Below are 288,358 nucleotides of genomic sequence, written 5' to 3' on the forward strand. Positions count from 1 at the left end.
GAAACGCCCAGTTTAGAAGATATTTGCTATGGGGATTTGCTTCTAAACTGGGCGGTTCCCGAGACACGTGTCATCAGAGAGGACTTAGACAGAAAAGAACAACTCAACTTCAGAAGCTCATAAGTACTGAAAGGATTAAGATTTTTTAATAGAAGTAATTTACAAATCTGTTTAACTTTCTGGAGCCAGTTGATATATACAAAAAAAAGTTTTTTCCTGGATAACCCCTTTAAGGACAAGTTAATTTTTGCTTCAGTACCCCTCTAAATTACTGGTGACTGTTTTCTTGCCAATCTACTTTTTGGGCCAGTCTGTAAACAGTCGGGTATTAAGTAGGGGTCCTTACTTTAAATTTCCACCCCTAGATAAGTGGCCCAATGGTGTTTAACCCCTTGAAATCCTCGGTTAATTATTCAAAGCATATTTTTTTATGCATTGCTTACTATTGTTTTTTTTTCCTACAAAAAAAATTTTATTTTATTTTTCTGAATATGATTCCCACACAGTATAACATAATATTCCACATTCATGTATAAAAACAGATTTACCTCAGATGAATAAGAGGAGAAAAGTTTTTTTTTGTAATATTAATTTATAAGAAATAATGCTCTAATAACAAACCAAATTCAGCCTCGTCAGGTTGGTTTATACTGCTATATATATATATATATATATATATTAAAACCCCGTCCTGAAGATACACAGTTGCAAGTTTTACCTTTATTCAGTGAAAACAAGCACATATAGTACAGTGACCCCTCGACCTATGATGGCCCCGACATACAATAATTTCAACATACGATGGTCTCTCAGAGGCAGCATCAACATACGATGCTTTTTAATGTCGGGGCCATCGCATAAACGGCTATCCGGTAGCGCAGACTGCTTCAGCTGCCACCGGATAGCCGATTACGGTGCCCCATGTGGTCCGCTGACGATCACTTACCTGTCCTCGGGGCTCCGGCGCGTCCTCTTCGGGATCCTCTGCATCGTCGGCGCTCTCCATGGTCGTCATCACGTCGCTGCGCACGCCGTCCCGTCATCCAATAGGAGCGGCGTGCATAACTACGTGATGGCGGCGATGGAGAGCGAGGATGCCGGGGAAGCAGAGGTCTTACCGGAGCATCGGGGACGCGGCGACAGCGATGGACAGCGACATCCAGGGCAGCGGTGACGGTCCGGAGTGGCGGGGACAGGTGAGTACAATTTCCTCTAACAGTGGTCTTCAACCTGCGGACCTCCAGATGTTGCAAAACTACAACACCCAGCATGCCCAGACAGCCGTTGGCTGTCCGGGCATGCTGGGTGTTGTAGTTTTGCAACATCTGGAGGTCCGCAGGTTGTAGACCGCTGTCCTATACTTTACATTGCACGGATCCCTCAACATGCGATGGTTTCAACAAACGATGGTCTGTTTGGAACGGATTACCATCGTATGTTGAGGGACCACTGTATTCCCACCTCTCCATGCTGAGCGTCCGTCCATACATCATTCAGTCAGCTAAGCTCTGAGGCGCCGCCAGGGGGAGCTGTGCCCACACTACCCAGTTTATTTCCTACAGTAGAGCTCCAGCTGACAGCCGCTTCCAGCGCATGCGCAGTAGAGTAGCCGGTAGCATGGCCGATAACACAGTGGCGGAGTCGCTGCTCCAGAAGCTGCGGGATGGAGACTGCGGGGGACTGGACAGCCTGGAGCTGGCGGGGGCACTGGGGGTGGATCACCAGCAGGTGGTGGGGGCAGTCAAGAGCCTGCAGTCCCTGGGAGAGGTGAGACGGTCCGCATGATGCAATCACATCGGGAGGGGGTGAACGGGGAAACATATGGTTCGTCACCGGACTACAAGTCCCGGCATGCTTGGCAATACTATTACAGGGGGGGGGGGGGGGGGGGGGCTGCTGGGACTTGTAGTTCTGAAAATGACAAAGATGAGATCCGCATAGCAGACAGGCTTATTATAGACAGGAAGTCTCCCATGTTGTCACTGACAGCAAGCAGAGATCTTGAGGATGGGAGGAAATGAAACAAGGTACATTAGGGTAGTTTAAAGAGTGCCTGCATGCATCTTACCTTCACCTGCCCCTATGATCTTTAGCCCCTGTTTCCATGGCAGCTTGGGGGGGGGGTCTTTGTACCGGGCTATGAAGAAAATGCTGGAATAAGAACCCAGATAAGTATTTGTCAGGTGTGTATAACAAAGCATTGCACAGGTTGAGGCCTGGTGGTACTAACTTATACATAAAGTTGCGTTTCCCAATTAGTGTGCCGCCTCCTGTTGCAAAACTACAACTCCCAGCATGCCCGGACAGCCGTTGGCTGTCCGGGCATGCTGGGAGTTGTAGTTTTGCAACAGGAGGCGGCACACTAATTGGGAAACACTGACATAGAGGGACAATATCACAGCAGTCATAGGGCTTGTCACCCAGCTTTTCCGGGAACAGAGGTGATGGAGATGATTCTGCGCGCTGTCTGATGCCGTCTACTTTCTTTCAGATAATCGAGGCTGAGCAGAGATCCAGCAAGAAGTGGGAGCTGAGCGCGGAGGGGCAGGAGATCGCAGAGAGGGGTAGCCATGAGGTTCAGGTGTTCCAGAGATTGCCCAAAGAGGGTCTGCTGCAGAGCGAAATGATGGTGAGTGCAAATCTATAGGAAAGTGAGCCACGGAGGACCGGGATACTGTGCAGAGGAGGACGCTTCATTCAGGCACTGGAGCTAGGAGAACGGGAGGTGACAACTACTCTGACCAGGGTGATGTCACTTCTCACACCTACTACCTTCATGTCCCGGGCTAGGTCATATATGTATGTAGTGCGTGTATAGGAGCGCTTACAAATGCCGTAGAAAGAAGCGCTTCATGTGCAGGGTCCCAGCATTAAAGGGCACCTTTCATCAAAAAAACCTTTTGATATATTATAGATTAATGTATGCAGAATGACTTTCCAATAGCATGTTATTAAAAAATATGCTTCTTTCTATTTAATTTTCCACTTTGAAAAATGACCACTAGGGGTCTCCCTACCAGTCCTTTTTTTTTTTTTTATAGATTTCCAGACTCGTGCAGGAGTCCTAAATCACAGACTTCAGCCGGGACACGGACAAGCTCACCACTGCCAGGGAGCAGTGCTGTGCTTGTCTGTGTCCCGGCTACAGTCTGAGATTTAGGACTCCAGCATGAGTCTGAAATCTATAAAAAAAAAAATTAAAAAATAAATTAAAAAAGGACTGGTAGGGAGACCCCCAGAGGTCATTTTTTCAAAAAGTGGAAAATTGAATAGAAAGAAGCATATTTTTTAATAACATGCAATTGGAAAGTTATTCTGCATACATTAATCTATAATATATCAAAAGTTTTTTTTGATGAAAGGGATTAGCTAGGAATAGAAAACAGAGCTAATTGCTTCTTTAAAAAAAAAAAAAAAAAAAAAACAGTGCTCCGACTGTCCTTAGGTTGTGTGTGGTATTGCAATTAAAAAAGGAAAAACATTTTACAAAACCCCATGGATACACAAAGGCAATTCACAGGGTTTGGCTACACCCCTGATGATGTGGTTGGTGCCGTGAAACATGTAGAGGAGGTGAAGAGTTAAAGGGGTACTTGGGTGGAAAACATTTATTTATTTATTTTAAATCAACTGGTGCCAGAAAGTTAAACAGATTTGTAAATGACTTCTATTAAAAAAAAATCTTTACCCTTCCAGTACTTTTTAGCAGCTTTATGCTACAGAGAAAATTCTTTACTTTTTAAATTCCTTTTTTGTTATGTCCACAGTACTCTTTACTGATACCACTGTCCAGAGCAGCATAGGTTTGCTATGGGGATTTTCTCCTGCTCTGGACAGTTCCTGATACGGGCATCAGGTGTCAGCAGAGAGCACTGTGGACAAGACAAAAAAAATTCAAAAATAAAAGTATTTCCTCTGTAGCATACAGCTGCTAAAAAGTACTGGAAGGATAAAGATTTTTTTAAGAGAAGTAATTTACAAATCTGTTTAACTTTCTGGCACCAGTTGATTTAAAAAAAATAAATAATGTTTTCCACCGGAGTATCCGCTTTAATACTTTTTCAAATAAGGCCCCTTTCACACTACCATTATGACCCGGTAGTGTGACAGCTGTTAGGACCGCCGGGGAAAAAATAGTGCTTGCACCGTCTTTTTCTCCCGCTATTCTCTCTGAAAATAGTGCCGCCTGAAGGACTACATTGACTATAATGGGATCCATCGGGACCCGTTATTGGCAGTCGTGCCCCGTCAAAATGACGGCCGTCAAACTCCACAAAAAAATAAGTTTGACGGCCGTTATTGATGGTAGAGTGAATGTAACCTAACAGAGCCTGAGCCCACGTATATATCCAGTGTGCTGAAGATGCTGTAAATATTACTCTCTGAAACGCAAATTATGTTGAATAAGGTGGACGGAGACCTGGATATTTAAAGGGGTACTCCGGCGTTTAGACATCTTATCCCCTATCCAAAGGATAGGGGATAAGATGCCTGATCGCGGGGGTCCAGCCGCTGGGGACCCCCGTGATCTTGCACGCCGCACCCCCGTTAAAATCAGACACCGGAGCGTGTTCGATCACGGGGCGGAGCATTGCTGTCACGCCCCCTCCAATAGGCTTGCATTGAGGGGCGGAGTGTGATGTCACACGGGGGCGGAGCCGTGATATCACAATGCTCTGGCCCCATGATCGACAGTAATCAGACCCGGAGCGAACACGCTCCATGGTCTGATTTTAACGGGGTGCGGCGTGCAAGATCACGGGGGTCCCCAGCGGCGGGACCCCCGCAATCAGGCATCTTATCCCCTATCCTTTGGATAGGGGATAAGATGTCTAAATACTGGACTACCCCTTTAAGGTCACTGTATTTTTAAAGGGGTTACCAAGGAAAAAATTTTTTTTTTAATATATATATATATCAACTGGCTCCAGAAAGTTAAACAGATTTGTAAATTACTTCTATTAAAAAATCTTAATCCTTTCAGTACTTATGAGCTTCTGAATTTAAAGTTGTTCTTTTCTGTCTAAGTGCTCTCTGATGACACCTGTCTTGGGAACCGCCCAGTTTAGAAGCAAATCCCCATAGCAAACCTCTTCTAAACTGGGCGGTTCCCGAGACACGTGTCATTTATAAAGGGGGGGGGGCTAAAATATAAAGGGGATTTATACCCCATTGTCTGCCTTTGTGGATCCATAAGGGTTTTTTTTTGGGGGGGGGGGGGGGGGTTGTCAAGTCACCCCAAACCCACCTGTTTTGTTTTTTTTTTATTACATTTTTTTTTTTCATTTTTATTACTAGTGTTACAGTTGACTTCAATGGAACTGGGCTGCGATACCACACACAGCCTGAGGACAGGTGTGGAGCTGTTTTTTGTTGTTTTTAAATATTGGCTCTGTTTTTCTTATTCTGAATTACCTCTTTAATATCGCCACCACTATCTCTATTACAAATGAACCTGAAAAATGTTGGTTTTTCTGGGGTGTTTTCTTGGATTGTGAATCCTTCTTCCGTGTTCCAGCACCAGCAGAAATCCTGTTCTTCATTCATTCCTAATGGCACAGAAGCACCCAGCTTTCCAGGCAACCTGTTTGGCTATACCTTCTCTGAAGTAGTTTTCCCCAACTTGTGGCTCCACAGCGGTTGCAAAACTACAACTACAATCAAGATAGTCGTTTTGCAATCTCTGGAGAGCCACAGGTTGGGTTGAGTGTCATTGGGCTAATAGTGGGCTATGAGCTTGGACCCTAGAAACTACTAGGATAGGGTTAAACAAAAAGAAGGGGGGTGCAGTATTAGCCATATTTTTTCTATCCTGGACAATGAGCGATATTCCCAGCTTTTCATCCCTACCAGTGTCTCCCGGATGTGTCAGAAGACACTTAATGGAGTTCTCTGAAGGGGAACATGTGTTACAATTAACTGGTGCCAGAAAATTATACAGATTTGTAAATTACTTCTATTTAAAAATCTTAATCCTTTCAGTACTTATCATCTGCTGTATACTACAGAGGAAGTTGTGTAGTTCTTTCCAGTCTGACCACAGTGCTCTCTGCTGCCACCTCTGTCTGTCTCAGAAACTATCCAGAGCAGGAACAAATCCCCCATAGCAAACCTCTCCTGCTCTGGACAGTTCCTGACATGGACACAGGTGTCAGCAGAGAGCACTGTGGTCAGACTGGAAAGAACTGCACAAGTTCCTCTGTAGTATACAGCAGCTGATAAGTACTGGAAGGGTTTGAATGTTTGAATAGAAGTAATTTACAAATCTTTATTTTGTGAAATCAATGGATTTAAAATAAATATTCTGGGAAATAAATATAATATATGAGGTATAGGAACCTTCGGCACTGCAGATGTTTTGGACTACATCTCCCATGACGCTGTTTCATGCAAAATGCTGCCAAAGCATCATGGGAGATGTAGTCCAAAACATCTGCATTGCCGAAGGTTGCCTATGCCTGTAATATATGTTGCTGGGCATGAGTAGTGCAGTGAAAGATAACTTATCCCCTATCCAGAGGCCAGGGGATAAACAGGGATCGAGTCCTGCAGGAACGCCGTCCCTGTTACACTTGTCCTGCAGGACCGACCTCTGTTCTTACCCTCCCTCCGTCTCCTCCCCCGGCCCGGACTGCTAGATGCTGGAGGTGTAGGACCTGTGATGATGTCACCAGCACATGTTGGGGGGCGGAGCTTAGCTGTGGAGGAGAGGAAAGATCATGGCTGAAGGACCTGAGTGATGCTGTGGAGGAGGCGGGGCTGAGCTGGAGGAGAGGTCACATGTCACCCCAGTAAGGTAATTACATGGAAGGAGATTTGTTACAGTGTGTCACCACAGTAGTAGGGTAATTACATGAGGTGGTTTGTTAGTGTGTCACCCCAGTAGTAAGGAGATTACATGAGGAGGAGGTTTGTTACAGTGTGTCACCCCAGTAGTAAGGAGATTACATGAGGAGGAGGTTTGTTACAGTGTGTCACTCCAGTAAGGTAATTACATGGAAGGAGATTTGTTACAGTGTGTCACCCCAGTAGTAAGGAGATTACATGAGGAGGAGGTTTGTTACAGTGTGTCACTCCAGTAAGGTAATTACATGGAAGGAGATTTGTTACAGTGTGTCACCCCAGTAGTAAGGAGATTACATGAGGAGGAGGTTTGTTACAGTGTATCACCCCAGTAGGAAGAAGATTACATGTGGAGGAGGTTTGTTACAGTGTGTCACACCAGTAGTAAGGAGATTACATGAGGGGGAGGTTTGTTACAGTGTGTCACACCAGTAGTAAGGAGATTACATGAGGGGGAGGTTTGTTACAGTGTGTCACCCCAGTAGTAAGGAGATTACATGAGGGGGAGGTTTGTTACAGTGTGTCACACCAGTAGTAAGGAGATTACATGAGGAGTAGGTTTGTTACAGTGTGTCACCCCAGTAGTAAGGAGATTACATGAGGAGGAGGTTTGTTACAGTGTGTCACACCAGTAGTAAGGAGATTACATGAGGAGTAGGTTTGTTACAGTGTGTCACCCCAGTAGTAAGGAGATTACATGAGGAGGAGGTTTGTTACAGTGTGTCACTCTTATACTCCGTAGGCAGCTGTATGCCTGTGGCCTGTAAGAATCCTAGAACATTGCAGGATGTCAAGTTTTAGCTTGGACATTTTCTTTTTTTTTTTTTTTTTTTTTTTTTTTTTTTTTGCGCAAACTTGGGGGGGCGCGCGGGATGGGGAGGTGTATTAGAAATCTTGGGTGAGTTCCCACACTCTTTTTTCCAGGACTTCTCCTGGGGATAAGTTATCTGTTGAATAGGGGACAAGTTATCTTTCACTACAGAACTCCTTTAGCATACTGGTTATACTTTCCTACCCTGATCCCCCTGCAGCTGCCATTCTAAGCATTTCCAGTGCCTTGTTGCTTACTCTTTCTGCTGGCTTTCAGGTTGGGTCGTGTAAACAGGACCTGCTCGCCCTGCCCGATGACCCGCCTCGACCATTGATTGGCTGAGTGGGCAGGTCCTCTTTAGACTTTTTCAACCTGGAAGTCGGCAGAAACATTGAGCAGCGGGTAACTGGAAGTACGTGGGACGTGAGCTGTGGGAAGATCAGGGTAGGTAAGTATGACCTGTTTGCTCTTTTATCAATCTTTTTATTTATTTTTTATTCCCTGGAATACCTTTTTTTTTAACTTAGATCCATTTATACATTTTTAATATGTGAAGTTTCACTTTACGCCATTAGCTCACTTTTACAGAAACATTCAGATTTTGTTTCTTTTATTTGTGTTCCTGACAGAAACTCCCCATAGCGAAGGTGGGCTTCAGTAAAGCCATGTCTAATCGCTGGATCCGGTTGGATAAGGCGGCGGAGGGCGGACCTCGTGTATTCAGAGTGGTGAGTCTGTCATTACTACAGCAGGATTTATCTTCGTCCTTGAATGTTGCCAAAGTGACGTTGTGGACATCTATCTACTAGGGCTATTGCAAAACTACAACTCCCAGCATGCCCAGACAGCCAACGGCTATCCAGGCATGCTGGGAGTTGTAGTTTTGCAACAGCTGGAGGCACACTGGTTGGGAAACACTGCACTGGATAGACTTCTCCACAGAGGGGTAGTTATGGGAGTTGTAGTTCTGGGAGTTGCTGGGAGTTGTAGTTTTGCAACAGCTGGAGGCACACTGGTTGGGAAACACTGCACTGGATTGACTTCCCCACAGAGGGGTAGTTCTGGGAGTTGTAGTTTTGCAACAGCTGGAGGCACACTGGTTGGGAAACACCGCACTGGATAGACTTCCCCACAGAGGGGTAGTTCTGGTAGTTGTAGTTCTGGAAGTTGTAGTTTTGCAACAGCTGGAGGCACACTGGTTGGGAAACACTGCACTGGATAGACTTCCCCACAGAGGGGTAGTTCTGGGAGTTGTAGTTTTGCAACAGCTGGAGGCACACTGGTTGGGAAACACTGCACTATCTGGATAGACTTCCCCAAAGAGGGGTAAATGTAATAGTATGAGGGGTTTCTGTTTCAGCCTGCGCTATAGGGTCTATGCTGGAGTAGTGAAGGTGACCCCAGCAGACTGGACCCTGGTGGGAATTGAACCCAGAAAAGGGGGGGGGGGGCACCACATGACGACATTGCTAACCTATTACTGTGGCTCCTCTTTCCTCAGGTAGATGCAGTAGAGGACACAGTTAAGGAAAAGCTGCAGCAGATCCTGCAAGGAAAGTCGGACAATGTGAATGAGAAGGACAAGAGCGAGCTGAAGAAGAGGAAGCTTCTCAATGAAGTGTAAGTGCAGGGGCCGAAATGTTCAGTCTTATAATGGAATGTTACGCATTGTTTCTTAAAAGAAAAAAAAAAAAACATTTCATATCAACTGGCTCCAGAAAGTTAAACAGATTTGTAAATTACTTCTATTAAAAAATCTTTATCCTACCAGTACTTATCAGCTGCTGAACTTGAGTTGTTCTTTTCAGTCTGACCACAGTGTTCTCCCCTGACACCTCTGTCTGTCTCAGGAACTGTCCAGAGCAGGAGAGGTTTGCTATGAGGATTTGCTGCTACTCTGGACAGTTCATGAGACAGACATACAGGTGTCAGCAGAGAGCACTGTGGTCAGAAAGAAAATAACTCAACTTCAGCAGCTGATAAGTACTGGAAGGATTTAGATTTTTTTTTTTAACCACTTAAGAATCAAGGGCATACAGGTACGCCCTGACGTCCTGGTACTTACACCCACATGCGACCCCATTTTGGAAACTACACCCCTCACGGAAAGTAACAAGGGGAGCCTTAACACCCCACAGGTGTTTGAAGAATTTTTGTTAAAGTTAGACGTGAAAATGAACATTTTTTTATTTTTTCACTAAATTGCTGGTGTTATCCCAAATTTTACATTTTTACAAGGCGTAATAGGAGAAAATGCCCCCCAAAATATATAACCCCATCTTTTGAGTATGGAAATACCCCATGCGTGGATGTCAAGTGCAATGCGGGCGACCTACAATGCTCAGAAGAGAAGGAGCCATATTTAGCTTTTGGAAAGCAAATTTTTCTGAAATGTTTTTTTTGGGGGCATGTCGCATTTAGGAAGCCCCTATGGTGCCAGAACAAAAAAAAACCAAAAAAATACATGGCATACCATTTTTGTAAACTTCATCCCTCAAGGAACGTAACAAGGGGTGTGAGCCTTAAAGAGGAACAAAAAATGTTTTCAAATCAACGCCCCCTCCGCTTGATTGATGGGCCGCGTCATCGCTCTGCTCCGTCTGTTCAGTGAGCGGAACAATGACGCAGCTCATCAATCAAGCAGAGGGGGCGTCGCTGCCGGCCGAAGAACGGGAGTAGATGAGAAGAGCTCCCCGCCCAGGTGACTACTTAAGGCGGCGGTGACTAGTTTATAACTTCATATCTTCACCATCCCTGGGGGCAGGAGCGTCCCCCGGGGATGGTGCGGACAACAATTTTACCCTATATAACGCTTTGCCAAGCATTTTATAGGGTAAAATCTGATGATTGGTTCCCTTTAAACAGATTTGTAAATTACTTCTATTAAAAAATCTTAATCTTTCCAAAAGTTATTAGCTTCTGAAGTTGAGTTGCTGTTTTCTGTCTAACTGCTTTCTGATGACTCACATCCCGGGAGCTGTGCAGTTCCTATGGGGATATTCTCCCATCATGCACAGCTCCCGGGACGTGACATCATCATTGAGCAGTTAGACAGAAAACTTCAGAAGCTAATAACTATTGGAAGGATTAAGATTTTTTATAGAAGTAATTTACAAATCGGTTTAACTTTCCGGAGCCAGTTGATATATATAAAAAAAGTTTTTGCCTGGAATACCCCTTTAAACGGATTTGTAAATTACTTCTAAATAAAAATCTTAACCCTTCCAGTACTTATCAGCTGCTGTATACTACAGAGAAATTTGTGAAGTTCTTTCCAACCTGCCCACAGTGCTCTCTGCTGACACCTCTGTCTGAGTCAGGAACTGTCCAGAGCAGGAGAGGTTTTCTATGGGGATATTATTCTAATCTGCACAGTTCCTGACAGGTGTCAGCAGAGAGCACTGTGGTCAGACAGAAAATAATTTCAGTTATTGACGCGTTTTGGCCAGCACCTGGCCGAAGCGCATCACATCCTGTCTTACCTGTGATCCATGTAGCTCCGAAGTTTAATAAAGTTGGCATATTGATTTGCATCGAGCCGGAGAACTTTCTTTCTTTCAATTGCTTACGAAATTTGGGTGAGTCCCTGCCCTACTCCGTGCTCGACTAAGTGGGCTTGGAGTGAGCTGGTACAGCATCTCTTTTTGTGCTTATTTACAAAGCTGTTTAACTTTTAAGCACCAGTTGATTTGAAAAAAAATTTCTACTTGTTTCCACCGGAGTTCCCCTTTTAACACCCCACATGTGTTTGACGACTTTTTGTGAAAGTTTCACTAAAATGCAGTTTTTTTTAGAATGTATAGGAGAAAATGCCCCCCAAAATTTGTAACCCCATCTCTTCTGAGCATGAAAATACCCCACATATGGATGTAAAGTGCTCTGCGGGCGCACTACAGGGCTCAGAAGAGAAGGAGCGCCATTGGGTTTTTGGAGAGAGAATTTGACTGTAATTGAAGTCCATGTGCATTTACAAAGCCCCCATGGTGCCAGAACAGTGGACCCCCCCCCCCCCCCACATGTTAAAACTACACCCCTCACGTAATGTAATAAGGGGTGCAGTGAGCATTTACACCCCACAGGTGTCTTACAGATTTTTTTGAACAGTGGTCCGTGAAAATTAATTTTAATTTTTCATTTGCACAGCCCACTGTTCCAAAGATCTGTCAAACTCCAGTAGGTATGAATGCTCACTTCACCCCTTATTACATTCCGTGAGGGGTGCAGTTTCCGAAATAGGGGGGGGTGTTCACTGTTCTTGCACCATGGGGGCTTTGTAAACGCACATGGCCCCCGACTTCTATTACAACCAAATTCTCTGTCCAAAAGCCCAATGGTGCTCCTTCTCTTCTGAGCATTGTAGTTCGCCTGCAGAGCACTTTACATCCACATATGAGGTATTTCCATACTCAGAAGAGATGCATTTTAGTGAAAAAAATCTAATTTTTCATTTGTACATCAGATTTTAACGAGAAGTCGTCAATCACCTCTGGGGTGTTAAGGCTCACTGTACCTCTTCTTACGTTCTTTGAGGGGTGTAGTTTCCAAAATAGTATGCCATCGTTTTTTTTGTTTTTTTTTTTGCTTTCATGGCACCATAGGGGCTTCCTAAATGCAACATGCCCCCCAAAAACCATTTCAGCAAAATTCTCTCTCCAAAACCTAGATGTGGCTCCTTCTCTTCTGAGCCCTGTAGTGCACCCGCAGAGCACTTGATGTCCACACATGGGGTATTTCCATACTCAGAAGAGATGGGGTTACAACTTTCAGCATGCATTTTCTCCTATAACCTATTGTAAATTTGGGGAAAAATATTGTATTTTAGTGAAAAAAAAAATATATATATTTTCATTTACACATCTGACTTAACCGAAAAGTCGTCAAAAACCTGTGAGGTGTTAAGGCTCACTGGACCTCTTGTTACGTGCCATGATTGGGGTGTAGTTTTCAAAATAGTATGCCATGGGGGGGAGGGGGGGTTGCTGTTATGGCACCATAGGGGCTTCCTAGATGTGACATGCCCCCCAAAAACCATTTCAGCAAAATTCACTCTCCAAAATCCCTCCTGAGCTCCTTCCCTTCTGAGCCCTCTAGTGCGCCCACAGAACACTTTACATCCACATATGAGGTATTTCCTTACTCGAGAAAAATTGGGTTACACATTTTGGGGGGCTTTTTCTCCTTTTGCCCCTTGTAAAAATTCAAAAACTGGGTCTACAAGAACATGTTAGTGTAAATTTTGGAATTTTTCACCAAGAAATGATGAAAGTATCGACGAAAAATTAACCATTATGTTAAAATAGAAAAAAGACGAAAAAACTAATTCTGAATCAAATTCATAAGTAAAAGCTTCCAAGAGTTATTAAAGGGGTATTCCAGGCAAAACCTTTTTTTATATATATATCAACTGGCTTCGGAAAGTTAAACAGATTTGTAAATTACTTCTATTAAAAAATCTTAATCCTTCCAATAGTTATTAGCTTCTGAAGTTTTCTGTCTAACTGCTCAATGATGATGTCGCGTTCCGGGAGCTGTGCATGATGGGAGAATATCCCCATAGTAACTGCACAGCTCCCGGGACGTGAGTCATCAGAAAGCAGTTAGACATGAAAAAACAATTCAACTTCAGAAGCTAATAACTATTGGAAGGATTAAGATTTTTTAATAGAAGTAATTTACAAATCTGTTTAACTTTCCGGAGCCAGTTGATATATAAAAAGAAAGTTTTGGCCTGGAATAGCCCTTTAATGCTTAACCCCTTAAGGACCCAGCCATTTTACACCTTAGGACCCGGCCATTTTTTGCACATCTGACCACTGTCACTTTAAACATTAATAACTCTGGAATGCTTTTAGTTATCATTCTGATTCCGAGATTGTTTTTTCGTGACATATTCTACTTTAACTTAGTGGTAAAAAATTTTGGTAACTTGCATCCTTTCTTGGTGAAAAATCCCAAAATTTGATGAAAAATTAGAAAATTTAGCATTTTTCTAACTTTGAAGCTCTCTGCTTGTAATAAAAAAGGAAATTCCAAATATTATTTTATTTTATTCACATATACAATATGTCTACTTTATATTTGCATCATAAAATTGATGAGTTTTTACTTTTGGAAGACACCAGAGGGCTTCAAAGTTCAGCAGCAATTTTTCACAAAATTTCCAAAATCACAATTTTTCAGGGACCAGTTCAGGTTTGAAGTGGATTTGAAGGGTCTTCATCTTAGAAATACCCCACAAATGACCCCATTATAAAAACTGCACCCCCCAAAGTATTCAAAATGACATTCAGTCAGCATTTTAACCCTTTAGGTGTTTCAACAGGAATAGCAGCAAAGTGAAGGAGAAAATTCACAATCTTCATTTTTTACACTCGCATGTTCTTGTAGACCCAATTTTAGAATTTTTACAAGGGATAAAAGGAGAAAATGTATACTTCTATTTGTAGCCCAATTTCTCTCGAGTAAGCGCATACCTCATATGTCTATGTAAAGTGTTCGGCGGGCGCAGTAGAGTGTTCAGAGTGGAAGGAGCGACAATGGGATTTTGGAGCGTACGTTTTTCTGAAATGGTTTTTGGGGGGCATGTTGCATTTAGGAAGCCCCTATGGTGCCAGAACAGGAAAAAAAAAACACATGGCATACCATTTTGGAAACTATACCCCTTGAGGAACGTAAAAAGGAATAAAGTGAGCCTTAATACCCCACAGGTGTTTCACGACTTTTGCATATGTAAAAAAATTTTTTTAAATTTCAATAAAATGTGTGTTTCCCCCCAAATTTCACATTTTTGCAAGGGTTAATAGCAGAAAATACCCCCCAAAATTTGTAACCCCATCTCTTCTGAGTATGGAGGTACCCCATAAGTTGACATGAAGTGCACTATGGGCGAACTACAATGCTCAGAAGAGAAGGAGTCATATTTGGCTTTTTGAGAGCAAATTTTGCTCGGGGGCATGTCACATTTAGGAAGCCCCTATGGTGCCAGGACAGCAAAAAATACCCACATGCCATACCATTTTGGAAACTAGACCCCTTGAGGAACGGAACAAGGAATAAAGTGAGCCTTAATACCCCACAGGGGTTTCACGACTTTTGCATACGTAAAAAAAAAAAAAAATTGCACTAAAATGTGTGTTTCCCCCCCCCCCCCCAAATTTCAAATTTTTGAAAGGGTTAATAGCAGAAAATACCCCCCAAAATTTGTAACCCCATCTCTTCTGAGTATGGAGGTACCCCATAAGTTGACCTGAAGCGCACTACGGGCGAACTACAATGCTCAGAAGAGAAGGAGTCATATTTGGCTTTTTGAGAGCAAATTTTGCTTGGGGGGCATGTCGCATTTAGGAAGCCCCAATGGTGCCAGAACAGCAAAATAACCCCCACATGGCATACCATTTTGGAAACTAGACCCCTTGAGGAACGTAACAAGGGGTACAGTGAGCATTTACCCCCCACTGGTGTCTGTCAGATCTTTGGAACAGTGGGCTGTACAACATTTTTAATTTGCGCAGCCCACTGTTCCAAAGATCTGTCAGACACCAGTGGGGTGTAAATTCTCACTGCACCCCTCGTTACATTCCGTGAGGGGTGTAGTTTCCGAAATGGGGTCACATGTGTTTTTTTTTTTTTTTTTGCGTTTGTTAAAACCGCTGTAACAATCAGCCACCCCTGTGCAAATCACCTCAAATGTACATGGTGCACTCTCCCTTCTGAGCCTTGTTGTGCGCCCCCAGAGCACTTTGCGCCCACATATGGGGTATCTCCGTAGTCGGGAGAAGTTGCATTACAAATTTTGGGGGGCTTTTTTCCCTTTTACCTCTTGTCAAAATGAAAAGTATAGGGCAACACCAGCATGTTAGTGTAAAAAATTTATTTTTTTACACTAACAGGCTGGTGTAGACCCCAACTTCACCATTTCATAAGGGGTGAAAGGAGAAAAAGCCCCCCAAAATTTGTAAGGCAATATCTCCCGAGTAAGGTGATACCCCATAAGTGGCCCTAAACTGTTGCCTTGAAATACGACAGGGCTCCGAAGTGAGAGCGCCATGCGCATTTGAGGCCTGAATTAGGGATTTGCATAGGGGTGGACATAGGGGTATTCTACGCCAGTGATTCCCAAACAGGATGCCTCCAGCTGTTGCAAAACTCCCAGCATGCTTGGACAGTCAACGGCTGTCCGGCAATACTGGGAGTTGTTGTTTTGCAACAGCTGGAGGCTCCATTTTGAAAACAGTGGCGTACCAGACGTTTTTCATTTTTATTGGGGAGGGGGGCTGTGTAGGGGTATGTGTATATGTAGTGTTTTTTACTTTTTATTTTATTTTGTGGTAGTGTAGTGTACTGTTTTTAGGGTACAGTCACACGGGCAGGGGGTTACAGCGAGTTTCCCGCTGCGAGTTTGAGCTGCCGCGCAAAATTTGCTGCATCGCAAACTTGCAGCCTGATACTCACTGTAAGCCCCCTGCCCATGTGAATGTACCCTGTACATTCACAAGGGGGGGACCTCCAGCTGTTGCTAAACTACAACTCCCAGCATGCACAGTCTATCATTGCATGCTGGTAGTTATAGTTTTGCAACAGCTGGAGGCACACGGGTTGGGAAACACTGAGTTAGGAAACAGACAATGTTTCCCAACCAGTGTGCCTCCTGTTGTTGCAAAACCACAACTCCCAAACATTCTCAGGCATGCTGGGAGTAGTAGTTCGGCAACATCTGGCTCTAAAGAGCAACTCCAGCATGCTTGGAGTTGTAGTTTGCAACATCTGGAGGACTACAGTTTGCAGACCACTAATACAGTGGTTCCCAATCTGTGCCCTTCCAGATGTTGCAAAACTACAACTCCCAGTATGCCAAAACTGTCCAGACATGCTGGGAGTTGTAGTTCTGCAACATCTGAAGGGCCAGATGTTACAGAACTACAACTCCCAGCATGCCAGGGCGTGCTGAGAATGTGTGTAGTTTTGCAACATCTGGAATGGCACAGTGGTCTCCAAACTGTGGACCTCCAGATGTTGCAAAACTGCAACTCCCAGCATGCCCAGATGCCAAGGGCTGTCTGGGCATGCTGGGAGTTGTAGTATACAGGGTCCCAATACAGCAATGCATGTCGCTTTACGGTGACGTGCATTGCTGTAAAGGGCCCGACCGCGGCTGAAGATCTACTCGCCTGTCGCCGCCGCCGCCGCCATCTTCCTCGCCGGGATCCGGGTCTTCAGGGATGAGGTAAGTACCGGGGCCGGTCCCCAGCACTCCCCCGTCCCCCGCCGCGTCCTCCGGTCTTCCTCCCGTCCTCTCCGGACTTCCAGGGGCCGGGCAGGACTGGAGGAAGTAACCGCCCCCCCTCCTGCGATTGGTCGGTTAACTAACCGAAGAATCGCAGGGTATAGGAGGAGGTGGCCGGCTTGCCACCTCGCTCCTATACGTTAGCATGGTCCTGGCTGTCTGTGACAGCCGGGATCATGCAAAATTACCGGGCGGTCGGGTCCCAGAGACCCGATCAGCCCGGTATCGCCGCAGATCGCATGGGCGATTTCCCTTGCGATTTGCGGTGATCGCCGACATGGGGGGCCTACATGGCCCCCCTCGGCGTTTGCCCTGGATCCCTGCTGAAGGATTTCAGCAGGGATCCGCTTCCGATCTCCGCCGGGTGAGCGGCGGAGACCAGGAAAAGACATGATGTATGCATACGTCAGGGGTCCTTAAGAGGTTAAAGTGACAGTGGTCAGATGTGCAAAAAAATGCTCGGCTCCTTCAGGTGAAAATGGGCTTGGTCGTTAAGGGGTTAATAGAAGTAATTTACAAATCTGTTTTAACTTTCTGGAGTCCGTTGATTGGAAGAAAAAAAAAGTTTTTTCATGGAATACCCCTTTAAACTCTGGCTTCCAAACCCTGCACTGTTAGGGCACAACTAAGATCAGCAAGCAGCTTGTGTTTGCTGTTCTGACCCCCATGCTTTACTCTGCAGCTCTAGTTAACCAGGAAATTAACACACGAAGATCTGATTTCCATTACAGCACAACACGGTGTTTTTTTTATATTTTTTTGCGGTCAGTGAGTGGAAACTTTGAATTTGGAGGCTGGAATAAATTATTTTTTTTCCTGCAGAAATAAGGCTTTTGCAAAAAGATGTGCAACTTTTTATGCTAGTTTTCTGATGTTAAAGGGGTATTCCAAGAAAAAACTTTCTTTTTAAATATATATATATATATATATATATATATATATATATATATATATATAATCCAAACGAAAGCAGCACCTCCTGAGAAAAATGAGGTCGGATGCACGCCCTAGAACCTCGGTGCTCCGGTCCGTAGTAAATATAGATCAATGTAGGCAGCACACCAAAATTAGTGCAAAATTCAAGTGTTTTTGTTCCAAGGATAGGTGACAACGTTTCGGCGATCTCACACCTCCATTTTCAAGTGGTTTTTCAAGTGATACAGGTGGGGTTTAAATACACTCCCCATTTAGTGACATCATGATTATTAGCATATCACATGATCATAGACAAAATGTAAATAAAGTGGAAAATTCATGTTGTACAGTGAATAATATATTAAATAAAACCATCTAATAGATACAATGTTATATAGTGAATACATATACATGATCTGATCACCTATTCCTCCGGTGACAGATTGATCAACTCATCTTAAGTTTCATAATTACAATGTGGGCATTGTGAAAACAAGTGAAGGGTTAAAAACATTACCGATTCAAGCAGCCTCCTCCAAACACCGGCCTCCTAGCAAATCGCGTCATTGTCCGCACGCCCGTACTCCACATGGGACGCCGGGACTTACTTCCGGCATTGCCGGACCTCAACCAATCACAGAGACGGCATCATCTGTTGTCATGGCTACTCTCTGCACTGTCAGTGCAGCGGTGACATGCGCGGCGCAGCCAAGCTCCGTGGCCCTCTGCACATGCTCAGTGTATATTAACACACTCATCGGCGCCATTTTGGATTCGGGCAAAATAGTTGGTAACCAAAGCGTAGCCTATAGTAATGTACTGGCAAGGTAAATCGCTCTAATGTTAAACAATAAACCTCCAACTGTAAAAAGAGGTATTCCTACTACATCCTGATAGTGTTACCCTGCATACAACAAATAATAACATTCAAGGGGCCTAAACCATTCACCCTGTACCCTTCAAGCCAACGTCTGGGTGCGTTTTGTAGGATCCAAAAGAACCCTCAAGCCCGCTTCTCCTTCCCAGCTTGGTGTGTCATCACCTTCCGGGTTTCAGGATACTTCACCAGACCATCGCTTCTGGCACAGGGGGGTTATTGGCAACCCAACATCCAGATGTCACTCATTCCAGGGTATAAACACAGGAGTATACGTAACTATTAAAATTGGTCCTAGTTGCCCCAGAGTCACCGTCACTGTGTTGGTAGAAAAAATAAAATAAAACAATGTCTAAATCTAGACACAAAAATGGATATGCGGCTCCATGTTGAGGTCCTCGGTTCATTTTTTGGGCTGCTTGATCGTAATGTAGTAACTAAAAAATCTGAAATACAGAAAAAATGACATAAATTAATAGATAATATCACTCATAGATATAACCACATTGTATGCAAACTAGAACCTGAGAAACCAACTTCTGTCTACATCATCATTTTAGGGTAACCACGAACTCTACATTGAGGCCATTTGGTTTGAGTGAGTTGAGGTTATATATCCACCTCAACTCTCTCTTTTGTAATAGAGAGACTCTATCCCCACCTCTTCTCAGTGGTGGTATATGGTCTACTATCATGCATTTCAAGTCCTGTTCCTGGTGTCCCGCATCTAAAAAATGCTTGGACACCGGTAAGTCTGTCCTGTTCTTCCGTATGGATTATCTGTGTTGGTTTAACCTTACTTTGAATTCACATTTAGTTTCTCCAATGTATATCAGCCTACAGGGGCACCATAAAATATATACCACAAAATCACTCTCACAGTTTAAATAGAAATTTATTGGGTATATTTTGCCCGTTAGGGGGTGCGTGAATGCATTCCCTTTCACCATGTATTTGCAATTCACGCACCTCCTGCATGGGAAACTTCCCTTGACTTGTACAGATGCATACCTATGTGTCAAACGTTGTTTTGACACATCCGATTTTACCAATTCATCTTTCAGGTTCCTAGCTCTGCGATACGACATCAAGGGTATTTGTCTAAACTCTGGAATATTAGGAAAACTCTGACTGATCAAATACCAATGTTTTTTTTAATTTCTGTGCTATCTGGCCTGAAATCTCATTGTAAGTGGAGATAAATGGAATGCGTGTTGTTTGGTCCCTTTTTAACTTGGGTGTCCTTAGTCCACTCCGTTCCTCATAGAGTCTCTGTTTCTGTCTATCTATGAGTGTGGGCGGGTACCCTCTGGTGATGAATTGAGAGGTCATTTTCTCAATCGCCCGATCTAACTTATCATTATCAACAATCCTACTGGCTCTTAGGAATTGGCTGTAGGGTAACGTCTCAATCATTGGTCTAGGATGACAAGAATAAAATTTTAATAGGGTATTGCAATCTGTCGGCTTACAGTAGAGATCTGTAGACAGTCTATGGTTGATAATGGATACCTCTGTATCCAAGAACTGTATTTTGTCTTGCGAGTAGACAAGTGTGAACTGTAACTCTCTGTCGATGTGATTGAGATATGTCTGAAATTCAACCAATTCGTCACCTGTGCCGTCCCAAATCAAAAAAATATCAACTATGTAGCGCCACCACCCCAGATTTGTAAATTACTTCTATTATAAAAATCTTAATCATTCCAGTACTTATCAGCTGCTGAAGTTGAGTTGTTCTTTTCTGTCTGACAACAGTGCTCTCTGCTGACACCACTGTCTGTCCCAGGAACTGTTTTGCTATGGGGATTTGATCCTGCTCCGGACAGTTCCTGACATGGACAGAGGTGTCAGCAGAGAGTACTGTGGTCAGACAGAAAAGAACAACTTCAGCAGCTGATTACTGATAGGATTAAGATTATTATTTTTTTTTTATAGCAATTATTTCCAAATCTGATAAATTTTCTGGAGCCAGTTGAGATATATATATAGATAGATAGATAGATAGATAGATAGATAGATAGATAGATAGATATCTGTAACCTTTAACTATTGATTAGTTCCCCTCCTTTTAGTCTCTTGGAAAAAGCCTAAGTACCTGGGTCCCTGGACTTGATCAGGACAGGTATTCCAGCCTGAATGCGAGGCTGGAATGTGTCTTTGTGCTGAAAGCTAGCAGAGATCTTGAAAATGATGATGATTTAAAAAAACAAAAAACAAAAAAAAACATACACATCCAAAAAGAAAGAGAAGCGGCACTCCAATAAACGTGATTTCGTGGTTTATTCACCCATCTTGTCAGTAGTGCTACGTTTCGGTCTTTTCAATGATACCTTTCTCAAGCCCTTATTGAGAAGACCGAAACGTAGGACTACTGACAAGTTGGGTGAATAAGCCACGCAATCACGTTTATTGGAGTGCCGCTTCTCTTTCTTTTTGGATGTTTAAAGGGGTATTTTTTTATATATCAACTGGCTCCGGAAAGTTAAAAAGATTTGTAAATTACTTTGATTAAAAAATCTTAATCCTTGCAATAGTTATTAGCTTCTGAAGTTGAGTTGTTTTTTTCTGTCTAACTACTTTCTGATGACTCACTTCCCGGGAGCTGTGCAGTTCCTATGGGGATATTCTCCCATCATGCACAGCTCCCGGGACATGACATCATCATTGAGCAGTTAGATAGAAAACTTCAGAAGCTAATAACTATTGGAAGGATTAAGATTTTTTAATAGAAGTAATTTACAAATCTGTTTAACTTTCCGGAGCCAGTTGATATATAGAAATTTTTTTTTGCCTGGAATACCCCTTTAAAGTCATGAGACACTGAATCGTGTCCCCAGCAGCAGAGCACCCACCTGGACCGAGAATAGTAGAATGTGACACGGGGGAATGTGACGTGACGGGCTGGGGGTGGGGTAGAATGTGGCAAGGGGGGGGGAATGTGGTATGGGGGGAGAATGTGGGGAATGTCATGGGGTTGAGATGTGAAATGGGGAGAGAATGTGGCAGTGGAGAATGTGATATGGGGGGAAAGGTGACATTGGGGGGAAAATGTGATGGGGGAAGATGTGACCATGAGGGTAGAATGCGACAGGGGGGGGGGGGGTTGCGAGATGTGAAATGGGCGGTGGCCATAAAATGGATGGATAGTTGTAAAAAGGAGGAGATTGGACATGAAATGGCGGGATTTCACCATTTATTTATTATATCTCATCGCATATCGAAATTGTAATATTTAGGCACATCTTCCCCATATCGTGCAGCCCTATTATGTATGAAGAAAATTGCTGGACTCTTATTAAAGCTGGAATGAACCTTTAAAGGGGTACTCCGCCCCTGGCATCTTATCCCCTATCCAAAGGATAGGGGATAAGATGTTAGATCGCCGCGGTCCCGCTGCTGGGGACCCCGGGGATCGCTGCTGCAGCACCCCGCTATCATTACTGCGCAGAGCGAGATCGCACGTAATGACGGGCGATACAGGGGCCGGAGCAGCGTGACGTCACGGCTCCGCCCCTTATGACATCACGGCCTGTCCCATTAATGCAAGTCTATGGCAGGGGGCGTGACGACAGCCACGCCCCCTTCCCATAGACTTGTATTGACGGGGGCGGGCCATGACTTCACGAGGGGCGGAGCCATGACGTAACGATGCTCCGGCCCCTGTATTGCCCGTCATTACGTGCGATCTCGCTCTGCGCAGTAATGATAGTGGGGTGCCGCAGCGGGGATCCCAGGGGTCCCCAGCAGCGGGACCGCGACGATCTAACATCTTATCCCCTATCCTTTGGATAGGGGATAAGATGTCTAGGGGCGGAGTACCCCTTTAATATTAGACCTAATATAATCTTAGTCTCCGTTCACACTGTATTCGTTACAGTCCATTTAACTTTGCTGTATGCAAAAATATGGTCGACCACTTATTGTATACAGCAACAAGAAATCGGTTACGGTCAGGTCTGTAAACAATGTAAGTGTGGTAAATGGATACAGCAGCATCCGTTTTACATGTGTTTGTATGTTTTGTTTTGTTTTTTCCAGAAAAAAATTTATGTTTAATGGAGACAAAAACATGGTGTGAACCTAGCCTTAGTTTTAACACAGTGTTTTTTTTTTTTTTTTCCTGCCAAAACCATTAGAGGTCGGGGGGGGGGGGTTGATTGAGCGCTGCAGGCATCTGTCATGTAATGGATCTGGAATTGCTTCCCCCTTCTGTACTTATACTTTTCTATGTAACCTAAAATGGTCTTGGGCATGCTGGGAGTTGTAGTTTTGCAACAGCTGGAGGCACACTGGTTGGGAAACACGGTGTTAAAGGGGTACTTCACTGCACCATTTGAACATTTGTTCTGAATTCTGGGTGTGGGCTGCGGGGGGTCATGACTTCACAGCCAGGCCCATCTTGACGTCACGCCATTCCCCCTCAATGCAAGTCTATGGGATGGGGCGTGGCAGCTGCCACGCCCCATCCCATAGACTTGCATTGAGGGGGCGTGGCCATGACATCACATCTCCCGCACCCAGTGTTCGGAACAAAATGTTCTGAACGCTGAGGCAGTGGAGTACCCGTTTAGTCTGTAGGGCTATTAACATGGCCTTATAAAATAAACTCAAATTATAAAACAGCGTATGCTACCTTCATCTGAGAAACTAACCGCTCGTTCACCAGCACTAAACCCAATATATTAGGTTATAGTGCAGGCGAATAGCTGTAAAAAGAGGGGTTACTTATACGTTTAGGTGAAGTATTTCCTATGTTATCTCATTGCCATTGCACTCCTGTGCACAATGGAGGCGGGGAGCCGACTCACCCAGCTCCCCTGTCCCATCAATATTTACTCCCCAACCCTGTCTCTTTCGTTATGTGAGAGCCTGCAGAGGGGGAGAGGATGAGTGCTCTGCTCCTCGCTACACCCGACTTCTGGACTCTCGGAGGAGAGCATTCATCCACCCAAATCCCCACACCCGGAGGGCTGGGGAGTGAATATTAATGAAACAAGGGAGTTGGGCGAGGCGGCTCCCTGCCTCCATTTCACACAGTAGCGCAATGGCAATGATATTAGTAATGGGCAAAACTCGGGAAATACTTTCACCTGGATATGTGAGTATCACCCCTGCGGATAGGGTATAAGTTATTTATTTCCCTTGAGTTCTCCTTTAACCCTTTTTCAATTACATGTTTTTTTTGTTTTTTTGTTTTTTTTGTTTTTTTTGTTTTTTTTTACATCTACTGGTCCTGTAATCTCTATTTCTTACACCAGAGGGCAGTCTTGTACCCTCCGTTATACAGACAGTCCTGATCTAAGCATTATCAGCAGTGTACGTGTCACCTCCCTATGTAAAGTGTTTGTATAATTTATACCGACCATGATTTATCTATGATTTCCAGATGCTGCTGCAGACATTTCATCACGTTATTATCTAATAACTAATATTAGGTATTATTATTCTTAATTAATTTTTTTTTTTCTTTAATTTTTTATTATATATATTATTTATTTTATTTTTTTTCCAAATTTAAGCTTGGTCTTATTCACCAGTCTAGGACTGAGATGTAACACCAGGCTCAGCCACTACTGAAATGATAGAGCCGTGCCATCGATTTTGTGGTAATCTAAGTCTCAATAGTTTGTTCTACATCAGCCTTATAGATTACCTAACGTACTATGTAGGATGGGTTTTGCATCAGTGTGCCTCCAGCTGTTGCAAACCACAACTCCCAGCATGCATGGACAGCCAAAGGTGTTTCCCATCCAGTGTGCCTCCAGCTGTTGCAAACCACAACTCCCAGCATGCATGGACAGCCAAAGGTGTTTCCCATCCAGTGTGCCTCCAGCTGTTGCAAACCACAACTCCCAGCATGCATGGACAGCCAAAGGTGTTTCCCATCCAGTGTGCCTCCAGCTGTTGCAAACCACCACTCCCAGCATGCATGGACAGCCAAAGGTGTTTCCCATCTAGTGTGCCTCCAGCTGTTGCAAACCACAACTCCCAGCATGCATGGACAGCCAAAGGTGTTTCCCATCTAGTGTGCCTCCAGCTGTTGCAAAACACATCTCCCAGCATGCATGGACAGCCAAAGGTGTTTCCCAACCAGTATGCCTCCGGCTGTTGCAAACCACAACTCCTAGCATGCATGGACAGCCAAAGGTGTTTCCCATCTAGTGTGCCTCCAGCTGTTGCAAACCACAACTCCCAGCATGCATGGACAGCCAAAGGTGTTTCCCATCCAGTGTGCCTCCAGCTGTTGCAAACCACAACTCCCAGCATGCATGGACAGCCAAAGGTGTTTCCCATCCAGTGTGCCTCCAGCTGTTGCAAACCACAACTCCCAGCATGCATGGACAGCCAAAGGTGTTTCCCATCCAGTGTGCCTCCAGCTGTTGCAAACCACCACTCCCAGCATGCATGGACAGCCAAAGGTGTTTCCCATCTAGTGTGCCTCCAGCTGTTGCAAACCACAACTCCCAGCATGCATGGACAGCCAAAGGTGTTTCCCATCTAGTGTGCCTCCAGCTGTTGCAAAACACATCTCCCAGCATGCATGGACAGCCAAAGGTGTTTCCCAACCAGTATGCCTCCGGCTGTTGCAAACCACAACTCCTAGCATGCATGGACAGCCAAAGGTGTTTCCCATCTAGTGTGCCTCCAGCTGTTGCAAACCACAACTCCCAGCATGCATGGACAGCCAAAGGTGTTTCCCATCTAGTGTGCCTCCAGCTGTTGCAAAACACATCTCCCAGCATGCATGGACAGCCAAAGGTGTTTCCCAACCAGTATGCCTCCGGCTGTTGCAAACCACAACTCCTAGCATGCATGGACAGCCAAAGGTGTTTCCCAACCAGTGTGCCTCCAGCTGTTGCAAACCACAACTCCCAGCATGCCCGGACAGCCTTCGGCTGTCCGGGCATGCTGAGAGTTGTAGTTTTGCAACAGCTGAAGGCACATTGGTTTAGACCCTGACCAATCACGAGAACAAGCCAGGAGAAGTGCTTGATCAATGTTTTCTCTCCCTGCTCTTGTCATGGGACCAATATGGTGACCTACTGTAAGTCTATAGGACCACAGTTTGGGACCACTGGCCTAGGAGGTAGCAGTGATGAAAATGAATAGCAGAAAAGCGTCACTCATAGGACCATTAAATATACCAGAACTATAATAACATAGAACTGAAGATGGCTGGTTATCATGGGACATGTAGTTCCACCCTGACCTGATTATCCCCTTAACGACCACGGACGTAAATGTACGTCCTGGTGTGGCGGTACTAAGCGCTCCAGGACGTACATTTATGTCCTGTGTATGACCGCGAGCATCGGAGCGGTGTTCACTTCATACACTGCAGGTTCCGGTTGCTATCAGCAGCCGGGGACCCGCCGGAATGGCTGACATCCGCGATCGCATGGATATGCACCATTAACCCCTCAGATACCGTGATCAGTACAGATCTCTACATCTGCAGCAATGCGCATGTTAAAATAGATGATCAGATTGCCCGCTGTAACGACGGACGTAGGTCCCCTCAACTGCCTCCGTCCGTCTCCCGGCATCTCCTGCTCTGGTCTGAGATCGAGCAGACCAGAGCAGAAGATGACTGATAATACTGATCAGTGCTATGTCCTATGCATAGCACTGAACAGTATTAGCAATCAAATGATTGCTATAGATAGTCTCCTATGGGGGACATAAAAAGTGTAAAATAAATAAATAATAATAATAATAAAAAAAAAAAATTTGAAAATTTGTAAAAAAATAAAAAAATAAAAATTTGAAAATCCCCTTCCCCAATAAGAATGTAACCGCCCTATATACGGAAAAATGAAAAAGTTATAGGTGGTCAAAATAGGGTGATTTTAGATACTGATATACTGAATATAAAAGTATGTAGCCATGGGTATCATTTTAATCGTATTGACCCACAGAATAAAGAGCACACGTCATTTTTACCGTAAAGTGTACAGTGTGAAAACGAAACCCTCCAAAATGTGCAAAATTGTGGTTTTCATTTAAACTTCCTCCCTAAAAAAAATTTGGGGGGAGTTCGCTGTACATTTTATGGTAAATGAGAGGTTTCATTACAAAGTACAATTGGTCACGCAAAAAACAAGCCCTCATATGGGTCTGTAGATGGAAATATAAAAGAGTTATGGATTTTAGAAGGCGAGGAGGAAAAAACGAAAACGCAAAAATAAAATTGGCCTGGTCCTTAAGGTTAAAATTGGCCTGGTCCTTAAGGGGTTATGTAACTTTACTTATGTTATAGGAATATTGGGGGAGATTTATCAAAACCTGTCCAGAGGAGAAGTTGCTGAGTTGCCCATAGCAACCAATCAGATCGCTGCTTTCATTTTTCAGAGGCCTTTTCAAAAATGAAAGTAGCGATCTGATTGGTTGCTATGGGCTACTCGGCAACGTCTCCTCTGGACAGGTTTTGATAAATTATTGGGTATAAATTGGGTAATTAACTGATTATGATTATGTTTTTTGTATTTAGGACCATTAAAACCTACTGGGTGACCAAGGGCAATGGCTTCAGCACAAGTATTACAAAGCAAGAGACGGACCTGACCCCCGAAACGATCGCCAGGTAATCTGCCCATGTCTAATGCTCGGTGACCCATCCAGGTTAGGACTACTTTAAAGGGGTACTCCGTTCCTAGACCTCTTATCCCCTATCCCAGTGGTCTTCAACCTGCGGACCTCCAGATGTTGCAAAACTACAACTCCCGGCATGCTGGGAGTTGTAGTTTTGCAAAATCTGGAGGTCCGCAGGTTGGAGACCACTGCCCTATCCTATAAGATGAATGATCGCCGGGGTCCCGCTGCTTGGCCCCTCCCCCTGCGATATTCCTGCAGCACCTGGCGTTCTGAAAGTTATTTTCAGAAAGCTGGGGTTGGGAGGGCCTGGTCGTGACATAACCCCACACCCCCCTCCATTTATGTCTGAGAGGGTGTGACGGCTGCCATGCCTGCTTGTGACGTCACACCACACCCCCTCCATTTATGTCTATGAGAGAGGGTGTGACGGCTGCCATGCCTGCTTGTGACGTCACACCACACCCCCTCCATTTATGTCTATGAGAGAGGGTGTGACTGCCGCCATGCCTGCTTGTGACGTCACACCACACCCCCTCCATTTAAGTCTATGAGAGAGGGTGTGACGGCCGCCATGCCTGCTTGTGACCTCACACCATACCCCCTCCATTTATGTCTATGAGAGAGGGTGTGACGGCTGCCATGCCTGCTTGTGACGTCACACCACACCCACTCCATTTATGTCTATGAGAGAGGGTGTGACGGCTGCCATGCCTGCTTGTGACGTCACACCACACCCCCTCCATTTATGTCTATGAGAGAGGGTGTGACTGCCGCCATGCCTGCTTGTGACGTCACACCACACCCCCTCCATTTAAGTCTATGAGAGAGGGTGTGACGGCCGCCATGCCTGCTTGTGACCTCACACCATACCCCCTCCATTTATGTCTATGAGAGAGGGTGTGACGGCTGCCATGCCTGCTTGTGACGTCACACCACACCCACTCCATTTATGTCTATGAGAGAGGGTGTGACGGCTGCCATGCCTGCTTGTGACGTCACACCACACCCACTCCATTTATGTCTATGAGAGAGGGTGTGACGGCTGCCATACCTGCTCGTGACGTCATGCCTCCTCCATTCATGTCTATGGGAGGGGGTGTGATGTGACATAGAAATGACTGGAGGGGACATGGCGTGCCATTACAAGGGGGGCGTGCCGTGCCGTCACAACCTCGGCCTTCCAAACCCAGCGTTCTGAAAATAAGTTTTAGAATGCCAGGTGCTGCACGGAGATCGCGGAGGGTCCCAGCAGCAGGATATGGATAAGATGTCTAGGGGTGGATTACCCCTTTAATGTCTCCATGCTGATATGGAGCATATAGTGTGTTTGGGGTGCCTTTTCTGATGCTGTGTGCATATAGAAGTAGCATCCTCCCCATCTTTCCTGATCTCTTATCATTCCTGGTTTTACCATTCTCAGCGGTTCTTGGAGGGAAAAGAAATTCAAGGCTTATAATTTTAATGCGTTGGGAGTGATGCCAGAGTGTGGGCACCTGCACCCCCTGATGAAAGTCCGCACACAGTTCAGACAGATCTTCTTAGAGATGGGGTAAGTGAAGCCTTGTCCCCCGTGCCCCCTGTGTCCTACATTATGGCTGTTCTTCTATGTATCGTCTCTTGTCCAGGTTTACAGAAATGCCGACCAATAACTTCATAGAGAGCTCCTTCTGGAACTTTGACGCTTTGTTCCAACCTCAGCAGCATCCAGCCAGAGACCAGCACGACACCTTCTTCATGCAGGGTCAGTAGTAACGTGTTCATGAGCACAGCTCTAGCACCACCCTGACAGCTGATGAGCGCTTCTCTACCACCATCCCCGTAGCTGACATGCCATTGCTCTGGTAGCCGACAAGCCCAGCTATGACCCTGCCTTGGTAGCCAACGAGCGCAGCTTATACCACTGCTCGGGTAGCACAGCTATATCGCTATCTCCGTTTCCGACAAGCGCTGGTAGCCACTGCCTCAGTAGCCGACATGCACATCTGTGTCACTGCCTTCGTAGCAGACAAGCCCATCTTATACCACTGGCCCGGTAGCCAACGAGGGCAGCTATGCCACACTGCCTCCTGAACCGACGAGTGCAGCTATGTCACTACCTCCGTAGCCGACATGCACATCTATGTCAATTCCCCGGTAGCCGACAAGCGCAGCCGTACCACTACTCCGATAGCTGTCAAGCGCAGTTCTGCCACCATGACTGTGATGCATTCGTTCCCAAACTGCCAAGCAACTTGTGCCCTAAAACTGTGCATATGTCTACACTTTAGTGAAGCATGGTTTTTGTGACATTTTATTTGCTTTAGATCCAGCAATGGCATCAGAATTTCCTATGGATTATCTGGAGCGAGTGAAGAAAGTTCATTCTGAGGGAGGATATGGATCACAAGGGTGAGAGAATGGGGTTATTCTATGTCCTTGTCATGGGAGGAGCAGACTCCATGTCACATAGCTCCTCCCTCCTGTCTATATCACCCTGTGGTGGGAGGAGCAGACTCCATGTCACATAGCTCCTCCCTCCTGTCTATATCACCCTGTGATGGGAGGAGCAGACTCCAGGTCACATAGCTCCTCCCTCCTGTCTATATCACCCTGTGGTGGGAGGAGCAGACTCCATGTCACATAGCTCCTCCCTCCTGTCTATATCACCCTGTGATGGGAGGAGCAGACTCCATGTCACATAGCTCCTCCCTCCTGTCTATACCACCCTGTGGTGGGAGGAGCAGACTCCATGTCACATAGCTCCTCCCTCCTGTCTATATAACCCTGTGGTGGGAGGAGCAGACTCCATGTCACATAGCTCTTCCCTCCTGTCTATATAACCCTGTGGTGGGAGGAGCAGACTCCATGTCACATAGCTCCTCCCTCCTGTCTATATCACCCTGTGGTGGGAGGAGCAGACTCCATGTCACATAGCTCTTCCCTCCTGTCTATATAACCATGTGGTGGGAGGAGCAGACTCCATATCTTATAGCTCCTCCCTCCTGTCTATATCATCCTGTGGTGGGAGGAGCAGACTCCATGTCACATAGCGCCTAATGTCATTTAACCCTAAATTATAACCCCTTTTACAGGTATAAATATGACTGGAGCATAAATGAGGCCAAGAAGAATCTCCTGCGGACACACACCACAGCGGTCAGTGCTCGGATGCTCTACAAGCTTGCTCAGCAGGTAATTTCGGGTGCAGGATAGTTGTCAGTGACTGGTGATCTGCTGTTTTTCCTCCCGTTGCTATCGGACAAATCTATAACCTGTTTGTTTGTTTTTTTCCTCTGTTTTTGTAGGAGTTCACACCGGTGAAATATTTCTCTATTGACAGAGTGTTCAGGAACGAAACTCTAGATGCCACCCATCTTGCTGAATTTCACCAGATAGAAGGTGTTGTGGCTGACTACGGACTCACCCTAGGAGACCTTATGGGTGTTCTGAAGGAATTCTTTACTAAACTCGGTAAGTAGAAGACTCGCGCTCAGAGTGTAGCTTTATATTTAAAGGGGTACTCTGGGAAAATAAAACTTTTTCGGGACATTTAGTTCCGAATGCTGTGTGCGCCCCCTCGTGGCGTCACGCCTCGCCCCACACCCCTCAATGTTTATTGCCACGCCCCCTCCCATATACTTCCATTGAGGGGACAGGGCGGGAAGTTTGACCTACCCCTTATATAACCCCTAATAAAGCATTATTGTTGTGTTATGTGTTTTAGAAATCTGGCCATGTGTGCGAGTACCACTGGCATCATAGTAATTGGATTTTTTTTGGGGGGGGCGGTTTCATGATGAAATCTTTCCCCCTGTACAGCTGTCAGGGAAATCTGGAGCTGGGGGATTGTTTTTCTTCTCTCTGCATCAATGTCCTATTCTAATTGGAGTTTTCTTCCAGGAATCACTAAACTGCGTTTCAAGCCTGCGTATAATCCTTACACAGAGCCGAGCATGGAGGTCTTCAGCTACCATGAAGGTCAGCATCCAGAAAATAGCGCACATTCTGTGTAGGGCTGGGCGGTATACCGGTTTGTACCGAATACTGAAATTTTTGTGCTGCACCATATGAATTTTAACCCATACCGCAATACCGGTTTGGCCCCTCCCCCTCGGGAGTGAATTATCAGCGCTGCGCTGTCCCCACATCGGGGAACTAATCATATGTGACCCGCGAGCGCTGTTCTGCCCCCCCCCCCCCCCCCCCCCCCACCACCACCACCAATTATTAGCGCTGCGTTGTCCCCATCGGTGTACTACTCCTCGGTGCCCTCCTGGTCCTGTTTGTTGCGGCCGCCGGCGCTGACACTCTATACCAATGGTCTTCAACCTCCAGATGTTGCAAAACTACAACTCCCAGCATGCTGTATCAGAATTTTACAATGTAATTCCCAACCAGTGCGCCTCCAGCTGTTGCAAAACTTCAATTTGCAGCATGCTCGGAAAGCCTTTGGGTGTAGTTTTGTAACAGCTGGAGGCACACTGTTTGAAAAACACTGCTATACAGATTGGCTAAGCCTGAGTGTGCAATCCACCCTCCTCTATCTCTTACCTGGCCCAGAAGTATTACTGTATTTTTCGCCCTATAGGACGCACCGGCATGTAAGACGCACCCAATTTTAAAGGTGCAAAATCTAGAAAAAGATTCTGCACCCAACAGTGATTTTCAAACTGCGGACCTCCAGATGTTGCAAAACTACAACTCCCAGCATGCCCGGACAGCCAACGGCTGTCCGGGCATGCTGGGAGTTGTAGTTTTGCAACATCTGGAGGTCCGCAGGTTGAAGACCACTGCTCTATACTGTATCCCTATTCCCGGGCTGGAAAAGGTAAACAAAAATAAACTTTAACTCACCTTCCCCGTCGGTCCGGACCAGCTTCCTAGGGAATGGAACGTCGGAAAGTCGTCAGCCTATCACCGGCCGCAGCGATGTTCCGCCTCGGCCGGTGATGGGTTGAGCCCACTGTCATGTAAGAAGCCGACTCCTTACATGACAGTGGGCTCAGCCTATCACCAGCTGAGGCCGAACATCGCTGCGGCCAGTAATAGGCTGACGGCTGTCCGACGTTCCCGTCCCCAGGAAGAGCGTAAGGCCGACGTAGGAACATGCGTTAAAGTTTATTTTGTTTACCTTTTGCAGCCCGGGCATAGGGATACAGCTATAGAGTGTCAGCGCCGGCGGCCGCAACAAACAGGAGGACGAGGAGAGCAGCGCTTGAAGGCGACGTGAGTATTTACCCAGATGGGAACAGCGCAGCGCTGGGCTAATAATACATTTTTGGGGGAATAACGGGGGAATACAGTTATATACCGTGGAACCGCCATAAGTTACAAAAATACCGCGATACACCTATTTGGCCATACCCCCCAGCCCTAATTCTGTGTTTAATGTATATAATGTATGATCTTCCAGTTACATGTTTGAATATAATCCTCATATATACATGACATTGTTGTTATGAGACGGACGATTATACCAAGCTGAGAAGCATGCATACGCACTACTGATTTTTCTGTGTTACCAACCACTGGCTGGCTTGTAATGTTCCCTGTTTTTCCCAAAAAGATGTTGTAAAGCAGCTGCAGGGTGTATGATATAGTAAGGTGCACAGCTGCTGCATGACCTCACTGTGCACACCTTTGATGCAGCTGCTGCATGTTTTCACATGAGACGATAAAATATACCCCTATCAGGAAAGTCCTCACAAAACACTACGAGAATGGCTTTGTGGCACTAGTACACCCTTTCAAAAACCCTGATATTAAAACTTTAACAAAGCACTAATGTGAATTAAAATCACTGATTTTTTTTTAATATTGTTTTCTAGCTTTTCCTAGAGTATTCGATTTTTCTCTCCCCGCCTCACACGCAGCACTCCTGGCCTCCGTCCTTGTTTGCAACAGTAAGTCTGTCGCACGGCCGGCTCTGTGCTCCGGCCGCAGCTTTCTCTGCGCCTGTCGCATGGCTTGTTTACGGGTCCCCCCACGCAATTTCCTTAAGCCCGGAGACCACGGCGGCTCCAGTCTTCTTCAGCGGACTGTTCACCCGGCAGCATGGCAGCATAAGTTTAGTCCCCGGCTTTGGCCCTGCTGCCAGCAAGTAGCTCCACCCATTATTTTCGCCCGGTCCTGCGCTCCGCCTTCCTCCTGTGCCCCTGCCATTTCCTGGATAGAGCGTGCACGAGAGGTCAGCGTTGTTACATCAGGCGACTCGGAGGAGGCCATAGGAGGGCAACCACCCCCGCAGCAGGCCTGCTACCTCCGCCTTTGTGCAAGTAGGAGCACTGCAAAATGACCTCCAGCAGGCCACAAATGTGCATGTGTCCACTTAAAGGGGTACTCCGGTGGAAAACTTTTTGGCACCAGTTGATTTAAAAAAAAAAAAAAAAAATTGTTAAACAAATTAGTAAATGACTTCCATTAAAAAAAAATCTTAATCCTTCCATTACTTATTAGCTGCTGAATACTACAGAGGAAATTATTTTCTTTTTGGAACACAGAGCTTAAAATGGAAAGAGATGTCAGCAGAGAGCACTGTGCTCATGATGTCAGCAGAGAGCTCTGTGTTCCAAAAAGAAAATAGTTTCCTCTGTAGTATTCAGCAGCTAATAAGTACTAGAGGGATTAAGATTTTTTAATAGAAGTAATTTACAAATCTGTTTTAACTTTCTGGCACCAGTTGATTTAAAAAAAAAAAAAAATACAGTTTTCCACCGGATTACCCCTTTAAATGGTAAGAGGGTGGTATGAGGGCCCGACGTCCACAGGTGGGGTTTGTGCTTTCAGCCCAACACCATGCAGGACGTATGGCATTTGCCAGAGAACACAAAGATTGACAAATTAGCCACTATCTCTATCTATCTATATATCTCTCTATACAAATCCAGACTCCAGCAGCACACAGGCTTGGTGAAAGAAAAGTGGATGTTTATTGCATCACCAGTCAAAGAGAAGCAACGTTTCCTCGGCCTCGAGCCGCCATTTTCAAGCGTGAGGCCTCCGAAATGTTGCTTCTGTTTAACTGGTGATGCAATAAATATCCATTTTTCTTTCACCAAGCCTGTGTGCTGCTGGAGTCTGGATTTGTATTACAAGCTTGGACCCCTCACCAAGGTCTTATTTTCAGCGTGTACCACCTACTAAGTAATTTTGACTAGTTTTGCTGCTCTTCTGGAATTTTTATTTAATTTTTTATATCTCTCTCTATCTCTTCTTTCTTCCTGCTCCAGAAGTTTCCTTCCGCCGCACTCCCAATGTCTTTAGTACTCATACAGAGTTTCATGACCTGCTGAATGCAGCTTTGGAAGAATCCTGAAAAAACGCTTCCAGGGGTCGAAACGGCTGCGGGCTATTTTTCCATTTGTCCAGGACCTGCTCTCCAAATGGACTGCCCAGCCTACAGTGGACCTCTCGCCTATCCAAGTCCACCACTCTTCCTCTAGCTTATGCGGCTTCTTTCAAGGATCCAGTGGACAAACGGATTGAGAACCTGGCAAAATTTGCATTTAAAGCAGTAAGTTTGACCTTGCTTCCAGCGTTCACCGCAACCTGGGTGTCCAAGGCGTTGTCGGCCTGGGCTTCCCAACTTCGCCAAGGCGTTTTATCCGGGGCTCTTCCAGATGATCTGTCTGACCTGGCTCTCCAGATCTCCAACACTGGTGATTATCTGTGCTCAGCATCTCTAGAGTCCACACGTTGTGCGGCCTTTGCTTCGGGCAATTTGGTTGCTATCCGCCTCCCAGAAATCCCAGAACTCTATGGGGCTGAAGGCCTGGAATGCCGATGCAGCCTCCCAGAAATCTCTCACAGAGATGCCCTTTGCTGGCAGCCTTCCTTTTTGGAAAACGCCTGGATGAAATTATTTGAGGCTACAGGTGGTAAGAGCTCATTGCTCCCTCAGAATAAGGTGCGTTGCACCGATTCTCGCTACAAGTCCCCTTCATTTCCGTCATTTGCCTTAGGCCGCCAGGACAAGCCAGCAGTCTTGGAAGGCTCCTTCCTTCAAAGCGCATCCTTCCTGGAAGCAGGACAATCGATCTGGATGCTTTTCCACCAAACCAGGTACCCGCAAGCCTACCTCCGCCTGAAGCGGCGCCCCCCACCCTAGTCTTACTCTCGGGTGGGAGGTCGCCTGTCCCTCTTTCAGGATTTTTGGTTGGCGCAGGTCCAGGATTCCTGGGTTCGGGATGTCGTTTCCGACTGCTACGGAATAAAGTTTGGTTCTTTTCCCTGGTATCGTTCTTTCCAGTCTTGTCCTCTCCGCTCTCCTGCCCTGGCTACGGCTTTTCAGTCGGCGCTCCAGACACTCCTTGCACGTGAGGTCATTGTGCCATTTCCGCCCCAGGAAAGTTTTTTGGGGGTTTTATTCAAATCTGTTTGTTATTCCCGAAAAGGGGGAATGGTATGTCCAGTTCTCGATTTGAAGCTCCTCAATCAGCGCCTGCGGCACTTCCGAATGGAATCTCTCCGTTCTGTTGTTGCATCCATGGACCAGGGCGAATTTCTGTCTTCGGTGGACAACCAGGATGCTTACCTCCACATCCCCATTTTTCCCACCAACGGTTCCTCCGGTTTGCCGTCCCTGCAGGACATTTTTAGTTTGTGGCTCTACCCTTCGGACTGGCCACGGCTCCCAGGGTCTTCACCAAGGTCTTAGCGGTGGTGATCGCTATTCTCCGCTCTCGGGAGTGTCTGTGCTCCATTATCTGTACGAATTGTTGATCAAGGCTTCGTCCTTGGCCCAAAACCAAGAGAGTATAAACATCACTCTTGAGACCCTGACCAGTTTCGGCTGGGTGATCAATCAGGAGAAATCCAACCTCTCTCCCTCTGTCGCTAATTTTTCTGGGGCTTTGTTTAGACACCGCAAGGGCTCGAGTTCTGTTCCCACCGGACAAGCTGAGTGCTCTGCTGTCCGGCATTCGCCTCTTGCGCTGCCCAGAACCGGTGGCCATCCGTTCTTGCATGGCAGTGCTGGGCAAGATGGTGGCAGCCATGGAAGCCATTCCCTTTGCCCAGTTCCGGTGTCGCCCTCTCCAGTGGGCCATCCTGTGGTGCAAATCACCACTGTCCCTCCACCGTTAAATCCGTCTGTCCCTCGCAGCTCGCCAGTCTCTCTTTTGGTGGCTTCACTCTCCTCTTCTCCGGGAGGGACGCTCCTGGGCCGTTGGTCTCCCCATCAATGTCCTGGAACTTCAGGCCATCTTTCTTAGCCTCCTCCACTGGGAGTCGTTCCTCCGGTCGTCCGGATCGCGGTGTCTAAAACGGGAGAATATGCTGCCGGTTAGCTCAGCGAAGCTGTTTGGGACTGCCATGGTGAAATCGCATTAAAAAAAATAAATGTTAAAAAAAATAAACATATGTGACATATGCATTATATACACAGAGAGGAGAGAAGGGGAATCGGCACCACCTGTATATAAGTGCAGGAGGAGACAGCTTACAGTTTGTGCTGGAAATCTGTGCTCTGCGGGGTGCTGACAGTAGTAACTTGTAAACGTGACTGTAGAAAAACCGCGGCACTTGATCTGTCCGATGCACTTAAAAACCTTTTATTGCGGCACACGTATTACATGGGAGGAATGTATAAAGCACTCCAACAATCGCCGGTTTCACGCCATGTGACGATGCAATAAAGAGTTTTTAAGTGTATCGGACAGATGGAGTGCCGTGGTTTTTCTACAGTCACGTTGACATGCATCATCATTACATCCATGTGTGCTTATATTTCCCTTACCAGATGTGCCTCAGTATCTTACTACCCGCTCCTGGATGCACATTATGTATAACTCCACATCTGTATCTAATCCCCCTACATGCGGTATCCTCACGAGGCAATATGCTTACTGCTCCCTCCCCCCTCATCTGTAATTTGGGGATTAAATCCGGTTACATAATACAAAGCTGCTTACAGTAAATAACAGTTGGAAACCCCGGGATCTGTCCTGAATTGATGAACACAGCGGTGCTGACGTGTCCTTATCAAGCGTCATACACATTATACAGAGAACAATAAAGGGACGAGGAGGGCCCATTCATGCAAGAACTGCCCTCTTAGGCTGGGTTCACACCACGTTTTAGCAATACAGTTCCCATATATGTTTTCAATTTTAAAACCGTACGGAACCGTATTGAAAACCGTATACATTGACTCTCCATTGAAAACCATATGTCAAACGATGCATCAGGTTGTGTCCGTCTTGCATCCAGTACGGTTTTGTCAGTTTTTTTTCCCTTACCCAAAACCGTAGCCTACCACGGTTTTTGGTCCGGGGGAAAAACAATATTGAAACATATATGATTTTTTTTTTTAACATGGGAGTCAATGGGAACCGTACAGAACTGTATGTGCGTGCGGTTCCATCCGGTTTTCACCATGCGGTTTTTGACTTTGCACAGTTTTTTTTCTTGGAATTTCAATCAAACAAGTGAAACTTTATTCATAGTGGAGTGAAAAGTTAAAAACTTATACTTTTTTTTTTTTTCTTACACGGATGCAACCGGACATCATTTTTCAAACCTTATACAGATTAAAATTTGTAAAATCAGTTTTTTTTTTAAATCAAAAACCTGATCCGGGAACTGTATTGCAAAAAGGTGTTGTGAATGCAGCATAAATCTCCCTTCACCTGGGTGGCAGGATACGTTTGGACTTACCCAGCCTTAAGTAGTCTCTGGAAGGCACCATCTAGAAGGGAATCGGAAGGTGGTCAGTCTGGAGGGATTCCTGTATATTACTGAAACACAATCTTGTAGAAGTCTTGGGAGAACGTAGTTTAAAGGAGTATTCCGGCTTTATACATCTTATCCTCTAAGATGGATAAGATGTACGTTCACAGGAGGCCCGTTGCAGGTGGGGAGTTTGACTGGGGCAGTACACCTGTCAAACCGTGACACAGGTGTCCTAAGGCGAGCTCAGGGAGGACAGAAACCTCTGGTGGAGCAGAAGGGCTGGGGACCCCTGCGATCATACATCTTATCCCCTATAAGATGGGGATAAGATGTATAAAGCCTGAATACCCCTTTAATGTTCTTGTTCTCTCCATAATGCTAGTTGTCTTACAGTCAGGGAGGCGTGGCTTATCTAAAGATTTTGCGGAGGAGGTGGGATGGGATCGGCTGATGTCTGGATCTACCTATTTATGGAAAGGAGATTCCCATTCTAGTGATTGGTCAGGGTCTGAACACTCAAACCATTCTGGGACTTGGAAAAAAATGTTTATTTATTTTTAAGTGACCGGTACACTTTAAGTGAAACCTCAGGGCTATTGGATTTGGCAGATTCCTTGAGAGGAGCGCACATCTTAACCGCCCAGGAAATTAAAATTTCTGCATTTCTTTTTTCTCTAAGGCTGCGTTCACACGGAGTAATTCAAGAGGAATTTACTCGAGTAATTTCTCTTGAATTCTCCGCTCCAAATTAACGCACATCTCCTCTGCCCATTGACTTTAATGTTATTTCCGCTGTCCTGTTCACACTGTGGAAATTCTGCTAGCGGAATTCCGGTGCTGAATTCCGTTCTGCTTGAAGAATGAGCATGTTCATTCTTCAAGCGGAATCCGCAAGCAGAAATCAATAGAAGTCAATGGTAAAAAAAAAATTCCGCCCGACATCGTTTTCGCGCGGAATTCGCGTTGAATTAATGCGGAAATGGCTGAAAAACCCTTCACTTCTTTCTCCCCCAATTCCGTGCGCGAATTTCATGCGAAAATAAAATTATTTTTTCAGCCCGTAAATTTTTTGGCGTGAATTACTCTTGAGAGCCATATGAGGTCTTTTTTTTTTTATTTGCCAAAGCAATTGTACTTTGTGACACTTTACATTTTACTATAAAATATAAATGTGCTGCAAAACAGAAAACAATGAGGTGAAATTGGAGGGGAAAAAAGTCTGTTAGGGGGTACATTTTTACGCCATTCTCTGTACAGTAAAGCACAACGCTACCCAATTTGTATAGTTTTGCTACTTAAAGAATACCTGTCACCATCTCCACTGCTTTATATTATGCTGTTGGTATGTTGCCCTCTTTATTACCAGCCCCCCGCAGTTTTCCTTTTTTATTTTCGCCCAGTATTTCCTTCATAATTATCTTTCAAAACCTACTCATTTCCTGTCATCTTTCTCTGGCTGAAGTGGGCGCTACCCGGCAGGCGTGACGTCAGATGAAGCCTGCCAAGTAACACTTCCGCCCTTACATGGTGTCATGTTATGATAGGGTAACAACCCCCCATCCTCCTCTCAGCACACACATATGATCCTGTAGGGTCCCCCAAGCTGTCTCAGGTACACTCTCAAGACACCTCAAAATGAAGTAAGGGGCTGCCTGCCACGGGGGCTCCCCTCCCACTGCACCCCAATATCCGGTCAGCGGAGGTAACATGTCTCTCTCCGCTCCTCAGGGGTCTCCTGTGGCCTGTGTGCTTTCACCGTGGGCCACCTGGACCCCGAGCTGCAGTGATGACTGACTGGCTGAGCAGAGCCCACTGCGTGTCCACCCCCTGCTCTTACTTACTGCTGGCGGCGTGTCCATCTCCTGCCCGTTCTCACTGCTAGCGGCGCGAGCTTACAGATGCCCGTCGGCATGTCCACCCCCGTACTTACCAGTGATCTGCATAGGGGTCCCTGAACTAATCTCCTCTGGTGGGGGAACTCCTCTCCTCTGGCGGAGGAGCGAGCCGTAAGCCCAGCAGCGCACAGCGCTAGCTCCCTCTTGTCTGATTGACAGGCAGGGAGCAGCACTGTGCTAGTCACGTGTCTTGAGATTTCGGTCTCATGCCAGGCCTGCATGAGTCCGAAATCTATAACACCGGTTTATGTACGGAGACCCCTAGTGGTGGGTTTTTAAAACTAAAATTACACATGGAAATAAACATTTTTTTAAATCACATTAGGAAGTTGTTAGGGATATATTAATGTAGAATATATAAAAACTTTTTTTGATGACAGGTATTCTATCCCATAATTTTTTTTCCCATCTATGGAGCTGTGTAAGGGCTCATATTTTGCACCATGTTCTGTAGTTTTTTGGGAAGATTTATGAAAAGTTGCTCATAGCAACCAATCAGATTGCATCTTAAATTTATTTTTCAAAAAGAAAAGAAGCCATCTGATTGCTAAGGACAACTGGTCAACACTTCCTCTGGACAGGTTCTAATCTCCTCTTTATCTTTATTTGGGGTAGATGGGACTTTTCAAATTTTTTTTATTTTTTTTTCTAAATTTGTTACTTTAAAGGGGTTATCCAGGAAAAAACTTTTTTTTATATATATATATATATATCAACTGGCTCCAGAAAGGTAAACAGATTTGTAAATTACTTCTATTAAAAAATCTTAATCCTTTCAGTACTTATGAGCTGCTGAAGTTAAGGTTCTCCTTTTCTGTCTAAGTGCTCTCTGATGACTCGTGCCTTGGGAACCGCCCAGTTTAAAAGCAAATCCCCATAGCAAACCTCTACTAAACTGGGCGGTTCCCGAGACAGGTGTCATCAGAGAGCACTTAGACAGAAAAGAACACTCTTCAATTCAGAAGCTCATAAGTACTGAAAGGATAAAGATTTTTTAATAGAAGTAATTTACAAATCTGTTTAACTTTCTGGAGCCAGTTGAGATATATAGAGATATATAGACATAGGGAGATATAGAGATAGAGATATAGGGGGAGATTTATCTCTCAGAGAGAGAGAGATATATAGATATAGATAGAGAGAGAGATATATATAGATATATAGAGAGAGAGATATATAGATATATATAGAGAGAGAGAGAGAGAGATATAGATAGAGAGAGAGAGAGATATAGATAGAGAGAGAGAGAGAGAGAGAGAGATATAGATAGATATAGAGAGATAGATACAAAGTTTTTTCCTGGATAACCCCTTTAATTTAATTTTATATATCAGTGGTCTTCAACCTGCGGACCTCCAGATGTTGCAAAACTACAACTCCCAGCATGCCCGAACAGCCGTTGGCTGTCCGGGCATGCTGGGAGTTGTAGTTTTGCAACATCTGGAGGTCCGCAGGTTGAAGACCACTGGTATATGTCTTATATTGGGACCTGTCTCCATACAAGGCCCGAGGTACATCTGCCACTTTTCTGGCCCCCCCTCATTGTTGCTTTGGGTAGGGGGCATCTAATAGGTAGAATTACACTGACTATCCTAGATATAAATGGGCATTATACATATGACCCAGTCCTGGTTATAGGTTGTCTTCACATAATCCACGCATGTGGTGTCTCGCAGATGCCATAATGTAAAGCGCTCAGTAGGTGGGATTATATGTTATTGGGTCTCGTCTGAAGTTGCAGACAGTACATGTGTGAATTTTTCTCTTTTTTAGGCCTAAAGAAGTGGGTGGAAGTAGGAAACTCTGGAGTCTTCCGTCCAGAAATGCTGCTTCCCATGGGTCTTCCTGAGGGGGTGTCTGTCATTGCGTGGGGTCTGTCCCTGGAGAGGTAAGCGGGGGTTAAAATGGTGAGTGTAAAATTAATGTATGCACCGCCGACGTCTGGATGGATTACCTGACTGCTGACCGCCATCCGTGATTAGCTGTTCCCACGGTAATCTCCATGACCTGATCCCTTCAGTATAAATGTGTCCTGTCTGCCGCCATATGCTTCCCTTCCCGCCAGGTAAACACGTAAGCCGGTTCAGACGGGGGCTATTACGCGGTCGTACTGATGACTATTTCGGGTTCCTGTTTATTCTTTTGCCGCTCTGTAAGGGGTACATTCCCACCTACCGTATCTGCTGCAGATTTGATTCTGTATTCATCTATATATTTGTATTGTTTGAACAGCATGAAGTCTGCAGCAGCACATACCATACATGTCAACGTGACCCTAAGGATACAGCATCATGCTGCTTGCTGTACATAATATGGGATTCTGTACCAAAATATCATTTGAAGTTCTCCGCCCCTAGACATCTTATCCCCTATCCTAAGGATAGGGGTTAAAGGGGTTATCCAGGAAAAAAAAAATATTTTCAATATCAACTGGCTCCAGAAAGTTAAACAGATTTGTAAATTTCTTCTATTAAAAAAAATCTTAATCCTTTCAGTACTTATGAGCTTCTGAAGTTGAGTTGTTCTTTTCTGTCTTAAGTGCTCTCTGATGACACGTGTCTCGGGACCGCCCAGTTTAGAAGCAAATCCCCCATAGCAAACCTCTTCTAAACTGGGCGGTTCCCGAGACACGTGTCATCAGAGAGCACTTAGACAGAAAAGAACAACTCAAATTCAGAAGCTCATAAGTACTGAAAGGATTAAGATTTTTTTTTAATAGAAGTAATTTACAAATCTGTTTAACTTTCTGGAGCCAGTTGAGAGATGGATAGATAGATATATATATAATTTTTCCTGGAATACCCCTTTAAGATGTCTGATGGCATTAAGATGTCCCCGCGATCTGCCTGCTGCACCCGGCGTTCGTTTAGAGCGTCGTGTGCAGTGCTGGAGGCTCGTGACGTCACGACCACGCCCCCTCAATGCAAGTCTATGGGAGGGGGCGTGACTGCCGTCACGCCCCCTCCCATAGACTTGCATTGAGGGGGCGTGGTCGTGACGTCACGAGCCTCCACCTTGCATCGCCAGTCATCCTGCACGGAGCGAAGTTCGCTCCGTGCACCGGATGTCTGGGGTGCTGCAGCCGAGATTGCAGGGGTCCCCATCGACGGGACCCTCGCGATCAGACATCTTAGCCCCTATCCTTTGGATAGGGGATAAGATGTCTAGGGGGTGGAGTACCCCTTTAATGTGATAGGGGCCACATACTAAAGCTCTCGTACCGAGTACTTCAGCTCTGCGCATGCGGTTTGTGTCTTGATTCCTCCAGTTCACATATGGTGTGCAGAACTCCACAATGCAAGATATCTAGTCCATACTATACTATGTATGTCTGTACCTTTTCATGGATCCAATGTATCTAAATTTAAAAAAAATTAAGCATCTTTTTATGATAAAACTACCATTTTTGGGTCTACAGCCCCTAGGCTGAGAATTGTGTCTCCGTGGTTACAGACTACAAACTAATGGTTGATTGTAGTCAGATCATGCAGTTGTGTTACTTTCTTCCTTCTTCCCCTTCTTCTTGCAAACCCTCAGGGGACATATGGAAGGGGAGATGCATATGCAGTATAGGACTACAGAGTTTGTAACTATGGAGACTTATTAATGAGCAAAAGAGCTGCAGATACAGAACAATAACATAGCAAGGGGTCTAAACTTATTGGAGCAACTGCAAAACTTTAAAGCGTCGGTCTCCCTTCGCGCAGGAAGCAAGATACATTTAAAGGGGTTATCCAGGGAAAAACTTTTTTTTATATATCAACTGGCTCCAGAAAGTTAAACAGATTTGAAAATTACTTCTATTAAAAAAAATATTAATCCTTTCAGTACTTATGAGCCGCTGAAGTTGAGTTGTTCTTTTCTGTCTAAGTGCTCTCTGATGACACGTGTCTCGGGAACCGCCCAGTTTAGAAGCAAATCCCCATAGCAAACCTCTTCTACTCTGTGCAGTTCCCAAGACAAGCAGAGATGTCAGCAGAGAGCACTGTTGCCAGACAGAATAGAACAACTCAAGTTCAGCAGCTGATAATTATTGATAGGATTAAGATTTTTTAATAGAAGTAATATACAAATCTGTTTAACTTTCTGGAGCCAGAAAGCCAAAAAATGTTTTTTCCTGGAATACCCCTTTAAACTTACTAGGCAATCTGATAGGCTGAGAATTGCTCCAAGACTCACGTGATCAGACCGATTCCGGGAACTCCAATTTTGGAGATCATATGCAAGTGTATTGGACCTAGGCATGGGACTTCAAGGAATCCATCTGATCACATGAGCCTCAGACAAATTCTCAGGCTATGAGATTGCTGAGAAAGTCCCAAAGTATCCTCTCGCCCAGGTGAAAGGAGATTTAGGCTGCATACACACCATGTTTATGCAGTACAGTTCCCGTATCAGGGTTTTGATTTAAAAAAAAAACGGATTCCTCAAAACTGGACTAAACTATCAAAACGTGTGTACAAATTTTAATCTGTATACGGTTTGAAAAATGATGTCCGGTTGCATCCGTTTTTTAAGAAAAAAAAGTATACGTTTTTAACTTTTTATTCCGTTATGAATAAAGTTTCACTTGTTTGATTGAAATTCCAAGAAAAAAACTGTGCAAAGTCAAAAACCATATGGTGAAAACTGGATGGAACTGTACGCACATACGATTCTGTACGGTTCCCATTGACTCCCATGTTTAAAAAGGAAAAAAAATAAGTGTACGTTTCAATACGGTTTTTCACCCGGACCAAAAACTGTGGTAGGCTACGGTTTTGGGTACGGGGGACAAAACCGTACAGGATGCAAAACGGACACAACCTGATGCATCTTTTTGATACGGTTTTCAATGGCGAGTCAATGTATACGGTTTTCAATACGGTTCCGTACGGTTTTCACATTGAAGACTTGTACGGGAACTGTATTCTACAAACGTGGTGTGAACCCAGCCTTACACTTGTTATACTCTTTGAGTATTTCATGAATTTTATGCATCTCTGCTGAACAGATTGACCTGAAGTTTTTTCTTTTTTTTCCCCCCAGACCGACAATGATAAAGTACGGCATTAACAACATCAGGGAACTGGTAGGACATAAGGTTAACCTGCAGATGGTATATGACAGCCCTATATGCCGCCTGGAGTCGTAACGACTATAACGCTGATGAGTATATTTCGGTATCTTCTGGCTCTGTACCTACCTGCCGTATGGACTGTTTCTTGATGACGACTCCGCGCTGCACATTCTTCCCTAGGAAAACTTTGGAGACTTGTACAGTTGCCCAGAATATATTGTTTTACATTGTTTGTATCCGTAGACTTTTGATAAAAGAGATTGTAACCTTTCTATAGATTTCCATTTACAAAGATGGACTATGTTACGTCGTGCCGGGCCATGGGGAGGTCCCAGAGTACCCCTTTCAGAGCAGACTCTGGAAATGCAACATTTTATAAAATACAACTGGTTATATCAGATCTAGGGGGCAGGATATTTATTTATATACAATATTAGGACCTCGTCCTTTATCGCTGAGACCAGTGGTTCTGGGTTCGGTACAATTTACATACAAGGGATTATTGCGGAGATGAAGATATACTAAACTGCTTTGTCACTGCAGGTTATCATGAAATAAAAAAAATTTCCAACATTTATTGAAGTTTACTTTTATTTTTTTAATTATTATTATTTTTTTATAAAAACATTGTGCGTCCAGGTAAAAAAAAGGCTTTTCTACTTATGTCTAGTAAGACAATGGCTGTGTGGCATGAGGTATACTACTACCTTAGGGTAATAGTGAGGAGCTTGTGATGTGGTGTCTACTCCTCCCACAGGGTAATAGTGAGGAGCTTGTGATGTGGTGTCTACTCCTCCCACAGGGTAATAGTGAGGAGCTTGTGATGTGGTGTCTACTCCTCCCACAGGGTAATAGTGAGGAGCTTGTGATGTGTTACAGGGTAACAGGGAGGAGCTTGTGATGTGACATTTACTCCTCCCACAGGGTAATAGGGAGGAGCTTGTGATGTGACATTTACTCCTCCCACTACAGGTTAACAGGGAGGAGCTTGTGATGTGGTGTCTACTCCTCCCACAGGGTAATAGTGAGGAGCTTGTGATGTGGTGTCTACTCCTCCCACAGGGTAATAGTGAGGAGCTTGTGATGTGGTGTCTACTCCTCCCACAGGGTAATAGTGAGGAGCTTGTGATGTGGTGTCTACTCCTCCCACAGGGTAATAGTGAGGAGCTTGTGATGTGGTGTCTACTCCTCCCACAGGGTAATAGTGAGGAGCTTGTGATGTGGTGTCTACTCCTCCCACAGGGTAATAGTGAGGAGCTTGTGATGTGTTACAGGGTAACAGGGAGGAGCTTGTGATGTGACATTTACTCCTCCCACAGGGTAATAGGGAGGAGCTTGTGATGTGACATTTACTCCTCCCACTACAGGTTAACAGGGAGGAGCTTGTGATGTGACATTTACTCCTCCCACAGGGTAATAGGGAGGAGCTTGTCATGTCATCTACTCCTCCCACTACAGGGTAACAGGGAGGGGGCTTGTGACATGGCATTTACTCCTCCCACAGGGTAATAGGGAGGCGCTTGTGTTGTGGCATCTACTCCTCCCACAGGGTAACTACCAGGGAGGAGGAACTTATAAAAAGGAGTCTGCATCTTTCAATATTGACTAATAGGAGGCGCTACATAACTTGGTCTTCTCTTCTCACAACGAGGAGGCAGCACAGACTGTGAAATCCTATTGGGATTCTATAGGTTAATAAGTCTCATGGGTCCTGATTGGCATGGGTGCAATGATGGGGCAGCTTTTAAGTATGTCATAATGTCTCCAAGAAGTGCCTATTGCAGTGTTTCCCATCCAGGGTGCCTTCAGCTGCTGCACAACTACAACTCCCAGCATCTCCGGACAGCCAAGGATGAACAAGACTGAGGAGATGTGTATGACAGATGTCAATATAAAGTCTGGAGCATTAGAAACACGGGCCCAGTATGAGACAGTTATTCCCCAACAAGGACCTTGTGGACTTTTTTAGGGAAACCAATAAGGGTGCCTCAATGTGGGTTATCAACTGTAGCGACAAAGTTTACGGATAAGGCCTCATTCACCCATTACACTTCAGACAAGTGTGGACTGTGACATTAGTCCTGATGCTCTCACCCGCAGGCGTCAGTGTGACGGATAATAGGGCACTAGGACAGCCGGGTTACATGCAGGGACCTCACAGATGTGAACAGTGACGTTTCCTCTGGCCTTTGGTCAAACATTCAGCAGGGAAGATTTCCTCTGGCCACAGTCTCTGCCGTATGATGATGGTAGGTATGAGAGGTTGGTTGGGATCTCTTGGCTTGTACCCATAGACACACACACCTCAGGCTGGTCAGGCAAGCAGTAAATATTCATTTTTTCTGTAGATGAAGGCAGGAGACACTTCCTCATAGGCGGCAGGTCATGTGATGGAAAACGTTTGCTTTCTGACTGCGGGCCCAGGATGCAATCTGTAGAGGAGACAACGGCAAGATCACAATACATGTATGGCGTCAACTCTTCAAATTCCTTGCATGACACGATATACCTGACCAATGCATTGGCTGTGATGCAAGGGCATACAGTGGTCCCTCAAGTTACAATATTACCGTAATTGGTTCCAGGACGACCATTGTATGTTGAATCCATTGTATGTTGAGACCATAACTCTATGGAAACCTGGTAATTGGTTCTGAAGCCACCAAAATGTCATCCAAAAATAGGAAAAAAAGTGAGGATTAAAGAAAAATAAGTAGGTAACTAATACAGATAAAGCAAATCCTTACATATGAGTAAGAAAGAGCTGCTGGGAGCTGTAAATCACTGTCTATTTCAGGGTTTCCCAACCAGGGTGCCTCCAGCTGTTGCAAAACTACAACTCCCAGCATGCCCGGACAGCCAACGGCTGTCCGGGCATGCTGGGAGTTATAGTTTTGCAACAGCTGGAGGCACCTTGGTTGGGAAACAATGGTTTATGTAGAGGACAGGAGCTTCTTCAGGGTCCTATACAGTACACCCAGTGTCCCAAATGGAGCCGCCCTTATTTGGCGTCCAAAAGGAGCAGCTAACCCTGGTATAGGTAAAGAGTACAGAACATGTAGTTCCTCCCTGTACTGTGGGGGGCGCTACCAGACAGCCAGTCAGTGCATGCACTTCAGTAATACAGGTGTTTTACCAGTGAATGCCCATTCTGATTGGTCAGTTCCTCCAGTTGTAACACGTTTCCCAGACCCTGACTGTCTGTACATTGTATGTTGAGTCTGGTTTCAAGTTACGATGGTCCAGAAAAGACCATTGTATGTTGAAACTATTGTATGTTGAGGGATCACTGTACTTACCATTGTGGCAGACTATGTGGCTGCTATAGGACCCTATCCTGGTTAGTCCCATTACTTTTTCTATTGGTAAAAGCTGCAAAACTCCCCTCTCCACAGAGAATTGCATTGTCAGCAAATTATTGGAGGGGGGATTGACCAATGGATCATGGAAAGCAAAGGTAAATAAACAGCAAGCCTTCCTGGGGGGCAATAAAAGGGCCAACTCAATATTTACTATAGGGCCCCCATTCATCTATGTACTGCTATGGTGTAAGGTTTATCCACAGCTACGTTTCATCAAACTACTAAAGTGCTGAATACATTTGTTACTCAATGAGCAAAAGTTCACATGCAAAAATTGCCAGTAAGGTTGTGACAACATAAAGACATCGAAAGATATTGCCAACCTGATCGTACAGTAATGCACATTTTAGGTATTTTGTGCATGTTGAGGTTTAACGGCCCTAACTTATCATTTTTTTTATTTTATTTTTTATCTTATCTTGGACAGCTGTTATGGGCTCTATGGCGCTAAATGTAAAACCTCTAAGGCTAAGTTTCCATTTTTTTTTTTTTTTTGTGGTCGAAAAAAAGCAAGAAAAATTGCCACAGCATTTTCCTGTTTGGTGTTTCTTTTTTCTTGCGTTTCTTCTGGTGTTTTTTTGCCTTTGAGTGGAAATTGCATTTTTGGCCCTTTTTGACATATTTTTCCGAAATTTGTTGGGTACCAGAAAAAAAAAAAAAAAGGATGCAGTTAAATGTATTTAACAAAATTTTATATATTTTTTTTTTTTATAAAGAAATTTTAATTCATTTCTAAACAGTAATCAGTTTATGTGGGAGGGCATGGCAATAAAAATGTAGCTGACAATAATAAAAATGTAGTGTGTCACTTTATTTTTTAGGTAGTACTACTACTCCCAGCATAGAATAGACTGTTCCATGATGGGAGTAGTAGTTCCTGTACTAATAGACAGATCGCCCCGGGTGTCACTCCTGACACCCGATGCGATCGTCCATAATATAGCAGAGATGTGGAGCGGCTCTATACAGCGCTCGTATCTCTGCACTATACTCCAGCCAGTGATGTGAATAGAAATTCATATTTTCCGCCCAGAGTGGTGATTGGCTTTATTGTTGGAAGAGCGGCCAGCCGCATCTATAAATTATACAGGAGTATCGCAACGGGTGTCAGAAGTGACACCCGGGGCGATCTGTCAATTAGTACAGGTACTACTACTCCCATCATGGCACAGTGTTCCATGCTGGGAGTAGTAGTACTACATAAAAAATGTGAAGAAAAAAAAAAGTGAAAAACACACACACACACTCTACAATTTTTATTGTCGGCTAAAAAAATTTTTGCCCTGCCCGCACACATAAATTGATCCCTGTTTAAAAACTAATAAAAAATGTTGTTATAAAAAATATAAATTTCATTAAATACAATTTTTTTCCATCCCTACTAGACTTCTATGGAAGAAAACCACCACCATAGGCTCAACATGCTGCGACTTTGCAAAACCGCCAAGGAGCTATAAAAGAGTTGTGGGAAAAAAACGCCAAAAGGATTAAAAAGACGCCAAACTGAAACACGCAAAGTGGAAAAAGAATTTGGCGATTTCTCATTGGTTTACAGCTAACATCTGGCCGCAGCATTTTTTCTATGAAAAAACGCCATGTGGGCTGTTTTGGCATTTTTGGGGGGAAAAATTTACACAAAAAAAACAAGTGTAAACTTAGCCCTAGCCTGGCAGCATGGTGGCACTTTGGAGGACCTCAGCCGGCAAGATACAGGCACGATAATCATTGTATAAGTATTTACTGTACAGTTGTAACATACTCCAGATAAAGAGGAAAGTTCCAGCGCTTGCTCAGATGAAAATATGTATTTTATTGACTTAACAGGACATGACAGATGCACTAGTGTGACGCGTTTCGGTCACGTGCTGTGACTTTAGTTATACCTTACAGACAGCTGGCAAGATTCAGGTACAGTAGTCATTGTTATAGAGAAAAAGGCAAATGCCCTGCGCCACCTCTTGACTAAGGCCTTTCGAGGCCGAAACGCGTCAAGTTACTTGAGTCCGTGAGATGTTTCCCATGGCAACTAAATAAAGAGTTCTATTCACGAGTTGGCGCTGGACTTATGCCTTTTTCTCTATATTATCGTGGGACGAGTCGAAGTCCAGCCCGGGCGCTTATTCGGGGGGTGAGCTGGACTACCCCTTTATCTCTATAGTAGTCGTTGTTTTTGTATAAGTTCTTGTACTGTATTTACTATAACATACTGTACAGACAGGGAGCTATGTGCAGATTAATTTAGCCCATAGTATGGTAGGATAGCACCACCCTGAACTCTCCTCTTTTTAATAAGTTTCTGTATGGGACAGTTCTATAGTATGTATACTACTAATGGTAAGCTTCCCCGCCATTATGAAGCTCCCCCGCCAAAGGATCGTAAACCACATTGCCCCCTACATGACCAACATAACAGTGATGGGCACTATTATACATAGCAAAACGTCTCCAGAAGACCACATGGTTATCCAGAACATACCGTACTTCATTCAATGGATTTTTAGTCTACAATATTATTATTATTTATTAGTCTACAATATTAATTAATGTACAGTTGCTGTTTACTTTGAGAAGACCCCCTCCCCCATAGGAATCCTTTCTTCTAACGCAATTTTGGGTGATCTTCTCAAAGAAATCTGTGTTCATGTTTACCTGCAATGTCATGTGCCAGGTCTTTGATGAGATGTCCGACTATGGCGTATGCAGCACCTACCACGACCACGGCTGCCATGAGAAGATAGATGACGGCTCTAGGAAGAGGGATGAGCTCCATTTGCATAGGCTTGTAATCGGCATAGGAGGGGTTGTCATTGGAGACAGAGTACTGGTATGAGGAGTGCAGCGGAGTTCTGCTGAAGTTTAGGGCTGATTCGGGGACATTCTCCATTTCCTAAAGATAAAGCGTACTCTTAGTCTTAATGTTATTCTCTTTAGGATATTCGTAATGCAACCATTAATGTTATGATTCTACATGGAGCACAGATTACAGCTGTACAGATCCTGGAGATAAGAGAACAGTAAACAGTCCTTACGCTAAATCAGTGGTCTCAAACTGTGGCCCTCCAAATGTTGCAAAACTTCAACTTTCAGCATGCCCGGACAGCCTACGGCTGTCCTGGCATGCTGAAGCTTGAAGTTTTGCAACATCTGGAGGGCTACAGTTTGAGACCACTGCTCTAAATCATCACTTGTGTGTTTCTATATTACAGAAAGATCAATATATCTATTTAGTCCGTCCCTTTATCCATCCATGTTATAGCTTCCCCCAACATCCATCCCATCCCTTTCACAGACCCAACATCCATCCTATCCCTTTCACCAGCCCAACATCCATCAATCCCTTCCACCAGCCCACCATTCATCCATCCTTTCCACCAACCCAACATTCATCCCTTCCACCAACCCAACATCCATCCATTCTTTGCACCAATCCAACATCCATTTCAACAATATCCATCCATTCTTTCCACCAACCCAACATCCATTTCAACAATATCCATCCATTCTTTCCACCAACCCAACATCCATCCATTTCACCAACTTAATATCAATCCATCACATTCCTTCTACCAACCCAACATCCATCCATCCATCCCATCACTTCCACCTAACCACTATCCATCCATTTTCACATCTATCTTTCTAGCAACTTTGTAAATTCAATTACAACACAAATTCCAAATATATATTGGTACTAATATTGAGAACATTGAAACAGCAATTCCAGCAATGACTACCAGGTATGGTGGTCATAATACAGTCCGTAAGCGTGTCTAGATACAACCTCAGGGTTGTGGACAAGATTGTGAGCTCTTAAGACAAATCTTCCCCCCTATCAGATATCCCACCTATTCTGGGGTAATACTCACTGTACGCAAGCAGTCCCTAGACGTAGAGCCGCAGCTTCCTCACAGTTACAGTAGTGTGTTTCCTCTGGTCAGCTTAGAGAGCAGATAATGCCCGCTCTCTGATTACTGTGTGATGCTGGCACAGCTTGGTTTGTGATGTAACTCAGGATTACTGGGCCGGACCCTCCCAGGGAAATGATGCCAACTGTTCCCACAGCTTAATCCCTACATCACATCGCAATATGCTCTCATTATTCTCCTTATAATGTATACTGTTGAGCGCGAATATTCAAAATGCTAATTTTTACCGCAAATATCGGCACTTCGTTATTTTTAGTTTTTTTTATGCAAATGTATGCAAATATTTATGCGAATATCGCCACTTCCAGACTGGACACTGATCCCTCCCTTCTTCCGTTAGGAATTTTCCCATGAAAAAAAAAAGAGAACGAACATAGCGAATATGCAAATTTCGTGAACATAGGACGAATATTCATCCATATATTTGCGAAATATCGCAAATTCGAATATAGCCCCTGCCGCTCATCACTAATAATGTATTGGTCTTATAATGTTTCCATCTTTTCCTCATTTTCTAGTTATTGGCTCCTGGCTGGTTGATCACTTTTCCATATGGTACAATGTAATGAAGCCCAGTTTTATGGGTTGTATTATTTACATTGTAGACATGTAGCAGCGTTCCTATAAGTGGACCCATAAAACACTGAACATTTTTATTTTCTAGGACATTAATGCTTTGACGGCATGATTTATCGGGTGTGGTTTACCATAGAGCAGGGTTTGTCATAATATACATTTTTTATGAATATTCTCTATACTGTTCGCATTATAGTGTAAAGTATAGATGGAGGGATCTGACTACAACATTGACCTCAGACGTCAGGGTTAATCTATGGTGAATGGGATTTTTATGTCATCAATCCACATCAAATAAACTTCAAAATCCATATGTATATATTCAGGGCAGTTTCTATTTGGATATTTTAAACAGTATGTAGATGAGATTTGTATCTGATAAGGATTTTACCTGCGCAAATCAAATCCAGAGTCAGTAACATTTGAGTTTACCATTAAAAGTTACCATATTTAATCCAGACCACCACAAACAATTTTTATAGACTTCAAATTTTAGATCCTAAACTCCGAAATTCCATAATTCTAACCAAGACCTCATAAATAACACTTCAGACCTGACCCTTAAAATGGTTCCAGACCCAAAAATACAGACCCCCTACAATACATGTCAAAAATAAGATCCCAATATTCAGACCTTAGACCCCAGGATTCAGACCCCATATTCAAAAACTCAGACTTCAAACCCATAATTCAGACCCAAGACGTTACAATTCAGACCCACATATCAGAAAACTTAGATTTCAAGCCAAACCACATCATTCAGATACAAGACTTGTAATTCACACTATAAAGACTAAAGACCTCATAATCTAGACCCCAGACCAGGTCCAATTTTTCAGACCCAAAACATCACAATCTAGACCCTAGTCCAGACCCCATATTATAGATTTAAGACCTCATAATCTAGACCCCAGACCAGACCCCATAATATAAACTCAAGACCTCATATACGCAGCTCAAAAAAATAAAGGGAACACTTAAACAACACAATGTAACTCCAAGTCAATGGCACTTCTGTGAAATCGCACTGTCCACTCAGGAAGCAACACTGATTGACACCGGTTTGGCGATGGGTCAGTAATGGTGCGGGGTGGCATTTCTTTGGGGGCCTCATAGCCCTCCATGTGTTTGCCAGAGGTAGCCTGACTGCCATTAGGTACCGAGATGAGATCCTCAGACCCCTTGTGAGACAATATGCTGGTGCTGTTGGCCCTGGGTTCCTCCAATGCAAGACAATGCTCGACCTCATGTGGCTGGAGTGTGTCAGCAGTTCCTGCAAGAGGAAGGCATTGATGCTATAGACTGGCCCGACCGTTCCCCAGACCTGAATCCGATTGAGCACATCTGGGACATCATGTTTCGTTCCATTCACCAACACCACGTTGCACCACAGACTGTCCAGGAGTTGGCGGATGCTTTAGTCCAGGTCTGGGAGGACATCCCTCAGGACACCATCCACCACCTCATCAGGAGCATGCCCAGGCGTTGTAGGGAGGTCATACGGGCACGTGGAGGCCACACACACTACTGAGCCTCATTGTGACTTGTTTTAAGGACATTACATAAAGTTGGATCAGCCTGTAGTGCGGTTTACCACTCTGATTTTGAGTGTGACTCCATATCCAGACCTCCATGGGTTGACAAATTTGATTTCCATTGATAATTTTTGTGCAATTTTGTTGTCAGCGCATTCAACTATGTAAAGACGAAAGTATTTCATACAATTAGTTCATTCATTCAGATCTAGGATGTGTTCCCTTTATTTTTTTTGAGCAGTGTACTAGGCCTCAGACCAAACTCCAAAATTCAGACTTAAAGGGGTACTTTGCCCTTAGACATCTTATCACCTATCCAAAGGATAGGGTATAAAGATGTCTGAACGCTGCTAGGGACCTCCGCAATCTCGGCTGCAGCACCCCAGACATCCGGTGCATGGAGCGAACTTCCGTCACGCCCCCTCTCATAGACTTGCATTGAGGGGCGTAGCCGTGATGTCACGAGCCTCCGGCGTTGCACCCGACGATCTAAAGGAATGCCGAGTACAGCAGAGAGATCAGACATCTTATCCCCTATCCTTTGGATAGGGGATAAGATGTCTAGGGGCGGAGTACCCCTTTAACACCTCATAACCAAGACTCCAGAACAGACCCCATAATTTATACTCAAGACCTCATAATCTAGACCCCTGACCAGACCCCATAATTCAGACCAATAAGTCTCAGTTCAGACCCCCATATCAAAAAACTTAGGTCCCAGTAAAGACTTTGTAATTCACTCTCAAGACCTCATAATCTAGACCTCAGACACAATGCAAGAGATTTATCAAAGCCTGTCCAGAGGAAAACTTGCTGAGTTGCCCATAGCAACCAATCAGATCAAGTCTTTAATTTTTTGAAAAAGGCCTCTGAAAAATGAAAGCAGCGATCTGATTGGTTGCTATGGGCAACTCAGCAACTTTTCCTCTTGACAGTTTTGATAAATCTCCCCCAATACCTCTCAATCTAGACCCCAAAATTTCGACCTCGAAGTCACAATTCAGACCACCGTATCCAAAAACGTAGGTTCCAGACAAGACTTTGCAATTCACACTCCAGATCTAGACCCCAGAGCAGACCCCATTAACATGTTTATTACTCCATTGGAATTTGCTTCCATATTGGAAATGTCTGCACAGGGTAGAGTAAAACCCACTGAAGTCAATGGGAGTCCGATGTAAGGCGGAATGTGTGCAAAATTTGACTCAAACACTCCGCATGGATCCCGCCTTCATTTTCTCTAGTGGGAACTAGCCCTATAAAACGTGACAAAACTGATGGAGGCCTAAATGGCTGTGTGCACAAAGCCTTAACCCCTTAAGGACGCAGCCCTTTTTCACCTTAAGGACTGAGCCCTTTTTCGCAATTCTGACCACCATCACTTTACGAATTAATAACGCGAAAACGCTTTTACCGAATATTCTGATTCTGAGATTGTTTTTTCGTGACATATTCTACTTTATTTTGGTGGTAAATTTTCGGCGTTGATTGCATCCTTTTTTGGTGAAAAATCCTAAAATTTCATGAAAATTTCGAAAATTTTGCATTTTTCTAACTTTGAAGCTCTCTGCTTGTAAGGAAAATGGATATTACAAATAAATTTAATTTTTCTTCACAAATACAATATTTATATTGGCATCATAAAATGGACATACTTTTGCTTTTTGAAAAAATTAAGTTAAGTAGAGCAGCAATTTTCAAAAATGTCATGAAAATTGCTAAATCTGAAGGGACAGATGTTACAGAACTACAACTCCCAGCATGCCTGGGCAGTCGAGGCATGCTGAGAGTTGTAGTTTGGCAACATCTGGAGGGCTACTGTTAGGGCACCACTGTAACAGTGGTCTCCAAACTGTGACCCTCCAGATGTTGCAAAACTACAACTCCCAGCATGCCCAGACAGCCTTTGGCTGTCTGGGCACACTGGGAGTTGCAGTTTGGCCCCCCTAGTGGTTGCCACAGTAAAGATCGATTTACTTTCACTTTCAATTCCTCCCCCCCACTGTCGTTTCCCTACCTGAGCAAAGATCCAGCAGGCTCCAGAGAAGATCCCAGGTCCCAGGCATATCTTCTCCTGCAGGTACGGCCTCCATCTTCTTCCCAGAGCCCCTCGACATCCAGGGGCGGGCAGAACGGGGGGTTACCATGGCAACCCCCTGTCCTGCGCTGCCATTGGTCAGAACTCCGTTCTGAGTAATGGCAGGGGATAGGAGGAGATCGCAGCTTTGCGACCTCACTCCTATCCTTTAGGCTGATCGGGGCTGTTGCTGACAGCTCCGATCAGCCCTATTTTCCGGGTGATCGGGTCACCAGAGACCCGATCAGCCCGGAATTGACATGCGATTTTCTCCGATCGCCGACATGGGGGGGTCTCAGGACCCCCCTGAGCGATGTGCCAGGGTGCCTACTGAATGATTTCAGCAGGCATCCGGCTCCCGTCCCCAACCGGCTAGCGGTGGGGACCGGATTTCCCACGGGCGTATGGATACGCCCTCGGTCCTTAAGGACTAGGAATGCAGGGCGTATCCATACGCCCTGTGTCCTGAAGAGGTTAAAGGGATACTCTGGTGCCCCAGCGTTCTGAACATTTTGTTCAGAATGCTCGGAGCCGGAGACCGTGATGTCACGGCCACTCCCCCTCCATTTATGTCAATGGGAGGGGGCGTGTCAGCCGACACGCCCCCTCCCATAGACATAAATGGAGGGGGCGTGGTGTGACATCACAAGGCAGCATGTCAGCGATGTCAAGACCACTGCCACAGGAACCCAGTGATTGTTTACAACGCTGGGTGCTGTGGGAAATCGTGGGGGGGCCCCAGCAGCTGGACCCCCTGCGATCAGACATCTTATCCTCTATCTTTTGGATAGTACCCCTTTAAATAGTCACATATTACTTTAAATTGAAGCCATTGCAGCATTTTCAGCACCAGCATGTCTTCCATAAAAATCTTGCATGGATCCAGGTCGCCATGATTGGTAGGACTTCTATTGAAAAATTGTGGGTGAAAAAAAATAAAAAATGCCTGAACACATATCCTTTTTTCCCCAAGTATACGAAAGGAAAAATGTCACAATTTTTCTTTATTTAAAAAAAACAAAACAAAAAGGGCCATGGCTACAGGGTAAGGCTATAAAAAAAAAAAAAGCGTTTAATCTCCTGCGTTTTTCTCATCATGTGACTCAAGGATTTCTATCAAAGAATTAGGAGAGCATACATGCATTTTTCCCCAATAGAAAAAAAAAACTAAAAACTCATACACAGAGCATGCCGCCATTTGTAAAAAAAAAAAAAAAAAGTCAGTAATCCTAAAAGCACCACTTAGGGTACGGTCATACAGGGGGGTTATGAGCACGTTTCCAGGAAAATCCACATGAGATTACACAGACCTCAATGGGGGTCTGCTACCGATTTTTTTTGCAGAGGAGAATCATTTGTGGAACACAATTTTCCAAACAAGACAGCAAACAAGAGACTCACTATTTATTTATTTATTATAATTTTTTAAACAATTGTATATAGTCTTACTCCCTTCTGCCATCCTAATGGTATTACCCGGGGGAGTCACCCCTTATGTCACATTTATCTTTCTCCATTACAATTGTAAAAGACTTTTCCTCAAAGTAGACAAAAGGTCACGTTACTTTCCCGCCTAAAACAGCAGTCACGCCCCCTTAGACAACATGCGAAGTAGTAGCTGTAAGCCACGCCCCTCAGTCACACAGCGAAACATCTGAAAGCCACGCCCCTTAGACAGCCCGCGAAGAAGCTAGAAGCCGCGCCCCTCACATTCCCGCGTAGTGGTAGCAGCTTAAAGCCACGCCCACTCAGACAATCACGCTAAATATCTTGAAGCTACGCCCCTCACTCACCAGCGAAGCAGCAGTGTAACGCCACGCCCACTCAGAAATATCGCGTGGTAGCTTGAAGCCACGCCCCCGCTCGGAATAGAACCTGCCGTTAGACAGATCACGCCCCTGACACTCGTCAGCCATTTTGAAGACCTCGATAGCCACGCCCATTTAGGTTTCCCGCCTTCTCCTGTGAGGAAATTCGATAAAAGTAGGTGAGCGCCATTTTTAAAAGTTTATGAGGGGAAATGAATACAGTTCTTCACATAGAACTACATTGTGTCACCTCGGATTAAGGGAAATGTCTAGATTATCTCAACACAATTGGATACAAAGGACACATTTTGTCTTAGAGCGGCTGCCATCTTCTTGAACAGTGTTTCCCAAGCATGGTGCCTCCTGCTGTTGCAAAATTTCAACTCCCAGCATGCTGGGAATTGTAGTTTTGCAACAGCTGGAGGCCCCCTGCTTGGGATACATTGTTTTAGAACCAAAATAATCACAATGTGAGTGGCCATATTTCGTAGAGCTGTTCCTTCACGAAATGTAAAACCGTGGGGCTACAAACGCCACAAAAACCCGCCCATCATTAAACTCCATTCATGCAGCTTTTTTTGTGGTGTTGTTTTCCCCCCAAACAATACCGTGTATTAGTATAGGCGTGATTTTTCTTTGACGATTTATCCTTTGAGTTGTTTTTTTTTATTTTTTATTTCAGGTCATGTGATTCTTTTATCATATCATTTTCATGGAACAATTGGGAGGAAAATAAACGCCAAAGCGCATACACACATTACTTTTTTTTTTCTTTCACACCTATAGAAGTACAGTGATCCCTCAACTTACAATGGCCTCAACATACAATAGTATCAGCATACAATGGTCTTTTCTGGACCATTGTAAGTTGAAACCAGACTCAACATACAATGACAATCTGGACAAAGACAGTCCAGATCTGTGAAACTTGTCCAATCAGAATGGGCAATTTACTGGTAAAACCCCTGTATTACTGAAGTGTATGCACTGACTGGTGTCTGGTAGCGCCCCTACAGTACAGGGAGGTATTACATGTTCTGTACTCTTTACCTGTATTACTGAAGTGCATGCACTGACTGGTGTCTGGTAGCGCCCCTACAGTACAGGGAGGTACAACATGTTCTGTACTCTTTACTTGTATTACTGAAGCGTATGCACTGATTGATGTCTGGTAGCGCCCCCTACAGTACAGGGAGGTATTACATGTTCTGTACTCTTTACCTGTATTACTGAAGCGTATGCACTGACTGGTGTCTGGTAGCGCCCCCTACAGTACAGGGAGGTATTACATGTTCTGTACTCTTTACCTGTATTACTGAAGTGCATGCACTGACTGATGTCTGGTAGCGCCCCCTACAGTACAGGGAGGTATTACATGTTCTGTGCTATTTACCTGTATTACTGAAGCGTATGCACTGACTGATGTCTGGTAGCGCCCCCTACAGTACAGGGAGGTATTACATGTTCTGTACTCTTTACCTGTATTACTGAAGCGTATGCACTGACTGGTGTCTGGTAGCGCCCCCTACAGTACAGGGAGGTACAACATGTTCTGTACTCTTTACTTGTATTACTGAAGCGTATGCACTGATTGATGTCTGGTAGTGCCCCCTACAGTACAGGGAGGTATTACATGTTCTGTGCTATTTACCTGTATTACTGAAGCGTATGCACTGACTGATGTCTGGTAGCGCCCCCTACAGTACAGGGAGGTATTACATGTTCTGTACTCTTTACCTGTATTACTGAAGTGCATGCACTGACTGGTATCCGGTAGCCCCCCCTACAGTACAGAGAGGTATTACATGTTCTGTACTCTTTACCTGTATTACTGAAGTGTATGCACTGACTGGTGTATGGTAGCGCCCCCTACAGTACAGAGAGATATTACATGTTCTGTACTCTTTACCTGTACCAGGGTTACCTGCTCCTTTGGACACCAGGTGATGGCGGCTCCATGTTACTTTTTTAGGACATTGCGTGTACTGTACAGGACAGGACCCCGAAGAAGCTCCTGTCCTCTACATAGACCAGTGTTTCCCAAGCAGGGTGCCCCCAGCTGTTGCAAAACTACAACTCCCAGCATGCCCGGACAGCCTTTGGCTGTCCGGGCATGCTGAGAGTTGTAGTTTTGCAACAGCTGGAGGCTCCCTGCTTGTAAAACACTGACATAGACAGTGATTTACAGTTCCCAGCAGATCTTTCTTAGGCTGGGTTCACACTACGTCTTGTACTTACGGTTCCCGTATACGGCTGGGAGGAGGGGGGCGGGGCTTAATCGCGGCGCCCGCACTCAGCCATATAGGGGAATTGTATTTAATGCATGTCTATGAGCCGACCGGAGTGAACCGCAGCTTCCGGTCGGCTGCGTTTTCGTCAGTATGCGGTTTCCCGAAACGCGGTCGACCATGTTTTTGCCTGCGGTAGGGAAACCGCATACGGCCAAAAATGCAACCACCATTAAGCCCCGCCCCCCTCCTCCCAGCCGTATACGGGAACCGTAAGTACAAAACGTAGTGTGAACCCAGCCTTACTTTTATATGTAAGGATTTGCTTTATCTATATTAGTTATCTACTTATTTTTCTTTAATTATCAATTTTTCCTATTTTTGGGACTTTAGAACCAATTACCAGGTTTCCATAGAGTTCTGGTCTCAACATACAATGGTTTCAACATACAATGGTCGTCCTGGAACCGATTAATATTGTAAATTGAGGGACCACTGTATATGGGAGGAAAAACACCACCATTTTTTGAAGAAATTTAAAAAAAAAAAAAACCTGCCCATAGGCACAGCATGTTGCTATTTTGAAAAAACTCAAATAAGCCTAAAAGGCCACTAAATAGACTGGGATCACACCATACTCGGCTACATGGTGGTCAAAAACTCTGCGGCCAGATGTTAGCCTGGTCAATATGAAACGCCGAACCTATGTGATGTTTTTTTTTTTTCACTCTTTTCTGATGTTTTTTAGGCTCAGCGACAATTTTCTAAAATCACAGCATCCTGAGACTATGGCTTTTTTTCTGATGGAATCTTGGTGTCTTTTTTCGCATTGACTTCTATGGGAAGAAAAAAAAAACACCAGAAAGTGTTTTTGATATTGGTGTTTTTTTTCCCCCCAATTCTTAAAAAAATAAAAAAATCCTTGAGTCATATGATGAAGGAATCACATGACTTGTTGAAAGAAAAACATGGGATAAAATGCTAAAGAATAAAAATGCATATAATGAGACACTAAGACACCCCCCTCTCACAAAAACTGCATCTTGGGGGTGCAGTGTTTTTTTCCATACACATAAGGCTAGGTTCACACTACCGCTATTCTTTGTCCCATTAAGGTCTGTTAGGCTTTTTTTTGTGCTTAACCCCTTAAAGACCAAGCGTTTTTCAGTTTTTACACTTTCGTTTTTTCCTCCTTACCTTTTAAAAATCATAACACTTTCAATTTTGCACCTAAAAACCCATATGATGGCTTATTTTTTTGCACCACCAATTCTTCTTTGTAATGACATCAGTCATTTTACCCAAGGATCTATGGCAAAACGTGAAAAAAATCATTGTGCGACAAAATTGAAGAAAAAACACCATTTTGTAAATTTTGGGGGCTTCCTTTTCTACGCAGTAAATTTTTCGGTAAAAATGACACCTTATCTTTAATCTGTAGGTCCACACGATTAAAATGTTACCCTACTTATATAGGTTTGAGTTTGTATTACTTTTCGAAAAAAATCATAACTACATGCAAGAAAATTAATACATTAAAAATTGTCCTCTTTTGACCCCTATAACTTTTTTATTTTTCCGTGTACGGGGCTATATGAAGGATCATATTTTGTACAGTGATCTGAAGTTTTAATCGGTATCATTTTTGTTTTGATCGGACTTTTTGATCGCTTTTTATACATTTTTTTATGGTATAAAAAGTGACCAAAAATATGCTATTTTGGAATTTGGAATTTCTTTGCGTGTACGCCATTGACCGTGCGGCTTAATTAATTATATATTTTTATAGTTCAGACATTTATGCACACGGCAATACCACATATGTTTATTTTTATTATGTTTATATATTTTTTATATGGAATTTGGGAAATGGGGGGAGGGGATTTAAACCTTTAATAAGGAAGGGGTTAATGTGTGTGTTTTTAAACTTTTTTTAAACTTTTTTTTTTGCACTTTTAGTCCCCTTAGGGGACTTTTAGGAGGAATCATTTGACGAATCAATACTGATCAATGTGGTTCCATAAAACTGATCTGTGTGCTCTTCGCTCGATTGATGAAGACTGGTCCTGCCAGGCTTTATCATTCTGAGCGCAGGTGCCGGCATGAAAGGAGAGGTAAGCCCTCAGGCTACCTCAGCAGTGGATTGTTCCCCCGCGATCACACTGCGGGGGAGGGGGGGGGGGCAATCCACCCCACTGGACCACCAGGGACAGGATAAAGGCACCTTTAGATGTCGCTGTCAGCTTTGACAGCGGCGATCTAAAGCGTTAATAGCCAGCTGCGTCGATCGCCGCATGTCAGCTATTAACGCCGGCCCCCAGCTACAGGAATCAGCTGGGGGCCGGCCGGTATGACGCGGGCTCGAGTTGGGAGCCTGCGTCATACCACGTTAACGGCACATGGACGAGTATAGATGTCCATGGTCGTTAACTGTTTAAAGAGGCACTGTAAAATGTCAGTTTTACTAAAAAATCTAAAATGAAAATAGACACCACTAGGGGTCAGCTATCTTTATGCAGACAGACTACTCTGTGTTTTGCAGCATACTGGATACCGGCCATAAAGTGTGTTGGTATCCAGTATAGGAGATCAATATTGCACCACTACAGCCTTCAGATGTTCCTAAACTACAACTCCCATGATGGGAGTTGTAGTTTTGCAACAGCTGGGGGTACAATCTTTGTAAAACTCTATTTTAGAGCTTTGTAGTATCCAGCTTTTGCAAAACTACAGACACAGGATGTGTGGGCATGCTGGGAGTTGTAGTTTTGCAACAGCTAAAGGCAACACTGCTCTAACACAGTACTTTACAAACAATGCAGCTCCAGCTGTTGCAAGACTACAACTCCCAGCATGCTTGAACAGCCAAAGTTTTCTCTGACTCCTGAATGTAAAAGAAGCTGATCAGACATTCAGGAGTCTGTGAAAGCTGAATGACACACATTGTGACAGCTATGTTGAATAGCATCCAGCTTTACTAGGAACAGGTAGAAAATGCATGCATAAAAACTACTGTGCGGTGATTTGCAGACTGCCCAGAGAGGAAAGGGTTACAGAATGCAGTGATCTGCTGACTGCCAGGCTGCTCCCAGACTCAGATGAGTCATCACAGTGAGGGAGAAAGACAGACACGCCCCCTCTAGAAGGCAAGAAGAAGAAGCAAGTGAGCAACATATAAATGCTATTTGTTATGGATATATAGGTCCTAGACACAAAAATGATATGTGCATGATCAGGATTTTTTTTGCACTATGACAGGTACGCTGTAAATTATAGGGGATAAGTTTTAGGTTGCGGGGGTCCGACTGCTGGGATAGAGCAAAAGCTTTTTTTTCACTACAGTACTCCTTTAACGGACCTTGAACAGGTCGGAGCACAGCGGGTCCCAACTGAACCCATTGACTTTGCATTGGGTCCGTCGGGTGTCCATTATTTTGGAGGAGTACACAGAAGAAAAATTACTGGACATGCAGTAGTTTTTCCTCCGCTAAACTCCTGTCATTTTACAATGGAAGTCCCTTAAATGGTGCTCAGCGGTGGTGTGAAAGAGCCTTAAAGGGGCACTCCGCTGCTCAGCGTTTGGAACAAACTTCCGAACGCTGGAGTCGGCGTCGGGAGCTCATGACATCATAACCCAGCCCTCTCATGAGGTCACGCCCCACCCCCTCAATGCAAGTCTATGGCAGGGGGCATGACAGCCGTCACGTCCCCTCCCATAGACTTGCATTGAGGGGGTGGGCCGTGATGATGGGGCGGGGCTATGACGTCATGAGCTCCCGACGCCGATTCCAGCGTTAGGAACAGTTTGTTCTAAACACTGAGCAGTGGAGTACCCCTTTAAGATACTTGTCTTGCCCCACTTAAACTGGGGGGATTGGCCAGCTTTTCTCTAATGTGTATTTGGGCCTTAGAGATTTATAGTTAGCTAGCTGCCCGATTGGGCCAGTGCTTCACAATAACATTGTCACAGTATTATCACTGCATTACTACAATCAATTTTACCCTGCAAGGAAAAACATTTTTTTTTGCACACTTAGGCCGGGTTCACACTGCAGAAAATGTGCGTAAGGTCCGCACAGAAAACACATGAGTATATTCCGCACATTTGACTTATCCGGCGGCCACTAGGACTGCTTGGAAATGCACCGACTCATAGACAGCATTGCATTTTCTTGCAGAATCTGCAGAAAGAAAAGATATAACTATTCTTTTTGCCGACCCCGAAATAGGGATTTCCCGGGAAAGAAACATCCGGTTCGGAAATTCTGCCATCTGAACAGTGCAGCAGAATCCCATTGAAATCAAAGTGACTTTCCGCACAAATTCCGCCATGGGAACATACCCATATGATGATCACAACATTGGAATTTTTTTAATTGTTTGACATTTTTACCCCATAGTAAAACTGTGACACCTATTCTATTGGACTGTATGTTTTGGTTTCCTTTTGTTGACATTGTTTCCTAATCATAATCGCTGTATTTGTGACTGTCGTTTTGCCTTAGGCTGGGTCCACACTACGTTTTGTCCCATACGGGAGCGCATACGGCAGGAGGGAGCTAAAAGCTTGCACTCCCGTATGTAACCGTATGCGCTCCCGTATGTCATTCATTTCAATGAGCCGACCGGAGTGAAACGTTCGGTCCGGTCGGCTCATTTTTGCGCCGTATGCGCTTTTACAACCGGACCTAAAACCGTGGTTGACCACAGTTTTAGGTCCGGTTGTAAAAGCGCATACGGCGCAAAAATGAGCCGACCGGACCGAACGTTTCACTCCGGTCGGCTCATTGAAATGAATGACATACGGGAGCGCATACGGTTACATACGGGAGCGCGAGCTTTTAGCTCCCTCCTGCCGTATGCGCTCCCGTATGGGACAAAACGTAGTGTGGACCCAGCCTTACATGGACAGCGGCGTCTGTCTTTAAATGTTTGAATTATACCTACTGTTCTGTTTTTCTATGACAAAAACTCTTCCTAATAAAAATGTATTGAAAGTAAAACCGCGACACCTAGGTGGGAAAATGTTTCTATGGGATCCTCGCCATTCAGTCATTATTATTGTTCAGGTATATTGCATATTACACTCACAATGACTTGCACACATCTTACATCTTCACAAATAATCACAGATACGTCTACTTTATAGTTTTGAAACTGCATAAATATTCCCTGTCTACAGATGTGTCAACTCTACAGGACACCTTCTTTTATTTGTTATTGCCAGGAGCTACTGATTGTCTGAGACTAAAAACCCCCTTTTGAGAACATTGACACGCTGCAATTTTTTAATAATTTTTTTTAAATGACAGTCAAAAGGATAAGGGATAAGTGTCTGATCACGGGAGGTCTGACCGCTGGGACCCCCCTGCAATCTCCTACCAAGCATCCAACTCTCCTTGTGCACAGAGTGATCTCTGCATAAAATGGTGGTCCACAAACCCCTTTATGTATCTGTTACGCCGAGCGCTCCGGGTTCCCGCTCCTCCCCGGAGCGCTCACGGCGTCTCTCTCCCTGCAGCGCCCCGGTCAGTCCCGCTGACCGGGAGCGCTGCACTGACATGGCCGTCGGGGATGCGATTCGCACAGCGGGACGCGCCCGCTCGCGAATCGCGTCCCAAGTCACTTACCTGTCCCGGTCCCCGGCTGTCATGCTCTGGCGCGCGCGGCTCCGCTCTCTAGGGCGCGCGCGCGCCAGCTCTCTAGATTTAAAGGGCCAGTGCACCAATGATGGTGCCTGGCCCAATCTTCCCAATTAGCTTGATTAGTTTCCACCTGTGCACTCCCTACTTATACCTCACTTCCCCTGCACTCCCTCGCCGGATCTTGTTGCCCTTGTGCCTAGTGAAAGCGTTCCCTTGTGTGTTCCTAGCCTGTGTTCCAGACCTCCTGCCGTTGCCCCTGACTACGATCCTTGCTGCCTGCCCTGACCTTCTGCTACGTCCGACCTTGCTCTTGCCTTATCCCTTGTACCATGCCTATCTCAGCAGTCAGAGAGGTTGAGCCGTTGCCGGTGGATACGACCTGGTTGCTACCGCCGCTGCAAGACCATCCCGCTTTGCGGCGGGCTCTGGTGAAAACCAGTAGCTACTTAGAACCGGTCCACCAACACGGTCCACGCCAAACCCTCTCTGACACAGAGGATCCACCTCCAGCCTGCCGATCCGTGACAGTATCTCTATGGGAGAACCAGAGATACTGCTGTGAGCGGCACAGCTTCATTCATGGGGAGAGTCGGGGTGCCGTGCAGGAGATCGCGAAGAGTCCCAGCGGTTGGACCCTCCACAATCAGACACTTATCTCCTATCCTTTAAATAGGTGATAAGGCTACATTCACACTACCATTGCACCCTGTCAATTACGGCCATCAAACTCTTTTTTTTTTGTTTTTTTTTTAGTTTAATGGCCGTCATTTTGACTGGGCGCAATGGACAATAACGGACCCTATTATATGGGGTCCGTCGGGGCGCTGCAATTTTCAGAGAGAATAGCAGGAGAAAAAGATGGTGCGAGCAGCGGTCCTGACGGCCGTCACACTACCAGGTCATAACAGTCGTGTGAAGGGGGCCTTAATCATCCTACACCACAGTACTCCTTAAAAACCGTAAGGCAGTTGTGTACATTACAGTTGTCATATGTAAACTATTTTGTTTGCCTAATTTGATTTTATTAGTTGGGTTCACATCTGTACTGTTTCAATTGTTCTGCTGTGTCATAAGAGAACGTCATGACAGTGCCGAATACCAATAGCGCCAACAGACCCAATTGAATTTAATGGGGTCTACAAGGATTCCATCATGGTGTCTGGCATGGTGTCTGGCACAATTCTGTATGTATTTTTTTCATTTTTATAATCTGGGATTCTTTGTCTTTTCCTCTTTTTTAGTAACATTCTAAATGGCTGACTCGGAGCTGGAACACAGGGAAGTACTTGACGAATCTGCAAATTCAAATACTATTAGAGCTGAACGGGCAGGTCCATCTAATAGCCAGACTTCCTCTAGGTGAGACCTGATTATATCAGAATACACTCAAATATACTTAAAGGGGTACTCCTGTTTAAAACAAATATTTTCTAATATATCAATGTCAGAAAGTTAGTACTGCAGTACTTATCAGCTGCTGTATGCTCCAGAGGAAGTTGTGTAGTTCTTTCCAGTCTGACCACAGTGCTCTCTGCCTGACACGGTCAGAGGTGTCAGTAGAGAGCACTGTGGACATACTGGAAAGAGCTACACAACTTCCTCTGGAGAATACAGCAGCTAATAAGTACTGGAAGGATTAAGATTTTTATATAGAAGTAAATCTGTATAACTTTCTGCATTGGGGTGTTGAGCTACAAACTGTGGGGCGGACAAGTCCTTATGAGCCACCATCAAATTGACAAAGTCCTTACTGAAAAACAAGGTAAAGTCAGTTTCAGTGAGAACTGCGGGGTCAATTTGGATTCCCGGGTGTCCAATAAACCCAGGAATCTGTGGCTCATAACCGTATGGAACTGGGGTCCCGATGGGGTCACTTATATGGGGGACAGGGAAAATTGTACAGGGGACAGGGAAAACTTTTATGGGGGACAGGGTCACTAGTTTGCGTGGGGGTGGGGGGGTGTCTCTACTGGCATTGCCCTGCGACGTTACCTTCTAGGGGGCTCATCATCACTGGATGATGACAAGAGGGAGGAAGGAAGAAAGGTGGGGTCTCCCTCATTGGCAGTCTTGGAGGCAAAAATGGCGTATTCCTCCTCCATAAAAAAGAGCCTTCTGACCATTTTAATTTTATAGGGCGGGGGGGGGGGGGGGGGGGGTGAAATGTAGTGTTTTCACTTTATTTTATTATTTCAGTGTATAATATAGTGTAGGTGTAGTGCTTATTTAACTTTTACTGTAATAAAGTAGGGTTTATTTATACATTTTTGGGGGGCACTTTTTGGGGGATGTATGTGGTCCGTGCCACCACTGACTGCTCTGTGTGGCCGGACCGCACCCCGTGTGCAGACTGCCCTGATTGTTGATCAATGATTTATTACTGATCAGCACTTTTTTTGATCACCTGTGGGGTGTTAAGGCTCACTATACCCCTTGTTACGTTCCTTGAGGGGTGTAGTTTCCCAAATACTGTGCCATGTTTTTTTTTTTTTTTTGTTGCTGTTCTGGCACCATAGGGGCTTCCTAAATGTGACATGCCCCCCAAAAACCATTTCAGCAAAATTTGCTCTCCAAAATCCCACTGTCGCTCCTTCCCTTCTTAGCCCTCTCGTGCGCTCGCAGAGCACTTTACATCCACATATGAGGTATTTCCTTACTCGAGAGAAATTAGGTTACAAATTATGGTGGGATTTTCTCCTTTTACCTCTTGTAAACATGAAAAAACTGGGTCTACAAGAAAATGTTAGTGTAAAAAATGAAGATTTTGAATTTTCTCCTCCATTTTTATGCTATTCCTGTGAAAGACCTAAAGGGTTAACAAACTATCTGAATGGCCTTTTGAATACATTGATGGGTGCAGTTTTCATAGTGGGGTCATTTATGGGGTATTTCTAATATAAAGACCTTCAAATTCACTTCAAAACTGAACTGTTAAGGAAAGAATTTTTGTGAAAAATTGGAAAATTGCTGATGAACTTTGAAGCCCTCTGATGTCTTCCAAAAGTAAAAACATGTCAACTTTATGATTCGAACATAAAGTAGACATATTGTATATGGGAATCAATGTATAATTTATTTGGAATATCCATCTTCCTTACAAGCAGTTAGTTTCAAAGTTAGAAAAATACAAGTATCGACAAAAATTTACCTTTAACATAAAGTAGAATATGTCACTAAAAACAATCTCTGAATCAGAATGAAAGGTAAAAGCATCCCAGATTTATTAATGCATAAAGTGACAGAGGTCAGATTTGCAAAAAAAAGGGCTCAGTCCTTAAAGGGGTACTCCCGTGGAAAACTTTTTTTTTTAAATCAACTGGTGCCAGAAAGTTAAACAGATTTGTAAATCACTTCTATTAAAAAATCTTAATCCTTCCAGTACTTTTTAGGGGCTGTATACTAAAGAGAAATCCAAAAAAGAAATGTATTTCCTGTGATGTCCTGACCACAGTGCTCTCTGCTGACCTCTGCTGTCCATTTTAGGAACTGTCCAGAGAAGCATATGTTTGCTATGGGGATTTTCTTCTTCTCTGGACAGTTCCTAAAATGGACAGCAGAGGTCAGCAGAGAGCACTGTGGTCAGGACATCACAGGAAATGCATTTCTTTTTTATTTTTCTTTAGTATAAAGCCCCTAAAAAGTACTGGAAGGATTAAGATTTTTTAATAGAACTGATTTACAAGTCTGTTTAACTTTCTGGCACCAGTTGATTTAAAAAAAAAAAAGTTTTCCACAGGAGTACCCCTTTAACGACGCAGGACGTATATTTACGTCCTGCTCCGGCTCCCGCGATATGAAGCGGGATCGCGCCGCGATCCCGCATCATATCGCGTCGGTCCCGGCGCTAATCAACGGCCGGGACCCGCGGCTAATACCACACATCGCCGATCGCGGCGATGTGTGGTATTAACCCTTTAGAAGCGGCGGTCAAAGCTGACCGCCGCTTCTAAACTGAAAGTGAAAGTGACCCGGCTGCTCAGTCGGGCTGTTCGGGACCGCCGCGGTGAAATCGCGGCGTCCCGAACAGCTGATCGGACACCGGGAGGGCTCTTACCTGCCTCCCCGGTGTCCGATCGACGAATGACTGCTCCGTGCCTGAGATCCAGGCAGGAGCAGTCAAGCGCCGATAATGCTGATCACAGGCGTGTTAATGCACGCCAGTGATCAGCATAGGAGATCAGTGTGTGCAGTGTTATAGGTCCCTATGGGACCTATAACACTGCAAAAAAAATGTAAAAAAAAAGTGTTAATAAAGGTCATTTAACCCCTTCCCTAATAAAAGTTTGAATCACCCCCCTTTTCCCATAAAAAAAATAAAACAGTGTAAAAAAAATAAAAAATAAACATATGTGGTATCGCCGCGTGTGTAAATGTCCGAACTATAAAAATATATCATTAATTAAGCCGTACGGTCAATGGCGTACGCGCAAAAAAATTCCAAAGTCCAAAAAAGCGTATTTTGGTCACTTTTTATACCATTAAAAAATGAATAAAAAGTGATCAAAAAGTCCGATCAAAACAAAAATCATACCGATAAAAACTTCAGATCACGGCGCAAAAAATTAGTCCTCATACCGCCCCGTACGTGGAAAAATAAAAAAGTTATAGGGGTCAGAAGAGGACATTTTTAAACGTATAAATTTTCCTGCATGTAGTTATGATTTTTTCCAGAAGTGCGACAAAATCAAACCTATATAAGTATGGGATCATTTTAACCGTATGGACCTACAGAATAATGATAAGGTGTAATTTTTACCGAAATATGCACTGCGTAGAAACAAAAGCCCCCAAAAGTTACAAAATGGCGTTTTTCTTTCGATTTTGTCGCACAATGATTTTTTTTTCCGTTTCCCCGTGCATTTTTGGGTAAAATGACTAATGTCACTGCAAAGTAGAATTGGCGACGCAAAAAATAAGCCATAATATGGATTTTTAGGTGGAAAATTGAAAGGGTTATGATTTTTAAAAGGTAAGGAGGAAAAAACTAAAGTGCAAAAACGGAAAAACCCTGAGTCCTTAAGGGGTTAAGGTGAAAATGGGCTGGGTCCTTAACCTCTTCAGGACATAGGGCGTATGGATACGCCCTGCATCCCAAGTCCTTAAGGACCGAGGGCGTATCCATACGCCCGTGGGAATTCCGGCCCCCACCGCTAGCCGGTTGGGGACCGGAGCCGGATGCCTGCTGAAATCGTTCAGCAGGCATCCCGGCATATCGCCCAGGGGGGTCATTATGCCCCCCCATGTCGGCGATCGCCGCAGATCCCTGGACAATTCAGTCCAGCGATCTGCGGCGATTCCGGGTCAATCGGGTCTCCAGTGACCCGATGACCCGGAATTACTGGCTGTTCGGGCCCGTCTCTGACGGCCCCGAACAGCCAGACCCAGCAGGGGTGAGGTGGCACTGGTGCCACCTCACGATCGCCCTGATTCGTCGGCCGGATTACCGGCCGACCAATCAGGGCGCCTGCTGCGGGTGTCACTCCCGCACCCGCTCCGCCCCTCTTCTGGAGGATGTGAGCGGGTGTGGGACGTGCACCCCGGGTGCTGGGGACCCCGATCCCCGGCGCCCCTGTTGGGATCGGGGCCCCAGGAGCAGCTGCGGCGGCGGGACTGACCTGCAGCGTCTGGATTGTTGGAGGTGAGTGACAGCCTCCTCCTGTTGCTTAGCAACAGCTCCCAGCATGCAAAAAGGGCATGCTGGGAGCTGTAGTTATGCAACAGCAGGAGGCAGACCACCACAACTCCCAGCATTCCCTTATGGGCATGCTGGGACTTATGGTTTTGCAACAGCTGGAGGCACATTCTTTCTATGGAAAAGTGTACCTTCAGCTGTTGTATAACTACAACTCCCAGCTTGCACAAACAGTTAAAGTGCATGCTGGGAGTTGTAGTGGTGCATCTGCTGGTTGCATAACTACAACTCCCAGCATGCCCGTTGGCTGTGGGGGCTGCTGAGAGTTGTAGTTTTGCAACAGCTGAAGGCACACTGGTTGTGAAACTCAGAGTTTTTTTTTTACCTAACTCAGTGTTTCATGACCGGTGTGCCTCCAGCTGTTGCAAACTACAACTCTCAGCAGTCACCGTACACCATGCACCGTACATGCTGGGAGTTGTAGTTTTGCAACAGCTGGAGGCACACTGGTTGTGAAACACTGAGTTAGGTCACAAACTCCGTGATACATAACCAGTGTGCCTACAGTTGTTGCAAAACTGCAACTCTCAGCAGTCACCGACAGCCAACGGGCATGCTGGGAGTTGTAGTTATGCAACAGCTGGATGTCCCCCCCAATGTGAATGTACAGGGTACACTCACATGGGCGGAGGATTACAGTAAGTATCTGGCTGCAAATTTGAGCTGCCGCAAACTTTCTGCTGCAGCTCAAATTGCCAGCGAGAAACTACTGTGAACCCCCGCCCGTGCGACTGTACCCTAAAAACACTACACTACACTAACACAAAAAATAAAATAAAAAGTAAAAAACACTACGTATACACATACACCTACACAACTGAAGGGCTATATGTTGCCGAACTACAACTCCCAGCATGCCTGGGTAGTCTGGGCATGCTTGGAGTTTGTTTTGCAACATCTGGAGGGCTACAGCTTGGGCACCACTGTATAGTGGTCTCCAAACTGTGGCCCTCCAGATGTTGCAAAACTACAACTCCCAGCATGTCCAGACATCCTTTGGCAACTCCTAGAAGGCAGTGAAGATCACTTACCACTGCTGCCTCCACTGTTGCCTGCGCCGCCTCCTTGCTGCTGCTGCTGATCCTGCCGCTGCCCGCAGCCTCCTCATGGATTCCGGTACCCTCCGCCATCTTCTCCCTGCTCTGCCCCGACATCCAGGGGCTGGCAGATCGGGGATTTCAACTTTAACCCCCCGCCCCCAACTGCCATTGGTCGGTTAGTCCTAACCGACCAATGGCAGGGGATAGGAGGAGGTGGCACCACTGCCACCTCGCTCCTATTCTTCAGGATGATCTCTGACATCTCCGACCATCCCTATTTTCTGGGCCATCGGGTCACCAAAGACCCGATCAGCCCGGAATCATCGCAAATCGCCGATCTGAATTGATCGACGATTGGCGCCTATCGCCGACATGGGGAGGTCTCAGGACCCCCCCCCCCCCCCAGTTATTGTCACGGGATGCCGCTGAATGATTTCAGCAGGAATCCCGGTCCGGTCCCCGACCGGCTAGCGGCAGGGACCAATATTCCCACAGACATACCCATACGCCCTCAGTCCTTAAGGACTCTATAACGGGGGGTATATGGGTACGCCCTCAGTCATTAAGGGGTTAAGGGCCAGTGCACATACCCAAAAGTTGATCATTTGCAAAAATAAACACACAAAAATAAAATAAATGTTTGTGTAGGGATTTTTGTAACCTCCCATCACTCACAAAGAGCGGACAGTAACTAATACTCAGGACAGGAAAAACCTCCAGAGGGGAGGAAACCTGTAGGGAATCCATGGCTACTGTATTGCCCTTCCTCTGGGCATACTATAGGAGGTTACCTCTATAATTTGGGCAAATGTGTCAGTGTATGTGGGTGATTCCAGGGGTTATGCTTGCATCCAACTGTAGGTTCGGAAATGCGACTCCACATCCTGGAAATACTGCATCTAAGACAGGAAAACAAAAGAAAAGAGAGATTATTTTTATGTAGTATTTTCATGTGTATGAATCTGCATTCCCGGGTCCCTACAGTGTCCAGCATCGGCCCCTCACTGATGAACACTGAGCAGGAGCCGTGTTATTTCTGCTCAGTGCTGCTCTCTGGTGGACAATGGTTATGACATCACATGTATGACACACTGTTACCTCCTGGGAGTTCTATTTGAGTAGTGCTGCTCTCTGATTGGCTGAAATCCAAGAAAGCTTTTTAACATATTCTGCATGACTGTTATCTAAGTTTTTTTTTGGCAATTTCTATTATGGCGCTACTCCCTGTGGGTGCATTCAATTTGTTTCTTCTAACCAGACACAAGTAGGGAGCTGGGTTAATGTAGTTAGAGGGACTGGAAAGGGGGCAAGGAAAAGGAAGGTCACTTCTGCTTCTGATCTCCCAAGTAAAATTGCCAAGTTGGGCAATGATGCGAGGGCCTCAGTATCAGAGATGGCAACCCTAGTGGATACTGGTCTCCCTAACACCCGGGGGAACAGCTCAACTAGTAGTGTGGGGGATGGTAACGCGGGTAGGCCAAGACAGTTAGTTGTGGTAGGGGATTCTATAATCAGGAAGACGGATAGAATAATTTGTCACCGACAGCCAACGGGCATGCTGGGAGTTGTAGTTAGGCAACCACCAGATGCACCACTACAACTCCCAGCATGCACTTTAGCTGATTGTGCAAGCTGGGAGTTGTAGTTATACAACAGCTGAAGGTACACTTTTCCATAGAAAAATGTGCCTCCAGCTGTTGCAAAACTACTACAAGTCCCAACATGCTCATAAGGGAATGCTGGGAGTTGTGGTGGTCTGCCTCCTGCTGTTGCATAACTACAGCTCCCAGCATGCCCTTTTTGCATGCTGGGAGCTGTTGCTAAGCAACAGCAGGAGGCTGTCACTCACCTCCTGCTGCTGCTCCACGCCGCCGTTGCTCCTGGGGCTCCGATCCCAACAGGGACGCCGGGGATCGGGGTCCCCAGCACCCGGGGTCTTCTGTCCGCTCACGTCCTCCGGAAGAGGGGCGGAGCAGGCTGCGGGAGTGACACCCGCAGCAGGCGCCCTGATTGGTCGGCCGAGAAACCGGCCGACGAATCAGGGTGATCGTGAGGTGGCACCAGTGCCACCTCACCCCTGCTGGCAATGGCCAGTAATTCCGGGTCACCGGGTCACTGGAGACCCGATTGACCCGGAATCCGCCGCAGATCGCTGGACTGAATTGTCCAGCGATCTGCGGCAATCGCCGACATGGGGGGACATAATGACCCCCCTGGGCGATATGCCGGGATGCCTGCTGAACGATTTCAGCAGGCATCCAGCACCGGCTCCGCTCCAGCTAGCAGCTGGGGCCGGAAATGCGCAGGGCGTATCCATACGCCCTGTGTCCTTAAGGACTTGGAAATGGGGGTGTATGTCCTTAAGGGGTTAAGGATGGAGGGCGTACCTGTACACTGTCCGCATTTCCGGTTCACCGGGCGGCGAACACAGGGGAACACGGGCGGCGAGGGGGGAGCATGGCCGGCTTACCCGGACCGGCGGCGGCATCTCTGAGCAGCGGCGGCATCGGCAGCATCATCGGAGCGGTGGCCGGAAAGTGCGGCGGTGGAGAAGGCTGCAGTGAAGATTGCGGTAAGTGGTCTTCACTGTGGCCTTCTAAAAGCTGCAAAACTACAACTCCCATCATGCCCAGACATCCAAAGGCTTTCTGGGCATGCTGGAAGTTGTAGTTTTGCAACATCTGGAGGGTCACCGTTTGGAGACAACTATATGGTGGTCTCCAAACTGTAGCCCTCCAGATGTTGCAAAACTACAATTCCCAGCATGCCCAGACAGTCCGGGATGCTGGGCGTGTAGTTCTGCAATATCTGGCCCTTCAGATGTTGCAGAACTACAACTCCCAGCATGCCTGGACAGTCTGGGCATGCTTGGAGTTGTAGTTTTGCAACATCTGGAGGGCTACAGTTTGGAGACCACTACTTAGCGGTCTCCAAACTGTTCTTCCCCAGTTGTTGCATAACTACAGCTCCTAGCATGCCCAGACTGTCCAGGCATGCTGGGAGTTGTAGTTCTGCAACATCTGAAGGGCCAGATAGTTCAGAACTACACGCCCAGCATCCCTGACTGTCTGGGCATGCTGGGAATTGTAGTTTTGCAACAGCTGTAGGCACACTGGTTGGGAAACACTGAGCTAGATTCCAACCCGTGTGACTCCAGCTGTTGCAAAACTACAACTCTCAGAATGTACTGACAGACCGTACATGCTGGGAGTTGTAGTTTTGCAACAGCTGGAGGCACACGGGTTGTAATCACTGAGCTAGAGTCTGTTTCTTAACTCAGTGGTTCCCCACCAGTGTGCCTCCAGCTGTTGCAAAACTACAACTCCCAGCATGTATAGTCTGTCAGTGCATTCTAGGAGTTGTAGTTTTGCCACAGCTGAAGGTTTGGGGCGCCCCCCCCCCCATGTGAATGTACAGGGTATATTCACATGGGCGGGTTTGTAGTGGGCTTCCCTCTACAAGTTTGAGCTGCGGCAAATTTTCCGCCGCAGCCCAAACTCCTAGCGGAAAACTCACTGTGAACCCCTGCCTGTGTGAATGTACCCTTAAAAACACTACACTACACTAACACATAATAAAAAGTAAAACACTACATACACACCCCTTACACGTCCACCCACCCCCCCTAATAAAAATGGAAAACGTCTCATACAGCAGTGTTTCCTGGCAGGCTGGGAGTCTTGCAACAGCTGGAGGCACCTTGTTTGGGAAAAACTGCTGTAGGGTTTTGGAGGAGACAAGCCCCATCCTTGTATCCGGGTCTACCCCTATTGCAAATTCCTCATTTAGGCCTCAAATGCGCATGGTGCTCTCTTACTTCAGAGCCCTGTCGTATTTCAAGGCAACAGTTTAGGGCCACATATGGGGCTACAAATTTTGGGGGCATTTTTCTCCCTTTACCCCTTATGAAAAGGAAAAGTTGGTGTCTACACCAGCATGTTAGTGAGAAAAAATTAAAAATTTTACAGTGCACCCGCAGATCACTTTACATCCACATATGAGGTATTTCCTTACTCGAGAGAAATGGGGTTACAAATTTTGTGGGGAATTTTTTCCTATTACTCCTTGTGAAAATGAAAAGTTTGGGGTAACACCAGCATTTTAGTGTTAAAAATCTATTTTTTCATTTTCACGTCCCACTTTAACGAAAGTTTGTCAATCACATGTGGGGTGTTAAGGCTCACTATACCCCTTGTTACGTTCCTTGAGGGGTGTAGTTTCCAAAATTGTATGACATGTGTTTTTTTTTTTTACTGTTCTGGCATCAATGGGGCTTCTTAAATGCGACATGCCCCCCCCCCCCCCCCCCAAACCATTTCAGCAAAAATGCCATTGTCGCTTCTTCCCTTCTGAGCCCTCTAGTGCACCCACAGAACACTTTACATCCTCATATGAGGTATTTCCTTATGAATTACAAGTTTTGGGGGGTCTTTTTACCTTTTACCCCTTGTAAAAATGAAAAAAATGGGGCTACAATAACATTTTAGTGTAAAAAATGGAGATTTAGATTTTTCTCCTCCATTTTGCTGCTATTCCTGTGAAACACCTAAAGGGTTAACAAACTTTTTGGATGTCATTTTGAATACATTGAGGGGTGCAGTTTTCATAATGGGGTCCATTATAGGGAATTTCCAACATAAAGGCCCTCAAATTCACTTCTAAACTTAACTGGTCCCTGAAAAATTCTGATTTTGAAATTTTCGGGAAAAATTGGAAAATTGATGCTAAACTTTGAAGCCATCTGATGTCTTAAAAAAGTAAAAACATGTCAACTTTATGATGCAAACATAAAGTAGACATATTTTATATGTGAATCAATAGGTAATTTATTTGACATGTCCCTTTTCATTACAAGCAGAGTGCTTCAAAGTTAGAAAAATGCTAAATTTTTTAATTTTTCCTGAAATTTTGGAATTTTTCGCCAAGAAAAATTCCATATTATGGCTTATTTTTTGTGCCACCAATTCTACTTTGCAGTGACATTAGTCATTTTACCAAAATATCCACGGCGAAGCGGAAAAAAAAATTACGGTAATTGTGCGACAAAATTTAAGAAAAAATGCCATTTTGTAAATTTTGGGGGCTTCCGTTTCTACGCAGTGCATTTTTCAGTAAAAATGACACCTTATCTTTATTCGGTAGGTCCATATGGTTAAAATGATTCCCTACTTATATAGGTTTTATTTTATATTCTAACAAAATTCATAACTACATGAAGGAAAATTTATACATTTGAAATTGTCATCTTCTGACCCCTATAACTTTTTTTTTTCTGCATACGGGCCGGTACGAGGGCTCATTTTTTGCACCGTAATCTGAAGTTTTTATCTGTACCATTTTATATTGATCAGACTTGTTGATTGCTTTTTATTCATTTTTCATGATTTAAAAAGTGACCAAAAATATGCTATTTTTGATTTTTTTTGCACTTACGCCATTGACCGTGCGGTTTAGTTAACTATATATTTTTATAATTCGGACATTTCCGCACGCGGCATTACCACATATGTTTATTTTTATTTACACAGTTTTTTTTTTTTATTGGAAAAGGGGGGTGATTCAAACTTTTATTAGGGAAGGGGTTTATTAACTTTTTGTTTTCACTTTTTTTTTTGCAGTGTTATAGCTCCCATAGGGGGCTATAACACTGCACACACTGATCTTTTACACTGATCCCTGCAAAGCCATAGGGATCAGTGTTATAGGCGGTCGATTGCTCAAGCCTGTATCTCAGGCTTGGAGCAATCAAACGCCGATCGGACACGACGGAGCAAGGTAAGGGGACCTCCGCTCGCATGCTAGCTGATCGGGACATGCGGTTTCTGGGGCGGCGTGCCCTTTCTTTTTGGTGTCCTCCTTTTTGGTCTTTTGGCCTCCCATCCGGAGGGCCGTCATTTCTTTTGCACAAGGATGGCTCTCCGCTCATGCAGTTCCAGTGTTTGTCTGTTTTTAGGAGATACCTGTCCTCAGTGGGGTTGGATCCTCGTGATTTCGGTACTCACTCTTTTTGGATCAGGGCTGCCACGGAAGCTGCGCGGGCGGGCTTTCCAGAGGCTGCGGTTCAGTGCAATTCAGGGCTTTCCAGAGGCTGCGGTTCAGACAATGATGCGGGCGGATCTGGTGCGATTCCCTGCCTTCTTTTCAGAGCTCCTCCTTCTCTGGTTGGAGATTTTTCCTTGGGCTGTGTGGCATGGGGCCTGTGATGTGGATGCTCTAGAGAGAGCGCACCGGACGGTGAACGCTCGGGCGTGGTGGTTAGGCATATGGAGCTGGAAGGGGACAACTGGGCGCTGCTTTGATCTGAAGGTGTGCACCTGACTGACATGGGTCTCAATGTCTTTCTGTCTGGCCTACAGGATGGGATTGAACATGGCCTGTATCCCTTGGGTGGGGGTCGGAGCCCAGTGTAGGGTTAACTGGTCTCCTCCGTGGCAGAAAAATTAAGAGGATGCGGGTCACCCTGGGTAGACCTGTGCACCGGCGGGTGTGACAGTAACTCCCAGAATGACAAGAAGCCCTCAGTGCCTTGTTGATAAGTTTTAAAGTTATTTATTGTTATTTATAAATAAAGCTGTGGCCGACTTCCACCCACATAAAAGGTTAAATTGTTGTTTGTCTCTTATTTAGCAAGTAAGGGGAGGGGGAGGGTTATTGTTTCCGTAGCAACGATTCTTGTCTCAGCAATCTAAACAATACCACCATATAATGACTAACAGCGCCATACCAGAACTAAACAATACTACCATACAATGACAAACACCACCATACCAGAACTAAACAATACCACCATACAATGACTAACACTACCATACAATGACTAACACCACCATACGAGAACTAAACAATACTACCATACAATGACAAACACCACCATACCAGAACTAAACAATACCACCATACAATGACTAACACCACCATACGAGAACTAAACAATACTACCATACAATGACTAACACCACCATACCAGAACTAAACAATACTACCATACAATGACTAACACTGCCATACCAGAACTAAACGATACCACCATACAATGACTAACACTGCCATACCAATACTAAACGATACCACCATACATTGACTAACACTGCCATACCAGAACTAAATAATACCACCATACCATGACTAACTGAACTGAACAATACCACCAATGAGTGGCTGTGGCTTTGGGAGTAAGAAAGGTACATATAGGGATTTTTTTAAGATAGGCACCAGGATAAGCACATTTTTAGAATAATTAAATTCCTTTATAAGAAAGATTTACACCTCTTCTCTGTTTTGGACCCAGTCTTAAAGGGGTTATCAAGAAATAGAAAAGCACAGGTAATTTCTTTCCAAAACTGCTTCCTGTCTGTCTCCAGGTTGGGTGTGGTTCCATTGAAGTGAATGGAGCAGGGCTGTAAAATCACACCCAACCTGGAGACAGACAGGGAGCGGTTTTGGAAAGAAATTTCCTGTGTTTTTCTATTCCTGCATAACCCCTTTAATTTTGATTGAGAAATATCAATACAAAATACTGGCTTGTATTTATCCCTAGACTGTGGTGCATGATCACCACCTTGTGGTCAAACTACAGGGCTGTAGGTATAGGTACATTTCAGTTTATTTTTTTATATTTTGACAAGTGTGACATGTTAGCACATCAGCTTTAAACCTGGAGATTTCTATGTTTTCTACCTATGCTGTTGTACTCAGTACTGAGTTAGTAAAGAGAAAATGCTGTGCTATGATCCGAGGGGACTCCTTTTGTTGCAGATAAGACTTTGATGCTATCTTCTGACTTGCATCTATGTCCCTGCTAAAAACCCTTGAATTAAATTGTCAAAGATCATATGAATAAATACACACATAATAATTGCACTTTAGTTTTTTACCTGTACAGTGGGGATCAAAAGTTTGGGCACCCCAGGTAAAAAATTGTATTAATGTGCATAAAGAAGCCAAGGAAAGATGGAAACATTTCCAAAAGGCATCAAATTACAGATTAGACATTCTTATAATATGTCAACAAAAGTTAGATTTTATTTCCATCATTTACTCTTTCAAAATAACAGAAAACAAAAAAATGGCGTCTGCAAAAGTTTGGGCACCCTGCAGAATTTATAGCATGCACTGCTCCCTTTGCAAAGCTGAGACCTACCAGTGTCATGGATTGCTCTTAATCATCATCTGGGAAGAACAGGTGATGTCAATCTCAAAGGTTTTAAATGCCCAGACTCATCTGACCTTGCCCCAACAATCAGCACCATGGGTTTTTCTAAGCAGTTGTCTAGAAATCTGAAACTGAAAATAGTTGACGCTCACAAAGCTGGAGAAGGCTATAAGAAGATAGCAAAATGTTTTCAGATGTCAATATCCTCTGTTCGGAATGTAATTAAGAAATGGCAGTCATCAGGAACAATGGAAGTTAAAGCAAGATCTGGAAGACCAAGAAAAATATAAGACAGAACAGCTCGTAGGATTGTGAGAAAAACAATTCAAAACCCACGTTTGGCTGCACAATCCCTCCAGAAAGATCTGGCAGACACTGGAGTTGTGGTACACTATTCCACTATGAAGAGATACTTGTACAAATATAGTCTTCATGGAAGAGTCATCAGAAGAAAACCTCTTCTACATCCTCACCACAAAAATCTGCATTTGAACTTTGCAAATGAACATATAGACAAGCCTGATGCATTTTGGAAACAAGTTCTTTGGACCGATGAGGTTAAAATTGAACTTTTTGGCCGGAATGAGCAAAGGTACGTTTGGAGAAGAAGGGGAACAGAATTTAATGAAAAGAACCTCTGTCCAACTGTTAAGCATGGGGGTGGATCAATCATGCTTTGGGGTTGTATTGCAGCCAGTGGCACAGGGAACATCTCATGAGTAGAAGGAAAAATGGATTCAATAAAATTTCAGCAAATTTTGGATGCTAACTTGATGCCATCTGTGAAAAAGCTGAAGTTAAAGAGAGGATGGCTTCTACAAATGGATAATGATCCTAAACATACCTCGAAATCCACGGGGGATTACATCAAGAGGCGTAAACTGAAGGTTTCGCCATGGCCTTCACAATGTCCTGACCACAACATAATTGAAAATCTATGGATAGACCTTAAAAGAGCAGTGCATGACAGACAGCCCGGAAATCTCAAAGAACTGGAAGACTTTTGTAATTAAGAATGGGCAAAGATACCTCAAACAAGAATTGAAAGACTCTTGGCTGGCTACAAAAAGCGTTTACAAGCTGTGATACTTGCCAAAGGGGGCAGTACAAGATAATAACTCTGCAGGGTGCCCAAACTTTTGCAGACACCATTTTTTTGTTTTCTGTTATTTTGAAAGTGTAAATGATAGAAATAAAATCTAACTTTTGTTGACATATTATAAGAATGTCTAATCTGTAATGTGATGCCTTTTGGAGATTTTTCCATCTTTCCTTGGCTTCTTTATGCACATTAATACAAATTTGTACCTGGGGTGCCCAAACTTTTGATCCCCACTGTATACTGTTACGCCGAGCGCTCCGGGTCCCTGCTCCTCCCCGGAGCGCTCGCTTCTCTCTCGCTACCGCAGCGCTCCGGGCAGCTCCACTGACCCGGTGCGCTGCGATACCGTCTCCAGCCGGGATGCGATTCGCGATGCGGGTAGCGCCCGCTCGCGATGCGCATCCCGGCTCCCGTACCTGACTCGCTCTCCGTCTGTCCTGTCCTGGCGCGCGCGGCCCCGCTCCCTAGGGCGCGCGCGCCGGGTCTCTGCGATTTAAAGGGCCACTGCGCCGCTGATTGGCGCAGTGGTTCCAATTAGTGTGTTCACCTGTGCACTCCCTATTTATACCTCACTTCCCCTTCACTCCCTCGCCGGATCTTGTTGCCATTGTGCCAGTGAAAGCGTTTCCTTGTGTGTTCCTAGCCTGTGTTCCAGACCTCCTGCCGTTGCCCCCGACTACGATCCTTGCTGCCTGCCCCGACCTTCTGCTACGTCCGACCTTGCTTCTGTCTACTCCCTTGTACCGCGCCTATCTTCAGCAGTCAGAGAGGTTGAGCCGTTGCTAGTGGATACGACCTGGTCACTACCGCCGCAGCAAGACCATCCCGCTTTGCGGCGGGCTCTGGTGAAAACCAGTAGTGACTTAGAACCGATCCACTAGCACGGTCCACGCCAATCCCTCTCTGGCACAGAGGATCCACTACCTGCCAGCCGGCATCGTGACAGTAGATCCGGCCATGGATCCCGCTGAAGTTCCTCTGCCAGTTGTCGCCGACCTCACCACGGTGGTCGCCCAGCAGTCACAACAGATAGCGCAACAAGGCCAACAGCTGTCTCAACTGACCGTGATGCTACAGCAGCTACTACCACAGCTTCAGCAATCATCTCCTCCGCCAGCTCCTGCACCTCCTCCGCAGCGAGTGGCCGCTTCTGGTCTACGACTATCCTTGCCGGATAAATTTGATGGGGACTCTAAATTCTGCCGTGGCTTTCTTTCCCAATGTTCCCTGCACTTGGAGATGATGTCGGACCAGTTCCCTACTGAAAGGTCTAAGGTGGCTTTCGTAGTCAGCCTTCTGTCTGGAAAAGCTCTGTCATGGGCCACACCGCTCTGGGACCGCAATGACCCCGTCACTGCCTCTATACACTCCTTCTTCTCGGAAATTCGAAGTGTCTTTGAGGAACCTGCCCGAGCCTCTTCTGCTGAGACTGCCCTGTTGAACCTGGTCCAGGGTAATTCTTCCGTTGGCGAGTACGCCGTACAATTCCGTACTCTTGCTTCTGAATTATCCTGGAATAATGAGGCCCTCTGCGCGACCTTTAAAAAAGGCCTATCCAGCAACATTAAAGATGTTCTGGCCGCACGAGAAATCCCTGCTAACCTACATGAACTCATCCATCTTGCCACTCGCATTGACATGCGTTTTTCCGAAAGGCGTCAGGAGCTCCGCCAGGATATGGACTTTGTTCGCACAAGGCGTTTTTTCTCCCCGGCTCCTCTCTCCTCTGGTCCCCTGCAATCCGTTCCTGTGCCTCCCGCCGTGGAGGCTATGCAGGTCGACCGGTCTCGCCTGACACCTCAAGAGAGGACACGACGCCGCATGGAGAATCTCTGCCTGTACTGTGCCAGTACCGAACACTTCCTGAAGGATTGTCCTATCCGTCCTCCCCTCCTGGAAAGACGTACGCTGACTCCGCACAAAGGTGAGACAGTCCTTGATGTCTACTCTGCTTCTCCACGTCTTACTGTGCCGGTGCGGATATCTGCCTCTGCCTTCTCCTTCTCTACTATGGCCTTCTTGGATTCCGGATCTGCAGGAAATTTTATTTTGGCCTCTCTCGTCAACAGGTTCAACATCCCAGTGACCAGTCTCGCCAGACCCCTCTACATCAATTGTGTAAACAATGAAAGATTGGACTGTACCATACGTTTCCGCACGGAGCCCCTTCTAATGTGCATCGGACCTCATCACGAGAAGATTGAATTTTTGGTCCTCCCCAATTGCACTTCCGAAATCCTCCTTGGACTACCCTGGCTTCAACTCCATTCCCCAACCCTGGATTGGTCCACTGGGGAGATCAAGAGTTGGGGGCCCTCTTGTTTCAAGGACTGCCTAAAACCGGTTCCCAGTACCCCTTGCCGTGACTCTGTGGTTCCCCCTGTAACCGGTCTCCCTAAGGCCTATATGGACTTTGCGGATGTTTTTTGCAAAAAACAAGCTGAGACTCTACCTCCTCACAGGCCTTATGATTGTCCTATTGACCTCCTCCCGGGCACTACTCCACCCCGGGGCAGAATCTATCCTCTGTCCGCCCCAGAGACTCTTGCTATGTCTGAGTACATCCAGGAAAATTTAAAAAAAGGCTTTATCCGTAAATCCTCCTCTCCTGCCGGAGCCGGATTTTTCTTTGTGTCCAAAAAAGATGGCTCTCTACGTCCTTGCATTGACTACCGCGGTCTTAATAAAATCACGGTAAAGAACCGCTACCCCCTACCCCTCATCTCTGAACTCTTTGATCGCCTCCAAGGTGCCCACATCTTTACCAAACTGGACTTAAGAGGTGCTTATAATCTCATCCGCATCAGAGAGGGGGATGAATGGAAAACGGCATTTAACACTAGAGATGGACACTTTGAGTATCTGGTCATGCCCTTTGGCCTGTGCAACGCCCCTGCCGTCTTCCAAGACTTTGTTAATGAAATTTTTCGTGATCTCTTATACTCCTGTGTTGTTGTATATCTGGATGATATCCTGATTTTTTCTGCCAATCTAGAAGAACACCGCCAGCATGTCCGTATGGTTCTTCAGAGACTTCGTGACAATCAACTTTATGCCAAGATAGAGAAATGTCTGTTTGAATGCCAATCTCTTCCTTTCCTAGGATACTTGGTCTCTGGCCAGGGACTACAAATGGATCCAGACAAACTCTCTGCCGTCTTAGATTGGCCACGCCCCTCCGGACTCCGTGCTATCCAACGTTTTTTGGGGTTCGCCAATTATTACAGGCAATTTATTCCACATTTTTCTACCGTTGTGGCCCCTATCGTGGCTTTAACCAAAAAAAATGCCAATCCCAAGTCTTGGCCTCCTCAAGCGGAAGACGCCTTTAAACGGCTCAAGTCTGCCTTTTCTTCGGCTCCCGTGCTCTCCAGACCTGACCCATCTAAACCCTTCCTATTGGAGGTTGATGCCTCCTCTGTAGGAGCTGGAGCGGTCCTTCTACAAAAAAATTCTTCCGGGCATGCTGTTACTTGTGGTTTTTTTTTCTAGGACCTTCTCTCCGGCGGAGAGGAACTACTCCATCGGGGATCGAGAGCTTCTAGCCATTAAATTAGCACTTGAGGAATGGAGGCATCTGCTGGAGGGATCAAGATTTCCAGTTATTATTTACACCGATCACAAGAACCTCTCCTATCTCCAGTCTGCCCAACGGCTGAATCCTCGCCAGGCCAGGTGGTCTCTGTTCTTTGCCCGATTTAATTTTGAAATTCACTTTCGGCCTGCCGATAAGAACATTAGGGCCGATGCTCTCTCTCGTTCCTCGGATGCCTCGGAAGTTGAACTCTCTCCGCAACACATCATTCCTCCTGACTGCCTGATTTCCACTTCTCCAGCCTCCATCAGGCAAACTCCTCCAGGAAAGACCTTCGTCTCTCCACGCCAACGCCTCGGAATCCTCAAATGGGGTCACTCCTCCCATCTCGCAGGTCATGCAGGCATCAAGAAATCTGTGCAACTCATCTCTCGCTTCTATTGGTGGCCGACTCTGGAGACGGATGTCGTGGACTTTGTGCGAGCCTGCACTGTCTGTGCCCGGGATAAGACTCCTCGCCAGAAGCCCGCTGGTTTTCTTCATCCTCTGCCTGTCCCTGAACAGCCTTGGTCTCTGATTGGTATGGATTTTATTACAGACCTACCCCCATCCCGTGGCAACACTGTTGTTTGGGTGGTCGTTGATCGATTCTCCAAGATGGCACATTTCATCCCTCTTCCTGGTCTTCCTTCAGCGCCTCAGTTGGCTAAACAATTTTTTGTACACATTTTTCGTCTTCACGGGTTGCCCACACAGATAGTCTCGGATAGAGGCGTCCAATTCGTGTCAAAATTCTGGAGGGCTCTCTGTAAACAACTCAAGATTAAATTAAACTTTTCTTCTGCATATCATCCTCAATCCAATGGACAAGTAGAAAGAATTAACCAGGTCTTGGGTGATTATTTACGACATTTTGTTTCCTCCCGCCAGGATGATTGGGCAGATCTTCTACCATGGGCCGAATTCTCGTATAACTTTAGAGTCTCTGAATCTTCCTCCAAATCCCCATTTTTCGTGGTGTACGGCCGTCACCCTCTTCCCCCCCTCCCTACTCCCTTGCCCTCTGGTTTGCCCGCTGTAGATGAAGTGACTCGTGATCTTTCCACCATATGGAAAGAGACCCAACATTCTCTTTTACAGGCTTCATCTCGCATGAAAAAGTTTGCCGATAAGAAAAGAAGAGCTCCCCCCATTTTTGCTCCCGGAGACAAGGTATGGCTCTCCGCTAAATATGTCCGCTTTCGTGTCCCCAGTTACAAACTGGGTCCACGCTATCTTGGTCCTTTCAAAGTCTTGTGCCAAATTAATCCCGTCTCTTACAAACTTCTTCTTCCTCCTTCTCTCCGTATTCCTAATGCCTTTCATGTCTCTCTTCTTAAACCACTCATCATCAACCGTTTCTCTCCCAAATTAGTTTCTCCCACTCCTGTCTCCGGTTCTTCTGACGTCTTCTCAGTGAAAGAGATACTGGCCTCCAAGACGGTCAGAGGAAAAAGGTTCTTTTTGGTGGATTGGGAGGGCTGTGGACCTGAAGAGAGATCCTGGGAACCTGAGGACAACATCCTAGAAAAAAGTCTGCTCCTCAGGTTCTCAGGCTCTAAGAAGAGGGGGAGACCCAAGGGGGGGGTACTGTTACGCCGAGCGCTCCGGGTCCCTGCTCCTCCCCGGAGCGCTCGCTTCTCTCTCGCTACCGCAGCGCTCCGGGCAGCTCCACTGACCCGGTGCGCTGCGATACCGTCTCCAGCCGGGATGCGATTCGCGATGCGGGTAGCGCCCGCTCGCGATGCGCATCCCGGCTCCCGTACCTGACTCGCTCTCCGTCTGTCCTGTCCCGGCGCGCGCGGCCCCGCTCCCTAGGGCGCGCGCGCCGGGTCTCTGCGATTTAAAGGGCCACTGCGCCGCTGATTGGCGCAGTGGTTCCAATTAGTGTGTTCACCTGTGCACTCCCTATTTATACCTCACTTCCCCTTCACTCCCTCGCCGGATCTTGTTGCCATTGTGCCAGTGAAAGCGTTTCCTTGTGTGTTCCTAGCCTGTGTTCCAGACCTCCTGCCGTTGCCCCCGACTACGATCCTTGCTGCCTGCCCCGACCTTCTGCTACGTCCGACCTTGCTTCTGTCTACTCCCTTGTACCGCGCCTATCTTCAGCAGTCAGAGAGGTTGAGCCGTTGCTAGTGGATACGACCTGGTCACTACCGCCGCAGCAAGACCATCCCGCTTTGCGGCGGGCTCTGGTGAAAACCAGTAGTGACTTAGAACCGATCCACTAGCACGGTCCACGCCAATCCCTCTCTGGCACAGAGGATCCACTACCTGCCAGCCGGCATCGTGACATATACATTGCATTATATTTGAGTTATTTTTTTTTTTTGTGACAAAACATGGGGGGAATGTTCCTGTATATTACAATTTCAGCTTGTAATAAACAGTAACCTTGTAAGACTGAAAGAATATAGGATCTCAGAATGCAATGTCTTCCCTGGCCATTAATGCACTTTGCATTAGGATTAACTGCATAAGTCACAGTGGAGTTTTCTATTGTTTTTGCAGCAAGTCGGGCTCCTCCTTATCCAGTCCTGGACCTGATGCAGCAACCACCAGCAGCACCAATGAAGGGAAGACTTTCAATTACTTTGCTTCTTTGGACGCCAATGTAGAGGCGCTGCAGAGCCGTGCTCAATGCCTGATTGATAAAATAAATGAAGGGCGCAGCATGGACCAAACATTGATGAAAAACTTTAACACAAACCTCAACATAAAGGTACCAGGGTTTATTTTCATTAGTGTATGATTGAGATGATTTCAAACATCTTGACAGAAAATGTATCATTGTCTGTGAAAATCAAGTTCGGTTGCCTGTGTGTACGTCATGTGGATTTCCTCCACATTTATCAAAAAAGAGCACACACTTCATAAATGGCAAAGTAGCTTAGATGTAGACAAGTTTCTTGGGGATGACAATGTCCACGCAGTCCTAACGCCAACTGTTTTAGTTGGCGTGAACGCACTCAGAAGCTTCCAAATTTTTCCTTCCAAAGCTTTGGAAGTGTGAATCTGGCCTAATAATTCCTTTCAGTGTCAGTTCTGCTGGTTTTGGCATTAATGCTGACCAAAATAATTAATGGCACCAAATTTATCACAGGGGCTCATGGCAATTGAGGTACCATATATACTCGAGTATAGGCCGAGTTTTTCAGCACGATTTTTCGTGCTGAAAACACCCCCCTCGGCTTATACTCGAGTGAACTCCCCCACCCGCAGTGGTCTTCAACCTCCGGACCTCCAGAGGTTTCAAAACTACAACTCCCAGCAAGCCCGGGCAGCCATCGGCTGTCCGGGCTTGCTGGGAGTTGTAGTTTTGAAACCTCCGGAGGTCCGCAGGTTGAAGACCACTGCGGCCTTCAACATCATCCAGCCCCCCTCTCACCCCCTTTAGTTCTGAGTACTCACCTCCGCTCGGCGCTGGTCCGGTCCTGCAGGACTGTCCGGTGAGGAGGTGGTCCGGTGGGATACTGGTTCCGGGCTGCTATCTTCACCGGGGAGGCCTCTTCTAAGCGCTTCGGGCCCGGCCTCAGAATAGTCACGTTGCCGTGACAACGACGCAGAGGTGCGTTCATTGCCAACGTAATTCTGCGTCATTGTCAAGGCAACGCCTCTATTCCGGGCCGGAAGCGCGGAGAAGAGGCGCCCCCGGTGAAGATAGCAGCCCGGACCACCTCCCCACCGGACCACCTCCTCTCCGGACAGCCCTGCAGGACCGGACCAGCGCCGAGCGGAGGTGAGTACTCAGAACTAAAGGGGGTGAGAGGGGGGCTGGATGATGTTGAAGGCCGCAGTGGTCTTCAACCTGCGGACCTCTGGAGGTTTCAAAACTACAACTCCCAGCAAGCCCGGACAGCCGATGGCTGCCCGGGCTTGCTGGGAGTTGTAGTTTTGAAACCTCTGGAGGTCCGCAGGTTGAAGACCACTGAGGGCGAATGATGAGAAGAGGATGATGAAGGGGGGGGGTGTGGGGATGATGAAGGGGGGGGGGGTGTGGGATGATAAGGGGATGATGAAGGGGGATGTGCGGGATGATAAGGGGATGATGAAGGGGGGATGTGTGGGATGATAAGGGGATGATGAAGGGGGGGATGTGCGGGATGATAAGGGGATGATGAAGGGGGGATGTGTGGGATGATAAGGGGATGATGAAGGGGGGATGTGTGGGATGATAAGGGGATGATGAAGGGGGGATGTGTGGGATGATGACAAGGGGATGATGATGAGGATGTTAATGACGGGTCTGGATGATGACAGGGGGGGGATGAGGTATTTCCCACCCTAGGCTTATACTCGAGTCAATAACTTTTCCTGGGATTTTGGGTTGAAATTAGGGGTCTCGGCTTATACTCGGGTCGGCTTATACTCGAGTATATACGGTAACTGGCATATTTTATGACAGTTACCTCAATTTTGGCGCATCAGTCCTGATTCTAACCATGATCCTTTCCACTAAAACACACAAACCTGTGAAAATGGGATATAGTCTGATGAGTCCAAATTCATTGCTTTCACAATTCGTGATGTGTATGTCAAGAGATCACCAAATAGAGCCTTAACCCCTCAACGACGCCGAACGTAAATGTACGTCCTGGTGAGCTGGTACTTAACACACCAGGACGTACATTTATGTCCTATGCATGTCATGTGCGGCAGGTTCCGGCTGCTGATAGCAGCCAGGGACCCGCCGGTAATGGCGGACATCCGCGATCGCACGAATGTCCGCCATTAACCCCTCAGATGCCGGGATCAATACAGATCACGGCATCTGCAGCATCGCGGTCACTAAAATGGATGATCGGATCGCCCACAGCACTGCCGCGGTGATCCGATCATCCAGAATGGCAGACGGAGGTCCCCTCGCCTTCCACGGGTCTTCTGCTCTGGTCTGCGATCGAGCAGACCAGAGCAGAAGATGACCGATAATACTGATCAGTGCTATGTCCTATGCATAGCACTGAACAGTATTAGCAATCGAATGATTGCTATAAATAGTCCCCTATGGGGACTATTAAAGTGTAAAAATAAAAGTAAAAAAAAAACAAAAAAAAGGCAATGTCAGGCTGCTGCTACCAAAGCCAGCAGGATATTGTCATGTATAAAAAGAGGCATGGACTCGAGGGACAGGGACATAATACTCCCCCTTTATAAAGCATTGGTACGGCCTCACCTGGAATATGCTGTTCAGTTTTGGTCGCCTGTACATAAAAGGGACACTGCGGAGTTGGAAAGGGTGCAGAGACGCGCAACTAAACTAATATGGGGCATGGATCATCTTAGCTATGAGGAGCGATTAAAGGAGTTACAATTGTTTAGTCTTGAGAAGAGATGTTTAAGGGGGGATATGATAAACGTATATAAGTATATTAATGGCCCATACAAAAAATATGGAGAAAAACTGTTCCAGGTTAAACCCCCCCAAAGGACGAGGGGGCACTCCCTCCGTCTGGAGAAGAAAAAGTTTAGTCTCAAGGGGCGACACGCCTTCTTTACCATGAGAACTGTGAACTTATGGAAGAGTCTACCTCAGGAACTGGTCACAGCAGGAAAAATTAACAGCTTTAAAACAGGATTAGATACATTCCTGGAACAAAATAACATTAATGCTTATGAAGAAATATAAAATCCCATCCCTTCCCCAATATCGCGCCACACCCCTACCCTTCAATTCCCTGGTTGAACTTGATGGACATATGTCTTTTTTCGACCGTACTAACTATGTTACTATGTAAAAAAAAATGGGAAAAAAACCCTCCCCCAGTAAAAACGTAAATTGTCCCATTTTCCCTATTTCACCCTCAAAAAGTGTAAACAAAATATTTTATATACATATCTGGTATCGCCGCATGTGTAAATATCCGAACTATTAAAATAAAATGTTAATGATACCGTACGGTGAACTGCGTGAACGTAAAAAAAAAAAAAAAAGGTCCAAAATAGCTGCTTTTTTATAACATTTTATTCCCAAAAAATTTATAAAAAATGTATTAAAAGTTTTATATATGCAAATATGGTATCAATAAAAAGTACAGATCACGGCGCAAAACATGAGCCCTCATACCGCCGCTTATATGGTAAAATTAAAAAGTTATAGGTCTTCAAAATAGGTTTTTTTTAAACGTAGTAATTTGGTTAAAAAGCTTGCGATTTTTTTTAAACGCAACAGTAATAGAAAAATATATTTTCATGGGTATCATTTTAATCGTATTGACCCAAAGAATAAAGAACACACGTCATTATTACCGTATATTGTACGGCATGAAAACAAAGCCTTCCAAAATTTGCTAAATTGCGGTTTTCTTTTTAATTTTCCCACACAAATAGTATTTTTTTTGTTGCGCCATACATTTTATGGTAAAGTTAGTGATGGCATTACAACGGACAACTGGTCGCGCAAAAAACAAGCCCTCATACTAGTCTGTGGCTGGAAATATAAAAGAGTTATGATTTTTTGAAGGCGAGGAGGAAAAAAAGAAAAACTTAAATATAAAATTGTCTGAGTCCTTAAGGCTCAAATGTGCTGAGTCCTTAAGGGGTTAAAGAGTACCTATCATGAGGAGTATGCCCTGCTGTGCTATGAGCACATTGCTGGCTCCTGCCTGTCTGATTGACAGGCAGGGAGCAGTGCCGAGCTTGTTGGTGTCACGGCTGCTGTCTGAGATTTAGAACTCCAGCATGAGTCTGAAATCTATAAAAAGGGCTTGCAGCCAGGACTGGTAGGGAGACCCCTAGTGGTCATTTTTTCAAAGTGGAAAATTAAATAGAAAGAAGCATATTTTTTTTTAACATGCAATTGGAAAGTTATTCTGCATACATTAATCTATAATATATCAATTCATCTATAATATATATATATTTTTTATGAAAGGTACCCTTTAAATCCACTGTCAAGCATGTCCTGTATGATTTGGGGTGGAATATCATGGCAGTCTTTGGGTCTGATCATTGTCATCTAAGGTAAAGTAACAGCCCAGAGTGACCAACTCAATCCCATGGTCCAGACTTTGTTTCCAGATGGTGATCAGGACACAAATGCTCTTGTTCACACTTCTAGGTACAATGGATCTTGGCACAAAAGGAGGTCTTATCCCTTAATAGCAGAAACATCTGCAGTTGCTGTTCTAGTTATTTTGGCAACCCCTGTCCATTTACTTGTACATTCAGCTCTCAGAATAAAGATGGCGCTCTGCTCTGTTTACTCTTCATGCACATAACGCTACAATTACAGCCTATACATGAGTGTTCTTTTGGAATGGATGGTAAAATGTAAGCAAAAATAAAAATAAAATATCCTACCTGCATCCTGTGATAATAATGCAGCATTATATTGTCCACTCACGGGTGTAGGGGCTTTTTGGCTACCAAAATGAAATTTGTAGAGATTTTTTTCCCATCCTGCCATATTTACGTAATCAGCTCTGTGCACATTATTGTAACTGCATTAAATCCCTGGAGACTGCAGGTAGCTGGAACAATTAGTTAGAAATCCGTACAGAACATCCACTGCTTCCATCTACAGCACAGCAAAGAGATTTTACCACCAGCTGTTACGGAAAAAGATGCTCTAAAGTCCCAAAAAAAAATGATTTGCATCTCAATGTATTATATTTCCTGGCCGTTTATTGATGCAGAACGGCCGCATGATAATTTTCTAATTTGGCAAAACCGGAAAACAGTCACCGCATGTCACTGGCAAAAAAAAAAACAGAACCCAGAATTAAATTTATTAACCCCTTAAGGACTCAGCCTATTTGGGCCTTATTTTTACATTTTTTTGTTTTTTTCCTCCTCACCTTCAAAAAATCATAACTCTTTTATATTTTCATCCACAAACTAGTATGAGGGCTTGTTTTTTGCATGACCAGTTGTTCTTTGTAATGCCATCACTCACTTTACCATAAAATGTATGGCGCAACCAAAAATTACTATTTGTGTGTGGAAATGAAAAAGAAAACTGAAATGTAGCAAATTTTGGAAGGTTTCGTTTTCACGCCGTACAATTTGGGTCAATACGTTTAAAATGCTTAAAATGATACCCATGATAACATATTTTTCTATTACTGTTGCGCTTAAAAAAAATCGCAAGCTCTTTAACCAAATTAGTACATTTAAAATCCCTTATTTTGAAGACCTATAACTTTTTCATTTTTCCGTAAAAGCGGTGGTATGAGGGCTCAGTTTTTGCGCCGTGATCTGTACTTTTTATTGATACCATATTTGCTTTTGGAATAAAATGTTATTAAAAAAAAGCAGCTATTTTGGACTTTTTTGTTACGTTCACGCCGCTCACCGTACTGTATCATTGACATTTTATTTTAATAGTGGGGATATTTACGCATGCGGTGATACCAAATATGTATATAAAATATATATTTTTTTTTACACTTTTTGGGTGTGAAATAGGCAAAATGGGACAATTTACGTTTTTATTGGGGGAGGGGTTTTTTCAAATTTTTTTACTTTTTTACTTTTATTTTTACACTTTAATAGTCCCCAATAGGGGACTATTTAAAGCAATCATTTGATTGCTAATACTGTTCAGTGCTATGTATAGGACATAGAATTAATCTGTATTAGGCTGGGTTCACTACGATTTGTAACTACGGTTCCCGTATACGGCTGGGAGGAGGGGTGGGCGGGGCTTAATCGCGGTGCCCGCACATAGCCGTATAGGGGAACCGTATTTAATGCATGTCTATGAGTTGACCGGAGTGAACCGCAGCCTCCGGTCGGCTGCTTTTTCGGCCGTATGCAGTTTCCAGACCGCAGGCAAAAACGCGGTCGACCACGTTTTTGCCTGCGGTCGGGAAACCGCATACGGCCGAAAAAGCAGCTGACCAGAGGCTGCGGTTCACTCCGGTCGACTCATAGACCTGCATTAAATACGGTTCCCCTATACGGCTGAGTGCGGGCACCGCGATTAAGCCCCGCCCACCCCTCCTCCCAGCCGTATACGGGAACCGTAGTTACAAATCGTAGTGGGAACCCAGCCTTATCGGTCATCTTCTGCTCTGGTCTGCTCGATTGCAGACCAGAGCAGAAGACCCATGGAAGGCAGCGGAGGCAGGTGAGGGGACCTCCGGCTGCCATTCTGGATGATCGGATCGCCGCGGCAGCGCTGCGGGCAATCCGATCATCCATTTTAGTGTCGGCAATGCTGCAGATGCCGTGATCTGTATTGTTCACGGCATCTGAGACGGCAGCCAGGACCTGCCGCACATGACCCGAGCATCGCTCCGATGCTCGCGGTTATGCATAGGATGTAAATGTACGTCCTGGTGCGTTAAATACCAGCTCACCAGTCCTGCATCGTTAAGGGGTTAAAGCAAATACTAGTATGCAACTTTTCATGTATGTCTTGAGTGTCTTATGAAGTGTTTCCCAACCAGGGGGCCTCCAGGCATTGCAAAACTACTGACTCCCAGCATACCTGGCCTTTGGCTGTCCAGGCATGCTGGGAGTTGTAGTTTTGCAACATCCGGAGGCACCCTGGTTGGGAAACACTGGGATAAAATGTATCCGTTTTAAAGTTCAATGTTCCGTTATAAAAAACCTGAAAATCGGCCGTTAAAAAATCCCATTATAGTCTATGGAATTTTTACATTATCCGTTTTAACTCGTTATAGCAAGTTATTAATAATAGACGTTATTTAATGATGGAAGATAGTAACGGGAGAAACGGTGCACGCACTATTTCTTCCGTTAATTCACCCGTCACAAAATAATGTCCGTTATTAATAACGGGCTATAACGGGTTAAAAACGGATAATGTAGAAATACCATAGATTATAATGGGATTTTCTGACGGCTGTTTAATGGGCAATTTTCAGGTTTTTTTATAACGGAACATTGAACTTTAAAACGGATAAATCCCACTTTAAATCGGCCGTTAGAAAATCCCATTATAGTCTATGTACGTCCTGGTGCGTTAAGTACCAGCTCACCGGGATGTACATTTACGTCCTGCGTCGTTAAGGGGTTAAAGCAAATACTAGTATGCAACTTTTCATGTAGGTCTTGAGTGTCTTATGAAGTGTTTCCCAACCAGGGTGCCTCCAGATGTTGCAAAACTACAACTCCCAGCATGCCTGGACAGCCAAAGGCCAGGTATGCTAGGAGTTGTAGTTTTGCAATGCCTGGAGGCACCCTGGTTGGGAAACACTTCATAAGACACTCAAGACCTACATGAAAAGTTGCATACTAGTATTTGCTTTAACCCCTTAACGACGCAGGACGTAAATGTACATCCCGGTGAGCTGGTACTTAACGCACCAGGACGTACATAGACTATAATGGGATTTTCTAACGGACGATTTTCAGTTTTTTTTATAATGGAACTGTCACGATTCGGCAGGCTGGAGGTGGATCCTCTGTGTCAGAGAGGGATTGGCGTGGACCGTGTCAGCGGACCGGTTCTAAGTTGCTACTGGTATTCACCAGAGCCCGCCGCAAAGCGGGATGGTCTTGCAGCGGCGGTAGCAACCAGGTCGTATCCACCAGCAACGGCTCAACCTCTCTGACTGCTGAGATAGGCGCGGTACAAGGGAGTAGACAAGAGCAAGGTCGGACGTAGCAGAAGGTCGGGGCAGGCAGCAAGGATCGTAGTCAGGGGCAACGGCAAGAGGTCTGGAACACTGGCTTGGGATACACAAGGAAACGCTTTCACTGGCACAATGGCAACAAGATCCGGCAAGGAAGTGCAGGGGAAGTGAGTTAATATAGGGAAGTGCACAGGTGAACACACTAATTAAAAACCATGCGCCAATCAGTGGCGCACCGGCCCTTTAAATCGCAAAGAACCGGCGCACGCGCGCCCTAGGGAGCGGGGCCGCGCACGCCGGGACAGCACAGACGGGGAGCGAGTCTGGTAAGCGGGTCAGGATGTGCACCGCGAGCGGGCGCGTCCCGCATCGCGAATCGCATCCCGGCTAGGAACATTATCGCAGCGCACCCGGTCAGCGGGTCTGACCGGGGCGCTGCGAACAGGAGAACGCTGTGAGCGCTCCGGGGAGGAGCGGGGACCCGGAGCGCTCGGCGTAACAGGAACATTGAACGGATCTTTAAAACGGATACATTTTATAGTGTGAAAGCAGCCTAAGACAACACTTTTTATTTTTTATTTTTTTTTGCCAGGTGGCAGAACTGTCTCAGTGTCTTGAAGACAGAATGTACCAGATGTATGAAGAAAACAACACACAACTACAGGTCAGGCTGCAGGAGCTCACCGACATCATAGAAAGGATTGGGCAGCTGCAGGCTGAGCTCAAACAAGTGTGTCAGACTGTGGTTACCGTCTACAAAGACCTAGGCTTACAACATGACAGCTGAATATACAGACAGCAGGGACTCCACATTGTGCAGGTAACATTATCCTTGCCATAAATATCTAACATCAGATTTGGGGACTTTACATACCGGAAGTTGGATGTTTTCTTCTCAATACTAAAGTATTTTGTGTTTTGGATTGCTTTGTGCCTTATTTACATGAAAACGAATTGGCAGATATTTATTTACCTTTTGGAAATACCGTACTGTGTTCATGTGCAAAATCTTTAAATAAAACATTTCAGGCACAGATTTTCTGTCTAATTTGAACCAGATAAGTGCACAATTATAGCTGTATTCTTGTGTTGCATCCCAATGTTTATAGCCAAAATTCACACCTGCAGTATAATCAGTCTGTGTAAAAAAAACACAAATATAATAAATAAATAAATGAATGAATGAAAGATTGAAAAACAAATCATCTGATTCTGTTGTAAGTCGGGGTTCACACAGCATTAATGTTGTACATCCCAGCTAGATGTGGCGCACAGCAGTGGGTCTATTCTTAATGGCCTGAACATCGTCAGCTGGCGACTACCGTATTTTTCGCCCTATAGGACACTCCGGCATATAAGACGCACCCAATTTTAAATGAGGAAAATCTAGAATACAATGTAAGGTATAGGACAGTGATCTTTAACCAGCGGACCTCCAGATGCTGCAAAACTACAACTCCCAGCATGCCCGGACAGCCGTTGGCTGTCCGGGCATGCCAGGAGTTGTAGTTTTGCAACATCTGGAGGTCCGCTGGTTGAAGACCACTGGTATAGGAAGTTGTACTCACCTGTCCCCGACGCTCCGGACCCGTCACCGATCGTCACTGATGCCCTGGATGTTGCCCTCCATCGCTGTCACCGCGTCCCTGGGGTGTCCCCGTCACTCCGGAACGTCTCTGCTGCCTGGGTATCCTCGCTCTCCATCACGTCGCTACACACGCTGCTCCTATTGGATGACAGGGCGGCGTGCGCAACGACGTGATGACGACGAAGGAGAGCGCCGGCCATGCAGGGGATCCCATCACGGAGCAGTCACTGAGGAGGCAGGTAAGGTCCCTCCCGATGCAGCCGGGTTAGTGTCACTTTCGCTTCAGACGCGGCGGTCAGCTTTGATCGCCGCGTCTGAAGGGTTAATACAGGGCATCACTGCGATCGGTGATGTCCTGTATTAGCCACGGGTCCCGGCCGTTGATGGCCGCAGGGACCGCTGCGATAGGTGTGTATTCGCCGTATAAGACGCACCAACTTTTCCCCCCCAGTTTTGGTGAAGAAAAAGTGCGTCTTATATGGCAAAAAATATGGTACATTCAGACCATTTTCCATGCACACACATTTAATTAGCAGCAAACCACACTATTGTGTACAGCAAAATAAATCTGTTAATGTAGGTAGCGGCTCAAAAGTAGTCACTAGCTTACTATATTTGGGACATTAAAGTGTACTCCAGTGTAAAACTAATTTTTTTAAATCAACTGGTGCCAGAAGTTATACAGATTTGTAAATTACTTCTATTTAAAAATCGTAATCCTTCCAGTACTTATCAGCTGCTGTATGCTCCAGAGGAAGTTGTATTTCTTTCTGGAATTCTTTTCTGTCTGACCAAAGTGCTCTCTGCTGACACCTCTGTCTGTCTCAGAGCAGGCGCAAATCCCCATTACAAACCTTTCCTGCTCTGGACAGTTCCTGATACAGACAGAGGTGTCAGCAGAGAGCACTGTGGTCAGACAGAAAAGAATTCCAGAATGAAATACAACTTCCTCTTTAGTATACAGCAGCTAATAAGTACTGGAAGGATTAAGATTTTTAAATAGAAGTAATTTACAAATCTAGGATAAGTCTCTGTGTAGACTGACACTCAAGCCCAGGTGTGGATATCCACCCACTCCACTAGAAACACTTCATATAGAAAAACGTGGGCTATATTCTATTTTTCCAAAAAGAATTTCAGGCACTCACGATTAGATGATTCAGTTTTCTTTTCGTTTATTCCAAACATTCTGTAGTTTTTCACAGCTTTTGAAGATGGTACATAGGCAAAACATCCAAACTAGCAGAGATCTTAGTTCACTAGTTGGGAGCAATCAGGGTCTGACGCGACATTTCGGGGGAACGCCCCCTTACTCATGCGTACTAGATCCTGGATTTCCAGAGTCTAATGAGGGAAAACTCACATGTGCAGGTAATCAAGGATTTCTGTTCTTAAAATGATAAAATTCATTTTAACATATATGTAGCAATTCTTTTAATTATTTTGTTAGTATGAAAAATTATTTTATTTGTATGAATTTTTTTTAAACATTTTTAAATGTTTTTGAATATTTTTTAATATTTTTATTATGCGGTTATTCCTCATTAGATACTAGATTAGACATATAAGACTTATAAAAAAGCTTTATCACTACAGACTTCATTTAAGCCTGATGGGGAGATCGTTTTAAGGTAGGTAATCCAATAAGCTTCTCTCTGCAAGAGACGCTTGCGGTTCTCATTGTCATTCACGTCAGTATGAACTTGCTCCAATATTTGCCAATGAAGTTCATTAAAGGAGTAGTCCAGTGGTGACCCAGTGGTGAACAACTAATCCCCTATCCTAAGGATAGGGGATAAGTTGCAGATCGCGGGGGTCCGACCGCTGGGGCCCCCTGCAATCTCCTGTACGGAGCCCTGACAGCCCGCGGGAAGGGGGCGTGTCGACCTCCGCACGAAGCGGCCGCCGACACGCCCCCTTAATACAACTCTATGGCAGAGACGTAGCGCTGCCTTCGCCAATCTCCCGCTCTGCCATTGAGATGTATTGAGTGGGCGTGTCGGCCGCCGCTTCGTGCGGGGGGTCGACACCCGCTATCTGGCCGGAGAGCCTGGCCCCCGTACAGAGAGATCGCAGGGGGCCCCAGCGGTCGGACCCCCCGCGATCTCAAACTTATCCCCTATCCGTTCCTTAAATAAATTTCCATATTTGGGGTCAGATTTTATAATACCCCAGTAACATAGAAACATAGAATGTGTCGGCAGATAAGAACCATTTGGCACATTTAATCTGCCCAATAATCTGAATTCTATCAATAGTCCCTGGTAGAGATGAGCAAATTTACAGTAAATTCGATTCTTCACGAACTTCTCGGCTCGGCAGTTGATGACTTATCCTGCATAAATTAATTCAGCTTTCAGGTGCTACGGTGGGCTGGAAAAGGTGGATACAGTCCTAATAACGAGTCTCCTAGGACTGTATCCACCTTTTCCAGCCCACCGGAGCACCTGAAAGCGGAACTAATTTATGCAGGATAAGTCATCAACTGCCGAGCCGAGAAGTTTGTGACGAATTGAATTTACTGTAAGTTCGCTCATCTCGAGTCCCTGGCCCTATCTTATATGTAGGATTGCCTTATGCCTATCCATACATGCTTAAACTCCTTCACTGTATTTGCAATGACCACTTCTGCAGGAAGGCTATTCCATGGATCCACTACTCTCTCAGTAAATTAATACTTCCTGGATTACCTACCTTGAAACGATCTCCCCATCAGGCTTAAATGAAGTCTGTAGTTATAAAGCTTTTTTGTAAGTCTTATATGTCTAATCTAGTATCTAATGAGGAATAACCGCATAATAAAAATATTCAAAAATATTCAAAAACATTTAAAAATGTAAAAAAAAAATTCATACAAATAAAATAATTTTTCAGACTAAGAAAATAAAAAGAATTGCTACATGTATGTTAAAATTAATTTTATCATTTTAAGAACAGAAATCCTTGATTACCTGCACATGTGAGTTTTCCTCATTAGACTCTGGAAATCCAGGATCTAGTACGCATGAGTAAGGGGGCGTTCTCCCGAAACGTCACGTCAGACCCTGATTGCTCCCAATTAGTGAACTAAGATCTCTGCTAGTTTGGATGTTTTGCCTATGTACCATCTTCAAAAGCTGTGAAAAACTACAGAAAGCTTGGAATAAACGAAAAGAAAACTGAATGATCTAATCGTGAGTGCCTGAAATTATTTTTGGAAAAATAGAATATAGCCCACGTTTTTCTATATGACTAATTTACAAATCTGTTTAACTTTGTGGCATCAGTTGATTTTAAAAAAATAGTTTTCCATTGGAGTACCCCTTTAAAGTGAATGGACATACTGCTGTCACTACAGTACACGTTATAGGCATTCTGACATATAGCTGGGATGTGCAACAATAAACACTATGCGGGAGATTTATCAATGTCGGTGTGAGGTAGAAATCATTTAAACCCTGTCAGTGCTTTCTAACTTTTACCTGTGCAAAATGTATCAACCGTGCGCAAGATTGTTGATACATTTTGCCCAAGCATAGACATTCCTTCATGTTTCTACCCTCTGACACATTGGTATGTGCACTCCTCGGTGTTCTATATTTGCGCAAAATCTGTTGCTTTTGCATAAAGTTTTAATATCTAAACAAAAAATGCGCAATAGTAAATGAATGTGTAAAGCATTTTTCTTTCTACGGTACACGAGCACGTAGAGAACATCAGAAAATATTCTATCAAAAAAGAAGCAATGAAAGTCACTGTGCCAATTTTTGCGCCAAAAAGAAAATACACAAGAAAAAGTAGTAAACTCAATGATAAATCTCCCCCTATGTGAACGCAGCCTAAAAGGTATGTACACAAGTACGGTATCCACTGCGGATTTGATTTAGTTGAGCACAGCATCAAATCGACAGCAGATACAGTATGTGTGAATGTCTATAGCTGTGCAGTAGGACCGGATGACTATTCCAGTGTCCAACAGCTGTCTGGGCATGCTGGGAGTTGTAGTTTTGCAACAGCAGGAGGCACACTGGTTGGAAAACACTTGTCTAGTATGTATAGGGGTTTCCTGACTCTCCCAAAAGATGAGGGTGAGGAAATGAAGAGTCAGGCTTGTAGAATTTCAACATAGACAGAGTAAGTGTATTGTACAGCTCACCTCCGAGTCTTCCCGTGCACGGGTCCGCACTTGGCTCAGTGCTGTGATTATCAACGAAGAAAGCAGAAGCTGATCCAGCACTTGGGTAAAAAGTTGCAGCTTTATTAAAGTCCGAATCCGACATACAAACTTCACACGGTAAAACCGACACCCTCCCTTGTCATACGCGTTTCAAGCGCATGCGCGCTCTTCCTCAGGTCACTGAGGAAGAGTGCGCATGCGCTTGAAACGCGTATGACAAGGGAGGGTGTCGGTTGTACCGTGTGAAGTTTGTATGTCGGATTCGGACCTTAATAAAGCTGCAACTTTTTACCCAAGTGCTGGATCAGCTTCTGCTTTCTATGTAGAATTTCAACACCCAATCCTTTTGTCTCTCAGAGATGGAACAGCCGTCAGAGGAGTCTGGCAGCGGCTTTCTCTCCTCTCCCCACTGAAAACACATGAATGCTTGGTGCATGTGTATGGGAGGAACAGATGTTCATCTGACAGCTATTGAAGGTGTCTGGCCAACTTTTGTCGTGGGGCTGTCTCAGGACAGATATTGGTGGCATAGAACAAGGATATGCCATTAACATACAATAAGACTAGGTTACATAGCTGTGACCCCCGCCGATCACTAGAATAAAACAAGCCGCTTCTCCCATCTGGTCCAGTTGACTTTTTTTTTTTTGGGACAGCAGCATGGCGTTTGGGAAAAGCAGAGATGAAAAGAGTGAAGGGGTCCTGCACTTTTCCTAGCTCTGCTGCCACTTCATTCTAGCAATTGGCAAAGTTTACAATGGTTGGACCCCTGCCTGTCAGATATTGATGACATATCCTAGAGCTATTTCACCAATGTTTGCCATGAAACAAACCCCCTAAACCTTTTCACAGCCAGGACTTGACAAGCACAAATTAAACCGGAATTATAAAATGAAGGAATCTTACTTTATCCCCATTCCCATATATTTAGTAAAAGTAGACACCCCGAAACAATATAAAACATACAAAGGTAGCAGCAGCTACTTTACCCTTTACTGCAATGCAGCCGAACTCCTGGTCAACAGATCTTCACAAAAGTAAACAAAAGCCAACGTTCCATCCCCTTAATAAAGACCACATGGGAGATGAAACATTGCTGATGTCTGGGAGAAATAGAGTAACACCTCTTGGCGTTTTCTACATTGAAGTGCCGTGGCTGCAGACATTTGCAACTACACACAATTTTACATCAAAGTGAAGCTTATTGTTAGAGATGAGCGAATTGTAAATTCGATTCGTCACGAACTTCTCGGCTCGGCAGTTGATGACTTTTCCTGCGTAAATTAGATCAGCTTTCCGGTGCTCCGGTGGGCTGGAAAACGTGGATACAGTCCCAGGAGACTCTTTCCTAGGAATGTATCCACCTTTTCCAGCCCACCGGAGGACCTGAAAGCTGAACTAATTTACGCAGGAAAAGTCATCAACTGCCGAGCCGAGAAGTTCGTGACGAATCGAATTTACTGTAAGTTCGCTCATCTCTACTTATTGTGGAAAATGCCATCCATTTGAATAGGGGGGTGTTTCTGGTGCTGAATCTATAGGCTACTGTGGATAGTTTGTGGACATCTAGTACAGTATTTCCCAACCAGTGTGCCTCCAGCTGTTGCGAAACTACAATTCCCAGCATGCCCGGACAGCCTTTGGCTGTCCGGGCATGCTGGGAATTGTAGTTTCGCAACAGCTGGAGGCACACTGGTTGGGAAACGCTGATCTAGTAGAACATAGTGGTTAGGCTAGGTTTTTCACACAGGTTATTTTCTGGTGTTTTTTGGGCCAAAGCCAGAAGTGTATTCAAAGGAATATGAAATATAAAAAGGAAGGACTAATACTTCTCCTTTCTTCTGAATATACTCTTGACTTTGGCTCAAAAACTGCAGTCGCAGTTTTAAAAAAAAACAGTGTGGAAGCCTAGGCTTAGGCCGCATTCACACAAACGGATCCGCAGCGTATTTCACGCTGCGGATCCGCCGACGATAGAATACTACATTGTACCTCCATCTGTGCCTGCTCATAGCAGCAATCCGCCGCTACGAGCAGACACGCTGCAATGTGCGAGTCGCCACGCGCATGAATAGCATACTCTTACACATAGCGGCCGCTCCCCCTGCTCCCTGAGCTAGGCTGAGAGCAGCCGCCATGTGTGTGAGTATGCTAAGCATGCGCGCGACGACTTGCATATCGCAGCGGATGTGCTATGAGCAGGCACAGATGGAGGCACAATGTAGGGTTCCATCCAAGTACGCTGCAGATCCATCCATGGTGGTGAACGCAGCCTTAAAGGGAACCAATCATCAGATTTTACCCTATATAACGCTTGGCAAAGCATTATATAGGGTAAAATCTTTATTTTCACCATTCTCGGGGGACGATCCTGCCCCCAGGGATGGTGAAGATATGAAGTTATAAACTAGTCACCGCCGCCGCCGTAAGTAGTCACCTGGGCGGGGAGCTCGCCTTACCTACTCCCGATCTTCGGCCGGGAGCGACGCCCCCTACGCTTGATTGATGGGCCGCGTCATTGTTCCGCTCACTGAACAGACAAAGCAGAGCGATGACGCTGCCCATCAATCAAGCGGAGGGGGCGTCGCTGCCGGCCGAAGATCGGGAGTAGATGAGAAGAGCTCCCCGCCCAGGTGACTACTTACGGCGGCGGCGGTGACTAGTTTATAACTTCATATCTTCACCATCCCTGGGGGCAGGAGCGTCCCCCGGGGATGGTGAGGACAACAATTTTACCCTATATAACGCTTTGCCAAGCATTATATAGGGTAAAATCTGATGATTGGTTCCCTTTAAGGTTTTTTTTTATTTATTTATGGGAATCTGTGTTCAATAGAGAATGATGGTTCACATAGTATCATTTTTGATGCTTAAAATTTTTCTTACAAGCTTGTACGGGTAAAAACCAAGAACAGATATAGGCACCAACACCAGTGTCACAAGTTAAGTAAAAGAGGAGGGTGAAGATGATCAGTGTTAAGCGCATGTACGAGCGATCAAACTGTTTCAAGAAAATCCAGAGGCTGCCCATCTGTAGGACTGGTCATCTATGATGGTGGTGGCGGCAATGAAAACATCTGGAGGAGGAGCTGGAGAGCACCTTTCTCCATATGAATGACTGCTGTTGCAGCGCCCCAGGATGGTACTTTTCTTGTTATGTCGATGAAATCCAATCAAGGCCAAACAATGTATTAATAGTTAAATATATATTTCGTTTGCATAAGTAACAGAATTGAGACCTGAGGAAAGAGAGGTTTAACCTTGACAAAAAACGCGTTGTCTGTTACTTATACAAACCAAATAAATATTTAACTATTAATACATCGTTTGGCCTTGATTGGATTTAATCGACATAAGTAAAATACCATCCTGAGGGGGCACAACAGCAGTCTTATCACCTGGAGGTAGGTGCTCTTCAGCTCCCCATCTGTTACATACATAGTACAGACCCTCGTCCTGCCATATTACCGTTGTATGATGCTGAAATCAGATGTTTTGGTTGTTGGGTTTAATTTCTCTTCTTAGGGATAATTTGGATGGGATCTTAGTTTTCGCAGCTAAAAATAAAAAAAAACAGCACGTCCGGTATTTTTCTCTGCTCAACTCCTCCAAAATAATGGACACTTGATGGACCTATTCAAGCCAATGGGATCCATTGGGACATGGCCGCGTCACTTGTGCTCTGACCCGTTTAGGGTCCATATGGCAAAAAAACGAAAAAAAGGCGAACAAACCCTAAACAGGACTGAGCTCAGCGGTGATGTGAACTTTGCCCTTTTTCAAACTTTATCAGTATATACCAAGGTATCCCCAGGAGACCTGAGGACTAATCCCCTTCTGTACATCCCAGGTTTACAAATGTGTTGTAAAAAGAAACAAACAAAAAACAGACTATTTCAAAACTAGAGATTTTTTTTATTCGAAACACATGACAATTACTGGAGACCTCAGCCTGTTTACTGTGTCTTTTCATTTACATTGTTGTTCACATTCTTCAAGCTTAAAGGGGTTGCAAACCGGCCGAGACATTACATCACTAGTCAGCTGATGACAGGGAGCCTGTCTGCTTCAATGGGTGGAGGGATCGCTTGGTGGGAGAGAGATCAATCTGCAACTAATGCAATAAACAGCTGTAGGCACCCTGATTGAAAACCGCAGGTCTTTTGAATGGATGCAGCTCATTTATGTTTCAATGGGTGGGGTGGCTGATGTGTGGGAGGGAGGAAGATGGAATTATGGGATTTGTAGGCAAAGAAGAAAACTCAAACAGGAAATAGCAGTTCCCAAAAAGCTAGCTACAGTATTATGGTAATCTCACAGCATAGCCATTTAGCCCCAAGACAAGTGCAGATCCTTCCTAATCATGTCCATTACTGTCTGCCAGGTACGTACTAAAATCACCTTATGCTGGAGAACCCCTTTAAGAAAGCGGACATATCGGATTTTACAATAAACCCAGAATATACATCAGGGCGATTGGTAGCTGAAGTTATTTTTTAAATTATAAAACAGTAAAAGGTCCGTAACCAAATTTTCAGATACATACAAACCTAGCAGCATGACATTGATGTATGTATGGGATAGCCTGGGATGCGTCATCTTAAGTAGCTATAAATATGTGATCATATAAAACGTGTCCTGACTGACAAGCCGGCTATCAAGCAGTAAACGGCGCTCTAGTCCCCAGAAATACCCTATTATACATCAGTTCTGAAAACGACTGTACAATCTGATATCAGCAAGTCCGGCTCCAGGACACTTTTAGTAACTGCAGTGAAATTAATTCTGTAGAGCGCAAGAAGGCGGATTACTTGTTAACTGTGAAGGCCTGCAGCCCCGTGATAGCTCTGCCCAGGATTAAGGCATGGACGTCATGAGTACCTGCACAGAAGAGGAATACATTATAATATCACAAGAAAAGAGTCAAAAGATGTCAGGTTTGTTATTCATACAAAATCAGCACTAGATGAAAGAGGTGACCAATTTTAGCTCAACAATTGCTTCGCTTTAAACCCTTTAGAGCCAGGCACTAAGAAACACAAGAATTTTTATTGTGCCAATGCAATTGTATGTAAATCCCCCCCCCCCCCCAACCCCCCCCCACTGTAGCTGTGGAAGGACTAATTCTTTCGCAAGGCAAGTTGCATTTTTAATGGCACCATTTTGTTGTGATAAAGGCTTCATATGGCAGAAAATGTGCAAAATGTCCGCACAGAAAGCACATGTGGACATTCCACACATTTGACTAATCTTGCGGGCGCTAGGACCACTTGAAAATACTTCATCTCATAGACAGAAATGCATTTCCTTGCAGAATCCTCAGATAGAATATTCTTTCTGTGGATGCCGGAATCTGAATTTCCGTGGCAGGAACATATGGCCCGGAAATTCTGCCATGTGCACAGCGCAGCGGGGAGTGTGAATGGGGACTTGCGTTTCAGGTAAATTGTACTTGTTAAAATAACTTCATAAAAAAGATCTGATTACAAAAAAGAAAAACATACCCAAAAACTTTTTGTTTGTTTATGTTTAGTAAATTCTCTTTTCGGTGGCCAAAAAAACGAAAAATTTTCAATTTTTCTATTTCTTTCTTATTTTAAAGAAGTGCTCTGCTGCTCAGTGTTTGGAACAAACTGTTCAGAACGCTGGAGCCGGCAGCTCGTGACGCCATAACCCCGCCCCCTCAATCCAAGTCTATGGGAGGGGGCGTGACGCCACCTCCCATAGACTTGCATTGAGGGGGCAGGACGTGACGTCATGAGGGGGCGGGACTATGACGTCACAACTCCCGGCGCCAGCTGCAGCGTTTGGAACAGTTTGTTCCAAACGCTGAGCAGCGGAGTACCCCTTTAAATTCACACCGTGTACTACAAATAACATTTTACTTTCATTCTATAGGTTAAAGGGGTCCCCCAGTGCTTAGACATCTTATCCCCTATCCAAAGGATAGGGGATAAGATGCCTGATCGCGGGAGTCCCACCGCTGGGGACCCCCGTGATCTTGCACGCGGCACCCCGTTTGTAATCAGTCCCCGGAGCGTGTTCTGATTACCGGCGCCTACATGGCGGGCGGCGTGTGACGCCACACCCCCATGTGACGTTACGCTCACGCCCCCGTGTGACGTCACGCTCCGCCCCTCAATGCAAGCCTACGGGAGGGGGCGTGACAGCTATCACACCCCCTCCCGTAGGCTTGCATTGAGGGGCGGAGCGTGACGTCACACGGGGGTGGAGGTGTGACGTCACACGCCACACACCCTGTAGTCGCCCGTAATCAGACCCGGAGCGAACACGCTCCGGGGACTGATTACAAACGGGGTGTGGCGTGCAAGATCACGGGGGGGTCCCCAGCAGCGGGACTCCCGCGATCAGGCATCTTATCCCCTATCCTTTGGATAAGATGTCTAAGCACCGGAGAACCCCTTTAATACAATTACTGTGATACCGAATCACTAGTGTTTTTTATGTTTTACTGAACACACAATAAATGAAAAAAAATTTTTTATGTCATGCAGATTATTCTTTAACTATATTTGTTTGTTTTTGGTGGGGAAAGCAATGTTAGGGTTTTTTTTTATATACCATTTACTGTGCACTTTTAAATAAAGTGTTAACATTATGATTACAGGAACACTGTGTTTCTTATACAAATAAACTTTACTGAATTATTTCAACACAGGCCAAAACATTACATAAATCAGAAGACTGCATTGTGAAGTCCTCTAGTGGGATTGAAAAAATAATTTAGTCCCACTAGGGGACTTCACATTCTTATCTTCCTATAGCGTATCTAATGCTTTTTTGTAATAAGCATGGCAACCCTAGGAGCCTTTGTTTGGCCTCAGAAGCCATGGCATCTCGTCAGAGCCTTGCAAGTGGAGTGACCACCTAGGTGCTGCAGTTGCTATTGAGACCATGGCATTTGAAGGGGTACTCCGCTGCTCAGGTTTTGGAACAAAATGTTCCGAAAACTTAGAGTCGGCGCCAGGAGCTCTTGCATTGAGGGGGTGGGATGTGACCTCATGAGGGGTGGGGTTATGACGTCACGTCCCACCCCCTCAATGCAAGTCTATGAGAGGGGGCGTGACATCAGTCACGCCCCCTCCCATAGACTTGCATTAAGGGGGCGGGGTGTGACATCATGAGGGGGCACGGCTATGACATCACAAGCTCTAAGCATTCGGAACATTTTGCTTCAAGCGGAGTACACCTTTAACAATTGTTTAGTCTTGAGAAGAGACGTTTAAGGGGGGGATATGATAAATGTACATAAGTATATTAATGGCCCATACAAAAAATATGGAGAAAAACTGTTCCAGATTAAACCCCCCCCCAAAGGACGAGGGGGCACTCCCTCCGTCTGGAGAAGAAAAGGTTTAGTCTCAAGGGGCGACACGCCTTTTTTACCATAAGAACTGTGAACTTATGGAACAGTCTACCTCAGGAACTGGTCACAGCAGGAAAAATTAACAGCTTTAAAATAGGGTTAGATACATTCCTGGAACAAAATAACATTAATGCTTATGAAGAAATATAAAATCCCATCCCTTCCCCAATATCGCGCCACACCCCTACCCTTCCATTCCCTGGTTGAACTTGATGGACTTATGTCTTTTTTCAACCGTACTAACTATGTAACACCTATTATAGGAGTTCTCTCCAATACCGATTGTTGCAGCAAGATATCTAATGTTTATTCTTCCCAGCACCTACTGCTGATGGCACAGACACAAATCATGTGCCCATTCTATTTACCAGATCTAAGTGTACATTCATATTTAATAAGAATACCATCATTTGAAAGTACAGTACAGGAAGGGGTTACATATATATATATTTTTTTGCACTGTTTTAGCCCCCTTCTCCAACAATTATATAGACTGCCAGCATCTGCAGCAATTCTGCTATGTACATACCTTCGTAAGTGTTTACAGCCTCCAGGTTCATGACGTGTCTGATGATATGGTATTCATCGGAGATCCCATTTCCTCCCAGCATATCCCGGGCCTGACGGGCAATGTCCAGAGCTTTCCCGCATGAATTCCTCTTCAGCATAGAGATCATTTCTGGAGTAGCTCTACATGTTACAGGGAGAAAATATATTCACTATACACTGTAAGATCATACATATGAGACTATGGATCACACAACAATGGTTGGGATTACTGACAATCTAATTGTGTGTGGGGTTTCCAAATTCATGACCGGGTGAAATTTCCACGGCAGATGTTTTAACCGCGGAAATTACGATACCGGCCTCCTCCATAAGAATTGACACGTCAATTATTTCAACAGAATCCGCTGGGAAATGCATTGCTATCTATGGAGATGGCGCATTTCCGAGAGGCCCTAGTGCCTGTAATATTCTGCCGGAGACCGATATTTAACCCCTTAAGGACCAGGCCATTTTATACCTTAAGGACCGGAGCGTTTTTTGCAATTCTGACCACTGTCACTTTAAACATTAATAACTCTGGAATGCTTTTAGTTATCATTCTGATTCCGAGTGTTTTTTCGTGACATATTCTACTTTAACTTAGTGGTAAAATTTTATGGTAACTTACATCCTTTCTTGGTGAAAAATCCCAAAATTTGATGAAAAAAATGAAAATTTTGCATTTTTCTAACTTTGAAGCTCTCTGCTTGTAAGGAAAATGGATAATCAAAATATATATTTTTTGGGTTCACATATACAATATGTCTACTTTATGTTTGCATCATAAAATTTATGAGTTTTTACTTTTGGAAGACACCATAGGGCTTCAAAGTTCAGTAGCAATTTTGAAATTTTTCACTAAATTTTCAAACTCACTATTTTTCAGGGACCAGTTCAGTTTTGAAGTGGATTTGAAGGGTCTTCATATTAGAAATACCCCATAAAAGACCCCATTATAAAAACTACACCCCCTAAAGTATTCAAAAAAACATTCAGTAAGTGTATTAACCCTTTAGGTGTTTCACAGGAATAGCAGCAAAGTGAAGGAGAAAATTCAAAATCTTCATTTTTTACACTCGCATGTTCTTGTAGACCCAATTTTTGAATTTTTGCAAGGGATAAAAAGGAGAAAATTTTTACTTGTATTTGAAACCCAATTTCTCTCGAGTAAGCACATACCTCATATGTCTATGTTAATTGTTCGACGGGCGCAGTAGAGGGCTCAGAAGGGAAGGAGCGACAAATGGTTTTTGGGGGGCATGCCGCATTTAGGAAGCCCCTATGGTGCCAGGACAGCAAAAAAAAACACATGGCATACCATTTTGGAAACTAGACCCCTCAGGGAACGTAACAAGGGGTAAAGTGAACCTTAATACCCTACAGGTGATTCACGACTTTTGCATATGTAAAAAAAATATATATTTTTTTTACCTAAAATGCTTGGTTTCCCAAAAATTTTACATTTTTAAAAAGGGTAATAGCAGAAAATACCCCCCAAAATTTGAAGCCCAATTTCTCCCGATACAGAAAACACCTCGCATGGGGGTGAAAAGTGCTCTGCTGGTGCACTACAGGTCTCAGAAGAGAAGGAGTCACATTTGGCTTTTTGAAAGCAAATTTTGCTCTGGGGGCATGCCACATTTAGGAAGCCCCTATGGTGCCAGAACAGCAAAAAAAAAACCACATGGCATACCATTTTGGAAACTAGACCCCTCGGGGAACGTAACAAGGGGTAACGTGAACCTTAATGCCCTACAGGTGTTTCACGACTTTTGCATATGTAAAAATAAAAAAATTTTTTTACCTAAAATGCTTGTTTTCCCAAAATGTTTACATTTTTAAAAAGGGTAATAGCGGAAAATACCCCCCAAAATTTGAAGCCAAATTTCTCCCGATTCAGAAAACACCCCATATGGGGGTGAAAAGTGCTCTGCTGGTGCACTACAGGTCTCAGAAGAGAAGGAGTAACATTTGGCTTTTTGAAAGCAAATTTTGCTCTGGGGGCATGCCGCATTTAGGAAGCCCCTATGGTGCCAGAACAGCAAAAAAAAAAAACACATGGCATACCATTTTGGAAACTAGACCCCTCGGGGAACGTAACAAGGGGTAATGTGAACCTTAATACCCTACAGGTGTTTCACGACTTTTGCATATGTAAAAAAATATATATTTTTTTTACCTAAAATGCTTGGTTTCCCAAAATTTTTACAATTTTAAAAAGGGTAATAGCAGAAAATACCCCCCAAAATTTGAAGCCCAATTTCTCCCGATTCAGAAAACACCCCATATGGGTGTGAAAAGTGCTCTGCTGGCGCACTACAGGTCTCAGAAGAGAAGGAGTCACATTTGGCTTTTTGAAAGCGAATTTTGCTCTGGGGGCATGCCGCATTTAGGAAGCCCCTATGGTGCCAGGACAGCAAAAAAAAAAAAACATGGCATACCATTTTGGAAACTAGACCCCTCGGGGAACGTAACAAGGGGTAATTTGAACCTTAATACCCTACAGGTGTTTCACGACTTTTGCATATGTAAAAAAATATATATATTTATTTACCTAAAATGCTTGTTTTCCCAAAAATTTTACATTTTTTAAAAGGGTAATAGCAGAAAATACCCCCCAAAATTTGAAGCCCAATTTCTCCCGTGTACGGTGATACCCCATATGTGGCCCTAAACTGTTGCCTTGAAATACGACAGGGCTCCAAAGTGAGAGCGCCATGCGCATTTGAGGCCTAAATTAGGGACTTGCATAGGGGTGGACATAGGGGTATTCTACGCCAGTGATTCCCAAACAGGGTGCCTCCAGCTGTTGTAAAACTCCCAGCATGCCTGGACAGTCAACGGCTATCTGGCAATACTGGGAGTAGTTGTTTTGCAACAGTTGGAGGCTCCGTTTTGGAAACAGTGGCGTACCAGACGTTTTTCATTTTTATTGGGGAGGGGGGCTGTGTAGGGATATGTGTATATGTAGTGTTTTTTACTTTTTATTTTATTTTGTGTTAGTGTAGTGTAGTGTTTTTAGGGTACAGTCACATGGGCGGGGGGTTCACAGTAGTTTCTCGCTGGCAGTTTGAGCTACGGCAGAAAATTTGACGCAGCTCAAACTTGCAGCCGGATACTTACTGTAATCCTCCGCCCATGTGAGTGTACCCTGTACGTTCACATTGGGGGGGGGGAAATCCAGCTGTTGCAAAACTACAACTCCCAGCATGTACGGTCTATCAGTGCATGCTGGGAGTTGTAGTTTTGCAACCGCTGGAGGCTCCGTTTTGGAAACAGTGGCGTACCAGACGTTTTTCATTTTTATTGGGGAGGGGAGGGGGGCTGTGTAGGGGTATGTGTATATGTAGTGTTTTTTACTTTTTATTTTATTTTGTGTTAGTGTAGTGTAATGTTTTTAGGGTACAGTCACACGGGCGGGGGGGTTCACAGTAGTTTCTCGCTGGCAGTTTGAGCTGCGGCAGAAATTTTGCCGCACCTCAAACTTGCAGCCGGATACTTACTGTAATCCTCCGCCCATGTGAGTGTACCCTGTACGTTCACATTGGGGGGGGAACATCCAGCTGTTGCAAAACTACAACTCCCAGCATGTACGGTCTATCAGTGCATGCTGGGAGTTGTAGTTTAGCAACAGCTGGAGGCACACTGGTTGTGAAACACCGAGTTTGGTAACAAACTCAGTGTTTTGCAACCAGTGTGCCTTCAGCTGTTGCAAAAGCTACAACCCCCAGCATGTACGGACAGCGGAAGGGCATGCTGGGTGTTGTAGTTATGCAACAGCTGGAGGCATACTACTTTGGCTGGGGATTGTAGTTATGCAACAGCTGGAGACACACTGGTTTGCTACTTAACTCAGTGTGCCTTCAGCTGTTGCAAAACTACAACTCTCAGCAGTCACCGACAGCCAACGGGCATGCTGGGAGTTGTAGTTATGCAACCACCAGATGCACCACTACAACTCCCAGCATGCACTTTAGCTGATTGTGCAAGCTGGGAGTTGTAGTTACACAACAGCTGAAGGTACACTTTTCCATAGAAAGAATGTGCCTCCAGCTGTTGCAAAACTACAAGTCCCAGCATGCCCATAAGGGCATGCTGGGAGTTGTGGTGGTCTGCCTCCTGCTGTTGCATAACTACAGCTCCCAGCATGCCCTTTTTGCATGCTGGGAGCTGTTGCTAAGCAACAGCAGGAGGCTGTCACTCACCTCCAACGATCCTCGCCGCACAGGTCAGTCCCTCGTCGTCTCCGCCGCTGCTCCTGGGGCCCCGATCCCAACAGGGGCGCCGGGGATCGGGGTCCCCAGCACCCGGGGTGCACGTCCCGCACCCGCTCACGTCCTCCGGAAGAGGGGCGGAGCGGGTTGCGGGAGTGACACCCGCAGCAGGCGCCCCGACGAATCAGGGCGATCGTGAGGTGGCACCAGTGCCACCTCACCCCTGCTGGCTCTGGCTGTTCGGGGCCGTCTCTGACTGCCCCGATCAGCCAATAATTCCGGGTCACTGGAGACACGATTGACCCGGAATCCGCCGCAGATCGCTGGACTGAATTGTCCAGCGATCTGCGGCCATCGCCGACATGGGGGGTCATAATGACCCCCCTGGGCGATATGCCCCGATGCCTGCTGAACGATTTCAGCAGGCATCGGGGACCGGCTCCGCTCCAGATGGTTGCGGGGGGGCGGTAAAACACATGACGTTCTCATACGTCATGTGTCCTTAAGGACTCGGAAATGGAGACGTATGAGAACGTCATGTGTCCTTAAGGGGTTAAGGAATGTGCACCCGCTTTTTCCATGCGTACATTACGCAACATTTATGCCTCAAAATGAATGTATAGAATTCCAAGAACTGGTCATCTGTTCACTCACACTAAACCCAATACACTGGGTTATAGTGTGGGTGAACAGGAGCCCGATGAGGGGTTAACGGGTTAAATACCTACCTTCACTCCGGAGATCTGTCCCTCCAAGATCTTCTTCCATCTTCAGTGAATTGCACGCTGCAGGCGGGCCCTCTGGCTCAATATGAATATGCTGCGGATCATGTGGTTGCTGCGCCGACTGAGCGCTCATGTAACCCGCGTACCTGTGCTGACTGAGCGCTCATGTGACCGTGTACCTGCGCCGACTGAGCGCTCATGTGACACGCGTACCTGCGCCAACTGAGCGCTCATGTAACACGCGTACCTGCGCCGACTGAGCGCTCATGTAACACGCGTACCTGCGCCGACTGAGCGCTCACGTGACACGCGTACCTGCGCCAACTGAGCGCTCACGTGACCCTCGACAATGAATATTCAACTTGAGCTGACGGGTCCGCCTCCAGCGCACAATTCACAGAAGATAGAAAATTTCGGAGGGACAGATCTCCGAAGTGCAGGTACGTATTTAACCCATTAACCCCTCATCGGTCTCCTGTTCACCCACTCTATAACCCAGTGTATTGGGTTTCGTGTGGGTGAACAGATTATCATTAGGCTAGGTTTCCACACAGGTTTTTTTCTGGTGCTTTTATTGGGATACTGCCACTGCAGTTTTTGTGCCAAAGTCAGAAGTGGATCCTGTAGAAAGGAAAAGCATAAATCCTTCTTTTATATGTCCTATTCCTTTTGAATACACTTCTGGCTTTGGCTCAAAAACTGCAGTGGCAAAACTCCAAAAAAACACCAGTGAAAAAAAAAAAAACTGTGTTGAAGCCTAGCCTTGATTTTGCCATAATATATACTGTGTAAAAAATGTGTGGTATTAAATAAAAAATAAATAAATAATGCAATTTACTATTGCATAGCATTGATCATTCAGACTGTTGCTCTGCTGGCACAACCTGCCAGAGGGAAACTTTATCAGAAGATTCACTACGACAGGCACGAGAGGGGCGAATAGGCACTGGACACTGGAGAGGAGCAGTGTCTGTCACTTAGCGCCTGTCACTGCAGCGATAAATACCGATTACTGAACTTAAAAAGGTTAAATGAATGACATCAGCACGACTGCTAATGTTGGTCATTGACAACGAGTGCCGGCTGCTGATAGCAGCCAGCACCTGCCATCTATAAAGAGAGCTCAGTTAGAACGCAGCCCCACGTTAAGGGGTTAAAAGGCCTGCCACCGGTCATAGCATGTCATAGCTTATTTTTTTATTTTGTCTACAATGTAGAATGGAAGGAACCAAAACACAGAAATCTGAAACCTACTTATCCTCATCCTTTAGGCGCCCGAGCTGTAGACACGCCTGAAGGCCAAGGGTGATTTCTGTCAGCATGTCTGCCATCTTCTTCTGTATGAGCTGGTTCCTGGCAAGTGGTACACTAAACTGGATCCTGTAAGGGCAGAAAAAGAAGCCATGGATTATTGATACCATCAGCCCTGTGCCAGACAACCTATGTGCCCTACAGATCATTTACTATCAGTATTACAGTAGTAACACTCTCTAGTGGTATACCGAATAGTCACTTTTAGAGATGAGCGAATTTACAGTAAATTCGATTCGTCACGAACTTCTCGGCTCGGCAGTTGATGACTTTTCCTGCATAAATTAGTTCAGCCTTCAGGTGCTCCCGTGGGCTGGAAAAGGTGGATACAGTCCTAGGAAAGAGTCTCCTAGAACTGTATCCACCTTATGCAGCCCACGGGAGCACCTGAAAGCTGAACTAATTTATGCAGGATAAGTCATCAACTGCCGAGCCGAGAAGTTCGTGACGAATCGAATTTACTGTAAATTCGCTCATCTCTAGTCACTTTGTTAAAGGGGTACTCCGGTGGAAAACTTTTTTTTTTTTAAACCGACTGGTGTCAGAAAGTTAAAACAGATTTGTAAATTACTTCTATTAAAAATTCTTAATCCTTCCAGTACTTATTAGCTGCTGTATACTCCAGAGGAAGTTCTTTTCTTTTGGGATTTCTTATCTGTCACGACCACAGTGCTCTCTGCTGACACCTCTGTCCATTTTAGGAACTGTCCAGAGCAGGATATGTTTGCTATGGGGCTTTTCCCCTGCTCTGGACAGTTCCTGACATGGACAGAGGCGTCAGCAGAGAGCACTGTGGTCAGAGAGAAAAGAAATTCAAAAAGAAAAGAACTTCCTGTGGAGCATACAGCAGCTGATAAGTACTGGAAGGATTAAGATTTTTTTAATAGAAGTAATTTACAAATCTGTTTAACTTTCTGGCATCAGTTGACTTTCTGGCATCAGTTGGCGCTATAGCAGTGGTCTCAAACAGTGGCCCTCCAGATGTTGCAAAACTTCAACTCCCAGCATACCCGGACAGCCACCGGCATGCTGGGAGATGAAGTTTTGCAACATCTGGAGGGCCACAGTTTGAGACCACTGCTCTATAGGATTAAGACCCAAGTCGCTCAGTTCAATTTTCCAATCTAATGTGGATGCAACTGAGCACAGAAAACCGATCACTGAATTCTATGCTGCACCTCGGGGTCATGGGTCTATACTCCATACAGGGCGGAGGGCAGTAATAAAGTGGCCATTTAGTGTAAGCTGAAACCATCTCACGTGAGGGGCAAGAGCTTTACCATGTGTGTTCTCAGTCCCATAACCAATAACATACCTATCCAATGTATACTGTCGTGCTGCATGGAAGCAGAACTCTGCAGCACCCAGTGCGCCCCAAGAGATCCCATAACGGGCATTGTTGAGACAACCAAAGGGTCCCTGAAAAGATAAAAAAGATTATTATACTATAAATATAGGATAGGTTGTATGTAGTAATAGGAGGAGATATAGGAGAGGTTATATGGAGTAATAGGAGGAGATATAGGGGAGGTTATATGGAGTAATAGGAGGATATATAGGGAGGTTATATGGAGTAATAGGAGGAGATATAGCAGAGGTTATATGGAGTAATAGGAGGAGATATAGAGGAGGTTATATGGAGTAATAGGAGGAGATATAGGAGAGGTTATATGGAGTAATAGGAGGAGATATAGAGAGGTTATATGGAGTAATAGGAGGAGATATAGGAGAGGTTATATGGAGTAATAGGAGGAGATATAGGAGAGGTTATATGGAGTAATAGGAGGAGATATAGGAGAGGTTATATGGAGTAATAGGAGGAGATATAGGGAAGGTTATATGGAGTAATAGGAGGAGATATAGGGAGGTTATATGGAGTAATAGGAGGAGATATAGGGAGGTTATATGGAGTAATAGGAGGAGATATAGGGAAGTTATATGGAGTAATAGGAGGAGATATAGGGAGGTTATATGGAGTAATAGGAGGAGATATAGGGAGGTTATATGGAGTAATAGGAGGAGATATAGGGGAGGTTATATGGAGTAATAGGAGGAGATATAGGAAAGGTTATATGGAGTAATAGGAGGAGATATAGGAGAGGTTATATGGAGTAATAGGAGGAGATATAGGGAGGTTATATGGAGTAATAGGAGGAGATATAGGGGAGGCTATATGGAGTAATAGGAGGAGATATAGGGAGGTTATATGGAGTAATAGGAGGAGATATAGGGAGGTTATATGGAGTAATAGGAGGAGATATAGGAGAGGTTATATGGAGTAATAGGAGGAGATATAGGAGAGGTTATATGGAGTAATAGGAGGAGATATAGGGGAGGTTATATGGAGTAATAGGAGGAGATATAGGAGAGGTTATATGGAGTAATAGGAGGAGATATAGGGAGGTTATATGGAGTAATAGGAGGAGATATAGGGAGGTTATATGGAGTAATAGGAGGAGATATAGGGGAGGTTATATGGAGTAATAGGAGGAGATATAGGGAGGTTATATGGAGTAATAGGAGGAGATATAGGAGAGGTTATATGGAGTAATAGGAGGAGATATAGGGAGGTTATATGGAGTAATAGGAGGAGATATAGGGAGGTTATATGGAGTAATAGGAGGAGATATAGGGAAGTTATATGGAGTAATAGGAGGAGATATAGGGAGGTTATATGGAGTAATAGGAGGAGATATAGGGAGGTTATATGGAGTAATAGGAGGAGATATAGGGAGGTTATATGGAGTAATAGGAGGAGACATAGGGAGGTTATATGGAGAAATAGGAGGAGACATAGGGGGGTTATACGGAGTAATAGGAGGATATATAGGGAGGTTATACGGAGTAATAGGAGGAGATATAGGGAAGTTATACGGAGTAATAGGAGGAGATATAGGAGAGGTTATACGGAGTAATAGGAGGAGATATAGGGAGGTTATACGGAGTAATAGGAGGAGATATAGGGAGGTTATACGGAGTAATAGGAGGAGATATAGGTGAGGTTATATGGAGTAATAGGAGGAGATATAGGGAGGTTATATGGAGTAATAGGAGGAGATATAGGGAGGTTATATGGAGTAATAGGAGGAGATATAGGAGAGGTTATATGGAGTAATAGGAGGAGATATAGGGAGGTTATATGAAGTAATAGGATGAGATATAGGAGAGGTTATATGGAGTAATAGGAGGAGATATAGGGAGGTTATATAGAGTAATAGGAGGAGATATAGTTGAGGTTATATGGAGTAATAGGAGGAGATATAGGGAGGTTATATGGAGTAATAGGAGGAGATATAAGGAGGTTATATGGAGTAATAGGAGGAGATATAGTAGGTTATATGGAGTAATAGGAGGAGATATAGGAGAGGTTATATGGAGTAATAGGAGGAGATATAGGGGAGGTTATATGGAGTAATAGGAGGAGATATAGGGAGGTTATATGGAGTAATAGGAGGAGATATAGGGAGGTTATATGGAGTAATAGGAGGAGATATAGGGAGGTTATATGGAGTAATAGGAGGAGATATAGGGAGGTTATATGGAGTAATAGGAGGAGATATAGGGAGGTTATATGGAGTAATAGGAGGAGATATATGGAGGTTATATGGAGTAATAGGAGGAGATATAGGGAGGTTATATGGAGTAATAGGAGGAGATATAGGGAAGGTTATATGGAGTAATAGGAGGAGATATAGGAGGTTATATGGAGTAATAGGAGGAGATATATGGAGGTTATATGGAGTAATAGGAGGAGATATATGAAAGGTTATATGAAGTAATAGGAGGAGATATAGGGAGGTTATATGGAGTAATAGGAGGAGATATAGGGAGGTTATATGGAGTAATAGGAGGAGATATAGGGAGGTTATATGGAGTAATAGGAGGAGATATAGGGAGGTTATATGGAGTAATAGGAGGAGATATAGGGAGGTTATATGGAGTAATAGGAGGAGATATAGGGAGGTTATATGGAGTAATAGGAGGAGATATAGGGAAGGTTATATGGAGTAATAGGAGGAGATATAGGAGGTTATATGGAGTAATAGGAGGAGATATATGGAGGTTATATGGAGTAATAGGAGGAGATATAGGGAAGGTTATATGGAGTAATAGGAGGAGATATAGGAGAGGTTATATGGAGTAATAGGAGGATATATAGGGAGGTTATATGGAGTAATAGGAGGAGATATAGGAAGGTTATATGGAGTAATAGGAGGAGATATAGGAAGGTTATATGGAGTAATAGGAGGATATATAGGGAGGTTATATGGAGTAATAGGAGGAAATATAGGGGAGGTTATATGGAGTAATAGGAGGAGATATAGGAGGGTTATATGGAGTAACAGGAGGATATATAGGGAGGTTATATGGAGTAATAGGAGGATATATAGGGAGGTTATATGGAGTAATAGGAGGAGATATAGGGAGGCTATATGGAGTAATAGGAGGAGATATAGGGAGGCTATATGGAGTAATAGGAGGAGATATAGGAGAGGTTATATGGAGTAATAGGAGGAGATATAGGGAGGTTATATGGAGTAATAGGAGGAGATATAGGGAGGTTATATGGAGTAATAGGAGGAGATATAGGGAGGTTATATGGAGTAATAGGAGGAGATATAGGGGATGTTATATGGAGTAATAGGAGGAGATATAGGGGAGGTTATATGGAGTAATAGGAGGAGATATAGGGGAGGTTATATGGAGTAATAGGAGGAGATATAGGAAGGTTATATGGAGTAATAGGAGGAGATATAGGGAGGTTATATGGAGTAATAGGAGGAGATATAGAGGAGGTTATATGGAGTAATAGGAGGAGATATAGGGAGGTTATATGGAGTAATAGGAGGAGATATAGGGAGGTTATATGGAGTAATAGGAGGATATATAGGGAGGTTATATGGAGTAATAGGAGGAGATATAGGGAGGTTATATGGAGTAATAAGAGGATATATAGGGAGGTTATATAGAGTAATAGGAGTAGATATAAGGAGGTTATATGGAGTAATAGGAGGAGATATAGGGAGGTTATATGGAGTAATAGGAGGAGATATAGGGGAGGTTATATGGAGTAATAGGAGGAGATATAGGAAGGTTATATGGAGTAATAGGAGGAGATATAGGTGAGGTTATATGGAGTAATAGGAGGAGATATAGGGAGGTTATATGGAGTAATAGGAGGAGATATAGGGGATGTTATATGGAGTAATAGGAGGAGATATAGGAGAGGTTATATGGAGTAATAGGAGGAGATATAGGGGAGGTTATATGGAGTAATAGGAGGAGATATAGGAGAGGTTATATGGAGTAATAGGAGATATAGGGGGCACATATATGGAGTAATAGGAGGAGATATAGGGGGCACATATATGGAGTAATATCTCACCCCCATGCCTGACACATTGGGCAGGAGGTTTTCCTCTGGAATTTCAACATCTTCCATTAAGATCATTCCGGTGGCTGACGCCCGCAAGGAGAATTTGCCCTCTATTTTTGGGGTAGACAGCCCTTTTGTTCCTCTCTCTATTAGGAAACCTCGGACTCTTCCATCTTCACACACAGCCCAAACCACACATAGGTCAGAGATGGGAGAGTTGGTGATCCTATGGATATAGGAGTATATGTGGTCATCCCTGAGCATTACTTAGTCCACTACTTACCTAGTATTTACAAGTAATCACTCAGTTTCCATGTATCAGGTGACATCACTGGTGGACTATGTAGTGGTCTCTATATATAGTATCACCAGTAGTAGCCATAGAACAATGAAGTTTGTGAGGGAAGAATCATACCAGGTCTTGGATCCATTCAGCGTGTAGGTTTTGCTGGTAGGGTTGTATCGAGCTCTGGTCTCCATTCCAGCGGGGTCACTGCCGTGGTTTGGTTCTGTGAGTCCGAAACATCCCAGCAACTCTCCACTCGCTGTAATGGAAATGTTACTTCTTAAATTTAGAGGGAAAGCTGCTGCTACTTCACCATGAGAATTACTGCAAGATCAGACACTACCAATACACCATGAGGATTACTGCAAGATCAGACACTACCAATACACCATGAGAATTACTGCAAGATCAAACCCTACCAATACACCATGAGAATTACTGCAAGATCAGACACTACCAATACACCATGACAATTACTGCAAGATCAGACACTACCAATACACCATGACAATTACTGCAAGATCAGACCCTACCAATACACCATGAGAATTACTGCAAGATCAGACACTACCAATACACCATGAGGATTACTGCAAGATCAGACACTACCAATACACCATGAGAATTACTGCAAGATCAAACCCTACCAATACACCATGAGAATTACTGCAAGATCAGACACTACCAATACACCATGACAATTACTGCAAGATCAGACACTACCAATACACCATGACAATTACTGCAAGATCAGACCCTACCAATACACCATGAGAATTACTGCAAGATCAGACCCCACCAATACACCATGAGAATTACTGCAAGATCAGACCCCACCAATACACCATGAGAATTACTGCAAGATCAGACCCTACCAATACACCATGAGAATTACTGCAAGATCAGACACTACCAATACACCATGACAATTACTGCAAGATCATACCCTACCAATACACCATGACAATTACTGCAAGATCAGACCCTACCAATACACCATGAGAATTACTGCAAGATCAGACCCTACCAATACACCATGAGAATTACTGCAAGATCAGACCCTACCAATACACCATGAGAATTACTGCAAGATCAGACCCCACCAATACACCATGAGAATTACTGCAAGATCAGACCCTACCAATACACCATGAGAATTACTGCAAGATCAGACCCTACCAATACACCATGAGAATTACTGCAAGATCAGACACTACCAATACACCATGAGAATTACTGCAAGATCAGACAATACCAATACACCATGAGAATTACTGCAAGATCAGACACCACCAATACACCATGAGAATTACTGCAAGATCAGACCCTACCAATACACCATGAGAATTACTGCAAGATCAGACCCTACCAATACACCATGAGAATTACTGCAAGATCAGACACTACCAATACACCATGAGAATTACTGCAAGATCAGACACCACCAATACACCATGAGAATTACTGCAAGATCAAACACTACCAATACACCATGAGAATTACTGCAAGATCAGACACTACCAATACACCATGAGAATTACTGCAAGATCAGACACCACCAATACACCATGGGAATTACTGCAAGATCAGACCCTACCAATACACCATGGGAATTACTGCAAGATCAGACACTACCAAAACACCATGAGAATTACTGCAAGATCAGACCCTACCAATACACCATGAGAATTACTGCAAGATCAGACACTACAAATACACCATGAGAATTACTGCAAGATCAGACCCTACCAATACACCATGAGAATTACTGCAAGATCAGACACTACCAATACACCATGAGAATTACTGCAAGATCAGACACTACCAATACACCACGAGAATTACTGCAAGATCAGACACTACCAATACACCATGAGAATTACTGCAAGATCAGACCCTACCAATACACCATGAGAATTACTGCAAGATCAGACCCTACCAATACACCATGGGAATTACTGCAAGATCAGACCCTACCAATACACCATGAGAATTACTGCAAGATCAGACACTACCAATACACCATGAGAATTACTGCAAGATCAGACCTTACCAATACACCATGGGAATTACTGCAAGATCAGACCCTACCAATACACCATGAGAATTACTGCAAGATCAGACACTACAAATACACCATGAGAATTACTGCAAGATCAGACACTACCAATACACCATGAGAATTACTGCAAGATCAGACACTACAAATACACCATGAGAATTACTGCAAGATCAGACCTTACCAATACACCATGAGAATTACTGCAAGATCAGACCCTACCAATACACCATGAGAATTACTGCAAGATCAGACCCTACCAATACACCATGGGAATTACTGCAAGATCAGACCCTACCAATACACCATGAGAATTACTGTAAGATCAGACACTACCAATACACCATGAGAATTACTGCAAGATCAGACACTACAAATACACCATGACAATTACTGCAAGATCAGACCCTACAAATACACCATGAGAATTACTGCAAGATCAGACACTACCAATACACCATGAGAATTACTGCAAGATCAGACCTTACCAATACACCATGAGAATTACTGCAAGATCAGACCCTACCAATACACCATGAGAATTACTGCAAGATCAGATACTACCAATACACCATGAGAATTACTGCAAGATCAGACACTACCAATACACCATGACAATTACTGCAAGATCAGACACTACCAATACACCATGAGAATTACTGCAAGATCAAACCCTACCAATACACCATGAGAATTACTGCAAGATCAGACACTACCAATACACCATGAGAATTACTGCAAGATCAGACCCTACCAATACACCATGAGAATTACTGCAAGATCAGACACCACCAATACACCATGAGAATTACTGCAAGATCAGACCCTACAAATACACCATGAGAATTACTGCAAGATCAGACACCACCAATACACCATGGGAATTACTGCAAGATCAGACCCTACCAATACACCATGAGAATTACTGCAAGATCAGACCCTACCAATACACCATGAGAATTACTGCAAGATCAGACAATACCAATACACCATGAGAATTACTGCAAGATCAGACACCACCAATACACCATGAGAATTACTGCAAGATCAGACCCTACCAATACACCATGAGAATTACTGCAAGATCAGACCCTACCAATACACCATGAGAATTACTGCAAGATCAGACACTACCAATACACCATGAGAATTACTGCAAGATCAGACACCACCAATACACCATGAGAATTACTGCAAGATCAGATACTACCAATACACCATGAGAATTACTGCAAGATCAGACACTACCAATACACCATGACAATTACTGCAAGATCAGACACTACCAATACACCATGAGAATTACTGCAAGATCAGACCCTACCAATACACCATGAGAATTACTGCAAGATCAGACCCTACCAATACACCATGAGAATTACTGCAAGATCAGACCCTACCAATACACCATGAGAATTACTGCAAGATCAGACCCTACCAATACACCATGAGAATTACTGCAAGATCAGACCCTACAAATACACCATGAGAATTACTGCAAGATCAGACCCTACCAATACACCATGGGAATTACTGCAAGATCAGTCACCACCAATACACCATGAGAATTACTGCAAGATCAGACACCACCAATACACCATGAGAATTACTGCAAGATCAGACCCTACCAATACACCATGAGAATTGCTGCAAGATCAGACCCTACCAATACACCATGAGAATTACTGCAAGATCAGACCTTACCAATACACCATGAGAATTACTGCAAGATCAGACCCTACCAATACACCATGAGAATTACTGCAAGATCAGACCCTACCAATACACCATGGGAATTACTGCAAGATCAGACACTACAAATACACCATGAGAATTACTGCAAGATCAGACCCTACCAATACACCATGGGAATTACTGCAAGATCAGACACTACAAATACACCATGAGAATTACTGCAAGATCAGACACTACAAATACACCATGAGAATTACTGCAAGATCAGACACTACCAATACACCATGAGAATTACTGCAAGATCAGACACCACCAATACACCATGAGAATTACTGCAAGATCAGACCCTACCAATACACCATGAGAATTACTGCAAGATCAGACACTACCAATACACCATGAGAATTACTGCAAGATCAGACACTACCAATACACCATGAGAATTACTGCAAGATCAGACACTACAAATACACCATGAGAATTACTACAAGATCAGACACCACCAATACACCATGAGAATTACTGCAAGATCAGACACCACCAATACACCATGGGAATTACTGCAAGATCAGACACTACAAATACACCATGAGAATTACTGCAAGATCAGACCCTACCAATACACCATGGGAATTACTGCAAGATCAGTCACCACCAATACACCATGAGAATTACTGCAAGATCAGACACCACCAATACACCATGAGAATTACTGCAAGATCAGACCCTACCAATACACCATGAGAATTACTGCAAGATCAGACACTACAAATACACCATGAGAATTACTGCAAGATCAGACCCTACCAATACACCATGGGAATTACTGCAAGATCAGACACTACAAATACACCATGAGAATTACTGCAAGATCAGACACTACCAATACACCATGAGAATTACTGCAAGATCAGACACCACCAATACACCATGAGAATTACTGCAAGATCAGACCCTACCAATACACCATGAGAATTACTGCAAGATCAGACACTACCAATACACCATGAGAATTACTGCAAGATCAGACACTACCAATACACCATGAGAATTACTGCAAGATCAGACACTACAAATACACCATGAGAATTACTACAAGATCAGACACCACCAATACACCATGAGAATTACTGCAAGATCAGACACCACCAATACACCATGAGAATTACTGCAAGATCAGACCTTACCAATACACCATGAGATTTACTGCAAGATCAGACACTACCAATACACCATGGGAATTACTGCAAGATCAGACCCTACCAATACACCATGAGAATTACTGCAAGATCAGACCCTACCAATACACCATGGGAATTACTGCAAGATCAGACACTACAAATACACCATGAGAATTACTGCAAGATCAGACCCTACCAATACACCATGAGAATTACTGCAAGATCAGACCCTACCAATACACCATGGGAATTACTGCAAGATCAGACACTACAAATACACCATGAGAATTACTGCAAGATCAGACCCTACCAATACACCATGAGAATTACTGCAAGATCAGACACTACCAATACACCATGGGAATTACTGCAAGATCAGACCCTACCAATACACCATGAGAATTACTGCAAGATCAGACACTACAAATACACCATGAGAATTACTGCAAGATCAGACACCACCAATACACCATGAGAATTACTGCAAGATCAGACCCTACCAATACACCATGAGAATTACTGCAAGATCAGACACTACCTCTATGCCATGAGATCCACTCCCAGCACAGACACTACCTCTACGCCATGACATCCACTCCCAGCACAGACACTACCTCACCATGATGGCTACTTCAAGCATAGACACTACCTATACATCACAGACAGACAGTCCCAGCACAGACATTACCACTTCACCATGAGAACAACTCCCAGCGCAGACACTGCCACTTCCCCATGACAGCCACTCAGGCAGACACTACCACTACACCATGACAGCCACTCAGGCAGACACTACCACTACACCATGACAGCCACTCCCGGTACAGACACTACCACTACACCATGACAGCCACTCCAAGGACAGATACTACCACTACACTATGACAGCCACTCCCAGCAGACACTACCACTACACCATGACAGCCACTCCCAGCACAGACACTACCACTACACCATGACAGCCACTGCCAGCACAGACACTACCACTACACCATGACAACCACTCCCAGCAGACACTACCACTACACCATGACAGCCACTCCCAGCACAGACACTACCACTAGACCAAGATAGCAGCTCCCTCAGACACTACCACTACACCATGACAGCCACTCTCAGCACAGACACTACCACTACACCAAGACAGCCACTCCCATCACAGATACTACCAGTACACCATGACAGCCACTCCCAGTACACACACTATCACTACACTATGACAGCCACTCCCTCAGACACTGCCACTACACCATGACAACCACTCCCTCAGACACTACCACTACACCATGACAGCCACTCCCAGCACAGACACTACCACTACACCATGACAGCCACTCCCAGCAGACACTACCACTACACCATGACAGCCACTCCCAGCACAGACACTACCACTAGACCAAGACAGCAGCTCCCTCAGACACTACCACTACACCATGACAGCCACTCCCAGCACAGACACTACCACTACACCATGACAGCCACTCCCAGCACAGACACTACCACTACACCATGACAACCACTCCCAGCAGACACTACCACTACACCATGACAGTCACTCCCAGCACAGACACTACCACTACACCAAGACAGCCACTCCCATCACAGATACTACCAGTACACCATGACACCCACTCCCAGTACACACACTATCACTACACTATGACAGCCACTCCCTCAGACACTACCACTACACCATGACAGCCACTCCCAGCAGACACTACCACTACACCATGACAGCCACTCCCAGCACAGACACTACCACTAGACCAAGACAGCAGCTCCCTCAGACACTACCACTACACCATGACAGCCACTCCCAGCACAGACACTACCACTACACCATGACAGCCACTGCCAGCACAGACACTACCACTACACCATGACAACCACTCCCAGCAGACACTACCACTACACCATGACAGCCACTCCCAGCACAGACACTACCACTAGACCAAGACAGCAGCTCCCTCAGACACTACCACTACACCATGACAGCCACTCTCAGCACAGACACTACCACTACACCAAGACAGCCACTCCCAGCACAGACACTACCAGTACACACACTATCACTACACTATGACAGCCACTCCCTCAGACACTACCACTACACCATGACAACCACTCCCTCATACACTACCACTACACCATGACAGCCACTCCCAGCACAGACACTACACCATGACAGCCACTCCCAGCACAGACACTACACCATGACAGCCACTCCCAGCACAGACACTACACCATGACAGCCACTCCCAGCACAGACACTACACCATGACAGCCACTCCCAGCACAGACACTACCACGTGTTTCACGACATGCCCAGCACACCATTACCCAGTCTAGGAAGGTATTTTTGTTTCTGCTCCTCTGTCCCATAGGCATAGATGGGATGCATGACCAGCGAGGACTGAACGCTCATCACAGAGCGATAGCTGCTGTCCACCCTCTCCACTTCTCTGGCCAAGAGCCCATACGCCACGTACGATGTCCCTGCACAGCCGTAACCTGGAGGAATAAACGGTCAGTAAATGGAGAATAAAGAATATCCTGATTACATAGATAGACGTGGGAGGTGTTACCTTTAATGGTGGATCCCAGGACACCCAATTCTCCCATCTCCGATATAATCTCCCGCTCAAAAACTAGAAACAAGAACCAAGGTGAAGTTATATGAAGGGGGAGAAGACATTACTACAGGTGGAAAGGCCAATCGGCGCTCGTAGCGTTTACCTTCCTGCCGATTCGCCATTAGGATCCGTGGCATCAGTTTCTCCTGGCAGTAAGATCGGAAGCTGTCCCGTATCATGATCTCGTCCTCAGTCAACTGTGCGTCCAGGCAGAGGGCATCGCGCCAGTCAAACTGCGCCCGGGCTGCAGCACAAACACATAGACAAGGGAGTTAAAGGGGTTATCCAGGAAAAAACTTTTTTTCATATATATATCAACTGGCTCCAGAAAGTTAAACAGATTTGTAAATTACTTCTATTAAAAAATCTTAATCCTTTCGGTACTTATGAGCTGCTGAAGTTGAGTTGTTCTTTTCTGTCTAAGTGCTCTCTGATGACACCTGTCTCGGGAACCGCCCAGTTTAGAAGCAAATCCCCATAGCAAACCTCTTCTACTCTGTGCAGTTCCCGAGACATTCAGAGATGTCAGCAGAGAGCACTGTTGCCAGACAGAAAACAACAGCTCAACTTCAGCAGCTGATAATTATTGAAAGGATTAAGATTTTTTAATAGAAGTAATTTACACATCTGTTTAACTTTCTGGAGCCAGTTGATATATACAACATTTTTTTTTCCTGGAATACCCCTTTAATGACCCGAAGTTTCATCTTTTTTATTAAAAAAAGTTGCGCAACTCTCTAATTTGTTCTTGCATTCTTTATCAATTTTGAAGACATCTGCTTGCTGTCAGTGAATAGAAGTATTCATATTTGCAGCCCGTAAGAGCTAAAGTCCATATAGTATAGAAGAGTGGTCTCCAAACTGTGCCCTCCAGATGTTGCAAAACTACAACTCCCAGCATGCCCGGACAGCCAACGGCTGTCCGGGCATGCTGGGAGTTGTAGTTTTGCAACATCTGGAGTGCCACAGTTTGGAGACTACTGGTTTAGAGAATTGTCTAGAATCAAGAACCCACATACTACATGAGCAGAACATAAACATTCCTAGTCACTGACAGCAATCAGAAATCTTGAAAATGGCGAGCGGTTAAAACTCACTGTCAGGCTATGTTCACATGGGGAAATTCTGCTATTCCGCTCAAATTCCTTCTGCAATTGTGGTGGAATTTTAGTGCGTTCAAAACACAGAATTCCGCCGAAATTTGAAGCCCCATTGCGTTCAATGGGATTCCACCCGGAATTCCGTAAAATTTAAAGACACATTCAATGTTTTTCACTAAATCTGGAAAGCAGACTTTTCTGCGGCGGAACGGGAGTGTGAATGGGACAGCAGAACCCCCATTCAATGTGCAGTAAATTCTGCCAAATTTAGGAGCTGAAATTTTGCTGTGTGAACATAGCCTTATTAGGAAGTTGCAGAACTTTGTTTTATTTACACTATACGGGCCCCATTTTTTTTTGTTTTTGTGCCAATTTTCACTCGACAGATAGATCCAGAATTGTGTAGCAGGGATGTGGAATTCCTATCGCCCGACGCCCGGGACATGCAGTTCCGGGCGCCGGGCAGGTGAATTTTTCCGGCCCTTAGCCCGGCTTCGGGCAAGCAGGGCCGGACCTGACAAGCGCTGCGGCGCTCAGCGGTCTGTATGGAGCGGGCTCTGGACTCCTGCCCCCTCTATACTCTGCAGCCCCCGGCTGTAGAAACTTGCGTCCTCTGAAGGCAGTGTAGGGGGAGGGGAGATGAGAAGTAGTGTACGTCCTCTCCCCTGCTCCGCCTTCTTTCTGCAATGCAGACCTATGGGGGAGGTGAGGGGGCGTGGCTTCTTTCTCCCCGTGCAGACCTGCGTCCTCTGCCTTCGCTCCCCCCAGCTCTAGCTTCAGAAACGTTCGGAGAGCTGAGTGGAGGAACGGTCGCACGTCTGCACAGGGCGCAAGTTTCACACCGCCGCTAATAGGCAGCATGCGGCGCTCAGCAGTATGCATGGAGCGGGCTCCGGACTCCTGCCCGCTTCATACTCTGCAGCACCGGCTGTTTTCAGTAGCCGGGGGGCGTCGCTAAAAGCCAGCATGCAGCGATCGCCACGGCTGGCTATTAACCCTTTAGATCGCCGCTGTCAAAGCTGACAGCAGGGTCTAAAGGGACATGTGAATGCTCCCTGGTGGGCTAGTGGGATGGATTGCCCCCCCGCAGCACGATCGCAGGGGGGCGATCCACTATAGAGGTAGCCGGAGGATTTACCTCTGCTTCCCTGCTGTCCGACTCTGTCATTGATAGATCCTGGCTGGATCAGCCTCTATCAATGGATCGCAGAGCTCACAGATCAATGAGTTCAATAGAACTCTATTCATCTAATGATTCCTCCTAAAAGTCTAATAAAGTGTAAAAAAAAAAAAAAAAGTTTTAATAAAAGTTTCAAAGACACACATTAAAGGGGTTCTCCGGTGAAAACCTTTTTTTCTTTTAAATCAACTGGTTGCAGAAAGTTAAACATATTTGTAAATTACTTCTATTAAAAAATCTTAATCCTTCCAGTACTTATTAGCTGCTGAATGCTACAGAGGAAATTCCTTTTTTGGAACACTGTTGACATCACGAGCACAGTGCTCTCTGCTGACATCTCTGTCCATTTTAGCAACCATGCATAGCAGATGTATGCTAAGGGCAGCATGGTGGCTCAGTGGTTAGCACTGCTGCCTTGCAGTGCTGGGGACTTGGGTTCAAATCCCACTAGGGACAACAATAAATAAAGCGTTATTATTATTAGAATAATAACATCTGCAGAGAGAACTGTGCTCGTGATGTCATCAGAGAGCATTCCAAAAAGAAAAGAATTTCCTCTGTAGTATTCAGCAGCTAATAAGTACAGGAAGGATTAAGATTTTTTTAATAGAAGTAATTTACAAATATGTTTAACTTTCTGCCACCAGTTGATTTAAAAGAAAAAAGGTTTTCACCGGAGTACCCCTTTAACCCCTTTCATGTTAAAAGTTCAAGTCACCCCCTTTTCCTATATAAAAACATATAAACATAATAAAAATAAACATATTTGGTATCGCTTCGTGCATAATTGTACGACCTATTAAAATATAACATTATGTATCCCGGACGGTAAATGTAAAAAAAAAAAATACCAAACCACAGAATTGCAATTTTTATAATATCCCCAGAAAAAAAGTTAAAAAGTGATTAAAAAGTCAGATCAATACCAAAATGGTACCGATACAAAAAACTGATTATGGCGCAAAAAATTAGCCCTCATACAGCCTGGTATGCGAAAAAAAAAAAAGTTACAGGGGTCAAAAAATGGCAATTAAAAAAATTCAAAAAAGTTCTGAATTTTTTTTAAATTAGTAAAACATTACATAAATTATACAAATCTGGTATCGCTGTAATCAGGCGGCCTAAAGTATGAAACTAACATGTTATCTGACCACAAGCTAAATGGCGCAGAAAAGAAAACCACCAAATCTGCAAAATTATCTTTTACTATTTCAATTTCCCTTCACCCAATATATATATATATTTTTTTTTTGGCCCAGAGAATATGTTATTGAAAAATTAAAAGGTGTCATTATAGTAGGTATTTATGGCTATTATAGGGCGAGGAGGAAAAAACGAGAGCGTGAAAGCGAAAATTGTCGTGGACAAGTGGATCGTCATGAGGGACAAGTAGATTTTGCTCCATTTTAGTCCCGTGGACAAGTGTTTTTTTTTTTATAAAATTTCCACACCCCTGTGTAGTAAGGCTGGGTTCACACTGCGTCTTTGTTTCCGATTAATGAATATGTTTTATACACTTGAAAAAGGAAATAAAGTATGTTAACGGATGCTGCTGCACGCCATACATCAGAATAAATAAAAAACAGTGGTATACATTTTTCTGTCTGTGTTTATGAAAACAGGTGTTCTTCACAAAAAATAATTTCCAAATAGTTTAGAAATATGGGGGTACTTATGAAAACCTTTCACTGGGCCCATCAATGTCTATATTATAAAATAATCCTGAAGTTTGTTCTGACCGCTAAGCCTTAAAGGGGAACAAACTGTTCCGAACGCTGGAGCCGGGAGCTTCTCACATCATAACCCCGCCCCCTCAGGATGTCACGCCCCACCCCCTCAATGCAAGTCTCTGGGAGACTTGCAACGAGGGGGCGGGGAGTTACAACATGAGTGGGCTATGACGTCACGAGCTCCCGGCTCCAGTGTTCGGAACAGTTTGTTCCAAAAGCTGAGCAGCGGAGTACCCCTTTAAGGCTTAGCGGTCAGAACAAACTTCAGGATTATTTTATAATATAGACATTGATGGGCCCAGTGCAAGCGGAGTACCCATTTAAAGGGGCACTCCGCTGCCCTGCTTTTGGAGCTCCACTCCCCAGCGTCCAGAAGTTTAATGTTCCGAATGGCTGTGTGCGGGCTTCCGTGTTCAGAGCCTCCCCTCGTGACGTCACGCCCGCCCCCTCAACAAAAGTCTATGGGAAGGGGGCGTGACATGAGGGGGCGGGCGTGACGTCACGAGGGGGCGGGCGTGACGTCACGAGGGGGCGGGCGTGACGTCACGAGGGGGCGGGCGTGACGTCACGAGGGGGCGGGCGTGACGTCACGAGGGGGCGGGCGTGATGTCACGAGGGGGCGGGCGTGATGTCACGAGGGGGCGGGCGTGACGTCACCAGGGGCGGGTCTGAATACGGAAGCCCGCACACAGCCGTTCGGAACAATAAACTTCCGGACACTGGGGAGTGGAGCTCTGAAAGCAGGGCAGCGGAGTACCCCTTTAAAATTAAGCTAAGACTTCCTGTTCTGTCTGTGATGATATGGAGGAGGCAGCTGTAAAGTCCACTAACCTTTCCCATTCATATCAATAGGACAGCTCCAGACTAATTTTTTCTATGCTCATGGGGTTTGCTTTAAAGCACAACTCTAAAGGTTGGATAAAGCAGCTTAATAAAGATGGCTGCCACCCCCATAATAATGTACAAAAAAATTAAATAAAAAAATTGACTTACAATCAGAAAATTAAAACCGATTAGAAGAGAAATTTTTCCTAACCAATAATAAAACAAATAAAAAAAACAAATGATACATTCCCTTTAAATAATACAGGGTTATAAACACAACTTACACTTTGCAGATCTCTGTTCCTTCTGTGTCTTGATGTCTGTAATAGGAAACATGTGTCTTAGGTGAAGTGCAGGTCTCATTGTATCAGTAACAGGCGGCGGTGACTATATGGCTGCATTCATACTACATCATTTCCAGCCAGGGTCATTCCGGGCGGTGATTGCATCGACTGAATAAGTCGGCACTAGGACCACTCAAATGCATATCGGAGCGGATTCCTAAGAAAGAGTGCTTTGGAATTTTCCACTGTGGAAATTCTGCAGTGTGAACGGGGCAGAAGAATCCCACTGAAGACAAGGGGAGGCTGCTGCAGAGGAATTTCCACAGAGTGAACAGAACCTCAGGCTGGATTCACACAGTGGAAAACATGTGTGGACATTCAGCACATTTGACTAACCTGGCGGCCACTAAGAGTGCTCGGAAATGTGCGGTCTCATAGACGGCAACACATTTCCTATTCTTTCTGGGGATGCCGGAATCTGAATTTCCGTGCAGAAACATCTGGCACGGAAATTCGGCTGTGAACAGTGCAGGAGAATCCCAATTAAATCAATGGGACTGTTGCTGTGGAATGTCTGTGCGGAATTCTGCAAAGAAATTCCACCATGTGAACATGGCCTTACAGTGCAGCATTACATCAAGCAAAGGATAACTGAGCCGAAAGGCATGAAGGCATATCAATGTAAATAAACACATATATATATATATATATATATATATATATATTCATATACACAGTGTATAATAGATAGATACAAAGAAGTGACCGCAGCACACTGGAGGGTCAAACATGCAGGTAACCTTTTTTTTCCCAAGAACACGCAGGTACAACATTTCGGTGTTCTCACAGCACTATTTTCTTGCTTGAGAATGGTGTTGTGAGAAAACCGAAATGTTGCACCTGTGTGTTCTTGGGAAAAAATAGTTACCTGCATGTTTGACACTCCAGTGTGCTGCGGTCACTTCTTTGTTTGGACCGGCATTTGGACCCTGGACCGGGGCCCCATAGACTCGCTGGCACCAACTTCTTATTCTGGATGTGCTGCTTTTTTTTGTAATTTTCTTAGATGGATAGATATGAGATAGATAGATATGAGATAGATAGATAGATATGAGATAGATATGAGATAGATATGAGATAGATAGATATGAGATAGATAGATATGAGATAGATAGATAGGAGATAGATAGATAGGAGATAGATAGATAGGAGATAGATAGATAGGAGATAGATAGATAGGAGATAGATAGATAGGAGATAGATAGATAGGAGATAGATAGATAGGAGATAGATAGATAGGAGATAGATAGATAGGAGATAGATAGATAGGAGATAGATAGATAGGAGATAGATAGATAGGAGATAGATAGATAGGAGATAGATAGATAGGAGATAGATAGATAGGAGATAGATAGATAGGAGATAGATAGATAGGAGATAGATAGATAGGAGATAGATAGCAACAGAAGAATACAGCAGCACACTGCTAGCACAAAGATATAGATGAAGCATGAGTATATAGATAGAACATGAAAAGCTATACAGCTGTAATGAAATAAATGAAGATATGAAACTATGAAATTATGAGGTACTTAGCTTGAAAATTTGGCGCCAAATAGCGTGGACCGTCCCACCACGGTAAGGTGACCTCATTCTGGGACGGACCCTACACTGTGAATATGCCTCTGTGTGAACAGTACAGCAGGCATTGCAGGATCTGAAACATCCAAGGCACCTAATATAAGAACTGGGACCGGAGCTGGATTGTGTTTGAGAACTGGGACCTGAGCTAGATCGTGTTTAGGAACTGGGACCAGAGCTCTATTAGGTGTATATAAGGTGCCTTGGATTTTTCAGACCTTGCATGCCTGTTGTGCTGTTCACACAGAGGCATATTCACAGTGTAGGGTCCGTCCCAGAATGAGGTCACCTTACCGTGGTGGGACGGTCCACACTATTTGGCGCCAAATTTGCAAGCTAAGTACCTCATAATTTCATAGTTTCATATCTTCATTTATTGCATTACAGCTGTATAGCTTTCCATGTTCTATCTATATACTCATGTTTTATCTATATACTCATGTTTCATCTATATCTTTGTGCTGGCAGTGTGCTGCTGTATTCTCCTGTTGCTGTATATTTAGCCCAGCAGCCTGCACCTGCAAGCCAGGTTTTTACAATAGTTTGGAATTAATAGGGCTGGCCAACTTATTCTTTGGTTAGATAGATAGATAGATAGATATGATATAGATATATGGATAGATAGATATATGGATAGATAGATATGAGATAGATAGATAGGAGATAGATAGATAGGAGATAGATAGATAGGAGATAGATAGATAGGAGATAGATAGATAGGAGATAGATAGATAGGAGATAGATAGATAGGAGATAGATAGATAGGAGATAGATAGATAGGAGATAGATAGATAGGAGATAGATAGGAGATAGATAGGAGATAGATAGATAGGAGATAGATAGATATGAGATAGATAGATAGATATGAGATAGATAGATATGAGATAGATAGATATGAGATAGATAGATAGGAGATAGATAGATAGGAGATAGATAGATAGGAGATAGATATGAGATAGATAGATAGATAGATATGAGATAGATAGATATGAGATAGATAGATATGAGATAGATAGATATGAGAGATAGATAGATAGATAGATATGAGATAGATAGATATGAGATAGATATGAGATAGATAGATATGAGATAGATAGATATGAGATAGATAGATATGAGATAGATAGATATGAGATAGATAGATATGAGATAGATAGATATGAGAGATAGATAGATAGATAGATATGAGATAGATAGATAGATATGAGATAGATAGATATGAGATAGATAGATATGAGATAGATATGAGATAGATAGATATGAGATAGATAGATATGAGATAGATAGATATGAGATAGATAGATATGAGATAGATAGATATGAGATAGATAGATATGAGATAGATAGATATGAGATAGATAGATATGAGATAGATAGATATGAGATAGATAGATATGAGATAGATAGATATGAGATAGATAGATATGAGATAGATAGATATGAGATAGATAGATATGAGATAGATAATTATCCAGCAGATCAGATCCTGATGCTGGATCAGGGGAAGTGACTGGACATATAAGGGGCTCTTACCTATCTGCCTGGCTGCGGTGCCCTGGGTCCTGGCTGCGGTGATGGAGAAGCCGCGGGTCACAGCTCTGAACAGACGCAGGGGGCGGCCAGTCAGCGACATTATGGCAACTCTGAAAAGAATTCACAAAATTCATCAGTTTAAGTGGATAAATCCCATATAATATGACAGCCGGCTGCTTCTGGGAATGAACACGAAAAGACATAGATGCTTCAAAAAACAGCGCCCCATCTGTCCATTCATAGGGCAGGCTCAGCCGGGGGGACCCCTCCCAGGACACCTGTCCGTGTATCACTACTAAATACAATCCCGCGTCCTGGGATCACATACTAATCACTCTGGGCAAACATTGTTCTACTCTCAATACAATCATAACAGAAATCTCTTCAATAATTTCTTAAATAATAAGGTATTTACTAAGGGAATCTCAGTAGCCTACACAGAACTTATACATATTAATAGACCCCAACGCTTTATATTTCAACAGAGATGGGAGGATGATTTGGGTCAAAAATTTACTGCTGAGCAATGGGGATTTGTATTTGATATGCATAAAAAAGTATCTAGATGTGCTAATCATTTTGAATCCTCACGGAAACTGCTCTATCGGTGGTATTATACCCCTGCCCGTCTCGCTAAAATGTACTCCTTATCCTCTAATTCCTGTTGGAGATGTGGCAAAGAAGTAGGTACCTTGATGCATCTATGGTGGACATGCGATTCTATTCGTCCTTTATGGTCGAATATCAAACATTTACTAGATCATCTTTTTCCTACCCCCGTTAGATGGGGCCCGGAAGTGGCCTTGCTATCCTTGACCCTAGAAAATATACCTAGAGACCAATTGATTATTATTTATCATGTCCTTACAGTGACAAGAATCTCCATTGCTCGGTGTTGGAAATCGGTAGATATTCCAGATATTGCAATTATTAAAGCTACAACGCATCGCAATCTGGTACTAGAGGGGCTTATTGCTAGACAGGGGGGGGGGGGCAACTGATAGGTACTGATAGATGGAATAAGTGGGCGGAATTTATCAAAAGGATCTAATATGTAAGAGATTTATATGTATACAGAACATATTTAGATTGAACCCTGGTTTCTTTTTTCTTTCCTCCCTTTTCTTTTTTTTTTCCTATGCTTTTCCTTTTTTGTTCCTTAAATTGTATATTCCATTGCTTTGAAGATCCACTTAGGTATTCTATTGTTTGCATATTTTTTGTGTTGTTTGCTCTTTAAAGTAAGAGTTGTAATTTTATGTTAAATGGTTTAAAATAATTTAAAAAAAAATAAAAAAATAAAAGAAATCTTTTATAATGGAAACCATTACAGCGCAAATATACAAAACCCTCCAGACTTCAGGATAGAGGACAGATAGATGTGAACCAGGACAATGACGGGGCAGTTGTCTTCCTAAACCCCATGTGTTCCCTTCACCTTCCTCAGGGGAGCTGTTTTGGAGGTTGTTCGGATAGAACTTGTCTTGCACTATTTTTGTACATGTTAAATAAAATATATTGATTTCAATTTTGGGGTGCACCTGTGTTGGTGAATGTCTTTTTCTATTTCTGTATCACAGCTCAATTAAAGTTAATGGAACTATGCTGCAATACCAGACGCAACCCAATAACAGATGTGGCGATGTTTTACTGCCAAACCCTTAGTGTTTATAAGGTGCTGGATTGTGTCAGAGAACTGAGATCAGTGCCGGATTGTGTCAGAGAACTGAGATCAGTGCCGGATTGTGTCAGAGAACTGAGATCAGTGCCGGATTGTGTCAGAGAACTGAGATCAGTGCCGGATTGTGTCAGAGAACTGAGATCAGTGCCGGATTGTGTCAGAGAACTGAGATCAGTGCCGGATTGTGTCAGAGAACTGAGATCAGTGCCGGATTGTGTCAGAGAACTGAGATCAGTGCCGGATTGTGTCAGAGAACTGAGATCAGTGCTGGATTGTGTCAGAGAACTGAGATCAGTGCTGGATTGTGTCAGAGAACTGAGATCAGTGCTGGATTGTGTCAGAGAACTGAGATCAGTGCTGGATTGTGTCAGAGAACTGAGATCAGTGCCGGATTGTGTCAGAGAACTGAGATCAGTGCTGGATTGTGTCAGAGAACTGAGATCGGTGCTGGATTGTGTCAGAGAACTGGGACCGGTGCTGAATTGTGTTTAGGAACTGGGACTGGAGCTGGATTGTGTATGAGAACTGGGACTGGTGCTGGATTGTGTTTAGGAACTGAGATCAGTGCTGGATTGTGTCTGAGAACTGGGACCAGTGCTGGATTGTGTCTGAGAACTGGGACCAGTGCTGGATTGTGTCTGAGAACTGAGATCAGTGCTGGATTGTGTCAGAGAACTGGGATCGGTGCTGAATTGTGTTTAGGAACTGGGACTGGAGCTGGATTGTGTATGAGAACAGGGTCCAGAGCTGGATTATGTATAAGAACAGGGTCCAGAGCTGGATTATGTATAAGAACAGGGTCCAGAGCAGGATTGTGTATAAGAACAGGGTCCAGAGCTGGATTGTGTATAAGAACTGGGACTGGAGCTGGATTGTGTATAAGAACAGGGTCCAGAGCTGGATTGTGTATAAGAACAGGGTCCAGAGCTGGATTGTGTATAAGAACAGGGTCCGGAGCTGGATTGTGTATAAGAACTGGGACCGGAACTGGATTGTGTATAAGAACTGGGACCGGAGCTGGATTGTGTATAAGAACAGGGTCCGGAGCTGGATTGTGTATAAGAACTGGGACCGGAGCTGGATTGTGTATAAGAACTGGGACCGGAGCTGGATTGTGTATAAGAACTGGGACCGGAGCTGGATTGTGTATAAGAACTGGGACTGGTACTGGATTGTGTCTGAGAACTGGGACTGGTACTGGATTGTGTCTGAGAACTGGGACTGGTACTGGATTGTGTCTGAGAACTGGGACTGGTACTGGATTGTGTTTGAGAACTAGGATCGGTGCTGGATTGTGTCTGAGAACTGGGACCAGTGCTGGATTGTGTTTGAGAACTAGGACCGGAGCTAGATTGTGTCCGAGAACTGGGACCGATGCTATAATTGTCACTTGCTATGTTGTCAATAATATAACCTGTCCCTTTAAATAAAAAAAAAGGAAGGACAAAAAAGTGACAAGAGCCTCCACCAATCAGATGCCTCCTCCCCGGCCTCACCCCCTGTTTCAGCCAATCATCTTAGAGGAGTATCAATACTGACTGGTGACAGCTGAAGCTTCGGAATGTCTGCGTCCAGAACGCACTGTATCCCATACGTCACTACACGCTGGGAGTTGTAGTGTTACAACCTGCAGACGTACCGAGTCACAGTAACTACTGTACTTCTTCCAACGCAGCGCGCAGAACTACAATTCCCAGCAGGCACCCAAAGTCTTATCATGTGACCTATGTAAATCATTACCCTGCGCTGTTTACTTGACATTTAGACCAGAATTTACAGAACTTTCTCCCGACCTTTGATCTTCCCTCCAGCAGAGAAATTGGGAGTCCGATTGGATATGGTGCCGAAAGTCTCTATAGAAAGACTATAGGGGGCACGTTATCTTGTCCTTAAAGGGACAGCGCCTCTTTTGTTATCTTGAATAGTTTGCAACCGACTCTACAGACATGTGAGTGCATGCTGGGAGTAGTAGTTATACCACATGTGAGTGCATGCTGGGAGTAGTAAATATACCATTGGATAATAAGGATCAACTGGATGGCCTACAACCTATGGCTCCACAGCTGTTGCAAAACTACAACTCCCAGCATGCCCTGGCTCCGCCAGGGCATGCTGGGAGTAGTAGTTTTGCAACAGCTGCAGAGCCAAAGGTTGGAGAACACAGTCCTTCTCGCTCAATAAGGTACCCAAACAGTGCTTAGGTTTGCTGGGACTTGTAGTACCACACAGCAGCTGTATGCTGGGATCATTCGTGCACATACAAACACTCCTCACTCACCTCACTCGGCTTCTCCTGCTATTTCCTTGCCGATTATGAAACTAGCGACGCAGCAGCGCCACCTGGCGGTGGAGTCATCTCCTCGTCGCTCCATAATGACGTCACTGACAGCAAGAAGGCGCCATGTTGAGTGTGGCGAGGGCACAACACAGCTTCCTGGGAATCGCGTGAGACGTAACAGGAAGGTAACGAGGCTGAAGTTGGTTCCTTTTTCGTCCAGTTTCTTATTCACTGATGTTGGTTTCTTATTCGCGTATTGTCTTATAGATGGCTGTGACTAATAAACCTTATCTCCACTTATTTCTCTGCACTAAATCAGTTTTTATACATAAATGTTGAATATTATTTGGGAACAATCAGGTTATGAAGAAAAAATCTACATTGTGTGTATTTTTCCTGAAAAAAACTATAGTAAAAAATGGATGGAAAAAATATGCATTTTGAATAAGTAACTGATGATTTCAAGGGGTTAAACGCCATTGGGCCACTGAATTAAGGATGGAAATATAAAGAGTAAGGGCCCCTCCATAATACCCAACTGTATCCAGCCTGGCCCAAACAGTGGATTGGCATGAAAACAGGTGCCAACCTTGCCAACTATGTACATTTTCTACATTTTGAATAAGTAACTGGTGATTTCAAGGGGTTAAACGTTGTTGGGCCACTGACCTGAGTGTTTAAAAATAAAGGGTAAGGGCCCCTCCATAATACCCAACTGTATCCAGCCTGGCCCCAACAGTGGATTGGCATTAAAACAGGTAGCAACCGTGCCAACTTTATAAATTTTTTGCATTTTGAATAAGTAACTGGTGATTTCAAGGGGTTAAATGCTGTTGGGCCACTGACCTGAGGGTTAAAATATAAAGGGTAAGGGCCCCTCCATAATACCCAACTGTATCCAGCCTGGCCCAAACAGTGGATTGGCATTAAATCAGGTGCCAACCGTGACGAATATATACATCTTCTGCATTTTGAATAAGTTACTGATGATTTTAAGGGGTTAAACGCCATTGGGCCACTGAATTAAGGATGGAAATATAAAGAGTAAGGGCCCCTCCATAATACCCAACTGTATCCAGCCTGGCCCAAACAGTGGATTGGCATGAAAACAGGTGCCAACCTTGCCAACTATGTACATTTTCTACATTTTGAATAAGTAACTGGTGATTTCAAGGGGTTAAACGTTGTTGGGCCACTGACCTGAGTGTTTAAAAATAAAGGGTAAGGGCCCCTCCATAATACCCAACTGTATCCAGCCTGGCCCCAACAGTGGATTGGCATTAAAACAGGTAGCAACCGTGCCAACTTTATAAATTTTTTGCATTTTGAATAAGTAACTGGTGATTTCAAGGGGTTAAATGCTGTTGGGCCACTGACCTGAGGGTTAAAATATAAAGGGTAAGGGCCCCTCCATAATACCCAACTGTATCCAGCCTGGCCCAAACAGTGGATTGGCATTAAATCAGGTGCCAACCGTGACGAATATATACATCTTCTGCATTTTGAATAAGTTACTGATGATTTTAAGGGGTTAAACGCCATTGGGCCAGTGAATTAAGGGTTGAAAAATAAAGAGTAAGGGCCCCTTCATAGTACCCAACTGTATCCACCCTGTACCAAACTGTGAATTGGCATGAAAAGAGGTGCCAACCTTGGCAGCCGTATGCATTTTTTCATTTTGAATAAGTAACTGAGGAATTTAAGGGGTTAAACGCTGTTGGGCCACTGACCTAAGGGTGGAAATAAAAGGAGTAAGGGCCCCTCCATAACACCCAACTGTATCCAGCCTGGCCCAAACTGTGGATTGGCATGAAAACAGGTGCCAACCTTTCTAACTATATACATTTTCTAAATTTTGAATAAGTAACTGGTGATTTTAAGGGGTTAAACACTGTTGGGCCACTGACCTGAGGGTTGAAAAATAAAGAGTGAGGACCCCTCTATAATACCCCACTGTATCCAGCCTGGCCCAAACAGTGGATTGGCAAATAGGTGCCAACCTTGCCATTTATATACATTTTCTACATTTTGAATAAGAAACTGAGGAATTTAAGGGGTTAAATGCCATTGGGCCACTGAATTAAGGGTGCAAATGTAAAGAATAAGGGCCCCTCCATAACAGCCAACTGTATCCAAACAGTGGATTGGCATTAAAACAGGGGTCAAGTTTACAAACTATATACATTTTCAGTATTTGAATAAGTAACTGAGGAATGTAAGGGGTTAAACGCTGTTGGACCACTGACTTAAAGGGGTACTCCGCCCCTAGACATCTTATCCTCTATCCAAAGGATAGGGGGTAAGATGTCAGATCGCCGGAGTCCCCCTGCTGGGGACCCCGGGGATCGCTGCTGCAGCACCCCGCTATCATTACTGCGCAGAGCGAGATCGCTCTGCACGTAATGACGGGCAATACAGGGGCCGGAGCATCGTTACGTCACGGCTCCGCCCCTCGTGACGTCACGGTACGCCCCCCGCAAAACAAGTCTATGGGAGGGGGCGTGGCGGTTGTCACGCCCCCTGCCATAGACTTGCATTAAGGGGACGGGCCGTGATGTCATGAGAGGCGGAGCCATGACGTCACGCTGCTCCGGCCCCTGTATCGCCCGTCATTAAGCACAGAGTGAACTCGCTCTGTGCAGTAATGATGGCGGAGTGCTGCAGCAGCGATCCCCGGGGTCCCCAGCAGCGGGACCGCGGCGATCTAACATCTTAGGATAGGGGATAAGATGCTAGGGGCGGAGTACCCCTTTAAGGATGGAAATAGTAAGAGCCCCTCCATAATACCCAACTGTATCCAGCCTGGCCCACACTGTGGATTGGCAGGAAAACAGGTGCCATTTTCAGTATTTGAATAAGTAACTGAGGAATTTAAGGGGTTAAATGCTGTTGGGCCACTGAGCTAAGGGTGGAAATAGAAAGAGCAAGGACCCTTCCATAATACCCAACTGTGTACATCCTGGCCTAAAATGTGGATTGGCAGGAAAACAGGTGCCAACCTTGCCAACTATATACATTTTCAATATTTGAATAAGTAACTGAGGAATTTAAGGGGTTAAACGTAGTTGGGTCACTAATCTAAGGGTTGGTATCTGGCTGATACTGAAAATACAGGGAACCCTATGTGTTTCTTTTTAATAAAAATAAATAAATAAAATGTATAGGGTTCCCCATGTTTTAATTCTCAGCCAGATACCAAAAAAGCAGCAACAGCCTGACGTTACCAGGGTGGTCGAGTTACTGGCCCTCCCCAGCCTCTTACTGCCTTGGCACAGGAGCGCCATTTTTGACGCTCCAGGCCTGTTGGTACCAGCTCTTCCCGGAACCCCTGTGGTGGTGGGTACCGGGGTAATAATTGGGGGTTAGTTTTTGGGGCTAACTCTAAGCTCTGGCTTAGTAATACATTCCGTCTATAAGACAGATTCCACTACTAAGCCTGTGAAGGAATAAAATAAAAAAAAACAACAACACAGCATATTTAAAAAATTTTTGTTCCAAATGCCCCTTCCCTTACAAGCCCTCATTAACAATTTTATTAACATAAAAAAAATAAAAAAAAACTGCTCATCAATGTAGTCCACCAAATCTGAAGTAGTCCACAGAATACACAGATCTGAAATGAGAAGAAAAAAAAACCCCACAGAAAATAGGTGAGAACATTTATTGTCACTCGCACATCTCCCGCCTGTGCAGCACAACTACTTCTCCTTACAGTAAGGGCATGCTGGGAGATGTAGTCATGCTGCAGAGGGCGGGAGATGTGCGGGTGACAGGCTTGTCACCCACTCGCACATCGTCTACCCAAGGAGCACAACAACCTGCGACTTTTTGTGTGACTTAACAATCCTGTCAAAAGCAAGTTTTTTTAAGGTAGGTCTGACCTCGCTTACACTTGCCACTTTTTAAAGGGGTTCTGCGCCTTTTTTTTTTTCTTCTGGTTAAGTGCGACTTTCGCACTTGATAAATTCCCGACCACAGCAAAGTGAAAACTGAAGGTAAGGCTGATTGGTACTTTCTGCTTACCCACAAAAGTCACACAAGCAATTGCTTAGGCACACGTGTGACTTCTGGCAAGAAAAAAAGACAAACCTTCAAAATCCCTTGATAAATGTCCCTCATGGAGATCCTGACATGGAGATTATTCTCCTTTCCAAAGGAGCAACCAAGGTCGTGAGGGTGACAACAAGCCATATTTTGTAACGATACAAAATGGCTTCAGGGGCAATACCACAGCCGCGGGCAATACCACAGCTGCGGGCAATACCACAGGCAATACCACAGCCACGGGCAATACCACAGCCGTGGGCAATACCACAGCCGCGGGCAATACCACAGCCGCGGGCAATACCACAGCCGAGGGCAATACCACAGCCGAGGGCAATACCACAGCCGCGGGCAATACCACAGCCACAGGCAATACCACAGCCGCGGGCAATACCACAGCCGCTGGCAATACCACAGCCGCGGGCAATACCACAGCCACACTCATGGGGGGTGTTGGGGCTATACAGGGCAAGCAGATTTTAAGATCCCCTTCCACACAAAAAAATAATAGCAGTTGTTTTTTGGCCACTACCTTTTTGGATATAACATTAGGGGCCATTATTCTTCTTAATTATTTCCTCACTTGAGTGGCCAATGGTGTTTAACCCCTTTAAATCACCAGTTACTTATTCAAAATGTAGAAAATGTATATAGTTGACTAGTTTGGCACCTGTTTTCTTGCGAATCCACAGTTTGGGCCAGGCTGGATACAGTTGGGTATTATGGAGGGGCACTTACCCTTTATTTTTCAACCCTCAGGTCTATGGCCCAACAGTGTTTCACCCCTTGAAATCACCGGTTACTTATTCAAAATGCAGAAAATGTATATAGTTGGCAAGGTTGGCACCTGTTTTAATGTCAATCCACTGTTTGGGCCAGGCTGGATACAGTTGGGTATTATGGAGGGGCACTAACCCTTTATTTTTCAACCCTCAGGTCAGTGGCCCAACAGTGTTTAACCCCTTGAAATCACCAGTTACTTATTCAAAATGTAGAAAATGTATATAGTTGGCAAGGTTGGCACCTGTTTTAATGCCAATCCACGGTTTGGGCCAGGCTAGATACAGTTGGGTGTTATGGAGGGGCCCTTACTCTTTATATTTCCATCCTTAATTCAGTGGCCCAATGGCGTTTAACCACTAGAAATCATCAGTTACTTATTCAAAATGCATATTTTTTTCATCCATTTTTTACTATTGTTTTTTTCAGGAAAAATACAAACAATGTAGATTTTTTTTCTTCTGAACCTGATTGTTCCCAAATAATATTCAACATTTATGTATAAAAAACTGATTTACTGCAGAGAAATAAGTGAAGAAAAGGTTTATTAATCACAGTCATCTATAAGACAATGCGCGAATAAGAAACCAACTTCAGTGAATAAGAAACTGGACGAATAAGAAACCAACTTCAGCCTCGTGGTTATGTAGACATTGAAAGGTGGATATGTACGTAACTAAGATGTCTGAATACCTATAAAACTATACAAATAAGGAGATGTCCTTAACAACTAATCAGTAAAGGAGTGTTATCCATAACAAGCAATAAATGAAGAAGTGTTATCCATAACAACCCATCAGTGAAGGAGTGTTATCCATAACAACCAATCAGTGAAGGAGTGTTATCCATAACAACCAATCAGTGAAGGAGTGTTATCCATAACAACCAATCAGTGAAGGAGTGTTATCCATAACAACCAATCAGTGAAGGAGAGTTATCCATAACAACCAATCAGTGATGTAGTGTCATCCATAACAACCAATCAGTGATGAAGTGTTATCCATAACAACCAATCTGTGCAGGAGAGTTATCCATAACAACCAATCAGTGAAGGAGAGTTATCCATAACAACTAATCAGTGAAGGAGAGTTATCCATAACAACCAATCAGTGAAGGAGTGTTATCTATAACAACCAATCAGAGAAGAATTGTTATCCATAACAACCAATCAGTGAAGGAGCATTATCCACAACAACCAATCAGTGAAGGAGAGATATCCATAACAACCAATCAGTGAAGGAGAGATATCCATAACAACCAATCAGTGAAGGAGTGTTATCCATAACAACCAATCAGTGAAGGAGTGTTATCCATAACAACCAATCAGTGAAGGAGTGTCATCCATAACAACCAATCAGTGAAGGAGTGTTATCCATAACAACCAATCAGTGAAGGAGTGTTATCCATAACAACCAATCAGTGAAGGAGTGTTATCCAATACAACAATCAGTGAAGAAGTGTTATCCATAACAACCAATCAGTGAAGGAGTGTTATCCATAACAACCAATCAGTGAAGAAGTGTTATCCATAAAAACCAATCAGTGAAGGAGTGTTATCCATAACAACCAATCAGTGAAGGAGTGTTATCCATAACAACCAATCAGTGAAGGAGTGTTATCCATAACAACCAATCAGTGAAGGAGTGTTATCCATAACAACCAATCAGTGAAGGAGTGTTATCCAATACAACAATCAGTGAAGGAGTGTTATCTATAACAACCAATCAGTGAAGGAGTGTTATCCAGTACAACAATCAGTGAAGGAGTGTTATCCATAACAACCAATCAGTGAAGGAGTGTTATCCAATACAACAATCAGTGAAGGAGTGTTATCCATAACAACCAATCAGTGAAGGAGTGTTATCCATAAAAACCAATCAGTGAAGGAGTGTTATCCATAACAACCAATCAGTGAAGGAGTGTTATCCATAACAACCAATCAGTGAAGGAGTGTTATCCAATACAACAATCAGTGAAGGAGTGTTATCCATAACAACCAATCAGTGAAGGAGTGTTATCCATAAAAACCAATCAGTGAAGGAGTGTTATCCATAACAACCAATCAGTGAAGGAGTGTTATCCATAAAAACCAATCAGTGAAGGAGTGTTATCCATAACAACCAATCAGTAAGGAGAGTTATCCATAACAACCAATCAGTGAAGAAGTGTTGTCCATAACAACCAATAAATGTATAACTGGGGCTAAACGGTTACACCAAATAGGACAGTGTTCACATTATCATTTTATCCACTGACGCTGAGTCCGCCCGCCTGATCTTCCCCTGTGCGGTGGCCTTAAGTTATGTCACCATAGATGGCCCACCCAATGCTGAGTTGCCCATAGCAACCAATCAGATGGCTTCTTTCATTTTGCAGAGGCCTTTTCAAAAATGAAAGAAGCGATCTGATTGGTTGCTATGGGCAACTCAGCAACTTTTCCTCTGGACAGGTTTTGATAAATCTCACCCAGTATTCATGAGGAGGCCCAACCTTCTGTCAGAGTCTCTTTAAAGGAGTACTCTAGTGCAGAGTATTCCTGCTCCGTCCTGCGATGTTCTGCCTCGGCCGGCGATAGGCTGAGCTCCATGTGACGTTTCGTTACACCCGGAAGTATGAAGGAGATGGACCGGAGGACCGATCAGCTGTAGTGACGCTCCGCGGGAACCCAGGGAGGTGAGTGATGGTTCATTTTCATTTATTTTGCAGCCCGGGCAGGACGGAGCAGGAATACTCTGCACTAGAGTACTCCTTTAAATTTTAATGCTATTTCAATTCTCAACCACTAGATGGAGATAATACATCACAAGTTCTTCATTATAGAAAATAAGAAATATAGGCGTTTTTAGGGCGCAGTCATGCCGACACGTGTAGGGGACCCCGCTGTCCCTAACAGTTGTTGTATTTTCCACAAAACAATATCTGACTTCAGGTAATTTACCATTTTTTAAAGATATTTACTATTCTACAGTAAACAGACATAAATCTGCACAAACACCTCTCACAGCTGATGGTTTGTTACTATTGTATCTAGCCGAGGCAATCCTTTGTAATATAAACCAGTGTTTCCCAAACAGGGGGCCTTTAGCTGTTCCGAAACTACAACTTCCAGCATGCCCGGACAGCCAAAGGCTGTCCGGGCATTCTGGGAGTTGTAGTTTCCCAACAGCTGGAGGCACCCTGTTTGGGAAACACTGATATAAACATTCAGAACCCCAGGCAGATGCATTTTACCTGCTCTGATATATTGTAACAAACAGAATAGAAGAGTTGTGTATTTGATGTGTTTAGCTCTCAGAGGATTGTTTGAACTGATACAATTGTGACAAACCCTCAGCTCTGGGAAGTTATTGGCTGGATTCACACATTGTAAAAAAAATAATAAAAAAATGTAAAATAAAAAAAAACTGCTGCTAAATAGATTTTTTGTTTTAAAAAAAAGTTAATATTTGTTATCTAATAATGTGTTATATGAAAGTCTACACAATGTCTATAATACATTAATACATAGTTATGTGTCTCCATGGTAACAGACCACAAACAAATCCTGTGTAGTCAGATCCCAGAATCATAGTCTTGTCTTCCTGTCCTCTACTTTATTCTAACCTGCCAAAACTATATTAAAAGGGAAGGAAATTGTTTTATCTGCACAGATCCAATCCAGAGCTATGTGTCTCCATGGTAACAGACCACAAACAAACCCGGTGTAGTCAGATCCCGGAATCATAGCCTTCTATATAAAAAAAAGTAGAGTATAGATAGAAGGGAAGACAACTACAGCATTAGACTACACAGAGTTTTTCGTATATTACCATGGAGACGCATTGAACTGTATAGGAGCTGTAGACACAAAACTATAGGAGATTTTTATTAAAACCATTACCCCTTAAGGACCAGAGGTTTTTCCGTTTTTGCACTTTTTTTTTTCTCCATACCTTTAAAAAATCATAATTCTTTACATTTTGCACCTAAAAATCCACATGATAGCTTATTTTTTGCACCACCAGTTCTACTTTGTAATGACGTCAGTCATTTTACCCAAAGATCTACGGCAAAATGGAAAAAAAATCATTGTGCGACAAAATTGAAGAAAAAACACAATTTTGTAACTTTTTGGGGCTTCCGTTTCTACGTAGTACATTTTTTTTGTAAAAATGACACCTTATCATTATTCTGTAGGTCCATACAGTTAAAATGATCCCCTACTTATATAGGTTTGATTTTGTCGGACTTCTGGAAAAAATCATAACTTCATGCAGTAAAATTCATACGTTTAAAATTGTCATCTTCTGACCCCTATAACTTTTTTTAATTTTTCGGGTACAGGGCGGAATGAGGGCTCATTTTTTGCGCCGTGATCAAAAATACACTATTTCAGACTTTGGAATAATTTGGACATTTCCATACGCGGCGATACCACATATGTATAATTTTATTTTTATTTACACAGGTTTTTTTTTAAATGGGAAAAGGGGGTGATTCAAACTTTTATTAGGGAAGGGGTTAAATGATCTTTCTTAACTTTTTTTTTCACAATTTTTTTGCAGTGTTATAGCTCCCTCTAGTGGCTATAATACTGCACTATCTGATCTTTTACATCGATCTTTGTTATTGCATAAGATAACATTGATCGATGATTCTGCCGCTTGACTGCTCATGCCTGGATCTCAGTCATTTGGTGAAGGAGGAAGGTAAGGACCCTCCTTGTGTCTGCCAGCTGCGGCGGTCCCAAATAGCCAACCGAGCTAGCCGGGAGCAGTTTACTTTCACTTTAGTCGCGGCAATCAACTTTGAACGCCGTCTCTAAAGGGTTAATAGCACGTGGCACCACGATCAGTGCCGCGTGCTATTAGCTACGGGTCCCGGCCGTGGCCCCGTGTTATAGAAAGGGAGCAGGCTCTGGGCGTACAGGTACGCCCTGCGTCCTTAAGGGGTTAAAGGGGTACTCCGATGGGAAACAAAATTCCAAATCAATTGGTGCCAGAAAGTTTGACAGATTTGTACATTACTTCTATAAAAAAAAAATCTTAATCCTTCCAGTACTTAGCTGTTGTATGCTCCACAGGAAGTTGTATAGCTTTTTTTCTGTCTGACCACAGTGCTCTCTGCTGACACCTCTGTCCATGTCAGGAACGGTCCAGAGCAGGATAGGTTTGCTATGGGCATTTGCTGCTACTCTGGACAGTTCCTGACATGGACAGAGGTGTCAGCAGAGAGCAGTGTGGTCAGACTGAAAAGAACTTCACAAGTTCCTCTGACGCATACAGCAGCTGAGAAGTACTGGAAGGATTAAGAATTTTATAGGAGAAATTTACAAATCTGTTTAACTTCCTGGAACTAGTTGATTTGAAAAGAAACAGAGTACCCCTTTAAAGAGGAAATCCAGCAAAACAAAATGTATCCCCTATCAACATGATATGGAGTAAGTGTCTGATCACGGGGAGTCCAACCTAGGCTCTGCCCTGGCTCTGCTTCAGGAAATATGGTTTGGCACCCAGCACATCAGCTGGTAAAAACACGTCCCCTCTATTTATCTCTATTGGAGAGGCGCAGACATAGCGCTTGTCGGTCTCTGCCTCTCCAATAGAGATGAATGGAGAAGACATGTTTCAATCAGCTGACGTACTGGGTATAAAACTGGGGCCCAGTGCAGGATTTCACAGTGGGTCCCAGCAGTAGGACCCCCATGATCACACACTTATCCCCTGTCCTGCAGATGGGGGATACATTTTTTTTTAACTGGACATCTTTAACCCCTTAAGGACTCAGCCCATTTTGGCCTTAAGGACTCAGACAATTTAATTTTTACGTTTAAATTTTTTCCTCCTCGCCTTCTAAAAATCATAACTCTTTTATATTTTCATCCACAGACTAGTATGAGGACTTGTTTTTTGCGCGACCAGTTGTCCTTTGTAATGACATCACTCATTATATCATAAAATGTATGGCGCAACCAAAAAACACTATTTTTGTGGGGAAATTAAAACGAAAAACGCAATTTTGCTAATTTTGGAAGGTTTTATTTTCACGCCGTACAATTAATGGAAAAAATGACATGTGTTCTTTATTCTGAGGGTCAATACGATTAAAATGATACCCATTATTACATACTTTTATATTATTGTTGCGCTTAAAAAAAATCACAAACTTTTTAACCAAATTAGTACGTTTATAATCCCTTTATTTTGATGACCTATAACTTTTTTATTTTTCCGTATAAGCGGCGGTATGGGGGCTTATTTTTTGCGCCATGATCTGTACTTTTTTTGATACCACATTTGCATATAAAAAACTTTTAATACATTTTTTATAATTTTTTTTTAAATAAAATGTATTAAAAAAGTAGGAATTTTGGACTTTTTTATTTTTTTTTCGTTCACGCCGTTCACCGTACGGGATCATTAACATTTTATTTTAATAGTTCGGACATTTACGCACGCGGCGATACCAAATATGTCTATAAAAAATGTTTTTTACGCTTTTTGGGGGTAAAATAGGAAAAAACGGACGTTTTACTTTTTTATTGGGGGAGGGGATTTTTCACTTTTTTTTTACTTTTACTTTTACATTTTTTTACATTTTTTTTTACACTTGAATAGTCCCCATAGGGGACTATTCATAGCAATACCATGATTGCTAATACTGATCTGTTCTATGTATAGGACATAGAACAGATCAGTATTATCGGTCATCTTCTCCTCTGGTCTGCTCGATCACAGACCAGAGCAGGAGACGCCGGGAGCCGGACGGAGGAAGGAGAGGGGACCTCCGTGCGGCGTTATGAATGATCGGATCCCCGCAGCAGCGCTGCGGGCGATCCGATCATTCATTCAAATCGCGAACTGCCGCAGATGCCGGGATCTGTTTTGATCCCGGCACCTGAGGGGTTAATGGCGGACGCCCGCGAGATCGCGGGCGTCGGCCATTGCCGGCGGGTCCCTGGCTGCGATCAGGGGTTAAAGGGGTACTCCGATGGAAAACTATTTTTTCTTAAAATCAACTGGTGCCAGAAAGTTAAACAGACTTGTAAATTACTTCTATTTAAAAATCTTAATCCTTCCAGTACTTATCAGCTGCTGTAAACTCCAGAGGAAATTGTGTAGTTCTATCCAGTCTGACCACAGTGCTCTCTGCTGACACCTCTGTCCATGTCAGTAACTGTCCAGAACAGGAGCAAATCCCCATAGAAAACCTCTCCTGCTCTGGACAGTTCCTGACACAGACAGATGTGTCAGCAGAGAGCACTGTGGTCAGACTGAAAAAAAAAAAAAAGAAATTCAAGTGGAGTATACAGCAGCTGATAAGTACTGGAAGGACTAAGATTTTTTAATAGAAGTAATTTACAAATCTGTTTAACTTTCTGGCACCAGTTGAAATTTTTTTTCCACTGAAGTTCCCCTTTAAGTGGTCTCCACGTAACTTACATACTAACACCTCATACCCTTTTTAATGCCTATATAAATCTGGTCTATTTTAGTAGGTTAGGTACTCTGCTTCTGACCTGGGTGGCATCCTCGCTGGTTGCATTTTCGTGGCGCCAAAGCCATTTAAAAAGGAAGTAATATTTTAGGAGAGTGACCACAAGTTTCTCCTTTCTATGATTCACAACCGCAGCTGATTTCTTAAGGTTTAGATACTGCTCAACTAAAAGCGAAACAGTGGTGTCCCACTGCACCCCTGGGCAAGGAGGTGGTCTTTTGGGGTGATCTTCTCAAAGAGGTGGTCTTTTGGGGTGATCTTCTCAAAGAGGTGGTTATTTGGGGTGATCTTCTCAAAGAGGTGGTTATTTGGGGTGATCTTCTCAAAGAGGTGGTTATTTGGGGTGATCTTCTCAAAGAGGTGGTTATTTGGGGTGATCTTCTCAAAGAGGTGGTTATTTGCAGTGATCTTCTCAAAGAGGTGGTTATTTGGGGTGATCTTCTCAAAGAGGTGGTTATTTGGGGTGATCTTCTCAAAGAGGTGGTTATTTAGGGTGATCTTCTCAAAGAGGTGGTTATTTGGGGGGATCTTCTCAAAGAGGTGGTTATTTGGGGTGATCTTCTCAAAGAGGTGGTTATTTGGGGTGATCTTCCTGTTTGAAAAGCACTGCCCTAGTGCACTAATTATTCCATTTGCATATCTACAATTTAAAGGGGTATTCCAGGCCAAAACTTTTTTTATATATATAAACTGGCTCCGGAAAGTTAAACAGATTTGTAAATTACTTCTATTAAAAAAATCTTAATCCTTCCAATAGTTATTAGCTTCTGAAGTTGAGTTGCTGTTTTCTGTCTAACTGCTCTCTGATGACTCACGTCCCGGGAGCTGTGCAGTTCCTATGGGGATATTCTCCCATCATGCACAGCTCCCGGGATGTGACATCATCATTGAGCAGTTAGACAGAAAACTTCAGAAGCTAATAACTATTGGAAGTATTAAGATTTTTTTATAGAATAAATTTACAAATCTGTTTAACTTTCCGGAGCCAGTTGATATTTAAAAAAAAGTTTTTGCCTAGAATACCCCTTTAAGGTATAACGGCACCGATCAAGAAACGGTAATGACCATTGTAATCACCCGCACTATAACCCTTTACCAACAGGTTTGGGTGATGCTCATGACAGATTCTCTTTAATAGTGCCATCCTGCCATTATAGCTAATAAGTAGTCGGCTATGCTGCTTAGTGCGCCCCAGTTGCAGTCCAAACATTGTGGACTTTACTTACCTTGTAAGGATACGTTCACACTGAGGAATTGACAATGAATCATTTTGGTCACAAAATTCTAATCTGCCATCTTCTGCATGGCACGGATAAGGTGCGGAAATGGTGCAGAATTTAAATAGGTCTTTTCATAGAGCGGTGGAAAAACCATTACAGTCAGAAGAGCTTTTTTTCAAAGCGGAATTGGAGTAAAGTACTGGTGCAGAATTACGCAAGTAAATTCCTCATCAACTCCTCAGTGTGAACAAACCCCAAAAAAGAAGGGTGGATATGGTGGTGGATATTCTGAGACTCACTTATAGGATATACTGTATATATAATGTGAGGGGTGGACTCACTTATAGGATATACTGTATATATAATGTGAGGGGTGGACTCACTTATAGGATATACTGTATATAATGTGAGGGGTGGAGTCACTTATGGGAGATACTGTATATATAATGTGAGGGGTGAACTCACTTATGGGATATACTGTATATAATGTGAGGGGTGGACTCACTTATGGGCTATACTGTATATATAATGTGAGGGGTGGAGTCACTTATGGGATATACTGTATATATAATGCGAGGGGTGGACTCACTTATAGGATATACTGTATATAATGTGAGGGGTGGACTCACGCATGGGATATACTGTATATATAATGTGAGGGGTGGACTCACTTATTGGATATACTGTATATATAATGTGAGAGGTGGACTCACTTATGGGATATACTGTATATATAATGTGAGGGGTGGAGTCACTTATGGGAGATACTGTATATATAATGTGAGGGGTGGAGTCACTTATGGGAGATACTGTATATATAATGTGAGGGGTGGACTCACTTATGGGATATACTGTATATAATGTGAGGGGTGGACTCACTTATGGGAGATACTGTATATATAATGTGAGGGGTGGAGTCACTTATGGGAGATACTGTATATATAATGTGAGGGGTGGAGTCACTTATGGGAGATACTGTATATATAATGTGAGGGGTGGAGTCACTTATGGGAGATACTGTATATATAATGTGAGGGGTGGACTCACTTATGGGATATACTGTATATATAATGTGAGGGGTGGAGTCACTTATGGGAGATACTGTATATATAATGTGAGGGGTGGACTCACTTATGGGAGATACTGTATATATAATGTGAGGGGTGGACTCACTTATGGGATATACTGTATATAATGTGAGGGGTGGACTCACTTATGGGAGATACTGTATATATAATGTGAGGGGTGGACTCACTTATGGGAGATACTGTATATATAATGTGAGGGGTGGAGTCACTTATGGGAGATACTGTATATATAATGTGAGGGGTGGAGTCACTTATGGGAGATACTGTATATATATTGTGAGGGGTGGAGTCACTTATGGGAGATAATGTATATATAATGTGAGGGGTGGACTCACTTATGGGAGATACTGTATATATAATGTGAGGGGTGGACTCACTAATGGGAGATACTGTATATATAATGTGAGGGGTGGAGTCACTTATGGGAGATACTGTATATAATGTGAGGGGTGGAGTCACTTATGGGATATACTGTATATATAATGTGAGGGGTGGACTCACTTATGGGATATACTGTATATATAATGTGAGGGGTGGACCCACTTATGGGATATACTGTATATATAATGTGAGGGGTGGACTCACTTATGGGAGATACTGTATATATAATGTGAGGGGTGGACTCTCTTATGGGAGATACTGTATATATAATGTGAGGGGTGGACTCACTTATGGGAGATACTGTATATATAATGTGAGGGGGGACTCACTTATGGGAGATACTGTATATAATGTGAGGGGTGGACTCACTTATGGGAGATACTGTATATATAATGTGAGGGGTGGACTCACTTATGGGATATACTGTATATATAATGTGAGGGGTGTACTCACTTATGGGATATACTGTATATATAATGTGAGGGGTGGACTCACTTATAGTTACATAGTTAGTACGGTCGAAAAAAGACATATGTCCATCAAGTTCAACCAGGGAATTGAAGGGTAGGGGTGTGGTTCGATACTGGGGAAAGGATGGGATTTTATATTTCTTCATAAGCATTAATGTTATTTTGTTCCAGGAATGTATCTAATCCTGTTTTAAAGCTGTTAATTTTTCCTGCTGTGACCAGTTCCTGAGGTAGACTGTTCCATAAGTTCACAGTTCTCATGGTAAAGAAGGCGTGTCGCCCATTGAGACTAAAATATATATGGTAGATACTGTATATATAATGTGAGGGGTGGAGTCACTTATAGGAGATACTGTATATATAATGTGAGGGGTGGAGTCACTTATGGGAGATACTGTATATAATGTGAGGGGTGGACTCACTTATGGTAGATACTGTATATATAATGTGAGGGGTGGACTCACTTATGGGATATACTGTATATATAATGTGAGGAGTGGACTCACTTATGGGAGATACTGTGTATATAATGTGAGGGGTGGACTTACTTATGCGATATAGTGTATATATAATGTGAGGGGTGGACTCTCTTATGGGATATACTGTATATATATAATGTGAGGGGTGGACTCACTTATGGGATATACTGTATATATAATGTGAGGGGTGGACTCACGCATGGGAGATACTGTATATAATGTGAGGGGTGGACTCACTTATGGGATATACTGTATATATAATGTGAGGGGTGGACTCACTTATGGGAGATACTGTATATATAATGTGAGGGGTGGACTCACTTATGGGATATACTGCATATATAATGTGAGGGGTGGACTCACGCATGGGATATACTGTATATAATGTGAGGGGTGGACTCACTTATGGGATATATTGTATATATAATGTGAGGGGTGGAGTCACTTATGGGATATACTGTATATATAATGTGAGGGGTGGAGTCACTTATGGGAGATACTGTATATATAATGTGAGGGCTGGACTCACTTATGGGATATACTGTATATAATGTAAGGGGTGGAGTCACTTATGGGATATACTGTATATATAATGTGAGAGGTGGACTCACTTATGGGATATACTGTATATAGAATGTGAGGTTTGGACTCACTTATGGGATATACTGTATATATAATGTGAGGGGTGGACTCACTTATGGGATATACTGTATATATAATGTGAGGGGGAATCACTTATGGGATATACTGTATATATAATGTGAGGGGTGGACTCACTTATGGGAGATACTGTATACAATGTGAGGGGTGGAGTCACTTATGGGATATACTGTATATATAATGTGAGGGGTGGAGTCACTTATGGGATATACTGTATATATAATGTGAGGAGTGGACTCTCTTATGGGAGATACTGTATATAATGTGAGGGGTGGACTCACTTATGGGAGATACTGTATACAATGTGAGGGGTGGAGTCACTTATGGGATATACTGTATATATAATGTGAGGGGTGGAGTCACTTATGGGATATACTGTATATATAATGTGAGGGGTGGACTCACTTATGGGATATACTGTATATATAATGTGAGGGGTGGAGTCACTTATGGGATATACTGTATATATAATGTGAGGGGTGGAGTCTCTTATGGGAGATACTGTATATATAATGTGAGGGGTGGACTCACTTATGGGATATACTGTATATATAATGTGAGGGGTGGAGTCACTTATGGGATATACTGTATATATAATGTGAGGGGTGGACTCACGCATGGGATATACTGTATATAATGTGAGGGGTGGACTCACTTATGGGATATACTGTATATATAATGTGAGGGGTGGACTCACTTATGGGAGATATTGTATATATAATGTGAGGGGTGGAATCACTTATGGGATATACTGTATATATAATGTGAGGGGTGGAGTCACTTATGGGATATACTGTATATATAATGTGAGGGGTGGACTCACTTATGGGATATACTGTATATATAATGTGAGGGGTGGACTCACGCATGGGATATACTGTATATAATGTGAGGGGTGGACTCACGCATGGGATATACTGTATATATAATGTGAGGGGTGGACTCACTTATGGGATATACTGTATATATAATGTGAGGGGTGGAGTCACTTATGGGATATACTGTATATATAATGTGAGGGGTGGACTCGCTTATGGGAGATACTGTATATATAATGTGAGGGGTGGAGTCACTTATGGGATATACTGTATATATAATGTGAGGGTGGAGTCACTTATGGGATATACTGTATATATAATGTGAGGGTGGAGTCACTTATGGGATATACTGTATATATAATGTGAGGGTGGAGTCACTTATGGGATATACTGTATATATAATGTGAGGGTGGAGTCACTTATGGGAGATACTGTATATAATGTGAGGGTGGACTCACTTATGGGAGATACTGTATATATAATGTGAGGGGTGGACTTACTAATTGGGGATACTGTAAGTACAACTGACCCCCCTATGTGTTTATAAGGAGAGGGCTTGGCTGCTTTCCTCGCACCTTCGTGTCTTCTCTAGAAGGAAATCTAAATAAATAACTCACATGATGAACACGTTTCACAACTTTGCATATGCTGCATTTTGGAGAACATGTCATTGGTTGGCACAGACTATTATTTATATATATATCGTTTTTTTTTTGTTTTGTTTTAACATCATTGTAAAATAGTAGAAAACAAAAAACAGTAGAGGAACATAAAGAACACAGAGAAACATCTGAACTTCCTCCAAACTTTTCATCTTTGACCTTTTGACTTTTTGAACTTTTCCACTTGCTATATCTAAAAAACTGTGTAAAAGCCACATTTCATGTGTAATAGAGAGAAATACCACTTAATGTTTGACTATTATACTTGTATTATATCACATTATATGTGGGTTTCCAGTATTGGGGCAGGATTAACTCTTAACATATTCCCCATAAACATCTGGCCTTATGTATAAAATAAAAGTCACCCATAGCAACCAATTGGATTTTAGCCACATAGTGTCAGCAGATGCCGGGGCCTACTGTGTTTTGGGCTCATGGTCGTCTGAATGACTTTGTTGAATACTTGTGAGACCGAGGCTACGGTAGACCAGAGAGCCAATGTTGCTCTGTTGACCAAGGGCCCTTTTTCGCCTTATTTTCATAAATTGGTTGAGCTATTTTCCCTCCAGACCCACATGGATAATATGCTTTTTCCCATAGAATGAGCAGGGAGCAGACACTGGTTTTCTACATAGGGACCATTAGGTCTCCGATGCTTTTGACCCTCCTGATCATCAGGGATTATATGATCCTTTCCCCTGAGATGAACAGGGATCAGACATTGACCACCAGGGTTTCCATGTTTTCAACCTCCTGCCAGACCACTAGGGAGTATATAGTCTTTTCCCCCAGGATGAATTAGGATCATACACTGGTTTGGTATGTAGTCACTGAGAATCTAGAACTAATTTTTCCACTGGCCCACCTGGGCTCCCAAGCTTTTGATCCTACAGTACCATCTGGGATTAGAAAGTCTAAGTCCCAATGGACCTCCAAGACACAGACAGTGATTGTCTTATTAGACCAATGAGGGTCAAACATGACCCTCTATCCCCTCTACAAGGATATATATATATATATATATATATATATACGTATGTTGTGTCGGACTGGGTAATGTGTAATTAACCTTATTGTGACACCAGGGCGTGGTTGACCTATACACCACCCGAGATAGGCCAGCTTCACTTGTGCCAGGCACAGGGCAAATAATCACTCCGACGCAAGGTTACGGTTAACTGGCTTGCTTTACTGAGATTGCAAAGATGGTACAATCCATCACAGCTCAGATCAACGTGAAAGAGTTGCAGGGTGATTTTAAGGAAGCTTATCGGGTTGCTGGGACTTATAGTTGATTATGCTGTATATGACTGATTCCGCCCACACTATACCTTAGGAACTTGGACTTGACTAACTTGCTGACTTGACTTGTATAATATCCCCAAGACTGTAGGCTTACCACATGACCCATGACAGACATTGAGCAGCATCTGCAACACAGGATGGGCAGGAGTACATGTGGTGATGCCGCCAAAGTTGTGGTGTGACCACGGGGTGTGAAGGGTTATTAACCCCTAATGTTCGTGACGCCAGAGTGTTTTTTCCGATAACCACCCGAACGGAAGCACCGCTGTCCCAAGGTTAGGCAGGGCAATAATAGTCCAAGACCAGGTAAGGGTTAACGGTAGCTTTACTGAGGTTAGACAGTTGTTAAAGTCTTTACAGCTAGGCCAGAATTCCAGAGAGTCGACTAGTAACAAGGACAGGGCCTTACAGCTTGCTGGGACTTGCAGTACTTTTGGGTCATACTTCAATGCAGCCACTCTGACTATAATAGTCTTGACTAGTGACTTGACTTTGGTAGAGACAGCAGACATAGAGGAGATGACTTACTGACAATGTGGCTGGTGTGCAGGCTTTATGGCCTCCAGTTGTACTGGACACAGGATCTGTGCTTTGCTGTTCCTCAGGATCTAAGAGAGAGATTTTAATGGCTCCCCGTCTTATAAAGGGGGACTGAGCAAGAAGCCCAAAGGTCAAGCTGCAGGTCAGGTGGTCAACTGGTGCTCTCTGGGTAACATAACACATCATGTGAACATAACAGGTGATACCTACAAAGGTCCTTAAAGGTCTTTTATACTTAATATACCTATACATAACATTGTGCACTATATTTACAACACTATATATAACATTAGATTAACTACCATGAGGGAGACGCTGCAGGGGGGCCCCTAGGACAATGAGGGACTCAACCTGACAGAGCCTAAGTACTGTACAGGAGTATATCCTGTACTGGGACATTACAAACCCCCATACTCAACAGAAGTCGCCCTCGACGAAGGGTCCTGTCGGGATTGAGGGTCGAAGCGGCCTTGGGGCCGAATGCAGTCCTGGGGCATTGCAATTAACATCCATTTACAGGCATTGGTTTGGTATGAGAAACTGGAGAACAGAGATTACTGGAGAATAAGGACTATGACTAATACTGACAGTTGACTATGCATGACAATACTATACATTACTAGATATTTGGAGGATTGGGTTGCCTGAGGCTCTCTGCTCAATGCCTTGGCTACTGGGGTCCCTTGGCATTACACACTTCTCCCCAGAACACTATTTATATTTAATGCTAGACATTTTTTTTAGCTAGACATTTTTGTAGATAACATTTGACATTCTGTTACCTTTGACTTTTATTTTGTGCTTCTGTAAGTAACAGGAATACCTTCTGGCCAGGAAAGCATCCTGAGCACGAGGACACAAGAAATATCACCTTTGACATTAGTGACATATGACATTAGTGTGGACTGTGTGATTGTGAGTGTTACAGTCCTACTATACATGACTTTAGGTGTACATGACTTTTATGTATACTTTCTGTGTACAACTTATATACATTTTATTAGACCATAGCAGTTATAATTCAGGACCATAAACATTTCAGTACAAGACCGTAACCCTTTGTTTTTTTTTCTTGTACATAGTAGCAACAAAACTATATTACTATGGAATATTTACACGACTGTCCATGTATTTCTCAGCAGTCCACATACACTTTAGGGTTCATTAGCTAAGAGCTCAGGTAAATATTCCTGTACCTAAGGAGTCTCTCGGCCGAAGCCAGGCACAACACTTACGAGGTTGGTTACTGCAGAAAACTTTTCTTGACGAGTCCGTCAGGTACTGTGCTTGAACTTTACTGTAGAACCTTAAACAACAAGAGTTTGTGCTTGCACACACAAGTCAATTAGTCATACAACCAAGTCTGGTTGTCACGATGCCGGCTGGCAGGAGGTGGATCCTCTGTGCCAGAGAGGGATTGGCGTGGACCGTGCTAGTGGACCGGTTCTAAGTCACTACTGGTGTTCACCAGAGCCCGCCGCAAAGCGGGATGGTCTTGCTGCGGCGGTAGTAACCAGGTCGTATCCACTAGCAACGGCTCAACCTCTCTGACTGCTGAAGATAGGCGCGGTACAAGGGAGTAGACAAAAGCAAGGTCGGACGTAGCAGAAGGTCGGGGCAGGCAGCAAGGATCGTAGTCAGGGGCAACGGCAGGAGGTCTGGAACACAGGCTAGGAACACACAAGGGAACGCTTTCACTAGGCACAAGGGCAACAAGATCCGGCGAGGGAGTGCAGGGGAAGTGAGGTATATATAGGGAGTGCACAGGTGAACACACTAATTAGAACCACTGCGCCAATCAGCGGCGCAGTGGCCCTTTAAATCGCAGAGACCCGGCGCGCGCGCGCCCTAGGGAGCGGGGCCGCGCGCGCCGGGACAGGACCGACGGAGAGCGAGTCAGGTACGGGAGCCGGGGTGCGCATCGCGAGCGGGCGCCACCTGCATCGCGAATCGCATCCCGGCTGGAGGCGGTATCGCAGCGCACCCGGTCAGTGGATCTGACCGGGGCGCTGCAGTAGCGAGAGTGTAGCGAGCGCTCCGGGGAGGAGCGGGGACCCGGAGCGCTCGGCGTAACACTGGTGAATTTACTGTACACAAGTTACTTTGACAACTTTCTTTCCCAGCCTCGCCTGTCGGACTGGGCCTTAGGTATGGATATGAATCTAGGGTTGCAAGACCGGGCACCTCACATGGGGTCAACATGAGTGTTCCATGAGACATGGGACAAATGGGAGTCCGTGATAGTTGGGCTGACTGTGACTACCACTTGCACCACAGCAGCTTGCGCCACTGGGGGATGACTTGTTGGTGCCTGCTGATCCAGCCAAACCTCCGCAACTGCTGGAGTAGGCCATGGCACTTTTGTAGGTACCCGCTGGTCAGGCCACACCTCCTCAATGTCAGGAGTAGGCCTGGGTACTTCAGTTGGTGCCCAAAGATCAGGCCAATCCTCCTCGCCCCTAGGAGTAGGCTTGGGCACATCTGTGGGAGAACCTTGACGTAGATACTTGGGATTCATCGCAGGTGGATCTAGATACTCCTCTTTGACAACTGCTCCCTTGACACTTGGAGGTAGAAGACCAAAGGGATCTGCATCCCAATCTTCAGAGGGGAAATAGACAAAAGGAATCTGTGAAGGATTCGTAGGCCTGGTGACAGCTGCTGCCCATTCCCCTCACAGGCTTTGCATCTGGGTATATTCCACAATCTCCCCGCTCTTGAGAAAATGCAGTTCTGGGGGGAGATCGTCCCACTGCACTGCCCTCCTGTTCACTAGGAGGATGCCCCCATGGTGACAGTCCATAAGGGTGCCAAACCCCCTCACTTTGTTGAATTTGATTACAGTGGGGGTGCTCTAACCTCCAGCTCTTTGGTGTCCTGCTGCTGCTTCTGGCATATCTCGAACAGCAGTTACTTAGGCCCGTATCTCTCTAATGTCTGAGCCCTCAGTTCCTACACAATTGTGGAAACCTCAGCATCTCTTTAGGCCCTTTTCGGACGGGGCCAGAGGTACTGAGGGAAGGAGCTTCCCTGGCAAGGTAAGGAGATGCTCCCGCATGTACTTGATCAATGCGGGCTCGTGGACAAACAGCCATCTGGGTAATGGTTGCGACAGAGGACGTGCTGGTGGCTGCTGGGCCTGGGACACGGTTTCTGGACTAGGGGTAGATGGAGGGGTAGAGAATGCGGCCTTAGCCGGGGTACTCACTTCCGACTCCTCCGACTGTATTTCGGCCCAGGATTCCCAGCTCCGGTGATGGGGTGACAACCTCACCGGCATCGGCTCTCGTGATGACTCCGTGATGTGGCCCACTTCCCATCGTCCTCCGGCAAGGGTACTTTCAGGTGGGCATCTTCGGCCCCGATGAAGAGCTTGTACAGGCAATCCGATAACTCCTGGAACACCTTCGCCACGGCCACGGCAATCAGCCGATCCTCCGGTTCCATCTTGGAACTTTCGGCACACGTGGATTGCTGGGACTCCGCCATCTTCTTGCTCCTCGCCAGCGCTTCCGGTGAACTGAAGAGCTCAGGCTCCACGTCGCTTCTTATACTGGTGTCTGACAAGATGGCCGCCAGCAGGAAGGACGTCATCAGCGGGGCCTGGAACCGGAAGCGACTCAGCGGTGCATCCTCATCATCCGCCCACCTGGCAACAAGGGGCGGACCTTTCAAGTACCACCTCGGACTGGACGCGGGCTCTGGTGGGAACCTTTTGCGTGCTTCTCGACCATCAGATTAACCCTTGCAGGTACAACAGACATTTCGGCGAGCAACATGGCCTCCGTTCTGATTTTGCACATTGTCAATTTAACTTTCACAGACTTCCTCACAATAGACAGTACAATTTTCTTCACCTCCCCCCTCTACTTTAACAGCGCCACGGCAGTAAAACATTACAATGACAAACTCCCATACAATCTTCTGGCGCAAAGTTTTTCGCAACTGCATGCGATTTACTTGGACACAGTTCAGACTCAGACTAGGGGGGGAGGACTTGCAGCTTTATGGCTAATGCACACACCCGTATCCTGTTCGTGATGCCAAAGTTGTGGTGACGGCAAAGTTGTGGTGTGACCACGGGGTGTGAAGGGTGTAGGTGGATGAGGCAGATGGTATAGCCCAGGGGCAAAGTGTTATTAACCCCTAATGTTCGTGATGCCAGAGTGGTTTTTCCGGTAAACACCCGAACCGTAGCACCACTATCCCAAGGTTAGGCAGGGCAATAATAGTCCAAGACCAGGTAAGGGTTAACGGTAGCTTTACTGAGGTTAGACAGTTGTAAAAGTCTTTACAGCTAGGTCAGAATCCCAGAGAGTCGACCAGTAACACGGAAAGGGCCTTGCAGCTTGCTGGGACTTGCAGTACTTTTGGGTCAGACTTCAATACAGCCACTCTGACTATAATTGGCTTGACTAGTGACTTGACTTTGGTAGAGACAGCAGATATAGGTGAGTTGACTTACTGACAATGTGGCTGGTGTGTAGGCTTTATGGCCTCCAGGTGTACTGGGCATCCGGCCGGTGGCCATCTTGTTGGAGACCAATATAAAAGGCGAAGCAGAGCCTGACCTCTTCAGTCTACAGGAAGTTCTGGCTGTGAGCAGTAATATGGCGGAGTCACAGCGATCCACGTGCACAGGGAGTCCCAAGATGGAGCCGGAGGATTGGATGATTGCCGCGGCGGCGAAGATGTTCCATGAGTTATCAGAGCATCTGCATCAATTGTCCCTCGGGGCCGACAACGCCTGCATGAAGGTGCCGCTGCCCGAGGATGATGGCAAGTGGGCTGCATCTCCACCGGAGGAGACACCGGAAGATTGTCACCTCACCACCATATCTGGGGTTCCTGGGCTGAGAACCCGACAGAGGAGTCCGATGTGAGTACCCCGACTGAAGCCAATTTTTCTACTCCCTCCTCCAGTTCCAGCCCTGAGCCAGCACCCCAGGCCCCACAGCCCACAGTGTGTCCTCAGTCACCACAGCCCTCAGCACGTCCACAGTCAACACCGCTCCCTAAGTGGCTGTTCGGCGACGAGCCGAGTCTCCTCCGATACATGTGGGAGCACCTACTTCCCTTTCCCAGGAAGCCCCTACCCCCAGTTCCTCTGGCCCAGTCCAAAAGGGCTAAAAGAGATGCAGAAGTGGCTGCCATCATGGGGGAACTGAGGGCCCAAAGGCTATAAAGATATGGGCCTAAGCCGTTGCCCTTTAAGGAAAGGCAACAACAGCAACAGGACACTAAGCAGTTAAAAACCCTGTATATCAGCAGACTGGAGCATCCATGAGAGGGCGAGCCACCCTTGGAGCGCCGACGTGCCACAGTAGTAAAATTTTACCGTGTACGGGGATTCGGCCCCCTCATGGACTGTCATCATGGAGGCATCCTTCTAGTCAACAGGTGAGCTGTACAGAGGGACTATCTCCCTCCAGAAAAGCATTCTCTAAAGAGCGTGGAGATTGTTGAATACACTCCAGTGAAAAACTTGCGAGGGGAATGGGCAGCTGCTGTCACCAGACCCAAGAATCCTACTCAGATCCCATTTGCCTATTTCACCTCTGAAAATTGGGACGCAGATCCCTTTGGTCTACCTCCTCCAAGTGCCAAAGGAGCAGTCGTCCAGGAGGAGTATCCTGATCCACCAGCAATGGATCCTAAGTATCTATGACAACGTTCCAGTACAGATGTGCCCAGGCCTACTCCCATGAGCGAGGAGGTTTGGCCTGACCATCGGGCACCAACTACGATACCCAGGCCTACTCCAGCTGTACCCAGGCCTACTCCAGGAGGTTTCACCTAACCAAAGAAAGTGTCTGGGCCTACTCCTGCAGTGGCGGAGGTTTGGCCAGAAGAACAGGCACCAACTAGTAATCCATCTGTGGCGAAAGCCGCTGCATTACAGGTGGTGGTTACTGTCAGCCCCACCATCACCAATTCCAGATTGTCCCATGTATCTTGGGACACCCTTGTTGACCCCATGCAAGGGGCCCAGTCTCGCAACCTTAGGTTCATCTCACAGCCTAGGACCCCACCTGGTAGGCGAGACTGGGAAAGAAAGAAGGCTGTATAAATAACTTTGTGTACAGTAAAAAATAACCTGACTTGGTGGCAAGACTAATTGACTGTTGTGTAGTAGTAGTTTTGTTGTTGCAGATTCCTGCAAGGTTTAAGAAGTACACCAGACAGACTTGTCATGAAAAGTTTTTGTTCTTTTTGCAACCAAGACTTGTAAGTAATTTGTAAGTAATAGCTGCATACCAGTCTCCTCCGGACCGAGACCCTGAGCTGACTGAACCAAAGACTCCTTATGTACATGGACTACTGAGCAGTACATGAACTGTTGTGTAAATACTCAAAGTAATACATTTTTGGTTCAGTAAAATGGTTAGGGAGGTACATTGAAATGTCGTGGTCCTAATGTTATGTTGTGTTTGTCCAGGTCCAATAAAAATGTATATAAGTTATTGTACACCAAAAGTCACTGTGTAGAGTCTTTTCTGATGACTGGTTGTCTTATTACAGGGGGTTGTCCTGATTTACTCGGGAGAAGCACATGTCACCCCACCACCAGCATCTTAACATATATAACGGTATGTGTCATACATTAATGCACACTAAAGTACACATAGTCGTGTGCACATAACCAGTACACATAATCTACACATAAGTAATGCACCCAACAAGTCACATACAAGTAGTACTGTAGCACTCAACATTACACAGTCTACTTGATGTCATATGTCAAACGTCTCTAATGTCATATATTATTATCTTCGTGCACAGGATACTTCCCTGGCCAGAAAGTACTTCTGATACTAAACTCATGCACGTAGTCAATATAAGTGTTACGCCGAGCGCTCCGGGTCCCCGTTCCTCCCCGGAGCGCTCGCCTCATCCTCGTTGCTGCAGCGCCCCGGTCAGATCCACTGACCGGGTGCGCTGCGGTACCGCCTCCAGCCGGGATGCGATTCGCGATGCGGGTGGCGCCCGCTCGCGATGCGCACCCCGGTCCCCGTACCTGACTCGCTCTCCGTCGGTCCTGTCCCGGCGAGCGCGGCCCCGCTCCCTAGGGCGCGCGCGCGCCGGGTCTCTGCAATTTAAAGGGCCAGTGCACCAATGTTGGTGCCTGGCCCAATCTTCCCAATCACCAATTAGTGTGATCACCTGTGTACTTCCCTATATTACCTCACTTCCCCTGCACTCCCTTGCCGGATCTTGTTGCCTTAGTGCCTAGTGAAAGCGTTCCCTTGTCTGTTCCTAGCCCGTGTTCCTGACCTCCTGCCGTTGCCCCTGACTACGATCCTTGCTGCCTGCCTCGACCTTCTGCTACGTCCGACCTTGCTTCTGCCTACTCCCTTGTACCTCGCCTATCTTCAGTATCTTCAGCAGTCAGAGAGGTGAGCCGTTGCTAGTGGATACGACCTGGTCACTACCGCCGCAGCAAGACCATCCCGCTTTGCGGCGGGCTCTGGTGAAAACCTGTAGTGGCTTAGAACCGGTCCACTAGCGCGGTCCTCGCCAATCCCTCTCTGGCACAGAGGATCCACCTCCTGCCAGCCGGCATCGTGACAGTAGATCCGGCCATGGATCCCGCTGAAGATCCTACACTGGTCGCCCAGCTAGCCCTAAAGATCGCCCAACGAGATCAACAGCTGGCATACTTGACCTCCGAGGCACTGCGTATTCAGTCACAGATACAGCAGCTGCAGATACAGCAACAGCTACAGCTGCAACTACCATCTGCTCCGCCGGCTCCTGCAACTCCTCCGCAGCAACCGGCCGTTCCTAACCCCTGCTTGTCCCTGCCGGACAAATTTGGCGTAAAGATCGCCCAACGAGATCAACAGCTGGCATACTTGATCTCCGAGACACAGCGTCTTCAGTCACAGTTACAGCAGCTGCTGCCGCAGATACAGCAACTTCAGTCACAGCAGCTGCTGCCGCAGATACAGCAACTTCAGTCACAGCTACAGCTGCAACAACCATCTCCTCCGCCGGCTCCTGCAACTCCTCCGCAGCAACCGGCCGTTCTTAACCCCTGCTTGTCCCTGCCGGACAAGTTTGATGGGGACCGCAATGATTCTGCCACAGCCACAGTCCAGTCCTTCTTCGCTGAGGTCCGTGGTGTCTTCGAGGAGCCTGCCCGAGCTTCTTCTGCCGAGATTGCCCTGCTGAACCTGGAACAGGGTGTTTCTTCCATTGGCGAGTACGCCATTCAGTTCCGTGCTCTTGCTTACGAGTTGTCCTGGAATAGTGAGGTTCTCTGCGCGACCTTTAAAAAAGGCCTATCCAGCAACATTAAAGATGTTCTGGCCGCACGAGAGACTCCTGCTGACCTACATGAACTCATTCATCTTGCCACTCGCATTGACATGCGTTCTTCCGGATGGCGTCTGGAGCTCCGCCTGGATATGGACTTTGTTCGCACGAAGCGTTTTTTCTCCCCGGCTCCTCTCTCCTCTGGTCCTCTGCAATCCGTTCCTGTGCTTCCCGCCGCGGAGGCTATGCAAGTTGACCGGTCTCGCTTGACACCTCAAGAGAGGACACGACGCCGCATGGAGAATCTTTGCCTGTACTATGCCGGTACCGAACACTTCCTGAAGGATTGTCCTATCCGTCCTCCCCGCCTGGAAAGACGTACGCTGACTCCGCACAAAGGTGACACAGTTCTTGATGTCAACTCTGCTTCTCCACGCCTTACTGTGCCTGTGCGGATATCTGCCTCTACCTTCTCCTTCTCTACTATGGTCTCCTTGGATTCCGGATCTGCAGGAAAATTTTTTTTGGCCTCTCTTATCAACAGGTTCTACGTCCCTGTGACCAGTCTCGCCAGACCCCTCTACATCTATTGTATTAACAATAAAAGATTGGACTGTCTCATGCGTTTCCGCACAGAACCCCTCCTAATGTGCATCGGACCTCATCACGGAAAAATTGACTTTTTTTTCCTCAGGTTCTTTGGCCCCAAGAAGAGGGGGAGACCCAAGGGGGGGGGTACTGTTACGCCGAGCGCTCCGGGTCCCCGTTCCTCCCCGGAGCGCTCGCCTCATCCTCGTTGCTGCAGCGCCCCGGTCAGATCCACTGACCGGGTGCGCTGCGGTACCGCCTCCAGCCGGGATGCGATTCGCGATGCGGGTGGCGCCCGCTCGCGATGCGCACCCCGGTCCCCGTACCTGACTCGCTCTCCGTCGGTCCTGTCCCGGCGCGCGCGGCCCCGCTCCCTAGGGCGCGCGCGCGCCGGGTCTCTGCAATTTAAAGGGCCAGTGCACCAATGTTGGTGCCTGGCCCAATCTTCCCAATCACCAATTAGTGTGATCACCTGTGTACTTCCCTATATTACCTCACTTCCCCTGCACTCCCTTGCCGGATCTTGTTGCCTTAGTGCCTAGTGAAAGCGTTCCCTTGTCTGTTCCTAGCCCGTGTTCCTGACCTCCTGCCGTTGCCCCTGACTACGATCCTTGCTGCCTGCCTCGACCTTCTGCTACGTCCGACCTTGCTTCTGCCTACTCCCTTGTACCTCGCCTATCTTCAGTATCTTCAGCAGTCAGAGAGGTGAGCCGTTGCTAGTGGATACGACCTGGTCACTACCGCCGCAGCAAGACCATCCCGCTTTGCGGCGGGCTCTGGTGAAAACCTGTAGTGGCTTAGAACCGGTCCACTAGCGCGGTCCTCGCCAATCCCTCTCTGGCACAGAGGATCCACCTCCTGCCAGCCGGCATCGTGACAATAAGGTAACAGAAATGTCAAAATGTTATCTGTATCAAATATCTAGCATAAAGTGTCTAGAATAAACTTAAATGGGCACTGTCACCAACTTTATATTTTGATATGTTGTAGTACTTATGAACTACAACATATCTCTAATATACTTTTATTATTATTTTTTTTATAAAAATTGTTTAATTTACATTTAAAAACCGGCCACTAGGGGTCTCCCTCCTAGTGGCCGGCTGCAGCCTGGCGTGACGTCCCGCCTGAAAAAGGACCGATGCGGCCGGGCATCGGTCCTTTTTCATTCAGCCTGCGCTCGCTCCCTGCCTGTCAATCAGACAGGCAGGGAGCGAGCGCATTGGCTCCCCGGCCACTGGCTGGGAGGCCACTCCTCCCGCACATCGCCGCCGCCTCATCGCCGCCTCCGCCTCGTCACCGCCTCCGCCTCGTTGCCACTGCTGTCCCTGCACGCCCCGCTGCCGGACTCTGCAGTAAGTGTAATGTGGGGGGGGGGGGGGGGTGTTGTGATGGAGGGAACAGGGTATGGCGCGGGGGGGGGGGGGGGAGACGGAGGGGACGGGCTAGCACCACATGTAACTAATAGTTTATCTACACAGGGGGCCTCCAGCTGTTTCAATACTACAACTCCCAGCATGCCCAATAGATGGACAGCCAATAGATGTCAGGGCAAGCTGGGAGTTGTTGTGATGAAACAGCTGGAGGCACCCTGTGTAGATGAACTAAGGGCGGAAGTCCCCCCAGCAGGCATCAGTGACGTGGTGCCTGCTGGGGAAGTCTGCCTGGTAGTGAGCACACTGCCAGGCAGACAAAAAGCATTTTTAATATAGTAAAAAATAAAAATTTAAAGCAGGGAGGGTGTTAGGGATAGATTGGCAATAGGCAGGAACGGAAAAAAAAATAGGATGGTGGGAGCTACCCTTTAATATAGTGTTTTGGGGAGAAGTGCTTTAAATGGGACCCCAGTAGCCAATGCATTGGGCAGAAAGCCTGAGGCAATCCAATCCAGAAACGTCTAGTTTAAAGTATTAAGTCTAGTCGTATATAAAATGTCTAATATATAGTCGTAAGTCTAGTCATGAGTATTATGTTACATGCATAGTCAAAAATCATGTTGTGTTTAATCCACTGTTTTGCATAGTCAAGTCATCCAGTGCATAGTCAAAGGTCCTTAAAGTAAAGTTATATGTATTAGCCCTAGTCAGTATTAATCCTGTTCTTGATTGAACACCAAAAATCAGAGCATGTATGGACAATATTATTATATTATTATTATATTATATTCTTATGTTATCAGCTAAAGAAAAATTACCAGCCTGGAATGGACATTTGTGTGCAAAAATGCCTCAGGACTGCATCCGGCCCCAGGGCCACCTCAACCTGCATCGAGGGGGACTTGTGTTAAGTAGGGGGGGTTTGTAATGTCCTGTCAGGTTGAGTCCCTCAGTGACCGGGGGGCTCCCCTGCAGTGTCTCCCCTACTGTTCCTGTAATGTCATTTATTATAATGGGATTGTAGTCAGTGTCCTAATGTATAGTTAGCATAAAGGACCTGTGAAATGTCATGTTACATGTTATGTTATCACATGATGTTACCCAGACAGCACCAGCTTAACCTATGACCCGCAGTTTGACCAATGGGCTTTGGCTCAACCCCCTCTATATTAGGGGGCAGCCATTACAATTCTCAGACTCTTCCTTTACTGAGAACCAGCCAGTACAGATACCTCAGTGTTTGTAGCTTTGCATCCATCCAGGTGCTGGTCACTGTCATTCCAGTAAGTCCAAGTCTATGTCTGCTGTCACTACCCATAGTCAAGTCCAATCTAAAGTCAATTATAAGTCTAATTGTCCCAGCAACCTGCGAGGTCCTTCTGTGTTCCTGGTCACCTCTCTGGGAATCTGGCCGAGCTGTGAAGATAATACCATCTATCTAAACTAAGTAAAGCCTCCGTTAAACCATAACTGGTTACAGACTCTCCTTTCACTATCTAGCCATTGGAATTTCGGAGATACAGTTCGGTGGTTCCGGTACCCAAAAACCACTCTGGCGTCACGAACACTAGGGGTTAACAACACCTTGCCCAGGGGGTTATTACCATCTTGCCCCATCCACCTACACCGCTACACCCCGTGGTCCCGCCATACACCGTGGGTCACCACACTGTATTATATAAAGGACTGTATGTTGGAGGGGGTGCTGTATTTTATAAAGGACTGTATGTTGGAGGGGGTGCTGTATTTTATAAAGGACTGTATGTTGGAGGGGGTGCTGTATTTGACATAGGACTGTATTTTGGAGGGGGGGTGCTGTATTTTATATAGGACTGTATGTGTGAGGGGGTGTGTATTTTCCATAGGACTGTTTGTTGGAGGTGTTGAGAGCATTTTTTACATGGGACTGTATGATTGGAGGGATTGAGAGGGGGTGATGTATTTTTACATAGGACTGTCGAGCTTTACCAAAAGGAACCAGAGGTTTCTGTCAAACTTTGAAGTACACTAAACTCTCTAATGGAAAGAGGGTGTTGCCTACAACCTGTATCCTCAGTCCTCCATGTTGGAGGATTACTAAGGGCATCGGCTTTTATACAAACATCAATGGAAGAACTGTAAAAGCTCCTGGGAAATCATGGGCGCGGGTTCTGTAAAAAAAAAGAAAATAAAAAATAACTTGCAGCCGTGTAGCCTAACGTCACTGGGTGTTATCGGCCTTCATGTGCTTCAAGTGTCACAGAGGAGCCCAGGAGATAAGCCTGGAGGTCCCTTATCTGGCGGTCCCTTAAATCTGTCCAGCAAGCATTCCAGGAGCAAGTTGTGCTGAAGTAGAGATGTGCGAGTAGACGGCCGAACGCTGTTTTCACTATTCATGTTTAAAAAATGCTGCAAGGGGGGATTTACATGTATCATGGTTTCGATAGTCCCTAATTTTCGACCTAAAGCCTAGTCTGGAAACTATCCCCTTGTGATTTTTTTGGTTAAAATATTTGAGACAACCCTCTAAAATAATGGTCCCAGCATGTCTGGACAGCCAATGGTTGTCTGGGCAAGCTGGAGGTCCACAGGTCGAAGACCACTGCTCCTGTCTTTCTATGTCGCCAGGATATGCCAACACCTTGAAGGAGGGCAAAATAAGAGGCATTATAGGAGACCCATATTGATATTTACTATGCATTTCACGGGCAGCCCACTACTTTTATAAACTACTGTGTATGAATTCCCAGCATGCAAGGACCGCCAAAGCAACCAGTGTGCCTCCAGTTGTTGCAACTACAACTCCCAGAATGCACGGACAGCCGAAGCCCAACGAGTGTGCCTCCAGCTGTTGCATCTACAACTCCCAGCATGCATGGACATTGGAACCCCAACCAGTGTGCTCCCAGCTTTTATAAAACTACAACTCCCAGTATGCACGGACAGCCGAAGCCCAACCAGTGTGCATCAAGCTGTTGCAACTGCAACTCCCAGCATGCACGGAAAGCCGAACCCAACCAGTGTGTCTCCAGCTGTTGCAAAACTACAACTTCCAACATGCAAGGACAGCCGAAGCCCAACCAGTGTGCCTCCAGCTGTTGCAACTACAACTCCCAGCATGCATGGACAGCTGAAGCCCAACCAGTGTGCCTCCAGCTGTTGCAACTACAACTCCCAGCATGCACGGACAGCCGAAGCCCAACCAGTGTGCCTGCAGCTGTTGCAACTACACCTGTCAGCATGCATGGACAGTCGAACATCAACCAGTGTGCCTACAGCTGTTGCAAAACTACAACTCAGTTTAATGAAAGGAATGACTGGGACATATCCATACCAGGGTACTCTTTATACAGAAGAGACAGAGAAGGCCAGAAAGGAGGAGGAATGGCCCTATATGTGAAAGATAGCATAAAATCTAACCTAATACAAGTAAGTGAGGCAACCATAGAGTCAGTTTGGGTTATGTTGCAGTTTGGTAATCAGACAGTAACTCATGTAAGTGGGATATATAGACCACCTGGCCAAGTCAAAGAAGTAGATGATCTACTAGTTGAAGAAATATCTAAAATGACAATGAAAGGAGAAGTTATCATTATGGGAGACTTCAATCTTCCGGATATGAACTGGAAAACCAAAATAGCAAGTTCTGCCAGGAGTACAGATATTCTAAATTCCCTACTAGGATTATCTCTACAACAAGTGGTTGAGGAGCCAATGCGGAAGGAGGCCATTTTGGATTTGGTATTCACAAATGGGGATTTGGTATATGATGTTATTGTTGGTGAAAGCTTGGGATCTAGTGATCACCAGTCAGTGTGGTTTAATATAAGAACAGGGAAGGAGTCACACCACACAAAAAAAAAAGTTTTAGATTTTAGAAAAACAGACTTTTCAAAAATGAGATTAGTCATAAATGAGTCCCTATCAGACTGGAACGGATTACATGGAGTCCAGGAGATATGGGACTACTTAAAAGACGCTTTATTGAAGGCAACAGAAAATTGCACTAGACTTGTCAGTAAAAGCAGAAAAAGGAAGAGACCACTGTGGTACTCAACCCAACTCAGAGCAATGAAGATAGGGAAATCTACAAGACTAGGCAGAAAGAGGCCAAGCAAGTTATAAGAACTTCTAAAGCACAGGCAGAAGAAAAACAGGAGTCGTCCCGGAAGATTGGAAATTAGCAAATGTTGTGCCCATTCACAAGAAAGGTAGTAGGGAGGAATCAAGCAACTATAGACCAGTAAGTCTGACATCAATAGTGGGGAAATTAATGGAAACCCTACAAAAGCATAGGATTGTGGAACATCTAAAATCCCATGGATTGCAAGATGAAAAACAACATGGGTTTACTTCAGGGAGATCATGTCAAACAAATCTTATTGATTTTTTTGACTGGGTGACTAAAATAATAGATGGCGGAAGGGCAGTAGACAGTAGCTTTTTACACTGTCACACAAGACTTATCAATAAACTACAGTCATTGAGCTTGGACTCCAATATTGTTGAGTGGATGAGGCAGTGGCTGAGTAAGGCTGGGTTCACACCACGTTTTCAAATACGGCTCCCGTATACGGTCGACCACGTTTTTGCCTGCGGTCGGGAAACCGCATACGGCCGAAAAAGAAGCCGACCGGAGGCTGCGGTTCACTCCGGTCGGCTCATAGACATACATTAAATACGGTTCCCGAATAAGGCTGAGTGCGGGCGCCGCGATTAAGCCCCGCCCCCTCCTCCCAACCGTATACGGGAGCCGTATTTAAGAAAACGTGGTGTGAACTCAGCCTAACAGACAACAGAGGGTAGTAGTCAATGGAGAATATTCAGTGCAAGGTCTTGTTATCAGTGGGGACCTCAGGGATCTGTACTGGGACCAATATTGTTTAATATCTTCATTAGTGATATTGCAAAAGGTCTCAATGGCAAGGTATTGGTCTTTTTGCTGATGACACAAAGATATGTAACAGGGTTGATGCATAAAATCCTTCGGGCAGAATATAGAATATGTGACACAGTCCTGACCTCAGTATCTGAGGAGATGGATTTAGGAGTAATTATTTCAGAAGACTTAAAGGTAGGAAGACAATGTAATAGAGCAGCAGGAAACACTAGCAGAATGCTTGGATGTATAGGGAGAGGTATAAGCAGTAGAAAGAGAGAAGTGCTCATGCCGCTGTACAGAACACTGGTGAGACCTCACTTGGAGTATTGTGCGCAGTACTGGAGGCCGTATCTCCAGAAGGATATAGATACTCTAGAGAGAGTTCAGAGAAGATACTAAACTAGTACATGGATTGCAGGATAAAACTTACCTGGAAAGATTAAAGGACCTTAACATGTATAGAAGAAAGAAGAGACAGAGGGGATATGATAGAGACTTTTATATACATAAAGGGAATCAACACGGTAAAGGAGGAGAGGAGATGTAAAAGAAGAAAAACTACCACAAGAGGACATCGTTTTAAATTAGAGGGGAAAGGTTTCTGCAGTAATATCAGGAAGTATTACTTTACTGAGAGAGTAGTGGATGCATGGAATAGCCTTCCTGCAGAAGTGGTCGCTGCAAATACAATAAAGGAGTTTAAACATGCATGGGATAAGCATAAGGCTATCCTTCATATGAGATAGGGATAGGTATAAGACTGTCCTTCATATAAGATAGGGATAGGTATAAGGCTATCCTTCATATAAGATAGGGATAGGTATAAGGCTATCCTTCATATAAGATAGGGATAGGTTTAAGGCTATCCTTCATATAAGATAGGGATAGGTATAAGGCTATCATTCATATAAGATAGGGATAGGTTTAAGGCTATCCTTCATATAAGATAGGGATAGGTATAAGGCTATCATTCATATAAGATAGAGATAGGTATAAGGCTATCCTTCATATAAGATAGGGATAATCATAAGGCTATTCTTCATATAAGATAGGGATAGGTATAAGGCTATCCTTCATATAAGATAGGGATAGGTATAAGGCTATCCTTCATATAAGATAGGGATAGGTATAAGGCTATCCTTCATATAAGATAGAGATAGGTATAAGGCTATCCTTCATATAAGATAGGGATAAGCATAAGGCTATCCTTCATATAAGATAGAGATAGGTATAAGGCTATCCTTCATATAAGATAGGGATAGGTATAAGACTGTCCTTCATATAAGATAGGGATAGGCATAAGGCTATACTTCATATAAGATAGGGATAGGTATAAGGCTATCCTTCATATAAGATAGGGATAGGTATAAGGCTATCCTTCATATAAGATAGGGATAGGTATAAGGCTATCCTTCATATAAGATAGAGATAGGTATAAGGCTATCCTTCATATAAGATAGGGATAAGCATAAGGCTATCCTTCATATAAGATAGAGATAGGTATAAGGCTATCCTTCATATAAGATAGGGATAGGTATAAGACTGTCCTTCATATAAGATAGGGATAGGCATAAGGCTATCCTTCATATAAGATAGAGCCAGGGACTATTCATAGTATTCAAATTATTGGGCAGACTAGATGGGCCAAATGGTTCTTATCTGCCGACACATTCTATGTTTCTATGTTTCTATGCAAGGACAGTCAAAGCTCAACCAGTGTGCCTCCAACTTTTGCAAAACTACAACTCCCATCATGCAAGGACAGCCAAAGCTCAACCAGTGTGCCTCCAGCTGTTGCAAAACCACAACTCCCAGCATCCACAGACAGCCGAAGCCCAACCAGTGTGCCTCCAGCTGTTGGAAAACTACAACTCCCAGCATGCACGGACAGCTGAAGCCCAACCAGTATGCCTCCAGCTGTTGAAACTACACCTCCCAGCATACATGAACAGTCGAACATCAACCAGTGTGCCTCCAGCTTTTGCAAAAGTACAACTCCCATCATGCAAGGACAGCCAAAGCTCAACTAGTGTGCCTCCAGCTGTTGCAGAACTACAACTCTCCGCATGCATGGACAGCCGAACCCCAACCAGTGTGCCTCCAGCTATTGCAAAACTACAACTCCCAGCATGCACGGACAGCCGAAGCCCAACCAGTGTGCCCCCAGCTGTTGCAGCTGCACCTCCCAGCATGCATGGCCAGCCGAACCCCAACCAGTGTGCTTCCAGCTGTTTCAAAACTACAACTCCCAGCATGCCTGGACAGCCAAAGGCTGTCAGGGCATGCTGGGAGTTGTAGTTTTGCAACAGCTGTAGGCTAACCTGGTTGAAAAACACTACCCGGGATGCTAGCCTATAATGCATGGACAGTCCTTATTCAGCCAGGTTATTTAAAATTTTTTACTGAATTTTTTTTAACTTTTTTGTTTTACAGTGAGAACATGTTCTTTAGTATTTCTAGTTTACGACCAAAAATAATAAATAAGCTGATTATTTTAAAGGCCTTTTTTTGTGTGTAGTGACAAACACTTTCCATAGACTCATACTACACATTATGTAAAAAATAAATAAATAATAATAATTTTTTATTTAACTAAAAATAAAGTAAATTTTATACGTAACTTATTTGATATCATTTTAAATAATTATATATTTATATGGGATACGTAGCTCTGTGTTGATATATGTGATATATATATGTATATATATATATATATTGCATTTTGTGTATGTATATATATATATATATATATATATATATATATATATATATATATACTGTTTACCTGCTGACACTTCCACCACATACAAAATGCTATTTATTCACTTAAATTTGATGACACAGCCATTGAGGAAAGGCGGGGAGATGACCCGAGGGGCGGGGCTTCCTCTACCTTTCCTGCCAATCAGATGGCATCCTCAAAACCACCAACATTTTTTGGAGAACAAAATACACTAATTCTTATCTTATGACAAACTGAATGAAGAACAGAGGGAGCAGAGATATGCACGTCTACGACAGTCTATAAAAGACGTATACATAGGTCTATATACACGATTATAGGTGTATCTGTGTATAAGGAGTATGGCATTAGCTTCTTGTGACTTTCAGAATCAGTGTATGTATGATAATACTCAGGTAAGTGGCTGCAATGGACACTAATAGGGTTTATTTAAATATTTACTATATAATTGTATAATACATATATATATATATATATTAATATGCTGTGTATAAATGTGTGTATGAGCTTGTGTGAGTATATATAAATATATACATATATATATATGTGTGTGTATATATATATAAATATATATATATATATATATATATATAAATATGTATTATAATTTAATAATATGGCAGTCGTCACTTTGCATGCTTATGTGGCACAGAGAAAGGGCGAGAGGAGTGTGCAGCTTCCCTAATAGGGGCAAATCAGTTGTTTAGCAGTAGAGATGAGCGAACTTACAGTAAATTCGATTCGTCACGAACTTCTCGGCTCGGCAGTTGATGATTTTTCTGCATAAATTAGTTCAGCTTTCAGGTGCTCCCGTGGGCTGGAAAAGGTGGATACAGTCCTAGGAGACTCTTTCCTAGGAATGTATCCACCTTTTCCAGCCCACCGGATCAGCGGAAAGCTGAACTAATTTACGCAGGATAAGTCATCAACTGCCGAGCCGAGAAGTTCGTGACGAATCGAATTTACTGTAAGTTCGCTCATCTCTATATAGCAGTATTATTATGTTATGTATTGCGCTGTTACTTCTTTACGGTAAGTTGGCATGTTTCAGCACTATATGGTGGAATTTGATTATTTCTGCAATGCGTTGTGGTGGCGGCTCGAAGCATCTTGCAGGGTGTTATTTATCTAATAGACAGCACTGTCGGGTTCTGTTCACATCTCATGTCAAACAGGCATGCCAACATATACCGTGGCATACAGGGGGCATACTTGCAGTAATTAAAATCAGTAACTACTTTACCTGATTGCATATGATCAGTATATCAGGCTATGTTAACACGTATTCTTCTAGCTTCAAAACACTGTGTAAACATAGGGAAATACAGGGGTCCCTCAAGTTACAATATTAATTGGTTCCGGGACGACCATTGTATGTTGAAACCATTGTATGTTGAGACCAGAACTCTATGGAAACCTGGTAATTGGTTCTGAAAATCCAAAATATCATCCAGAAATAGGAAAAAGGTGAGGATTAAAGAAAAATAAGTAGATAAGTAATATAGATAAAGCAAAGTCCTTACATATAAAAGTAAGAAAGATCTGCTGGAAGCTGTAATCACTGTCTATTTTAGTGTTTCCCAACCAGGGTGCCTCCAGCTGTTGCAAAACTACAACTCCCAGCATGCCCGGACAGCCTTTGGCTGTCCGGGCATGCTGGGAGTTGTAGTTTTGCAACAGCTGGAGCCCCCCTTGTTGGGAAACACTGGTCTATGTAGAGGACAGGAGCTTCTTCAGGGTCCTATACAGTACACAGTGTCCTAAAAAAGGGAAATGGAAGCGCTCTTATTGGTGTCCCAAGGAGCAGCTAACCCTGGCACAGGTAAAGAGTACAAAACATGTAATACCTCCCTGTACTGTAGGGGGCGCTACCAGACACCAGTCAGTGCATACACTTCAGTAATACAGGTAACGAGTACAGAACATGTAATGCCTCCCGGTACTGTAGGGGGCGCTACCAGACACCAGTCAGTGCATACACTTCAGTAATACAGGTAACGAGTACAGAACATGTAATGCCTCCCTGTACTGTAGGGGGCGCTACCAGACACCAGTCAGTACATACACTTCAGTAATACAGGTAACGAGTACAGAACATGTAATGCCTCCCTGTACTGTAGGGGGCGCTACCAGACACCAGTCAGTGCATACACTTCAGTAATACAGGTAACGAGTACAGAACATGTAATGCCTCCCTGTACTGTAGGGGGCGCTACCAGACAGCCAGTCAGTGCATACACTTTAGGAATAAAGGGGTTTTACCAGTGAATGTCCATTCTGATTGGTCGGTTCTTCCAGCCATTGACACGTTTCACAGATCTGGACTGTATGTACATTGTATGTTGAGTCTGGTTTCAAGTTACAATGGTCCAGAAAAGACCATTGTATGTTGAAACTATTGTATGTTGAGGCCATTGTAAGTTGAGGGATCACTGTACTATGCTGGGTCCATTAAACTCAATTGGTCTGCTGCCAGTATTGCCCCAGTGTACATGGGCATATCTTTTTTATAGCTTATCAACGTACGCTTGCAGTGTACCGTATAAAAAGTTAGTCAGTCTACTGTATGTCACTTATAATAAGGCACTATTTGGTTTCATTATTTATACTCTGTATTACAAAACACCATATGGGGGCTTTAGTCATACACACATCCAGATTAGTCAGCTCACCGCCTGAGGATCTGTTGGAGCCGCTAGAAAAAACCACAGACGCAGGGTCAAATATAAGAAGAAGAAAAATAATTTGTGCTCAAATAGTCCATAAAAGCTTTATACTTTATTGCACATCCATTAGAAACAGGAAGGTATACACTTCTCAAACAAGACAAGACAGTCTTGACGCATTTCAGGGGGTTACACCTTAGTCATAAGTATCATGACTAAGAGGTAACCTGCCCCCCAAAACCTGTCTTGTTTCAGTATAACTTTTTAAAATATCTTATTAAATTATTTATTAATTACATTTTTTATTTAGCTATATGGACATCATTATACTGAACAAATAAATGGGATTTAGGATGTAAATTAGAGGTTTTGGCATGTCTCTCTGGTGCTGGTTGCCAGAGGGGATGCCATCAAGCTACTCTGCCTTGACCAAAGTATTTAGATACAGGGATAGGATATTAAATAGAATTTTTGCCTCAGGTGAGGGAAAACCTGACTATAACTCGCACACCCTATACTTAAAGGGATACTCCGCCCCTAGACATCTTAGATGTCTGATCACGAGGGTCCAGAACTTCTCTCCTTGCAGCAAATGACAGGGGGTGCTGCAGCAGAGATCGTGGGGTCCCCAGTGTTGGGACCCTCGCAATTAGACATCTTATCCCCTATACTTTATATAGAGGATAAGATGTCTAGGGGTAGAGTACCCCTTTAACTGCATTAAGTCAAAGCAACTGTAAGCATAAGATCCACTGTCGGTCACGTATCCTGGGTCCATCCATGACTAATGTTCTTATTTTTCTTTGTCAGTTATGGAATTGTGCAGCATCACAGTCCGGGCCAGAAGTATTTACAGCGTCCCCTGGTGGTCAGTATTCACACCCTGCCCCATCCGATTTTACTACCTGTCATGTAAAAGAGGAAGATTTGTGCTGGGACCAGGAGTTCCTGAAAAATAACTGTTTAGATCTATCAGTAGATGTTGCTTGTTCCTCACAGACCTCCGAAACCCAGGACCATCTACAGGGATTTATAGAAATGCTCCAGTCGGATATCTTTAATACCATGCCCCCGCCCTCTGAAGACAGTCTCACAGATACTACATCTTTAGATGGACCTTCAATGGTGGTATCACCCAGTATCGACCAATCCAACCAACAAATAGACAATATCAATTACTCAATTCAGAAGTCTATGGGGTATGTGTACCCACTGCCTCCTAAACAAGAGCTCATACCACCTGCAATTCCCAGCACACATTTCTCAACAAACCCTGTGCCAATTTTACCAAGGACAACATTTTCTTTTCTGGATGGGCAATCTTACCAGACCTTCTCCTCCACCATGCCCTACTATGTTTTAGCACAACCATCCGCTCCAAGTAGAAAACAGTCCCTGGCTTATGCACATAAGGAAAAGAAGCAAAAACAGGGAAGAAAAACATCAAACAGGACTGTCACCTGTCACAGCTGTACCCACTATGGATGTGACAAAACCTACACCAAGAGCTCACACCTGAAAGCTCATCTACGTACACACACTGGTAAGAGGCTGTCATAGTGGTATTAATTATAGTAACCCGGCTCCTGATCCTCTTATTACCCTATAACATCTTATTACAGTAACCCGGCTCCTGATCTTATTACCCTATAACATCTTATTACAGTAACCCAGCTCCTGATCTTATTACCCTATAACATCTTATTACAGTAACCCAGCTCCTGATCTTATTACCCTATAACATCTTATTACAGTAACTCGGCTCCTGATCTTATTACCCTATAACATCTTATTACAGTAACCCGGCTCCTGATCCTCTTATTACCCTATAACATCTTATTACAGTAACCCGGCTCCTGATCCTCTTATTACCCTATAACATCTTATTACAGTAACCCGGCTCCTGATCTTATTACCCTATAACATCTTATTACAGTAACCTGGCTCCTGATCTTATTACCCTATAACATCTTATTACAGTAACCCGGCTCCTGATCCCTTATTACCCTATAACATCTTATTACAGTGACCCGGCTCCTGATCTTATTACCCTATAACATCTTATTACAGTAACCCGGCTCCTGATCTTATTACCCTATAACATCTTATTACAGTAACCCGGCTCCTGATCCTCTTATTACCCTATAACATCTTATTACAGTAACCCGGCTCCTGATCCTCTTATTACCCCTATAACATCTTATTACAGTAACCCGGCTCCTGATCCTCTTATTACCCCTATAACATCTTATTACAGTAACCCGGCTCCTGATCCTCCTATTATCCTTATAACATCTTATTACAGTAACCCGGCTCCTGATCCTCTTATTACCCTATAACATCTTATTACAGTAACCCGGCTCCTGATCCTCTTATTACCCCTATAACATCTTATTACAGTAACCCGGCTCCTGATCCTCTTATTACCCTATAACATCTTATTACAGTAACCCGGCTCCTGATCCTCTTATTACCCTACAACATCTTATTACAGTAACCCGGCTCCTGATCCTCTTATTACCCTATAACATCTTATTACAGTAACCCGGCTCCTGATCCTCTTATTACCCTATAACATCTTATTACAGTAACCCGGCTCCTGATCTTATTACCCTATAACATCTTATTACAGTAACCCGGCTCCTGATCTTATTAGCCTATAACATCTTATTACAGTAACCCGGCTCCTGATCCTCTTATTACCCTATAACATCTTATTACAGTAACCCGGCTCCTGATCCTCTTATTACCCCTATAACATCTTATTACAGTAACCCGGCTCCTGATCCTCTTATTACCCCTATAACATCTTATTACAGTAACCCGGCTCCTGATCCTCCTATTATCCTTATAACATCTTATTACAGTAACCCGGCTCCTGATCCTCTTATTACCCTATAACATCTTATTACAGTAACCCGGCTCCTGATCCTCTTATTACCCCTATAACATCTTATTACAGTAACCCGGCTCCTGATCTTATTACCCTATAACATCTTATTACAGTATTCCGGCTCCTGATCCTCTTATTACTCTATAACATCTTATTACAGTAACCCGGCTCCTGATCCTCTTATTACCATATAACATGTTATTACAGTAACCGGGCTCCTGATCCTCTTATTTCCCTATAACATCTTATTACAGTAACCCGGCTCCTGATCCTCTTATTACCCTATAACATCTTATTACAGTAACCCGGCTCCTGATCCTCTTATTACCCCTATAACATCTTATTACAGTAACCCGCCTCCTGATCCTCTTATTACACTATAACATCTTATTACAGTAACCCGGCTCCTGATCCTTTTATTACCCCTATAACATCTTATTACAGTAACCTGGCTCCTGATCCTCTTATTACCCTATAACATCCTATTACAGTAACCCGGCTCCTGATCCTCTTATTACCCTATAACATCTTATTACAGTAACCCGGCTCCTGATCCTCTTATTACCCTATAACATCTTATTACAGTAACCCGGCTCCTGATCCTCTTATTACCCTATAACATCTTATTACAGTAACCTGGCTTCTGATCCTCTTATTACCCTATAACATCTTATTACAGTATTCCGGCTCCTGATCCTCTTATTACTCTATAACATCTTATTACAGTATCCTGGCTCCTGATCCTCTTATTACCATATAACATGTTATTACAGTAACCCGGCTCCTGATCCTCTTATTACCCTATAACATCTTATTACAATAACCCGGCTCCTGATCCTCTTATTACCTCTATAACATCTTATTACAGTAACCCGGCTCCTGATCCACTTATTACCCTATAACATCTTATTACAGTAACCCGGCTCCTGATCCTCTTATTACCCTATAACATCTTATTACAGTAACCTGGCTCCTGATCGTCTTATTACCCTATAACATGTTATTACAGTAACCTGGCTCCTGATCCTCTTATTACCCTATAACATCTTATTACAGTAACCCGGCTCCTAATCCTCTTATTACCTCTATAACATCTTATTACAGTAACCCGGCTCCTGATCCTCTTATTACCATATAACATCTTATTACAGTAACCCGGCTCCTGATCCTCTTATTACCCTATAACATCTTATTACAGTAACCTGGCTCCTGATCGTCTTATTACCCTATAACATGTTATTACAGTAACCTGGCTCCTGATCCTCTTATTACCCTATAACATCTTATTACAGTAACCCGGCTCCTGATCCTCTTATTACCTCTATAACATCTTATTACAGTAACCCAGCTCCTGATCCTCTTATTACCCTATAACATCTTATTACAGTAACCCGGCTCCTGATCCTCTTATTACCCGATAACATCTTATTACGGTAACCCGGCTCCTGATCCTCTTATTACCCTATAACATCTTATTACAGTAACCCGGCTCCTGATCCTCTTATTACCCTATAACATCTTATTACAGTAACCCGACTCCTGATCCTTATTACCCTATAACATCTTATTACTGTAACCCGGCTCCTGATCCTCTTATTACCCTATAACATCTTATTACAGTAACCCGGCTCCTGATCCTCTTATTACCCTATAACATCTTATTACAGTAACCCGGCTCCTGATCCTCTCATTACCCTATAACATCTTATTACAGTAACCTGGCTCCTGATCCTCTTATTACCCTATAACATCTTATTACAGTAACCCTGCTCCTGATCCTCTTATTTCCCTATAACATCTTATTACAGTAACCCGGCTCCTGATCCTCTTATTACCCTATAACATCTTATTACAGTAACCCGGCTCCTGATCCTCTTATTACCCCTATAACATCTTATTACAGTAACCCGCCTCCTGATCCTCTTAATACATTATAACATCTTATTACAGTAACCCGGCTCCTGATCCTTTTATTACCCCTATAACATCTTATTACAGTAACCCGGCTCCTGATCCTCTTATTACCCTATAACATATTATTACAGTAACCCGGCTCCTGATCCTCTTATTACCCTATAACATCTTATTACAGTAACCCGACTCCTGATCCTCTTATTACCCTATAACATCTTATTACAGTAACCCGGCTCCTGATCCTCTTATCACCCTATAACATCTTATTACAGTAACCTGGCTCCTGATCCTCTTATTACCATATAACATGTTATTACAGTAACCCGGCTCCTGATCCTCTTATTACCCTATAATATCTTATTACAGTAACCCGGCTCCTGATCCTCTTATTACCCTATAACATCTTATTTCAGTAACCCGGCTCCTGATCCACTTATTACCCTATAACATCTTATTACAGTAACCCGGCTCCTGATCCTCTTATTACCCTATAACATCTTATTACAGTAACCCGGCTCCTGATCCTCTTATTACCCTATAACATCTTATCACAGTAACTCGGCTCCTGATCCTCTTATTACCCTATAACATCTTATTACAGTAACCTGGCTCCTGATCCCCTTATTACCCTATAACATCTTATTACAGTAACCCGGCTCCTGATCCCCTTATTACCCTATAACATCTTATTACAGTAACCCGGCTCCTGATCCTTATTACCCTATAACATCTTATTACAGTAACCCGGCTCCTGATCCTTATTACCCTATAACATCTTATTACAGTAACCCGGCTCCAGACTCTTGTATTATTCTGTAATATCTTAAAAATGACAGAATAAAAATATGTGGTTATTATTATTATAGAAACCCAAATAAATTTTCGTTCTCCTTTGCAGGAGAGAAGCCTTATGTATGTGAATGGGATGGTTGTGGTTGGAAGTTTGCCCGTTCTGATGAACTCACCCGCCATATACGGAAGCACACCGGTGTTCGCCCTTTCCAGTGTTGCATGTGTGAACGAACTTTTGCCCGTTCTGACCATCTGGCGCTACATATGAAAAGACATATAAATAAGGGCAGTCTATAATGGAAGAAAATAATAAATGTATTGTGATAATTAGATGTTTGTATATAATACCTGTAGGGGTATATAGGAAATAATGATTATCCTAGTATCCTAATAAAGGGGTCCTCTAAATCCAGACATTCTCTAGCATGACCTCTGAGTATCCATTGTACATTGTATAAAACAAGTTAAAGCATACTGCAGCCCACCATTCCAATATATGTGTGTGTGTATATATATATATATATATATATATATATATATATATACATATATATATATATATATATATATATATATATATATATACACACACACACTAATGGGTTGTAGATAGAAATGAATATGCAGTTATCGTCACATATTTGTAATTTTACTGTATGACCACTAGGGGCAGCAGACTTCTTTCCTATGACTTTCTATAAAAAAAAATTGTAACAATAAATGTTTGAATTATTCTGTTGATTTCTGTTATTCACACAGTTTTAGTTCATCATCCACCATGAGACATCTGCTTATTTTCTCTAGATGCATCTTTAATAGGAACTGTCAGAATCAAAAACGTTTTATATGTTCATTCCTCCTGGCAAAACATTAACCTTTCTAATATACTTTATTAAAAACATTTCTTTTTATGACTTGTGAAAAAGACCACTAGGAATCCCTATACCATCCTTAACATAATCCTGTTCGGCTGCAGCATCATCTTTGTCCAAGCTGAAGCACAGGCTGGGACAAAGTCAAGGCAGTGAGGAAGGGACTAGCACTCCTATGTGCTCACTCCTGTCCTGTCAGACTGCAGTATGAAAACAGAGAGGAAGGTTAGAGAGCTGCCTGCAGTAATTAGATGAAGACACCCAGCACAGCAGACTCAGGGAGGAAGTAAATGCATGGTGAGGAGTGAGGGCAGGCTCAGTGCTTGCCTCGGACTCGTCCCTTCCTGAGCTGTGGATGTCAGAATAAGTGAGCAACAGAACAGAAGGATTTCTGAGCCAAATACAGAAGCTAGACACATAAAAAACTACCGTATTTATCGGCGTATAACACGCACTTTTAAAACTTAAATTCAAGGCAAAAAGTCTGCGTGTTATACGCCGATAAATCTTTTTGTCACTGATTTAAAGTGGCCGCAGCAGCGTCCGCTTGTTAAGGATTAGCAGCCTGGCCGCGGCCATTTTGTTTTTTTTCTCCCCTTCCCCCCCCTGCTTTTTATTGTATTTTTTTTTTTTTTAATCTTCCTTACCTAGCCGCGCTCGGCAGGCCAGGTCCGGTGTCGGGTCTTGCCGGCTGCGGTCAGAGAAGCAGAATGAGTGACGTCCTCTGACGGCTGCACAGCGTCTGGGACGTCACTCATCATTCGCTGCAGCCGCCGCTGGTCAGTGTGGTCGCACCAACCGCAGCCATTAGAATAGTCACAGCGGCAGCACCATTGAATGAGTGACGTCCCTGATTGTGCAGCGGAGCTGCACAATCAGGGACGTCACTCATTCACTGCTGCTGCCGCTGTGACTAATCTAATGGCTGCGGTTTCTGCGACCACACTGACCAGCGGCGGCTGCAGCGAATGATGAGTGACGTCCCAGACGCTGTACAGCGTCACTCATCCTGCTTCACTGACCGCAGCCCGCAAGACCCGACACCGGACCTGGCCTGCAGAGCGCGGCTAGGTAAGGAAGATGGGGGGAAAAAAAAAAATATATATATATATCAAAAACAGGGGGGGGGAGGGCATGAGGAGCAGGGGGGCATGATGAGAGCGGGGCATGATGAGCAGGGGGGCATGATGAGCAGGGGGGCATGATGAGCAGGGGGGCATGATGAGCAGGGGGGGCATGATGAGCAGGGGGCATGATGAGCAGGGGGGCATGATGAGCAGGGGGGTATGATGAGCAGGCAGGGGGGCATGATGAGCAGGGGGCCATGATGAGCAGGGGGCCATGATGAGCAGGGGGGCATGATGAGCAGGGGGGCATGATGAGACAGTGGGGGAATGATGAGACAGTGGGGGAAGGATGAGACAGTGGGGGAAGGATGAGACAGTGGGGGAAGGATGAGACAGTGGGGGAATGATGAGACAGTGGGGGAATGATGAGAGGGTAAGGGGGGATGGGTGTAAATGTGGCACAGGGGCTGATAAAAGGGGAGAAATGATGTGGCACTGGAAGGGGGGACCAAACTGAAGTTCAGGCAAAATCAAAGTTAGAGGGATGATATGGCATTTAGTCTGTCATTTATCTTATATGTATTATTTTTTTAAACTTAAATTTCTCTATTAAAATGGGGGTGCGTGTTATACACCAGTGCGTGTTATACGCTGATAAATACGGTAATTTCGTTATGACCTAGTGAGCATCACATAGAAGCACATTTTTCTGTGATATGACAGGTACACTTTAAGTGGCCTAAAGTCAGACTTAAGTCTCATCTAGTGCTGTATTTAAATTTTGTGCTGTAATCAAACCTGTTTGCAATTGCCGAAATCTCGTATTTGCCCAGGTAAAGCGTGACACAGAAGATTCATCTTATCCCTTCATTAATAAAACAAATGCAATAAAAACAATTCCAACCAGTTTTATTAGTAGAATTTTCTGTATTACTATCCTATTCTCTATATACAATATTTATAAATATATATTCTACATTAAATAGCAGAAAGCAGTGATGAAGGTTGTGCTATATCTCATTGCTGTAGGAAAATAGATGATAAATATATATAATAGCTAAACATCATGATATCTACCAACGCAGAACAGTGGCCATTGGGAGACACTGCAGAGTTGTGGTATGTTCCGTTCAGGCCAAGTCCACAGAAGTATAATGGAAAAGGAAGAAACAACAGGATCGCATGTATCGTACGGCTAGAAGTATTGACTGTAGTCCTACTTGTCACTGCCTAGAAATCCTGAATGCTCCAGAGAGAGTGTGCGGCACTGGATACATCTATTTATTACCAATCTGGCAAAACAGCACAAGGGCGACAATCATGGCTGCAAGCTGAAAGGTAGAGACAAAAGGTTATGGACATGGTTATAGGTTATAAGATCACTTTTTTATGTATTGTTCCAGTGCATATAAAATGACGCCTCTTTGCAAAATAGTCTTGATTAAAAATGTTCTACCGTTTTGCATATACAGCTTCTCTGAAGACCTAGGCATCTCCATAATAATTACCCTGCATAGTCTAATCCTGCGAGAGAGTGATTGTACTACACAGACTTGTTTCTAGCCTGCAAACACGGAGACACATAGGTGCACAGATGCTGGATACCCAACCGGTGGAAACTTTTAATGTGAACATAAAATTAATTATATCTATATTTAAAGGGTTTTTCTGGTGAATGAAAACTGAACCCCTATCCTCTATAGGGGATAGGTGATTGATTGCTGGGGGTCTGACCACTGGGACCCCCACGCAAACTCCAAAATATGGCCTATCTGTTACCGCTGAGTGCTCTGGCCCCCACCTTTAGAGATGTACCGGCCTCGGCAGTGACGGTCCGCTAAGCCGGCTGAGTGGGCCGTCACTGCTGAGACCAGTACATCTTGGAAGGTGGGGGTCAAAACACTAGGAGATAGAGGATATGTTTTCATTAACTGGATAACCCATATAAGGTTCATATAAGGATCAATAAGGTTGCAACCCCTTTTAAACAATGATTGTAATATTCATATGCTGTGTAAATAGAAATCAAAACATGGTGGGAGCAGATTCTTGGGGCCACTTTTACACTGCAGCATTTTAAAAAGCAATTTATTTGTAAGCCGAAGTTGGGATGGAAACAAAATACTGAAGAAATTTCCATTCCACTTCTTCTCCATACAGGATTCTACTCCTGATTTTGCTTTACAAATATTGATGCAAAATATTGACCAAAAGAGTGAAGTGAAAGTTTCCCTAGAGGACCTCCCGGCGGAGTCTGGTGTAAAGATGACACTTCAGCAATGCAAATCATCAGAGCAAGCGTGGAGCACACCATGAACAGGAAGGTAAAGGTGCTCTAAATATCATTGTATAATCTGTAAAACTCATCGGTCCATAATGTAGATAAAGGACGATAGGTGACTTACTTCCAGGGCAGAGATCCCGAGGGCAACACCTCCTACAATTTTTCCATTTTGTGACAGAAAGCCTTCAAATGCTTTAAGGCAGCCCTGGAAAAAAAGACAAAAAAACATTGTATACCCTTATTCCTATATATAAGGCATTCACAAGATTCACTGTTCAGGACCCTGTATGTTACATGTCAGAATAAATGCCCTGAATACTTTGAAATGGACTTTCCCAAAAGCTCAGGGATCGCACCGATCTGTCTGGAGTTCTGAGACTGGCCCCATAAAATAAAATAATCTTTTTAATAAAGTGCTATGGCCAATTATCCACTGGATCAGCAAATAAACCAACAAAATCACTGGAGCACCAGTTGAAGATACTAAACCACTGGATTCCTAGTTTTGGACAGGAAACCACTGGTTAGCCTGATACAGAACTTAAACCAATATGTAATTTAGGAGAGAATCTAATCCACTTGACCAGTTTATAGACTCTAAGTTAGTAGATCACTAGGCATAGACTATTAACTGGAGGGTCCCAGGAAGGTCACTCATGGGATCACCAGCCCAGGCATAGATTTTAAATTAGTGGATTATGAGTTAAAATGTAAACCACTGGGTCACCATGTTTAGACTCTAAACCAGTGGACCACCAAATAAAAAGCAAACCACTGGATCTCCTGGAATAGAGAGTAAACATGGATCATGAACCATACTCAAGTCGACTACTAGGTATAGACTCCAAACCTTCAGGTTACTAGGTAGACTCTGAACTATTGGATTACTCGATGGACTCTAACCCAATGGGTTAGAATGTAAACCAGGGGGATCCTCAGGTAGATTGTAAACCAATAGGTCACCATGTATAAGCTCTACCTCAGTGAATCACCAAATAAATAGTAAACCACTGGGTCTCTTGGTACAGACAATAAACCAATGGATTACTGAATACTCTAATTTAGTGGATCACTAGGCATAGACTCTAAACCAGTAGATCACTAGATATAGACTCTGAAATAGTGAACATTCAGGGAGATCACCAGATCACCATGCATTAACTCTAAACCTGTTGATCACTGAGCCAATACTCTATACTAGTGGACCACCAAGCTAATACTAAACCGCTGGGTCACCAAGTATAGAATCTAACTCACTGGATCTCCAAGTATGGATCACCCCGCATAGGCTCTAAACCAATGGATCTTTAGGTAGACTCTAAACCAGATGGATCTGCATAACCAGGTAAAGGCTGGGTCACAAGGTACAAATTGTACACTGCTGGGTTATTAGGGACAGGATATGGAAGCACTAGGTCATATAGTGTTGCTACCACCTACACACAACATGACTACCCTGATTCATGGATGAAATGGTACTGGTGACTACACTATCCCAGTAGCTGTTGACAAAGAAGTTGGCAATATAACACTATCACAGGTAAACAAACAATAAGCAGTACTAGTGACTAAGACTGCTGCAATTATGGGTATAATGTGGCTCTCATTATGGGGCACTTTAATGGGGTCATTGTAGTAGTTATCCTAAACCTCTATGGCAACACTTTGGCATCTACTGTGCAGTGTGGCAGGCTTGGAAAAGGAAGCACTGTTCCTAAATAAAATACAAAATGGAGGAATTCTGAGACCAATATGGGAGCTACTGGATGTTTTTCTTTAAAGACAAGAAAAAAGAATTGGAACTGTGTACCTTCACCTCAGAGCTAATATTGTAGCGCTGGCAGGGGCTGGCATAGGAGCAACACACAGGAGGGTACTCCCCGTGATCTCGGTAGTAGGTGGAGTTGTTGAAATCTTCATAACCATGAAATCCGCAGCACTTGAGCTAAGAAAAGTGGAGACACAGTGGTATTTAATAGGAGCTATGCATCAAAACAGATGATGCCCATAACAAATAATAAGAGCTCAGTTTTCATTGTTTACGCTAGAAAAATGTAATGTAGACACTTGCCCTTATGTACAAAAATATAACTACTATAATACTGCATCCTATATACAAGAATATACCTACAATAATACTGCCCCCTATGTACAAGAATATAACTACTATAATACTGCATCCTATATACAAGAATATACCTACAATAATACTGCCTCCAATATACAAGAATATAACTACTATAATACTGCTCCCTATATATACAAGAATATAACTACTATAATACTGCCTCCTATATACAAGAATATAACTACTATAATACTGCTCCTATATACAAGAATATAACTACTATAAATGTCCAAAGAGAAAGGGGAAAAAAGTGGCACCAAAGAGCAAATATCCCTGTACAATAATGAAATCCTGAGGCAATGCAATAAGGGCTATCCAGAAGATTTGAAGTACAGCCGTACCTGGGGGTGCAGGTGTAATATCAGATAACATTGAACATCGAGGAGAAGAAGGTGAAAAGACCGCACTCACCCACTGTACTCGCTGGTAGATTGCAGATTTATTCAGAATGCAAAAAACAATTCCATATGGTGGAGGACGTGGAGGGGAAAAAAAAGCCAAACGGACTAGTTTCGCGCCAGCCGGCGCTTTCTCTGACTGGGCTACATCAGCTGGCAGGAAGGGGAGGGAATTTCAAACGCCAAAGCTGATGACGTGGGAGTATGCAAAAAAATGAAAGAGAATAAACACCTGGGCATATATTCTAAATAATTATCAAAGATTGAAAAAAAGGAAAAAAGGGGGGAGAAAACAAGGACAAGAAAAACAGGGGCGTGCTGGAAGGAATACTAATGCGAATTTATAAAAAAACGCTAAGATCTTGCCGGTCGTTCAGTCCCATTCCTTCTAATGCCTTGCTGCGCATGATCCAGCGCTCTTCGCAACGAAGTAAAGTCCTGTGTCGGTCTATTCCAGGTGAGTTTGTTTTAACCCTTTCGATGCCAAAAAATCGCATGGTGTCTGCTTCTCCTTTATGGGCTGATCTCATATGCTCAATTAACCTGGCACAACCGTGCCCCGTGTGAATGGATCTGAGGTGTTCGCGGAATCGTATCCTTAAGGGTCTAATAGTAGACCCTATATAGAAACACATACACGGGCAGACGATAGCATAAACGACATAGTCCGTACGGCAGCACATAAAATCCCTTATTCTGACATCTGTGCTTCCTAAAGTAAAGAATTTTCCTGGCAGGAGATATTTGCAATGAGGGCAATTGCCACATTTGTGGTTGCCCAGGGGAACGGTGGAGGATAACCAGTCTTTTTCTCTCCGAGCTGGGGGTAAAGCGCTGCGTACCAATAGATTGTTAATACTTTTACTTTTTCGAAAGGAGACAAGAGGTTTTTTAACTGCTGCATCCTTGAAAACCGGATCGTTTTCAATAAGGAACCAGTTATTTTTTATTACTTGCTTGATGGTTTCAGCTAGCACATTATACTTAAAAGAAAAAACGAAACGTGGGCGATCAGGGGTAGTTGCAGATTTTTTCTTCCTTTTATATGTTTTTTTCACTAGATCCAGTCTGGGAATAGCAGTGGCTTTTTTCAGAGCTTTATCAAGTTCATGAGGGGGGTAACCTCTTTTTAAAAATCTATATATAGATCTTTTGCTTGTGCCAAAAAATCCTCGTCTCTTTTATTAATTTTCCGTAGTCTCAAAAACTGGCTATACGGGAGGGCTTGTTTAGTATGAGCGGGATGAAAACTGTTATAATGTAACAAGTTACTGGAGGCAGTGGGTTTTCGATAGCCTAGTGTAAAAAAATGCCCATTTTCCACTGTGAGCATGACATCCAAAAATTCCATGGAGGATTCGCTGAATTTTTTAGTGAATCTCATGTTCATTTTGTTATTGCTTATGTGATTTACAAAATCGTCAAATCTATCCGGGGTGCTGTCCCAAACAATCAGAATATCGTCCACATAACGGTAATATTTTATTATGTTGGAAAGAAAGGGATTTGTATTATTGAGTATGTATAATTTTTCGAAAATGGCCAAAAAAATTATGGCGAAAGAACATGCCACGGGTGTCCCCATGGCCGTGCCCGTGCATTGGGCATACCATTGATCTTGAAAAACGAAGCAATTATTCTGGAGAATGAGGGTTAGAGCTTCACAGACAAAGGACACGAAAATATTCTCTTTCCCGGCGTTTTCCAAAAATTCTTGGACAGCTAGAACACCAGTATCCTGAGGAATTCGTGTATATAAGCTTTCCACATCGATTGATGTCAATTTATAGGAATCTTGCCAGTTGAGCGTTTCCAATGACAACAACAGGTCGTCCGTATCCTTGACATATGAAGGGATGTCTACTAAAAGAGGGTGTAACAACCACTCTATATATTGAGACAGTGGCTCCGTGATACCTCCTATTCCGGCCACAATGGGCCTGCCCGGAGGTTTCTCAAGATTTTTATGTGTTTTAGGAAGAAAATACCATTTAGGATTGATTGGATGCATGGGTAATAATTTTTCGGCATCGCGTTTTTTAAGAAAGCCATTTTCGGTATATTTTCTCAGAAGGTTTTTAATTTTATTACTGATTTTAGGCGTAGGGTCAGACTTTAACAAAGTATATGTTGCAGTATCTTGTAATTGTCTGTGAGCTTCATACAAGTAATATTCTTTTGACATGATGACCACATTCTGGCCTTTATCCGGCTTTTTAATCACTAGATCTTCTCTTTTTTGGAGATTTTTGAGAGCTAATATTTCTTCTGCAGGTAGATTAGGAATTGATTTTGGGTATATTAATGCTCTCATTTGTTTTAGAACTTGTTTTGAAAAAATATCAAGGCTACTGCCATATTGAATAGGTGGATTAAACACTGATTTTACACCTCCTGAAAAAAATGATTTTTTAGGTTCTTCATGTGGTTCACCCTCGTCCTCTTCTGTTAAGCTCATTAGTAAAGCCACTCCTTCCCAGTCTATATCCATAGGAGTATTTTGTGCAAAAAATCCCAATTTTCCGATTTTTTCTTTTACTATTGCTGAGGTGTTTTTTTTGGGCGTCGGCTGGACAAGAGTAGGGTCTTTCTTAAAAAAACGAAAAAGATTCATTTTTCTTATGTTTTTATAAAGATCAATTTCAAATTCAACTGGATCGAAATCAGATGGAATACAGAAGTTTAGTCCTTTTGTCAAAGCACTTAAAGTTGCTTCGTCTAAATTTTCCTGAGTTAGATTGAGACTACGTAAAATTAATAAAAGAGACGAGGATTTTTTGGCACAAGCAAAAGATCTATATAATAGATTTTTAAAAAGAGGTTACCCCCCTCATGAACTTGATAAAGCTCTGAAAAAAGCCACTGCTATTCCCAGACTGGATCTAGTGAAAAAAACATATAAAAGGAAGAAAAAATCTGCAACTACCCCTGATCGCCCACGTTTCGTTTTTTCTTTTAAGTATAATGTGCTAGCTGAAACCATCAAGCAAGTAATAAAAAATAACTGGTTCCTTATTGAAAACGATCCGGTTTTCAAGGATGCAGCAGTTAAAAAACCTCTTGTCTCCTTTCGAAAAAGTAAAAGTATTAACAATCTATTGGTACGCAGCGCTTTACCCCCAGCTCGGAGAGAAAAAGACTGGTTATCCTCCACCGTTCCCCTGGGCAACCACAAATGTGGCAATTGCCCTCATTGCAAATATCTCCTGCCAGGAAAATTCTTTACTTTAGGAAGCACAGATGTCAGAATAAGGGATTTTATGTGCTGCCGTACGGACTATGTCGTTTATGCTATCGTCTGCCCGTGTATGTGTTTCTATATAGGGTCTACTATTAGACCCTTAAGGATACGATTCCGCGAACACCTCAGATCCATTCACACGGGGCACGGTTGTGCCAGGTTAATTGAGCATATGAGATCAGCCCATAAAGGAGAAGCAGACACCATGCGATTTTTTGGCATCGAAAAGGTTAAAACAAACTCACCTGGAATAGACCGACACAGGACTTTACTTCGTTGCGAAGAGCGCTGGATCATGCGCAGCAAGGCATTAGAAGGAATGGGACTGAACGACCGGCAAGATCTTAGCGTTTTTTTATAAATTCGCATTAGTATTCCTTCCAGCACGCCCCTGTTTTTCTTGTCCTTGTTTTCTCCCCCCTTTTTTCCTTTTTTTCAATCTTTGATAATTATTTAGAATATATGCCCAGGTGTTTATTCTCTTTCATTTTTTTGCATACTCCCACGTCATCAGCTTTGGCGTTTGAAATTCCCTCCCCTTCCTGCCAGCTGATGTAGCCCAGTCAGAGAAAGCGCCGGCTGGCGCGAAACTAGTCCGTTTGGCTTTTTTTTCCCCTCCACGTCCTCCACCATATGGAATTGTTTTTTGCATTCTGAATAAATCTGCAATCTACCAGCGAGTACAGTGGGTGAGTGCGGTCTTTTCACCTTCTTCTCCTCGATATATAACTACTATAATACTGCTCCTATATACAAGAATATAACTACTATAATACTGCTCCTATGTACAAGAATATAACTACTATAATACTGCCTCCCATATACACGAATATAGCTACAATAATACTGCCCTCTGTGTACAAGAATATAACTATATAAAGAATGAAGAGATGTCCAGCGCAGATTCCAAGCAATACGAAATTGTTTATTCAGCAGTAACATGACATGATGACAGGTAGGTGACGCGTTTCAGCCACAATCTGCGGCCTTAGTCATACAACAATACAATATAAATGAATCTCTTTTATAAGGGAGAGATGCGGGGTTCTATCCAGCAGAAAGGGTGTACCCGGTGAGTGCAATCACCCTCCGGGTTAACCCTCTGCTGGAAGTTAACCCACTCATCCCCCGTACAATTGTGATGTGAGATAAAAACGCATGGTTTGTGCGAACACATGCTAAAAATTACAAATATTACAAAAAAAACCATATTAGATGGGATTCACAATTATAAAAAGTTCTCATGTGCAGATTAGATAATGGTGTCTGTAAATTAACCATGAACCAATATTTAATGGTCACTATATAGCTTACAAAAATAGCAATTTCATATGAAAATATTTATCAAGTATATACAATACAGTAATTTGCTAAATTTTATACGACAAACACCATGTCTTAGAGAAGTGGGAAGAAGAATGAAAATATACGGAATACTGAAACAGACTCATATATATTAATGTTGCGAATTATATATCTGGATTTTCCTCATATAAGCAAGATCACATATTGGTAACGATAGTTTAATCCTAAATAATTAGATAATATTCAATATGTGATATAAAGAGCATAAAGCGATATAAATTCTATTTGGTTATCTATATATTCTAAATATTAGATATTTTAAGTATTAAATTCGCAATATATATAGAGAGTCATAATTTTAATAATGTAATATTACATCTTGTCTTTGATTCAGACCTTGGGGGTACCTGGTTTGTAATTTTATTATCTAGTAAACTTCCCTATCCAGTAGTTTTTGTTTAATATTTCCACCCCTAATTGTATGGGCAACTCTTTCTATTCCCTGAAGGCTAAGACCGGAGAAATCCCCCTCATGGTTTTCAGCACAATGTCTACTTACCATGGATAGATGTCTAGATTGAAAATGAGGAATATCAGACAGGTGTTTTCTGATCCTCGCCTTCAGGGGATTCGTGGTACACCCAACATATTGGACTTGGTATAGTTCACATGTCATTAGATACACCACGTTATTAGTGTTACAATTTATGTATCCAGACATGTTAAATGTTTCTTTTGTTGTAGTGGAGAAAAAAGTTTTCCTATTTTTCATAATTGTACAACAAATACATTTCAGGTGTCCACATTTATAATTTCCTTTCACTTTTAACCAGGTAGATTTTTTCTTTTCTGTTGAACTATAAAGACTGGGAGAAATATACTGCCCAATGGTTTTTGCTTTTTTCGAAATACATTTATATCCATTTTCAAATATTTTTATATAATGACTATCATTCGCTACCATTGGCAGATATTTTTCCACTATCTGACAAATTTGTCTAAAATTTTGGCTGTAATTAGCAGAAAAGATAAGTGGTTTTTTATCATTCTGTAATATATGTCGCAGATGTATGACTAAGGCCGCAGATTGTGGCTCAAATGCGTCACCTACCTGTCATCATGTCGTGTTACTGCTGAATAAATTATTTCGTATTGCTTGGAATCTACGCTGGACATCTCTTCATTCGTTATATTATTATATGAGTTGTGGTTCAGTCTCGTCCGAGACGCAGAAAGGGCGTACGAGTGAGCTGTGCCTAACACTTTGGACTTTGTAAGAATATAACTACTATAATACTGCCTCCTATGTACAAGAATATAACTACTATAATACTGCATCCTATATACAAGAATATAACTACTATAATACTGCATCCTATATACAAGAATATAACTACCATAATATGGCAATGTAGAAATGAAGATAGACGGACGACTCACCCAGGTAGCAAAATTTTCTTCTTTATTCAGAGCTTGCAGCTTAAAATAACAGCAGGTTCAGGGGGGTCTGTCAGCAGGAACGCAGGGCTGTGGAGTGCAACGACCGTATCGCTTCGGACTGAAGCTTCTTCCGGCCTCCAACCTTTGGTTGGAGGCCGGAAGAAGCTTCAGTCCGAAGCGATACGGTCGTTGCACTCCACAGCCCTGCGTTCCTGCTGACAGACCCCCCTGAACCTGCTGTTATTTTAAGCTGCAAGCTCTGAATAAAGAAGAAAATTTTGCTACCTGGGTGAGTCGTCCGTCTATCTTCATTTCTACATTGCCATTGTATGAAAGACTTTGCTCTATAACAGACGTAGACGCTCCCCACAGCACCTAGTGCAGCAGGTTACACACCCCGGATAGTCCGGACAGGAATATCTGACTTATAGCCAAGTAGACAGTGCCTGGTGCTCCTCTCTTCATTACAAACATAACTACCATAATACTGCCTCCTATATATAAGAATATAACTTCTATAATGCTACCTCTTATGTACAGCAATATAACTACTATAATACTGCCCTCTATGTACAAGAATATAACTACTATAATACTGCTCCTATATACAAGAATATAACTACTATAATACTGCCCTCTATGTACAAGAATATAACTACTATAATACTGCTCCTATATACAAGAATATAACTACTATCATACTGCCTCCTATATACAAGAATATAACTTCTATAATGCTACCTCCTATGAACAAGTATATAAATACTATAATACTGCTCCTATGTACAAGAATATAACTACTATAATACTGACTCCTATATACACGAATTTAACTACAATAATACTGCCCTCTATGTACAAGAATATAACTACTATAATACTGCTGCCTATGTACAAGAATATAACTACTATAATATTGTCTCCTATATACAAGAATATAACTACTATAATACTGCTCCTATATACAAGAATATAACTACTATAATACTGCTCCTATGTACAAGAATATAACTACTATAAAACTGATCCTATATACAAGAATATAACTACTATAACACTGCCTCCTATATACAAGAATATAACTACTATAATACTGCTCCTATATACAAAAATATAACTATTATAATACTGCTCCTATATACAAGAATATAACTACTATAATACTGCTCCTATATACAAAAATATAACTACTATAATACTGCTCCTATATACAAAAATATAACTATTATAATACTGCTCCTATATACAAGTATATAACTACTATAATACTGCTCCTCTATACAAGAATATAACTACTATAATACTGCCTCCTATGTACAAGAATATAACTACTATAATACTGCTCCTATGTACAAGAATAGAACTACTATAATACTGTCTCCTATGTACAAGAATATAACTACTATAATACTGCCTCCTATGTACAAGAATAGAACTACTATAATACTGCTCCTATGTACAAGAATAGAACTACTATAATACTGCTCCTATGTACAAGAATAAAACTACTATAATACTGCTCCTATATACAAGAATATAACTACTATAATACTGCTCCTATGTTCAAGAATAGAACTACTATAATACTGCTCCTATGTACAAGAATATAACTACTATAATACTGTCTCCTATGTACAAGAATATAACTACTATAATACTGTCCCCTATATACAAGAATACATCTACTATAATACTGCCTCCTATATACAAGAATATAACTACTATATTATTGCCTCCTATATAAAAGAATATAACTACTATAATACTGCCCCCTATATACAAGAATACAACTACTATAATACTGCCTCCTATATACAAGAATTTAACTACTATAATACTGCCTCCTATGTACAAGAATATAACTACTATAATACTGCTCCTTTGTACAAGAATATAACTACTATAATACTGCCTCCTATATACAAGAATATAACTACTTTCTTCTTCGACTTCCGGCAGCACAGAAGGAATAGGCCTGGCCTCTTTTATTCTTCCTAGGACCGCCCACCTAAAAAAAACTCCACAATAGTCAGCCAATGGCATGACAGCATACCTTATAATTAGTCACATCTCATACATTCAAACTGTGTTTTTTTCTGTCCTCTTTTCTTCATAACAGAGGTGTTAATTCACCTTTGCCCACCATTAATCATATTTTCTTTTTTATTTTAGATGTTATTCCCTTGATGTTTTGTATTACACCAGTGTCACCAGTCAGATCTGAGGGCCAATGTGGGTAACCCTGGCCTACCTGGTGTCTTGCAGTCCCTTTTGACCCATGCGGGAAACCCGGGTTATATGAGGAGGTCTTTTTAGATTTCTGCAAGTTTCTCCCTTCTTATCACTGGTATGGTGAAAAAGGAGGTGTTCTGCCTTGGGGTGACGGTTCCCCCATTGTCGGCAGTCATACAGTCCATTCCCGCGGATACCAGGCGTCTCACGTGCGATCCCGGCATTTGCATGGACGTCTATGGGACTTCCGGTTTGGGCGCCATCTTGTGAATGGCAGTACGCGCATCAGGCGCAGTCAGCAGAGACCGGAAGCGGATGTGGAGCAACCGGATGTGACGTGTCTCTGGTTTGCGGGCGGGTAAGCGCATTTAAACGGAGCAGAGACGGCGGTGCCTTGCCTTTCTGTGCAGGCAGCCGGATTTCTCTGCTCCAAAGGTATGACCTGCTCCTCAGTAGCCAGGGCTGAGCGCTCTGATCTTATGTGCGGACTGTTGCTCATATTATGTACTATTACATTTTTAGATGTCAAGCCCCGCCTCCTCTAAGAAAAAGAAGATGAAGACTAAACACAGGGAGTGTGTCTCTTGCCAGCAGCCCCTGCCGGATGAATTATCTGGAGATTTATGTGAAATATGCAGATCTCATTTGACTCCATCTTCGAGTAAACGGAAGTCTTTATGCATCAGTTGTCTTCATCCGTTGCCATCAGGCTCAGTTTCTACAGTTTGTAAAAGATGTACTGAACCACAAGAAACCTCTGCCTTCCTTGAGGATGCAAGAAGCTTTTTTTCTTGGTTCAAGTCTGAGTTTAGTTCTAGCTCAGGAGTCAGTCTGAAAAATAAGAAAGAAGAACGTAAAGCAGAACCCTCTGCTTCTTCCTCATCAGAAAACGCTTCAGCTCAGTCTGACTCCTCAGATTCTGAAGAGATTATTACAGAAGATTTTTTTCTTTTCAAGAAGGAGAATGCGGGAAAATTAATTAGAGCAGTAAAAGATATTATGGAATCTTCAAAGCAAAAGTTCAGGGAAGATAAGGAGAGTCTCTTCTATTTCCCCAAAAAACCTTCTGAAGTTTTGACAGGTCATCCAGTCTTAAAAACTATAGTGGAGAAAGAATTTAAAAAACCAGACAGTAGGCTGGAATTAGGTTCTAGATTTAGAGCAGTATATAAGTTGGATCCTATGGATAAGAAGACAGATATTCTGATAAAACGTGCCTACTGTAATACAGCTGCTTTAATGAAAGCATCCCTTGCTTCTGTACCTGTAACCCGGGCTATTCGAGTCTGGCTGAGCCAACTTGGAAGAAATATTCAGGAGGGTATTTCTAGAATTGATCTCTTGGAGGAAATTGATACATTAAAGACTGCGGCGGATTTCGCATGTGATCTCCCCCTAGACGTGACAAGAATATGTGCGAAGAACCTTGCAGTATTAAATTCAGCCAGAAGGGCTATCTACCTTAAGCCATGGCCAGGCGATGCCTCATCTAAAGTTAACTTCTGTGCACTACCGTTTGAAGCTGGTTTTCTAGTAGGATCACAACTGGAAAGTATCCTGGAAGCAGAGAAAGGAGAGAAGGCTCTGGCGTTTCCCTTCGCCAGACAGCGGAAGCAGTTCCAGCCCTTTAGATTTCGCAAGACTGGTTTTAAAAGAAGACCGTATCAAGAAAGAAGATACAATAAAAGATTCCAAGAAAATAGGAGAAGACAGCCGGATCAAAAGCAACCAAAAACAGAATTCTGACTACCTCGGGTCAGGTTCAGTAGGAGCAAGGCTGCTGAATTTCTTTCCAGCCTGGCTGGAGATGACTACAGACAAGTGGGTGCTAAGAATTATTGCAGAAGGTTACAGTCTAAATTTTGTGTCGATACCCCCCGAGAGGTTCATCGTCAACAGAGCGAATTCAATTGTTCAGCTTCTTCTCAGAGATTTTCTAAACAAAAGAGCCCTAGAACCTGTTCCACCAGAACAGCAAGGTTACGGAGTCTACTCACACGTCTTCCCCGTTCCAAAATCAAACGGCAAATGGAGATTAATCATAGATCTGCGATACCTAAATCGCTATTTAGCAAAGGAAAAATTTCGCATGGAAAATGTAAGGTCCGCTACTCATCTAATTCAGCCTCACGACTGGATGGTTTCATTGGACTTAATGGACGCTTATTTGCATGTCCCCATAGAAGAAAAATCCAGAAAATTTCTGAGAGTTGCTGTGTTCCTAGACCAAAGAATTCACCACTTCCAGTTTCGGGCCATGCCCTTTGGCCTGACTTCGGCCCCAAGGGTATTTACAAAGATCGCAGTTACAGTCGTAGCTACCCTAAGACTACAAGGAATACAAATAATACCATATTTAGACGATTGGTTGCTTGTTGCAACCACCCAGGAACTCCTCCTACAACACTTACAGACAGCTCTGAATCTCTTGAACAGGCTTGGGTTTATTCTCAATCCCCAGAAATCAGAACTTTCACCAACAAAAACAAAACGTTTCCTAGGCATGATAATCAATTCAGTATGTCAGAAAGTCTTTCTTCCGGCGGAGAAACAGGACAAAATCATCTTTCAAGTAAAGACTCTGATAAAGTCTCCCTCTACATCCATCAGGAGAGCGATGCAGACACTGGGTTTAATGACTGCAGCAATAGACGCAGTGCCTTATGCCAGGGCACACATGAGGGATTTACAGAGGGAAATCCTTACAGTTTGGGACAGAGTTCCCAATTCTCTGGACTCCACCATCTCATTGTCAGGGCACACCCGACTGAAGTTACGTTGGTGGCTGCAGAAGAACAACTTGAATATGGGGAAAAGTTTCAAACCTCAGAACCCTGTGGTGATAACTACAGATGCCTCCAGATGGGGTTGGGGGGCCCACCTCGGAACCCAATGGATTCAAGGAGTTTGGTCAAGAGAAGAGTCTCATTTATCATCCAACCTAAGAGAACTGAAAGCGATCCGGTTAGCCATAATGCATTTCTCTCCACAGATTTCAAACGCGTCAGTTCTGATCCAGTCAGACAATCTGGTCTCGGTGTATTACATCCAAAAAGAAGGGGGGACAAGATCTACAGCTCTACAAAAAGAATGCAGCAGGATAATGTCCTGGGCAGAACATCATCGCATCTCTCTGATGGCGACTCACATAAAAGGGTCTCTAAATTATCAAGCCGACTGGTTAAGCCGACGGAAGTTAGATCCCAACGAATGGGAACTGAATCCCAAGTATTTTGCTCAGATAACCCGCAAATGGGGGTTACCTGTATGGGACTTGATGGCCACGAGACGCAACAAGAAGGTTCTGAAGTTTTGCTCAAGATATTGCACAGACCTTCCAGATCATCTGGATGCCTTCACCATGAGCTGGAAAGACCTCTTTGTTTATCTCTTCCCTCCAATTCCATTAATCAACAAGATTCTGAACAAGATCATCATAGACGAGCCGGCAGCTCTACTAATCGCACCCTTTTGGCCCCGGAGGGCCTGGTTTCCTCTATTATTTCGTCTCTCGAGGGGAGAATATTGGAAGTTACCGCTAGAAAAGGATCTCCTCCTGCAGAACGGATTATATCACCAACATCTCGACAGATTACATCTGACTCTCTGGATTTTGAGAGGGAAAAATTCAGACAGAGAGGGTTATCAGATGAAGTAATAGAGACCTTACTAGCAGCTAGAAGACCTTCTACTAACTTATTGTATGCGAAGCTCTGGAAAAAGTTTAGCTCCTGGAGAGAAGAGAAGGGGCTGACAGAGATCTCTGTATCTGTTATTTTACAGTTTCTACAAGAGGGATTTCTAAAGGGCTTGAAGCCTAATACTCTTCGTGTTCATGTCACAGCCATCAACGCTTATACTGATGGAGAATTTATGGGACAACCCCTTATTGCTAGGTTTTTCAAAGCTTTGAAGAATCTAAGACCTACAGTAAAACCTCCGGTTTCTGCATGGGACCTATCTCTAGTGCTGTCCAGACTTTCCCTGCCTCCCTTTGAACCATTACAGGAAGCGGAAATAAAGTGGCTATCCTACAAGGTTCTTTTTTTGGTCGCCATCACGTCGGCTAAAAGACTAGGTGAATTGCAGGCCTTGTCGGCATATCCCCCTTACACCAAGTTCACTCCGGGGGGAGTTCTTCTCCGTACAATTCCATCTTTTATCCCAAAAGTAGCTTCAATGGAGAACATCAATAGAGAGATCTTCCTTCCTACCTTTCTACCATCCGAATCTTCCTCGTTGGATGTCAGATCTGCTCTGCTAGTGTATTTACAAAGAGTGAAATCTTTCAGAATTGATGAAAATCTATTTATTCAATTTTCTGGAATGAGGAAGGGAAAGAAAGCGGCTAAAGACACCTTGGCGAGATGGCTGAAGTCAGTAATACTGGAGTGTTATAGGTTGGAAAACAAAGAACCCCCCTTTCAAATCAGAGCTCATTCCACCAGAGCCACTGCTACTTCTTGGGCGGAGAGAGCACAAGTACCGTTGACAGATATATGCAATGCAGCCTCGTGGTCAACCTCCTCCACCTTTGTCAACCATTACAGGCTTAATCTTCAAGCAGAGAATCCAGCCTTTAGCACTGGGGTACTATCTGCAGTATTTCAGCAATAAACCCTACCCCTGTTCTCTAAGCTAGCGAGAATTCCTTCTGTGCTGCCGGAAGTCGAAGAAGAAAGTTGAAATTGTATACTTACCGTAATTTCTCTTTCTTCGAGACAGAAGGCAGCACATATAACCCACCCAATAAAATCAATTAAGCATCAGAGAAAAGAGTCTAGTTATTTACACAGTTTGAATGTATGAGATGTGACTAATTATAAGGTATGCTGTCATGCCATTGGCTGACTATTGTGGAGTTTTTTTTAGGTGGGCGGTCCTAGGAAGAATAAAAGAGGCCAGGCCTATTCCTTCTGTGCTGCCTTCTGTCTCGAAGAAAGAGAAATTACGGTAAGTATACAATTTCAACTATAATACTGCTCCTATATACAAGAATATAACTACTATAATACTGCTCCTATATACAAGAATATAACTACTATAATACTGCTCCTATATACAAGAATATAACTACTATAATACTGCCTCCTATATACAAGAATATAACTACTATAATACTGTTCCTATATACAAGAATATAACTTCTATAATACTGCTCCTATATACAAGAATATAACTACTATAATACTGCCTCCTATATACAAGAATATAACTACTATAATACTGCTCCTATATACAAGAATATAACTACTATAATACTGCTCCTATATACAAGAATATAACTACTATAATACTGCTACTATATACAAGAATATAACTACTATAATACTGCTCCTTTATACAAGAATATAACTACTATAATACTGCTCCTATATACAAGAATATAACTACTATAATACTGCTCCTATATACAAGAATATAACTACTATAATACTGCTCCTATGTACAACAATATACCTACTATAATACTGATCTTCATGAATAAGTGCATAATTCATGAAAAGAAGCCTCATATCGGTGTATATATATTTTTTTATAAACTAAATGTTCTAAACAAAAGACATGCCATTCTACTATTGTATTTTGTGTTTGTTTATTTTTTTGTTTCTTAGCTCTTTAAACACTTTATTTGTTGTGATTGGAACACTTAAGGGCATATATATTATGTATTTTTATTACTTCTGTTTATTATAATAATGTATATTTTTTAATGTAGAGTTTTTTTTATTTATTTTTTATTTTACTATTTTAGTTTGCCCAAAAGTAAACATTAAAATTATATATATTTTTTAAATATCTATTTATTGATTTTTTTTAAACACATACAGACTAAAGACATTAGTTAGGACATTCTCCTGACAGCATAAGTAAAGTATATTCTATATCAGTGCAATACCACTCACAAGTGGCATTTATGAAATAGCTCAACATAAGTAAAGTTCCGAAGGTGTTCTAAGGTTACAAATTATATAGATATATATTGAAAGACTTATGTAATCATTAAAGGGGTACTCCGGTGGATTTTTTTTTTTTTTTAAATCAACTGGTGCCAGAAAGATAAACAGATTTGTAAATGACTTCTATTAAAAAATCTTTACCCTTCCAGTACTTTTTAGCAGCTGTATGTTACAGAGGAAGTTCTTTTCTTTTTGAATTTCTTTTTTGTCTTGTCCACAGTGCTCTATGCTGACACCTCTGTCCGTGTCAGGAACTGTCCAGAGCAGGATAGGTTTGCTATTGGGATTTTCTTTTGCTCTGGACAGTTCCTGATACGGGCATCAGGTGTCAGCAGAGAGCACTGTGGACAAGACAAAAAAGAAATTAAAAAAGAAAAGAATTTCCTCTCTAGATTCAGACGCTAAAAAGTACCGGAAGTATAAAGATTTTTTAATAAAAGTCATTTACAAATCTGTTTATTTAGCTGGCATCAGTTCATTTAAAAAAAAAAAAAATGTTTTCCACCGGAGTACCCCTTTAAGTTATTGCTTGGGCATGTACAGGAGTAATCTTGTGAAGAAAAACGCATCACGACCCCTGCCTGATATGGAGGCTGCCACGCCACCTCCATTTAACTCTATGGAAGAGCCATTCGGCTATATTCGGCTCTCCCATAGAGATATATGGAGGGGGGCGTGACGGCCCCCGCTTCGGACAGGGTTTGTGACGTGTCGCTCTGGGGGAGAGCGGGGGCTCCATACAGGAGATCGCGGGGGGACCACCCTGAGATCTAAAAGTTATCTGCTATCATTCGGATAGGGGAAAAGTTTTTCTCCACGAGACTACTCCTTTAACAGATGATCACACAGGACAGCCCTGGAGGTATTTGTTAAACCCAATGCAGTCCAGCAGATTCACTGGTTGTCAGCAAATGGGTATCATATGTGGCTGTACGGGGTTACACAGTGGGGTCATCACTCTACCTCTTTCATTGTTGTGTTCCACACCGTAGTTAGTTCATTGGCCCCTCCATATTCATTCTTGAGATATTTCACCGCTACACTACCAAGGTATTCTATGAAGATGTGAGACTGAAAAAAGAAATAGCACAGGTTACACTCCACGCTTAATGTTTTACAAGCATTTTTCTTCACGATGTCTTTGGCTATTCTATAATATAACAGTAGCTAAACGTTGGCCAAACCCATTGATTTTGGTGAGATTGGACAGTGATCGTAGGGAGGCCATACACACAAGACAATGGACACTGTGAATGATTGTTTTCTAGAATAATCCGCCATAATTTGCCACTGTGTACCTAACCTGCCATGTAGCTTTCACAAGAGTTCATACAAACAATACTTTCAGCCATGTTGTGCCAATCATGTGTATGACCAGCTGTATGTGTATGATGTATCCACTCCCTGGATATGATGGGCCTCACTAACATCAGTGAACTATCTCCTCATTGAAATAAACATGAATGCTCCACTGATTCCCTGAATATTATCAGAGTGTTCTACAGATTTATAAGAGTGCAAGCTCTGCGGCACAGAAGTGTAAAGCAGGCTCTTACCAAAGAAGAAAACGCCAGAACTACTACAGCTCCTGTAATTTCCGCAATGAATATAATGAGGATGATGATGAAAAACTAAAAGAAAAGATAAATGATATCACACATATTAGGGGGAGGTTATATGGAGTAATAGGAGGAGATATAGGAAGGTTATATGGAGTAATAGGAGGAGATATAGGAGAGGTTATATGGAGTAATAGGAGGAGATATAGAGAGGTTAAATGGAGTAACAGGAGGAGATATAGGAGAGGTTATATGGAGTAATAGGAGGAGATATAGGGAGGTTAAATGGAGTAATAGGAGGAGATATAGGAGAGGTTATATGGAGTAATAGGAGGAGATATAGGAGAGGTTATATGGAGTAATAGGAGGAGATATAGAGGAGGTTATATGGAGTAATAGGAGGAGATATAGGGAGGTTATATGGAGTAATAGGAGGAGATATAGGAGAGGTTATATGGAGTAATAGGAGGAGATATAGGGAGGTTATATGGAGTAATAGGAGGAGATATAGGGAGGTTATATGGAGTAATAGGAGGATATATAGGGAGGTTATATGGAGTAATAGGAGGAGATATAGGGGAGGTTATATGGAGTAATAGGAGGAGATATAGGGAGGTTATATGGAGTAATAGGAGGAGATATAGGGGAGGTTATATGGAGTAATAGGAGGAGATATAGGGAGGTTATATGGAGTAATAGGAGGAGATATAGGAGAGGTTATATGGAGTAATAGGAGGAGATATAGGGAGGTTATATGGAGTAATAGGAGGAGATATAGGAGAGGTTATATGGAGTAATAGGAGGAGATATAGAGGAGGTTATATGGAGTAATAGGAGGAGATATAGGAGTGGTTATATGGAATAATAGGAGGAGATATAGGGAGGTTATATGGAGTAATAGGAGTAGATATAGAAGAGGTTATATGGAGTAATAGGAGGAGAAATAGGGAGGTTATATGGAGTAATAGGAGGAGATATAGAGGGAGGTTATATGGAGTAATAGGAGGAGATATAGGAAGGTTATATGGAGTAATAGGAGGAGATATAGGAGAGGTTATATGGAGTAATAGGAGGAGATATAGGGAGGTTATATAGAGTAATAGGAGGAGATATAGGGGAGGTTATATGGAGTAATAGGAGGAGATATAGGGAGGTTATATAGAGTAATAGGAGGAGATATAGGGGAGGTTATATGGAGTAATAGGAGGAGATATAGGGAGGTTATATGGAGTAATAGGAGGAGATATAGGAGAGGTTATATGGAGTAATAGGAGGAGATATAGGAGTGGTTATATGGAATAATAGGAGGAGATATAGGGAGGTTATATGGAGTAATAGGAGTAGATATAGAAGAGGTTATATGGAGTAATAGGAGGAGAAATAGGGAGGTTATATGGAGTAATAGGAGGAGATATAGAGGGAGGTTATATGGAGTAATAGGAGGAGATATAGGAGAGGTTATATGGAATAATAGGAGGAGATATAGGGAGGTTATATGGAGTAATAGGAGGAGATATAGGGAGGTTATATGGAGTAATAGGAGGAGATATGGGGAGGTTATATGGAGTAATTGGAGGAGATATAGGGAGGTTATATGGAGTAATAGGAGGAGATATAGGAGAGGTTATATGGAGTAATAGGAGGAGATATAGGGAGGTTATATGGAGTAATAGGAGGAGATATAGGGAGATTATATGGAGTAATAGGAGGAGATATAGGGAGGTTATATGGAGTAACAGGAGGAGATATAGGAGAGGTTATATGGAGTAATAGGAGGAGATATAGGGGATGTTATATGGAGTAATAGGAGGAGATATAGGAGAGGTTATATGGAGTAATAGGAGGAAATATAGGAGAGGTTATATGGAGTAATAGGAGGAGCTATAGGGAGGTTATATGGAGTAATAGGAGGAGATATAGGGAGGTTATAAGGAGTAATAGGAGGAGATATAGGGAGGTTATAAGGAGTAATAGGAGGAGCTATAGGGAGGTTATATGGAGTAATAGGAGGAGATATAGGAGAGGTTATATGGAGTAATAGGAGGAGATATAGGAGGTTATATGGAGTAATAGGAGGAGATATAGGGAGGTTATAAAGAGTAATAGGAGGAGCTATAGGGGGGTTATAAGGAGTAATAGGAGGAGATATAGGGAGGTTATATGGAGTAATAGGAGGAGATATAGGGGGGTTATATGGAGTAATAGGAGGAGATATAGGGAGGTTATATGAAGTAATAGGAGGAGATATAGGAAGGTTATAAGGAGTAATAGGAGGAGCTATAGGGAGGTTATATGGAGTAATAGGGGGAGATATAGGAGAGGTTATATGGAGTAATAGGAGGAGATATAGGGAGAAGTTATATGGAGTAATAGGAGGAGATATAGGGAGGTTATATGGAGTAATAGGAGGAGATATAGGGGGGTTACATGGAGTAATAGGGGGAGATATACTGAGGTTATATGGAGTAATAGGAGGAGATATAGGGAGAAGTTATATGGAGTAATAGGAGGAGATATAGGGAGGTTATATGGAGTAATAGGAGGAGATATAGGGGGGTTATATGGAGTAATAGGAGGAGATATAGGGAGGCTATATGGAGTAATAGGAGGAGATATAGAGAGGTTATATGGAGTAATAGGAGGAGATATAGGGGGGTTATATGGAGTAATAGAAGGAGATATAGGAGAGGTTATATGGAGTAATAGGAGGAGATATAGGGAGATTATATGGAGTAATAGGAGGATATATAGGGGAGGTTATATGGAGTAATAGGAGGAGATATAGGGAGGTTATATGGAGTAATAGGAGGAGATATAGGGAGGTTATATGGAGTAATAGGAGGAGATATAGGGGGCACATATATGGAGTAATAGGAGGAGATATAGAAGGTTACATGGAGTCATAAGAGAAGATATAGGGGATAATATTGTACTCACCAGCATTAACATACATCTGCTTTCTTTCACAGCTCCACAGCAGCCAAGGAATCCCATAAGTATCAGGAAACCTCCAACAGCGATGCACAAATATCCCACATTTACCACCTGCATGAGCTGTGGGGCAGCTGAGCCCAGGATCTTCAGGAAGGACCCTCCATCCACCTTTACCCAGATCCCAATACCCAGCACAGCTGTGCCCCCTAGCTGTAGGAAGAGGACAAAATTCTAAGAGCCGTAAAAACCCTTTAACCATATATTGGTCGATGTTGCGATTTCCTATAGTTAATAAGTCAACTGAAATGTAATTTTTTTTTATGGCTGTATTTTGGGTTGGTTTTATGTTAACATCTAGTCTTACCCATTATATATTCGGATGGGGTTTTTGGGAGTTTACCTTTTGAATGAATACATCACTGTAGCTACCTAAAGCAGTTGTTAATCATTTTTTTTTGTTTTCTATTAAGTATGTAATATGGATATTGGTGCCCTACGTCTTTTGGTTGCCATCAGAAATATCTTGAACTACCTGGCTGTAATACTTACAGGTGAGTTTGGACCCTACAAAGGGCCCTACAAGTATAAACATCAGAGTACCCCCCCTTGATAGAGTGCCTGTAGTGAATGTGTATGTGAAAAATGTATAGTGTTTCCCCAACCAGTGTGCTTACAGCTGTAGCAAAACTACAACTCCCAGCATGCCCGGACAGCCATTGGCTGTCCGGGCATGCTTGGAGTTGTAGTTTTGCAACAGCTGGAGGCAAACTGGTTGGAAAACACTACCTTAAAGAAACCTATGTACGAGTACAACCCTTTTTAAAATGCTAACCCCCTGGGATGTCGTCTATGTATCTTAACAGCTGTTCTGTATAAAGGCATAAGCCATAATTAGAATGGAAATAACATTAGAAGCTATACAATGCGTCAGCAAAAGCCGGCCTGCTTGTTGAATTTTTCCTATATAGTACACAAAGTAGCTATTTGTTGATTCATTTAGAAGATACTTACAAAAATGATGCCGTTGAATACGAACATCATGGTTTTGAGAAACGAAAAACAGCTCATTTTTAGACCTAAAAGTAAAAAAAAATGTATGTTGATTTCATATATATATATATACATAAATATATGCATAGAAGATAAGCTCAGAAACAAATACCCGCACTCACCATTAGATTAGCGACAACCGGCTCCTAAGAATATATGATGGTTAGACCAACAGAACGGGGACCATGCTGTAACGGGCGCTCAGGAGTGCCCATTACAGCATGGTCCCCATTCCGTTGGTCTAACCATCATATATTCCTAGGAGCCGGTTGCCGCTAATCTAATGGTGAGTGCGGGTATTTTGTTTCTGAGCTTATCTTCTATGCACATTGATTTTTCCTATGTTGTGGACTTTCCCAGCACCACCATAGCTGACGGCTTTATCAGACCCGCCTCCGTTTGAGCTGTTCGACAGGATCTCAACCCTGTCATTACTGACTTAATCGCAAGTAGTGCTATCCCTTCTTTTCTTATTCACTGATTATATATATATATATATATATATATATATATATATATATAGTTTAGTCGTTGCCTGTTTTATTTAAGGAATGAAGAGGTCATACAGTTTCTCATTGTACTGTATTCCTGTGAGATATTAGGATTAACCACTATTATTCTTATGTTGCAGCCCAGTAACAAAACACAGTAAGGCTGGGTTCACATCACTTTTTCAGCCATAGGGGGCCACATACGGCTGGGGGGGAGCTAAAACCGGGCGCTCCCGTATGCCTGCCATATGTAATTCTTTGCAATGAGCTTAGCGGAGTGAAACGCTGACTCCGGTCAGCTCATTTTTGCCCCGTATGCGGTTTTCCACCGGACCTAAAACCGTGGCCGTATGTGGTCCCGTTGTGAACCCAGCCTGAGGGAGAACTTGTGGGCTGGTAGTTCCAATGCCAGGCGTAGTTGCTATCACATTGGCACAAGGGCCTCCACAAGGCTATCCTACATTTGGGGGGCTAGCACAGTAAAGATAAAGAGGTGCATATGGTTAAAGGTTCCCCCGGGGCACACCTTGTTAAGTGTCTGTCCATGTGGCGTGTCCTTGGTGTTGTACATGAGGCCAGACACTGAGATGGTAGAAAAATGGAATCAATAAACAACTCTTCTGTAATATGGGAAATAAAGTCACAATAAAAAAATGTGGCTGGAGCAGGGGGTAAGCCTTCTGTCATGGAGGTACAATATTGGGGTAACAGTAACTTCTTAGTATGTTTAGCCCACAATTCAACAGTAGTAACTGCTTAGCGTCCATTAAATACCGAAAGGTTGTCATGTCTTGTGCTCCGGCCAGACACGCTATCCGTGAGCTCTCTCCTCCTTCCCTCTCCTCCCTCGTCGGCAGGGCTGAGATTCACATCACAGGACGCGCCCGCATGTGAATCCCAGTCCGTCACTTACCTCCGCTCTCCACGCTGCCTTCTCCTCTCTCTCAGCACGTGCCCCCGCCTCCTAGGACGCACGTGCGCAGGAGCTCTTAGATTTAAAGGGCCAGTACTCCCTTAATAATTGTTTTCACCTGCAACTCACTTATAAGTTTCAGCACCTCCCTTCACTCCCTGTCGGATCTTTGTTGCCTTTGTGCCCTACAGAAAGCATTCTTGTACCTCTGCTTATCCGTGTTCCTGACCCTTGCTCTGTGACCTGTTCCTGCTCCGCTGCCGCCTGCCTATTGACCTCCAGCTATGTTCTAGACTACGCAGTCGTGCCAGGGGTAGCGACCTGGATGCCACCTGCCGCAGCAAGACCATCCCACTATGCGGCAGGCTCTGGTGAAAATCAGCAGCACCTTAGACTCCACTCCCTGGCACGGCCCGTGTCTTCTGCCACACAAGTCTAGCGGGTCCACTTCTTCTGTTAGTGTCCTCCCAATTGCCGTGAGTTTTTACAAAGGTGCTTACTCACTTTGTTGCTAAAATGCCCCCTGCGGGATGCAGGTTGCTGAAGAAGTGTAAGTTTGGTAGCCATATGGTATCTAGGTCCTGCCTGAAGCCTTAAATGGACACTGTCAGGTATAAAAACTTTTGATATGTTGTAAAGCATGCAAAACCAAAAAGTTTAGCAATTTCTTTCATTAAAACATTTTCATTATTTCATACTGAAAAAGCCAATCAAAAACTGCCTCCCTACCTCCTGGGATACATACCAGCCTGGCTGTGTCATCACCTACGTCATGGACCCACCTCATGATTGACAGGTCTGCAGATTTAAAGCTTCTGTGATCGGCTCCCTCTCTGTTTGTGTTTACTCTGTCTCCTGTGTGAGGAGAAGGGGGGAGGGGCGGGAGTACACTGCTGCCTGTGAGCAGATGATTTTGTTTAAAAAGTAAGTGTCCCTGCATGTATATATGTGTGTGTGGATATATATGTATGTGTGTAAATCTGTGTTTTCTAGGTAATGTGCATGTGTATTAATAAATTAAGTCAATGTGTGTCAATGCCAGGCGTAGTTGCTATCATACTGGCACAAGGGCTTCCACAACGCTGTCCTACATTCGGGGGGCTAGCACAATAAAAAGGTACATATGGTTATAGTTCCCCTGGGGCACACCTTGTTAAGTGTCTGTCCATGTGGCGTGTCCTTGGTGTTGTACATGAGGCCAGACACTGAGATGGTAGAAAAATTGAATCAATAAACAACTCTTCTGTAATATGGGAAATAAAGTCACAATAAAAAAATATGGCTGGAGCAGGGGGTAAGCCTTCTGTTATCGAGGTAAAATATTGGGGTAACAGTAACTTCTTAGTATGTTTAGCCCAAAATTCAACAGTGGTAACTGCTTAGCGTCCATTAAATTTCGAAAAGGTTGTCATGTCCTGTGCTTCAGCCAGACACGCTATCCGTGAGCTCTCTCCTCCTTCCCTCTCCTCCCTTGCCGGCAGGGCTGGGATTCGTATTGCGGGACACGCCCTCATGTGAATCCCAGTCCATCACTTACCTCCACTTTCCACGCTGCCTTCTCCTCTCTCTCAGCGTGCGGTGGAGCTCTTAGATTTAAAGGGCCAGTACGCCCTTAATTATTGTTTTCACCTGCACCTCACTTATAAGTTTCAGCACCTCCCTTCACTCCCTGCCGGATCTTTGTTGCCTTTTTGCCCTACAGAAAGCATTCTTGTACCTCTGCATTCCTGACCCGTGCTCTGCGACCTGTTCCTGCTCCACTGCCGCCTGCCTATTGACCTCCTGCTATGTTCTAGACTACGCAGTCGTGCCAGGGGTAGTGACCTGGATGCCACCTGCTGTAGCAAGACCATCCCGCTTTGCGGCAGGCTCTGGTGAAAACCAGCGGCACCTTTACTCCGCTCCCTGGCACGGCCCGTGTCTTCTGCCACACAGGTCTAGCGGGACCACTTCTTCTGTTAGTGTCCTCCCAATTGCCGTGAGTTTTTACAAAGGCGCTTACTCACTTTGATGCTAAAATGCCCCCTGCGGGATGCAGGTCACTGAAGAAGTGTAGGTTTGGTAGCCATGTGGTATCTAGGTCCTGCCTGAGCCTTAAATGGGCACTGTCAGATATAAAAACTTTTGATATGTTGTAAAGCATGCAAAACCAAAAGGTTTTGCAATTTCTTTCATTAAAACGTTTTTATTATTTCATACTGAAAAAGCCAATCAAAAACTGCCTCCCTACCTCCTGGGATACATACCAGCCTGGCTGTGTCATGGACCCACCTCATGGTTGACAGGTCTGCAGATCTAAAGCTGCTGTGATTGGCTCCCTCACTGTCTGTGTTTACTTCACAGTCTCCTGTGTGAGGAGAAGGGGGGAGGGGCGAGAGTACACTGCTGCCTGTGAGCAGATGATTTTGTTTAAAAAGTAAGTGTCCCTGCATGTATATATATGTGTGTGTGTGTGTGGATATATATGTATGTGTGTAAATCTGTGTTTTCTAGGTAATGTGCATGTGTATGAATAAATTAAGTCAATGTGTGTGTGTGTATCTAATACAGGGGGACTACAATCATATGCCTCCAGCTGTTGCAAAACTACAACTCCCAGCATGCCTGCACAGCCAAATGATGTGTGGGCATGCTGGGAGTTGTAGTTTTGCTACAGTAGGAGGAACACAGCCTGCAGCAACACTGCTGTAATTCTGAGTTTTACCAATCATATGCCTCCAGCTGTTGCAAAACTACAACTCAAAGGATGTGTGGGAATGCTGGGAGCTGTAGTTTTGCAAAAGCTGTAAGCACACAGTGTGTATAGCATAAAACCAGAAAGAAAAGGGTTACAGATGCTCACTCCCCAGACCAAGGAGAGTGAGGGAGGGGGAGGAGGGGGAGTGGTTATCACCTGAGGAGAAGAAAGGGACTCGCCCCCCTGCTTCTGGTCGACAACATTAAGGTAATTCATAAATAAAGCTAATTCTGAGAGAAATATAGGTCATAGACACATACAAATGATATGTACATGATCAGGATGAGATACTGAGCAACATATAACAGTTTTTTTTTTTGGGTGATCTGACAGGTACGCTTTAAGGGTCCAAGGGTAGCTATGGATCCTATGTTCACCTTCTTCCCATAGTCTCTCTTTTGGTTTTCCTCTCACTTTCTCTCCTCTGTTAATTCTTTTCTTCTCAGTATAGGGGGAATAGAGATTATGGGGCACACCAATCAAGCTGCAGATCCTCTAAAGCAGTGTTTCACAACCTTTTTCGGGGTCGGGGCACACCTCGAAAAAAAAATTCCGTGGGGCACCGCTACAGAGGTTAACGAGCAAAAAAAAAAATTTAAAAAAAAGGGGGAAATGGTAAAAAATGCAATGCACTATATCTATTTATCAGTGGGTATGTAGTTTGAAGTGCTGCTTTATACAGCAACTCACCAATGACGTCTTCTCTAATTTGCAATGTTGTCTTCTCTTCTCCATCTGGTCCGGGCCATCATCACGATTTCTTCCACACACAATTCTTCACCGTTAAACCTGCAAAACAAATCTATTAGGCGCCAAACTTTTTTTTAAATGGGTGACAGAGGGGTGTAGAAGAGTGTACATGGGTGACAGAGGGATGTAGAGGGGTGGACCTGGGTGACAAAGGGGTTTAGAGGAGCGTACAGAGGGGTGTACAGGAGCGTACATGGGTGACAGAGGTGTAGAGGAGTGGACAGAGGGGTGTAGAGGAGCGTACATGGGTGACGGGTGTAGAGGAGTGGACAGAGGGGTGTAGAGGAGCATACATGGGTGATGGGTGTAGAGGAGTGGACAGAGGGGTGTAGAGGAGCGTACATGGGTGACAGGGGTGTAGAGGAGTGTACATGGGTGACAGAGGTGTAGAGGAGTGGACAGGGGGGTGTAGAGGAGTGTACAGAGGGGTGTAGAGGAGCATACATGGGTGACAGGGGTGTAGAGGAGTGGAGAGAGGGGTGTAGAGGAGTGTACATGGGTGACAGGGGTGTAGAGGAGTGGACAGAGAGGTGTAGAGGAGCAGACAGAGGGGTGCAGAGGAGCGTACATGGGTGACAGGGGTGTAGAGGAGTGTACAGAGGGGTGTAGAGGAGTGGAGAGAGGGGTGTAGAGGAGCATACATGGGTGACAGGGGTGTAGAGGAGCGTACATGGGTGACAGGGGTGTAGAGGAGTGTACAGAGGGGTGTAGAGGAGTGTACATGGGTGACAGGGGTGTAGAGGAGTGGACAGAGGGGTGTAGAGGAGTGGACAGAGGGGTGTAGAGGAGAGTACATGGGTGACAGGGGTGTAGAGGAGTGGACAGGGGTGTAGAGGAGTGTACATGGGTGACAGGGGTGTAGAGGAGTGGACAGAGGGGTGTAGAGGAGTGGACAGAGATGTGTAGAGGAGCAGATAGAGGGGTGCAGAGGAGCGTATATGGGTGACAGGGGTGTAGAGGAGCGTACATGGGTGACAGGGGTGTAGAGGAGTGGAGAGAGGGGTGTAGAGGAGCGTACATGGGTGACAGGGATGTAGAGGAGCGTACATGGGTGACAGGGGTGTAGAGGAGTGTACAGAGGGGTGTAGAGGAATGGACAGAGAGGTGTAGAGGAGTGGACAGAAAGGTGTAGAGGAGCGTACATGGGTGAAAGGGGTGTAGAGGAGCAGACAGAGGGGTGTAGAGGAGCGTACATGGATGACAGGGGTGTAGAGGAGCAGACAGAGGGGTGTAGAGGAGCATACATGGGTGACAGGGGTGTAGAGGAGTGTACAGAGGGGTGTAGAGAAGCAGACATGGGTGACAGGGGTGTAGAGGAGTGTACATGGGTGACAGGGGTGTACATGGGTGACAGAGGGGTGTAGAGGAGTGTACATGGGTGACAGGGGTGTACATGGGTGACAGAGGGGTGTAGAGGAGTGTACATGGGTGACAGGGGTGTAGAGAAGCAGACATGGGTGACAGGGGTGTAGAGGAGTGGACAGAGGGGTGTAGAGGAGTGTACATGGGTGACGGGTGTAGAGGAGCGTACATGGGTGACAGGGGTGTAGAGGAGCGTACATGGGTGACGGGTGTAGAGGAGTAGAAAGAGAGGTTTAGAGGAGCGAACAGAGGGGTGTAGAGGAGCGTACATGGGTGACAGGGGTGTAGAGGAGTGGACAGAGAGGTGTAGAGGAGCGGACAGAGGGGTGTAGAGGAGCGTACATGGGTGACAGGGGTGTAGAGGAGCAGACAGAGGGGTGTAGAGGAGCGTACATGGGTGACAAAGGGGTGTAGAGGAGTGTACAGAGGGGTTTAGAGGAGTGGACAGAGGGGTATAGAGGAGCGTACATGGGTGACAGGGGTGTAGAAGAGTGGACAGAGAGGTGTAGAGGAGTGGACAGGGGTGCAGAGGAGTGGACATGGGTCCACAGGAGGGTGAACATGGATGACAGAGGGATTACAGAAGGGTGTACGGGGGTGACAGGGATGACAGGAGGGTGGACGGGGGTGGACATGGGTGATGGGGGGTGAACGGGAGTGAAAGGGATGACAGGAGGGTGGACAGGGGTGACAGGAGGGTGGTGGACAGGGGTGACAGGAGGGTGGTGGACAGGGGTGACAGGAGGGTGGATGAGGGTGAACATGGGTGGGTGGACGGGGGGGGGGACGGGAGTGAAAGGGATGACAGGAGGGGGTGAACATGGGTGACAGGAGGGTGTGAACATGGGTGACAGGAGGGGGTGGACGGGAGTGAAAGGGATGACAGGAGGGTGGTGAACATGGGTGACAGAGGGTGAACATGGGTGACAGGAGGGTGGATGAGGGTGAACATGGGTGACAGGAGGGTGGTTGGGAGTGAAAGGGATGGCAGGAGGGTGAACATGGGTGACAGGAGGGTGGATGAGGGTGAACATGGGTGACAGGAGGGTGGATGGGAGTGAAAGGGATGACAGGAGGGGGTGAACATGGGTGACAGGAGGGTGAACATGGGTGACAGGAGGGTGAACATGGGTGACAGGAGGGGGTGAACATGGGTGACAGGAGGGGGGTGAACATGGGTGACAGGGGGGGGTGGACATGGGTGACAGGGGGGGCGGACATGGGTGACAGGGGGGGCGGACATGGGTGACAGGGGGCGCGGACATGGGTAACAGGGGGGGGTGGACATGGGTGACAGGGGGGGTGAACATGGGTGACAGGAGGGTGGATGGGAGTGAAAGGGATGACAGGAGGGGGTGAACATGGGTGACAGGAGGGTGAACATGGGTGACAGGAGGGTGAACATGGGTGACAGGAGGGTGAACATGGGTGACAGGAGGGGGGTGAACATGGGTGACAGGAGGGGGTGAACATGGGTGACAGGAGGGGGTGAACATGGGTGACAGGAGGGGGTGAACGGGAGTGAAAGGGATGACAGGAGGGTGAACATGGGTGACAGGAGGGGGGGGGCGGGCTGGGTGACAGGGGGGTGTGGACACGGGTGACAGGGGGGTGTGGACATGGGTGACAGGGGGGGTGGACATGGGTGACAGGGGTGTGTGGACATGGGTGACAGGGGGGGTCTGGACATGGGTGACGGGGGGGTCGACATGGGTGACAGGGGGGGTGGACATGGGTGACAGGGGGGGTGGACATGGGTGACAGGGGGGGGGTGGACATGGGTCGACAGGGGGGTGTGAACATGGGTGACAGGAGGGGGGGCGGACTGGGTGACAGGAGGGGGTGAACATGGTGACAGGAGGGGGTGAACATGGGTGACAGGAGGGGGTGAACATGGGTGACAGGAGGGGTGAACATGGGACAGGAGGGGATGAACATGGGTGACAGGAGGGGGGTGAACGGGAGTGAAAGGGATGACAGGAGGGTGAACATGGGTGACAGGAGGGGGGGGCGGACTGGGTGACAGGGGGGTGTGGACATGGGTGACAGGGGGTGTGTGAACATGGGTGACAGGGGGGGGTGGACATGGGTGACAGAGGGGGCGGACATGGGTGACAGGGGGGGCGGACATGGGTGACAGGGGGCGCGGACATGGGTAACAGGGGGGGGTGGACATGGGTGACAGGGGGGGTGGACATGGGTGACAGGGGGGGGGTGGACATGGGTGACCAGGGGGGGGGTATACGGTGGACCCGGGTGATGGCGGGGGGGGGGGGGTTGGACAGGGTTGAGAAGGGGTAAACAGAGGGGTGGAAAGGGTACAGTACCTTAAGCAAGCCGGTCCGCGCAGCTTGCAGGTCCACGGCAGGCACGGGAGTCCGGCGCAGGTGAAGATCGTATCCGCCCCAGGGACCCATTTTCGGCCCACTGCACCGCAAGGTAGAAGGGGGACGCAGGGGACGCAGTGGGGAGGGGGACGCAGGGGGACGCAGTGGGGAGGGGGACACAGGGGACGCAGTGGGGAGGGGGAGGGGGGACGCTGTGTGCGCAGTGCGCACGCAGGCTTCCTTCCCCCCTGCGCCGCCAGTCATAAGCGCGCAGTCCCGGGGCGGGATATTTAAAAAAAAAATAAATAAATAAATAAAAATCACTGCAAAATCCCGCAGCACCACGGCCAGTGGCGAACGGCACACACGTGTGCCGCGGCACCGCGGTTGGAATCACTGCTCTAAAGTCACACAATTTTTGTGCCAAAAATGGCCATGTCTGGTCTAAATTTTCTGTGCAAAAATGTGCGACTTTGTAACATTTACTTGCACAAAGTAAAGTCTAGAAGGGGGGCTTGGGCTCACATGGAGGGGGGCATACTGGGGTGATTTTGAACCCTTCTCACATTGCAACTTTAGGGCCGACTTGGGACGCTTAAAGGGGGGTACTAGTATGCAGCCGTCATGCCCCCTCCCATAGACATAAATGGAAGCGGTGTGGACCCCTGAGATCAGACATGTTTTCTCTTATCGTTTGGATAGGGGATAACGTGTCTAGGGGCGGAGTACCTCCTTTAAGTTTGCAGAAATAAACACCCCCTCAAAAGGTGATGTACATTTGTGTACCAGGTACAACGGCAGTCACTGTGGTGGAAGGATTTACTAATAGACGTGATGCCTATGGGTGACGCCTATTTTTTTTTCCTAATCTCCTAGTTTCTCCAATTGCTCCATGGCTGACCTTGAACATTACTTACATTACATGAATGGCATACCTCCTAAACAACAGTAATGCTCTGCTGCATTCTCCATTGTTATATCCAAAGAGTAGTTTACTGTTGCTATCATTGAACTGGGATTATAAAATCTTGTGTCAACAAACACAAAAGGTAGCCAGGAGTCAAAAACTTCTATAAGCCAATGACGGGTCACCTATGCTGATATAGTATACACACTGTGATGTGGTGTCCCGGTACAGGACCTGGTCCTGTCCCTTGTCTAAGGTCCCCGCAGCTAGAATGCCTTCATGTCTATATGGCTCTCCTGTAGGGCTTACCCCTAGTCGCCTCATATAAATGTGTTATTTAATGTATATATATAATTTAATGTATAGGAAATATATGTATAGGACCTTAGTGGTCACGTGATACACAGTTGCAATGTATGATATGCTTAAGGACCTTTGGAGGTCTTGTAATGTACCCAGAGTTCACTGGGTTCATAACTTACAGGTTTGCTGACCAATGAGCTTAGTCCAGCCCCTTATTATATAAAGGGGTGTAGTCACTCAATTCACTCTCTTAGTTCCGGATGATCAAGCCAAGCACATCTCATCATCTCATCAGCATCAATTCAATTCAAGCTAGGCCCAAAGAGTAATAACCTGCAGCCACAAAACGTGAGTTACTCAAAGCTCAAACTACTGAATCCTGTGTGACTACTATCAGCTCAAATATTGTAAAATAGTAGCACAGTAGCTAGCATCAAAAGCTCATTACTTCCAAGTCCCAGCAAACTTGTGAGGAACCTGTATCCCGGTTCACTCTTAAGAGACTGTTATGTTCAATACCGTTGCATAAAAGCTGCAAGTAAAGTTTCTTCAGTTTACTTCATAAAATCTGCTGTGGACATTCCATTATTTTTCCCTGCTGTTTGTGGGATGGTTGGCGGTAGGAACATTACTATTGAGGAAACTCCACCCTGGCGTCACGACATTCAAGGGTAAATACCACCAGACCCTGCACTACCACTGCAACACCCCAGTCACTGTTACTCTCCCGCCACCATATATATATATACATACATGATGGGTCATAGTGGATGTTACTGGGGGCTCTATGGGAAGATTTCTTAGGCTGTGCCAGTGGTGCAGATGCCCAAATGTCACAATTTTCTTTTTTTTTTTAGCATAAATTGTGATTTTTGAGCAAAATTGCCATTAAAGAGTACCTGTCATCAAACCATATTTTCTAAACTAACTCAGATTATATTCCCTAACTTCTCCTAACACCCCTTCTGCTCTTAATGTTTTTTTTCCCCGAGCTTTAAAAAGCTGTGTATCATACCTTTCCCCTTGCTCACATTGTGTGAGCTCCTGGCAGGAGAAAGTGGGCGTTCCCCAGTAGGCACAACGTCACTAAAGCCTGCGAGAGCTGTGCCTCGCCATGCCCCGCATACACTTCCTGAGTTTGGTCTCCTGCCAGGCTGGGAGGAGACCAAACTTATTGTTTGACTTGCGGCAGGGAACAGAACAGAGCCACCTAGTGAGAACGCTTTTTCAATCACATTCAAAACATATAAAGGTTGAGAATTTTAACAGCGAGTAAATAGCAAAGTGTTTTATAATTACATAAGGAACAACATATTAAAACACAGGATGTTTTGTATTCATGGTAGCTGGCCGGGGAGCGGAGCGCTTGTCACCTGCGCCGCATGACTACAAATCCCAGCCTGTCCTTACAGTAAGGACATGCTGGGAGTTGTAGTTGTGTGGTGCGCGCAGGTGACAATCGCTCTGCTCCCCGGCCGGCTACCATGAATATGAAACTATGACACTGTACTTTCATTTTTCCCTCCTGAAGCTGTGATTGGCCGAGAACCCTCGGCCAATCACAGCTCCAGGGGGGGATTATGAAATGACAATGCTGCAGTATTATATTCACGGTTCCCTGCCGCCGTCTCCGCTCCCCACTGCCCACCAGCATGTCCTTGCTGTAAGGGCATGCTGGGAGTTGTAGTCAGAGGTGGCTCTTCCTATAGGCCAATTAGGCCACCGCCTAAGGCCTGGCAGTGGTGAGGGTGTGGTGTCCCGGTACAAGACCTGGTCCTGTCCCTTTGTCTAAAGTCCCCTCAGCCAGAGTCCCTCCATGTCAATAGGGCTCTACTGTAGGACTAACCCCTAGTTGTCTCATATAAATGGTATTTAATGTATCTATCTATCTATCTATATATATATATAGCACGGGAAAATTAGAGCAGCACGTCCCACAATGATGTGATAGCGGTGCAAGCAGCGAGTGGAGCCCCGGTCAAGGCAATTCAGACATCTAGGAAGGATGCCGCAGCACACGGAAGATTCAAAAGTGTAAACAGTGGTTTATTCCATGATAATACAAATTAGCAACGTTTCTGCTGCCAGTGCAGCCTTTGTCAAGCAACAAAATGGTGACCATACAAAATATTTATATGCAAATGAACAAACAAATCAATCAAGTCAATTAATGTGAATACAGTGTAAAAAATACATTTACGATATAGGGTAATTAAAACCACTATAATATACACATTGCACAAGTGCTCTGCAGTGAGTTAAAATCAATGTACATATGCAAGGACTGCAAATAAAGTTATAAACAGTATAACATTGTAAATAATCTTAACAAGATTACATGTGTACCTAATAATTAGAAACGGGGGCTGAGTGGTCACATGTTCCCGACTCGTCTCCATGCAAACCACCGTTGCTGTGGGTAACAGCAGAGCTGTGGTGTGTGTTGGTAATCGCAGGACGCCAGGAGCGGCCACGCGGCTCCACCGTGTCAGCTGACCAGGGTGTCACGTGACCGCTCCTCCGTCCGAGCATGCGTACTGAAGAAAATGAACGTTGTACTGCCATGGTGGTTAAGGGAAAAAAAGGGAAATCTGATCTATCTAGCTGAAGTCTATCAGGGCAAAAGACAAAAGGATCCTATGTATGTATATAGTGGATAGAAGGTCAGGTGTATAGACATTAATACCCTAGATGTATCATCAGAAGGAAGGGTATATATAAAAAAAGAAAGTGCAAGTTGAAGATAAATAGAAGATAAATGCATATAAGATGATAAATAAAGAAATATGCAAAAATGGGAAAATACAAAAATAAAAATAAATGATAAAAATAAAGATAAAAATAAAAAGATATAGAAAAATAAATAAAAATAAATAAATAAGTAGAGAGATATGAATATAGAGAATATTAAAATAAAGAAAGTAAAATAAAAATAAATAATTTTTTAAATAAATATGAGTATAAATAAAAATAAATAAAAATGGTTTTGATTTTAGACTGTAATCTAGCCCGGCTCCATACATGATTAACACGCACATCGGGCTATAAAGGCCCAACACCTCAGTTGCCCGTGCTCACCCCAATATTATGGGGGAGTCACTCTGGGGTACCCAACGGCGTCAACCGTAAAATTTAGGTCCCCAGTAACAGGCCTATGGAGGTGGGAATCCACCAAGGGCAGCCCCGCATTCGTTTTCTCACACACTGAGCACGGGTATGTTAGTGATTACTGTTATCTATAGTAAGTATGAGGGTACTCCATATATATGGATTTATTCCTTGCACAAGTAAAAGGATAATAAATGAAAACAATAATGATAAAGATAACAAATAAATATTTAAATAATAAGGATAAAAATTAATAAAATGCGGAAGTGAGAATAATAATGATAAAAAAATAAATAGAAAAAGAATGAAGAGAATTAGAAAAAGGTAAGCAAATTAAATGAGAAAAGGAAAATAATAAGATAAAAAACATAGTAAGTGTGTGAATGTGTGAAGGGATGAAAGAAAATGTGTGGACTAAATGAAATGTGCTTCAGTTATTACTTCACCATGGCAGAATTAATCACCAATCAAATCATTATACAGTTTATTCAGAAGGGCGGCAACTGACAAGCAGGGACATTGATGACCACCCTCTGCCCACGTATATCTGTAAGAAAAGATGCGATAAAAAAGAATTAGGAATAAAATTATGTCATAGTAAAGATGATTATTACATACATAAAGGTCACCTTTCCTACTATGGGGTTACATCGAGATATTCTATCATCATAATTATGCATTATAAATTTGAGGTGTAATGCTAAAGTCAACATTAAGTCCTTTAGGCCGAAGTGCCTGTGTCTCAAAAATCCATTTGAGTTCCAGTTTTCTCAGTTTGTTAATGCGGTCGCCCCCCCTCTTTAATGGGGGGATATGGTCCACAAGAACAAACTTGAGATCCCATTCCGAGTGGCCTTTTTCTGTGCAGTGTTTAGACACCGGTAAGTCTAGTCGTTTTTTGCGAACAGTATATCGATGGTGATTGATGCGAGTTTTAAAATCCCATGTGGTCTCACCAACATAGATGAGACCACATGGGCACACCAAAATATAAATAACAAATGAAGAGGTACATGTTAGATAGTGTTTTAAGTGATAGACCTTGCCATTGTACGGGTGTACAAATTTAGGTCCCTTCAACATCTGTGGACAATTAATGCATTGGCAACAAGGATAAGATCCTTTATTCTGTACTGTTAAGTATCGTTGTGTAGAGGGTTGTCTCGATATGTCTGTCTTCACAAGTCTATCCCTGAGGTTGCTCGACCTCCTGTAGGACATCAGAGGGGGACCGGCAAACTCAGGGATATCTGGAAAACTTTCTTGTAGAATTTTCCAATGCCGATTAATGGTTTTGGCAATCTGGCTGGAGTGTGATCCAAATGTGGTCACACATGCAACTCTAGAATTGGATGTCTGATTCCTGGCTAGATTACAGTCTAAAATCAAAACCATTTTTATTTATTTTTATTTATACTCATATTTATTTTAAAAATTATTTTTATTTTACTTTCTTTATTTTAATATTCTCTATATTCATATCTCTCTACTTATTTATTTATTTTTATTTATTTTTCTATATCTTTTTATTTTTATCTTTATTTTTATCATTTATTTTTATTTTTGTATTTTCCCATTTTTGCATATTTCTTTATTTATCATCTTATATGCATTTATCTTCTATTTATCTTCAACTTGCACTTTCTTTTTTTATATATACCCTTCCTTCTGATGATACATCTAGGGTATTAATGTCTATACACCTGACCTTCTATCCACTATATACATACATAGGATCCTTTTGTCTTTTGCCCTGATAGACTTCAGCTAGATAGATCAGATTTCCCTTTTTTTTCCCTTAACCACCATGGCAGTACAACGTTCATTTTCTTCAGTACGCATGCTCGGACGGAGGAGCGGTCACGTGACACCCTGGTCAGCTGACACGGTGGAGCCGCGCGGCCGCTCCTGGCGTCCTGCGATTACCAACACACACCACAGCTCTGCTGTTACCCACAGCAACGGCGGTTTGCATGGAGACGAGTCGGGAACATGTGACCACTCAGCCCCCGTTTCTAATTATTAGGTACACATGTAATCTTGTTAAGATTATTTACAATGTTATACTGTTTATAACTTTATTTGCAGTCCTTGCATATGTACATTGATTTTAACTCACTGCAGAGCACTTGTGCAATGTGTATATTATAGTGGTTTTAATTACCCTATATCGTATATGTATTTTTTACACTGTATTCACATTAATTGACTTGATTGATTTGTTTGTTCATTTGCATATAAATATTTTGTATGGTCACCATTTTGTTGCTTGACAAAGGCTGCACTGGCAGCAGAAACGTTGCTAATTTGTATTATCATGGAATAAACCACTGTTTACACTTTTGAATCTTCCGTGTGCTGCGGCATCCTTCCTAGATATATATATATATATATTTAATATGTTATATAGGAATACCTCTGTATAGGACCTTAGAGGTCACGTGCCTTTAATTAAATTGTACTGTGGTTTAAGGACCTTTAGAACATGTGATACCCAGAGTTCCCTGGGTCAGGATTTACAGGTCTGCTGACCAATGAGCTTTGTCCCACCCCCTTAATATATAAGGGGCTGCAGCCACTAAATTCTCTCTCTTATTTCCTGTCTACAAAGCAAGCACATCTCAGCACAAATCTCAAATCAAGCTAGGCCTCAAGCCTAAAGTCCAGCAGCCACAAAACTGTGAGCTGTTCCAAGCTCAATCCTACAAATTCTGTGTGACTACTAGAAACTCAAATCTCCTAAAAATAGTAGCACAGTGGCTAGCACCAAAGCTCATTGATCCCAGAGTCCCAGCAAACCTGTGAGGAACCTGTTCCGTGGTTCCCTCTTGCAAAGACTGTTATGTTCTATGCCGTTGCATAAAATACAATAAAGTTACTTCAAGTTTACTTCATAAAATCTGCTGTGGACATTCCGTTATTTCTCCCTGCCATTTGTGGGACGGTTGGCGGTAGGAACATTGCTATTGAGGAAACCGCACCCTGGCGTCACGACAATTGAGGGTTAATACCAATATACCCTACACTATCACTGCAACACCCCAGACACCATTACCCTCCGGGGTACCAGGGGGCCTCGCTCTGGCCCCGATGCTGCAAGTACTTCAGCCCCTCTGCCACTTTTAGAGTAGCGGCAACTGGAAGCATGCGGCACATCTTGTATGTCCCTGCCAGGCCCCAAGGAGCGCAGGGGAGAAAGAAAGAGGCCCTGATCCTTCCTGCCTTTTTTTGGATAAGGTATGTCCCCCAGTGTTCAGACAGCATGCAAACCTCCTGTGCCTTTGCACAAATTCCCCTTCCATCGCTCCAATATTGTGCAGCAGACAGCCGCTGAACATTAAGGGCCGACTGTGAAAAAAAACTACAACACACAACTGTTAACACAGACCTTGTCCTGGCCCGGCTCATGCTACATGCCGTAGTATCTACTACTTTCCCTTATGTGCTGGTCCATCCCCCTGCCTGCCCGGCATACTGAGCAGCTGTATGCACAGGAGAGTGAGGGAGAGAGGTGACTAATCTCCTCCTTGTCTGTGAGTGCGGAGCCGACACTGCCCGCCCCTGAGGAAGCTGTAAGTTATGACAGTCACCTTATCTGTCTTCATGGAGATAGTCTACCGTCATCCTGGCTGGGGCTGTGAGGCCAAATCATCAGGGCCCAGTATGTGGATCACTTCTCAGGCTGCTCCTGGCTTGTTATCAGTAAGGTTTGTTTATTTCAAGTTTAACCCTTACACATAATGACAGGAGCAGCCTGAGGGGTGAAACTTATAGGGATATTTATATAACAGGCAGTATGTCCCTTCTAAACCATTTTGTTAACCTTCCCAAGCCCCCTTGTCTATCCCTGAACCCTCTGTCCTCCTTCAGACCCCTCTGTCTATCCCTGACCTCTCTTTCCATCCCAAACCTGTCTGTACTTCTCAAAACCTCTCCATCCATCCCTGACTACTCTGTACTCCACCAGACCCCACTGTCCATCCGTGACCATTCTGTTCTCCTCCTGACTCCTTTCCCCATTTTTTACCCCTCTGTACGCCTCCAAATCCCTCTGTCCATCCATGACCCCTTTATTCTCCTCAGGACCCCTCTGTTCTCTTAAAAACCACTCTGTTCTCCTTCATATCCCCCTGTCCATCTATGACCCCTCTGTACACCCATCTGTACTCTTCCAGACCCCTAAGTGACTCCTCTGTACTCCACCAGACTCCCTCTGTCCATCCCAGACCACTCTGTTCTTCTCCGGGTGGGGTCACTGTGTACATACATTACATTACTTATCCGGTACTGATCCTGAGTTATATCCTGTATTATACACCAGAGCTGTACTCACTATTCTGCTGGTGAGGTCACTGTGTACATACATTACATTACATATCCTGTACTGATCCTGAGTTATATCCTGTATTATACTCCAGAGCTGTACTCACTATTCTGCTGGTGGGGTCACTGTGTACATACATTACATTACTTATCCTGTACTGATCCTGAGTTATATCCTGTATTATACTCCAGAGCTGTACTCACTATTCTGCTGGTGAGATCACTGGGTACATACATTACATTACTTATCCTGTACTGATCCTGAGTTACATCCTGTTTTATACTCCAGAGCTGCACTCACTATTCTGCTGGTGGAGTCACTGTGTACACGCATTACATTACTTATCCTGCACGTCAGGCTGTTGCTGCTTGGTTGGTATTGTGCTGAGAATGAAAATATGTGTTTTTTTTAATTATTTATTTACTAATGCAAAAAAAGTGTGTGGTTTCATTCTAAGCATGCTACCAACCAAGCAGCAACGTTACCAGGGTGGGCGAGGACCATTGTTACTGGCCCTCCCCAGCCTAAATAACGCCAGCCTGTTACCGCTCTTCCCGACACCGGTGTGGCGTTGGGTACTAATTGGGGGTTAGCGCTAGCTGTTTTTGGGGCTAACGCTAAGCCCGGCTTAGTAATGGATTCCGTCTATTAGACAGCTTCCACTACTAATCCCGTTAAGAAAAATAAAAAAAATAAAAAAACTCCACACGTTTAAAAAAAATTATTCCAAAAAACACTCCCCCACAAGCCCTCGTTAACCACTTTATTAATATATAATAAAAAAAATGCTGGTCACCATAGTCCGAAGTAGTCCTTTGCATACACGGAATTAAAATGAGGGGAAAAAAAAAACATACAAAAAATGGGTTAGTACATTTAGGGGAAAAAAGTGGTAAAAAATTAAGGAGAAGAGGTGGTGTTACAAAGTGGCGTTCTGAAGTCATTTGTTGGTTTTTGGTTATGTATACTATAAAAAGTGTTCTTGCTTATGTATGCCAAATTTATCAACCCCCCTTTGATGGTACGATAAATGTGTCACACTTAAGAAACACTTACACCATGGAAAACAGTGTACATTAGCACAGCTTGATGAATTCCCCGCCGCCGTATTCACATGCAACTTTTGGGCTGATATGCGCCACTGAAAATTACAGAAAGTAGCTGGCTTATATTTCTGAGGCAGACGCAAGGGCAGTCATGGCACTGCTGGATAAACAAAGAGGCCTGTGCCAAAAATGAGCACACCCAGCTTTTCAAAAATGGACGGAACTTTACTAACATGTGCCGCACCAAAAAGCTGCAGTTAGTTAATCTCCCACTATGGGGGGTCTGTATCAATAATGGTGTAGCAATGTGTGATTTTATGTATGTTTTCTTGCGTCAAATGGAGCCAAAATTATCAGTTGTCGCATACAAGTTTGTAATTTTGGCACAAATGCAGCCCTATAAAAGGCGCAGACTCCTGCCCCAGAATTCCAGGCAGAACTTTCTGACTGTGTGGCAGTTAAAGGAGTACTCCACTGCTCAGGGTTTGGGACAAACTGTTCCGAACGCTGGAGCCGGCGCTGGGAGCTCGTGATGTCCTAGCCCCACCCCCTCATGACATCCCACCCTGCCCCCTCAATGCAAGTCTATGGGAGGGGCGTCAGCTCCAGCCTTTGGAACAGTTTGTTCCAAACGCTGAGCAGCGGAGTACCCATTTAAATCTGGCCTTGGGACTTTGGCTGGTTTACAGATGTAAAGCTTGCACAGCCAGGGCCTTTTTTACTGGTTTTAAAGGGGTATTCCAGACAAAAACATTTTATCCCCTCTCCAAAGGATAGGGGATAAGATGTCTGATCGAGGGGGGCCCACCGCTGGGACCCCCGCGATCTCCCTGCAGCACCCGCATTCTATGCAGGAGCTGCGTCTCCAGTTTCGGAAACCTCCTGGGGACTTGGGAGGTGACGGCACGCCACGCCCCCTCCATTCATGTCTATGGGAGGGGGTGTGATGGCCATCACGCCCCCTCCCATAGACATGAATGGACGGGGCGTGACGTCACGTCCCCAGTCCCGAAAACCTGGTGGTTTCCGAAACTGGAGACGCAGCTCCCGCATAGATTGCGGGTGCTGCAGGGAGATCGCGGGGATCCCTGCAGAGGGCCCCCCGCGATCAGAAATCTTATGCCCTATCCTTTGGATAGGGGATGAAATGTTTTTGCCCAGAATACCCCGTTAATCTGTGCATTATTGGGGATATTCAACCAGACCTCTGCCTTGGAAAAGTGTTGCATTTTCCCCTAGCAACCAATCAGGTGTCTTCTTTTATTGTTCAGGGTCCTTTTTCCACTGTTTAAATGTTCTACACGGGGCGGTGTTAGGGCGGGGCAAACCAGGCAATTGCTTAGGGCCCCCTTCCCCCAGGGGGTACCCTGCCAGCTGCTCAGCATAGGCATAATCAAAAGATCTTTTCAGGACACAAGGATGTCCCTGTTACCTTTCTGTGGCGGCCCCTGCGTTAACTTTAAAAACGCAGGGGCCGCCGGGAGGTAGCGCATGCAGGGACGTCACTGACCCAGAGCAACGAAGGAGCGGATCATCGAGGAGCACGAGCGCCGGCCGGCATGGTAAGTCACCAGCACCAGCTGGCAGCACGTCATCTTCGGTGTTCCGACCACCGGTCCTCCGGTCCCGGGACCTACTGATATGGTCTATAGGCCAAAGCAGTAGATCGTGACCCCGGACCGGAGGATTGGTGGTCGGAACACTGAAGTGGGGCAGTAAACAGGCATACAGCCTCCAGCCATACACTGTATATGGCTGAAGGCTGTATGTCTTTGGGGGAACTATACTGCACCTAATATGGGGAACTATACTGCACCTAATGTGGGGAAGCTATACGGCACCTAATGTGGGGAACTATACTGCACCTAATGTGGGGAACTATACTGCACCTTATGTGGGGAACTATACTGGACCTAATGTGGGGGAACTGTACTGCACCTAATGTGGGGGAACTATACTGCACCTAATGTGGGGGAACTATACTGCACCTAATGTGGGGAGCTATACTGCACCTAATGTGGAGAGCTATACTGCACCTAATGTGGAGAACTATACTGCACCTATTGTGGGGGAACTATACTGCACCTAATGTAGGGGAACTATACTGCACCTAATGTGGGGGAACTATACTGCACCTAATGTGGGGAGAACTATACCGCACCTAATGTGGGGAGAACTATACTGCACCTAATGTGGGGAGAACTATACTGCACCTAATGTGGAAAACTATACTGCACCTAATGTTGGGAACTATACTGCACCTAATGTGGGGAACTGTAATGCACCTAATTTTGGGGAACTGTACTGCACCTAATGTGGGGGAACTATACTGCACCTAATGTGGGGGAACTATACTGCACCTAATGTGAGGAGCTATACTGCACCTAATGTGGGGGTAACTGTACTGCACCTACTGTGGGGGAATTGTACTGCACCTAATGTAGGGGGAACTGTACTGCACCTAATGTAGGGTGGAACTGTACTGCACCTAATGTAGGGGGAACTGTACTGCACCTAATGTGGGGGGAACTGTACTGCACCTAATGTTGGGGAACTGTACTGCACCTAATGTGGGGGGAACTGTACTGCACCTAATGTTGGGGAACTGTACTGCACCTAATGTGGGGGAACTATAAAAAATATAAAATTGTACTATTCTGATCCCTATAACTCTTTTATTTTTCTGTATATGGGGATGTATGAGGGTCATTTTTTGTGCTTTGATTTGTAGTTTTTATCGGTACCATTTTTGCTTTGATGGGACTTTTCAATTGCTTTTTAGATATTTTTTATGGTATTTGAAGTGACCAACAATGTGCAAATCTGGCTAGTGCACTATTACGACTTTTGGGGCCCCTCTTTTGATTTTGCCTAAGGCCACCCTAAGCCTAAAACCGGCCCTGGTTCTACATTATAATGTTGTAGCTATTTTCCCTGTCATTTTATTTTTGGTGTGGATTTGCACCTTAATTAAGGTATTTGCACCAAAATTTGTGCCAAATCGAAAAGTCGCAAATAACGAATTCCAAACCAGTGCATGATTTTAACTGAATTCACGACTAACACAGTCAAATCAGTGATAATGTTCTAAACCAAACTGTTTGTCGCAAAAAGTAATATATAAAGGAAATAGCGACAAAATACAGGCAGAAAACGTGTAAAAGCCTTCATACATACCCCTCTATGTCTATTAGGGATCTACCTGCTGTTACTGGATTTCCCATAGTTGTCACTGGGGACTCCGGATCTGGTCATAGGGGCTGCATGGATTGTATTCTGAGCATTTTGGGGCTGTGGGCACTTTGACTATTACTGGTGGCAGTGTTGGTGTTACTGGGTGCAGTGTGTCTGGTGTTAGGATTTTTTAGGCCAATGAGAGGAGAGGGTACCATGGCTAGCTTTTTGTCATTGTAGCTGTTATAGGTGGTTACCATAGAGGTTTAAAGGGTTACTCTGTCCCTAGACATCTTATCGCCTATTTAAAGCATATGGGATAAGCTGTCTGATCGCGGGGGTCCCAGCTTGGAGTGGGCAGCGGGGGTCGTGCCGTCACTGTCACGCCCCTCATGATGTCACACCACGCCCCCTCAATGCAAGTCTATGGGAGGGGGCGTGGCGGCTGCCACGCGCCCTCCCATAGACTTGCATTGAGGGGGCGTGAAGTGATGTCACAAGGGGCATGGCAGTGACATCATGACCCCCACCGCCGGAAAACAAAATAAGGGGGCGTGACGTGATGCATTGAGGGGGTGTGACGTGATGTAACGAGAGGCGTGGCAGTGACGTCACGACCCCACACCGGAGTACCCCTTTAAGTTCTACCTTTCCAATGCAGTTTAACTGCGTACGCCATTTTAGGATGAATGGGATCAAAGTCATCACAATTTGGTAATACGCAGTTCATCATTGACAGAGGCCTCTAAATCATTGGCGGCACAAACTCTAAATGTGTAACCTATAGAAGAGCCTGGTAAATATGTGACCACCGGCTAGTGTTCAGGTCATCACATGACGCCACCCCCTGCAGAGGGTATTAATATTACACAGGGTCGGACACCATGAAAATAATTCTACTTTGTTTGTGTGAATGATAAAGAATATGCAAAAAAAATGATGTTCCCAAAACGTACTGTGTAAGGCAAATGACTTCATAAATATGCAAAATGGAGGAGCCGCCACTGACCGTGCCCCAAATGTGACTTGTGTAGGAGTAAGTGATTGTCCTGGGTCCTGTCATGGATCCTGGCTGAGGAGAGCGCTATATTTATATACTAAGCCCATGTTTGGAATGAATACACACGGTTCTTGATTTTCCAGTTTTTGTGTAAATACGTTTTTGGAATCTCCCTGGATCTTTTTTTATCTTCCGTATATCTCCTTTCATGGCTTCTATTCTTCCCTGATCTTACAAGCAGACAGATGACACCTAGAATACCCTCGTGTTACATGGTCGACGCGTTTTACTCCAAATACCATTACCCTGTTAGACTCCCCTTATTTTCTATACTCAATTTCGGTGATCAGAACTATAAATCCCAGCATGTCCTGACAGATGCTAAACACAGGATTTTTCCATTTCATACAAAATCTTTCTATACTCAAGTACATTGGAGTTTCGCATAAATTGCGGTGAATTAAATCTTGGGAAATGCATTTTATGGTAGTTATTTCCTTCTTTTGCCGAGAAAGTTGTTACTTTCCGCTATTTAGCCAAATCGAGAGTTTGGCTTTCTTCTTTTTAAAATCTGAGTCATTTATTATATTTTCCGCCCTGTTTTTGGTGGTTTTTTTTTGTCCCCTGTGATCTTTGACTTATAAAAAATAAGGTCAAATAAATTAACATTAACATTTCAGTAACACTTCGGCGCATGTCCAATGCGCCAAATATTTACGACAACCTAAAATATGATGGTAATCTTAATAGATTAATATGGAAATAACAAAAACAAGAAGAAAACACAAATTCGTGCTAAATGAGGGCAATAGAGTAATGTCAGTATAATACATTCATCTGTACAATCTTTACTGCCCCCCATTTTACCTCACTTTATATAATATACGCTCCTCTATCCATTACCACTTGATTCCCTCCATTTATACTATCCATTTTTTGGACTCTTCTCCCTCATACAGTTTATTATCCCCTCCTATATGTCATTCCATTCACTCTATACAGTCATGTAACCATCTCCACTCACTGAAGATATAGGGGAAATTTATCAAACCTGTCCTGAGGAAAGTTGATGAGTTGCCCATAGCAACCAGATTGCAGAGGAATTTTCCAAAATGAAAGCAGTGATCTGATTGGTTGCTATGGGCAACTCAGCAACTTTTCCTCTGGACAGGAATCCCCATTCATTTCACTCTCTATATACTATATATTGATCTATCCATCCCCACTCATTTCACTATACTGTATATTTATCTATACTTTCCCACTCATTTCACTCAGTATATACTATATATTTATCTATACATTCCCACTCTATATACTATATATTGATCTATCTAAGCATCCCCACTCATTTCACTCAGTATATACTATATATCTATCTATCCATCCCCACTCATTTCACTCAGTATATGCTATATATCTATCTATCCATCCCCACTCATTTCACTCAGTATATGCTATATATCTATCTATCTATCCATCCCCACTAATTTAACTCACTATATACTATATAATTATCTATCCATCCCCACTCATTTCACTCACTATATACTATATATTGATCTATCTAAGCATTACCACTCATTTCACTCAGTATATACTATATATCTATCTATCCATCCCCACTAATTTCACTCACTATATACTATATATTTATCTATCCATCCCCACTCAATTCACTCACTATATACTATATATTTATCTATCCATCCCCACTCATTTCACTCAGTATATACTATATATCTATCCATCCCCACTCATTTCACCCACTATATACTATATATTTATCTATCCATCCCCACTCATTTCACTCAGTATATACTATATATCTATCTATCCATCCCCACTCAATTCACTCACTATATACTATATATTGATCTACCTAAGCATTACCACTCATTTCACTCAGTATATACTGTCACGATGCCGGCTGGCAGGTAGTGGATCCTCTGTGCCAGAGAGGGATGGCGAGGACCGCGCTAGTGGACCGGTTCTAAGTCACTACAGGTTTTCACCAGAGCCCGCCGCAAAGCGGGATGGTCTTGCTGCGGCGGTAGTGACCAGGTCGTATCCACTAGCAACGGCTCACCTCTCTGGCTGCTGAAGATGCTGAAGATAGGCGCGGTACAATGGAGTAGGCAGAAGCAAGGTCGGACGTAGCAGAAGGTCGGGGGCAGGCGGCAAGGATCGTAGTCAGGGGCAACGGCAGGAGGTCAGGAACACGGACTAGGAACAGACAAGGAATGCTTTCACTAGGCACAAGTGCAACAAGATCCGGCAAGGGAGTGCAGGGGAAGTGAGGTAATATAGGGAAGTGCACAGGTGATTACCAATTAAGCTAATTGGGAAGATTGGGCCAGGCACCATCATTGGTGCACTGGCCCTTTAAATCGCAGAGACCCGGCGCGCGCGCGCCCTAGGGAGCGGGGCCGCGCGCGCCGGGACAGGACCGAGGGAGAGCGAGTCAGGTACGGGGACCGGGGTGCGCATCGCGAGCGGGCGCTACCCGCATCGCGAATCGCACCCCGGCTGAAGGCGGGACCGCAGCGCACCCGGTCAGTGGATCTGACCGGGGCGCTGCAACAACGAAGATGAGGCGAGCGCTCCGGGGAGGAACGGGGACCCGGAGCGCTCGGCGTAACAGTACCCCCCCCCTTGGGTCTCCCCCTCTTCTTGGGGCCAAAGAACCTGAAAAAAAACTCAATTTTTCCGTGAAGAGGTCCGATGCAAATTAGGAGGGGTTCAGTGTGGAAACGTACAAGACAGTCCAATCTTTTATTGTAAAAACAATAGATGTAGAGGGGTCTGGCGAGACTGGTCACAGGAACGTAGAACCTGTTGATGAGAGAGGCCAAAAAAAATTTTCCTGCAGATCCGGAATCCAAGAAGAGCATAGTAGAGAAGGAGAAGGTAGAGGCAGATATCCGCACAGGCACAGTAAGGCGTGGAGAAGCAGAGTTGACATCAAGAACTGTGTCACCTTCGTGCGGAGTCAGCGTACGTCTTTCCAGGCAGGGAGGACGGATAGGACAATCCTTCAGGAAGTGTTCGGTACCGGCATAGTACAGGCAAAGATTCTCCATGCGGCGTCGTGTCCTCTCTTGAGGTGTCAAGCAAGACCGGTCAACATGCATAGCCTCCGCGGCGGGAAGCACAGGAACAGATTGCAGAGGACCAGAGGAGAGAGGAGCCGGAGAGAAAAAACGCTTCGTGCGAACAAAGTCCATATCCAGGCGGAGCTCCAGACACCATCCGGAAGAACGCATGTCAATGCGAGTGGCTAGATGAATGAGTTCATGTAGGTCAGCAGGAGTCTCTCGTGCGGCCAGAACATCTTTAATGTTGCTGGATAGGCCTTTTTTAAAGGTCGCGCAGAGAGTCTCACTATTCCAGGACAACTCGTAAGCAAGAGCACGGAACTGAATGGCGTACTCGCCAACGGAAGAAACACCCTGGGCCAGGTTCAGCAGGGCAATCTCGGCTGAAGAAGCTCGGGCAGGTTCCTCAAAGACACTTCGAATTTCCGAGAAGAAGGAGTGTACAGAGGCAGTGACGGGGTCATTGCGGTCCCAGAGCGGTGCGGCCCATGACAGGGCTTTTCCAGACAGAAGGCAGAACACGAAAGCCACCTTAGACCTTTCAGTAGGAAACTGGTCCGACATCATCTCCAAGTGCTGGGAACATTGCGAAAGAAAGCCATGGCAATACTTAGAGTCCCCATTAAATTTGTCCGGCAAGGACAGGCGGAGGCTAGGAGTGGCCACTCGCTGCGGAAGGGGTGCAGGAGCTGGCGGAGGAGATGATTGCTGAAGAAGTTGCGAATGTTGGCGCACTTCCGACAGCTGGTGGGTTAGAAGGGCGACCTGTCGGGCGATATCAGAGGCAACTGGCAGGGGATGTTGGTGCAAAATGGTGGACACTTCCGACAGCTGGTGGGTTAGATGGGCGATCTGTCGGGCGATATCAGAGACAACTGGCAGGGGAACCTCAGCGGGATCCATGGCCGGATCTACTGTCACGATGCCGGCTGGCAGGTAGTGGATCCTCTGTGCCAGAGAGGGATGGCGAGGACCGCGCTAGTGGACCGGTTCTAAGTCACTACAGGTTTTCACCAGAGCCCGCCGCAAAGCGGGATGGTCTTGCTGCGGCGGTAGTGACCAGGTCGTATCCACTAGCAACGGCTCACCTCTCTGGCTGCTGAAGATGCTGAAGATAGGCGCGGTACAATGGAGTAGGCAGAAGCAAGGTCGGACGTAGCAGAAGGTCGGGGGCAGGCGGCAAGGATCGTAGTCAGGGGCAACGGCAGGAGGTCAGGAACACGGACTAGGAACAGACAAGGAATGCTTTCACTAGGCACAAGTGCAACAAGATCCGGCAAGGGAGTGCAGGGGAAGTGAGGTAATATAGGGAAGTGCACAGGTGATTACCAATTAAGCTAATTGGGAAGATTGGGCCAGGCACCATCATTGGTGCACTGGCCCTTTAAATCGCAGAGACCCGGCGCGCGCGCGCCCTAGGGAGCGGGGCCGCGCGCGCCGGGACAGGACCGAGGGAGAGCGAGTCAGGTACGGGGACCGGGGTGCGCATCGCGAGCGGGCGCTACCCGCATCGCGAATCGCACCCCGGCTGAAGGCGGGACCGCAGCGCACCCGGTCAGTGGATCTGACCGGGGCGCTGCAACAACGAAGATGAGGCGAGCGCTCCGGGGAGGAACGGGGACCCGGAGCGCTCGGCGTAACATATACTATATATCTATCTATCCATCCCTACTAATTTCACTCACTATATACTATATATTTATCTATCCATCCCCACTCATTTCACCCACTATATACTATATATTTATCTATCCATCCCCACTCATTTCACTCACTATATACTATATATTTATCTATCCATCCCCACTCATTTCACTCAGTATATACTATATATCTATCCATTCCCACTCATTTCACTCACTATATACTATATATTTATCCATCCCCACTCATTTCACCCACTATATACTATATATTTATCTATCCATCCCCACTCATTTCACTCAGTATATACTATATATCTATCCATCCCCACTCATTTCACTCACTATATACTATATATTTATCCATCCCCACTCATTTCACTCACTATATACTATATATTTATCTATCCATCCCCACTCATTTCACTCCATTTATATTATACACTTGTTTCTCTTTACATCCCCTTCATTTCACTGAACAACCCCAAACATATACTATATAGTCCTTTAGCCAATCCCACTCATTTCATTATATATACTATATACACCTCTAACCATCCTCAAACATTACACTTAGTATTCAACAGCTTAAGGCACCCTGGTTGGGAAAGACTGCGCATAGTGTATAATTATGGAGAGCAAAGGTATAGAGGATAAACATACTGCTTATGGACAGTATACATTACCAGCCCTGTATATAACACTTCGCGATATAGGGCTGAACGAACAATCCCTCCTATAGGGATCTCATCTAAATAATCAATGTCTCACCCTATGCATTGTAATATCTCATTTAATGAGAAGGATAGATGTATATATGCCATAGAGGCACCCCATAAGATGATAGGGGCCCAGCTGAGGCTAGACATATCCCTTCTCCTAGCAAAATTAGCACGGAAGAAAATAAAAACAAAAGGTAACGCCACACCTGGAAATATGTAGATGGCAGAGGGTGCCAAGGTGGGGGCATAAACCAGCAATAATAGGGGTTCCGTTAGGATATGGGGTCCCTCTGTTTTTGATAAATGCATGTGATTGGACAATGGGCTTTATGGGGGGGCAATGTAGAGACGTAGGACGAGGACACGTACCGTATGTGATATTCCTGGAGTCCTGTTTGTTTCTTGCTCCTCTCAGGTGACTGTGACCTGTTCTGAATCTTCTCAGAGACTGCTGCTGGCTGAACACCTGAGCTGCTCACCTGGGAGCTGCCTGCTGGGAGGGACACAGCGCAAGTGAATTTTGCATATATTCCTAGCAGTCCCTGCCTTCAGGAAAAGCATTACATATTGTGCATGTTGTCTAGGATGCAGGAAAAAAACTCAGATGCTATGGGCGGGTGACCTCAAGGAATTTTTAAAGGGGTATTCCAGGATTTTTTTTTATTTGACTATGCTACAGGGGCTATAAAGTTAGTGTAGTTCATAATATAGTGTCTGTACCTGTGTGTGACGGTTTTCTCACAATTCTTCTGTGACTTTCACCCCAATATTTATTTTGAACAGCATACAAAATGACTGTTGTCTCAGATTTTTCCCAGGTTGCAATGGGGCCGAGACGTGACATCACTAGTCAGCTTATGACAGGGAGCCTGTCTGCTTCAGTGGGTGGAGCGATCGCTTGGTGGGAGAGAGATCAATCTGCAACTAATGCAACAGCTGTAGGCACCCTGATTGGAAACCACAGGTCTTTTGAATGGATGCAGCTCATTTATGTTTCAATGGGTGGGGGTGGCTGATGTGTGGGAGGGAGGAAAATGGAATTATGGGATTTGTAGGCAAAAAAAGAAAACTCAAATAGGAAATACCAATTCACAAAAAGCTAGCCACAGTATTATGGTAATCTTACATCATAGCCATTTAGCCCCAAGAAAAGAGCAGATCCTTCCTAAGCATGTCCATTACTGTCTGCCAGGTACGTACTGTTACGCTATGTGCTCCGGTCACACACGCTGGCCGTGAGCGCATGGTCCCCTTACCTTCTGCTGCTGACGGGACTGGGACTCGCATCGCGGGACGTGCCCGCATGCGAGCCTCAGTCCGTCACTCTCCGGGTGTTTCTCCTGCCTCTGCTTCTGCCTCTCTGCTCCGACGCGCATGTCACTGTCCCTTAGGGCGTGCGCGCACCGGAGCTTTAAGATTTAAAGGGCCAGTACGCTCATTAGTGTAATCCACCTGTGGCTTGTTTATAAATTCCTCCACCCTCCTCAGTTCTCTGCCAGATCTTTGTTGCCTTGTGCCCTAGAGAAAGTATTGCATTGTTTTGCCTTGCCGTGTACCAGATCTCCTGCTTTTGTGACTTGACCTTGCTCCTCTGCCGCCTGCCTACTGAACTCCTGCTACATCGTGACTACGCTTCTGTGCCGCCTGCCCTGACCTTCTGCTATCCAGACTATGAGTTGCCTCATCCCTCCTGTGCCTCGCATCTCCTCAGCCCCCTGTGTGGTCGAGCTGTGTCAGGGGTAGCAACCTGGGTGTCGCCTGCAGCTGCAAGCCCATCCCACTTTGCGGCGGGCTCTGTTGAAAACCAGCGGCACCTTAGACTCCGCTCCCTGGTATGGTCCGAGTCATCTGCCACACAGGTCCATCGGATCCACATCCACCGGAGTTCCTGTCTTCAGAAACGTGTTACACGTACTAAAATCACCTTATGGTGAAGAACCCCTTTAAAGGTTTGTGGATAAAGTGTAATCATCCAATAAATAAAGGTAACATTTCTGATATACTTCAGGCAGAATTTTACCAATCCTCTTTAATATACAAACAGCATAAACCAGGTAGTCTGAAAATGTATCGAGTGGCTAAGGCTGTATAATAAAATTTGGTGCATTTTTCTAGACATGGGTGGGGGTAGAGGATTTGGGACATCATGTACTGTAGATAATATATCTTTTTCTTCCTAATGTTATTCTGAGTGTTACCATTTTAGCTGTTGGTTGACTTGTTGTGGAAATGTGTTTTATTTTTGTCAAATTGGGAGTTCAATACAACTTTTTGTTTTTAAAGTATTTATATTGCCTTTATGTTGTGTGTAAAAGCTGTATTTTAACCCCTTAAGGACTGAGCCCTTTTTCACCTTAAGGACTCGGCCATTTTTTGCAATTCTGACCACTGTCACTTTAAACATTAATAACTCTGGAATGCTTTTAGTTATCATTCTGATTCCGAGAGTGTTTTTTCGTGACATATTCTACTTTAACGTAGTGGTAAAATTTTGTGGTAACTTGCATCCTTTCTTGGTGAAAAATCCCAAAATTTGATGAAAAATTTGAAAATTTAGCATTTTTCTAACTTTGAAGCTCTCTGCTTGTAAGGAAAATGGATATTCCAAATAATTTTTTTTAATTCACATATACAATATGTCTACTTTATGTTTGCATCATAAAATTGACGAGTTTTTACTTTTGGAAGACACCAGAGGGCTTCAAAGTTCAGCAGCAATTTTCCAATTTTTCACAAAATTTTGAAACTCGCTTTTTTTCAGGGACCAGTTCAGGTTTGAAGTGGATTTAAAGGGTCTTCATATTAGAAATACCCCATAAATTACCCCATTATAAAAACTACACCGCCCAAAGTATTCAAAATGACATTCAGTCAGCGTTTTAACCCTTTAGGTGTTTCACAGGAATAGCAGCAAAGTGAAGGAGAAAATTTACAAGCTTCATTTTTTACACTCGCATGTTCTTGTAGACCCAATTTTTGAATTTTTGCAAGGGGTAAAAAGGAGAAAATTTTTACTTTTATTTGAAACCCAATTTTTCTCGAGTAAGCACATACCTCATATGTCTATGTAAATTGTTCGGCGGGCGCAGTAGAGTGCTCAGAAGGGAAGGAGCGACAAATGGTTTTTGGGGGGCATGTCACCTTTAGGAAGCCCCTATGGTGCCAGAACAGCAAAAAAAAACACATGGCATACCATTTTGGAAACTAGACCCCTCGGGGAACATAACAAGGGGTAAAGTGAACCTTAATACCCCACAGGTGATTCACGACTTTTGCATATGTAAAAAAAAAAAACATTTTTTTTACCTAAAATGCTTGGTTTCCCAAAAGTTTAACATTTTTAAAAAGGGTAATAGTAGAAAATACCCCCCCAAAATTTGAAGCCCAATTTCTCCCGATTCAGAAAACACCCCATATGGGGGTAAAAAGTGCCCTGCTGGCGCACTACAGGTCTCAGAAGAGAAGGAGTCACATTTGGCTTTTTGAAAGCAAATTTTGCTCTGGGGGCATGCCGCATTTAGGAAGCCCCTATGGTGCCAGAACAGCAAAAAAAAAAAAACACATGGCAAACTATTTTGGAAACTAGACCCCTCGGGGAACATAACAAGGGGTTAAGTGAACCTTAATACCCCACAGGCGTTTCATGACTTTTGCATATGTAAAAAAAAATTTTTTTTTACCTAAAAGTTAACATTTAAAAAAAAGGTAAAAGCAGAAAATACCCCCCAAAATTTGTAACACAATTTCTCCCGAGTACGGCGATACCCCATATGTGACCCTAAACTGTTGCCTTGAAATACGACAGGGCTCCAAAGTGAGAGCGCCATGCGCATTTGAGGCCTAAATTAGGGATTTGCATAGGGGTGGACATAGGGGTATTCTACGCCAGTGATTCCCAAACAGGGTGCCTCCAGCAGTTGTAAAACTCCCTGCATTCCTGGACAGTCAGTGGCTGTTTGGTAATACTGGGAGTAGTTGTTTTGCAACAGCTGGAGGCTCCGTTTTGAAAACAGTGGCGTACCAGACGTTTTTCATTTTTATTGGGGAGGGGAGGGGGGCTGTGTAGGGGTATGTGTATATGTAGTGTTTTTTACTTTTATTTTGTGTTAGTGTAGTGTTTTTAGGGTACAGTCGCACGGGCGGGGGTTCACAGTAGTTTCTCGCTGGCAGTTTGAGCTGCGGCAGAAAATTTGCCGCAGCTCAAACTTGCAGCCGGATACTTTCTGTAAACCTCCGCCCATGTGAGTGTACCCTGTACATTCACATTGGGGGGGGGGGGGGGGGGGAACATCCAGCTGTTGCAAAACTACAACTCCCAGCATGCGCTGACAGACTGTACATGCTGAGAGTTTTAGTTTTGCAACAGCTGTAGGCACACTGGTTATGTATCACTGAGTTTGTGACCTTACTCAGTGTTTCAAAACCAGTGTGCCTCCAGCTGTTGCAAAACTACAACTCCCAGCATGTACGGTGCATGGTGTAAGGTGACTGCTGGGAGTTGCTGGAGGCTTTCACAACCAGTGTGCCTTCAGCTGTTGCAAAACTACAACTCTCAGCAGTCACCGACAGCCAATGGGCATGCTGGGAGTTGTAGTTATGCAACCAGCAGATGCACCACTACAACTCCCAGCATGCACTTTAGCTGTTTCTGCAAGCTGGGAGTTGTAGTTATACAACAGCTGAAGGTACACTTTTCCACAGAAAAAATGTGCCTCCAGCTGTTGCAAAACCATAAGTCCCAGCATGCCCATAAGGGAATGCTGGGAGTTGTGGTGGTCTGCCTCCTGCTGTTGCATAACTACAGCTCCCAGCATGCCCTTTTTGCATGCTGGGAGCTGTTGCTAAGCAACAGCAGGAGGCTGTCACTCACCTCCTGCTGCTGCTCCGTCGCAGGACAGTCCCTCGCCGCGGCCGTCGCTCCTGGGGCCCCGATCCCAACAGCGACGCCTGGGATTGGGGTCCCTAGCAACCGGGGTCTTCTTCCCGCACCCGCTCACGTCCTCCGAGTGACACCCGCAGCAGGCACCCTGATTGGTCGGCCGGTAAACCGGCCGACGAATCAAGGCGATCGTGAGGTGGCACCAGTGCCACCTCACCCCTGTTGGCTCTGGCTGTTGGCTCTGGCTCTGGCCAGTAATTCCGGGTCACCGGGTCACTGGAGACCCGATTGACCCGGAATCGCCGCAGATCGCTGGGCTGAATTGTCCAGCGATCTGCGGCCATCGCCGACATGGGGGGGCATAATGACCCCCCTGGGCGATATGCCGGGATGCCTGCTGTTATGCCGAGCACTCCGGGTCCCTGCTCCTCCCCGGAGCGCTCGCGGCGTTCCTCTCTCTGCAGCGCCCCGGTCAGAACCGCTGACCGGGAGTGCTGTACTGACACTGCCGGCGGGGATGCGATTCGCATAGCGGGACGCGCCCGCTCGAGAATCGCATCCCAAGCTACTTACTTGTCCCGGTCCCCGGCTGTCACGTCCTGGCGCGTGCGGCTCTGCTCCTTAGGGTGCGCGCGCGCCAGCTCTCTAAGATTTAAAGGGCCAGTGGACCAATGATTGGTGCCTGGCCCAATCAGTCTAATTAGCTTCCACCTGCTCCACGTCCATATAACCTCACTTCCCCTTCCCTGCTTTGCCGGATCTTGTTGCCCTTGTGCCTAGAGAAAGCGTTTCCTGTGTTTGCCATACCAGTGTTCCAGACCTCTTGCTATCCCCATTGACTATGAACCTTGACGCCTACCCAGACCTTCTGCTACGTCTGACCTCGCCTCTGTCTAGTCCTTCTGTCCCACGCCTTCTCAGCAGTCAGCGAGGTTGAGCCGTTGCCGGTGGATACGACCTGGTTGCTCCCGCCGCAGCAAGTCCATCCCGCTTTGCTGCAGGCTCTGGTGAATACCAGTAGCAACCTAGAACCGGTCCACCGGTACGGTCCACGCCAATCCCTCGCTGACACAGAGGATCCACATCCAGCCTGCCGAATCCTAACAGTAGATCCGGCCATGGATCCGGCTGAGGTCCCGCTGCCAGTTGTCGCTGACCTTACCACGGTGGTCGCCCAGCAGTCTCAACAGATGGCGCAACTAGGACAACAGTTCTGCCCAACTGCACCTCTGAAGTCCTCCTCGGTCTGCCATGGCTCCAACACCATTCTCCTACCCTTGACTGGACCACCGGGGAGATCAAGAGCTGGGGTGCTTCTTGCCACAAAAAATGCCTCACGTCTGCTCCCAGTCCCGTCAGTCAAACCTCAGTGACTCCTCCTATACCAGGTCTCCCCAAGGCCTATCAGGACTATGCCAATGTTTTGTGCAAAAAACGAGCAGAGATTTTGCCTCCTCATAGCCCCCTTCCTGGTAACACTCTGCCCCGTGGCAACCTTCACCCTCTGCCCCCCCTCCCCATTCCCACTTCTTCTGGACTGCCTGCCATTGATGAATTTACCCAGGACTTCTCTTTCTTCCAGAAAGAAACTCAAGAATCGCTCCCAATGGCCTCGTCTCATGTGAAGCGACAAGCAGACAAAAAGAGGGGGAGACCTAAGGGGGGGGGTACTGTTACGCCGAGCGCTCCGGGTCCCTGCTCCTCCCCGGAGCGCTCGTGGCGTTCCCCTCTCTGCAGCGCCCCGGTCAGAACCGCTGACCGGGAGCGCTGCACTGACACTGCCGGCGGGGATGCGATTCGCATAGCGGGACGCGCCCGCTCGCGAATCGCATCCCAAGCTACTTACTTGTCCCGGTCCCCGGCTGTCACGTCCTGCGGCTCCGCTCCCTCTGCGCCAGCTCTCTAAGATTTAAAGGGCCAGTGGACCAATGATTGGTGCCTGGCCCAATCAGTCTAATTAGCTTCCACCTGCTCCACGTCCATATAACCTCACTTCCCCTTCCCTGCTTTGCCGGATCTTGTTGCCCTTGTGCCTAGAGAAAGTATTTACAGTGTTTGCCTTACCAGTGTTCCAGACCTCTTGCTATCACCATTGACTACGAACCTTGCCGCCTACCGTGACCTTCTGCTATGTCTGACCTCGCCTCTGTCTAGTCCTTCTGTCCCACGCCTTCTCAGCAGTCAGCGAGGTTGAGCCGTTGCCGGTGGATTGACCTGGTTGCTCCCGCCGCAGCAAGTCCATCCCGCTTTGCTGCAGGCTCTGGTGAATACCAGTGCAAACCTAGAACCGGTCCACCGGTACGGTCCACGCCAATCCCTCACTGACACAGAGGATCCACATCCAGCCTGCCGAATCCTAACACCTGCTGAATGATTTCAGCAGGCATCCGGCTCCGGTCCCCAACCGGCTAGCGGTGGGGACCGGAATTCCCACGGGCGTCTCCATACGCCCTGCATCCTGAAGAGGTTAAGTGTGGTTAAGCAGCATGGTGCCAGGGAATTCCAGGCTTATTCACAATATTGAAGTTAGGACATAGCAGGGGCCAATTTAAAGTGTACCTGTAGCTTTGTAAAAACTTTTAAAGGGGTACTTTAAAAACACTAAAAAAAACATTTTTTCAAATCAACTGGTTCCAGAAAGTTAAACAGATGTGTAATTACTTCTATTTAAAAAACTTAGTCCTTTCAGTACTTATCAGCTGCGGTATGATCCACAGGAAGTTCTTTTGTTTTTTAATTTCCTTTCTTTCTGACCACAGTGCTCTCTGCTGACACCTCTGTCCATTTTAGGAACCATCCAGAGTAAGAGCAAATCCCCATAGAAAACCTATTCCTGACATGGACAGAGGTGTCAGCAGAGAGCACTGTGGTCAGACAGAAAGGAAATTAAAAAAGAAAATAACTGTTACGCCGAGCGCTCCGGGTCCCCGCTCCTCCCCGGAGCGCTCGCAACATCCTCGCAATTGCAGCGCCCCGGTCAGACCTGCTGACCGGGTGCGCTGCGATACCTCTCCCAGCCGGGATGCGATTCGCGATGCGGCAGGCGCCCGCTCGCGATGCGCTTCCCGGCCTCCGTACCTGACTCGCTCTCCGTCGGTCTTGTCCCGGCGCGCGCGGCCCCGCTCCCTAGGGCGCGCGCGCGCCGGGTCTCTGCAATTTAAAGGGCCACTGCGCCACTGATTGGCGCAGTTAGTTTAATTAGTGTGTTCACCTGTGCACTCCCTATTTATACCTCACTTCCCCTGCACTCCCTCGCCGGATCTTGTTGCCATTGTGCCAGTGAAAGCGTTTCCTTGTGTGTTCCTAGCCTGTGTTCCAGACCTCCTGCCGTTGCCCCTGACTACGATCCTTGCTGCCTGCCCCGACCTTCTGCTACGTCCGACCTTGCTCTTGTCTACTCCCTTGTACCGTGCCTATCTTCAGCAGTCAGAGAGGTTGAGCCGTTGCTGGTGGATACGACCTGGTTGCTACCGCCGCTGCAAGACCATCCCGCTTTGCGGCGGGCTCTGGTGAATACCAGTAGCAACTTAGAACCGGTCCACCAGCACGGTCCACGCCAATCCCTCTCTGGCACAGAGGATCCACCACCTGCCAGCCGAATGGTGACAGTAGATCCGGCCATGGATCCCGCTGAAGTCCCACTGCCAGTTGTCGCCGACCTCACCACGGTGGTCGCCCAGCAGTCGCAACAGATAGCGCAACAAGGCCACCAGCTGTCTCAACTGACCGTGATGTTACAGCAGCTACTACCACAGCTTCAGCAATCATCTCCTCCGCCAGCTCCTGCACCTCCTCCGCAGCGAGTGTCCGCTTCCGGCCTACGATTATCCATGCCGGATAAATTTGATGGGGACTCTAAGTTTTGCCGTGGCTTTCTTTCACAATGTTCCCTGCACTTGGAGATGATGTCGGACCAGTTTCCTACTGAAAGGTCTAAGGTGGCTTTCGTAGTCAGCCTTCTGTCTGGGAAAGCTCTGTCATGGGCCACACCGCTCTGGGACCGCAATGACCCCGTCACTGCCTCTGTACACTCCTTCTTCACGGAGATTCGAAGTGTCTTTGAGGAACCTGCCCGAGCCTCTTCTGCTGAGACTGCCCTGCTGAACCTGGTCCAGGGTAATTCTTCTGTTGGCGAGTACGCCATCCAATTCCGTACTCTTGCCTCCGAATTATCCTGGAATAATGAGGCCCTCTGCGCGACCTTTAAAAAAGGCCTATCCAGCAACATTAAAGATGTTCTGGCCGCACAAGAAATTCCTGCTAACCTGCATGAACTTATTCATCTGGCCACCCGCATTGACATGCGTTTTTCCGAAAGGCGTCAGGAGCTCCGCCAGGATATGGACTTTGTTCGCTCAAGGCGTTTTTTCTCCCCGGCTCCTCTCTCCTCTGGTCCTCTGCAATCCGTTCCTGTGCCTCCCGCCGTGGAGGCTATGGAAGTTGACCGGTCTCGCTTGACACCTCAAGAGAGGACACGACGCCGCATGGAGAATCTGTGCCTGTACTGTGCCGGTACCGAACACTTCCTGAAGGATTGTCCTATCCGTCCTCCCCGCCTGGAAAGACGTACGCTGACTCCGCACAAAGGTGAGGCAGTTCTTGGGGGGGCGTGTCCTGCAGTGCATGGCGGCGGTCGCATAAACCTTGTGCTCCGCTGCAGCCCAGGCCTAATAGCGGCTAAACAGCATTGATCCTGAGCATATCGCTACGGCAATTGTGCCCACCGGTACCTGAACTATCGGGGCACCTGATGATGACCCGGAGGCGAGGGAAAAAGAGCCCACTGAAGCTCACGGCGTTCTTTCCTGCTGCAGAGGCCTCACAAGATGGCGCGGCTCTGTGCGGGTCAGCGTCTCCGGCTACTGGAAGTGCCTCACCAGCGTCTTTATCCTCTCAGACGGGCTGCGCCCTGGAGGCTTCTCCTTCAACTCCTCCGATTCTCCTGACAGGCTGGTCGCCTTCGGTGCAGCAGGACCCGCAGGTACCGTTTTCCCCGATCTCCTCCAAGCCACTGGGAGCGGGGACCCTGCATACTAGAGGCCCAGGAGGCCCTGATGGGAGCTCTTCGTCGGCGCCCCTAACTGAACCTATTATGAGGGGGCTTCTCGCTGAGTTACATACCTCCATTCAGGGTGACATTAAGGCAGCCGTGTCCAATATACAGCATGAGATCTCCTCTCTTGGACACCGCACATCGCACATTGAGAACAAGATGGCGGAACTCACCTCTTCTCATAATGAAGTAGTGGACCTAGCTAATGGCCTGGAGGATGAGGTTGCCGCTCTTCAACTTAAGATAGCTGATATGGAGGACAGGTCTCGCCGAAACAATTTAAGGGTGAGAGGGGTGCCGGAGTCTGTGAAAACGGAGGACCTCAACTCCTTCCTAACGGATTATTTTGCATTGTTGCTGCCTCAGGCTTCCACCCTAGATCTGCTAATGGACAGAGTCCACAGGCTCCCTAAGCCCAAAACCCTACCCGCTGCTACACCAAGGGATGTGATTCTGCGCCTTCACTTTTACCATATTAAGGAGCAATTGATGTTGGTGGCGCGCTCCTCACCCTCCCTACCAGATGGGTATTCGGGACTCCAACTTTACACGGATCTATCTGCTGCCACTCTAGCCAGGAGACGTGAGTTCAATGCAGGGACTAAAGCTCTCAGAGACAAAGGGATCCCTTATAAATGGGGATTCCCTGTGAAATTGATTATCACCAATAAGGGGTCCAAACATGTGGTCTCTTCCCCGGAGACCCTTTTGCAACTGTGTGCGGAATGGAACTTGCCTGTTGATCTGACTGCTCAGAGGTCCCTGGACATACCACATGCTGCAAAGATAGCTGAGGAATGGAAGGTTGTCTCCCACCGCAACAAAAAAATCAAGACATGAACTGTTTCTCTGCCTTTAGACAGGCCTGTCCGACTTGTCTCACTGGCTTGCGACTGGGGTATCCTTCCCCATCTTTTGGGTTACTTATCCTCTTAGTGCTCTGGATACTTTTCCTGAATGTTTAAACATTCGGCCTAACTGGAGTCGAATGTACTTACCTACCCCCATTAAGACCTACCACATGGTCTTTACTACTGCTTGCTCAATTTATCTGTTCTTTGTTGTTCGTTCTGTTTACTTGTTTTCTGTCCCGTTGGTCCTCCATCACTTACTTGCTCTGATATTGGATATGAGAGGCTCCTCTTGCGAGCTGCTAAGTGTAGATGTATCCTCTTCGACGGGAGTACCTGCTCCTTTTCAGTTTACTGTGCTAATGGTTCTGCTTTGCGTTGATGTATACTTTAATTATGGTTATTAAGGTTGTGTCTATGAATGTGCGGGGTCTTAACTCACCGTATAAAAGGTCTCTGGTGTGGAGGGAGGCTAGACGCCTGGCGGCCGATATCCTCTGTATACAAGAATCCCATTTATTAGCCCTAGATGCCCATAGACTCCAAAATAAGAGATATCCACATATCTATCAAGCGCATGCTGTTCACAAGAAGGGAGGAGTGGCGATTGCATTTAAGAACACCCTGACGGTTACTGTCCAGCACTCTGTGATAGATGATAGAGGTCGTTTTATAATTATTGTGTGCTTACTAAACAATGTTCAATATACCTTAGGCTCCTTATATGCGCCTAATGCGAAACAGTGTACCTTCCTCAGGGCATTCTTGCGCAAATTGGAGTCCTTGAGAAGGGGACACTGCCTACTGCTAGGAGATTTTAATATGACCATGTGGCCTAGTGTAGATTCTACTTCGCCCAGTTTGAAAAAAGAACCCACAGGTTTCTTCACTAGTGTGTCCCAAAATGACCTATATGATGTTTGGCGTATATCCCACCCCACGGAAAAGGACTTCACCTTCTTTTCTCATGTGCATAAGATATACACCAGAATAGATTACGCCCTTACCTCCCACTCTCTCCTATCATTGGTTTCAGAGGCCCAAATTATGCCCATAGAATGGTCGGACCATTCCCCCATAAGCGTAACCATTAAAGAATCGCATAGCCCCGCCCGACCTATATTTGGAGACTTAACCCACTAATACTCCATAATCCTGAATACTCTGAAGCGACCAAGTTGGCGGTTGATGCCTACTTCCGCATTAATGATACTGGTGATGTCACAGACCCCATGCTTTGGTGTGCGTTTAAGGCTACAATTAGGGGCCACTTTATTAGCCAAACAGCCTATGACAGGAAGCTCCGCCAGACCAAAACACTAGAACTCCAACAGCGCCTTGCAGAATTACATAGGCGCAATAAGACCTCGTACTCTCCATCACTAGTAGGAGAAATTTCTCAGGTTGGTGCTACCCTACACTCCCTCTCTTTACACAGCTATGAGATGGCACTGAGAAGGCTCAAAATGACATGGTATTGGCAGGGTAATAGATCTGGCTCTATACTGGCTAAACAACTTAAAAAACGTCAGGATAAGGGGAGAATCCCCTTCCTTACTAAATCTGATGGTTCTATAGTTACTGACCCTCAAAGTATAGCCAATTGTTTTGCAGATTTTTATAGCAAATTATACAATCTTCAACATGACATTGCTACTCCACAGCCTGATGAAGCAGTTATCTCTTCTTTTCTGTCCTCTATGTCCCTCCCCTCTCTGTCCGTGGACCAAGCATCTGATCTTTGCTCTCCCTTCTCCACAGAAGAAATTCTTGAATGTGTGCGTTCCCTCAAGCCCTCGAAGTCACCTGGCCCTGATGGTATTACAAATGAATTCTATAAGCGATTTGGCCCTTCCGTAGCTCCCTTTTTGACCAGAGCCTTTAACCGTATTAAGGAGAACGGTGTGCCCCCTAAGGAGATGTTGGATGCTCTGGTCATTACCATACCTAAACCTGGTAAGCCACTGGACTCTACCCTAAATTACAGACCTATTTCTCTCCTAAATAGTGATATTAAATTGTATGCCCTGGCTCTTGCTGCTAGGTTGAATAGGGTTTTGCCGGACCTAATTCACAGGGACCAGGTTGGCTTCGTCAAGGGTCGTCAAACGGTGGATGGTACGAGACGCTTTCTCGACATCATCACAAAAGCGCATTCCGATCGGACGCCTTCTCTCTTGCTATCCCTTGATGCGGAGAAGGCGTTCGATCGAGTGCACTGGGGATATTTGCGAAGTGTGCTGCGTAAGTTTGGTTTTCCCCACTCTTTGGAATCCGCCATTATGGCACTATATACGCTCCCATCTGCTAGAATTTACACGATGGGTACCCTTTCTAATAGTTTCTCACTTAGCAATGGGACAAGACAGGGGTGCCCACTATCCCCCCTTATATTTACCTTAGTTATGGAGCCGCTTGCTCAATCCATCAGGGACTCCCCAGACATTGCGGGCATTCAAATAGGTAAAGTAGACCACAGGATTGGCTTGTTTGCCGACGATGTTATCATTAGTCTCTCCAACCCCCTGAGCTCTTTAGGCCCAGTTATGGACATTATTGATGCCTTTAGCAGAGTTAGCTTTTATAAGATTAACCCCACAAAGTCGTGTATCTTACCATTGCAGATACCCACTGAGCAACAGAGAGTGCTACAAGCTAAATATCCCTTTCAATGGGTCACTGACCAGATTCCTTACCTAGGCATAGTCCTTACTGCGTTGCCTGATAAGACAATTGCTTCTAATTTTGCTGTTGTGCGGTCCCAGCTTACCAAAGAAATTGATAACTTCTCCAAGCTTCCTGTCTCATGGGCGGGACGTGTTGCCACTGCTAAGATGATGCTGCTCCCTAAAATTTTATATTTTTTTAGATGCCTGCCGATGATAGTGCCCGCCTCCTTCCTCTCACAACTACAGAGAATGCTCTTACGATTTATTTGGGATGGTAAGCACCCTAGGGTTGGTGCGAATATATTGTATCGCCCTGTGCATGAGGGGGGTATGGGGGTGCCAAACCTTAAAATGTACTATCACGCTGTTCTACTCGATCAGCTTAAAAAATGGTGGTGGCAGGCCGCTCCCCCCCTGTGGGTAGATATTGAAGCTGCTGTCCTCAATGTTTCTAATTTTAATAACTTTCTCTGGGCATTGCGCTTTAACCCTACCTTTGCTCCCTTTTCTCCTTTCTCTACTATTGCGGCTGCTATCAGGTTGTGGAGTAAGGTGGCGCGAATTAAAAGTCTTTGTCCACCTAGAGTGAAGGATATCCCTTTAGCTGCTATAGGAGACTATATTCTAGATATAGATTTTAAGCCCTGGATAGATGCGGGCATCCTCACTGTGGCATTGATTAGCGATGCTAATGGGTTGATGCCTTTCACTGATATTGTACGCATGTTCTCTATATCACAGAAAGACTTTTACAAATATTTGAGGCTTAGACATTTTTTGAGATCCCTCCCTTGGGATAGCTCTCGGCCTCGCACTGCGTATGAACATCATTTCCTGTGCAGGGACTCCTTTACTAGGGGTATCTCCCTTGCTTATGTAGCTTTGACTGAGGCGGAGGGGGAAATGGTCAGTACGTTTAAGTCCAGATGGGAGGAGGACCTGGCACGCAGATTCACGGCTGAGCAGTGGAGCTTTGTCTTTGACATGCACAAAAAATATTCTAAATGTGTTAACCATTTCGAAGCTTCTAGGAAGCTCCTATACCGATGGTACTACACGCCGGTTCGTCTGGCTAAAATATACCCTACCACCTCCCCAGTGTGTTGGCGATGTAACCGGGAAAGTGGTACCTTGCTACACGTGTGGTGGACTTGCCCGTTAATTGCACCTCTTTGGACCAAAATTAAAAAGTTATTGGACAACCTAGTGGATTGCCCCTTCTCATGGGGCCCAGAGAGTGCACTATTATTCCTGTCCCTAGAACAAGTTCCCCCGCATTATATGACCATTTTATATCATATTCTGACAGTTGTGAGGGCTCACATTGCTCGGAGGTGGAAGTCGACTGAGGTGCCGGGTCTTCCTGCCATTCTGGCGGAGGTGCATAGTAACCTCGTGTTGGAGGGATTGATAGCGAAGAGGTGTGGGGCTTCTAATAGCCGTATAGCTACTCTGTCCCAGTGGACGGACAGTTGTTCGACCTCAATTAGGGTCGTAGATTAGCTAATTGTGTATGCACAATGTATCTCACTCTGATATGTGTATTATGATATGTGTATTATGATTATGATTGTATTGGTGGTCTCTCATTCCTTGTTTTATACTTTATATATTGAGGACCTTACTGTTGTTCTGTTGGTTCTGCTCCTTTCATAGGTGCATAACTGTACTGGTTTGTGTTATATGAAAATTTATAAATAAAGTTTAAAAAAAAAAAAGGTGAGGCAGTTCTTGATGTCAACTCTGCTTCTCCACGCCTTACTGTGCCTGTGCGAATATCTTCCTCTACCTTCTTCTCTGCTATGGCCTTCTTGGATTCCGGATCTGCAGGAAATTTTATTTTGGCCTCTCTCATCAACAGGTTCAACATCCCAGTGACCAGTCTCGCCAGACCCCTCTACATCAATTGTGTTAACAATGAAAGATTGGACTGTACCGTGCGTTACCGCACGGAACCTCTCCTAATGTGCATTGGACCTCATCACGAAAAAATTGAGTTTTTGGTCCTCTCCAACTGCACTTCCGAAATTCTTCTTGGATTACCGTGGCTTCAACGCCATTCCCCAACCCTTGATTGGTCCACAGGAGAGATCAAGAGCTGGGGTACCTCTTGTTTCAAGGACTGTCTTAAACCGGTTCCCTGTACTCCCTGCCGTGACCCTGTGGTTCCCCCTGTAACCGGTCTTCCTAAGGCTTATATGGACTATGCTGACGTGTTTTGCAAAAAGCAAGCTGAGAATTTACCTCCTCACAGGCCTTATGACTGTCCTATTGACCTCCTCCCGGGTACTACTCCACCCCGGGGCAGAATTTATCCTCTGTCTGCTCCAGAGACTCTTGCTATGTCTGAATACATCCAGGAAAATTTAAAAAAGGGGTTTATCCGCAAATCCTCCTCTCCTGCCGGAGCTGGATTTTTCTTTGTGTCCAAAAAAGATGGCTCCCTACGTCCTTGCATTGATTACCGCGGACTTAATAAAATCACGGTAAAGAACCGCTACCCCCTACCTCTTATCTCAGAACTCTTTGATCGCCTTCAAGGTGCCCACATCTTTACCAAACTGGACTTAAGAGGTGCTTATAATCTCATCCGCATCAGGGAGGGGTACGAATGGAAGACTGCATTTAACACTAGAGATGGACACTTTGAGTATCTGGTCATGCCCTTTGGCCTGTGCAACGCCCCTGCTGTCTTCCAAGACTTTGTTAATGAAATTTTTCGTGATCTCTTATATTGCTGTGTTGTGGTTTATCTGGACGATATTCTGATTTTTTCTGCCAACTTAGAAGAACACCGCCAACATGTCCGCATGGTTCTTCAGAGACTTCGAGACAATCAACTTTATGCCAAAATGGAGAAATGTCTGTTTGAATGCCAATCTCTTCCTTTCCTAGGATACTTGGTCTCTGGCCAGGGATTACAAATGGACCCTGACAAACTCTCTGCCGTCTTAGATTGGCCACGCCCCTCCAGACTCCGTGCTATCCAACGTTTTTTGGGGTTTGCCAATTATTACAGACAATTTATTCCACACTTTTCCACTATTGTGGCTCCTATCGTGGCTTTAACCAAGAAAAATGCCAATCCCAAGTCCTGGTCTCCCCAAGCGGAAGACGCATTTAAACGTCTCAAGTCTGCCTTTTCTTCTGCTCCAGTGCTCTCCAGACCTGACCCATCTAAACCCTTCCTATTGGAGGTAGATGCCTCCTCAGTGGGAGCTGGAGCTGTCCTTCTACAAAAAAATTCTTCCGGGCATGCTGTTACTTGTGGTTTTTTTTCTAGGACCTTCTCTCCGGCGGAGAGGAACTACTCCATCGGGGATCGAGAGTTACTGGCCATTAAATTGGCGCTTGAGAAATGGAGGCATCTGCTGGAGGGATCAAAATTTCCTGTTATCATATACACCGATCACAAGAATCTCTCCTATCTCCAGTCTGCCCAACGGCTGAACCCTCGCCAGGCCAGGTGGTCGTTGTTCTTTGCCCGTTTTAACTTTGAAATTCACTTTCGTCCTGCCGACAAGAACATTAGGGCCGATGCCCTCTCTCGTTCCTCGGATGCCTCGGAAGTAGAGGTCTCTCCGCAACACATCATTCCTTCTGACTGTCTGATCTCCACTTCTCCAGCCTCCATCAGGCAAACTCCTCCAGGGAAGACCTTCGTTTCTCCACGCCAACGTCTCGGGATTCTCAAATGGGGACACTCCTCCCACCTCGCAGGCCATGCGGGCATCAAAAAATCCTTGCAACTCATCTCTCGTTTCTATTGGTGGCCGACTCTGGAGACGGATGTTGTGGATTTTGTGCGAGCCTGCACTGTCTGTGCCCGGGATAAGACTCCTCGCCAGAAGCCCGCTGGTCTTCTTCATCCTCTGCCTGTTCCCGAACAGCCTTGGTCTCTGATTGGTATGGACTTTATTACAGACTTACCCCCATCCCGTGGCAACACCGTTGTTTGGGTGGTCGTTGATCGATTTTCCAAGATGGCACATTTTATTCCTCTTCCTGGTCTTCCTTCAGCGCCTCAGTTGGCAAAACAATTTTTTGTACACATTTTTCGTCTTCACGGTTTGCCCACACAGATCGTCTCGGATAGAGGCGTCCAATTCGTGTCTAAATTCTGGAGGGCCCTCTGTAAACAGCTCAAGATTAAATTAAACTTCTCTTCTTCTTATCATCCCCAATCCAATGGGCAAGTAGAAAGAATTAACCAGGTCCTGGGTGACTATTTACGGCATTTTGTTTCCTCCCGCCAGGATGACTGGGCAGATCTTCTACCATGGGCCGAATTCTCATACAACTTCAGAGTCTCAGAATCTTCTGCTAAGTCCCCATTTTTCGTGGTGTACGGCCGTCACCCTCTTCCCCCCCTCCCCACTCCCTTGCCCTCTGGTTTGCCCGCTGTGGATGAAGTGACTCGTGATCTTTCCACCATATGGAAAGAGACCCAAAATTCTCTTTTACAGGCTTCATCCCGCATGAAAAGGTTTGCCGATAAGAAAAGAAGAACTCCCCCCATTTTTGCACCCGGAGACAAGGTATGGCTCTCCGCTAAATATGTCCGCTTTCGTGTCCCCAGTTACAAACTGGGACCACGCTATCTTGGTCCTTTCAAAGTCTTGTGCCAGATTAATCCTGTCTCTTATAAACTCCTTCTTCCTCCTTCTCTCCGTATTCCCAATGCCTTCCATGTCTCTCTCCTTAAACCACTCATCATTAACCGCTTCTCTCCCAAACTTGTTTCTCCCACTCCTGTTTCCGGCTCTTCTGACATCTTCTCCGTGCTTCCCGGCCCCCGTACCTGACTCGCTCTCCATCGGTCTTGTCCCGGCGCGCGCGGCCCCGCTCCCTAGGGCGCGCGCGCGCCGGGTCTCTGCAATTTAAAGGGCCACTGCGCCACTGATTGGCGCAGTTAGTTTAATTAGTGTGTTCACCTGTGCACTCCCTATTTATACCTCACTTCCCCTGCACTCCCTCGCCGGATCTTGTTGCCATTGTGCCAGTGAAAGCGTTTCCTTGTGTGTTCCTAGCCTGTGTTCCAGACCTCGTGCCGTTGCCCCTGACTACGATCCTTGCTGCCTGCCCCGACCTTCTGCTACATTCGACCTTGCTCTTGTCTACTCCCTCGACTATCTTCAGCAGTCAGAGAGGTTGAGCCGTTGCTGGTGGTTGCTACCGCCGCTGCTTTGCGGCGGGCTCTGGTGAATACCAGTAGCAACTTAGAACCGGTCCACCAGCACGGTCCACGCCAATCCCTCTCTGGCACAGAGGATCCACCACCTGCCAGCCGAATCGTGACAATAACTTCCTGTGGATCATACAGCAGCTAATAAGTACTGGAATGATTAAGATTTTTTATTAGAAGTAATTTAAAAATCTCTTCAATTTTTTGGCACCAGTTGATTTAAAAAATTTTTTTTCCAGTGTTGATTTAAAAATTTTTTTTTCCAGTGAAGTACCCCTTTAGTATAATGTATATAATAATAATAATAAATCTTTAATTGTAGTATACATTGATTAATAAATGTGTATATTTTTGGGTAAAAAAAAAAAATGCTGTCCCTACAGCTATTGCTTGTGTGTCTCTGAGACAAAAAACAGGAAGTGTGGGCGGGACCAAAAGGGCTCTGTGCAGGCTCCTCCTCCTTGTCAATCATCCTTCTGTGTGAGCTTGGAGCACGTCACAAAACCTCAGTGCACAGTGCCCTGCTTGTCCTCAGTGTAGAGCCCTGCTTGTCCTCAGTGTACAGAGCCCTGCTTGTCCTCAGTGTAGAGCCCTGCTTGTCCTCACTGTACAGAGGCCTGCTTGTCCTCACTGTACAGAGGCCTGCTTGTCCTCAGTGTACAGAGCCCTGCTTGTCCTCAGTGTACAGAGCCCTGCTTGTCCTCAATGTACATAGCCCTGCTTGTTCTCAGTGCACAGAGCCCTGATTGTCCTCAGTGTACAGAGGCCTGCTAGTCCTCAGTGTACAGAGCCCAGCTTGTCCTCAGTGTACAGAGCCCTGCTTGTCTTCAGTGTACAGAGCTCCGCTTGTCCTCAGTGTACAGAACCCAGATTGTCTTCAGTGTACAGAGCCCTGCTTTCCTCAGTGTACAGAGCCCTGCTTGTCCTCAGTGTACAGAACCCTGCTTGTCCTCAGTGTACAAAGCCCTGCTTGTCCTCAGTGTATATAGCCCTGCTTGTCCTCAGTGTATAGAGCCCTGCTTGTCCTAAGTGCACATAGCCCTGCTTGTCTTCAGTGCACATAGCCCTGCTTGTACTCGGTGTACACAGCCCCGCTTGTCCTCAGTGTACAGAGCCCTGCTTGTCCTCAGTGTACAGAGCCCTGCTTGTCCTCAGTGTACAGAGCCCTGCTTGTCCTCAGTGTACAGAGCGCTGCCTCGGTGTACAGAGCCCTGCTTGTCCTCAGTGTACAGAGCCATTCTTGTCCTCACTGCACAGAGCCCTGCTTGTCCTCAGTGTACAGAGCCCTGCTTGTCTTCAGTGTACAGAGCCCTGCTTATCCTCAGTGTATAGAGCCCTGCTTGTCCTCAGTGTACAGAGCCCTGCTTGTCCTCAGTGTACAGAGCCATTCTTGTCCTCAGTGTACAGAGCCCTGCTTATCCTCAGTGTACAGAGCCCTGCTTGTCTTCAGTGTACAGAGCCCTGCTTATCCTCAGTGCATAGAGCCCTGCTTGTCCTCAGTGTACAGAGCCCTGCTTGTCCACCCTATTTTGTCTCTGCACAGGGACAAAGACAATAGCTGCAGGGAGAAAAATATATCAATTTTTTAACCAATGTATATCACAAATATACATATAATGGTATTTTCGCCATTATATAAAATGTTTTTGCAAATGACAGTTACACTTTAAAGGGGAACTCCAGTGCCCCAGTGTTTGGAACAAACTTGTAGAAGCCTTGTAGAGAAGTGCATATTGGTGAACGTGTAAGCATGTGACCATTGTCTTATGGTAGCTCAAGTTAGAGCATTTTCTATCAGTATTTATTTCTTCCAAATAATGTGAAGTGAAGCTGTGCTGTGCTGGAGGAGCCTGAGAAAATCAATGTATTCCTCATATTTTACACCAATTTTCTGCCTTGAAGTATAGTAAACTTATCGGGCAATGGGAACCCTTTCCCCTCCTTGTCAATCATCCTTCTGTGTGAGCTTGGAGCACGTCACAAAACCTCAGTGCACAGTGCCCTGCTTGTCCTCAGTGTAGAGCCCTGCTTGTCCTCAGTGTACAGAGCCCTGCTTGTCCTCAGTGTACAGAGCCCTGCTTGTCCTCAGTGTACAGAGGCCTGCTTGTCATCAGTGCACAGAGCCCTGCTTGTCCTCAGTGTACAGAGCCCTGCTTGTCCTCAGTGTACAGAGCCCTGCTTGTCCTCAATGTACATAGCCCTGCTTGTTCTCAGTGCACAGAGCCCTGATTGTCCTCAGTGTACAGAGGCCTGCTAGTCCTCAGTGTACAGAGGCCTGCTAGTCCTCAGTGTAGAGAGCCCGGCTTGTCCTCAGTGTACAGAGCCCTGCTTTCCTCAGTGCACAGAGCCCTGCTTGTCCTCAGTGTACAGAACCCCGCTTGTCCTCAGTGTATATAGCCCTGCTTGTCCTCAGTGTATAGAGCCCTGCTTGTCCTCAGTGCACATAGCCCTGCTTGTCTTCAGTGCACATAGCCCTGCTTGTCCTCGGTGTACACAGCCCCGCTTGTCCTCAGTGTACAGAGCCCTGCTTGTCCTCAGTGTACAGAGCCCTGCCTCAGTGTACAGAGCCCTGCTTGTCCTCAGTGTACAAAGCCATTCTTGTCCTCACTGCACAGAGCCCTGCTTGTCCTCAGTGTACAGAGCCCTGCTTGTCTTCAGTGTACAGAGCCCTGCTTATCCTCAGTGTATAGAGCCCTGCTTGTCCTCAGTGTACAGAGCCCTGCTTATCCTCAGTGTATAGAGCCCTGCTTGTCCTCAGTGTACAGAGCCCTGCTTATCCTCAGTGTACAGAGCCCTGCTTGTCTTCAGTGTACAGAGCCCTGCTTATCCTCAGTGTATAGAGCCCTGCTTGTCCTCAGTGCACAGAGCCCTGCTTGTCCACCCTATTTTGTCTCTGCACAGGGACACAAAGACAATAGCTGCAGGGAGAAAAATATATCAATTTTTTAACCAATGTATATCACAAATATACATATAATGGTATTTTCGCCATTATATAAAATGTTTTTGCAAATGACAGTTACACTTTAAAGGGGAACTCCAGTGTCCCAGTGTTTGGAACAAACTTGTAGAAGCCTTGTAGAGAAGTGCGCATTGGTGAACGTGTAAGCATGTGACCATTGTCTCATGGTAGCTCAAGCTAGAGCATTTTCAATCAGAATTGATTTCTTCCAAATAATGTGAAGTGAAGCTGTGCTGTGCTGGAGGAGCCTGAGAAAATCAATGTATTCCTTATATTTTACACCAATTTTCTGCCTTGAAGTATAGTAAACTTATCGGGCAATGGGAACCCTTTCCCCTCCCACTAAGCTCCATACACTTTTCACAATAGTGGTGTGTTCTACTTAAAAAAGGAAAGTGTACCTGTCTTAGAGTATGTTCAAATAACACATGGAATTCTGCTCAGGAATCCTGCTTGGAGATTCCATTGCACAAATCTAACATTGGTGTGAATGTTTTTTCTGTTGCATAATTCCACACAGGCTGCATTGCCATAATGGTTACTTTGCCGGTTTGCCGATCCTGGCGCGCAGATGGAATCTCCCACCTGGAATATATTAGAGGGGAGATTCTGTAGTGTCCACATACCCTTACTCTGATACCAAGTTTGTGCCACTTTGTAAGAACCACCATGCTTGTTTGACTATTATGCTCAAGAAATTAATATGTGCTGCGACCACAGGGAAAGGTTGACGATCTTATGGAGGGGCCAGATGATACTTGTTCTCTGGACAGAGATCACAGCAGCTGGAGGCCAATGGCTGGACCCTGAGCACATTCTTTGTGACCAGAACAATATTTTATCTGCATTTGTGGGAAAAGTCTATAACAATGGGGTTCTCCTTTGGGGCATATAGGTGGAGATTTATCAAGGGAAAGCAAATTATTGGTAGAACTTAAAGGGGTATTCCGGGCAAAAGATAGGGGATAAGATGTCTGATCGGGGGGTGGGGGTGGGGCTGTGACCCCCCGCGATCTCCCTGCAGCACCCGCATTCTATACGGTAGCTGCCTCTTCAGTTTCGGAAACCTCCGGGTTTCCAGGACTGGGGACGTGACCTTACGCCACACCCCCTCCATCCTCCATTCATGTCTATGGGAGGGGGCATGATGGGATTGGGATTTAGCAAAAGTTAACCCCACTTGGGCTTTCACTGCAAGGCAGAATTTAGAATATATCGAAAGCAGTGTACTCTAAATATATATAATAATAAAAAATGTGAATGGACATTTTATTTTAACCTAAAATCCATATTTAGGCATTTTGGATATATATACTATTTAATGTCTTTAGCCATGTTAATTATTTTGGAGGTAGAACTCTCTCTCGGTCACCACTTTGCCTGAAGTAGAAACATGATGTATAATCCTAAAGCTCTTCTGACTCATACTCATTGTGAGCCATATCTAGGAAATGTTTAGGTATTGGTAATTCCACCTTTTTAACAAGGGCACTGTAACAAATAGATTACGTAACTAGATCGGCATGTATATCTGCCCTTGATAATATAAGGACGTCCTCTGTATGGCTGATAAAAAGTGTCACCTTTACATAAATAGATCTTATTGTAATCCAAGAAGGAAGAATTACCCTGTCTAGGATTCGTTATACAAGTTTAGATTTTATTAAATGATCATCCAAATTTCTTCTCCTCCTGTATGCCATGACTGGTGGTCTGCTCTGCCCTACTAAGACCCAGTTGCATCTAATTATATTAGCAATCACCTGGCTATTACAATTAGGGGTGCGCCATTCATGGTGTAGAAGTCACATGACACTGGCCCACTAAGAGACCAGTAGTTGCTGAAGGGCCCTTGTGTCTTTCTTCTCCCTTCTGGCAGTAGACAGCTCTCTCCCTCTCGGAGGCAGGTTACAGATTTTATGTCCCTTGGACTGGTAGCAGTTTGTGGGTGTAATAATACTACCCTTAGTGCCATTAGATTCATTGTAAATGACCCTAGGCTATTAAGGTGTAAGCTGACTTTAATCTTGCACTGACAAAATCAGACCAGTGCTGGCAGGGACAAACTCACTTTCCTTTGGTCAAAGCTAGACTAGACTTACTAGTTTGTTCCTGATCACTGGGTTGAAAGGGTTGGACTTGGGGACTCCTCCTCAGAGGCGGCTCTACCATTAGGGGAGTTAGGCGGCCACCTAAGGCCTCAAGCTGGGTGGTGGCCCTTAAAAATGTTAAGTGGTGATAGGGTGATGGTATGCATTGCCTCTTAGTATTGTTCAGTAGCAGGGAGTCCAGCTGTAAACTGGACTTCCCAGTACTGTAACATTTTCTGTCTTCTGCAGCAGGCCCTATGATGATGTCATTTCATTGCATGGTCTACAAGAGAGGGTCATATAGGTAAAAGAGCAAAGAATGGAATTTTTATTATATTTTTTGAAGGGGACCTTTAAAGGAAAGCCTACCTACCAACTGGGGGTTTCTACCCAATGGGGGGTTATTCCTTACCTACCAACCTACCTGCTTGGGGCTACCTGCCCTACCTACAAACTAGGGACTTCAAGCTTATAGGGGGAATTTTCTACCTACCTATCTATTGGGGGCTTCTACCTGCCTACCTACCTACCTACCTGCTTGGAGTTCTACACTGAAGAAGTGGGAGCTACAAATACAGTTAAGAAGTTTAAGCATGCATTGGATAGACATGAGGCTATGTAAGATATGGCCAGGGACTATTGATAGGAATCAGATTATTGGGCAGTAGAGATGGGTGAATCGAAGCTCACGAAGTCGAATTAGTTCCGAATTTCATAATAAATTTGATTCGGAGCGGATCCAAATTTCCTCGGTAAACGAATCGCTTCATTCACTACATTTTGTGCAGGCCAGGGGGCTAAAATGGCGGCTACACGTGTGAGGACATGCGGCAAGGAAGTCTGGGAAGGCGGGAATGCGGGTAGGCTGGATCACCCTGAATCACATGCCGGCATGCAGCCTATCAGCAGCCAGCCAGCCCTGTGATGTCACAGCCCTATATATTCAGAAGCCATTGCCGAAGATGGGCATTTCCCGGGCGTTTTGCTGAGAGAGAAGAGACTGTGTGTGCACTAATAATCACTGTTACTGACAATACAGATCTTTACAGCGGCAAATCCATTCACCTCAAGCCCGCATTTGTTCTGGCTAGAGAGAGAGCAGACACTGTGTGGACACTAATCAGCGTTACTGACAATACAGATCAGCACGGGAAATCCATTGACCTCAAGCCCGCATCACTGCAGGCAGGGAGAGTTTAGAAGTCGTTTCATAGTCTGCCAATCATCACAGGAAGCATTCCCCATTCAAAGACTGCAAGTATCCAGAGTATTCTTTTTTCTGTTGCAACCGTATTGAGGTGTATTGCTGTAAAAGTGAAATATATATGTACTCTGCAGTTCTACGTTTTTTCTGGTTAAAGCTAATAGGGGGCAGTAAGTGCAAAAGCACTAAAAGACTTACGCACTAGATTGTTACGCTTATTTCTGGTGCAACCATACTGGGGCGTATTACTCTAGAAAAAAGTGAAATGTATCTGCACTCCACTGTTGTACGTGTTTTCTGTTTCATGCACATAGTGGCCTGTTAGTGTAAAAGCAGGGATCTATATACACACATTGGCCCTGATTTACTAAGAGTGTTGTGTAGGTTTGTTTGTGGGTTTTAATTCCCTACAATTTTTTTTTCTACAGTATTTACTAAGGTTTCCCTGCATTTTGCACTTTTCCCTACATTTTGCTTTTTTTTACACACGCTCTGATCTGTCGGGTTTTCTTCAGCTCAAATCCACCACATTTTATGTGAAAACCTTAGTAAATATGTTGGGTTTTTGTGAAACTGTCGGGAACACGCCCCTTTTCGGTGGCCACGCCCCCTTCCCCCCAGTGGCCACTCCCCTTTTCGGGTTTTCTTAGCAAAATGGAGAGTTAGTCGGGGTTTTTTCAATTCTGGCGCAAAATCTGGCACAGACAGAATTTCTGGCGCAATGTGATAGAATCTGGCGCTCAACCCCACAAAACATGTCGGGTTTGCAATAGTAAATGAGGGCCCTTGAGTGTTCCGCAAGTTTCTGTTGCAGCCGTATTGCTCTATAAAAAGTCAAATATATACGCACACCACTGTCAGGCAGAGAGGTGCAGAGACAGTGATTCTAATAGTGACGCCTCTAATCTGCATGTCATACTGAATAACAGTATTATTTCACTACCCCAGCACACCATATGCGTGTTACAACAAGGCAAAGTGTTCTACACCCCTATTGAGGCTCTCTGTAGCCTGAAAATAGCTGTTTTTAATGAAAAATTTGCCGCAAATATATTCGTATCGAACTGATTTTTTTCAGAAAATTCTGTAAATTTGCTGAATCAAATTTTTCAAAAATTCGCCCATCTCTATTGGGCAGACTAGATGGGCCAAATGGTTCTTTTCTGCGGACACATTCTATGTTTCTAATTTCGAATCATAATTAAGATTATTTATATAGCGCAGAAACAGATTCCGCAGCACTTTACAATTTTTGGGGGGTGCAAATAAAGACATCATACATTACAATATTACAAAAATCCAAAAAGGAGAAGTGAGGGCCCTGCTCGTGAGAGTTTGTAGTCTATAAGCGATGGGGTTGAGACAAAGGGCTTTATTGATACAATGGTCCAGACATGTTTTATTAATGGGGGCGGGGTAGATTGGTTACATAAATAAGGCTCAACCAGTCAACAACTAATCTCTGAATGTTTAACCCCTTCATGACCCAGCAAATTCTTTTTTTTTTTTTTTACTCCTTACATTCCAAGACCAATAACTTTTTTATTTTTCCACAAAGTTGTATTAGGGCTTATTTTATGCAGGACAAGTTGTATTTTCATTGCCGCGCTTTATTTTATCATCTACTGTTTTACAGAGCCATAAACAAATATAGGTAAGGCAAAATAAAATAAAAATATTAAATTGTTGGCGCAGTTTTGTGGGGCTTTTTTTAAATTTTTTCAGAGTTCACAATACGGTAAATCTGACATGCCAACATTATTCTAGGGGTCAGTAGGATTCCAATTATACCAAAATAAATTTTTTCATTTTATGATAAAAAAAAACGAAAAAAAAAAAAAACTGGGAATAAAAAAAAAAAAAAAAATGTTTGTTTAGTGGCATGTTCTGGCCTCTATAACTTTTTTATTCTTCTACCTACTGGGTTTATTTTTTGCGCCATTAGCTGTAATTTTTACCGATACCACTTTTGCGTATATGTGACTTTTTGATTACTTTTTATTTTGTTTTTTCTGGGACATGATGTGACCAAAAATCTGCAATTTTGGTGTTTGGATTTGTTTTGTTTTTCTTTGTGTTTATACCTGCTTTTTTTTTTTTTGTTTGTTTTAACAGTGTTTTATTTGAAAAATGGGAAAAGGGGGTGATTTTTTACATATTTTTTTAAATTTTTTACTTTTTATTTTTTATTTTTATGGCCTCCCCCTAGGGGCCTAACATAAGCCATCAGTAGATGGCTTACATAGATCTATGTAACGCTATTGCATTACATTGATCTGTGTTTTCTGAGCTCGACTGCTATGGGCTACCAAAAGCAGCCTTCAACCATCAACAAGCCAGGGAAGCCCGAGGAGCAAAGGTAAGGCCCCAGATTTTCCTGGCAACACATCGTCTCCCAGCGATTACATTGTGGGGGAACGATAGGACCAGTAGACACCAGGGAATAGCTGCATTTAGTGTTTAAATGTTGTGATCTGTATAGATTATTGTATTTAACCAGTAGAATGACAGACATCGGAGCAATCTCCACTGGCCGTCATTACCGGCAGATGTCAGCTGCTCATAGCAGTGGGCATCTCCTGGTTATGACGTGGACCCAGTCGTACATGTATGTCATGGGTCAGGAAGGGATTAAAGTGCATAGAGCACAGGGGGAGACTGCTGAATATGGAACTTTTGATGTCTCCAAGACCCAAAGGTCTCAAAAGGGGAGGAGAGATCAATTAGAGGGATGTTATGGGCCTGCTTGAAGAGATGTGTCTGTAGAGCAGTGTTTCTCAAGCGCGGTCTTTAAGACCCCCCCCCCCCCCCCCCCCCCCAACAGGTCATGTTTTCTGGATTTTCTTAGTCTTTCACAGGTGATAGAATTATAGTCAGTGAATCAGACATCACCCTCATTATATTATCTGTGAAAGACTAAGGAAATCCTGAAAACATGACCTGTTGGGGGGGGGGGGGGGGGGTCTTGAGGACTGCGCTTGAGAAACACTGCTCTACAGACACATCTCTTTAAGCAGGCTCATAACATCCCTCTAATTGATCTCTCCTCCCCTTTTGAGACTTCCCTACCTATCAACCTACCTGCTGGGAGCTTCTTATACTACCCACCTACCCACCCACCAACTGGGGGGTTCTAGCTAATGGGTGGGGATTCCCTACCTATGTTCCCTCTGGGGGCTTCTACCTAATAGTGGGGATCGGCGCGGTTGTCAGGGAGGTACAGCCAGTACCCCAGTAAGGCCCGGGCTTACAGGGGGCCCGCCCCTGCTGCTCCCCCCCCTGCACCAGTCCCAGCACAGAAGCAGAAAAACGCTGTATAAACAGTGGTCTTCTGCTTCTGTAAGTACGGTACGCCAATATCGTAGTTACAAGAGCATAGACTTACGCCGCAGGCCATGTGATGACATTATTTCATCATGTGGCCTGCCAGCAAAGTTCCGTGCTGCTCTGGAGGCTGTACAGAGCCCAACCTCAGTGTAGGATCAGCAGAAAGGTGAGCTGGATTTTTAAAATTTATATTAGAGGACCTAAATGGTGGCATTACCATGCAGGGGCGCTACATACCGGGGCCGCTACCAATCTGAAGGATACCTGTGGGGGCACAACCTACCTAGGACACTATCTACCTGGGGTGACTAGCTGGGGTCATTACGTAATACCCACTGGGGGTACTACCCACCTGGGGGCATTACCTACCTGGGGCATTACCTACTGCCTACTGGGGGCATTACCTACCTGGGGGCACTACCTACTGGGGACATTATGTACTGCAGGTGTGGTGTCCCGGAACAGGACCTGGTCCTGTCCCTTTGTTTGGAGTCCCCTCAGCCAGAGTCCCTCCATGCTAATGGGCTCTCCTGAAGGGCTAACCCCTAGTCGCCTCTTAATATGGTAATATTTTATGTATATATTTAATTAATCTAGGATACCTTTGTATAGGAACTTAGAGGTCATGTGCCTTTAATTTATGTTATGCTATGGTTTAAGGACCTTTGGGTCATGTGATATACCCAGAGTTCCATGGGTCAGGACTGACAGGTTTGGCTATCCAATGAGCTTTGTTCCACCCCCTTAATATATAAGGGGCTGCTGCCACTAAATTCTCTCTCTTATTTCCTGGCTACAAAGCAAGCAAGCTCTCTTGTTCCTGCCACTTAAAGAAAGCACTAATCTCAGCACAAATCCTCAATTCAAGTTAGGCCTGAAGCCTTATTTTCCGCAGCCACTAAACCGTGAGTTATCCAGCTCAAAACTACTAAAATCCTGTGTGACTACTGCAACTCAATTATCATAAATTCAGTAGCACAGTGGCTAGCAAACCAGAGCTCATTGCACTCAGAAGTCCCAGCAAACCTGTACGGAACCTGAACTATGGTCCTCTATACAAAGACTGTTTTGTTATCTGCAGTTGCATAAAATATGCAGTAAAGTTTATTCCGGTTTTCATCAACCTCTGCTGTAGACAATCCTTTATTTTCCCTACCGTTTGTGGGATGGTTGGCGGTAGGACCATTACCCTAAGGAAACCGCATCCTGGCGTCACGACAACAAAGGGTTAATACCAATACCCTACACTACCACTCCGCAACACCCCATTGCATCCTTCCACCCCGTCACCACACAGGCATTACCTACTACCTGCCTACTGGGAGCACTACCTTCCAGGGGCACTTCCTACTACTTACCTACTGGGCACACTAACTACTGGGGCATTACCTACTACCTACCTACAGGGGGAATTACCTACCTGGAAGCATTACTGGGGGCATTCCCTACCTATCTACTGGGTGCATTACCGACCTACTAGGGTCTTCTACTTTATAGGGGGAATTACTTTAAAGGGGAAGAGAAATGACCTACCCATCACCACCCAATCGCCCTACCCTTTCGCTCCAACATACTTACCTACTCCCTCATTTTATGTAGGGCACCAAGGGGGACATTATTTGCGCCGCTGAGGGTAATGAGCCTAATATGTTTGTTGTCTGGAAGATTCTGTGGAGACGAATCATGGTTGAAAGAAGACTTTATGATTGTCTGAGCAAGACAGAAAAGAAAAGGAAAGAGAATGACTCAAAGAAGACACCCCCTGTGAGTCAGTAGATGTACCTGCACTTTAATAACATATGATCTGCAGCGCCTATGTAGAGCTGGGGTCACTTATATATGGGCTCTGTATGGGAGGGATATTTGTCTATGTTCAGTGTTTTTATACAGTCACTATGTGGTGGTTATGGTAACATAGTAACATAGTTCATAAGTTGTAAAAAAGACCAGAGTCCATCTTGTTCAACCTGTATCCCTAATGAGTCCCTACTGAGTTGATCCAGCGGAAGGCAAAAAACCCTCATACTAGAGGTAAAAATTCCTTCCCGACTCCTAATATGGCATCAGAATAAATCCCTGGATCAACATTCTATCCCTATAGATCTAAAATCCATAACTTGTAATGTTATTATTCTCCAAAAATGCATCCAGGCCCCTTTTGAACTCTTTCACAGAGTTCCCCATGACCACCTCCTCCGGCAGAGAATTCCACAGTCTCACTGCTCTTACAGTAAAGAACCCCCGTCTGTGCTGGTGTAGGAACCTTATTTCGTCTAGATGTAGAGGATGCCCCCTTGTTTTAGATTCAGTCCTGGGTATAAATAGGTCATGGGAGAGATCTCTGTACTGTCCCCTGATATATTTATACATAGTTATTAGGTCTCCCCTAAGCCTTATTTTTTCTAAACTAAATAACCCTAATTCTGATAATCTTTCTGGGTACTGTAGTCCTCCCATTCCCCGTATTACTCTGGTTGCCCATCTTTGAACCCTCTCCAGCTCCACTATATATTTCTTGTACACTGGTGCCCAGTACTGTACACAGTATTCTACGTGTGGTCTGACTAGTGATTTGTACAGTGGTAGAATTATTTCCTTGTCGTGGGCATCTATGCCCCTATTGCTGCACCCCATGATTTTATTTGCCTTGGCAGCAGCTGCCCGACACTGGTCACTACAGCTAAATTTACTATTAACTAAGACTCCCAAGTCCTTTTCCACGTCAGTCGTCCCAAGTGTTCTCCCATTTAATACATAATCCTAGCCCGGATTTTTCTTCCCCATGTGCATTACCTTACATTTATCAGTGTTGAACCTCATCTGCCACTTCCCAGCCCACACCTACAACCTATCCAGATCCATTTGTAACAGTGCCCTGTCCTCTATAGTGTTTACCGCTTTACAGAGTTTAGTATCATCCACAAAGATTGCTACTTTACTATTCAACCCCTCTACATGGTCATTAATGAATATATTAAATAGAACAGGACCCAATACTAACCCCTGTGGTACCCCACTAGTAACAGTCACCCAATCAGAATAAGTACCATTAATAACCACCCTCTGTTTCCTTTCACTGAGCCAGTTACTTACCCACTTACACACATTCTCCCACAGCCCCATCCTTCAAATTTTATGCACCAATCTTTTATGTGGCACCATATCAAATGCTTTGGAAAAATCCATACGACGTCCAGGGATTCCCCCTGGTCCAGTCTGGAGCTCACCTCCTCATAAAAGATGATCAGGTTAGTCTGACAGGACCGATCCCTCATAAAGCCATGCTGATATGGGGTCATGCATTTATTTTTATTAAGAAACTCCAAAATTGCATCCCTTAGAAAACCCTCAAACAATTTACATACAACGGAGGTCAAACTAACAGGTCTATAATTCCCGGGGTCACCTTTTGATCCCTTTTTAAACATTGGTACCACATTTGCCATGCGCCAGTCCTAGGGAACAGTCCCTGTTACTATAGAGTCCCTGAACATTAAAAATAGGGGTCTGTCCATCGCATTACTTAATTCCTTTAGAACTCGGGGGTGAATGCCATCTGGACCTGGTGATTTGTCTATTTTGATTTTTTGTAGGCGGCACTGTACTTCTTCCTGGGTTAGACAGGTGACCTGTACTGGGGAGTTTACCCTATCTCGCTGTATTTCACCTGGCGTTTCATTTTGTTTAATATATTTGCTTTTTCTTGATCCCCGTTTATAATTTCTTCCTCGTCATTTTTTAAAGGGCCCACACTTTCATTTTGATCTTTTTGCTATTTATATAGTTAAAGAACATTTTGGGAATAGTTTTACTCTCTTTGGCAATGAGTCTTTCTGTCTCTATTTTTGCGGTTTTTATCTGTTTTTTACATACTTTGCTTTTTTCTCTATAGCTTTTTGGTAGTGGTCCTGTCATGGTCATACTGTGGCGGTATTATTCTCCCTTGTGTACTTATTCTCCATTGGTAATATTGGTCTATGTATACAGGTTAGTAACAGAATTATAGTAATATGTATTTTTTTTTTTTCAAAGGTGATGGGGAAGATCGTGGGTGGCCCATGGCGTGGACTTAGGGGGGGGGCACTGGTGTGTGTGGAGGCTCCAGGCCTTGAGCTGTGCAAGGGGCCCCAAAATATCTGATCTACATATGTATTGGGGCTTCTACCTACCTGTCAGCTGGGGGCTACCTAAACTACATATCTATAAACTCGGGGCTTCCCTAACTACTTACTGGGAATTTCTACTGAATTGGAGGGAGTCCCTCTACCCTTCCCCCCAACACACCTACCTACTCACTTACACTATACAGGGCACCTAGGAGGTATTATTTGGGGCACTATGTGTTAAGGAAAAGTTGAGTAATGTGCTGAAAAAGTCTGGAGCCTCAGATGTTTGTATGGGCAGTTTCTGTGGAGGCGAGTCACTTTAGGGGTCTTTATGGCGATCTGAGCAAGAAATAGAGGAGAAGGAATGAGAACGACTCCACAAAGACAAAGACGCCCTCTGTGGATCACTGGATGTAATTGCCCTGTAATCATCAACCCCTTCCCTCTCGGGCCATTTTTCATTTTTGCACTTTCGTATTTTCCTCCTTACCTTCTAAAAAAAATTTCACCTTCAACCCATATATGAGGGCTTGTTTTTGTGCCACCAATTTTACACTTTAATACCATGAATCATTTCACCACAAAATCTACTGCGAAACCAGAAAAAAAAATTTTGTGGGGCAAAATAAAAAAATAAAAAAATACGCCATTTTGTAAATTTTGAAGGCGTCCGATTCTACGCAGTGCACTTTTCTGTACAAATGACAACTTATATTTATTCTGTAGGTCCATACGGTTACAAGGATACGTAATCTATATATGTTTTATTTTATTTTACTACATAAAAAAAATTATAACTACATGCACCAAAATTAGTATGTTTAAAATTGTCATCTTCTGACCCCTATAACTTTTTTATTTTTCCGTATATGGGGCTATATGAGAGCTCATTATTTGCGCAGTGATCTGAATTTTTTATCAGTACCATTTTTGTTTTGATGGGACTTTCTTATTGCTTTTTATAAAAAAATTTAGGGTATACAAAGTGACCAAAAATACACAGTTTTTGATTTTGGAATTTTTTTACATGTATGCCATTGACCGTGAGGTTTAATTAACATTATATTTTTATAGTTCAGACATTTACGCATTCGGCAATACCACATATGTTTATTTAAATTTTTTTTACATATATATATTTTTTTTTACAGGAAAAGGGTGGTGATTCAAACTTTTATTAGGGAAGGGGTTAAATCACATTTGTGTTCGGGGCTCCATACGTGTACTAGTGACAGGAAAGATTGCCTACATACCTATACAAGATCTTACCCTAGCATAGCGGTCTGAGTTGTGCCATAACTGCGTAATGAGGGCACGCCTATAGAGGGCATGCACTATAGTGAAGGAATAAGATAAGGGAGGGTTGGGAGGGTTCCACAAACGACACGTGCTCCGCCCCTGTAGGAGAGGGGGAAGTTATATACACACGCCCCCACCTGTTCCCAACAAGCCCAACCTGGAAGTGCAGGGAGCGATAATTACTTCTGCCCCTCACACAAATACAGCCCATCAGGCTTTATACTTGTGTTCGGGGCTCCATACGTGTACTAGTGACAGGAAAGATTGCCTACATACCTATACAAGATCTTACCCTAGCATAGCGGTCTGAGTTGTGCCATAACCGCGTAATGAGGGCACGCCTATAGAGGGCAAAAAGCAACCATGCTAGGATGAATACAATTCCTGAAATAACACATCCTACACCCAGCATCAATCTTCACCTACCCGAAGTAGACTATACCTAGTGTGCTGAAAGAGTAGCCCTGACCAACTAGTGACTACTAGAGGTGGTAACCATACCTTTGAAACCGTGGTAGTAACGTCCATCTGTAAAGAATCAACCTGAGAATAACATTCCCTGCCAAATATACTAACTGAACTATACCTATTACCATCCCTACTTGTGACATTACTTCAAATGGACACGGAAAGGCTAACTTCATGGCAGGTCTGACAAGCACCAATCCCTTGCTATTTAAGAGGCAAAAACTAAACTGACAGGTAAATGACAAGAAATACCTATCTACCTGATAGACCGTGTGGGTCATGTCCCCTGACAAGGTTCACGAAGGCACCTTACCTGATTGAGACAGTAACAACAGACATACCTAACTAGCCACTGTTCTGACCCAACTGGACTTGGAAGTGATGACCCATTGCAAATGACAGCTCCCTGCGTGAGCAACGTGCCTGTAGACGTGACCAGCGTTTAGGTGAACCATCATGTCTGTAGACCTGATAGGTCTTTGTGACACCGTCGTGCCTGAACCCGTCACAGGTCCCCGGGAAACCATCTAGCCTGTAGACATGACAGGTCTTTGTGAAATCATTGCGCCTGTAAACATCACAGGTCTTTGTAAACCACTTTTTTTTTTTTTTCCAAATACGTAAGTGTGAAATGCCATATTGAGATTGTATGCTATCTGAAACGTGTCAGATTACCTACATAACCATGTCAAATTAATTGCTCTGAAATGAGACAGCAGCAACCACGATTCAATCCCCGATCCTAAAGAAATGAGTCATGTAACGGTGTATTAAATACACAATATATCTGCAACCAAATGCCTGCCCTCCTTAAAAGAGAACGTGCAACTATGCCGGATAGTTGAATATGTGTACTATAACGAAATGATAACGTAATCGAGAAATACAACAGACGAAGTTGTATCTGACCTGAAAACGTGTCAGGTCATAACAAATATAACAAACGACCAAATTGCTCTGAAAACGAGTCAGTAGCAACTGGCATTATCCCTTTAACCTGAAGAGGAGTCAGGCAACAGGGTAACATCATGAGTATTCCTGACAAAAAACCTGTATGAAGCTGGCGTGTTGTTCTGAAGGCAGTAACAAAAATGACCAATTGTGTCCAATACCCTAAGCAAATGATCTACACCCACTGTGTGCACCGCATGAAACATGTTAACCATATGTGCGGCATAACCTGCTAACAGTAAACCCAACTACAAGTCGCTACTCAATATGTTATTGCTCTGAGACATGTCTGTAACAATAACCTATGTGTTGCATCCCCCCCTGCAGACGTGGGAGGTTTAAGAATATGTGCTCGATATATCTGCAATGAATGCAAGCACAATATGAATACTGTAATCGTGTATTGTAAATATATGTACAGCCAGAGGTGCAACTGCTATTCAACACTAGGAACGAATGCACATAACCTACCCGCATACAACTATGGTAGTATGCAACAAATGCTGTGTACTGGTGCATGTATCATACACAAGCTGGGAGCGTAAGTACCGTGAAAATGTAAGGAATGTTATGAATTTATGCTCTAACACCATTATGAGTACCTCATACATGCCTAGAAATAAAGTGTAAACATATATCTAAAAAGATAAAAGACAACGTGCAACTATGCCGGATAGTTGAATATGTCTACTATAAGTAACTGATAACGTGGTCATGAAATACCACGGAGGAGGCTGTATCTGTCCTGAGAACGTCTCAGGTCATTACAATAAACTACAATGTAATTGCTCAGAAAATTCGTCGGTAGCAACCAACATTAACCCCTTAAGCTGAAGGAGTCAGGCAAATAGGGCAACGTCTAACAAAGCTGTATAAGCTTTCCGTATAAACACTATGCACAAATATGCAGTATGAAAGCTATGAGCATGAGTACAGTAAAGCTACGCGAGCATATGTGTAGTGTAGACTCTAAGGATGGAAATGCAGAAAAACTATTACCCATGTGCAGTACAACAAAATAAAGCTATGAACGTAACCAGACTATGAGCGTAACGTGCAACTATGCCAGATAGTTGAATCTGTGTACTATAACGAAATGATAACGTAATCGAGAAATACAACAGACGAGGTTGTATCTGACCTGAAAACGTGTCAGGTCATAAATACACAAACGACAAAATTGCTCTGAATACGAGTCAGTAGCAACCGACATTACCCCTTAACCTGAAGAGGAGTCAGGCAACAGGTTAACATTGTGACTATTCCTGAAATTGGTTGCTCTGAATGTGAGTCAGTAACAACCGCGATTCAACCCCTAATCCTGAAGGAACGAGTCAGGTGACCGGGTATTGAACAGCCAATTAGTGCCACTAAAATGATGACCACCCCTTGAACGAGTACCTGTGCCGGGTAGTTGAATATGTGTACTATAACTAACTGATAACGTAGTCGTGAAATATAACAGAGGAGGTTGTATCTGACCTGAGAACTTGTCAGGTCATGACAATAAACAACAATGCCATTGCTCTGAACGAGTCAGTAGCAACCGACATTGACCCCTTAACCTGAAGAGGAGTCAGGCAATAGGGCAACATCCTGACAAACCTAAGTGAACTTTCCGTATAAAAGACTATGCACGAATACACAGAATGAATGCTATAAACATACGTACAGTAAAAGCTACGGGAGCATGTGTGTAGTGTAGACGCTATGGATGAACATGCAGAATAAATACCATTACCCATGTACAGTAAACGCTATGGATGTTAATGCAGAGAACATAACAGAATGAATGCTACATGTACGCAGAATAAGTACTACAACGTGTCAGCATAATAATTACTACCATCGTATGTACAGAATGAAAGCTACGAATATCCGTGTAGTGTATTGCTACAATTATATGTGCAATATACATGACGTGAACATGTCTGTGGTATGAATACAACGAGTGTATATGTGGTATAAATGCTATGAGTGTATAGTGGTATGATACTATCAGCAGTATAATGCTATGAGTATACTTGCGGTATCAATGCTAAGAGCGTATGTGCCTGATGTAGGCCATGAGTATGTGCAGTATAAATGCTACAAGTACATGTGCAGTATAAGTGTCGAGCATATGTGCTACAAATTAATATGTGGTATGACGGTATGAGTACTATGAGCAGTATAATGCTGTGAACATGCTATGAGCGCGTGGCCACAACCGCACGAAACAGCATGACACTATGTGTGAGAACCGTATGAAACCTGCATGTATAAATGCGGTGAACGTGTGAACAACAAAACCATGACCGTGTAACCAATATAACTGCCATGAGCGTATGAACCATAGGAACCCTGCGTGTATGAATGCGATGAACGTGTGAACAACAAAACCATGACCGTGTAACCAATATTACTGCCATGAGCGTATGAACCCTGCGTGTATGAATGGGGTGAACAACAAAACCATGACTGTGTAACAAATACAACTGCCAGGGGCGTATGAACCCTGCGTGTATGAATGCGATGAACGTGTGAACAACAAACCATAACAGTGTGACCAATATAACTGCCAGGAGCGTATGAACCCTGCGTGTATGAATGCGATGAACGTGTGAACAACAAAACCATAACCGTGTGACCAATATAACTTCCATGAGCGTATGAAACCTGCGTGTATGAATGCGGTGAACATGTGAACAACTTAAGAACTGTGAGCGTGTGATCACTATAACTGCCATGAGTGTATGAACCGTATAATTGCTATAGGCAGTATACTGCCGTAACCAGTATGAAATACCATTAACATGAACCGAATGATACTTTGAGCGTATGAACCAATGATAATTACGAGGTGTTTGATTGCCATGAACGTAACATGGTAGAAAGAACGTAAGACCATGAACATGCCAAGAATATGTGAACAGCATAAAAGCCAAGTTTGTGGACCGTGTAAAACACCAGCGAGTAAGAGAATAACCATGAGGTGAACAGCATAAACGAGTTTGCCCAGTATAAATGCTGTGAATGTATCGTCAGTGAGTATATGTACCGTATATAATGATATTAGCACATGAAACTGTATACATACTATGCGCGTACGAGCGGTGTGCCATAAGCGTATGAATTAACCATGAGAGTACGGACAATAAGAAACTCATGGAGTTATCAAACCGTGAAGATGCTCTACTCGTGTGCCCCTTCTACCAGTAATGCTTGTATGCCCATAATAAACCAAGCGTATGAACACCATGATCGTGCAAATAACGAGTATTACACTGTGTATACTATGATTTAATTAGATGTAGCCTATGCTATATCTCTACAGAGCATTGCACCCTACTGTATACTATATTGAAACAAGACACTCTGCAGAGCACTGCATCACCCCACACAGCATATGCTACGCTGCAACGAGATCCTCTGCAGAGTATTGCACCACACCAAACAGTAAATGCCACCCTGTCTTGCAACGAGACCCTTCGCAGAGCATTGCACCATACTGCACATGCTAACTGTAACGACCCTCTGCAGAGCATTGCACTATGCCCTATATCTTATGTTATATTTAAACCATCCCATCTGCAGAGCATTGCACTAACTGTATAAAGTTTGTTTACAATGAGACCATCTGCAGAGTATAGCACTATACTATATATAGTATATATTATATTGTAACAAGACCATCTGCAGAGCATTGCACCAGAACTATATATCATGTATACTATATTGTAATGAGACCATCTGCAGAGCATAGCACCAAAGCTGTATATCATGTATACTATATTGTAATGAGGCCATCTGCAGAGCATTGCACCATAGCTGTATATCATGTATACTATATTGTAACAAAACCATCTGCAGAGTATTATACCACAACTGTATATCATGTATACTATATTGTAACGAGACCAGCTGCAGAGTATTACACCATAACTGTATATCATGTATATTACATTGTAACGAGACCATCTGCAGAGCATATCACCATAACTGTATATCATGTATATTACATTGTAACGAGACCATCTGCAGAGCATATCACCATAGCTGTATATCATGTATACTATATTGTAACAAGACCATCTGCAGATTATTGCACCATAACTGTATATCATGTATACTATATTGTAACGAGACCATCTGCAGAGCACTGCACTATACAGTACATGCTATATTGTAACAAGACCCTTTGCAGAGCATTACACTGTACCGTATACTGCAAGGGCACCGTATACCCCGCAGAGCACAACAAAAGTTATATTGAAACGACTCTTTGCAGAGCATTGCACCACACTGTAAACAGCAAACGTTATATTGAAACAACCCTCCGCAGAGCATTGCACTAAACTTTAGATTAACGATTGCAGACAAGCTGACAGGACCGCCTAACGAGGACTGGGCAGCTGCCGCAACCTGTCCCAAGGGCATAGACAATTGTAGCTGTGCGGGTGGCGGGCGGTCCACATGTCGCCATGAGGCAGCTAGCGGGCTGCGCGAAATGCTGAGGCCGCACCACCCCCAGCAACGATTTAACTCACCTGCTTGCCGCTCCTGGCCCCCACTACCGCTGCGGGCAGAGCCAGCCAGAACCATACCTGCCCAATATTACCTTATAATCAGAGTGAGACACAGCATCCCCAGATAAGACAGCCAGCAGAGCTGCCAGGAATGCCGCGCCTGCACCCCCCCAGACTCATGATCAGCGAGGCCTCCGCACCGTGAGCAGCAGCTCTGAAGATTTTTGTGGGAGATTCAAACACCAGACATAGGAAGCAGAGATTCCACAAATGTCACGTGCTCCGCCCCTGTAGGAGAGGGGGGAGTTATATACACACGCCCCCACCTGTTCCCAACAAGCCCCACCTGGAAGTGCTTTTTTTAAAAAACTTTTCTTACACATTTTTTTTAGTCCCCATCGAGGACTATAACATGCAATCCTTGGATTGCATACACTGTTCAATGCTATGCTATGGATCGATACCTGGAGGTTATTATATGCGGAAAAACGTACGTTTTCATGTTATAGTGCAACTTTTAATCTGCCTCGTGTATTAACTTTTGCTTAGTTGACCAAATCGCTAGTCCTATGTGTAAGAAAATTCTATATGGTCCCAGGTCTATCTCCGATAACTCTATGGTCCTAATAATATTAGAACTAAATGTTGACCAGGTTAGCTGGGCAAAACCACAACAAATGAAACTGAGCCCTCATTGGCTCATAATTATTGATAAGGATGAGTATATAGTAGCAGAAATCAGTGTTTTTTGGCAAAGAAATAAGGGTTCTGCATCCTTGCAAATTATTTGGTATACGTTAAAAGCTTTCCTTAGAGGAATCTTACTCAAAGAAATAATAATTAAAAAAAAAAAGCTTTTCCGTAATCATGGACACGTTGAAAAAAGAGGTTCTTAAAGGGGTACTCCGGTGAAAAACTTTTTTCTTTTAAATCAACTGGTCCCAGAAACTTAAACAGATTTGTAAATGACTTCTATTAAAAAATCTTAATCCTTCCAGTACTTATTAGCTGCTGAATACTACAGAGGAAATTGTTTTATTTTTGGAACACTGTGCTCTCTGCTGACATCATGACCACAGTGCTCTTTGCTGACATTTTTATAATAATAACTATTTATATAGCGCTCACACCTATTTGTAGATGTTGTCCTTAGTGGGATTTGAACCCACAATAACCACTGAGCCACTGTGCTGCCCTAACCATATATTTGCTAAAATGGACAGAGATGTCAACAGAGAGCACTGTGGTCATGATGTCATCAGAATCTCCTCTGTAGTATTCATCAGCTAATAAGTACAGGAAGGATTAAGATTTTTTAATAGAAGTAATTTACAAATATGTTTAACTTTATGGCACCAGTTGATTTAAAAGAAAAAAGGTTTTCACCGGAGTACCCCTTTAAAATTGAGGAAGACTATGCGGCAGGCTCCCCCCTGGTAAGCTCTGGTATGGTTAAAAGTTCTCAAAAGGAACTAGCAGACTTTATTCAACAAAAAGCTCAGAATATTAATTTTATTAAAGGGGGAAAAAAATTCATAGAAGGAGGTAAGCCGTCTAAGTTTCTAGTTAATAACAACACAAAACGGGTCGGGATAGAAAAAATTTTAACAGTTCGTGTTTTTTTTTTTTTTTTTCCAAATCTTTATAGGTCTGAGTATATGGTAGAGCAAGATCTGATAAATAATTTTTTTCTGGAATTGTTCTCCCGAGGGTTCGAGAAGAAAATAATGAAATGTTAGAGAAGGATAAATCTATAACAGAAATAATTGAATCAATAAAAAACTGCACCTTTAAATTCAGCTCCAGGTCCAGATGAGCTACCTTATGAGTTATATAAAAGATGTGTGAATATTTTGGCCCCTATGTTTTTGGAAGTTATTCATGACTCGTTTCAGAAAGGAGTTTTACCCAAATTAATGTCAAAAGCAAACATAGTGCTCATTCCAAAAAATGGAAAGGATTAGTAGAGTCGTATCGACCGATCTCATTAATTCAGATGCTTAGTTGCTATCAAAGATTTTAACCTAAAGACTCAATCATGTTACTCAAGAGTTGATAGGCCCAGACCAATGTGGCTTCATGGCCGGGAGATCTATTTTCACAAATATTAAGAGAGTCTTTGTGGGACAGCCGGCAAGAGAGGGGGCCCCCATTCCATCCTGTCTCTGGACGATGTCAAGGCGTTCAACAGGGTGGAATGGGGGTTCCTATGGAGGGTGATGGAGCAGTTTGGGTTTAGCGCGCGTTTTATTAATTTTGTTAAAATATAATACAACCAGCCTAGAGCAGCGGTCTTGATTGATGGTATTTTTTCTGAGCAATTTGAATTGACAAGAGGAATGAGACAGGGATGTCCCCTGTCTCTGTTCCTCTTTGCCCTATATGTAGAGCCATTGGCTGAAAAAATCAGAGGGGGTGAATTGAGGGATTTGGTCTTAAGGGACGAGAGATAAGGTTGCCTTAAATGGCGATGATATTTTATCATTTCGGGAGTCTAAGCGGGAGTTTTCTCCAGAGCCCGCCAGAGGAATGGATTTGCAGCGGCAGACAACACCCAGGTCACTACCCCAGGCACGACTCGACCACACAGGCGGCTGAGGAAATTCGAGGTACAGGAAGGAAACAGCAACTTGTGGTCAGGATAGTAGAGGGTCAGGGCTGGCAGCACAGGTGCGAAGTCAGGAACATAGCAGGAGGTCAGTAGGCAGGCGGCACAGGAGCAAGGTCAGGTCATGGAGCACTAGGGTCAGAAACACGGCAAGGCAAGACAATATAATGCTTTCTCTTAAGCACTAGGGCAACAAAGATTTGGAAGGGAAGTGTGGGAGGAGCAGAACTTTATAACAATGGGACAGATGTGGAAACTAATTATGGGCGCACTGGCCCTTTAAATCTTAAAGCTCCGGCATGCGCGCCGGTGCTGAGGGACAGATGCCGCCGGGGACTGAGGTGATTGACGGGCTGGGACTCGCATGTGGGTGCGTCCCGCGATGCAAATCCCAGCCCCACCGACTGGGGACATGAGAGGAGCGCAGAGTGTGACAGCATTATGTAGCCAATAATCTGAATCCTTATATTGTCAAATTAAAGAAGAAAATGAAGCTTTGGTTAAAACTTCCAATATCAATGAGAGATAGAGTCTCGCTTATCAAGATGATTATTTTGCCTTAGTTCCTATTCCTTCTGAATGCCGCATCGGTTTGGATCACTTCTTCCTGGTTTGATAGATTAAAATGCACTTTGGGTAAATTTGTGTGGGGGAGGAAGAGGGTTAGATTAAAGGGGTATTCCGGGCAAAAATATTTGATATCCTATCCAAAGGATAGGGGATAAGGTGTCTGACCGCGGGGGCCCGCTGCTGAGACCCCCCGCAATCTCCCTGCATAGAATGCGGGTGCTTAATCTCCAGTTTCGGAAACATCCAGGTTTCCAGGACTGGGGAATGTGACGTCACGCCACGCCCCCTCCATTCATGTCTATGGGAGGGGGCGTGACGCCCCCTCCCATAGACATGAATGGAGGGGGCGTGGCTTGACGTCACGTCCCCAGTCCCGGAAACCCGAAGGTTTCTTAAACTAGAGATGCAGTCCCCGCATAGAATGCGGGTGCTGCAGGGAGATCACGATGGGGTCTCAGCAGCGGGCCCCCCACGATCAGACATCTTACCCCCTATCCTTTGGATAGGGGATAAAATGTTTTTGCCTGGAATACCCCTTTAAAGTCATGAGTTTACAGGTAAAAGATGCTGGGTTGGGCCTCTTCTTTCTGTCCTCCGTCAGAAATTCACATATGTGCAGGGATTTTGTAAAACTTGGGAATGGTTAAGACGGTTTTCACTTTTCACCGATATGGAACTAATAATAATTTAGTAGAGTTTTGTAAAATAGACCAGGGAGGGTTCTGGAATAGGAGGGGTGTTCTTTGGGTCTCTCAATTGTATGAGGCGGGGGAATAAGGTCTAGTAAAGATATTTCCCAAGAATTCAATCTGGGCAAGGAGCATACGCTATGGTTGATGCAAATAAAACCGGCAGATAGAGTAACTAGGAATCGCCAACGTCTGAAAATCTCTGATAATTCCTTCTTTGGAAAATGATATAGAGAGATGGGGTTGAGAGAAAAAAGGGAATGGAACTTATTTATTCAAGACTAAGGGAAGAATGGGGAAAATGCAGAGATGGAACTTATTTATTCAAGACTAAGGGAAGAATGGGGAAAATGGAGAGATGGAATATCAAACGGAAATGGGGAAAAGAAGGGATTGTATTGGGGATTGAAGCCTGGAACACAGCCATTAGCAATGTCCAAAAGGTTTCAATGAATATGAACATCAGAATTAATGTCTCCATAATTTGTATCTTACCCCAGAAAAGTTATTTAAATTCAATGTCCGGAATGGCTCGGAACGCCCACAGTGTAGGATGATGGGAGCAGATTTTTCCCATATTATATGGTCCCGTCAGAGGATTCAGAGTTAATGGCAGAAGGTAGGCAATTTACTAAAAAAGAAAGACATCATTTTGGAATATTCTTTTTCCTTTGAAGAGACTATCCCGTTTGTTAACCCAGTCAAAGGGCTGGGTGGAATTTTGTTAGTAAAACTTCTCCAATGTGCAAAGATTTTCACTCTTCGGGTTTGGATGTTGGAGAAAATTTCAAAATTTAAAGGAAAACTGTCCACTTTCTCCCCCCGCACTAACCAGCAGTACTGGCTAGTAGTGCGGGGGACGCTGATCAGTTTGATGCTTACTGTGCCCGGATCCGCCACGCCGTTCGGCCCTAAGCTTCTATTTTTGGTATATGGTATATGCTTTTTGGCACCAGCCGGGCTAACTGGCACTCTGACGTCAGTGCCACTGGCCGCAGCGCCGACCAGCTCATCAATATTCCTCCCCTCTCTCTTCATTACAGAGTGGGGAGAAGAGGGAGAGGCGGAGGGAGGAATATTGATGAGCCAGCCAGTGGCACTGACGTCAGAGTGCCAGATAGCCCAGCCGGTGCCAGTTAGCACCTCATTAGCATATACAGAAAATAGAAGATTAAGGCTGAACGGCGTGGCGGATCCGGGCAGGGTAAGCATCAAACTGATCAGCGTCCCCCGCACTACCAGCCAGTACCGCTGGTTAGTTCGGGGGGGGGGGGGGGCGGGAGAAAGCGGACAGTTTTACAGTTTTCCTTTAATGCGTGGGTTGATTTGGTAGATAAAGTAAGGAAATATGAGTTAACAAATAGTTGTCTCTCAAAGAAAAAACATAAGCGAACAGTACAAATGTGGAGGAAATGGTCCCCTTAGAGATGGTCCTTTTTTTTTCCCAGAAATGCATTGCTGTCTATGGAGAAGGCACACTGAGCGGTCCTTGCTGAATTTTCTAAGCCAATCTGCGCCGCCTGGATTTGGTGCTTTTATTAAGAATGTTACCACTAAAATAAGCATCGGCCTTAGTCCCATTGACTAAGACCAGGTTCACTTGGACGAAAATGTGTGTATTATCCGCCCGGAAAACACAGGTGGACATTTAGCACATTTAAATGTTCCGGTGGACGCTGGGAACGCTAAGAAATGTGCTGTCTTATAAACGGCAATGCATTTCTGAGCAGAATCCACAGAAAGAATAGACATGTCTATTCTTTTTATGACAGTCAAACCAAATTTTGTCCCAGTAGGTCTCGGGATCAATAACTTTTAATCCAATCCCCTTATTGGAGGGTAACCCCTCTCGGGAAAAAGACCCTATACTAAAGACCCACCTAAAGTTAGGCTTTTTTAAAATATATCTATGTTCCAACACTTGAGAAGATTAAAAATGTCAGGTAGTGTGGAGAGACACTTTGCGTTTCTTCCCACTAGGTGGTGCTATTGTATAAGTCTCAATCCTTGATGCCAGTTTGCATCAGTTATCACAATTAGAGAACAACAAAAGGAAAGTAAAGTTTGTGTTCAGAGTGTGCCTTAAAGTAAAAAAATTTAATCGAGTTAATATTAAAAACCACCAACTAAATTCTGTGCATGTGACCAACACCTAGGTTAAAATTTACCCTAGACGCCAGGAAGCAATGTAATGCTTGAATGCAAACACACTCCACCTGCGTAGCAGGTTAATAGGTTGTTATCACCAGGGTTACCATGGGTTATACCACCAATATACAAAAATGACCACCGACGCGTTTCTACCATCCACATATAGTGAATGGCATCATCAGGGAGGTATAGAATGCAATGGATAGTTCCTATCTAGAACTATCCTGGTCACCAAATATACACTCAGCCACCTATTATCAGTAACCTGTAAACAAAAGGTACAGAATATGCCAATGCCCTGTAAAAGAAAACAGAATATAGCATCCAGGCGTGGCTAGTATATAGTTCCTCTTATGTGGTGCCAGGATTTTGGCCGCTGGTCTGCCTGTAAGAAAAACACAGAACAAAAAACATTCAGATCGCGCTCTGCAAAGAAAAAGCTGGAATATACTAAGTATAATCCAGTAGTGTTTACTCACGGTTCCCGGGTGGGGGAGGCGGGCGCGACAACCTGCTATAGCGCAGGGTGCTGGACATCCAGCTCTGTTCACTATGGTGTGCGAACTTTCGGTGTCTGTCGTCACTTCCGGTCGGAACCGGATGTTTATCTACGCACAGCCGCGCCTCCCTTCGTGACGCGCAGAACAGAGGGGGCGTTCTCCCTGTCAGGTAAACCAGCTGATGCGCATGCCTAGGGTACTCGGTTCCTGGCAGTGGCGATTCACATTATCAAATGCGGACTTAGGCGAGTTACCAATGCAATTACATATACAGGGTCTCATTACTAAAA

The 288,358-nt window shown here is 44.5% G+C and overlaps 6 protein-coding genes across 14 annotated transcripts; 3 read left to right on the forward strand and 3 right to left on the reverse strand.

Moving 5' to 3' along the window:
* Positions 1-1,599: 1,599 nt before the first annotated feature.
* Positions 1,600-45,492, forward strand: FARSA (phenylalanyl-tRNA synthetase subunit alpha). Its single transcript, XM_056570451.1, has 13 exons — positions 1,600-1,767; positions 2,492-2,629; positions 8,284-8,382; positions 9,156-9,274; positions 27,224-27,316; positions 28,748-28,876; positions 28,953-29,068; positions 29,631-29,715; positions 30,399-30,498; positions 30,612-30,777; positions 31,207-31,284; positions 41,646-41,760; positions 44,901-45,492. The coding sequence occupies exons 1-13, from the start codon at positions 1,618-1,620 to the stop codon at positions 45,004-45,006; spliced, it is 1,494 nt and encodes a 497-aa protein (XP_056426426.1). The 5' UTR covers positions 1,600-1,617; the 3' UTR covers positions 45,007-45,492.
* A 47-nt stretch (positions 45,493-45,539) lies between these two features.
* LOC130367748 (uncharacterized) lies at positions 45,540-93,260 on the reverse strand. 3 transcript variants are annotated; one of them, XR_008892155.1, is made up of 4 exons: positions 92,948-93,260; positions 73,612-73,719; positions 50,943-51,180; positions 45,540-47,363 (listed from the first exon to the last, which is right to left on the reverse strand). XR_008892155.1 is itself a non-coding variant. In XM_056570452.1 (3 exons), the coding sequence occupies exons 1-3, from the start codon at positions 58,348-58,350 to the stop codon at positions 47,125-47,127; spliced, it is 627 nt and encodes a 208-aa protein (XP_056426427.1). In that variant the 3' UTR covers positions 45,540-47,124. The 3 variants fall into 3 exon arrangements, 2 of the variants coding, with proteins under 2 accessions (XP_056426427.1, XP_056426428.1); XM_056570452.1 differs by lacking the exons at positions 73,612-73,719; positions 92,948-93,260 and adding an exon at positions 58,201-58,350; XM_056570453.1 differs by lacking the exons at positions 73,612-73,719; positions 92,948-93,260 and adding an exon at positions 57,225-57,440.
* On the forward strand, positions 58,252-97,115 carry SYCE2 (synaptonemal complex central element protein 2). Of its 2 annotated transcripts, none has more exons than XM_056570454.1 (4): positions 58,252-58,390; positions 67,330-67,447; positions 88,160-88,370; positions 96,785-97,115. In XM_056570454.1, exons 2-4 carry the CDS (start codon positions 67,341-67,343, stop codon positions 96,977-96,979), a joined length of 513 nt encoding a protein of 170 aa, XP_056426429.1. In that variant the 5' UTR covers positions 58,252-58,390; positions 67,330-67,340; the 3' UTR covers positions 96,980-97,115. The 2 variants fall into 2 exon arrangements, with proteins under 2 accessions (XP_056426429.1, XP_056426430.1); XM_056570455.1 differs by having other exon boundaries at positions 58,255-58,394.
* An 8,708-nt stretch (positions 97,116-105,823) lies between these two features.
* GCDH (glutaryl-CoA dehydrogenase) lies at positions 105,824-141,721 on the reverse strand. The gene is made up of 12 exons (XM_056570456.1): positions 141,606-141,721; positions 137,647-137,756; positions 134,473-134,508; positions 129,457-129,597; positions 129,306-129,368; positions 129,061-129,231; positions 121,915-122,044; positions 121,509-121,725; positions 117,438-117,541; positions 116,066-116,191; positions 109,853-110,013; positions 105,824-106,817 (listed from the first exon to the last, which is right to left on the reverse strand). Exons 2-12 carry the CDS (start codon positions 137,744-137,746, stop codon positions 106,744-106,746), a joined length of 1,323 nt encoding a protein of 440 aa, XP_056426431.1. The 5' UTR covers positions 137,747-137,756; positions 141,606-141,721; the 3' UTR covers positions 105,824-106,743.
* Positions 141,722-148,871: 7,150 nt separating this feature from the next.
* KLF1 (KLF transcription factor 1) lies at positions 148,872-188,109 on the forward strand. Of its 4 annotated transcripts, XM_056570459.1 has the most exons (5): positions 148,872-149,102; positions 149,216-149,358; positions 182,835-182,892; positions 183,024-183,567; positions 187,730-188,109. In XM_056570459.1, exons 2-5 carry the CDS (start codon positions 149,285-149,287, stop codon positions 187,918-187,920), a joined length of 867 nt encoding a protein of 288 aa, XP_056426434.1. In that variant the 5' UTR covers positions 148,872-149,102; positions 149,216-149,284; the 3' UTR covers positions 187,921-188,109. The 4 variants fall into 4 exon arrangements, with proteins under 4 accessions (XP_056426434.1, XP_056426435.1, XP_056426436.1 ...); XM_056570460.1 differs by having other exon boundaries at positions 148,872-149,358; XM_056570461.1 differs by lacking the exons at positions 148,872-149,102; positions 149,216-149,358 and adding an exon at positions 179,604-179,753.
* Positions 188,110-190,440: 2,331 nt separating this feature from the next.
* LOC130366772 (tetraspanin-1-like) lies at positions 190,441-242,535 on the reverse strand. 3 transcript variants are annotated; one of them, XM_056569125.1, is made up of 8 exons: positions 237,587-237,647; positions 214,055-214,119; positions 213,047-213,253; positions 210,107-210,181; positions 209,514-209,621; positions 193,657-193,791; positions 191,968-192,051; positions 190,441-190,893 (listed from the first exon to the last, which is right to left on the reverse strand). In XM_056569125.1, exons 1-8 carry the CDS (start codon positions 237,615-237,617, stop codon positions 190,840-190,842), a joined length of 759 nt encoding a protein of 252 aa, XP_056425100.1. In that variant the 5' UTR covers positions 237,618-237,647; the 3' UTR covers positions 190,441-190,839. The 3 variants fall into 3 exon arrangements, with proteins under 3 accessions (XP_056425100.1, XP_056425099.1, XP_056425101.1); XM_056569124.1 differs by having other exon boundaries at positions 237,560-237,623; XM_056569126.1 differs by lacking the exon at positions 237,587-237,647 and adding an exon at positions 242,368-242,535 and having other exon boundaries at positions 190,442-190,893.
* Positions 242,536-288,358: the final 45,823 nt, after the last annotated feature.

The sequence above is a fragment of the Hyla sarda genome, chromosome 4 (genome assembly GCF_029499605.1).
Source record: "Hyla sarda isolate aHylSar1 chromosome 4, aHylSar1.hap1, whole genome shotgun sequence".
NCBI lineage: Eukaryota > Metazoa > Chordata > Amphibia > Anura > Hylidae > Hyla > Hyla sarda.

Coding starts and splice junctions, on each gene's coding strand:
- SYCE2 (XM_056570454.1), top strand. CDS start 67,341: ATGGCTGACTCGGAGCTGGAACACAGGGAAGTACTTGACGAATCTGCA. Junction 67,448..88,159: donor AATAGCCAGACTTCCTCTAG/GTGAGACCTGAT, acceptor TTGTTTTTGCAG/CAAGTCGGGCTCCTCCTTAT. Junction 88,371..96,784: donor ACACAAACCTCAACATAAAG/GTACCAGGGTTT, acceptor TTTTTTTGCCAG/GTGGCAGAACTGTCTCAGTG.
- LOC130367748 (XM_056570452.1), bottom strand. CDS start 58,350: ATGGGCGTGGCTATCGAGGTCTTCAAAATGGCTGACGAGTGTCAGGGG. Junction 51,181..58,200: donor GTTACACTGCTGCTTCGCTG/GTGAGTGAGGGG, acceptor CTTTATCTTTAG/GAAATGGAGAATGTCCCCGA. Junction 47,364..50,942: donor CCTGGCACATGACATTGCAG/GTAAACATGAAC, acceptor TCTCCTCTACAG/ATTGCATCCTGGGCCCGCAG.
- FARSA (XM_056570451.1), top strand. CDS start 1,618: ATGGCCGATAACACAGTGGCGGAGTCGCTGCTCCAGAAGCTGCGGGAT. Junction 2,630..8,283: donor TGCTGCAGAGCGAAATGATG/GTGAGTGCAAAT, acceptor TGTTCCTGACAG/AAACTCCCCATAGCGAAGGT. Junction 27,317..28,747: donor ACCCCCGAAACGATCGCCAG/GTAATCTGCCCA, acceptor TACCATTCTCAG/CGGTTCTTGGAGGGAAAAGA.
- KLF1 (XM_056570458.1), top strand. CDS start 179,700: ATGGCATTAGCTTCTTGTGACTTTCAGAATCAGTGTATGTATGATAAT. Junction 179,754..182,834: donor GTATGTATGATAATACTCAG/GTAAGTGGCTGC, acceptor TTTCTTTGTCAG/TTATGGAATTGTGCAGCATC. Junction 183,568..187,729: donor TCATCTACGTACACACACTG/GTAAGAGGCTGT, acceptor TCTCCTTTGCAG/GAGAGAAGCCTTATGTATGT.
- LOC130366772 (XM_056569124.1), bottom strand. CDS start 237,617: ATGGGCAACTCATCAACTTTCCTCAGGACAGGTTTGATAAATTTCCCC. Junction 213,254..214,054: donor TATTCAACGGCATCATTTTT/GTAAGTATCTTC, acceptor CTCTTCCTACAG/CTAGGGGGCACAGCTGTGCT. Junction 190,894..191,967: donor TCGGGATCTCTGCCCTGGAA/GTAAGTCACCTA, acceptor TCTACCTTTCAG/CTTGCAGCCATGATTGTCGC.
- GCDH (XM_056570456.1), bottom strand. CDS start 137,746: ATGTCGCTGACTGGCCGCCCCCTGCGTCTGTTCAGAGCTGTGACCCGC. Junction 129,369..129,456: donor AATGGCGAATCGGCAGGAAG/GTAAACGCTACG, acceptor TCTTGTTTCTAG/TTTTTGAGCGGGAGATTATA. Junction 110,014..116,065: donor CGCCTAAAGGATGAGGATAA/GTAGGTTTCAGA, acceptor TGTAACATGTAG/AGCTACTCCAGAAATGATCT.